At 47.9% G+C, this 288,358-nt stretch overlaps 5 protein-coding genes and 1 long non-coding RNA gene across 24 annotated transcripts in view; 3 read left to right on the top strand and 3 right to left on the bottom strand.

Annotated features, from left to right (window-relative positions):
• Positions 1 to 41,268: 41,268 nt before the first annotated feature.
• C1ql2 (complement C1q like 2) lies at positions 41,269 to 43,966 on the bottom strand. Of its 2 annotated transcripts, XM_087580104.1 has the most exons (3): positions 43,522 to 43,966; positions 42,611 to 43,170; positions 41,269 to 42,027 (listed from the first exon to the last, which is right to left on the bottom strand). In XM_087580104.1, the coding sequence occupies exons 1-3, from the start codon at positions 43,580 to 43,582 to the stop codon at positions 41,848 to 41,850; spliced, it is 801 nt and encodes a 266-aa protein (XP_087436230.1). In that variant the 5' UTR covers positions 43,583 to 43,966; the 3' UTR covers positions 41,269 to 41,847. The 2 variants fall into 2 exon arrangements, with proteins under 2 accessions (XP_087436230.1, NP_001099419.1); NM_001105949.1 differs by lacking the exon at positions 43,522 to 43,966 and having other exon boundaries at positions 41,848 to 42,027; positions 42,611 to 43,383.
• Positions 43,967 to 117,255: 73,289 nt separating this feature from the next.
• Steap3 (STEAP3 metalloreductase) lies at positions 117,256 to 162,461 on the top strand. 9 transcript variants are annotated; one of them, XM_087579905.1, is made up of 6 exons: positions 117,256 to 117,407; positions 118,057 to 118,191; positions 145,873 to 146,372; positions 148,146 to 148,673; positions 154,507 to 154,671; positions 160,985 to 162,461. In XM_087579905.1, the coding sequence occupies exons 2-6, from the start codon at positions 118,086 to 118,088 to the stop codon at positions 161,264 to 161,266; spliced, it is 1,581 nt and encodes a 526-aa protein (XP_087436031.1). In that variant the 5' UTR covers positions 117,256 to 117,407; positions 118,057 to 118,085; the 3' UTR covers positions 161,267 to 162,461.
• A 15,606-nt stretch (positions 162,462 to 178,067) lies between these two features.
• On the bottom strand, positions 178,068 to 262,545 carry C13h2orf76 (similar to chromosome 2 open reading frame 76). 8 transcript variants are annotated; one of them, XM_087580102.1, is made up of 7 exons: positions 262,477 to 262,528; positions 245,455 to 245,569; positions 232,969 to 233,114; positions 222,625 to 222,675; positions 219,514 to 219,551; positions 214,259 to 214,340; positions 178,068 to 179,680 (listed from the first exon to the last, which is right to left on the bottom strand). In XM_087580102.1, the coding sequence occupies exons 3-7, from the start codon at positions 233,099 to 233,101 to the stop codon at positions 179,667 to 179,669; spliced, it is 318 nt and encodes a 105-aa protein (XP_087436228.1). In that variant the 5' UTR covers positions 233,102 to 233,114; positions 245,455 to 245,569; positions 262,477 to 262,528; the 3' UTR covers positions 178,068 to 179,666. The 8 variants fall into 8 exon arrangements, with proteins under 8 accessions (XP_087436228.1, XP_087436226.1, XP_087436227.1 ...); XM_087580101.1 differs by lacking the exon at positions 178,068 to 179,680 and adding an exon at positions 198,323 to 198,479; XM_087580100.1 differs by lacking the exon at positions 245,455 to 245,569.
• On the bottom strand, positions 182,767 to 193,504 carry LOC148001580 (uncharacterized). Of its 3 annotated transcripts, none has more exons than XR_015635863.1 (6): positions 193,401 to 193,504; positions 191,502 to 191,545; positions 190,498 to 191,164; positions 189,507 to 189,647; positions 185,064 to 185,406; positions 182,767 to 184,766 (listed from the first exon to the last, which is right to left on the bottom strand). It is a non-coding gene; the product is annotated as an uncharacterized LOC148001580 (long non-coding RNA). The 3 variants fall into 3 exon arrangements; XR_015635862.1 differs by lacking the exon at positions 182,767 to 184,766 and adding an exon at positions 186,266 to 186,319 and having other exon boundaries at positions 185,019 to 185,406; XR_015635864.1 differs by lacking the exons at positions 182,767 to 184,766; positions 185,064 to 185,406 and adding exons at positions 185,413 to 185,960; positions 186,266 to 186,319.
• An 80-nt stretch (positions 262,546 to 262,625) lies between the features above and the next one.
• Positions 262,626 to 271,010, top strand: Dbi (diazepam binding inhibitor, acyl-CoA binding protein). Its single transcript, NM_031853.4, is given in 4 exon segments — positions 262,626 to 262,751; positions 263,722 to 263,839; positions 267,769 to 267,831; positions 270,751 to 271,010. Coding segments are annotated over 4 exon segments (264 nt in total). The 5' UTR covers positions 262,626 to 262,742; the 3' UTR covers positions 270,825 to 271,010.
• Positions 271,011 to 278,359: 7,349 nt separating this feature from the next.
• The window catches only part of LOC148001579 (uncharacterized), an 11,574-nt gene continuing 1,575 nt past the window's right edge, over positions 278,360 to 288,358 (top strand). The window contains exons 1-4 of the mRNA XM_087581922.1: positions 278,360 to 278,453; positions 281,653 to 281,841; positions 282,396 to 282,511; positions 287,692 to 287,803. Of these exons, the coding sequence (XP_087438048.1) occupies positions 278,360 to 278,453; positions 281,653 to 281,841; positions 282,396 to 282,511; positions 287,692 to 287,803 (511 nt within the window). The remainder of the gene's footprint in view (positions 278,454 to 281,652; positions 281,842 to 282,395; positions 282,512 to 287,691; positions 287,804 to 288,358) is intronic.

The raw sequence follows: 288,358 nt of genomic DNA, 5'->3' as shown, positions 1-288,358 counted from the left end.
GAGCTAAAACACCGGAGGGTCTCTGGAGCATTCCAACAGCTGAAGGAGCCCGCATGCTTGGAATATGGAAGACGGCAGTGACTGGTGGTAGCAGGCCAGGAGCCTTGTGGGCTCCTTCCTATAGGGGACTAGTAGAGGGGACCTCCCTCAAAATGCCTGCACACCCATGGGTTCCATAAGATCTCACTCTGCATGTGCATGTGTGTGCGTATGTGTGTGCACATGCATGTGTGTGTGCATGTGTATATGTGTGTTTGCATCTGTGTATGTCTACATAGGTGTCTGTATGTGTGTCTCTCTGTGTGTACATATGTTTATATGTGTGAGTCTGTGCATGCCTGCATATGTGTCTGTGTATGTGCACATGTGTGTTTCTGTGTGTGGGTGTGCATTTGTCTGTGTATATACATGTGTCTGTCTGTGTGTGTGCATGTGTGTGTTTGTACACACATGGGAGATGGATGTGGATGGATGTGTAGATGCAAACAGAGAAAGGAAAACATCGAGCCATCTTATTCTGGGTTGGTTTATCAAATGAGGACCCAGCCTTGCCTCATAAAGTCAGGATTTAGGAGTCCATGGAACCTTGGTCACCAACTTACAAAAAGATGCAACGGGAAAGATGCAAGAGAGCTTAGGAATGGGGTATAGGTTCTGCCTGGCACATGGAAACACATTCATCCAGTTTTTCTGTGGGTCTGTAATCCCCACTGTAGGCACCAACAGCCAAATCCAATGTCCAAGTTTCTGATGCTGAGTCTACAACGGTCAAAAGTATCCCACTATGTCTTAAGTTAGTTTTCAGTTCTATATTGGGCCGCATTCGAAGCCTATCCTGGGATGCATGCAGCCTACAGCTAAGTGTTGAACACACTGGATGGGGTGTTCTCCAAGTGCAATCCAGCCTGGGTGGGGGATGTGGCACAGGGGTAGATTGGTAGAGTACACAATAGCTTGAGTTCATCCCACCTCCTCAAACAAAACCAACCAACACACCCCCACATGGGCACAAAACAAACAAAACCAGGGGTGCTGGCCACTGATTATACATACCTGTGTATGGGCCCCTTTCCTGTCCTCAACTCATCCCAAGAGGCTGAGGCTGGCGCCCAGGTCTCAGGGGCTCCCTGCACAGAGGAGAAAGAGAGAGCAGTATACACAAGTAACAACAGATGCAAGATCTTAGGGAGATCGAGTGGGTGGTGCACGGAGCAGCCAGGTCAGAAAACGTGTCAGAGCTCGATAAGACAGACACGACTCTCTGAGGAGAGTAAGTCCATTGGTGGTGGCATCTGGGAAGGCAGAACCCAGGAGGACAGGAACCAGAGTGGATGGAACTCAGGGAAGGTAGGGTCAGGAAAGACAGAACCCAAGGAGTGTGGAACTCAGGGAGGGTGGAACCAAGGAAACAGTAGCAGGGGAAGGTGGGACACATGAGGGCAGAACTCCTGGAGGACAGTATAGGTTTGGGGATGGGGTGGGTGGTTTAAGATGACACTGAGACGGATTACTGAGAACTAAGGAATTTATCTGAAGAGTTATTTACTGCCTTGGACAGAAACAGAGGAAACAGCAGGGTGGGCTCTCTGAAGAAAATCAGAGCCCACTTGGCAAACACAGGAGTGTCTCCTACCCTTCAAGGATGCTGGCGAGTTTACAGAGAGCTAGAAGCCGGCATCTCTGGTTCCCTTGCACGACACAGGGAAGGGTATAGGGAATAGGCTGCCGCTTCCTTTGATATAAATCCACTCCCCAGGTAAGATTTCGTGGCACCTGTAAACCTCTTAGCTAAGGACTCACAGATAAGTAAGGTGCCTCCCTGTATTTACAAGAGGAGACCTGAGCTGAGGCTGGATTCTAACATCACACCCTTCCCCATAGAGCCCAGGGTAGGCCCACCAGCATGAGGAATCCAAGAGCAGAGGATTCTGGGAGCCGTACAGCCAAAATCTTGTGCAGCTACTGTTCAAGCGATTCCAGTTTCTATCAGAAGGAAGCCATGCTAGGTGTACAAAAGGCCTCATGCAGTCTCTTTTCCTTTTCTCTAAGTGCAATCCCCAGCTCTGAGTCTCATCTGCCTTGCTCCTATGGGCAGCAGGAAAAGATTCAGAGAATGAGGCTGTGTGCACTCCTGGCACTCTCGAGGACAGATGAGTGGATTGCAGTGAAAATCCAGTCTCCCGGGGCTGGAGAGATGGCTGAGTAGTTAAGAGCACTGACTGCTCTTTCAGAGGTCCTGAGTTCAATTCCCAGCAACTGCATGGTGGTTCACAACCATCTGTAATGGGATCTGATGCCCTCTTCTTATGTGTCTGAAGACAGCAACAGTGTACTCATATTAAATAATAAATAAATAAATAAATAAATAAATAAATAAATAAATCCTTAAAGAGAGGCAGACAGACAGACAGACAGACCAGTCTCTGACCTGAGAGCTGGGCTTGATGAAATATGGGGAGCAATACAGTCAGAGGTGTCACTGATAACATTCTGGAGTGCCCCTAGGGTAACACCATGGGCCAGGACACTCCAGCAGAGCTCCCCCAGATGGTGAAGAACAGTGTGGAATGGGAGACCATAGGTGGCACAGGGCATGCGCGCACGCGCGTGCGTGCGTGTGTGCGTGTGTGTGTGTGTGTGTGTGTGTGTGTGTGTGTGTGTGTGTCTGTATGTTTGGGGTGGACATATGCACATGTGTGCTTCTGGAGGCCAGAGTACAACCTTAAGTATCGTCCCTCTACTGAGATCTGGAGCTCAACCAGCTAGGCTAGGCTGGCTAACTAGTAAGCCCCAGGGATCTACCCATCTCTGCCTTCCCAGCACTGGGATTACTGGTGTAATCGAACCATACTTGGCTTTCTTATGTGGTGAACCCATGTCTTTATATTCCAAGGCAAGCACCCTATTGAACAAGCCATCTCTCAACCTAGAGCCTCTTCTTGACCAGGTCATTTTGGGGCACTCTGTGGTCTGCCTTGTCCAGCTATAGAAAGAGCCCTGAAGAATCCCCACCTTCAGCACCTGGTCATCCCGTAGAGCCGATCCCTACCAAGGACCACTGCCCACTCTCGCCTGTCATTAGCAGAATGCCCCGGCCTGAATGTCTCCAGTCCTTGTTAGTTTGCATCTACTCACTATCTCTTCCCACTTCCTCACTGTATTCAGGGTGGCATCTGCATCTGTGACAGTGATCTTAACTCTTAGCAAGTATTTCTTACTGCTCTACCAACTGTCACAGTGTCTTAGGGTTTTACTGCTGTGAACAGACACCATGACCAAGGCAACTCTTATAAGAACAACATTTAATTGGGGCTGGCTTAAAGGCTCAGAGATTCAGTCCATCATCGTCAATATGGAAGCATGGCGGTGTCCAGACAGACATGGGGCTGGAGGAATTGAGGGTTCTACTTCTTCATCCGAAGGTAGCCAGGAGAAGCTGGCTTCCAGGCAGCTAGGATCAGGGTCTTAAAGCCCATGCCCACAGTGACACACCTACTCCAGCAAGGCCACACTCCCAAATAGTGGCCCTCCCTAGGCCAAGCATACACAAACCATCACACAGAGTGACTTTTGCCTTCAACAGAGGACAGGAGAGGAAGCTGGTTCTCTTTTCTCTAGTTCCAAATCCTGCATCTCAAGTTGAACGGATCTCAGAGGATAGTCTGAATCAGCTCAGAGGGTGATTTTCCTAGTCAGGCTTGGTGTCCCGATGGCTACAAAGTACCCCCACCCTCTTGGGTCATATCCTGGAGGGAGCTGGATTAGCTCCCTGGCATGAGCTATGACCCTGACTCCACTCATACTCCTGTTCTCCCTCCTGATCTCATGACCCAGGATGAAAGGCTGTCCCCTGCAAGCATCCTTGGCACTACCTCCCTGGGGATTCCTGTACAACTCACTGTGACCTCTAACTGAAAACCAATCTCCGACAGACATTGTGTGGGTGGTCAAAACAAGAGCACAGAGAGACTGAGCCAGCTGGGCCTGGAGGTGTGTTCAGGCCGTGAGCCCGCAGGGGACAAAGGCAACCCAGATAGGTGGTATCTCCAGGGACCGGCACCATCTAGATCACAGCAAACTATTAATCAGTCAGGTCATGGCCCGAGAGGGACAAGGCCATTCCAAAATAAGTTTGTGTCTCCTATCAAATGCATTTCCTCCCTGGAGATTTGGGACAGTGCCCAGGGACCTTGGCCTGTGGCTGGTGTTTGTTGGTTGTCTCAGACAGGAGACTTCTAGCGGCTGAACAAATGACTTTGGCCTTGTCATCTCATCCCTGAGCCTCTGTGAACCCATCTGTGGAGTGGGGTCATCTCAGTGAAGCTATCGAAGTCAGTAGGGGACTGACCAGTTGGTTTTCGGATGGCAGGGGACACGAAGATGGCAGTCTCAGTGATCTATGAACAAGTTCACCAACAAGCATGCCACATCTCATTATGCCAGGGACTAGGGAGATGGCTCTGGGGCCTGCGGGAGCTCTCCAACTGCAGAGGAGGTTACACACCCCGGACATGTGTGCTTATAAACCTCCCGGGGCAGAAATGAAGATATTTGAAAGGGACATTTGTGTCTCTCAATCTATCAGATTGTTGAGGCAATGGACACAAAGAAATAAGGGTTTGCCCAGGAATCTCGTGCTGGAAGAAGGAAAAGATGACCTCCAGAGGGGAACTTGTATCCTGGAAGAGAGATTTTGTGAGACACCTTACAGGATGACACTGAGTCCAGACAATGATGTTGATGGTCGGCAGGGCCACACCTACATCTGAACTGCTTAGATGTGCATACCCCTGGCTCTCTACTTAAATTTCAATCTCACTTCAGCACCCTAACCATGTATCTAAGGAGTCACTGTGTCTTTGTCCTACTTCCCAAGAGGCCACACTGAAAAGGTCTACTTTTTCTGTCCCTGTCTATTAATCTGTCTGCTTTAATTGGCTTCTTGGGAACAGTGGTTGGATTTGACTTCTTGGGGTACAGAGTTGGGTCTCAAATTCAATAACATGCTACGAACTAAGATATTTGGAACTCATGGCTGGGCAGTCTTGGGCAGTGAGGGGGAAGTGGGTTACCAGGGAAAGAGGGAGCAAGCCAGGACAGACACCTGGCAGGGAGTAGAGCCTTCAGTGTATGATCCAAATTAGCAAGACACATCAAGACCTCCTCCCAACCACTCTACGCAGGAAGCTTTTCCAAAGCAAAATAACCTTGACTGGTTGCCTCCTTCACCTGTCTCAGGTGTCTTGGGTGCTCCTTCACCTGTCCCAGGTGTCTTGGGTGCTTCTTCACCTGTCTCAGGTGTCTTGGGTGCTCCTTCACCTGTCCCAGGTGTCTTGGGTGCTCCTTCACCTGTCCCAGGTGTCTTGGGTGCTTCTTCACCTGTCCCAGGTATCGGGTGCTCCTTCACCTGTCCCAGGTGTCGGGTGCTCCTTCACCTGTCCCAGGTGTCTTGGGTGCTCCTTCACCTGTCTCAGGTGTCTTGGGTGCTCCTTCACCTGTCCCAGGTGTCTTGGGTGCTCCTTCACCTGTCCCAGGTGTCTTGGGTGCTTCTTCACCTGTCCCAGGTATCGGGTGCTCCTTCACCTGTCCCAGGTATCGGGTGCTCCTTCACCTGTCCCAGGTGTCTTGGGTGCTCCTTCACCTGTCTCAGGTGTCTTGGGTGCTCCCTGAACATTGCTAGCCAAGCTACCCAGCTGTGGCACTCACTGAAGAGAAGAATTCTCCATCCACCTAGTGTTCAGTACCAGTAACAATCTCTTGCTGCGATCACACGTTTACTTCTTCATACTCCAAAGTTGTTGACCTACACGTGGCCAGAGCAAGCTGGCCTTCTCAAGATACCCACTCCCTTCCAGAGGTTAGTCGCCTTGTCGAGTATCAGATAGAGCAGGAGAGAAGCTGATAAAAAGGCTTGCATTAGGACTTGAATTCTATCCCCAGACCCCATGTTTAAAAGAAAATAGTTTGGCATGGTGCATCTTATAGTCCCAGAGCTGGAGAAATGGAGACAAAGATCTCAGGCCACAGGCCAGCCTGCCAGCCTTCCTACTTGGTGAGGAAGCTCCAGCCCAGTGAGAGACACTGTCTCACAAACAAGGTGTTAGTAGCAGAATGCTGAGTAATGGTACTTGAAATTGTCCTCTGACTTCTACATGCGTGTGCACACACATGTGAACATTTATACACATGCATGCACACACACAAAAAAATGTATCCAAGGGAGCAAAGGGTTGGGGAAAACACCAAAAGGATGTCCAGATGCTGCCTGGGACCAATGCAATCAATCTTTCCAAGGCTTAGGCCCTAGTGTTAGCATCCTTCAAAGGCATTGGGGATTCTGCAACAGTCAGAGAATAGTTGGTTTAGAAACTGTCTTATGTTTGTTTGTGTGATAAAATATTCTGTTTTAGGTCATAGTCCCAGGTTACTATATATATATATATATATATATATATATATATATATATATATATATATATATATATGAAGTCAAAGTATCCAAGGGGTTGGGGATTTAGCTCAGTGGTAAAGCGCTTACCTAGCAAGCGCAAGGCCCTGGGTTCGATCCCCAGCTCCAAAAAAGAAAAAAGAAAAAGAAAAACAAAGTATCCAGAACATGAGAGGCTACTGGTCACCTTACATCGACAACCACAAGAAGAGAGCATGAATGATGGACCATTTGTGGTCCATTCCCTTACTTTACTCTTTAAACAGTCCCTTATGCCACCCCTAGGGAATGGTGTCATGTCACCCACAATGGGTATATCTTCCCCCCTCCATCATCACAACCAAGAATCCCCTGAAGATATTCATAGAGGCTAAGTTGAATCCAGACAATCCCCACACAGGTATGAGGTCACCGGAGTCCTGTGGACGTTAACACTAACCATTACTGAAGCCCAAAGTCAGGGTCAAAGGGATTCGCAGTCTCACGGTGAGCAGAGTAGAATCCCAGACTTGCTCAGAGGCACCCAGCAGGAATGTGGTGTTCAGGCTTTGATACACTGTTCTGGACCTGGTATTTATCCCACAGACAGTGTGACTTCTGCTGAGTACCAGATGTTTTTGCTTCCCACTTACTGTACTGAGGGGCTGAAGGCTCACTGCTTCCACACATTAAATCCTTCCTCAGCCCAGCTACCTGACAGGTTCCTTGAAGCCCTCGGGCCCCAGGGTCAGGGTCAGTGTGTGTTTCTGTTCATAGGCCCCAGCTCTGAGAGTGTGTCCTTATGGGAAGAGGGAAAAGAGAAAGAGACCGTATGGGGGAAACAGGGCAGAATCAGCTCGTTGAGCCAAGGAGGAAACGAGTCCTCGGGATAGACACCTCTTAGAACAAGACCCTGTGTTGTTCATGGCACAAGGGAAGCACTTAAGATTTGGAACAGTGGATGGATGCAGTATTTTCCTTTCTCCCTTGGCAGACCATCAGCCCTCTCGAGATGTTGCTAAGAAGGTTGCGGATGGGTGTAGCCCTTCAGGACGTTACAAGGACTCTGCAACTGCCCTGGTTTTGCCTGTCTATACAATCATCCTTCATCTGCCCCTCTGCACTCTCATGCTACCCCCAGCCCCGGGGTGGCAAGAATCCCCAATGCCCCGAGGCCCCCCTGGAAGGTGTGCTTGGAAGAAGCTCTGGGTTACAGATGCACCTTGCCATCCTGAAGTCCTCCCCGTTCTAATCACTTTTTTTAAACTCCACAAACACAATCTCTGCACCGTGATCAATTATTTAGCATAAAATGATGCATCGTGTTAGCAACTAGATGGCATCAGATACACCCCCAGAATTCTAATGATGCACCGACACCACAGACCTATGCAAAACTTCCTTTGCCTGTGCTTTTGAAGTCTTCCCGGAGTGGAGAGGGGCTAAGATCTATATGCTCTGGGCTGGTATCGGACCTAGGTGGGCCAAGGAATGTAATTAGCCTGGCCGCCGCCATCTCTGAGCCCCGTGTCCTTGCCTGCTATTTGTTTTCTTTCTGCCTCACAAATTACTCCCTTTTGCAAGGTTGTTTATTTAATGTCAGGAGGTTATTAAACAAACTTAAAGCTTGGGACCTTAGTCAAATTAGGCAGGAGTGGGCCTGGGAGGAATGATTCAGTGTTGGCCATGATGCCCCCAGACTAGAGCTCAGACAGAAGAGAGCTGCTCAGACATCTACCTGGAACAGCAGGTAGACAGAGCCCTAGGGATGACCACGGAGAAACAAGGTCCTTTATCTCCAGTCCCTTGGCTCCAGATGCTCTCAGATTTGGCCTCCTGGCTGACTGCTGGGTCCCCTGAGAAACACTGGTCAAGCATCTCCCATAAAGACACATAGCATCCTAGAACTCTAGCTCCAGGGTAACTCCCTGTACATGGGATTATGCACCAATACCCCACATGCTTGTAGTTCAGAGAGACCATCCTGTGTTGAGCACCTAAGGTATGACTGTGTTCAGCCTTTGCCGGAGGTATGTTGAATCTTCAACACTTCTAGTGCTCGGTTCTAAAAGACAATATAGAGGCTCAGACAGGCTGTGACACCAGCCATGCCCTTTGATTTACCTATGGCAGAGACAGCATGCAAACCCCAGCTGGGGTCCTATTCCCTCACCCAGGCTGACTCACAGATATCCCTCCAGATGAGGAGGACTTTGTAAGTAGTGCTGAGTTTTCAAAGAAGGAAGCTGAGGTCTGTGGACATTGAACTGCCCAAGCTGGACAGCTGGTACTGCTGCCTCCCCAGGTTGGTGTCTATTGGTGGTAACACAACCTTATATTACATTAGAGTGCATAGAACTGGACACCAAAATAGATCGATAGACAGACAGATAGATAGATAGATAGATAGATAGATAGATAGATAGATAGATAGATAGACAGACAGACCGAGAGAGAGAGAGAGAGAGAGAGAGAGAGAGAGAGAGAGAGAGAGAGCGAGCCAACCAATCTTACTGTATGGCCATTTAACAATTTAATGAACTTTTTAAAAAGATGTATGTCTGCAATGAGAAACGATTTAAGTAAAAGACTAAATTAGGTTTTAGAAAATGACCCCACGCATGTTTTTTTAAAGCTTTCATATGCATAACTTTCATGTTATATCAATAACAATTTAAATATGCATTTATTATATTTACTTGATATGTGTATGTCCACACATGTTGCAGAATGTGTATGGAGGTCAGAGAACTTGAGGGAGTTGGTTCTCTCCTTCCACCAGGTGGGGCCCAGGTTTGAACTCAAGCCCAGGCTTGGCAGCAAGTGCTTGTACCTGCCGAGACGTCTTGCTTGCCCTTGTATAAATAATCTAATATCAAGAAAAAAAAGAAGTATCAAAAACAAAATCTGAACTGGGGAAGTAGCTCAGTGTGTAAAGTGCTTGCCCAGTAGCTGGATCCCAGAAAAAAACAGGAGTGGTGTATGCACAAAATCACAGCCGTGGAGAGGGGGAGACAGGTGGGTCCAGGGGTGCCCTGGCTAGCCCAGCCTAACTGCAACATTCCAGCTCAATTACAATGCCTGTCTCAAAATATAAGGTATGAAGTATGAGGAATGTCAGAGGAGGACCCCTGGTCTCCACATACATGTGCACATACGCATATGCATGCACACACACACATACACACACACACATACACATACACACACACATAAACACACACCAAACACATGCACACACACAAACACAAACACACACACAAACACACCACACACTCATGCGCACACACACACAAACACACAAACCACACACATATACACACAAACACAAACATGCACATACACACACACACCACACATATGCACACACAAACACAAACACACACACATACACACATAAACACACACACCACACACATGCACACACAAACACAAACACAAACACACACACACAAACATACACACAAACACACACCACACACGCATGCACACACACAAACACAAACACACACATACACACATATAAACACACACACCACACACACATAAACACACACACCACACACATGCACACACACACATAAACACACACACCACACACATGCACACACACATAAACACACACACCACACACCACACACACACATAAACACACACCACACACATGCACACACACCCAAACACACACCCAAACACAAGCACACACACACACATGCACACACACACACACACGCACATACACATGAAGATGTGTGTTTTGAAGATATGTAAGGAGCACGCAATTATTTTTTAGATAAGAGGAGAACGCAGAGAAGGCAGTTGTTTAATGTAAGCTACACAGAAAATTCATTCCAGACCTGGCCCCTGAACCAGCCCTTTCTAAGGCTCATGTAACTAACCAATCAGGAAACAGGCCAGCCGTCCTGCCCAGGGACTCGGTTCTTGCCTCCTCAGCCTGGAGCCTGAGTCCTCGCTTGCCTGATGCCATCACTTCGGCTCTTGACATGCTGCCTAATCACCCTCGTGGTGTTGAGCGGGTGCCTGGCCGAGACTTCTGATCCCAGAGATGGCTCACGGGAAAGATGACATGTTGAATTAATGTAAACTTTTTCGGATATCATCTCTGGAAAAAGATCTTCATCTTGTGCTATTTATATACTGACCTGAGCCTGGGGACCATTCGGGCTGGTTTCCAGTCACTTTGGACTTCCAGCAGCCTGCCCCACAGTGAGATGTCCGCCTCTGGGATAAGGATGGGATCCTGCTATCCCATCGGTGGTCATGGTAGAGCATCCACGTGGTTTCCCTCGCCCCCAGAAAGCAACCAATCTGGGAAGGTGGGCTCTGCTGGGTGTCTGCCCCCCTGGAGTGGCTGTCTCCTGAGCTGATTGGATGGAGGGTCCCAATCACTTCAGATCCCAGTACAAAGCAGAGATCAGAACGCGCCAAGTGCTGTGAGTTTTCAGGCCCCGTGTCTCTTCCGCCCCACAGTGCCGAGAACAAACTAAGCAGCAGTGTGGAATGCTTAAGCTGTGCCCTCAGGAAATGGCAGGATTGGCGGAGACAGTGAGGGAGAAGGGTGGACTTTGGTGAGCAAAGGATGGATGTGTAGATTATCCCACAAGCCTCGGAACTGTTACCCACATTCACTCTCCTGCCCCCTGACCTCCGACCTCCAACCTCCGACCCCCACCAGCTCTTTCTTTTCTCCACATCTGATGATGACCTTCTTATTCAGGAACCAATTCCAACACGAAAAGATGCTCGGTGCATGAAGCGCTCAGTGGACAAAGTGCTTTCCAGATGTGCTGTGCTGGTGCTGGTGCTGGTGCTGGTTAGTTATCTATTTTTATTGTGTGTATTTACTTGTTTATTTTGGTCAGCTTGACACAAGCCAGGTTCATTTAGGAATTCCAATTAAGAAAAGGCTTTATCAAATTGACCTATAGGTAAGTCTGGGGACATTTTCTTCATTAATAATTTGTAGGGGAGGGCCCAGATCACCGTGGTACCATTCCTGGGCTGGTGGTCCTGGGTTAAGAGAGTAAGCAACAGTCCTCTGTGGCCCCTGGTTTCCTACCTTTGAGTTCTGGTCCTAGCTTTCCTTCAGGATGGAGTTATATAAAGTGTAAGACTGAAATAAGCCCTTTCCTCCCAAGTTGTTTTTGGTCACAGAAACAGAAAGCACACTAAAACACCAAATGAATACAAGAACTGAAGTTTAGATCCCCCAAGCTCACTTAAGAATCTAGTTGGAGGGCTGGAAAGCTGTCTCAGAGGTTAAGACCACGTTCTGCTCCTGCCAAGGATCTGTGTTCAATCCCAGAGCCCACATTGGGCAACTCACAACACCTTCAACTCCAGCTCCAGGGAATCCGATGCCCTCTTCTGGCCTTATCAGGTATTGCACTGCACTCAAATGAGCAAACCAACACTCAGATATATACACATATGCATGTGATTTAAAAATTGTAAACAGGGGTTGGGGATTTAGCTCAGTGGTAGAGCGCTTGCCTGAGAGAACTGACCCCATCATGAGAGTGAAGGAAGACACCGATGTCAACTTCAGTGACTCACATGTACATTCACATGTGCACAGACACAAGCACACATATACACGTACCCATACACATGCAAAGACACACATACACACATAGCACACATGACTCACGCAATAAGGACCCAGCTCCATATGGCTCTGTAATGTTGCCTGTGATTTCCAGCACCAGGGCCAGCACCAGCACCAGCGCCAGCACCGGCACCAGTGCCAGCACCAGTGCTAGAGCCAACACCAGCACCAGTGCCAGCGCCAGCTCCAGCTCCAGCACCAGTGTCAGCGCCGGCGCCAACGCCAGCTCCAGCTCCAGCGCCAGGGCCAGCGCCAGCTCCAGCTCCAGCACCAGCGCCAGTGTCAGTGCCAGCTCCAGCTCCAGCACCAGTGTCAGCGCCGGCGCCAACGCCAGCTCCAGCTCCAGCGCCAGGGCCAGCGCCAGCTCCAGCTCCAGCTCCAGCTCCAGCGCCAGCACCAGGGCCAGCGCCAGTTCCAGCGCCAGCTCCAGCTCCAGCACCAGAGCCAGCGCCAGCTCCAGCTCCAGCTCCAGAGCCAGGGCCAGCTCCAGCTCCAGCTCCAGCTCCAGCACCAGGGCCAGCGCCAGCTCCAGCTCCAGCACCAGGACCAGCGCCAGCTCCAGCTCCAGCACCAGGGCCAGCGCCAGCTCCAGCACCAGCACCAACACCAGCATCAGGGCCAGTGCCAGGGCCAGCACCAGGGCCAGTGCCAGCACCAGGGCCAGTGCCAGCACCAGCAGCTCACCCATCACAGGCACTTAGAAGCTCAAGGTCTGCCCTTGCTCCCACCCCACCACTTCTTCCCATGTCATTGCTCTGTTATCTGGGTGCTGTGGGGAGGAGAATGCTCAGTACATGGCAATGGTTGCCTTGGTTGTCTCCAGTTGCTGCAGCAGGATGCCACAACCTGGGAGCTTCAAGAGAAGACATGAGATTCTCATACCTTAGTGGCTGGCAGTCTAAAGTCAGGTCCCCTTTCTAGCAAGGGGACCTCCATTTGCAGGTGACAGTCTTCTTGCCATGTTTGCATGTAGTAGGACTGGGGGAGGGAGGGAGACACATTACACACACACACACACACACACACACACACGGGGGGGGGGGCGGAGAGGGGGAGAGAGGGGAGAAGGAGGGAAGGAGGGAGAAACTTGTCTCTTATAAGGGCACCAATTCTATGGGACCAGAATTCTACCCAGCCTATGGTAAGTATTTAGGTAAGTCCTAGTTAGCTGACACAGCCTAGACAAGGGAGTCTGGCTATATCAGATTAGCCTGTAGGCATGCCTGCAGGAAGTGACATGACTGTGAATTGTTCTAAGAAGTTGTTCTAGGAAGACTCAGCCCAGGAGGGCAGCACCATGCCTGGGCCGGTGATCCTGGACTATATAAGAAATCTAGCTAAGCAGGAGCTTGTGAATGTTCCTCCCTGGTTTCTGCTTCAAGTTCCTGCTTGAATCCCTAAGCTGACTTCCCACAGTGACAGATCGTGACCCAGAAGGGTGAACCTAATACTTCCTTTCCTCTGCTAACTTGCTTTCCATCATGGTAGTCTTCACAGCAACAGGAAGGATACTAGAACAGACCTCACTTCACCACACTCTCTCTCTACAAGTATCCTCTCCAAATACAGCCGCACTGAGAGGACTGAGAATTCACGCAGTCTAGGCTGGCCTTGAACTCACTGTGTAGCTATGTCGTGGAAGACGACCTTGAACTTCTGCTCTTCCTTTCTCTGTCTCCCAAATTCCGGGATTATGAACAGGCACTGCCAAGCTTGACTTATGTGGTGCTGGGGACCAATCCCAAGGCCTTAGCTTGGTAAATAAGCACCTCGCCAACTGAGTTACATCCGTAACCCCAGTTAGGACTTTAAGGAGAACACAATGCAGTTCCCGTCACTGAAGAAAGAACTCAGGGAGCCAGGCCTGGTAGCATAGACCTGTCACCCTCACTATTTGTAAGGCTGAGAAGTAGATTCCAAGTTCAAAGATGGCCTGGCCATCTTTGAGTTCAAGACCAGCACATCAGTAATTCACTGAGAGCAAGTCTTGAAAACTTAAAAGGGTTCCTTAAAAGGGCCCCGGGGGTGTAGCTCAGTGGGGCAGGTACTTGCCTAGCATCTGTGAAGTCCAGAGTCCAATCTCCAGTAGGAGTCGTTGAAGGTATTTTGTAGCCATTTCCTTTGAACTGGAGCATCCCCCACCCCAAGAGAAGACAGACGCTCTTGCAATTTACAAGGCTCAGGAAACTATTGTAAGTCATTGGGCTCAAGAATTCAGAACATTAGTCACAAGGTTACACAAGCGGCAACAATTGATGGCCAGAAGAAACTTTAGTGGTGTTGCTTGCTGCTCTCTTCGGTTCTCGCTCCTCGTGGTGTGAGGGGGTGGGGGTGGGGACAGGCCTTCCAGAGATGCAGCTGCTTACATCACCTCCGTTCCTACAAGGAACCCCAGTAACCTCACTGGTTCACCAGGCTTGACCTAGATGGAATAGTGTCTTTCTGCTCCCTGTTGCCCTATCTGGTGTGTTTGTCCACCTTTCCCAAGAGATAATCACTACAGGAAAGCACGCCGTCTACAGAGGATTCACAACTTCCTCCACAAGCAGCCAGTGGCCTCCTGATGCTATCTCTCCTCCTTTGTAGGAACAAACAAAGATGTTGATCCTCTGGCTAGAACTTGCCCAAAAGTGCTTCTTTGTGGCCAGGGGCTACCCACAGTGTCACAGACAGCCTAGGCCCCTTCTATCACCCAGCTCAATTCCGGGAAGATCAGAGTGAGAGAAGCCAGAGTCTTTCCGTAGAGCCTCGTGTTCTGCTTCAGGGCCCATTCTGGCCCTGAACCCAAATCTCACCTGTACCCCACACCCTGAGCCTACTGACCCTCTCTGCCCGCATCTCAACTCAGCAAACACCAGCTAAGCACCCAGTTTATACCAAAGCTTATAATGGGCTCCATGATTCTCACCCCTTGCGTGATGCTGCAAACCTGAACAGGAGAGTCAGGGACACGCCTATGTGAGAAGCCACAGAAGGTGCGCTCTGTGGAAACCCTCCCTCCCTCCCAGAAGCCTCCAGTTCCTCCTGGAGTTGACGTTCCAGCTCACCATACAGCAGGTATGGCCCCCAGTTCTCAATCTGCACTTAAACTTCATTCCATTTCATTGCCTTCCCCAGACACCTGCGTTTCCCACCACGAGGAATTTCCATTTGCACTGTTAACTCCTGGCTGGGGCTTTCATTTCTGAATGCACTGGAAGACTGTAATTGAAAACTAAAACCACTCAAAGTGAGCCAGTTAAGCTCTTGATGACTGAGACTGGGGAAAGCGCTCTGTCAGGGAAGTGCTTGCTGAGGAGGCAGAGGCTAGTGGGTTCCTGGGGCTTGAGATCAACTACCTTAGCCAAATTGTGAGAACTGGGCCCACTGGGACCCCATGTCTTTAGTTTGGCTTCTGTTGCTCTGACAAAACACCATGATGGAAAACAACTGGGGAAGGAAAGAGTGTGTTTGGCTTACACATACGTATCCATCGCTCAAGGAAGCCAAGGTAGGAACTGAAGGCAGGAACTGAGGCTAAGGCGGTAAAGGAGTGATACTGGCTTATCCAGGCTTGCTCAGCCTGCTCCTTATTCACTCAGGACCACCTGCTCAGGGGTGACTACAGACAGAGGATTGGGCCTTCCCAGGCCCTCCCACACCAGACATTAATCAATAAAATACTGCCCTGGCCAAGTGAATGCAGATAGACAATGCAGACAGAGAGACATCTTCACCATCCCTGAGGTTTCCTTTTGTCAAGTAACCCTTCCTTGTGTTACACTGGCAAAGGTAACAGCATAATGTATCTTAAAAATAAGATTGAGAGTGATTGAGAAAGATGCCCACACGGACCATGGCATCCTCATGCACACACACACACACACACACACACACACACACACACACCTCCTCACTGATTGATATGATGCATGTTCCCCTTATTCCCTACTCCCGAATCCAGCTCAGTGTGTACTCATGCCTGCATTCATTCACTCATTTGTTCATTCCTACTGTGTGCAATTATCATCCAGGCCTTGGGGAGGCAGTATGGAGCCGGAGGGACGTGTTCCAAACTATCCAGTGAAGGCTATAGAGTTCCAAGAGGTTGGTTCTAGAGTGGGGTGGGCACTTGTGGCTCCCCTGGGTCCCCTCATGTGAAAGTCTTCAGGCATCCCTGAGCAATAGGTCCACATCAGGACTTACCCATCCACGGTCTGGACTAACACATCTGTCACTTTCCCCCAGACCCAAGGGAAGAGTGACATCATCCAAGCTGCCTAGCAACCAACCAGGGACTTGCTCCACTCCCTGCTCTGAAGACTTTGCCCAGAGTCTGTAGGTGTGGCTGAGATCATCACCACAGGCATCCTGCGTCAGGGCCTTAGTTCCCACTGTGACGCCCCTCGGGGATGGACGGTGACTTGGAAGTGTAAGCCGAGTAGACCTTTTTATCACCCAAGTTGCTTTTGGTCGGTATTTTATCGTGGTGACAGAAATCAAACTAGGACATGGCACTTAGGACAATCCCTCACGAGGCAGGTGAAAGGGGCCCTGGGAAGAAAGGGTTTCAGCATCTGCTGGAGAGCGGCACAACTTAGGCAAGCAATCTCGGCACTGCTTAAGGGAAGAGACTGAAGCTGAGCGCTCCTGGAGATGTTTAAGAGAAAGTGTGCCCAGGAACTGGCCGTGAGGTGCAGGACAAGCTGCATGAGGGTGGCGTAGGGAGAAGTCAGCAGAGAGGAGGGCTCTGGACACGTAGGCTCAGAGGAACAGTGGAACTTTACCCTCCAACATTCTTACAGGGACATGTGTGATGCCCTCGGACACCGTTAAACCAGGTTACTCTACCCCTCTCCCAATCCTAACTTAGTCATAGCTGCAAAGTCCCTTTCCCACAGAGAGTTACACTGACAGTTTCTGAATCTCCAAGGATTCGGATGTGGGCATTTGGGGACATTATTCATCACTCAGGGTGAGTCATATGTTGGGCATTACCTGAGTCAAGCTCCGGGCTGGTATTTCACAGTGAGTAGGCAGGCACGGAGGTACCATGTCGCCTCAGAGAGGATGTAAGTCTGCCATACGGATGCAGGGATCCTGACTTTCATGGACACCTGGCTGCCTCTCACATGTAAGGCATAAGTGGGCATTAGAATGTGAGGGGCTTGGAAGACTGTGGGAGTTGAACCTACTTAGAACGTGGGTCATTGACAATGACTAATCAGAGAGATCCAGAGCTAGACCCCAGGAACATCAGTAACTGGTTATCCAAGCGTTGAGGGTCAGAGGTCTTAGGAAGGTAGCCCCAGGCAGTGGCTGCTTATTAACCAATATGGAAGTGATTAAATAGTAAATAATGTGTAATTAGCCTATTAATCCAGGTGGGGATAGCCAGGGGCACACGTACACACACACGCACACATGTGCACACAAACACACACACACATCCGTCTTTGTGGTATGCATCAGTTTGTGTGGTATGGTGTGCACATGTGTATGCAGATGTATGCACCCACGTGGCAATCAGAGAAGTACAACTGAAGTCTTCCTCTACCACTCTGTACCCCATTCCCTTGACACAAGTTCTCTCACTGAACTTGAAGCTAGACGATTTAGCTAGACTGGCCAGCCAGGGGACTCCTGAGATCCACCTATCCCCAACCTACAACACTGAAATTTCAGGCACATGAGCCAGCTTTCATATGGGGTGCTGAAGATTCGAACTCCTGTCTTCATGCTTTAGTAGCAAGCATCTTCTTACCTATTGAGGCATCTCACCAGCCCCAGGCATGTGTCTTGAATATGTTGATACTGGATGGGAGCTGAGCCAAGCCGGGTAGGAGTCTGGGAACAGATGATCCTAACGCTGTCAGGAGGGGCAGTGAGTGGGGGAAACCGGTACCCAGGTTCTGGGACAACTGGACCAGGGACACATGAATGGTGATTTAAAAGAGAGAGAGAGAGAGAGAGAGAGAGAGAGAGAGAGAGAGAGAGAGAGAGAGAGAGAGAGAGAGAGAGAGCTTATTAAGAAAGAAAACTATACTTCTGGAAATGAAAGTGAGCCAGAAAAGTGGGGAAAAGTCTAGGGCTCAAAGGCCCTGGACTGAGAGAGTCCTGGTACTTTATAAAGCATTTGCATAACCCCGCCTTTCTTGAGGCCCCCCCCCCAGACACTGGGGCACTCTTGCGCATGCGCCATTTTGTTACCCGGAGCCCTGATGTCCATAGGATTTCCAGTCTTCTGTGGTTGATATCTTTCATAAATCAATTTTTTAAGATTTTTCTTTAATTATGTGGATGTCGAGGGATATATGTTCATACAAGTGCAGGAACACTCAGAGGCCAGAGCAGGCCATCATATCCCCTGAAGCTGGAGTTACAGGTCGTTATGAGCTGCCTGACAGGGGTACTGGAACTGAACGCAGGTCCTCAGCAAGAGCACAGCTGAGCTCTGTCTCTAGCCCCTCAGATGTCAATCTTGATGCTTCTAGAACAGTGATCCTCAGTCGTCCTAATGCTGCAGCCCTTTAATACAGTCCCTCATGCTATGGTGACCCCAACCACAAAAGTATCTTGTTGCTCCTTCTTATCTCTAATTTTGCTACTGTTGTGAATCATCATGTAAATATCTGGTATAGGATATTTGATATTTGACCCCATGGGATCATGACGCACGGTTGAGAACTACCGCTCTAGAACTTTTCACAAAGCTATATTCTTTTACCTGACAATTAAGGCTTGGGGGTATAGCTTTTATCAGGGTGAGGCCCTGTGTTCCATTTCCAGCACCATAAAAATTATAGAATACACTACACACACCCGAGCATGCTGCACGTGAATTAAGTTGTCACAGACCCAAATTCTGCAGCCGCTTCTCTTCCTGAACCCCAGGCTGCTGCTGATCTGCAACACAGCTCCATATCACATCAACGTGGATTTTGTCACACTAGAGTGTGGCATGCCAGGAGCCTGCGGCTCCAACACAAGGTGGGAGATTCTGAGCAGAGGCTCATCATACCTGGCTCAAGCCCCTTGCCTGGTACCCAGCCACGGGGGCTGACCATGCTCCTTCACCAGACAGGAAGTGATATGCAGACGTCTAAGTCCCACCCTCACACATGAACTTCCTCTTCCGTGAGAAACAGACCGTGACGAGATCTAGCGGTACAGAAGTAAAGGAAACCAAGGCAGAGAAGGGGGTGGAGCAACAGTGAGGTGAGCGAATGGATGGATGAATGCATGAACATGCGTCCCCGACTCAATTCAGACCTTATGCTTAGATTCACAGCATCTTAAACTGTGGATCCCGCCCCCGACATGGGGCGGGAGTCACCAAAAAACTGGCATACCCAGCAGATTTCAATGGCCAAAAAATTAACTCAAAATCAAATGTATAATGAATCAGAAATGTTTTGGGCGGTGCTTAACCGTGTTGCATTATGGGCCTTCACTGCGGACTCCCTCTGCACTGTCTCACAATGCCAGCAAATTGGGACTCGAGACCATCCTGTTAGGAGTTGCAGTGCCTTTCTCGATGGGTATGTTTTCCACTCTTATAGAAGCACAATGGCTTAATTATGGAAAACAAAGACGTTTCCTACTTCCCTGATGTCACTCATTCTCTTTCCTCTGTGATAAAAAGACCTAAACTGCTTAGGGCAAAGAAGGGAGAAATCTTTGGTTTGAGCTGCATTTTCATGTCTGTATTCTTAAAAATGTCTATATGAGGGCTGTCAAGATGGCTGAGCAGGTAAAGACACTTGCACCAAGCCTAAACACTTGGATTCCATCCTCAGGACCCCACCAGGTAGGAGAGAACTGACTCTCGCATTGTCCGGTGACTTTCTCTCACACACACCTTGACACACATGTATTCCGCACACTTGTGCGCACGTGCACACACACACACACACACACACACACACACAAAACTATTTGTTCAATGGGTTTTGGCTTGGAATTAAAAGAGAATACCCCAAAATTTCTGCTGTCCCTGGGCACACCTCTGTACCAGGTATCCGTGCAAAATGGCATCTTTAACATTATTTATTATAAAATCAAGATATCAACCAACTGGAAAACATTGTTGCAATTTGAGTGAAAAGTGTCCGGCCTAGGCTTCCGGCAAACACTTGGTTTCCATCTGATGTTGATGACCGGGGAGGTGTAGCCCATGTCGCCTTACTGAAGGACTATGTCACTGAGAACACGCCTCCACTTTGTGTTCTCGGTGAAAGATGTGAGCTCAGCCTCCTGCTCTGGCGGCCATGCCTGCCTGCTGCCAGCCTTCTTGTCCTTACGGACTCTCGTCGTTCTGGAGCCATAAGCCCAAATAAACTCTTCCCTCCGCAAGGCACCTAGGTCGCGAGGCTTCATCACAGCAACAGAAAGGTAACTAATCCAATGCGGAAGTGTTCTGTGCCCTGCAGTATTGGATATTCGGCCAAGATTTAATTCTTTATGCGTTAGAAAAAAAACACCATCTCATTAGTATGCAAATTAGCTTTCATCTTTAATAAATGGTAAAATTATATGTATACCAAAGAATTATTTTAAGATAAATCTTTTTATGACTTAGTATCAGTAAATGTTTGGATTGTATACATATTTTATATACCTATATATCCAGAGTGGTATAAAAATTTCATGGGCAAAAAAGGCTGTTGAGTGGAGGGAGTTTAAGGAACCTGGGTTGGGGCTGGAGGGATAGAATAGCTCAGTGGTTAAGCTTGCTTACTGTTCTCGCACAGAACCCGAGTTCAGTCCCCAGCAAACTTGCCAAGTGGCTCACAATTGGCTCCAGCTCCAGCTCCAGGGGATCTGAGTCACTCTTTTGGCCTCCTCAGGCACACACGTACACATGCACACACAGGCACACGTGCATGTGCACACACATGTGCACATAATAAATCAATTTTTAAAAAGAATCCTAGGCTGTGAGATCAGGAGCAAGGTCTTCTCCGCCTCTTTTTCTGCATCTCAGGCTCGGGCCATCACTGGAGGAGCCGGACTCTTATGGTTCTAGGTCTTAAATGCACTCCAAGGCTCATTCCTTCAAAGGCATGTTTCTTAAGCGGGCAGGACTGGACTCTTACGTCCAAGCTTAGGAGGGTGGGGCCTTAGTAACAGGAAGTTAGGTCATGGATGCACAGAAGGAGATATAGGGGAACCCCTCTCGGTCATTTCCTCTACAGTGGTTAAGTTGTCTCTGGGACTACATGCTCCCACCACCATCATGAGCTGCCTTACCAGAAACACAGGCTAACAGGGCCCCCTCAGACAGAGACCTCAGAAAGTTCTCCATAAGCCGGAGTAAACCTTGCCTCCATTTAAGCTATTTATCTCTGGTGTTTGGCAGCAGTGACTGGAGGCTGACTAATGTACTAACTGATTGAAGTGAGAACTAGGTCTCCAAAGAGCCTGGACGGGGGTCTCAGTTCTGTTCCTTTCCAGCCAGTGAGCTTGCTAAGGTCATTTTACCCTCTGGCCTTTCCTCCCTCCCTCCTTCCCTCCCTCCCTTCCTCCCCACCTCCCAACCCCTCCCCTGTCTCTCTCTGTCTCTCTGTCCCTCTCCCTGTGTCTCTGTGTCTGTGTCTGTCTGTCTCTATGTCTGTCTGTCTGTGTGTCTGTCTGTCTCTGTCTCTGTCTCTCTGTCTCTGTCTCTCTGTCTCTGTCTCTCTCTCTGTCCATCTCTGTCCATCTCTGTCTGTCTCTGTCTCTGTCTCTCTCTCTCCCTCTCTCTCTCTCTCTCCCTTTTCTCTCTTGTAACCAAATCTCATGTATTCCCCCTGTTCCCCCAAGCTCAATTTATGTGGTATTAGAACAGGACCCCCAGAGCTTCGTCAATGCCAAGCAAGCAGTTAAATAACTGAGCAGCAGCCCCTGCCTTACTTCATTTTGCTTATCTATGTGGCATGCACCATGCTGCCTGCCCTCCCAGTTTCAGAGGCTTGCAGCCTGGATATACCTAACATAGTCTCTTACATACATGATGTATGTGAACCGCCTATGTCATACAACAGGGAATACCTGTGAAATGGGGCCTGAAACTCCCATCCAGAGGGTCCATCAGGGGACTCCACGGCCAGCTCTTCCCAGGACAGACTGCCACTTCTATTCTCCCTTCAAGCTCCTCAGCCCCTACATTCTGTGAAGGTCATAGAGACCCCCTTCCATTTGCCCCACGAGAAATGACTGCCATTTCTCAGTGGACATGTGTGTCTGCACTTTGCTCCTACATGTGGGGGTCGGAGGTCAGTTTTCAGGAGTTGGTTGTCTCCTTCCACAATGTGAGGCCCAGGGGTTGAACCCAGGTTGTCAGGCTTGGTGACAAGTACCTTTACCAAGAGGCCCCAACTCTTTTTCCTTCCAACACTTCCTCCCCTCAGATAAATTTCTCAGCTCTCTGTGTCACCTAAAGCCTGTGGCCAGTGAGTTTTCCCGGCCTTCTTTTTGCTGGTGTCTAGCTACAAAGACTCAATTGTAGAGCTGAGATGACTCCATTGAGTAAATGCTTGCCAAGCAAGCATGTGGCCAGGAGTCCAACCCCCAGGATCCATATAAAAAGCAGGCTCTGTGGCACATGTCTGTAACTACAGACATAGGGCATCCCCTGGGGTTCTCTGGCCTAGTCAAACTGGTGAGCACCAGGGAAAATTGAAAGACCTTATCTCAAAAACCAAGATGGTGTCTGAGAGATGAGATGCTGGGTAAGACTGCTTGCTGAGCAAGCATGAAGTTCAGATTCCTGGCACTCAGCTAAAAGTACTGCATGAACACATCTGTACCTGTAACCTCAGTGCTGTGGAGGGAGGAGATGGGAGGATCTGCATGGCTTACTGGCTGCCGGACCTGCTCCAGACTCTGCAGCATACCTTGCCTCTAGGTATCCAGTCAGACAAAAGTGGTCACCTGGGGCCCTCCTCTGCCCTCCCCATGTACATATATGTATGCATACCCGCAAACAGCACATATACCACATACGAACACACATACACTCACACATTCATGTGCATGCACACATGCATGTTCACACACATAAACACATATGCACACTCATGTGCATGCACACATGCACGTTCACACACATATACACATACGTAAACATGCACATATGCACTCTCATGTGCATACACACACACAAACACACACACACTCACTGAAAAAAGAAAGAAAACAAGGTGAAGAACCATCTTGTTGACCCTGGCCTACACACACACACACACACACACACACACACACTTAGGTATGCATGCCATCACATGTTTGTGCACACACAAGATCCTATTATAATTCTCTACCCACTGCCTGTTCTTAGCCATCCACCTCAGTGTTCATTTACCATTCCCTTTTCTTCTCCCCAGTTCTTAGCTGCTTGGAGAACTATTATTAGTGCTACAAAGCCCATGGAGTTGTGACTTGTGGGACTAGACTTCCTGTATTGTGTGCTCTTTCCTTGGCTGTGATATGGACTGTATACAAGCCTCTCTCATTGTCTTGTAGCCCTGTCTCCTGTCCACCACTAGAGCAGGCATGAGCAACTTAGGATCAGCAGATAGGTCAACTTTCCCCCGAATCTGCTGTGGGATGTGGCACACAGAAGGTGGTCATGAGACTCACTGGAGGGTAATGAAAGGCACTGGTTAGAAATGGAGAATATCACCCCCAGAAGCCAAAGGCTTACTCACTAGCAGGAGAGTAGCTGGCCCTCCCTGATGGAACTGCAGTGTTACAAAGGAACTCACTGGAGTAAAAAGGGTTTACAGGTCCTCCTACTGACCTGACTGGAAGACTCCATAGTGCCCTAAAGACTCAGTCTGGGAACTTGCAGCCTCAAAATTTGCCCGAATTTATTTGAGGAGCAGAATTCGATTTACATGTCAGAAGAGCCGCTCTCTGGTACCTGATGTAAGACTAATTTTATTATTAAATTATCAACACTGATTTACTGAGAAATACGGTACTGCCGGGAGCTATTTTTAACCTCCTGCCTGAGCAGGGACTCGGGCTCCGCAAACAAATCTTGCTTTGAAGGACACTGCATTTGCAAAAGTGAATTAGGAGAACAAATATCCGTCTATTCATGAAGTTTCTTTATTGAGAAATAAATAAATAACGGCCTGAATGCCTTCATTGTCCCCCTGGCAAGTTTCCATGCAAGCCAAGTGGGTGGCTATGGCTTCTGTGGAGCCCTGGGAGGAGGGGAGGGGCTCAGGGTAGACAGGAGGCTCCTGGGAGTGCTGTCTGGGGCAACAAAGGCAGACTGCTGGCCAGCCGGGCATGCCCATCCCTGCACTACCTGTGAGTGGGGATCATCCCAGTCCAGTTGAGAAAGGAGAAAGAGGGGGAGACTCGTCTATGAGATTTTGGCTGGTTCTTCACTTCAGCTTCTATCCTCCTCTCTCACCCAGAGTTAATCCTGCCTCATTTCTTCGTAGCTGAGAGGATTAAATGAGATACTTAACACATATCCAGCAATTGCCACACAAAGGTTTCGGTCACAGTCCTTGAGATAGGTAAATGTGAAGGGGAAAAAAAAAGGGTAAAGAAAGCCGCTGATCTAGTCAGCTCCTGCAGGTATGTTGCAGAAGAATGGAGCCTAAGTCCAGTTCTAGCCACACTAAGCAAAGCTGTGTACCTCTGGGCAAAGCAGGAGCCTCTCTGTTCTTTGTATTCCAGTTCTGCAAAACAGCTGGGGGTGTAGTTCAGTGGTAGAGCATTTGCCTAACATGCCCAAGACCTGGAATTCCAGCCCCAGATCTGGGTGAGCATGGGGTTGGGGGACTCAAGTGTAAACTGCACATTGGGTCAGAGGGCTAAGCACGTGGCTCTTAGCCTCAGGCGTTAGACTATGATTCCCTCTTATCAAGACTGATACTGTGTGTGGCGGCGCTAGCCTGTATGGAGCACGTGGAAGCTGGAGGCAGAAGCTGAAGGTAACCTTGGCTATACAATAAGTCTGAGACCAGCCTGGAATACATGAAATCCTGTCTCGAAAGCAATACTGTAAGCATTGATGTAATTGATCATTCTTTCCCTTGATGTCTCTGTGTGTGTGTGTGTGTGTGTGTGTGTGTGTGTGTGTGTGTGTGTGTGTGTGTGTTTGCAAGTTTGCGGTTGCACCAGGTGTTGGTCAACATCAAGCCTGTTTCTCCATTGCTTTCCCCTTGTCTTTTGAGGCAGGTCTCTCACTGGATCTGGAGCTCATGCGTTCAGCTAGGCTGACTGCCTGATGAGCTCCAGGGACCCTATCATCTCCCCTCTGCCCCTGCCTCCGGGGCTGGAGTTGCAGAGCAGCACTGCCATGCCTGTCTTTTATGGCAGTACTGGGATCCAAGCTCGTGCTTGCACAAAACACTTCACCCACTGAGCCAGTGGTTCTCAACCTGGGGGCCAAAACCCCGTGGGAATCAAATGACCCATTCACAGATATATCCTGTCATGATATCGGATGTTCACATTATGATTCAACTGTAGTAAAATTACAATTATAAGGTAGAAAGGAAAGTAATCTCATGATTGGGGGTCACCACAGCATAAGGAACTGAATTAAAAGGTCGCAGCATTAGGAAGGTTGAGAACCACTATACTGAGCCATCTCCTCAGACTTTCTTTGATGACATTCTTTTTTATCTCATTTTATAATTCATTTTAATGTTTTATTGGATATTTTATGTTTACATTTCGGATGTTATCCCCTTTCCCCCTTATCCATCCCGCTTCTCCCTTGATGACATTCTTAAAACTACACCCTATCCCCAAATCTGGTGCCAGAGACCACAAGAAGTCTCAGCAGTTAGGAGTAGTTGCTGCACAGTCGTAAGGATCGAAGTTTGAATCCAGGCATTCATCTAACAAGCCAGGTGTTCTTGACATGCCTCTAACCCCAGCTTTGAGGGGAGTGGAGACAGGAGGATTGCTGGGTCTTGTCAGTCTTTAGTGTACCCAAGAAAATACAAGTTCAGGAGTTCAGGGAGGGACCTGGACTCAAAGAATTAGGTAGAAAAGATGCCTGATGTCCTTCTCTGCTTTATCAAAGTATGCACAGGCACAGGCACACACAAATGTGTGTGCACTCGCACAGACATTCATACTCACACAAGTGTGTGTGCACTCACAGACACATACACAAGCATGTGCACTCATATGCAGACATTCACACATATACAAGCGTATGCACTCACACAAGCGTTCACACTCACGCAAGTGTGTGCACTCACACAGGCATTCACACATATACAAGCATGTCTACTCACACAGGCATCACACTCACGCAAGTGTGTGTACTCACACAGGCATTCACACTCACACAAGTGTCCGTACTCACACAGTCATTCACACTCACACAAGTGTGTGCACTCACACAGGCATTCACACTCACACAAGTGTGTACCCTCACATAGGCATTTACATGCAAACGTAAGTAAATCTTAAAAAGAGAAAAGGCAGGGATGTGGTGGACACACAGGAGCAGGGTATCTGGTTTGGGATTTGTGTGTTCGTTGTTGGTTTGGGGTTTGTGTGTTTGTTGAGGCAGGGTCTGTGTAGCTCAGCATAACCTTTGTCCTAGGCAGGGTTTCTGTTGCTGTGACCAAAAGCAGGTTGAGGAGAAAAGGTTTATTTTGCCTGCTCTCCCATATCACAGTTCATCAGCCAAGGCAGTCCCACCAGAAGCTCAACCAGGGCAGGGACCTGGAGGCGGGAACTGATGCAGAGGCCGTGGAGGGATGCTTCATATCGGCATATTCCTCATGGCTTGCTCAGTCTGCTTTCTCATAGAACCCAGGATCACCAGTCCAAGGGTCACACCACCCACAATGGGCTGGGCCCTCACCATCAATCACTAATTAAGAAAATGTCCTACAGGCCTTCCTGCAGCCTGATCTTAAGAGGACATGTTGTCAGTTGAGACTCCTTCTTCTCCGATGACTCTAGCTTCTGTCAAGTTGGCATAGAACCAGCCAGGGAAAACCTTGAACGCCTCCTAAATGGATTTTCTTATCGCTACCTCCTAAATGCTGGGATTACATCACTGAGCCCAGTTTATGCAGTGCTGGGATTTGAACTTAGGACTTCAAGCATGTTAGGCAACACTATCAAATGAGCTATATCCCAGTCCAAGGCAATGGGTTCTGAATGAAGCCTTTGCTTGCCAAACCAGCTTTCAAACTCCAGAGTATTCTGTGCCCTTGAACAGGACCTGGGTTTCATGCATCTTGGAGCTAGGGAGAGAAGTGGCAAACTGTTCAAAACTTTCCAAGGGCCATATTGATCCCCAAAATGGGGCAGGTCTCGAATGAGGCTTAGCCTGGACCGCATGCCCCACTCAATGTACCTGCTGGAATGGGCTGTGTGACCCTCCACAACCTCTAGTCTTGGGAGCTTTAGTGGGATTAGCAGGTAGCCTTGTTATGCATGGTGAGAGGCCCCAGGCTGTGTTCATCAATTTGAAAGCAGGCTGTAGTGGAGCTGGGGCTGTCAATGGGAGTTTGCATATTCATGTAGCAGAGCCTTGAGACTTAGTTACTGGATCCAGGCCCAATTACACAGGGGTTGATTAGCCTGGAGTCACCTAGACACTGCACTCCACCACCACTCCCCCCCCCAAATCCAGATCTGCACTGTGGTCCTGAGTTGCGTACAAGTCTGTTTTCATGCATTGAGAGGCAAAGCTCACCACCACCCCATCCTCTGTGGAGGACCAGGCATGAATGGTGAGAAGGGTCCTGGGTTGAATTCTGACTTGAATATACAAAACAACAATGGCAACCCTGCAGTAGGTACACGTGTTGGGGATGGCATATGGGATTCCCTCCCTCCGCTGGCTCAAGTGTGTAAATACTTGGTCCACAGCTTCTGATGCTACTTGAAAGTTGTGGACCATTTAGGAAGTGGGGCCTTTCTAGAGGAAGTAGGTCACTGGAGATGAGGCTGTGACCCACTTTCCAGTCTTGCTCATGCTCCTGTGGTAGTGCCTTCTACCACTATGGACTGTATCTCCCATGGGCCTATGAGCCCAGAGACATTGCTTTGTGTTGGCATGTTCTATCATGGCAATGGGAAAATGACTAATAAGCTTGTTCTAATATCATTCCCCTTGCTATGATAAAACACTCTGGAAGAAAAAGCAACTTAGGGGAGAAAGGGTTTACTTCAGTTCCCAGTCCATCAGTGTGGGAAGATCGGGGCAGGGATTTCAAACAGCAAGTCACATCAGACCCAGAGTAAAGAGCAGAGAGAAATGAACTCAGTGCATGCTCAGCTCAGTCGCTTGTTCACTTAACATTCAATTAGATTTCTCCTCTTTTAGGAAGACCTCCTGCCGAGGTGTCTTAGTGTTTTTTATTGCTGTGATGAGACACCATGACCCAAAGCAAGTTAGGAAGAAAAGGGTTTATTTGACTTACACTTCCAAATTACTTTTCATTATTAAAAGAAGTAAGACAAGAACTTCTTATACAGGCATGATCCAGGAGGTAGGAGCTGATGCAGAGGCCAGGGAGTGGTACTACTTACTGGCTTTCCTGGCTTGCTCAACCTACTTTCTTATAGAGCCCAAGATCACCAGCCCAGGGATGAAACTACCTACAATGGTCTGGGCCCCCCTCCATTGATCACATCTTCAGAAATCGCCTTATAGCTGGATCTCATGGAAGTACTTCCTCAATTGAGGATCCTTCCTCTCTGATGATTCTAGCTTGTGTCAAGCTGACTTAAACCAGCCATTACACTAGGGAATGCCGCTGCCCACAGTGGGCTGAGTGGCCTCACATAATAATTTAGTTAAATTAAGACAATTCCTACAGACATGCCCATAGACCAACCCAGTATAGACAATCACTCATTGATACTCTTCCTAAGTAATTCTAGGTTGTGTCAAGTTAAAGCTGACTGTCTTTATCTCACAGGACGATTGAAGGATCATGGCAATGTCTGAAAATGTTCTTGGTGGCTTCTAACACAGACATATTGTTGAAACTGAAATCCATTCTTGTCTCACTCTAGTGGCCTTGGCTTGATAATTTTAGAAATATTTTGACTCATCAGAGGATAGCATGATGTTTGGTCATTGTTTCGACAAGAATACTGACTATCTTGGCTCTCAGATGCTTGTTCTGTGCCTTCTACTATGTTCTGACACCTCATGATCCTCCCAAGCACCCACACAGAAGGACACAACCCTGTCTTACAGATGGGGAAAAAGCAAGGCTCAGCAAGTTCAGGCACCTACTCAAGTATTGCAGAGAGAGCTTGTGGTAAAACTCACATTGAATCCTAGTTTACAGACCATAATCAGGGCTTACCAAATATAAATTGCTTAGAAAGTACTCTGGGGGGATACTGAACAGGAAGTGACTCCCGTATGAGTGACTAATTGAGTGTGTATATGGAGAGCAGAGGACAATTTTGGAGGCCATTTCTCGGGGATCACCACCTTTTACTTTGAGACAGGGTCTGTCTCTGTCTTGGAGCTTGCCCATTAGTCTAGGCTGGCTTGACCTCAAGCTCTAGGGGTGCACTTGTCTCAGCCTCCCGAAATCTGGGATTACAAATAATGTTATCACCACCACATCTGGAATTGCAAATGTATCACCACCACATCTGGGATTACAAATGTGTCACCACCACATCTGGGATTGCAAATGTGTCACCACCACATCTGGGATTGCAAATGTGTCACCACTACATCTGGGATTGCAAATGTGTCACCACCACATCTGGGATTGCAAATGTGTCACCACCACATCTGGGATTACAAATCTGTCACCACCACATCTGGGATTGCAAATGTATCACCACCACATCTGGGATTACAAATGTGTCACCACTATATCCAGTTTTTCAGATGGATTCCAAGATTCAACTCAGATCCTCATGCTTATAAGGCAAGCGTTTTACTGACCAATCCTATGGAATACGAAGTATCAACTCATTCCCTTTCTGCAATGGTCACATAGGTTAAGTGGCACATTCTAGAAGAGGAGACTGTGATTGGCAAGTCAGCTCAGCAAGGTGCTTGCCATGCAAACCTGTTGGCCTGCAATCAATCCCTGGAACCATTTTTAAAAGGAAGGAGAAGGGCAGCAAGATGGATAAGGCCTTTATCACAGATGACCTGTTTATACATGTCAGAAGAGAACTGATCCCCCCACAAGCTGTCCTTTGACCTCCATGTGCATGCCTTGCTTCACATACACAAACACACATATACATACATATATAAATACAACAAAATCAAAAAGTTTGAAGCAAAGGAAAGAAGCAATTCCATAATGTTTTCTGACATCCACATGTGCACCTGGACACATATGGGCACACATAACAATAAATTAAATGTTTAATTTAATTTAAAGAGATTAGATGATCAGTATCAAATGAACAGTGGATGAGAGGAGAGACTGGGCATTTCGTGGCAAGAAGTGGATCTTCTGAAGCCAGGTGTCCCCAGGTTCTAATCTCTGGAGTTTCTTTGTCGTGTGACCTTGGGCACATCATGCAACCTCTTACCTGTTTCAACCTTTCAGACTTTTCCTTGCTGAAGCTCAGCTTCCTCCATTGTTGAGGTTAAACTAATTAACATAGATAGAAGGACTGTCTCAATAAAACCCAAAAGATTTAAACTGCTTTTGCCCAACTCTTTTCTGTCTTCTGACCTGGTTGTTTTCAAAGGGCCGGGCTATTTTGGGGCATTCCACTGCTGTCCACTGCTCAGTTTGGTTGCTGGAGACACATCAGAAGTCCTGATATCCCAGAACCCTGGTGCTTGCTACCAGACCATGCTGCTGTCCCCGCACCCAGTCCCAGGTGCTGTGGGGTGAGGGAATGCATCAGTTTCCAGCCCTGAACTTGGCAACCGCAGGCTAAGAAAAGAGGGAGGAAAAGGACCATTCTCTAGACCTCAGGCCTGGGGACCTGGGTGAGTCATCAAGGAATTAGGTAGGAGCTGACTGAGTTCTGCCTTCTTCACATCGATGAAACAGTGGCCTCGAAAGCATCACCTCCTCCTGGAGGAAAGGACTTACGTTGCTAAGCCCAATGAAGTCCCACTTGAACAAGCAGACACTAAGAAGGGAAACTTGGGCTGGAGAGATGGCTCAGGGAGATAAAGAGCTTACCTTGCAAGCTTCTGGATTTGAGTTTAATGTGCAGAACCCACATTAGAGGAAGCCAAGTGCTGTAGTGCATGCTTGTAATCCCAATCACTGGGGCACACTTGACATGCGTGCACACATATGCATACCCATGCAAAACAAAAAGACAGCTCTGGTTGGGTGTGGTGGTGTATCCTGTAAGAAACTGCAGCAGAGCCTTATGAGATCATGGGTAACAACCAATCAGGTGTGGGTGCGCCGCACTAGGGTTTTATAAGCGCACCATGTTGGCGCGGCGTGGCTTTTCCTCTTCTAAGATTAATAAAGTGGTCACAGTAAGGATTTCTAAAAAAAAAAAAAAAGAAAAGAAAAGAAACTGCAGCAGAAGTTGGGCAGACAAAGGCTGCCCGGGATATACAGAGAGACCTTGTCTCAAGAGTGGAATAAAGAGAAAATATAGCCCATTGGTAGACAGACAGGCATCCCCAGAGCAAGCTGCACAGTTAAACTGGAATTGGCAAGTTCCAAGCTCAGCAAGAGGCACTGCCTCAATAATTAAAGAGGGAGAGACCAGGGAAGACAACTGGTATCAATGTTAGGCTTCCAAACTTACCTGTATGTGTTTGTAATCCCAGTGCGGAGAGGCAGATTCCTGGGGCTCACTGACCAACCAGCCCACACCAATTCATAAGCTTCAAATTCAGTAGAAGGCCTTGTCTTCAGAAATAAGGGCGAGCAGGCTGATGATGATGCATGCCTTTAATCAGAGCACTTGGGAGGCAGAGGCAGGTGGATCTCTGTGAGTTCTGGCCAACATAGTCTACAGATCAAGTTCCAGGATGACCAGGGCTGCACAGACAGGTGGGGAGGGAGAGGAGAGGAGAGGAGAGGAGAGGAGAGGAGAGGAGAGGAGAGGAGAGGAGAGGAGAGGAGAGGAGAGGAGAGGAGAAGGTTGAGATCTTGGGAAATGGCTCAGTGGGTACAGCAGTGTAAACCTGAATCAGGATCCCCTAAGGCCATGTAAAGGCCCAGTGTGGTAGCGTGTCCCTGCAATCCCAGTGGTCTGGTACTGAGCTTGGAGGAAGAGACAGGGGAATCCCTGGAAGCTCATAGGCCAACCAGCATGGTGAGCACTGCAGTGAATAACAAGGGACCCTGTCGCACACAAGGTGGAAGATGAGGTCTGACACCCAAGGTTGTCTTCTTATCCAAGTATGCACCATGGCACCTGTGGGCTTAACCGCATACCACAACACGCTCTTTAAAAGATGGTCACTTGATCTTTGACAAAGGAGCTGAAACCATCCAGTGGGAAAAAAGACAGCATTTTTCAACAAATGGTGTTGGTTCATCTGGCAGTCAGCGTGTAGAAGGATGCAAATGGATCCATTCTGACCTCCCTATACAAAACTCAAGTCCAAGTGGATCTTGGAGCGCCACATAAAACCAGATACACTGAAACTAATAGAAGAGAAAATGGGGAACAGCCTCGAACACATGGGCACAGGGGAAATTTTCCTGAACAAAACATCAATGGCTTATGCTCTTAGATCAGGAATTGATAAATGGGACCTCATAAAATTGCAAATCTTCTGTAAGGCAAAGGACACTGTCAATAGGACAAAATGGCAACCAACAGATTGGGAAGAGATCTTTACCAATCCTACATCTGATAGAGGGCTTATATCCAAAATAAACAAAGAACTCAAGAAGTTAGAATCCAGAGAATCAAATAACCCAATTAAACTAAACAAAGAATTCTCAACTGAGGAATATTGAATGGCTGAGAAGCACCTAAAGAAATGTTCAACATCCATAGTCATCCTTAGTCAGCAGGGAAATGCAAATCAAAATAACTCTGAGATTCCACCTCACACCAGTCAGAATGGCTATGATCAAAAACTCAGATGCTGGCAAGGATGTAGAGAAAGAGGAACACTCCTCCATTGTTGGTGGGATTGCAAGCTGATATAACTACTCTGGAAATCAGTCTGGCAGTTCCTCAGAAAATTGGACATAATACTACCTGAGGACCCAGCTATACCTCTCTTGGGCATATACCCAAAAGATGCTCCAACATATAACAAGGACGCATGCTCCACTATGTTCATAGCAGCCTTATTTATAATAGCCAGAAGTTGGAAAGAACCCAGAAGTCCTTTAACAGAGGAATGGATACAGAAAATGTGGTACATCTACACAATGGAGTACTACTCAGCTACCAAAAACAATGACTTCATGAAATTCATAGGCAAATGGATAGAACTAGAAAATACCCTGAGTGAGGTAACCCAATCACAAAAGAACACACACATGGTATACACTCACAAATAAGGGGATATTAGCCCAAAAGTTTGGAATATCCAAGACACAATTCACAAACCACATGAAGCTCAAGAAGAAGGAAGACCAAAATGTAATGCTTCAGGCCTTCTTAGAAGGGAGAACAAAAATACTCACAGGAGGAAATACGGAAACAAAGTGTGGAGCAGAGACTGAAGGAAAGGCCATCAATAGACTGCCCCACATGGGGATGCATCCCATATACATACAGACACCAACCCAGACTATATTGTGGATACCAAGAAGTGCATGCTGACAGGAGCCTGATATAGCTGTCTGCTGAGAGGCTCTGCCAGAGTCTGACAAATACAGAGGTGGATACTCGCAGCCAACCACTGAACTGAGAACAGAGTCCCCAGTGAAGGAGTTAGAGAAAGGACTGAAATAGCTGAAGGGGTTTGCAACCCCATAAGCAGAACACAATATCAACCAACCAGTCCCCCCAGCGCTCCCAGGGACTAAACCATTGTCCCAAGAGAAGACAAGAATGGACCTATGGCTCCATCCACATGTGTAGCAGATGATGGGCTTGTCAGGCATCAATGGGAGGAGAGGCCCTTGGTCCTGTGACAGCTTGATGTCCCAGTGTAGGGGAATGTCAGGGCGGGAAGTTGGGAGAGTGGGTGGGTGGGTGAGGGAACACCTTCATAGACGCAGGGGGGTGGGATAGCGGGTTTCTAGAGGGGAAACCAGGAAATGGGATAACATTTAAAATGTAAATAAAGTGCAATTAAAAAACAAAGGCAGAGAGTGATTGAGGGATTACACTGGACATAAGCACCACCTACATACGTGCATGCACACACATAGGCACACAAGATCATGAACATGTACAGGCACACAGATTTCAAAAGCAGAGGTGTTCTAGCTACTCGTTGGGGATAAACAGGCCAAGCGAAGCTGATAAGTTGTGTGCAAATCCACGTCGATGTGTTTTAGAAAGTTCTAGAAGAATGCAAACCACTGTGCTATTACTGAAATTATCTGTGGGAGAGGAATCAAAGGAAAGGAAGGGGAATTTTTTACTTTCCGTTTATATTCATCTATATGGTTTACATCTTTTTAAAAGTGTGTATTATGCCAACGGTTTTCAAAAGATGTTTTCCATTTGGAGAGAATAAAAGCACCGTGACAGCAAAGCATCAAGTGAGGGAGCCACACTAGAAATGAAGCAGTCTTCCCGGGAGCCTCGGAATACAGACAGTGGGGAGGAGGGAGCTGAACTGCCCAGGGGTGGGGGCCTCAGTGTGACAATGGCCACACTTTTGTTTGGACTGGAAAGTCCTGGCAGTTCCTAGAGACAGCCAGGGCCTTGTGAACTGTAAAAATGGTCTTTGTATTGGTGTTGTAGCTCACCCAACCTTCCACACATGAGGCTCACGGTAGGCAGCAGCCCGTCTTTTCCGAACATGGACTCATCTCCTCTCTGACCCCACTGGAAAAATCACACTCCAGAATCAGGCATGGTGAGGCACGCCTGTCATGCCAGGACTCAGGAGGCTGGGGTACGACGGGCCCAAGTCTCGTGACAGCCTACACTACAGAACGAGACCCTGTCCTCAAAATAAAATCAAATAAGCTGGGCGTGGTGGTACATACCTGTAATCACAGAGCTTGGGGGATTCATGAGTTCTAGGTCATCCTTCTCTACAAAACAAATTTCAGTACAGCCTGGGCCATCTGAGACTCTGTCTATACATACATACATACATACATACATACATACATACATACATACTACACACACACATAGAAATCCTTCTAAGATTTACCTCTTTGGGGTCTCCCTTGATGCCTTCGTTTAGCCATCCACCCCCCCAACTCATATCCCATCTATACATACTTACACTCATTCATCCACCCCCCCACCCATCCATCTATCCATCCACCCACCTATCTGTCCACCCATCCATTCACACAAACCCCCGTCCATCCATCCATCCACTCGACCAATGTTGATGGAGCACCCACTAGTACCAGGCACCATTTTAAGCGGGAGAGACAGAGGTCATCCCATGGCCGTTCCATTTTTAGGGACACGGGGTCTTACCTTGTGAAGTGTATAGTCCACAAAGAACTCAGATAGCCCAACAAGAGATCACAGCACTGTAATAAGTGTTTGAGCCACAAAGTTCAGAGTTCTCTGGGCCCAAGGGTAAGAATCCCTGTGTGGCACTGGTAGGCAGAACCCAGAAGTATCGTACAAGCTGAGCCTTTATGGAGTGGGCCGTAACCCAGAGAAAAGGTTCCAGAGAGAGGAAACAGTATACCTGCTATGTGGGACAGCGTAAAGGGCCAGAGTGCTGAGAACAGACTGATGACCAGGATGAGGAGTGAGCCGGCACCCACCCTCTGGACCCCGTGAGACTGTTGACATTGGCTCCATCTGCACAGTGCAGTTATAGGAATACACCCTCATAATGGCTTGCTTTCTCGGGTGCGTTTTACCTGTGACCATGTGTGTGCCCATGCACATGTATGCATGTGCCTATGGAGACCAGAGGCCAGCCTTTGGTTTTGCCCTTCCTTGTGAGCCACCCACCTTGTCTTGTTTGTGAATCAGACACTCTCTCTGGCCTAGAACTTGCAGGCTCTCCACCAAATCTCATGGTTACGCCCGTCTCTGCCAACCAGTGCTGGGATTACAAGCACACACCGCCATGCCCAGCTCTTGTTTGTTTTTTTTTTTTTTTTAAACATGGGTTGGGGGAATTGAACTCAAGTCCTCAGGCGTGCAAAGGAAGCACTTTGTCGTCCCACCTCCACCACCCCCCGTGCATGCTCCTTAACGCTGTGGTTTGTCCTTGGAAGGTGTCAGCTCCCTGCTTCACGAACATATCCTGCAGGACTTAGGCTCTGACGGTGCATGAGCTTCGCTAAAACCCCTCGCCCTTATCTCCCTGAGCCTCCAATCCATCCCCACAGCTGTGCAGTGGGACTGATGTCAACAGAATCACCTGCGAGATGGGCTTCTGAGAATGGCTTTAGGAGTTATCTTGATCAGGTTAACTGATACAGAAGGAACTGTTCCCAGGGCGGCGGTTCCTGAACTGTATGTGTGTAAAGGAAAGGGGGAAGTGGGCACTAGCCTGCACACATTCACTGGGCTCCGCTTCTTGGCTATACATGTGGCACGACCAGTTGCTTCAGTCTCCTAGTAGACTCCTCCCCCCCCTATTGCTCTTCCTTAAACTGTGAGCCCAATTGAACCTTTCTCCCTTGAGGTGCTTTTATCAGAGTATTTTTATCACAGCAACAAGAAGAGAAACTAAGACAGTCTTAACCCAACTGGCCTCTGACGCATGATCCTTCTGCCTTAACCCCTCCCCGAAAGTGCTAGGGTTACACGTATCTGCCTGGAGAAACTTTAGTTTTATTTATTTCAAATATTGAAAGAGAGGGGATAAGTAAGGCATTGGCAGCTGTAATCCCAAGCCCTCGGGACTTCGGGAACATCAGGAGTTCAAGAGCATCCTCAGCAACTTTGTGAGTTCAAGGTCAGTCAGGGCATCAGAGAGCTTGTCTTAAAGCAAGCAAACAGCTACGAAAGAGAAGGAGAGGCACTGTCTGAGGTGGCATGTGTCTATTATCCCAGCTGAAAGGATGCTGAGGCAGGGGCATCTCAAGTTTGATGTCTATCTGGGCTATATAGCAAAACCCTGAGGGAAATACAATGAATGGCATGTGTTTATGAAAATGTCATAATGAGACACATTACCTTGTATCCTAAATAAATTAATGAAATTAATTATTCACTGAATGAAAAGAGAGAAACAAGTTAAGAGTTACTAATATACCTAAAACAGGACCAGAGCTCTGCCTGCCAAGAATTAAAGGGCACAGGCTCATCTGTGACTCACTACCATGCCGAACAAGAGAAAATAACAAATTAGCCCTCCTTTATATTTGTTCCGATGAGAAGGAGGCCTGCTTCCAAACATGGTTAGCCCACTAGGTTATAGATACCGACTCGAAATGTGAGTTCCCCAGATGAATACAAAAGCTGGAACTATTTTAAAGTATAGGCTGATGATGGTCTACATAAATTATTCATACATCAAATACATACGTTGATGTGCATGCTCAAAAAAAATGTTGAACCAATAGGAATACATGATTAGGGGCATTTAAAGGAGCCGGTCCTTGCGATGTGGTCTGTACAGTGTTATCATCAGTAGGTGTTGGGAGACTGAAAAGAGTTACCTGCTCAAAGATAGGAGAAAAATGAAGCAGAAGGCTCTACCCAAGTTTTGCAGGCCAGGTGCATCTCTCCTGAACTCGGGCAATCCTGAAGATGAACACTCCCACTGGCAACGCCACTCAGAACAGGGAAGAACCTGCTTGCCTGCAGAGCAGAGACAACCAGCGCCCACTTCAGCTAAGCTTGGGCACCTGCAGGACACTCCCTCCTTGCTACCAAGGGGAAAGGACAGCTGTTGTGGTAGGTACCTTGTGGAGACACATGGTTCCAAACCGAGCCTTTGGAACTATGGCTGAGACCTCTGCTAGGCCCCAAGTCATCAGCTTGGCCCCAAGGCTGGAATGTTTGGGCCAATCCCAAGGTCTGAAGCTCGGAGGACTTTGGATCTGCAAGGTCCCTGGAGGAAAAGGCACACAAGGGTCTTCTTGTCTGACACTTCCTACATTAGAGGCTTCGGGAATCAAAGGTAGACATTCCCCCCCCTCTGTATACACAGGACAGTAGCCTGGAGGTCTGAGTTCAAATCTCAGCTTCACTTCTTTGTGCGTGCTTGTATGTGTGCACATACACTCTCGCGCTTGGCTATGTGGGTGCATGGGCGCACGTGCACATTGTACATGTGTGTGTGTAGAGACCAGAAATGAGCCTCAGATGCCATTTCTCAGGTGTTTCATTGGATAAAATCTCTCACTGGTCTGGAGCTCATCACAGAGGCTGGGCTGGCCGTCCAGTGAGTCAGTCCCAGAATGCTCCTGTCCTCCTCTCCCCAGCCCGGGGATTATTAAAGTGCTCCACTACACCTGGATTTATTCTACACAAGTTCTCAGATCCTCTCACTTGTAGGGCAAGCAGTTTGCCAAGTGAGCTATTCCTTCAGTTCCCAGGGCAAACTCCCAAAAGTGTGCAGACTTGGGACAGGTCAACAATTTCCCTAAGTCTAATTTTCCCAGCTTTTAAACAGACAAAACAGTTTCTTGCACGTTTACTGGCTATGACCGTATGATACTCCTAGCCCAGGAATTCAACTAGGAAAGAACGTAGGCCAATTCTTAATAGATTGCAAGGATGGATGTTTGGGGTGGAGGTCTTCTTGTAGCCCACAAACACTCCAAATCTGATGGCTTTCATAAAGGAGGCTATAGTGAAACCATGGCCTCCCATCCAGACCTGTTCTCTTCTCAGAGAGTTCCCACAAATATGGCCCTTAGCTGGCCAGGTGAAGCCAGCCTGGGGCCTGGGAGCTGGCAGACACAGAGACTTCGGCCAGCTTCTGCTGGGTGAGCCTCTCAGGGCTCCCTCATCAATCCATCATCCTCTTAGCAGTTGACACCTCTGGCAGAGGGCTCTCAGCAGCCCCAGTATTAGAATCACAAGAAACCCAGTTACAAAGGGGGAATACAGATGGGCAAACCAGCTTCAAATTCGTCTAAGTACTGTAACCGGTCAGACCTGGGCCAGGCAGCTCCCCTGCCCTTCTGACAAAGGAGAAGGGGCGGGGATTTTGTTAGAAGTACAAATTGCTTCTTAATGCAGACTAAAGCTAGGTTGTGGCACCTCCTTAGCAATTCCTGCAGGCTCTCAGGAAGGCCACCGCTGCATGTCAATTTTAATTTTTGAAATTTAAACCGAGGGCTTTGTGTCTAAGCTCCATCTCATCAGAGGAAGGGGAGGAATAAGTCAAAAAGGATTAGGGGCCCGATGGGGATTGCAGATCCATAGCAATTAGACTTCATTTGGGTTGCAGGCATTGGGTTTTAATCGCATTTCAGGATGATACAATCAACAAAGCATCCGAAAGTGATACCCGTCCTGTAACCGTAGACTGTTCCTGGGTGCAGGAGGGCTCAGCCAGGTGTGGGCTGCACCACAGAAGGGGTAGCATGGGGTAGAAAATTAGGGTTTTGTTTGTGTATGTAACTGGGAAATGATAGTTTGATAGTATTTTTTCTTTTCTACCTCTCTTTGTGCACTTTATTCTTGGACTCAATGCAGGCATAATCGTTGCTTATATTCAAACGAATGACTAGAAAACATTATTCAAATAAAAACGAGAGCGCAGAGGGATGGTGGCAGACAGGACTCAAGGCAGCGGGGAGGGGGGCATCATTTTCTTCTAAAAGGGAAGACCAGCTTTCACCAACCTCCTGCACAATGTGATTTGAGGGTAGGCTGCAGCCAAGAATGTTTCACACACTACATTGGTATGAATGCAAAGTCATGAGTGAGAACATATACATGTACACTAATGATTTTCAAGCGTACAGTTTTACCTAGATACACACACTCCGGCTATACACACACATGTGCACATAGACACACAAAGTAAATAAATGTTTTAAAAAATTATTCTCTCTATCTCTCTGTGTATGTGTGAGTGTGTGTGTGTTTGAGTGTGTGTGTGTGTTTGTGTGTGTGAGTGTGTGTGTGAGTGTGTGTGTGTATGTGTATGTGTGCCACAGTGAATGTGTGGAGGTCAGAGGGCTCCTTGTCCATCTTGTGGGCTATGGGCATTGAACTTGGGTCCTTAGGCTTGGTGGGAAATGCCTTAACCCGCTGAGCCATCTCCTCGTAGCCTCACAAACACACTCCCTTTCAAACAATCAAAGTGGACCCAGTACAGCCAGACAATGAGCTGATACGGACCTATATCACCCCAGTACTCAGCAAGCTGAGACAGGAGAATGGCTAATTCTAGACCAGCCTGAGCTACACGGGGAGAATCTGTCTCAAAATTTTTTTCACTTAATTTAAAGCTAAAAAATTAAAGAGCTCTGGTCACTGCTGGCTGTTTTATAGATAACTATGTGTTAGAAAACCGTATGTCCTTAAAAATAAAACAAGCAGAAAGGTAAGAAGAAAAACAGATGCCAAAGCCATACAGAATGTTTTCCTGACTTAGGTGTACAGAACACTGAAGGCAAGGGAGACAAGACAAACAGGTTCCACACTACCCTATCACTTCTCTCAAGGACAGACAGACGGACCTCCCCCATGGCCACCACGCACTCGCGCGCGCGCGCGCGCGCACACACACACACGCATGCACAAAGCATCTATCCTTTCTGGAGGGGTAGTACCATCTTCCTTTCCACAGTGTTCCAGCTGAACTAGGAAAGATGAGGGATGCACAGAACTCCCTCAGTTTACCATTTCCTTAGCGAGCCTAGGTCCTAGCTGGGTTGCCCTGAGTATGCTGTTGGCCTTCTTGGGAATGGAAAGTTTCTGCCCAGGACAGAACTTCTGCCCTTATCTCTTAGAGCCCCCAAACTCACAGGAAAGTATCTCATAATCGTCTCTCACGTCTCAGAGACTGACTGCCTTCTGAAGTCCTCTCCCAGGTGTCCCATCACCACCCTCTTATCTCCCTTTAACTCAGTCTCTTCCCTCAAATCAGAGCTGCTGTGCAAAGGATGCTGCTTTGACCGCCCCACCCCACCCCCACCCCCGCACCCCTCCAACACCTTTCAGCCAATCCCAGGTGAGAGGCGAGGTGCACTGGCTGGAGAGAGGACACTGGTTGTCTTTTATGACCAGGAAGGAATGTCTGGAGTCCTGGTAAAGGGGCTCTATTAACAAAAAGAACAGGAGCCTGTGGTCTAAAAACATAATTTAATGCATGGCAGAGGAGAGGACAGAGTGCGTGGCAAGGTGAACTTTCTGTTTGTTGGATCTCTGCTAGGGGTGGATTTTTGGCTGATGGACAGGAAAAACTGCACAGGCATTTCGGGTCACAAAAAGGGAGGTCCCAGAGAGTAGCGTTCACCTGGGTCTTTCTTCCTGGTGGGTCTTGCAGCCCTTAACCCGGGGACTCTGGAAGGAAGAGGCAAGCTGGGAGACCTCAGGCTCTCTAAGGCCGCCTGTCCAGTCCAATCAGCTTTCTCAAGTCTGGGCTGCCCCACCGCTAACCCCGCCAGAGCTGGGATTTGCCCAGCTCCCCACTTGAGTGTTCCCTTTTCCTCCCCAGGATGGCCACTGGGACCAGGGACACAGCCTCCCCACAGCATAGTGAATCACTGAGGCCTGAGGCAGGACAAGTAGGAGAGCAGGGGTGTGTCTTTTCCAACGGAGATGTCAGGAAGTATCATGAAGCCGCAGAGTGGCATTCACCAAAGAGCCACGCGCCCAATGGGGGTGGGGTGGCCTGAAGCCACCTGGCCTCGCGCCCTCTGGGCCTCTAATCCGGATACAGGAGAAAGCCCGAGAACGTGCTGTACTTGTTGTTGTTGCCCCCGTGCGCCTTCCCGCCGTCCAACTTCACATAGACCTCATCGCCCGAATCCAGGTGCAGGACCACGCTGTTGCTGGCGTAGTCATAATTCTGGTCCGCGTCCTGGGCTATGGCGCTGGCACGCACCTGCGGGGCGAACCAGAGGAGTTGGTGGGCCCTTGTACCTCTTCCTGAGTCCAAGCCTGGCCTCCCTCACCCCATCCCCTTGCAGCCCCCCTGCCTGCTACTTCAGTGTAAACACTCCCTCCTCCTGGGCTCCAAGTTCTCTTTGTAATAGAGTCAAGGAAAGGGGGTAGGGCCCTACGAGGGAAACTTGCCCCATATGTAAAGGTCCCAGGGGTCAAGACCAAGATGGATGAACTGGAGGGAAAGGGGTGGCCCACGTGCAATCACAGTGAAAAGGAAAACTGCGTTTTTCTAGGAGCCCAGCCACTTCAGGCCAGGACTGGGGACTGGGAACTAGTTCAGGTGTCAGAGTCATTGTGCACCCGTCTCAGACGCTCAGTATTTGGGCAAGGACAGCATAGCGCGCAGGGAAGCGAGATGATGTATGTGGTCCAGCCTCCACCCCATCCCAGAGTTTTCTGGGGAGCTGGAGGGTGGCAGGAAACGGTATATAGTTCCCGGGTTTCCGGCCTCCTGTAATGGTCTGCGGACTCTGTTGGGGGCGGAAAAGTTAGGGAAAGGTGTGTGGGAGAAAGTCACTGACCTGCCCGTTCTTGCAGAGATCCGCCCACATGCTGGTTCCGTCGCCGCCACGCATGAGGATGTGGTACGTGAAGAAGTAGATGCCCCGCACCTGGCAGCTGAACTTGCCGGTAGTGGGGTCGTAGTGATTGCCAAGATTGGTGACCACGTCGTCGAACTTGAGCACCTCGTAACCTTCGTGGGGGCTCTTGAGTCCCACGTAGAAGGCAATCTTGGGACCGCTGAAGGCAGCACTCAGCGCACTGGTCACTTCTCCCTCTGTGTCACCACCGCCCCCGGTTCCGCCACCCACCACACCAACGCCACCGGCTGCGCTAGTTGTCAACTGCAGTCCGGGTAGCCCTGGCCTCCCCGAGTCTCCCTTCTCTCCCGGGGGACCCCTGGGTCCAGGAGGCCCTGGCTCTCCAGGAGGACCCCGAGGCCCGGGCTTGCCTGGTCGGCCCGGATCACCCTTTGGTCCCTGGATAAACGGAGGCGGGGGGTTGGCGCTGAGGTCCTGCATAACTTCCAGGGCAGCGGTACTGGGCCCGGGCGGTGGAGCCTTGGCGCCCGCGGGTCCCCCTGCGGGAGAGACGGTGTACGGGTCACAGATCATGCGGCAGGTGCCCAGCATCTCGTAGTGAGCCGCTCCTGGGGGCGCCGCCTGCAGTAGCAGAGGCACCGCGATTAGCAGCCCCAGTGCCATGGCCAGGAGCACGCCGACGGCCGCCAAGCAGGCGCGCCGCCGCCGCTGCCACAGCCGGGAGGCGACCGCCACCAGCTCCTCCTTGCCGCCTGGGGAGGTAATGGTGGAGCGGCGCGGGTGGCCCCGCTCTAGGCGTTCGGACGCCAACTCCGCAGGTCCCCGCCGCGTCCCCGACGTGGAGACCCCTGACTTAGCCACCCAACTATTTCAACGAGAGGTATCCGGACCCGAGCTCCCGAGGCCACCGCTCTGGAACTGATCTGGAGAGTCGAAGAGCCCCACACGCATGGCGAGGGGCTCACAGGACGAGCCCGGCGCCCCGGCGGGCACCGGGTAGTGTAGGCTGGTGAATTCTGGGTCCCGGTGCAGGGTCCGGTGTTGGCTCAGCGGCTCTGGCTCCTGTTCTTCTGGGATTGGCGGGGCTTGGCAGGGTTCGGCGGAACGCGGGATCGGCTCTGCCGCACGCTCTGCTCTGCTCTCCCGCTACTAGCTGGCTCCCGGGCGGAGGGGGTACCCAGCTACCCTGACGTAAGATCAGGACTGAGTGGCGGAGGCGGCAAGGCAGCAGCATGCGCTGCCATCACTCGGGAGACGGCGCCCTCCTTTCATCAGCTCCCATCCCGCGGCGTCCTCCGGAGATGTGCCTGCTGGCGGCGCCCAGGAGCTACAAGTGGGAGCAGCCGGCCGCAGCCCCCAGCTGGGGCTCCACAGACACACCTACCCTTGCCCACACGCGCCTCCCGCAGACCACCAAGCTCTGGCACCCACGCGCACAGTCAGTGGTTGCGCACAGCAGCCCACACACAGTCACGATGTGTTGCCTGAAAGGTCCTGGCGGGGTCACCAAATCCATCCTCTATCTAGATAAGCCCAGGTCTCATTCAACCCAAGTCCAGGACAGCCTCAGCCTCCAGCTCTGTAGGAAGGACCTTCTAGAAGCCTCGGGAGACACCAGAATCAAATCAAATCTTGCTTCTGGGTGATATTTCATAAGTTTAGGACACCAAATTGTGAAACAGGCGACTCCAGCAAACCTCCTTCAACTTTTGGAAGGACTCTCTAAAAATAAATCACATTTAGATATTTATTGTGTGGAGGTCAAAGGATTAGGTTCTCTCTCTCCACTATGCGGGTTGATCCAGGTATCAAACGCAGGTTCTCAGGTTTGACAGCAAGCGCTTTTACCCTCTGAGTCATCTTGCCTGTAAAAATAATGCTCCACCCATCCACCCACAGCTGGATATTAGCTGCAGTCATTTCCCCACAGATCATTGGCTATTCTTTGTCTCCCGTTTAAGATCCATTCAAAAACAGAAGCACTTATACCTATATGTTGCAGTCTTTTGTTTTCCCACGTTCTTTTTTGAAAAGGGGCAGGACTGCAGAGGGGGATTCACATACCACCGAAAGTAACCAACTTTCAAGTAGAGGAAGGAGTAAGGCGTTGCGGGGCACACCTAGACTTCATTCAGAAAGCCAAATCTTCTTATACGTCTGGTCAGCTCTCGAAAGTGAAATTCGAACACGCGTAGTAACTGTTGATGAACAATTTTCAAAATAAAACGAGGAATGCAGGGCAGTGGTGGCGCATGCCTTTAATCCCAACACTCAGGAAGTGGAAGCAGGGAGATCTCTGAGGATCTCTGAGTTCAAGACCGGCCGGGTGTGCAGAATGAGTTCCAGGACATTCAGGGCTACACAGTGAAACCCTGTCTCAAAGAAAGAAAGAAAGAAAGAAAGAAAGAAAGAAAGAAAGAAAGAAAGAAAGAAAGAAAGAAAGAAAGAAAGAAAGAAAGAAAGAAAGAAAGAAAGGAAGGAAGGAAGAAAGAAAGGAAGGAAGAAAGGAAGAAAGGAAGAAAGAAAGAAGAAAAAGAAAAGAAAAAGAAAGAAAGAAAGAAAGAAAGAAAGAGAAAACCAGGAAGAAAAAGAAAAACTCTAACTAAATTACTTAATTGAGAAACTAAGTGTGGATAGAAATAATAATTAAAGTACGGTGTTTGGGGAAACAGGATGTCAGTTGTGGTGCTAAACCCTTGTTTCTTTTAAAGGTTGGGGTTTTTTTATTAATTTTTAAATTGTTTTATCTACATTGGTATTTTGCCAGCATGTGTGATGGTTCAGATTCCCTAGAACTGGAGTTGCAGGCAGTTGTAAGCTGCTATGTGGGTGCTGAGAATTGAGCCTGGGTCCTCTAGAAAGAGCACCCAATGCTCTTAACCACTGAGCCCTCTGCCCAGCCCTAAACTCTAGTTTCTTAAAGGCAGACTCCTCCTCCCCCACGTGGTCTCCACCTCTTCCTCCTTGTTGTTACTCATTTTCTTCTTTAAACTTGATTTCTTTTGTAAAACATCACCCAAAGGATTAAGTGTACTATAGCATTTTAGCAATATAGTATTATAGCATTTTTAAACAATGTGTGTTTTAGTAAATTCCCCTCCCTTACCCTCACCATGCACATTGAAGGCATGGAGAGCCCCACTCCAGGCTAGTGTGTGAGTCCATCTCTTGGAACACCCCAGGTCCCTCTCCCTGCACCCAGATGCACTTGTACTCCTCCTCTGAGCTTTAGTCTTTAGTCAGCTGGGGTACAGATTAGAGGAGAATTGTCTATGTCCCTCTACTGCTGCAAAAAAGAAAACAGAGCCACACATACCCCGCTCCTCAAGGGGTTGGAAAGATGCCTATATCAGAGGGGAAGAGTCCCTGGTCTTTGTGCCATCCATCCCCAACATGGGTGAATGACCCCACACCTCTATTTTCTGGGCCACATTCTAGGGGCTTGTGCTCTAAAGAGGGTGATTATTTATGAGATGCCAAGCTCAGTTGAGACTCAGTTAACCCATTTTGTCACCGTGGTCACTTCTGCTCCCACCTCTGGCCACTTGCAGCTTGTCACAGCATAGGTCTAGGCAACAGCAACATTCCTGCTAAGAATATCTGTGCTTGCAAACCACTGAACTGATAATGGGACCCCCGTTGAAGGAATCAGAGAAAGGACTGGAAGAGCTTGAAGGGGCTCGAGACCCCATATGAAAAACAATGCCAACCAACCAGAGCTTCCAGGGACTAAGCCACTACCCAAAGTCTATACATGGACTGACCCTGGGCTCCAACCCTATAGGTAGCAATGAATGGCCTAGTAAGAGCACCAGTGGAAGGGGAAGCCCTTGGTCCTGCCAAGACTGAACCCCCAGTGAACGTGATTGTTGGGGGGAGGGCGGTAATGGGGGAATGATGGGGAGGGGAACACCCATAGAGAAGGGGAGGAGGATGTTGGCCCGGAAACCGGGAAAGGGAGTAACAATCGAAATGTAAATAAGAAATACTCAAGTTAATAAAGATAACAAAAAAAAGAATATCTGTGCTTAGCCCGAACCAGCCTCACCTGGGCCGGAGTCGCCTCTCACACCTCTACTTCATTTGCAAACACAGTCCTGTGCATTCCTGCTTTTTCTCCTCTAAGACAGACAGGAATGCAAAGACTTTGAAGGTTAGAGGAGCTTGCCCAGGGTCTACCCTGGCTTTCTGAGCTTTCAGATTTCCCCTATCTGCCCAGAGAGACCATAGAATGGGTAATTGTAGGAAGCCCAGTGCTGGGTGCCTGTACTGTTCCTGCAACCCATGTGACCTTGACCTTCACTTCTCGGAGCCTCTGTCTCATATCCACAGAGTAAGATGGGACAAGACCCTGCCTAAGCAGAATTAAATGAGCACGTTCTCGGAAAGGGTAGCGGAAGGGCTAGCTAATATCACCACCTACAGACAGACTCCTCTCTGCTGTTGTGGGTGTGGCAACTGGGATGCTATTTTGGGGCACCAAGTATGGTGGTGTAGATGGGCTTGTGGTTAATGAGAAAGACCCGAACATCATAATCACACTGTTACCTCTTCCTAAGCAGAGAATGTGGGCTTGCTGCCCCGCCCACCCCATCTGTCCCAGCCACAGAACAGACACAAAGTAGATTTTCAGAGATTTGGCTCTACTGGAAAGAAACCCCTTAGGTCTGCAGGGGGTGCAGGCGTCCTTCACCTGAGTGTCCACTAGGTGGCGAGTTGAACAGCAGCAGAGCTCGCAGGCAAAGAAGGGGACCTGCCATCCTCCACAATCCCACTTTGCAGGGCAGAGCAGTGTGGTACAGTAGTTAGTGTCTGGCCAGCTCCTCCCCGGCAGTGACTCTGCGTCTTCTAAGGGGTCTGTGTCGTGCTCGGCCACTGTCTTCCCATGGATATTAATTAAAAGCTTCATTAAAATGTTTAACCACAATTTTAAATTGCAAGGCCTAGTTTGAACTCAGATCTAGAGTCTGGTATCATAATTCAGTTAGTGGCGTCAAGGAGGAAAAGAAAGGCCTGGGTCTCATCCTCAGAATCATAATAACCCACGTGCAATTCCACAAGTCAAAGTGGAGGCAGAAGATGAGGCAGAATGAGGAGAATTGTCTATTTTCCTCTCTGTTGCAGCAAGATGGATAAGAGAGAAAACAGAATCCCCTTCCCCTGTCCTGGGAAGACCCCTGTCTGAGAGGGGAAGAGCCCCAGTGTGTTGGAAGCTCTGGTGCCATCCATTCCAGCACAGGTGAATGACCCCACACCTCTGAGATATTCATTGAAGTGTCTTAGGGATGGAGGTGAAGACAGTGTTGTAGTAAGGGGGAGGGAGGGAAGGAAGGAAGGAAGGAAGGAAGGAAGGAAGGAAGGAAAGAAGGAAAAAGAGGGAGGAAAAGGAGGAAGGAAGAGAGGAAGGAAAGGGAGGGAAAGAAAGGAGAGAGGGGGAAGAAGAAAAGGGAGGGAGAGAAGAAAGGAAAAAGGAAGGAGAATGTGATGGGGTGGGGCAGAGAAAGGGAGGAGAGGAGGAAGGTTGGAAAACTACTGCCAGCATTTGGGGCTATTGAGGGAAATGGGAACTTTGAAAGGTGAGGCTAGATGAAGTTGTAAGTCATTGGGAATGTGCCCTTGAAGGGAACTGGGATACCTGAGGCTTCTCTCTCTCCTCTGATCTCCGCTGTAGGAGAGTAATTGCTATTACTCTAGCCTTCCTGGTAAGGTCCAGGCCAGTGAGAGATTCTGTCTCATAAAACAAGGTTGTAGTTCCTGAGGAATGATATGCAAGGATGATAGTTCCAGGTCTACACATACATACACATGCACACACACACACACACACACACACACACACTCACACACACATACACACCACACACACTCACACACACATACACACCACACACACTCACACACACATACACACCACACACACTCACACACACACTCACACAATGCATACACACACCACACACACTCACATACATACATACACACACTCACACACATGCACACATACACACCACACACACTCACATACATACATACACACACACCTACATACACACACTCACATACATACATACACACATACATACACACACTCACACTCACACACTCATTCACACTCACTCACACACACACTCACACAATGCATACACACACCACACACACTCACATACATACATACACACACTCACACACATGCACACATACACATACCACACACACTCACATACATACATACACACACACACACACACACACACACACACACACACACACACTCACAGCATGCCTTGGAAAGCCCTGGTTTTATCCCGAGTATAACAAGAGGCCACCTGCATTCCTCGAGTCACCTCACGATGTTTAGTGGATGGATAGTGGGAGGAATAAAAAGTAAAGAAACTATCTCATAATCTGTTAAGAGGTGACAGGGTTCGGTGTGCAACAGCAGAGCAGAGGTGGACGTTCATGTGCATCTGCGCACAGAAGGCTGGGCCTTGCTGATGGAATCCAGACAGAAGCCGAAGAAGGCGGTGGAAGAGCTGAGTGAAGGTGAACTCCGACCTTTTCACACGAGTGCCTGGCTGAATAAACACGAGGAAGGACTCATTTGGAGAAGAATCACCTTCGAGAGCCTCTTGCATGGCCCAGGATAACCGTGGGATAGTGAACCTCTCACTAGCCAGACGAGGACAGGAATCAGACAGGAATCGGGTTCAGAGGTGACCCAGAGATGCAGATGGACAGCAGTGTCCTCAGGATGTAGGTCATGTTTAGCCTTGGGAGTGGAGAGTGGAGGGGAAGGAAAGAAAGAGGAGAGGGTACTGCTCATGTGGAGCAAGTCAGTAAGCAACATCCAGCCTGTGCATCAGCTCCTGCTTCCTGACCTGTTTGAGTTCCTATCCTGGCTTCCTTCAGTGAGGAACAATGATGCAGAAGTGAAAGCCAAATAAGCCCTTTCCTCCCAACTTGCTTTCAGAGAAAGAACTGGAAGATCTTGAAGGGGCTCGAGACCCCATATGTACAACAATGCCAAGCAACCAGAGCTTCCAGGGACTAAGCCACTACCTAAAGACTATACATGGACTGACCCTGGACTCTGACCTCATAGATAGCAATTAATATCCTAGTAAGAGCACCAGTGGAAGGGGAAGCCCTGGGTCCTGCTAAGACTGAACCCCCAGTGAACTAGACTGTTGGGGGGAGGGCAGCAATGGGGGGAGGGTTGGGAGGGGAACACCCATAAGGAAGGGGAGGGGAGAGGGGGATGTTTGCCCAGAAACCGGGAAAAGGAATAACACTCGAAATGTATATAAGAAATACTCAAGTTAATAAAAAAAAGAAGAAAGAAAGAAAGAGGAGAGGAGGAAAGAAAGAAAAGAGGAAGTCTGGACTTGAGAGGAACAATCCCTTACCCCCAGCCAACCAGAAGACAGGCAGGGAAGGGGAGGGAACTTCTACAAAGGGACCTAAAACGTACCTGGGGAGGGGTAGCAAGGAGGGAGAATGGTTGGGAGGGAGAAAGAAGAGAGAGCAACGAGGAGGAAGGAAATGAAGGCAAGAGGGGAGAAGGGAGGAAAGGAGTAAAGGAGGGGGAGGGAGGGAGAGAAGTGGAAGGAAGGAAGGAAAGAGAAAGGGAAGACAGGAAGGAAAGAGGAAAAGGAGTAAGGGAAGAGGGAAAAAGAGAAGGCAAGGATGAGAAGAAAAATGAAGCAGAAAGGGGGAGGGAAGGAGGGGGCAGGGGTGGGTAGATGAAAGCCAGGACTTGTCATAAAATTGTTCAGAGTCAGGGCAAGAGGGTGACAAAGAGCCTCTACTGAGTGTGGCGAAGGCACCATGTCTTGGTCTTTAAGGTTTTAAGGTTTCGTTTTGTGTTTTGTCCTCTCTGTCTGTCTCTCTTTCTCTTTCTCTGTGTGTGTGTCTGTGTCTGTCTGTTTCTGTCTTTCTCTCTCTATGTGTCTCTCTAATGCATGTGTGTGTGCATGTGTATGTGTATGTGTGTGTGTGTGTGTGTTGTGCGTATATGCATGGCATATGTATGTATGTTCAAATGTATTCGAGCGTTCTTAGGGTGCAGTAGTATGTGCATGCATGTGTGTGGAGGTCCAGGGGTAGTGCTGGGTGTCTCCTCAGTCATTCTCCATTCCTTTTACTCCAGCAGGCTCTCTCACTGGACCTGGAGCTTGACGGTTCAGTCAGTCTAGCCAGTCAGCTTCCTCCAAGTCACATGTCTCTGTCTCCCAAACACTGGGGACTTGAACACTGGTCCTCACGCTTGAGGGCAAGCACTTTATCCACTGTACCATTAACTCAACACCGCTCCCAAATTCTTCCTGGTCTCCACCTGCTGCTCATCACTTGAGAGTATGTGAAGGCACCACAGAGGCAAGCATGGCTGGTGCTCCCTTAGCCTGCCCAGCCCCTTCCCTTCCTGGCACCACAAGGCATACCGAGGAAGGCGATGGCACAATCTTCAGGGTGAGGAGCACTTGTCTAGGATGCAGGGGGTCTGGAAATCGTGGCTTGTTCAGTTTTGTTCAGGCAGGAGCTTATGCTCCACAGTGGACGGCCGGGAAAGCATCTATTTTCCAGACCTAGCTCCGGAAACCAAAATGAGGGAGGACTGCGGTGCCCCAGTCTCCAGCCTCATCCCGTGAAGACGGTCACAGCCTTACTCCAAGTCCATTGAGGAGATGCACACCAGGCCTATTAACCAGATCACAGTAACACATTTGAGTCAAGAGGGCCAGCCAGCCCCAGAAAGCCCTCGTCTGGCCTCTCACAGGCAGTGACTCCAGCCCTAATTATCTCTCCTGCTGGGAATCCATAGAGCAGAGGATCTCCCCACTGGGGCCAAGTGCCCCATAATCCTCTCACTGCAAACCAGCGGTCGGAAGCCAAGGTGATTTATGCAGGTGCTCTGCACTGGGCCAGTCCCATGCCTATCCGTGCTGGATGGAGAACCAGTCAGGCCTCTCAGCTCACTGCCTGTTGGAGCTTTGCATCGTCTTCTGTCTCACATTTACCCCAGCAGAGAACGACAGTTCGGTGTCCACCATTTACTCCAGTCAGAAATGTCTGTCCCTCCCAAGCCAAGCCAGTGAGCAGGTGACCTGTCCACCTCCTCCTCTGCCTTCCTGGTAACTGTCGCTTCATGCACACCTTGCCTCTGCCAAGCCACCTATGTCCCAGCGCTACATGACACATGTGACCAATGGCAGTCTTCAGGTGACATTTGCATCATCCGGCCTCCCATGAGGGAATTCCTCCTCTATCATGAGGTATTCTCTAGGGAGAAAGCCTGTCTTTGAGTGTCTTGGTTCCCCAGTAGAGCAGTATTTGAAGAGTTGGGGATGTTTTCCCTGGGCATAACAGTAAGCTGCCCACAGTCCCAGAGGCCATCCAAACGTCTGGCTGTGTGTTCTCAGCAGCCCCATTAATCGTAAGCCTTTGTATTTTCACCAAACACCTATAGGTTGACTCTGACCAAAAGCTAATAGAGACCATACGGGTTTCCCTTAGAAGAAGTTTTAGCCCCATGTTGACACAGACACAGAACTTGGCAATTGCGTCAGGCTCATTTCCTACGTTAGATACTTTCCCCATTGCTAAATCAAAACACCTGACTAAAGCAACCTACAGAAGGATGGGCTTATTTTAGCTCATGGTTTGAGGGTGCCATCCATGATGGCAGGAAGCTATGGCGGCAGGAATGTGAAGCAGCTGGTCACGGTGCGTCCACGGTCAGGAAACAGCCAGAGACAGAGGCTGGAGCTCACCTCCCTTTCTCCTTTATATGCATGGACCCCAGTTCATAGAACAGGGTGCACCCATCTACAGTGGTCCTCCCTCTTCAGCTAACCTAATCTAGAAAGTCTATCACGGACACGGTCAGAGGCTTGTCTCTCAGGTGATTCTAGAGTCTAGGCCCTGGCAAGCTGACAATCGATATCAGCAGTCACATCTTCTCATCGAATCAAATGACCTGGAGCATTTATTGAGAAGAAGACGCTGGAGAGAGAGTGTGGGCAGGGCATGGGTTCAAGCAACGCGGTGCCACCATGTTAACGAACCTCAGTCGTGTCTGTACCCTCCCGGAGGGCACAGATATAAGCCCTTCCTCGTCTTGCCTCCACCCACAGGGACCACAGGCGAGTGGCAGTGAGTCCAGGCGAGCATCTCCACACCATACCATACACAAGACACCCTCTGATTGTCTCTTCTGTGAACCACCTAAGCACAGCATCTTCTTTCCCCTAGGGGCGCCTGCCGTCCTGCCGCTGTCCGTGGTGCTAAGAGCTGCAGGCAGCCAGCCTTCCTTCTGTAGGAGGGAATCCAGTTTCTCAGATCCAAGAATTATCTCTTGTTGTGACTCGGAGGCGAGTCCGGAGCTTTGTGAAAACGTCAGACATTTTGTATATGTCTCTCCTTCCAGGTCTTCTCCCACAGAGCAGACTGCTCCAAGGGTGGGACACAGAGCTTTCTCCTTGCCCCCTGGCTTTCTGTGCCCACAAGATGGACGGCTCTGAATTAAGATCAGAAGGGCATCAGCAACCACCCCCCCCCGAAGTCGTGCTTTCTCAATTTGCAAAGTATTTGCAAGGACTAAGGATCTTGGCAGACCCGTTGAGGAAGAAGGGCTCCATGAGATGGTCACGCAGATGACCTCATTTCAGGGTTTCTCTGGCAACCAGAAAACCTCTTCTGCCTCCAGCAAAGGTCTAAGCTCCCATGGATGGAGAGGCAACACAGTTGGGAGGGGCTTGCCATGCAAAGGATGAGGACCGAGTTTGATCCCCAGAACCCACGTTTAAAATGAAAGGGGGGAACTGCAGACAACAGTACAAACTTGCAATCCTTAGCTAGGGAGGCAGATGACCTGGTCCCTGGGACTAACTGGCTTCCAAACCACAGGGAGACAGCCTCAGAAAACAAGAGATGGTTTGAAGCCATAGACAAAAGCTTACTGACCAAGTGGAGCTTCAGTGGTGTGGAGAGGTTAGAATGTTACAGATCCAGAGGAAAATTACTTTGAGGCGGCTTTTTAAAAAAATAATTTATTATTCTTTACTTTTTGTGCGCTGGTGTTTTGCCTGCCTGTATGCGTTTAGCCCTCTTAATAACCCTTTATTCTCTTCAGCAATAGTGACCTTACATTGTTTTGTGACTTTGCTTTTAATGCTGTTACAAACGTCATAACCAGAAGCAACCTGGGAAGGAAAAAGTTTATTCTGCCTAAGTGTCTGATTATAGTCCATCATGGAGGAAAGTCAGGGCAGGAATTAAAGGTGGTGGGAACTGAAGCAGAGGCCATGGAGGAACACTGTGTGCTGGTTTGCTCCCCATGGCTTGCTCAGCCTGCTTTCTTATACAATCTGTGAGCACCCCGCTCAGGGATGGCACTGCCCACAGTGAGCTAGACCCTCCCACTCAATCATTAACTGGGGAAATGTACCTACAGGCATGCCCACAGGCCAAATGTGATAGAGACACTTTCTCAGTTGAGGTTTCCTTGTCCTAGGTGGCCCGAGTTTTTGTCAAGTTGACATAAAATTAACCATCACAGACATCTAGCTTCTACCAATCCAAGAGCTAAGAATGCTGCCAGGTAGCATCGAGAGCCCGGAGCAGGGTTTTCCCTGCTTTGCTATGACCTGCTTCCCAATATTCCCAGCAACGCATTTGAAACGTGTGTCGTTTCATGGTTTCCTTTGTTCTGTAACTATAAAACGTTAATGCAAGGGCCACTTCATTGGAACATGGTATTTGGGAAGGCCTACATAGGTGTACCTCGGACATAGGCACTCATATTTGATTCCAGAATAAGCTATCTCTCTCTCTTTTTCATTTCTTTACAGCGAGGTCTAGTCTGTTTCACCAACAAGAGGGATATATGGTGCTCAGAGGGCCCCCCAGAAGCCAACAGTAGGCATCTAGGATAGGCAGAGCAATAGACTCCATTGTCCCATATGCCCTTCCAGAAACCTCCATTGAGAGGCACTGCCTAATTCTCAATCACCAAGTGACATCAGGGAATGTGGATGAAAGTGGCTCAGTGTCATTGCGAGGATGTAAGGGCCACCAGCGTAGGGTTCTTTCTACTGGCTGTGTGCTCCAACTGTCAGACTTTTTAAAGTCATATGGGGGCTGGAGGAGCAGCTCCCTTAGTGGAATACCTGTCTACCATGCACTAAGTTCGGCCTTCCTTCCCTACCAGCACATAGCTGCAACCCCAGCTCTCTGGAGGTGGAGGGAGGAGAATGAGAAGTTGAGGCCATCCTCCCCCAGCACTCTGGAGGTAGAGGGAGGAGAATGAGAAGTTGAGGCCATCCTCTGATCCATAACCAGTTGAGGTCAACAGAGATGCCTGAGATTCTGTCTAAATAATGTGTGTGTCGATAACCATCTTTAAAACCATTTCCATTATAACGTTATGCATTTTATTCCACACATATGAAAAAGATTTATTCAGAGGGAAAATGCAATTCTTTATCAGGGTGCAAAGCAGATTGCTTGCACACACAAGGGTAAGGATTTATGCCCAGGAGCCTCTGGGCCAGTGTTTGCTGTATGCACAATGCTCAATATCCTCCATTATAAAATGTGCATAACTGGGGTCTAGAGAGATGGCTCAGTGGCTAAGACACTCTTCCAGAGGACCAAGGTTTGTTTTTTAATACCTACATGGTGGCTCATAGCTGTCCTTAGCTCCCGTTGCAGGGAATTTGACATCTGCCCCCGTTATGAACCAGACATACCCGGGAAGCACACACATATAATCAGCCAAAACAACCATGCACACAAAATAATGAAATACTTTTCAGAATGCTTTAAACAGAGGTAATATTTCCTCTGACATTTGGTACCAAGAGGGGCTCCGTGTGACGGCTGTCTCAGCACCCCTCTACACTTGGTGAGTGCCCCTCACAGGTCCTATTCCAGCCTGCCTCCTGCTTCAGCTTGGGCAACAGGAACACATCTATATGCCCCATGGAATGTACTCCACCAGACAGACAAAACCAGCTTGAGGTGGATGAGAGTGAAGAGATTTGTCACCAGTAATCGGCTCAGAGATCTATGGGAACTGGTTGGGGCTGTCTCAAGTGCAAAGGAAGTCTTACACATCTGCTTTTAATTTTTTTTGTGTATGAGTGTGCCTGTGTACATGTGCATGAGTGCATGCATGTGTGTGTGTGTGTGTGTGTGTGAGTGTGAGTGTGTGTAGGTGCACCACAGCACGAAGGCAAATGTCAAAGGACAACTTTGAGAGTCAGCTCTCTCTTTCCAACTTCTTTCTGACATGGTCTCTTGTTTCTGCTCTGTGTACTTCGGGCTCTGCAAAATCAAACAGATGCCATTGATCCCTCAGCCGGGCTCTCTGCTGGCCCATCCCTTGACTTCTCCCTGCATCCAACTACCCAGCAGCACTCAACCGGGATCCATTGTCCCTTTGCTACTTAGGCTTCAAACCGGGAAGCTCCCCCTGGAGGTGCGCCTTGAACCTCGTCTGTGCGGCGCGCCCCCTAGTGGCAGATGGACTTATTGCCGTACAATGTTTTTCTGGGCTAAGTAGACTAAACCTATCTGGGTAGTTAGGGATTCTTTCTGCCTCCAAGGCTCACAAAGGTTCTGGGACAGAAGCACCATCTGATCTCAGTTTTATAAACCAGGAGATTAAAAAAGTCCTAGCACTCTGAAGGCAAGTGGGTCTTTGAATTGTAGCCAGCCTGGTCTACAGACTGAGTTTCAGGACAGCCAGGGCCACACAGAAAGAAACTCTGTCCCAAAAAACCAAAACCAAACCAAACCAAACCAAACAGAGAAACAAAGAGATTGTATAAAAGAAAGAGGCTTTTGAGACTCGGAGAACACCTGTAAAGGCACAGGAATCCTGCAGGCTGGTAAAATATGAGACGCAGGGGCCAGCAAGATGGCCTGTGCCACCAAGCCTGACACTTGACTTGCTTCCAGGAACCCACATGGTGGAAATGTGACCGTAGAAGGTCGTCATCTGACCCCGATGTGTGCACCGCATATCATGCATGCTCCCCTTCCCACCTAGAGAAACAAGGGTAAAACTACTTAAAATGAGACGGCCTCAGTACCAGAGATGTTTCCAAACAGACAAATGGGGAAAGGGGCCGCAGATACCATGGGAATCAGAAGCTGCTTTTTGGAGGCTCCTGCACCACACAGGGCCCACGTTAGTGGGAAAAGTAACTTTGGTGAGATTCCAAAGGCTCCCTGCCAGGCCTCTGGTTATATGATTCATAAAGGGACCTTCAGTTGAAAAGAAAAAGCCTGCGCCAATGAGCTGTGAGACCAGAAGGGAGCCAGGCAGGGGGCCTGCCACCCACACCAAGCACCAGCCCACAGTGGGCACCAGATATAAGGGAGGCCCCACCCAGGGCAGAACCAGCCAGGGAATTTAAATCTCAGACCTCTGTTCAAAATCATAACGGGCTTGACGGAACAAGGGTGGCAGTGGCATCTCTGTGGCCCTGTGGGCCATGTCACCAGGTTTTTTTGTTTTTTGTTTTTGTTTTGTTTTGTTTTTGCAGAATCCCGAAACAACACCTCCAGATAAATACAGCTGTCCCCATTTTACAGATGCGAAGACCAGTGCTCGGAAAGGTTGAGCATCCTCTCCGAAGTCATGCAGCTATTAAGTGGCTTGTGTGCATAAGTGAGTGTCCTTTGAGACACGGTCTCTCATAGGCCTGGAACTCATCAAGTAGCTTGGCTATCTGGCCAGCAATCCCCAGGGATGAACGCGTCTCCGCCTCACAGCGCTGGGCTCACACGTATGTGGCAGCATGCCTGGCTTTTCAAATACCTTACGTCTATCATCTATCTAGTGGGAGGACCTGTGCCACAGCATGCTGGTGGCAGAGGGCGTCTTGTAGAAGTCGGTTCCCTCCTCCCACCATGTAGGTTCCTGGAATCACACTCAGGTAATGAGGCTTAGCAAAAGGTGCCTGGACCTACTAGGTTGAAAGGGGCAGTGCACACCTGTAATCTCAGGACTTGGGAGGTGGGGGCAAGAGGATCAGGAATTCCAGGTCATCCTGGACTACAAACTTATTTCCATACTAACCCGTGCTATTTGAGACTCTGTCTCAATGAATGATAGGTAGGTAGGTAGATAGATAGATAGATAGATAGATAGATAGATAGATAGATAGATAGATAGAGTTCAAGGACTTAGGTAGCAAAACCTTGCATGGCAGTCACAATTGGGGCTTGGGCAGGAAACCTTGACCAGAATCAGTTTTACCCTGGTAATGGGACTCACAAGATTGCAGCAGCTACACAGGCCTGCCCATCTCTGTGAATATAGGCCACTATGCAAGCCAGCACCTGGACCTTTGTGCTGCTACACAACAGAAAGGGAGGCTTGATGCCACACCACCCACCCAGCTACTTCACCTGACACACACATACACACACACATACACACACACACCTACACCATTACTTTACCTGATACACATACACACACACACATCTGCTTCACCTGACACACACACACACACAGTTGCTCCACCTGACACACACACACACACAAACACACACACATACACACACACCACACACACACCTACACCATTACTTTACCTGATACACATACACACACACATCTGCTTCACCTGACACACACACACACACACACAGTTGCTCCACCTGACACACACACATACACACACACAGTTGCTCCACCTGACACACACACACACACACACACACACCACACATACACAGTTGCTTCACCTGACACACACACACACACACCTACACAGTTGCTTCACCTGATTCACACATACACACACACACACCTACACAGTTGTTTCACCTGATTCACACACACACACACACACACACACACACAAACCCAGCTGCTTTACCCCAAGTTCACTCCCACACAGTTCAGCTCCCTAACTTTTGTCACAAGAGGTCAACCTCTGGCCACCAGGCTTGGCAGCAAGCATCTTTACCTGCTAAGCCATCTTACTGGACTAAAGTTTTAATATAAGTAGGTGTGGACTCAAAACTAATAAATATGTAATGCACCAAATACACAGAGCAGCAGTGTAGTCATTAGTTAGTTACTGTGTTTTCTACACAGCTGGCTATGCTAAACTTGGTAACATCTGCAAAAGAGTACACTGATTTGTTCCAGTGTCAACATTCTCACATATAGATACACATTCACACACACACACAGATGCACACACTTATGTACACACAGAGACACTTACACACATTCACACACATACACATGCACACACATTCATTCACACAGAGACTCACACACACATATACACACAATCAAACACAGACACTCAGACACACACAAAGACACTTACACACACATTTACACACATGCATATGTACACACATTCACACACAGACACCCAGACACTTACACACACATTCACACACACTCAGTTTGTGCACTAAGGGAAGCCTGTCACCCGGTTCTTTTGACTGTTGTCTAGAGTTTGCAAGATGGATGCAGAGCCCGTCTCAGCCTCTCCTGGTTCCTTCTCACTCCTCTAGACTGGGTCCTGATCGTCTGCCCTATCAAGTCATATCACTACCCCAGACATCAGGGGCAGAGCACCCAGCCGGCCCCAGCCAGACTCTGCCCACCTTGGGCTCTGCTCAGAGGACAGGGCTGAACTGATTCTGTCAGGAAGGGTTAGTCTTGTCTCCAGGCTGGCAGCATGCGAGGGGACAAGACAAATGTATTTGGACAGCCTCGATCCGGAGTACTGCGGTCAGACATGGCCACCTCTCCTAGAAGATCTTGCAGGTTCTTCCAGTCCCATCTTAAGAAGGATGTGGGCTGGGATTGTAGCTCATTTGGTAGACAGCTTGCCTAGAATGCTCGAGGTTCCAAATTAGTGCCCCATAAACAGGGCAGGGCAGTTCTGCAAGCCTGTAATCTCAGCATGTGGGAGGTGGAGGCAAGAGGACCTGAAGTGCAAGGTTATCCTTGGCTACACAAAAATTGGATGCCTGCCTGGGCTACATGAGATACTGCCTAGAAAATTAAACAAATAAATAGGCTGAGGAGTTTGGGCCTGAGGCTCCAGGGAGGACACTGGAGAAGCCAGGAGCCCACAAGCTCAGGACCCTCAGGACAAGGTGTCAGGACAAGCTAGAAGCCCTTGCAGAGGCCGAAACCAGCATCCTCTCCTACGTTACATGAAGTGGGACCATACGCCTGACTTCTGACCCCAGGAGAATGCTAGCACATGGCTCATCCGGCATGCTAGAGCCTTGAGCCAGGCTTTCTTTGAGTGAGTCCATGTGTGTTTATATGGGGTCACATGGGTGAGCACACTTGTGTGAAGGTGTGCGTGCCTCTCTCTCTCTCTCTCTCTCTCTCTCTCTCTCTCTCTCTCTCTGTGTGTGTGTGTGTGTGTGTGTGTGTGTGTGTGTGTGTGTGTGTAGGCCAGAAATCAACCTCAGGTGTTGTTCCACAGGAACCACCCATCTGAAAGCTCACTGGACTAGGCTATGTGGTCAGCATACAGGGTGCTCCTGTCTCTGCCTCCCCAGTGCTGGGGACACCGGCACAGGACACCATTGCTGGGGTTTTCTGGTGAGTTCTGGGGATGGAGCTCAGGTCCTCCCGCTGGTATGCAAAGGGCTTTCTTGATAGCTATCTCTCCAGTTTCCAGCCTGAACTTTTACCATGCTGCCTGGTGAGTGAGGGGAAAGCTAGGTAAACACACAGAGCCTCTTGTTTCCCCAGGCTCAGCTGCCACACCCCCACCACCCCCACAGACAAGCTGGTGGTGCAGCTGTTAGCAGAGTGCAGATGGGACACCAGGAATGAAGCCCACCAGCTTGGAACCCCTTACCACCCTTCACCTGCCAGCACCCACTCCTTCATCCCTACACGCCCCCAGCTTCTGCTCCATTGCTATAGAGGCAACACCCCCATGGAGGGGGGGTGGAACCTCACTCACAAAGATGCCTTGCCTCTGAGGTATCTCGAGAGAAAAATCACCTGAACATCTCCCACGGCGTCTGGCCAAGCAGGTTACTTAATTAGTTCAACCGGTTGGAAGCTACAGCCATGAATGCCACAGGCAAAGATTCTCTGTGACATACGTATGTCAAAGAATGAAGATCGGCCCAAGAGTCCTGGCCAAGACTTTTCAGCCAAGCCCAGCCTTTAGTTAGCTGTCAGGCCAAAGCGAGAAGCTCTCCGGTACTCACTGTTCACTAGTTCTGCCCAAAAGATGATTGGGCAGTGTCTCTAGAGAGTTCTCATAACGGTCCCCCTTCATGTTCATCCAAAGGCCGCCTTTCCTATATGTTACATTTTCCTACATTCTTGGTTCTTAAATAAAGATTTAATTCAAGCCATATTGGCAGGGCTGAGAGATAGCACCATGATAACATGCTTGCCTAGCATGTTCAAGACCTCAGATTTAAGCACGTTTGCAACTGAACTGAAACTTCCTGTTTTCCTTTTCCTTTGATTCTGGGCTGAAACCCAAAGCCTCACACATACTGGGGAGGTCTGAGCCACACCCTCAGCCCATCGCTGGGAGGTTCTAGACAGGTGCCCTACCACTGAGCCACACCCCCAGCTCATCACCAGTAGTGGTGTACGTCACTAGGTAACTGGTCCACCACTGAGTCATGCTATCAGTATCTTACTGCGGGATCCTAGGCAGGTTCTCTCTCTCCCCCTGAGCTCCAGAATGCAGCAAATTGCCCACAGGGGAGCCCAGTGAGCAAATGTGTTCCCAACATGTTCCTTCCTCATCACTAGACGCTCATGAATGTCCAATTCTGTCATGAGCTCACTGTGTAGTTATGTGTCTGTGTGACAACTTACGTAAGTACACATAGCTACCACGAAGTGGCTCTGTCCTGTGGGGTTTCTGCCAGCCCTTGAAAGAGGCAGAGCCATAGGCAGGGTCATCTGAGGGCTCTACATGTTGTCGTATTGTGAGCCAGGAGCAGATGGGTTGGTTCGGTGTCTCAGCTCAGCCCTGAAGGCTTGCTACCATCTGGCTACCTATAGACCTTCCCTGAGTCCTGTTAGTGCTTCTGTCACCAACTCGGGGGACAGGTGCAGCCACCTGTCTTCAATAAGTCAATACAATGGAAAGCAGAAAAGGGAAGATTACTAATATGGCCACATTGGGAAGAGGGACAAAGAGATCCAGTCCAGGGACGTCCCCTGTCTCAGTGAAGCCTAACCTTCCACATGGGGCTGTCTGTGGAGATGTCCTACTAAGAATCACAGCTTTCCAAAGACCAGTCTAAAGCCTTCCTGGCTCTGTGACAGGGAGGCCAAAGCACAGTCAGATACAACCATCCACAGCCAATCAGAGAAGAGTCTTACTCGGTGGGAGGCGCCAGGGTGAAGTGGCTGGGTGGGGAAGGTGCCCAGAGGAACTGAGTGGGTCAAGGCAGCCCACCGGCAGGGTGGAAGCCTGGCACACCGTGGCCCCTCCTGAACCATCCGGAGGTTTCTGCTTCTTGGAGACCCACGGGCTCCTCGGAAGGAAACTTCAGGAAGCTCTCTCCCTCCAAACCTGACAACGTGTGCCATGTTTCCTAATACAACACAGAGGCTGTATGAGGTGCCCCAGCACGAGGTCCCCCAGCCCCCTCGTTTAGCTCTGAAGTGTAATTAATACATAAATTAAGCTCCTGCAGACTCACAAATACCCAGGGGAAAAACACTGAAAAAAAATAATTAGTTTTCCCCTATGATTCCATCTGTCAGCTCTTAGTTCAACACCGCTGTAGCGAATCCTGGGGGCTTTGCTGGTTATGTAGGCTGCACCTAGCGCTGCCCCTGCCCTGATTTGGGGGAGGAAGCCTGGGCTCTCCAGGCCATGAGTCATGGGTCAGGAGCCAGAGAAGACAACAGAGCAGCCAGGGAATTCGGATATGGCTCTGGGAGAGGGCCGGGGCGGTCAGGGCGGCCACAGACATTTGCATGTGTGCCTCCAGCTAGCGCACTGGAATGCTTCTGTGTCCGACCCTGTCATCTCTGTCACAAGCTATACACGGGAAGAAAAAGGCAGAGAACGGGAAAGAGAGCCAGAGAGCAAAATGCCTGGGAGAACAGAGCCCAGGGCAAAAGGAACCAGTGGACATGTCAGAATAGAATCGAGAATCCCGCTCTTCCCCCACCTCGCTCCTTCCCAGCGCCAAGCTTCCGCTGCTATTCCGTCACTTGCCATTCATCTGGCTGGGAGCAGGACTAGTGAATGGTTTTTCTTCCCTTCTCTGAAATTATTTATATAACAAAATGAATACATCTGTCTTAATAACAGTTGAATAAGACACAAGAATACAAAGCCAGAGGCACGCCTACATAGTTCTCTCTTACTCTCAATCCCCAGGGTGACATTAGTAACTGGTGTGGGGCTGGCAAGATGGCTCAGAGGGTAAAGGTACGTGCCAAGCAAGCCTGGTGACCCGAGTTCGATCCCTGGAACCCCCTGAAGATGGAAGGAGGTTAATCAAGTTGGCCTCTGGCATCCACATGTATCCAACAGCATGTACTTGCTCAACACATTCCCATGACGCTATGGACACACATGCACACGATAAATAATACATCTTAAAATACGTCTTAAAAACTGGTATTTAAAGGACACCAATACTTGGCGGCATAATTATCAAGTGACATTGTAATGTTCACACTGCTGGCAACTTCTCCGTTACTCACAGTCCCCGGCTCCAGACATGCTCAGCTTTCTGCATTTGGCACAGGATACAGACTCATTGTTGTGTGTGTGTGTGTGTGTGTGTGTGTGTGTGTGTGTGTGTGTGTGTATGTGTGTGTGAGAGAGAGAGAAAGAGAGAGAGAGAGAATGTGCATGCTCATGTATGTGCTGATACACACATGTGTACATGCATGTGGAGGCCCAAGGTCAACCTCCAGCATTATTCCTTGTGAGTCATTCACCTATTCACCTTATTCTTTTTTTAAGACAGGGTCTTTCTTTGATCTAGAACTCACCAATCTGGCTAGGCTGCCTGGCTGGTAAACTCCAAACATCCTCCTCCTGTTCTACCTCCTGGCTTTAGATCTGCACAGACACAGCACCACACCACACACACCACACACACCACCATACCACACACACCACACATACCACCATACCACACACACCACCACATGCCACACACACCACCACACCTCACACAGCACACACACTGCACACACCGCACACACCACCACATACCACACACACCACCACACCTCACACACCACACACACCACCAGACCACACACACACCACCACATGCCACACACAACATACATGCCACACACACACCACACTATCACACACCACACCACCACACCACCACACTACACATCTCACACACCTCACACACCTCACACACCACACACACATCACACCACACCAACACACCACACACACCATACACACCACCATACCAGACACCACCACACCACACAGGCCACACACACACACACACACACACACACACACACACACCACCTCTGCCCCTGCCTCTCTGCCTCCCAAGGGCTAGGATTAAAGGTGTGCACCAGTATACCTAGCCTCACACTCACCCCTTGAAGAGGACCTACCTGAGTTCAGTTCCCAAAACCCACAGCTCATGACCACCTGTGACTCAAGCTCCAGGGGATTCCATGTCCTCTTCTTGCTTCTGCAGGCACCATCACCCACGTGCTGGGAAACAGTTAAAGCTAGCATTACAGCAGAACCTGGTAGGGCTAGAGTGATGGGTCAGTGGCTAAGAGCATTGCTATTTTTGGACGACTCCATTTCCAGCATCCATATCAGGAGGCTCACCAAAATCTGTATTTACAATTCCAGGGCATCCAGGCACTACAGTCCCATGCACGTATCCAAAGCGGCACACACACATACAATTAAAGAAATGCAAACTCGATCTAGAAAGATCATCAAATCACTTGCATAAGAGAAGAACCACACAGGCGGATCCCATCTCCAGTCTCCAGCGATGGAGCCGGGACAGAGGTGATGCCCAGGATCAGACATATGGGGCGGGCGTGTTGATTAGCAAACTGATTGGAATCTAGATTCACTTAGGAGACAAGGTGTCAGTGAGGGAATGTTGAGATGAAGTTTGCTGAGATCGGAAGACCTGTCCTCTGTTGGCGGCACCATTCCATAGGCTGAGTAAGGAGAAATGATCAGTCTCACTGTTTTCTCACTGTGGATTAGATGTGACCGCCTGCTTCAACCTCTGGCTGCCACCATCTCTTCTCTGCCTTTGAACTGGGAGCCAGGACAAACTGCCCTGTCTGCCAGCTGCTTCTGTCAGATTATTCTATCACCGTGACAGGAAAGAATCCAAGACGGGTGGAAGGCGACAAGAAGGGAGAGGGAGCAGCTATGGAAAAGAGAGACAGGAGACAAGTTGGGAAAAGCAGCAAGACTAGAGAGGAGAAAAACAGCTGAAGGGGAAGGGAGATCCTGAAGAAATGAAGGGCAAAGAAAATGAGGGCAGGGTAGTGAGTTGGTTACTTTTCTCATTGCTGAGACAAACGCCCAACAAAAACAGCTGAAGGAAGGTAAACGCTATTCTGACTCACAGTTTGAGGGATACAGTCCATCATGGCGGGCGGGAGAGCATGGCAGGCAGAGGAGGAGGAGCTGGTCACACTGCAGCCACAGTCAGGAAGAAGAGAGGTGAATGCTGGTGCTTACTCAATTTCTCCTTTTGATTCAGCACTCATGGGATGATGCCGTCCCATGAGGGATGAATTAATGGGTCATCCCTCATTAATTAAACCAATCTAGAAACACCTTACAGATGTGCACAGAGGTATGTTCCCATGGTAACAATAAACTCAGTCAGCTGGACAATGAAGATTCCCCATCACAGGTAACCAGGAGAGATAACTACTAAAAGAATGAGAGACTCCTTGAGGTCATGTTTGTCCAAGCAGCTCCTTGGAGGCATGTATATAATGATGAACTCCACCAAGGAGTGGGGGTGCAAGCTGCTTTCTCTCTGGCCTGATGCCCCTCTTTAGGGTCCTAAAGGGTGGCGGATCTCCTGTCTTCGCTTCCTACTTCTTGCCGTAGCTCACTGTTGGCTCTTTACCTTACGTCAGTGACTTTGGCACCTCTAAGTGAATCAAACTTGTCTGTTGCTATGGCAAAATTCCCACAAAAATTAAAGAAAGGAAAGTTTTATTTCCTCTCTTGGTCCCAACCAGAGGCCACTGGATTCTTGTGTGACTTTTCCTGGGGAGATGTAACAAAAATCTACTCACCTAGAGAGGTGGCTGGCAATATTCTGTCCAAGCCTTAGCAAACCAGTAAGCTTACAGGGGACTACTTACAGAGCAGGGTGACTCAAAGCCAACTACATCACCAGAAAGCCATGCCTACCCTGGCCTTATTGACAGCTGACAAAAGCTGTAACCCTAGAACTCTCAGCTGGGTGTTGGAGGAGGGGTATTGTTTGTGAATCTTGTAAGTTTCAGCTTTCTAAGACTTGCCAGTTGTGTTTATTTTCTTTAGAGCCCTCTCCCTCTAGAAAGAGATGTTTCCATTCAGAGCAAAGAGCTAAAGTGTTGTGGATTGATTTGGGTCTGTGGGGAAGCATGGTGGTCTGCCCATAGCCAAGCAAAACATTTCACCTCATGAGGTCTGGGAAATAATGAAACAGGAAGATAGTGGAGTCCTTCAACAATCTAACTTCCTTCCATGAAGCTCCACTTGCTAATTTTTTTTTTAACCATTTCCCACCAGTACCAGAACCAAGGGACCAAGCCTTCTACATTGGCCTGGAGGAGACTTTTAAAATCCAACCTATAGGACCTGAGGAGATGACTCAGCCTCAGTAAAGGGCTTGCTACTCAAGCGTGAGGACCCAGCTTCAATCCCCAGAACCCAGGTAAAAAGTTAAATGTGAGAGTACACTCCTGTAATCCCAGCATCCAGGAGGTAGAGGCAGGGGGATCCATGGGGATCTCTGGCTAATGAGTCTATCCACATTGGTGAACCCCAAAATAACTGGGAGAGCCTGCTTCAGAAAATAAGGTGGAGACACCTAATGGCCCCACTACCAAGGTTAACTAACCCACCTCCTTGGCCAGCAGTATGTAATAAGCTTTCTGAGGCTGGCTGCTGACGTTCCCCACCCAAGCACAAGACCCCAGTTTTATGTTTATGACTTGTGTCTGTCATTTCCTCATCCCTTGTTACCCTGGTCAGAACAAGCCCAAAGGTGTACAGGTCACGACACACATATGTGTGCACATGTACAAACATGCACACTCACTTGCGTGTGTATGTGCATGCGCATGCCCACATAAGCACACACATACACAAAATCTGAATTATAGCAGCACCAACCCTCTGCGTATGGTGGCTTCCCAGCGCCAAAAGAAGATAACCCGCCCAGAAACTGTGCTCACTCTACCTCTGCTTTAGAAAACTTACCAGAAGCTCTGAGATATCTGTTGGGAAATTCTGCCCCGCCCCCACGCCTTCTCCGGTGTCCACCTCCACCTCCTTGAAGGGCTGTCCAGGCTGTGGCACCCTGAGCTTCTTTGCCTCTCAACTAGGAGTCCATGAGGTAGCTTCAGGGCACGAAGCCCAGCCTTCCATGATTCTAAGCCCATGGCAGGCCCTCCACAATATGCATATTAAATGTCTTTCCTAGGAACTGGAGCACTGTAAGTAATGCACATTTTAGGAACCTTCAAAATATGCCCCAGCCAAGGGCCAAGGGTACAGCTCAGTAGTAGGGCACTTGCAGGAGCTGGGTGTAAGGGCCAGTACAGCAGCTATTACAGAAAGTAGCAGGAAGCTCTAACGGTGAGTATTTTTAATGTTTTGTTTGGAACCAGTGGCTTATACCTGATTTGCAAGCATTTACCTTCAACCCTAAACCGTCAAGGTAATGTTTCCATTGGACTTGTTGCTCAGCAAAGTCTTTGCACCGTTTCACTAAAAGATATTGATGGTGGGGGCTGGAGAGGGGTCAGTGGTTGAGAACATGTGCTGCTCTTGCAGAGGACCCAAGTGCAGTTCTCAGCATCCAAGTTCCAGCACCTAAATTGGGCAGCTCACATCTTTCTGGAACTGCAGCCCCAGGGCATCTCTGTGGCCTCCATGGACAATGCACTCACGTGCCCCAACCCACACTCATACGCACACAGACACCCAATTAAAAATAAAATGTGCTTAAGGCATTTAAAAAATATTTTTTTTAAATTTTATTTTATTGTATATGAGTACACTGTAGCTGCCTTCAGACACACCAGAAGAGGGCATCAGATCTCATTACAGATGGTTATGAGCCACCATGTGGTTGCTGGGATTTGAACTCAGGACCTCAGGAAGAGTAGTCGGTGCTCTTAACCACTGAGCCATCTCTCCAGCCCTTAAAAAATATTTTAAAGTTTTTTAAAAAGTATTGCTGGTAAGGAATAGGGTGATGGCTCGACGGATATGAGTACTTGCTTTGCAAGCACAAGACCCTGAGTTTAAATCCCTAGCACCCGTGTGAAAAGCTGCTCATGGCTATGTACTATCCCAGCATTGGAGGCTAGAGACAGGTGGGTCAAAAAACTTACTAGCAGCTGGCTTGGCCAAAATGGTGAGCTTCAAGTTCAGTGAGAGACTCTCCCTTAATGTAATAAGGCAGAGGAAGACACCCGATGTCCTGCTCTGACTTCCACGTGTGCGTCCACGGCCGCATGCAACCATACACCCCACACATGCATCACGTTCATATACCACACACCCCACTCACATACATGCAAAGATAAAAAGATGGCATTGCTAATCATGACAACGAATGACAACCAGGTTAAATGCACCGGTCCCTTCTCTTGTCCCTTCTTGGGTCTGACAAAGATAGCCCAGGAGCAAACGTTAGCTCTGACAGTCTGTTTGGTCCATGTATGCACTCCTTAGCATCACTGTTGGTCACTGGTGACCCTACACATACCTTTTCAGACCCGTGTCCTCTATGAGAGCTGAGCTTTGTGTGGATAGACCTGGACTGAGGTCTCCATAAGTGTTTCTAGTAGGACAAGTGCCTCCGTGTGCTGTAAAATGACCAAGCGAGGACTATGTTCCTGACATGCCACAGAGCCACCTGATTGGTGGTGGCAATAGTCACCTGGACAGAATCTAGAATTACGTGGGAGATGAACCTCTGAGCTTGCATGGTGGGAGTTGGGTGGGGCATAACTTAATTGCGGTATAGTAGGAAGACCCATCTTGATTGTGGCTGTGTTGGAAATACGATGATAGAGTCAGATTTTAAGGTTCTGCACTGAGTGTCCCTGCACAGAGACAAGGCAAGAGTGTCTGGGCTGTGTATGTGGCCAAGGCCATAGTTTTAAAGTCCAGATGCTTACTTTCTTCTCTCATAGACTGGGGCTTATTCTCATCTCATTGGCTTCGGACTTGAGACTTCCCCCTTTCCTGAGGTGGGCTCAGTTACTAGCAGAGTGTCTATAATCTTCCAGTCTCTGATTTGTAAAACAAGCAGACACTGAATGACACCTAGGGAAGAAAGAGACCCAGAGTGTCCTGCTCTCTGTAACTTTGATTAACTCTAAGTGCCTCTCATATTGAAAGTAGATCATCATCTACTCTTACAGCTGGGCCCGAGACCCTTTGGCAGAGAGAAACTGGGCTGAGCACTAGCGTGCGTGCCTTCTGCCCTCTCCTCTGACTGCAGACCTATGTGAGCAGCCATGTCAGCTCTGCTGCCTTGGTTTCCCCACCATGATGGACTGCACCTTGAGCAGTGAGCTAAAACACACCCTTTCTCCCTTGAGTGGCTTTTGTCAGAATATGCTATCACAGCTACAGAAAAGTAAGCGGAGACATTTACAGTGACTTCCAGTTCACTACTCCCCACTTTCCACCTTCCACCTTCCACCAGGGAGGGGAGAGTGGCCGAAGGTTGGATTGGTCACCAAGGTCAAAACGTCTAATCTGTACCTTTAATCCCAGCACTGGAGAGGCAGAGGAAGGCAGGTCTCTGAGTTCAAGGCCAGTTTTGGCTACTTAGTGAGTTCAAAGGCAGTCAGAACTAGCCAGTGAGACCCTATCTCAAAGAAAGGAAAAATAAAGGAAACATTTGATCTGGCCAATCAGGTGGCTCGGCAGGTAAAAGCAATCACCAGGCAAGTTTGACCTGTGCTGATCCCTGGAATCCATGGGGAAATGAGAGAACTGACTCCTAAAAGCTGCCCTCTCACCTCCACATGCACGTCATGACATATGCATGCTTGTAAACACACATGCATTTGAGAGAGAATAATTTTTGATATAATAAAAATTATTTAAACTATCACACCTTATAATAAAAGCCTAAAATGATGGAGTTAGTTCACCCCCACTCTGAGAAGACAGAAGTACCTGCACTTAGGGACTTTCCGAACCCCGCCCTGTGGATTTCTCCATCCAGTGTTCATCTGCAATGAAATAAAATATATCATTAAATATTTAAAATATCCTTTGTTAAATGCTCTCATTAAATATTTATAATATCCTTTGTAATAAGTCTGCAGTAGTTAGTGAGCTGTTTTCATGGGTTCTGGGAGCCACTCCGCCAAATGTGCAAACCCCCAAAGGGGGTCGTGAGAACTCTGAACCAAGTGGGAGGATGTCAAGAGCGACGTCGTGACTTGTGCTTGGCATCTGGAGTGGAGGCAGTCTTGCAAAACTGAGCCCTTAACCCCCGGGCCCACGCTAAATCCAAGTGGTGTCAATTAAACTGAATCTGAGGATAGCCAGGTTTTGCCTGTAAAGAACTGGACAGAAGACTGGGAAGTAGACGGTGGGCGTATTGTAATGTGCAAGGGAAGTAGACGGTGGGCATATTGTAGTGAGTGGGGGAAGTAGACGATGGGCGATTGTGATGGGTGGGGGAAGTAGACAGTGGGCAATTGTGATGGGTGGGGGAAGTAGATGGTGGGTGTATTGTAGTGAGTGGGGGCAGCAAAGCTGCTTTTCCTCTCTGTCGTGTTAGGGAGGTGCAATACGGTGCCCTGGACCTGGATCCTGGAGCTCTTAATGGCAGAAGGGTAGGAGGCTGGTGGCATGTTTTCAACAGTCGGCAAATAGGCCACACCCACCTGCTTGTACCCTTTTTTCTTCTTCTTCTTTTTTTTTTTTTAAAGAATTATTTATTTATTTTAGGTATAGATACACTGTCACTGTCTTCAGACACACCAGAAGAGGGGGCATCAAATACCATTACAGATGGTTTTGAGCCACCATGTGGTCACTGGGAATTGAACTCAGGACCTCTGGAAGAGCAGCCAGTGCTCTTAACCTCTGAGCCATCTCTCCAGCCCTCTTCTTCTTTTTTTTTTTAATGTAACATTTGTATTGGTTATTTGGGAATTTTGCATAACACCCTATCACACTCACTTTTCAGTCCTCCTAGCTCCTCTCCTGACCCCTGTGACTCCTCCCCCTTAAAAAAAGAAAAAACAAACAAAAAACCCAAAACCAAAATACCACAAGTCCAATTTGTGTTGCCTAGATACTCAGTGGAGCATGGTCAGACTTCCAAGGGCCAGTCCTTAAAGAAACCCAAGTCCTTCCCACCAGCACCTCTGACAGTGGCCATCAACTGTGGCGAGCTAAGCTTCTGCATCCCTCTCACAAGTTTTAAGAGTTCTCTCTAATGGCTTCCTATCTAGGCTTCTACTTTTTTTGGTAGGTGGGTTAGGGGAGAGGGTGGCAGTCACAGAAGTCTTCTCTGCCTCTCTTTCACAACTGTGATCTGCAGTCATCGAAACCACTTCAGAAGTAGCTTCCTTGCGGTCATCGAGGGCATGGATCAAGGACTTGCACATGGTTTTTGGTGACAGCACATACCTGGCCTCCAGTATCAGCATGTGCCCTGGACCTTAACATGGTCTCTGATGACAGTACAGACCAGGGACATCAACACGGCCATGGGCTTCAATGGGAGCATGGATCCCAACATGGCCCTTGACAACAACACACATCACAGACATCACCATGGCTTCAGGTGGTGGCACAGACATGGACATCCACACAGTCTTTGGTGGTAGCACGGGCCAGGGGTATCAACACAGCCTCCAGGTGCAGCAGGACCACAGACCCTCAACATGACCCGTAGTGGTAGCACATACCACAAACATCAGTACAGTCTTATAGTCACAGCCTACGTAGTAAGCATTGCCCCCATGGGAAGCCTGACAGTGAACCACAGAATCCCAGATGCCTGCATTCCAGAAGAGGGGTATGTGTTATTTTGACGCCCTAAGGAGGCTCACTGAGCTCACATTAGTACATCACTCACCTGTATAATGGGTACACCGTAACAAATGTGCCTCTCCACACACCCTTAGAGACACACATTCCCTCCTGAGAATCCCCTCCCCCTCCACTGTCACCCAGGGATTGAGAACAATGTGCTGTGCACTGCTCATAAACCACACGACAGGAAACCTTCCGCTTCTCCTGAGACCAACAGGAAGGGACCGTGCTTCCCATCTCCGCTGTCTTCCCTCACTAAAGTGTTGGGTTTCAAATCTCCCCAGAAGCCCCTCCATGCTGCTGCCTGTTTGGTGCCAGTAAATCTCCTAATAATTCTCTTATCCAAAAGGACAGTCCACCTCAGTGCCACCCTTGAACCTCAAACCCCAAACCTTTCAGTAGGGAGCTAGGAATTTTGGTTGCTGGGGGTCATGTGGTGGCCCAATGTTGTCCAGCAGCTTCCTGAGTAGAGATGTTCTGGTCTGGAGAGAAGCCAACAACTAGTGAGGTAAATACTAATGCTCTGGAGCTGAGACTAACAAGGTTCATGAGGTCCTATCCCAGAGTTAGAGAAACAGAGAGGAGGCCAACTGCCTGGAGGAGATCCCCCTGTCCAGCTCCTGGAAGGCTCCCAGCCTCAGCTCCCTTAAGTTGTCACCCACAGTAGAGTGGTCTTTGTAGTGATGCTCTGCCTTTGAGTGACTTATGTTCCTGTAAAAACGATCAAACAAACAAACAACAAAAACAAAACAGCAAGCTCATTGCTTCTCCATGCTGGACTGTGGAGGAATGGTTACTTTGGTCTGTCGTTAGTGCCCTGCCTGGAATGAGTGTATGTGTGAAACATGGTTCCTCAGAAAAAGTCTCTCACATCTATGCTGCTCTGAGATTCTGACATGGAAGTCTGAATTGGTGCTCCCACGAGGGAAAAAGCCACATCTATGTCATAGATTGATTCTTCAAGGCTGGTTGACTGAATAGCACATAGATGATTGGAGAGTTGGGATGTTGCAGATCCAGAGCCAAACTATATTGGGCTATCCTTATCTCCTTTAATAGCTACTCATTGTCCATGCCTGTGTGAACTAGAATTCCAGGAAAGAAGCTGCATCTGTCAAAGCTGGTTGACTGATGTAAACCTCAATGTGGCGAGGTTGGGATGTCCACAGTCTAACTACAGCTACGACTTACCTTTAGCCTCCAAATCCACCATTCCCTGCCTGCCTCTGTGTCAGACCTGTGTGGCTGGCAGTGTATGTGGATGTTAGGTCAGTCTTCCTCCCAGTCCCATACTCCCAGAAATAAGACTTAAGCTCAAAATATATTTACAAACACTGTGGCCATATAGTCTCATTACATCTTTCCGGGTGACTCTCCCATGCCTGGTTCTATCCCAGCATCCTCTCCCACACCTGGCATGATCCCAGCATCCTTCCTGCTTATAGGATGTTCCACCTCCTGTTGCCTGCCTAAGCTATAGGCCATCAGATTTATTATTGACAGGTGCCACATCCATACAGACACAAGATATCTTCTCTACAGATGAAGTCATATCTAACATCCCAACAAACAGGTAAATACCTTTAAGAGTGCATTAACCTGACAGAAGACTAGCTTTCCAAGAGCTGAGAGCGTTGCTTGATAGCACCCAAGCCTATAACAAAGTCCCACCCACCATCTTGATGTAAGCCCTTCCCACCCACCCCCAAGTACATACCCGATGCTCCCATCTATTTGTCAGTAAACCTCAGAGTTTGAAGAATACCTTAATTTTTGGCTTTCTACATTCTATTGCTATAAAAACTCCACGGAACTGTTACCTCACTGGGATTTGGAATTTGAGGTATCCTACATCTGTGTTCCTGGACTATGCTCACTCATATTTGGGCCCAGAATAAACGATCTCTCATCCCCTTTGAGTTAGGTGTAGGATGATGTCACAGTTGAGGCAGGTATAGCATAGAAGGAGGCCTGTCATTGGAGGAGAAGGAAGGATGGGCGGGAGAGAAGAAGGAAGGAAGAGGAGGAGACTAAGGGAGAGAGGAGGAGGAAAGGAGAGAGAGAGGGGGGAGAAGCCATGGCAGGTGATGTTAAGATTCTGCTCTGTGTATTTACAGATTGTTATCAACGTTCTTAAGGGATGGATGATATTGGGCATTGTATGTTTAAGTGGGCAATTATATCTTATCAATGTGGTCAAAGATTATTGTGTTGTGTGTTCTTTTATGTGAGGGTTTGAGTGTAGGAAAGTGTGCGGCTGAGATGTGTTTCCGCCAAAATATCTAGCAGATACCTTGGGCACCGCGGTATAGACCTAGCGGTATAAAAGACTTACATCTTTATTTATATATTTTTACAACAACAGTTAGGAACTGCGTTTTTGCATAAACACTTGTTTTTTTGACCTAACTTGAGAGCTAAGAGACCTAATATTCCTGTGACTACCTGGGAAATCTGTTGGTTACACCATTGAAGAACATGTTCCGCCTTTCCCAACAATCATTAACTGTCTAGAAGTCCTCAGGGAGGGGTCAGGCTGAATGAGTGTTGGCAAGCCCAGCCTTGTGTAGGTTCCATGTAGGTAAGCATGAACGCAGAGAGCTCAAGAGTGCAACCCGTGTCCCAAGACTTTGTTGCCCAGCGCCCTGCCCCTCCCATGGCTGCCCAACGCCCTGCCCCTCCCATGGCTGTCCAGCGCCCCGCCCCTCCCATGGCTGCCCAGCGCTCCGCCCCTCCCATGGCTGCCCAGCGCTCCGCCCCTCTCATGGCTGCCCTGCCCTCGTTTCGCTCATGGTTGTCCTTTTCATTTCTCGGTGCTTGGAGAGAATCTGAGTGTTCTATTTTGTCACTCATCGGTGTTTCAGAGTTTTCTGTGGAGCTGAGGGGAACAGCCTGGGATCCAGGATTCTCTGACTTGTATAGAATGGCAGCTGTCATTCTGAGCCTAGCCTGGAATCACTCCATCCTACGAAGCAACAATGCTGTACTGAGCTACTCTATTTGAAATGAGTTCACCAGGAAACACAGACTGATACATAACATACTCGCGCCAATAAATAGTGACGCCTGGGACTACATCAAAATGCATCAGAGACACTGGACACATAGACTTATCAATCACATCAGCTATAAGCAGATCACCTGGACTCTAACGAAGGAACACCTCAAGACTCAGACATGGCGAGCATGCTCACTTGTTGCAAGCCTTACCCCCAAGAAAACTACCATAGCGTGAAACTGCTGTCTCAGTCCTGAAGCCCCAGCTCAAACACTGTCCCCGGCCTGAAACACTTAGCCACTTCAAATTGACTCTTGGGCTTGCCTGCCTGCCTGCCTGCACCTTGCCGGAGACTTATAATACTTTATAATGCTCTATATCTGGGTCCCCACAGAGGCTTTTTCTCATGCCTGCCCCTACATGCTGCTTCAGTCTGTCTAACTCTGCAGTCTCTTTAACCCTTCTAAGCTGTCCCTCACCATGTGTGACTGCAGGTGCACATCTGTATTACATTGAAGCATGTGACCAGACAATAATATTTGTTAATGTTGTAGATATTACTGTACGTAATACTGTATAAATATTGATACTTTTTTCTTAAAATATCTCTTACCTTCGAAGAGAATGAACTTTTTCCAGACCTTGTAGTCAAGTTAATAATGTGCTGTAAGAGCATTTAAGACCATGTGCTTAACCAGCTGTCTTATTGTGTACTCAACTCATTACGTTTAACTTGACTTAAAGAGAACAATGTAACCAGCCTTACTATGCCTTGTATTTTATAACCTAAACTAATGCATAGTATTCTTCCACAACCACCCATACCCAGAATTCTGTGTGTGTGCGTGTCTGTGTGTCTGTGTGTGTGTGCATGTGTGTGTATGTCTGTGTGTGTGTCTGTGTGTCTGTGCATGTGTGTGTCTGTGTGTGTACGTGTGTGTGCATGTGTGTGTATGTCTGTGTGTGTGTCTGTGTGTCTGTGCATGTGTGTGTGTCTGTGTGTCTGTGCATGTGTGTGTGTCTGTGTGTGTACGTGTGTGTGCATGTGTGTGTATGTCTGTGTGTGTGTCTGTGTGTCTGTGCATGTGTGTGTGTCTGTGTGTGTACGTGTGTGTGCATGTGTGTGTATGTCTGTGTGTGTGTCTGTGTGTCTGTGCATGTGCGTGTGTGTGTGTATGTGTGTGTTTGTGACTGCGTGTGTTGTGGTAAGCGTTTGCTGAAAACAGCCTTAAACAATACCTCTCCAATCAACGCTGGATAACATCTGGGTAATTTTGAATGCTGTGTGGGTCAAGAAAGTAGCTTTCTCCTTGCAAGGCTCTGTTAAAGATTTCTATTTCTCAAGACCAGGTACCTTGTTCCTTTCCCACACCATGCTTCCTGTGCAGTTCAATATATACAGATCAAAGCTTTGTTAGAGACAGACAATGTGGCACAGACATTCAGACAGTGATTCAACAGACTCAGGCAACAGGGACAGACCAGACATACTCAACAGACGACCAAAGACAGACCAGTAACTACAGACCACCAACAGGAGAGAAGTGGAGACATCAAATTCAGCACCTTCTGGGCAAAACTACTCCAAGAGGAGGTGCCTGTCTCCGGTCCTTAACACCATGACACAATGCTTGGGATGCCCCTCTGAGGTTATTTAATGCATCAACTGACATAAATATTAGTCATTGGGGTTGGACTAAAAGAACCTATGACTGCCAATGGCTACATCTAGCAAATGAAGTCACAGTAGTCAGTGACTTACAGCCAGCGAGGTTGGCATGTGTTGTGAACCAGTTGTTTGCCGATTATAAATGTGACATTGTACGACACAGATTTGTCCATCTACACTCGGACACAGCTCACTCACAAGACCAGGGAAGGAAACCCTCGTACCCCAAAGGTTTACATCAGCTCAAATAAACTGTCGATAGTCCAGTAGGGGAACTGTTTATTATGCAGACATGAAGACCTGGGTTCCGATTCCCATTCATAGAGATCCCCCTCCCTCTGCCGCCTGCCTGCAGGTTGAGATTAAAGGCATTTAGCACCACACCCAGCCAAACTTAATTCATATAATGAACATTCTCCATTTAAATTTTGAAAGTAAAATCAAAACCTTAGCAAATGAAGGGTGAAATGGGCGGAAAACACTGACGAGAAAAGAGCCACTCCTGGTGTCCTCCAAGTGGGATATTCCCCCAGATGCGGGTCCCCTCAGTGTGATGACATCATTCATCAGGGAAGAAAGAGAAGTAAGAGGGAATCCACTTACAGAGGCAGATAGAGCACTCACCAGCAAGGGCCTGCCTTAATGTCCGGTACTGCCAAAATAAATACAGCAATAAAGGAGTGTCAAGGAGGCTCCGTGGGTAAAGGGGCTTGCAGACAAGCGGAATGACCCAAGTTCAATCCCCAAGCCCCACAAACTGGCGGGAGAGAATCAACTCCTGTTTCCTCAGCTCCACTGACTCTCCCTGAGCTCTATACACACCATAGCGCACACGTGCTTACACAGACACCAAGAGATAAGTGAATAAATGCAGGTTTTTAAAAAGTGGATATATATATATATATATATATATATATATATATATATGAATGAACTGGAGTTACAATGGTTTGAATAACACTTTTAAAACCTTTAATTTTCATTGTATGTTATATGTATGGGTTTTTGCCTGCATGTATGTCTGTCTACCATGTGTGTGCCTTGTAGCCTTGGAGGCCAGGAGAGGGAGTTAGATGCCCTGGAACTGTAGTTACAGATGCTTGTGAGCCACTGCGAGGAGCTAGAAGTCGAACCTGAATCCTCTTCTAGAATAGCCAGTGCTCTTAACTGCTAAGCATTTCTCCAGTCCCCAAATAACACTTTTAAACACACATTCACTGTTGGGTAAAAATGTTGTACACATCTATAAACACCCAGAAGAAGCCGTATTTTGACTCTCTTGAGATGGGGTTTTGTGTAGCCCAGGCTGGCCCACCTTGAACTTGCCATGTAATAGATTACCTCGAACTTCTAATGTTACTGTCTCCATCTGCCAAATGCAAGAGTTTTAAATGTATAGACTCCATACCTAGCTGGAACTTCGATTTTTGAGCGTTAGTCTTTTCTCTCTCCTGCTGCATACCAAGGTTTGGATACCTTGGATTCCCAAGGGTCAGCAAATCCCAGGAGTGAGCTCTTGAGCACCAGACATAAAGCAGGCTTTGTGGGTTGGAAATGGATCTCGGTGGGTAGAGCACTCTCCTGGCATGCACAAAGCCACTGTGGTCCATACCCAGCACCACAGGACCAGGCTTGGTGGCACACACCTGGAATTCCATCACCCTGGAGGTAGAGAGGGGAGTGTCAGAAGTTCAGGGTCATTCTTGGCTACACTGCAAGTTTGAAGCTATCCTGAGATACAGGAGACTCTGTCTCTAAAAGGGCAGAATAAAGAAAAAGAAAAACCCAGAGTGTGTATTGGCTGAGTTGCTAGGCTGTCAGCTAAAGAGAGAGCTTTATTGTGTAGCGTCCTGGGCACAATAGAAGCAGGCTTCACTCTGTGGCGGGCCAGACTTGTTCGGTGAATTTTCTATTGATATTTTCTTGTATAGATGGGGTGAGGGGGTTGAGAGGGCACAGAGGCCCCAGGAGGATGCTGGTACCTTTCTCTCCCTCTCCCTCTCCCTCTCCCTCTCCCTCTCCCTCTCCCTCTCCCTCTCCCTCTCCCTCTCCCTCTCCCTCTCCCTCTCCCTCTCCCTCTCCCTCTCCCCCTTCCCCTTCCCCTCCCTGACCCTCTCTCTCTCCCTTCTTCCCTTGAGACAAGGAGTTCATGTAGGCTGGCAGCCAACAAGCCCCATTTCTGTCTCCACTGGGTTACAGGCACATCTGGCTTTTAGTCTCTGCTGAGGATCAAAACTCAGGTCCTCAGGTTTGCATAGTAAGTGCTCTTACTCACTGAGCCACCTCCCCAGCTACACTTACTCTTGCTGTTGTTGTTGTTGTTGTTGTTGTTGCTGTTGTTGTTGTTGTTGAGATAGGCTCTCACAGTGTACCTCTGGCTGCCATGAAACTTACTATACAGATTAGGCTGGCCTTAAACTCACAAAGACCCACCTGCCTCTGCCTCCCGAGTGCACTACGATAAAGGTGTGCACTACCCATACTTTACTCATAGCTTTTGATTGATGGTGGATTAAGTGTGACGTAACCCCAGCAGATGCACTTGTATGGGTAGACATAGCTGTGCATGTGTGTATATGCATAGGCTATTTCTAGAAGAATGTGCAAGAGTTGGTGGCATTTGTTCTCTGGAGGTCTGATTGGCGTCTGCTAGAACAGAAGCAACTTTCATTATGTTTTGCTTTAATCAGGTGTGTTATTACTTTTTGCTGTTGGAGGGGATTTGGGTTTTGTTAGTTTTGTTTTGTCTGGGGAGGCAAACTTTTAACAATAACAAAGCCAAATGGTAGTGACATCCAGTCCTTGTACCCTCTCAGAGTCTCTCATAACTTCTGATTTACAAGCAGATTAAATACCAATGAGCAGTTGTCCCATGGGGCTGGCTGTGTAGCAGCTCAGCAAAGTGACAGGTGATGTGGCCTCTGCTTGTTTGAGCTCTGACACCTCAGCTTCCAGACCCTGTCCCTCAATTCTTAGCATCGTGGCCTAGAATCAAGCATGTGGCCAGAGGAGAAGAGATGTCTTCCCTTCCATTTCTAGGAGGAAAGAAAACCCTCAAATCCAGACAGAAAGGTCCACACCTGTAACTTAGCACTGAGGAGGTAAAGGCAGAAGGATCTTCAGTTTGTGGGCCAGCCTGGACTACATACAAAGATCTTGCCCAAGAACAAAGGAAAGCTGAGCCTGGTGGTCCAGGCCTATGATCACAGCTGTGTGTCTGAGCCAGGGCAAGAGGATCAGAAGGCTAGCCTGGGTTACATAGTGAGTTCAGGGCCAGCCTGGGTAAGTTTGCAAGACTGTGTCCAAACGAAATTTTTTTTTTTGAAAATTAAGAAGCACTGTGGTTATAGGTCAATAGTCTAGCATCTGTAAGGACCCAAGTTCAACCTACAATATTTGGGGGTAAAATAAAAACTATTGAAGGGAGAAAGAGGAAAAGAAAACAGGAGAGGCCCCATAGCTACACACACAACTTACTTCACTGGACAAAGTACACCATATAGTCATAATCAAAACCACTTCTGGGAAAGAAAAGAGACTACTTTGAACTTCTGGAGTCAGCAGGATATCCAAGCAGCTGCCCCTCTTGAAAACAATATTCTTATAACCCTTCTCATTCAGAAAATGACTATTCTTATAAGTACTGTTCTCCTTCAATCCCCAAATCAAAACTCATAGGTAACACAATCCACCTACAAAGACACATTTCAAAAAAAACAATCAGAATGAATCCTCATTGTAATAAAAAGGGAATTAAAAGCAATTTATGACCTGGGGGTGTAGCTAGGTGGAACGGTGCTTGCCTGGTACAAGCAAAGCCCAGTATTTGATCCCTGGTTCTGCAAAGAATAACAGCTTAGAGCAAAAGAATAGCTTTTTCACCAAGCAGCTGCTCAGGGCCCTGCAAGATGCTCCAAGAGAGCCAGGTGCTTGCAGATGTATTGGAAATGCCAAGGCTGAGCCAGTGTTAACACACGGGGGATGCAGGGATGACGCAGCAAGCACAAGGCCACTGCCATTTACAAAGAGATGCTTTAAGGTGGGAAACAGCTCCAGACGAAGCTTTGAACAATACACAGTACAATTGTCCCTTGGTTGACACATTGGCTATGTTCCTAGTCGAATATAGGTATTAAAACCATGCAGAAGGCTACTCTGAGCTTAAATATCACACAGAATGACATTTGAGGTTTTAAAAGGCTTTCACCCTGTATGAAAGTCTCATGGGGCTTCAGAAAGTAGCACAGGATATCAGGGTTCTTTCAGTGTAAAGCCCATCTGTGGAGTGGGGAGATGGCTAGTTGGTAAAGTGCCTGCTCCACAAACATGAAGACCTGAGTGCTTTCCCAGCACCCATGTAAGAAGCCAAGCCAAGCCTCATGTGTACTTATTGTCCTGGTGCTGGAGATGGGGAGACAGAAAGATTCCCCAGGGCTCAATGAGCAGTTAGCCTAACATGAAAACAGAGAGAGGTTCCAAGGAAAGATCCCATCTCAAAAAATGAGGTACACAAATCATGAAGAATGACATCTGAGATTGAATTCTATCCCCCACAGACATGTACACACACACACACACACACACACACACACACACACACACATGCAACCATATTCTATGGCATGTTTTTCTGATTGTAAATTAATAGAGACCAAGCTCACTGCTGGCAGTGCCATGCCTGGGCCGATGGCCTTATGTTGAATAATAAAGTGGACTGAGCAAGCCATGAGGAGCAAGCCAGTAAGTAGCATGACCTCTGCTTCAGTTCCTGCCACCAAGTTCCTACCTTGAGTTACTCCCTCTATGACGGAGTGTGTCATGAGTGTTGTAAGCTAAAAGTTGTGTGTAGTCATGATATTTTATCACAGCAATAGAAACCCTAAGATGCTCCCCAAATGTCAAAGAATACACTCTTTGAGATCTGCTGTTTCACCAAGCAGCTTCTCCCTGTCCATGTAACTAAACAAAGCTGGACACCAGATTAAAACTGGGTTTCCTCTCACCTCAGGGTTCAGGGAGAATTGCAGAAGAGGTAGAAAGAGTGTAAGGGCTAGATGGAAGACACCAAGGAAACAGTGTCTTCTAAATACTACAGGACTGACACACATACAAACTCACAGAGACTGGCAGCATGTACAGGGCTTACACAGGCCCAAGTAAGACAATTGATTTAAAATGGAACAAATAAAGAATATCTTCACTGGCTTCTCTTGTGTGTGTTTGTTTGTTTGTTTGTTTGTTTGTTTGTTTATTCTTTTTTCTATATATTGCTAGAACTGATCTCAAACTGCAGGAGTTTACCTCTTCTGGCTTAGCCTCTCAAATATCAGCAAGTATTAAGCAAAGGTTCTGTTGTGGTAAAAATAAAAATTAGACATGACCAGTTCCCTTGAGTCACTGCTCCATGCTAGGCCCCTATTACTCTTGGACCCCGGTAGTCAGTCCCTGGCATTAGTTCCAGAACTGGAGCACCATATAGAACTAACATTAATTTATCTCAGCAGCGGCTGGTTCCAGTGTGGCACCACTCCACATTAGCCTAGCTATCTTCTAGCCCCAGAAGTCTCTCCCCTCCCATTGCTAGTCACCTGGATAGCCAGGAACTTTCTGGTCCCATCTACCCAGTAAAATCAAGACTCAACAAACTATAACTCAACAATCAGATTTATATGTTAACTTCTCAATCCACAATACATCCACACAATAAACTTATAACCAGTTGATAAGGATATAAACTGCCCACCTAGATAAGATAGTTACCTACAGAAATCCATCCCAGTTACCTAGGCAATTCAAGACCACCTGGATCTGGGTCATCTTTCTCCATCTCCATCTTGATTCTCCTTCTTTCTCCCTCTCTCCCACCTTACAAAAAACTTTGTCCCCACTTTATTTTTATTAATGTCCAATCAAGGCCTTGACCTAACTGGTGCCAGCCCTCACCTGCATATCAACATCAACCTATAATATCCCGGCTATACGTAATTGTTTTTGGCAGCAGGGGTGGATAGGTAGGGTGAGGTAGGGCAATAGAGTCTCATACACCTCCAGAATGCCTTTGACTTTTTGTAGTCAATGATGTTCTTGCAGTTCCAAACCCCTCTGTCTCCATATCCTTAGTCCTGGGCATGAGCTACCAAGTCTAGTTTAGGAAATACTGGGGACTGAACACAGGGCCTGGTCTCTGCTAGACATAATAAGCACCCTACTTGTCACACTGCCTGGTGAAGCTGGGTTCCTTACATTGCATTGGCTGGAGTAGGCTATAAAACCTGGAGGAGCCACCCAAGCGATAAACTTCCTCCAGTAAGGTTCAACTCCTAAAGGATCAACAACCTTTCCTCACAATGTCACCTGCTGGGGAGCAAGTGTTCAAACATGTGCACCTATAAGAGACATTTCACATTTAAAACCCAACACAAGGGCTGGAGAGATGGCTCAGCAGTTAAGAGCACCCGACTGCTCTTCCAGAGGTCATGAGTTCAATTCCCAGCAACCATATGGTGGCTCACAACCATCTGTAAAGAGATCCTATGCCCTCTTCTGATGTGTCTGAAGACAGCTACAGTGTACTTATATATAATAAATAAATAAATCTTTAAAAAAAAAAACCAACACAAGTATTCTGCCACCCCAGCCACAGCCATAGCCTGGCTATATAAAATTGAATGCAAGTAAAATTGACTGGCTGGCTTCACAGAGTGACAAAACTCTATGGGCACAGTCAAGAAATGTCTTCAACTCTGCTCTTGTCTGTTTCAGCTCTGCACTATCAGGTCTCCTTATCCAGGCTCTGATTTACAGGCCTGGATGGTAGCTTCACAACCACTTTGCAACACTTAATCCTGAGAGTCTTCTCAAGCGTGAGAGCACAGCCCTGTCTAAACCAATGTTCACCTTTGCATTCTTCTTTCTGGTTGAGACCTACACTGTGACCTAGAAGAGGGTGGAGCAGGCTGTCCCCTGTCTCTATCACTCCCAATTTGCATTCACCAGGTTTGACTTTGACAGTCTCATACTTTGGTCTGTCTTTGGTTTCCTATCTAGGGTGAAAAGACTTCTGTTCACATCTGCTAAGTAGTGTCACAGGATAGGATTGCTAAGGGAGCAATCTACAAACTCAGCCACATTCCCTGCCCTTGTTGGATTATTTTATCTTCATGTAAACATCAGCATGTGTTTACAGAAACTAAGGCAGCTACAATGCCACTTATGGATAAGACATTATGGGATCACTGTTTATATGCATCCCTTATTCACCAAATGTCATTAGGCAATGCATGACTACACATAGAAAAATTACATGCTGTAGTGGCTATTCCTGGTTGTCAACTTGACTATTATATCTGGAATGAACTAAAATCCAGAATTGGAAGGCTCACTTGTAATCCAGATCTTAAGTCCGGGAGATCCAAGTTTCTGACCTAGATCTTGGCATGGAGATCTTGAGGTATAGTGGCTATGAATCCCAGACAAGGAGATCTCTGAGTTCAAGGTCATCTGGGACAAAGTAAGTCCCAAATTCAGGCATGGTGGTACACACCTTTAATCTGGGCCACACCATCTGCTGGAGACCTACATAAGGACATTGCAAGAAGAAAGATCCTTTCTTCTTTGCCTGCTTGCCTTGTGGGACTGAGCAACTGCTAGATCCTTGGACTTCCATTCACAGTTGCTGCTGATCATTGTTGGGGAGTTGAACTATAGACTGTAAGTCATCAACAAATTCCCTTATTGTATAGAGACTATCTGTAAGTTCTGTGACCCCAGAGAACCCTGACTAAGACACATACTATTTGGTTATTTTGTTATTTACAAAGATGTCATCTTTCTTCGGTATTATTTTGAAACTTTCCCACAGTTGTCAGACTTCTTTTCAGCCTGGTCTCACATTCTCTTGGCCTATTTGTGCATAGCAATTACTGTGGCAACCAGCTCTTTCCAGGTCTGACTGCTGGCTTCCACTTAGCAACACCAAGCATATCTATTTTCTTTTTCAACCCAACCTTCTGCTACACTAACACATCCAGAAGTTTCAGGGAAGTGACTCTCCCTTGGAAAGTCCTTGCCTAATAGACGACAGGACAGGGACTAAACACTGCATACCACCAGGTCTTTGTCAGATAATCCTAAGGCAAACTCCACTTGATCTTGCTGAGAGTCCCCACAGTGATAACTGACTCTTCAGATTTCCCCACACATTTCTCCCAGTATCCTGACTTGTCACTCCTAGAATCATTTCCCAAGGTAAGCTACCTGAAAGCAGTCTCTTATGCCATGTTCTTGATCAAGTCCAGACCAAAACACCAAGTTCAGAATACTGTTAAAAATGCAAATCCTTGTTGACCAATACTGATCCCACTTGCACTGTCTTTGGCGTGTGCCCGAGGAACTCTGTCTAAGAGAAGGTTTCTGAGCATTCACAGGGGTCAAAACCATCCCTGCTAACATACCAAGAGGCTGTTGACCTCTTATCCTCACACAAGTCCACAGTGTTTTCAAGTGGGGGCATCACATACAAAAATCCAATGCGTTCTTTACAGGAGAGGCACTGGAATGAGGCTAGCTCAGCCAGTCAAGTGGGCTAACCTGAGCTCAACAGCTCTGCACACTTTCTGTGTAGTCCAGCTGCAGTGTATGAGAGTACCATTAGCTCTTCCCTGAACGTGGAATAGAATCTGCCTGTAAGTGCTATCAACCTATTATCTTCAGCAGGGTAGAGCTGACTCTCACCTAGTTTCTCTCCATTGCCGTTGTGGTATTTTTAGGATTTTTCCCCCCTCTTTGAGGGTGGGAAGTATTGTGCTAGGTACTTTTTATTCCTAGATAAAAAACATTTTTATCTAGGTTCCCGATGCTTTCAGGAAGAAGTCACTTACAGTATAATACTACTTTTTAATTTTTTTTTTTTTGGTTCTTTTTTTCGGAGCTGGGGATCGAACCCAGGGCCTTGCGCTTCCTAGGCAAGCGCTCTACCACTGAGCTAAATCCCCAACCCCTACTTTTTAATTTTTATTTGTATGAAAGACATGTGTATGATATCTGTAGATTCCAGCAGAGGACGCTCATCCTCTGGAGTGGGAGGTACAGGTGGTTGTAAACTGCTAGACACAGGTTCTGGTAACCTAATCTCGTCCTCTACTCCACTAGGACACCTCCCGAGCCCTGTCTAATATTATTAGAAACGCTTCTGCATTCCAGGTCGTAGCCTTCCATGTCTACTGTACCTATTCTTTTTGCAAAATTATTTTACATTCATTCACATCTACACCATGCTACCATGTGTAAACAATGGAGGACAACCTGCAGCAGTCGGTTCTCTCATTCTACTATGTGGGTCAGGGGGATGGAACTCCAGTCACTAGGCTCGACGGCAGCACCTCTACCTGCTGAGCCATCCCTCCAGCTGACTTGCATTCCCTCACTGATAGCATTTGTTGTTGAAGACTTTTCTGTTCAGGGGTCTGCTGAGGGCCTAAGCTTTTGGCTTATTGAAGCACTATGGCATGTGTGTGCTGGCACACACGTGTGTGTGTGTGTGTGTGTGTGTGTGTGTGTGTGTGTGTGATTCTTACTGCTTTGTCTGCTACATGTCAGAATATGTTCCAATAGGCCTCTCATTCCTCATGGAAATATTCACGTCTGCCACTTGTGGCTGTTGAGCCCTTAAAATGTATTCAGTGTGACCAAAGAATTGAGTTTATAATTCCATTCACTTTTAACAAATTTTATAGCTACAGCTAGCTAGTGGCCTGCAGTCAGTGAAATTCTGCATCTGAGTACAGTGTTCAATTTTTCTAATAAATGTGTTCCAGACTAAAAATATTCCTCCAGGAAACACCCACATGTTTTTGCTGTATTGTGTTTACATTTCCCTTCAACTTCAAAATCATGTTTTTCCCATTTATTCATATATTTTTCTAGGTAAGGTAGAGGTATGAGTATGTGGAAATGTGAGAGGGTCGTGAAACCTGGAGGTGACTTTCTAGTTTCTCGTTTTTTTACGGCTGGTTCTTCTAGAACAGTTCTCTGAGCAAAGCAGCTTCCATCAGCAGCAGACCGATCAGCTATACCTGCTTGCAAGAGCTCGTTATGATGGGCTGTTGATAGTCTCTGACAGAAGAGGGTCATGAGGAGAGTTCGTATGTAAGTTTGCCTAATTGCATGTGCCTCGGGATCCTGAGTGGCTCTGTAGCGTGCATGCTGCTTGAGGTTATGCAGCCCTAGAGAAAATATCAGCCACTCTGGGGAAGACCCAGCACACTGCTTTGGGGTCACCCGTACTTCAGTAAGCAACATCTTGTAAATAAGCTTAATAATTTCCCTTTTTTCCGGGGTGAACCCTTGAGTGGAAACACAGTTTGGTTTGTTCTTGGAAATTTGTTCTTGGAGACAAGTGCTGTTTATGTCTTCCAGGGAAGAAATCTCAAAAGAACAACAACAACAAAATACTGTTTTAATGTTGTCAGTGTTAGGGGTTCTAAGTGTGTCTTGTATAATTAAGGATTTGGAGCTTAATGGACTTGTTATAAGTAGCCATATATGTGTGATAAGAAAGTGTACTCCTTTTCACATGTATACCTAAAAAGCAGAAAAGGTTACATCACCCAATTGACCTCTAGGCCCCTCCTCTACTCCCACATTGGAGATCCTGAATAAACATGAGCAGAGAGGTCGCCCTGGTTTCTCTTCAAGTCTAGTCTTGTGTTCATTCTTATATTGTTCTCCCCTTCTTTAGGGCTCCGAAAGGAAGACATCAGCCTGTACTGTTCTATCATCCTGAAACTATTGTCTTTCAAGGGCAAAGCTCTCCGCTGCATCAAGTGGCTGCAGAGGCGTGGGGACATTCGTCTGGGCCATCCATCCTGCCTTAATGATGCCAGGGAGGAGGCAGGTTCACAGGTGGAAGACCGAGACAGCTACTGCTCTCCGAGGAATACAAGGACGAGCAAAGCATGAGAGGGAACAAAGGGAACAAGCTTCTGCTCCCCCAACCCCATGCTGGTCAAGTGCCCGTCCAGTGAATTACATCCCCAGCAGAAAAGATTCTGCTTTTTACAGTGACACCAAGAAGTAATTAGGGACTGGCTCAGTGAATAAACGGGTTCGCCACCAAGCCTGAGAATCTGAGTTCAATTCCTAGGACCCACCTGGTGGAAGAAGAGAGCTCTCCTCTGATCTCCATGTGCAAGGCATGATGTGTGTATACCCTGTGCCCTCACACATACAAAGGTGCAGACAGACAGGCAGGCAGGCAGACAGACAGGTGATAGATAAGTAGACAATAGACATAAAATAATTAATTAATTTTAAAAAAAAACGAACATTTTAAAAAGTGGTTGTTAACGAAAATAAAAAGGTCAAGCTACAGCTGTTGCCGTGAAATTTATCCATATTTTATATTTTCCCCCACAAAGCAAAAGTTAGGTTAAAACAAACAGAAGCAAGGAGGGGCTGGAGATGTATCCCAGTCAGCACGACATGTGCCTACCACGTATATAGCCCTGGACTGGTCACCGGCATCCCCTAAAATCAGACATGGTGACCCACAACTGTAATTCCAGCACTTGGGAAGTAGAGGTAGGAGGATTGCAAGTTCAAAGTCATCCTTGGCCAGCCTCAAAAAAAAAAAGTTTGTTCTTGTTTTTGTCCTGTTTTAAGCAAGGTTGCACCCATTTCCTAAGCTCTGTCAGGACAGAGTGATCCAGGGATACTGACTGCCTGAGCAGAATGCTCACACTCTCCAGAGGCAGACATACAGCTGTGTGCCACCTTGAATGGGTCACCTATCTGCCCTTCAGGACCTCATCAATCAAAAAAATGCGGACATACCCATAAATTAAAAATAAAATAAATCTTAAGAAATACAAGGAAGCCCTGTGTGGTGGCAGACACTTTAGTCCCAGGACTAGGGAGGTAGATGTTGGTGGACCAGAAAGGTCAGCCTGGTCATAAAGGGAAGGGGGGAGGGAGGAGGGGGAATGAGGAAGGGAAAGAGGGAAGGAAGGGGGAAAGGAAGGGAGGGAGAGGGAGAGAGGGAAGACAGAAGGAAAGAGGGGAAAGGAAGGAGGGGGAGAGGGGGAGGGAGGGAGGGAGGGAGAAAGAAAGGAAGAAAGAAAGGAAGAGAGAAAGGAAGGAAGGAAGGAAGGAAGGACAGAAGGAAGGAAGGAGGGAGAAGGGAGGGAGAACAGAAAGAAAGAAGGGAGGGAAGAAGGGAGGGAGGGGGAGGGAGGGAGGAAGGAAAGAGGGGAAGGGAAGGGAATGAGGGAGAGAGGGGGAGGGAAGGAGGGAGGGAGGACAGAAATAAAGAAGGAAGGGAGGGGAGGAGGGAGGGAGGGAGAGGGAGGGAGGACAGAAGGAAAGAGGGGAAAGGAAGGAGGGGGAGAGGGGGAGGGAGGGAGAAAGAAAGGGAAGAAGGGAGGAAGGATGGAAGGAAGGAGGGAGAAGGGAGGGAGGGAGGACAGAAAGAAAGGGAGGGAAGAAGGGAGGGAGAGGGAGGGAGGAAGGAAAGAGGGGAAGGGAAGGAGGGGGAGAGGGGGAGGGAAGGAGGGAGGGAGGGAGAGGGAGGGAGGGAAGAAGGAAAGAGGGGAAGGAAAGGAGGGGGAGGGAAGGAGGGAGGGACGGAGAGGGAGGGAGGGAGGGGGAGAGGGGGAGGGAGGAAGGAAAGAAGGGAAGGGAAGGAGGGGGAGAGGGGGAGGGAAGGAGGGAGGGAGAGAGAGGGAGGGAGGGAGGGAGGAAAGAAGGAAGGGAGGGAGAAAGGAAGGAAGAAAGGAAGGAAGGAAGGAAGGAGGGGAGGGAGGGAAGGAAGGAAGGAGGACTTAAAGAGAAGCAGAGCAAAACAGAACAACAGAAGAAGAAGCTGTCACTGACACAGTCCACCCTATGGAGACTGCCTGGCTTGAGTGTTGCCTTAGTTACTTTTCTGTCACAATGACAATAGCATATTGGACACAAAGCAACTTAGGGAATAAGGTTTTTGCTTTTCCTCACTTTCAGGGGAAATATAGTCTATTACGGCAGGGCAAGCAAGTCAACTGCAGGAGCATGAGGTTAGCAGTCAGGAAGCAGAGAGCAGGAAAACAGGAAGTGAGGCCAAGCTACAAACCTTCAAAGCCCACCCCCAGTGACATACTTCCTCCGCCTCCTAAAGGTCTGGTAGCTTCCTAAACAGCACGACCAGCCTGGGACCAAGTATTCAGACACATAAGGAACATTTCATGTTCAACTACAACGCACGTGGTTTGCTCCCTAAGGCTCGTGTGGCTTGGTCCTCTCTGTGGTGATGGCATGAGATTAAAGTGATGTGTGACATTAACCTTCATAGTGTTGTCTCTGTGTATGTGAGGAACGGGAGGGACTGGGTGGTCACCTGCTGTAAAGGACCATGTTCGCCAAAGAGTGATACGCTGAACTCAAGTGGTATGTAAATGCAAAGAGTGTTCTATTCTGCAGAAGTCCAGCAAGCTGGGGTCTACCACCCTCAAAGATGGAGAGACCTGGAAGTGAGCTCACAGGCTCGATTTAAAGCACATTAGGGGAATTATTGGGGAGGGGTGGGTGACCTCTATATTAATCTTGGATCTATTACTAGGGACATTCTAGAACCAATGCTGGGTCCTGGGGGGACTGGAAACTGTTGTTGGGGAAGTCTGGAAACTGTTGCTGAGGAAGTCTGGAAACTGCTGTTGACCCATTGTCCTTGCCTTAAACCAGGCAGCAGGGCAGCCTCTAAGGCCTGGACTTGCCTGGACTTGCACAGTTCTTAGAAACAGAAATTTAGGCCTAGTATTCTAGGCCTACTTGAGGCCTGTCATGGAGTCAGTCTAACCTTCTCATTGCTTGTTTTCTCCTCTTCTGGTGGGGGTGGCTGTTGAGATTCTATGGCCTCAAACACATGGAAGCTGCCAGAAGAGAAAGGTCAGAGTGGCATGGAAGAGTGGAAAATCAAATAACCTAACCAGGATCTCAGCCAGGGAGGCTGGACCGTGAGAGACGAAGTAGACCTCCTCCTGGGCCTGCTCCTAAGCACTGAATGGAAGCTTGAATTTAAGGCAGTGGAGGAGACACTAATATTGCTATAGCCTGTGATGAGCCAAGAACGTGAGAAATTCCCTACCAGTCTGAAAGGAGCTGGATAGATAGATAGGTTATCAGGTAAGAAGCAAGTGTTCCTACACTAAACCAATGGCGGACAAAGACATCTCGTAGGAGTATGAATGCCACTGCAAGCATGTGGCGCTCACAGGACACCTTGTGGGAATCCATTTTCTCCTTCTACCTTGATGCTTCCAGGATTCGAACTTCAGGCTTGGCAGCAAGAGCCCTTATCCACTGAGCCTTCTTGCTGACCTGAGCAAGATCTTCTGACAGGTTGGGAAGCTCCACAAAAGATTCAGGGTTTTACAGTCATGTGCAAACGATGGTCAGGTGATTTCTGTGTTTTAGCAGCAACAGGAAGTCCCACTATGATGTCATTGGCTGCCCCTTTCGCCCTATGTATTGTATGCTGCTGGGGTAGGTTTGCTGCTCCCCCGCCCCCTTACACTCGTGTGTTTGAATGCTTGGCCCACAGGCAGTGTCCCTATTAGGCGGTGTGACCTTCCTGAACTGGGTGTGGCCTTGTGAGGGAGGTGTGTCCCTATGAGGATGGGCTTTGAGGTCTCCTATGCTCAAGCTCCACCCAGTTTGGAACTCTAGTCTCCTCCCGGCTGCCTTCAGATCCAGATGTGGAGCTCTTGGCTCCTCTAGCACCATGTCTGCCTGCATGCTGCCATGTTTCCCACCATGATAAAAGAGTAAGCCTCTGAAACTGTAAGCCAGTCCCAGGTAAATGTTTTATAAGAGTTGCCTTGATCACAGTGTCTCTTCACAGCAATAAAATCATAACTAAGACAATTGTGTCAGTTTCTTCATGACTCCAACAAAATCACTAACAAAATGGAACTTCAGAAAGAGTTTAGCTGGGCTCGAGAGATGGCTCAGCAGTTAGGAGCACTGACTGCTCTTCCAGAAATCCTGAGTTCAATTCCCAGCAACCACATGGTGGCTCACAACCATCTGTAATGGGATCTGATGCCCTCTTCTGGTGTGTCTGAAGACAGCAACAGTGTACTCACATACATGAAATAAATAAATAAATCTATAATAATAATAATAATAATAATAATAATAATAATAATAATAATAAAGAGTTTAGCCAGGTGGTGGAGACCCAAACAGCAGATCTCTAAATTCGAAGCCAGTCTGATCTACAAAGAGAGTTCCAAGACATCCAAGGCTACACCAAGAAACCATGTCTTGAAAAAAAAAGTGTATTTTGACTCACAGTTTGAGAATATAAGCCATCCATCATGGCAGAAGCGTGAAGCAGCTGCTCATGTAACATCCACAGACAGGAAGCAGAGAGAGATGATTACTGCTGATCAGATCTCTGTCCCCCACCCCTCTCATAATAAAAGGCTTTTATTAGGGACAAAGAAACCCACACAGCAAGGCATACAAGAGAAAACCTGTCTGCAAAGCACGCGCCGTGCTCAGGAGGCTGGAATATGGTCTCTCCTTGAGGACTCACCTTCTCCTTTGTTCCTTCTCAGCCCATGGAACATGCAGCCCACATTCAGGGTAAGTCTCCTGCCTCCAACAGCCCAATCTAGAAATTCCCTCAAAGACACGGCCAAGGATGAGTCTAGGTCCTTCCAACATGACAATTCTAACCCTTGCGTTATTGAAGCCACTAAAGTGACTGCACCAGCATTTTTCTTTCTGTTTTGATAGACATCAGATGGAGATAGAATGAGGAAAAGCAGGATGTAAAGAAACCCCTCTCCTCCTCCTCTCCCCTCCCCCTCCCCCTCCCTCCTCCCCAATCAATGGCTTCTCCTTATTCAAATCTCCTCTCTCTCTCTCTCTCTCTCTCTCTCTCTCTCAGTACTTACTTACTTACTTACTTACTTACTTACTTACTTACTTACTTACTTACTTACTTACTTTGCTCTCTGTGTTTCACACAAACCAAAGAAATCCTCCCAGCTCCTGTTGAAGAACTGCAATGTTTCCACTTTGGGAAACACAATGACAATTTTGTACCTCTTTCTGTGTCACTGTATTGTGTCCTACTATGCTTAGAGATCGCTATGGATGGCTCCCTGCTGTGCAGCAGGAACAGAGGGCTGCTTGTTCACATCTCTGTAGACCAGCGCGCAGAGAGAGATGGTCACTGTAACCCTCAAGTTCCCAGAAACCCACTTCCTCCAGCAAGGCTCCGCCTCCTAAAGTTTCTACAACCTCCTGAAACACCATTGCCAGGCGGGAGCCACTTTTCCAACACATGAATCTGTGGCTTGTATTTTATTCCAATACCATTATCCCATTCTGACTTTTAAAAGGGAAAGGCATCGCTGTAAACACTGCTACCAGCTTGCTGCTTTGAAGTGCTAGGATCCCAGTAGAAAAACACTTCTACAGGACTGGGCAGGATGTATGTTTGGAGTTCATGCTGTGTAGTCATCCTGACAGGAGAGGATGCATTTTAAAGGGATATTTATGCTTTCAGACGCTTGAAACAATGGACTCCAAAAGATTAGTGCTCCCTGAGAAATCTGAGGAGAAGAAAAGGCTGGCACCCTGGTGCCCACTAGAGGGTACAGGCTTGTATCCCAGGAAGGGGTTTCACAGAGTTCTGACAGCTTATCAGACCGTCTTGAGACACTGGAACCCAGACAATGTTGGACCAATGATGGGCTTGCTGACTGTTGATGCTCCCCTACAGAAGGACGAGGGTCATGAGATCCCCTTCAGATATTCAGTACTCAGCCATCCTCTACAACCAGGCATATGTAGCCTCAGGGTCTCAGGGAAGGGCTAAAGAACATAGGTGGGGAAAGATGAGGGTGTTATGAAACATAATGCAATGAGGGGGTACCTGGCAGGCCCATGCCAAGGGAACCCCACTGAGAAATGATGCCATGCAACAGATCCAGTATAAAGGGGGTTTATTTGGGGGAAAGGAGGGGAGTGAAGGCCTGGAGAAGGGGTAGAGGTAGACATATGAGAGCAACATCATAAGGACAATGAAGGGACAGAAAATGACAGACAGGAGAGAGAGAGAGAGAGAGAGAGAGAGAGAGAGAGAGAGAGAGAGAGAGAGAGAGAGAGAGAGAGTGGTGTGTGTGCTGGGACTTGGGTGACGAGCAGTCATTTTATACACCCGTACCTGGAGGTGGCAGATAATGGTGGTAGATGATGATGACATAAACCGTTGCTAGGAGCCTAGCAGAATCGCCTGTAAGCTAAGATAGGGCTGGGGGCTCCATCTATGTATCCACAGGGGAGTCATCTTCTGTGCTGGGTGCAGAACTTCCAGTGTGGTTCCGTAAGCTCATCCATGTTCCTGTCCATAACCCCTAGCCCACAGCTCTGTATTAACCTAATAAACCTGTTGGTTCCTCAGAGAGAACCAGTACCTTGGTTTGACTGGGACTGGGACTGGAAGAGGAGGAGGTAAGCATTGTTTGCATGATCCACAGGGAAAGAGTTTTAGCAACAGAGCAAGCCCCTCTCTCTGTTTTTCACTCCTGCTTATCTCTTTAATTGGCAGACTGGGATGGGTGAGTGAGCCTTGCTTACTGGGGCTACCAAAGTCCAGGTTCTGAGCCTAAAAGCTCACATAACAGGGATATGCCCCTGAGAGCCAATTCAGGTTGACATCTTGTAGCAGAAAATTAATGGTATAGAGGGACATCAGCAGAGAAACAGAACCCCTTCCCTGCCTGGGCTACAGGAAATAAAAGCAAAAACAAAACAAACAAACAATCTAAAAACCCCAGGAAAGGGGTTGGGGATTTAGCTCAGTGGTAGAGCGCTTGCCTAGGAAGCGCAAGGCCCTGGGTTCGGTCCCCAGCTCCGAAAAAAAAGAACCAAAAAAAAAAAAAAAAAAAACCCCAGGAAAGCCCAGGATTCAGGAACACAGGAGTAGATGAAGGATAAGCAATGATCAGAGCTCATTGGCTACCTGACCCTGATCCAATTCATCATTAAAGACTCGGGCATCTCGGTAGGAGCTCTTCAGACTTGCACCTGTGCCTTTCACAGTTTGACACAGCACAGTGGGTTCTTCATAAAGAAAGGGGTGGGAGTAGTTTCCATGTGTTCTAGCTTCATTTCTGTTGCTGTGATAAAATACCCTTACAAAACTCAATTCAGGGAGTAAAGGGTTTATTTAGGCCCATGATTCCATGTTATAATTCGTCACTTGAGTAAGCGGTGTCACAGAGACAGAAGCTTGAAACAGCTGGTCACATGACATCCACAGTCAAAAGCAGAGAAAAATGATTGCGTGCATGCTCACCTGACTGCTTGCCTGATTGCCTGCTTGCTGTGCTCAGTTCAATTTCTCCACTCAAAAACAGTTCAGGCTCCCCTAACTAGGGAATGGTGTTGCCCACATTGAGCGTCTTCCCACATCAGTTAATGTAATTAAAATAATCTTCGGCAGACATGCCCACAGGCCAACCCAACATAAAAAATTCCTCTCTAGGACTCTCTCTCTCTCTCTCTCTCTCTCTCTCTCTCTCTCTCTCTCTCTCTCTCTCTCTCTCTCTCTCTCTTCCTGGGACAAGGGACTGAGTGCATATTTTACATATCAAAACAGACCTGGCCTCCAGGTTCTCCCAGCATCCCTCAGTCCCTACCTGACCTACCCTGCCCCCAACCTTGAGCTTTCTAGCCCATTGGCTGGGCTGCCATACCCTCAGAGGCTCTTCCCTAATAGTCCAGAGCCACCCCCCTTTTCTTTCTCTCTTTCTCTCTCCCTTTCTCTCTGATTATCTCTGACTCTCTCTCTTCCTCCTCTTCCTTCTCCTTCTCTCTCTGGGTGCACATCCTTTCTTTCTTTCTCTTCTCCCTCCCCTACCCCTCTTCCCATAGCAACTCCCTGGCCTCAGTCCTTGGGGCCAGTGAACTCGACCACCTGACAGCAGCTTCCCAATAAGCCTGCCTTTAATATATTCCAATTTGGCTTGAATTGACTCGTTTCACCAGTGGAAAACTAACTGATCAGTGCCAAGCTCACAAAGACACCATCACATAACCTATCCTGTTCATGACCCCCTCATTCAGAAAACCAGGCTTCCCCACAAGACTATCACCCAACGTTCTTTCGCTTGGTACCAAGAGAAGCTGTGGTTTGGTGGGTGTGCTGACGCTTGAATTGGAAGACAGGCTTAAATCTCAGAAGCATAGAAGACAGGCAGATGAATTTACCAGCAGGCTTTCTCAGCATACAGGGCCTCTCTAGCCACCCAGCAGGGTCAGATGATCCCATGATCACTCCTTCCCACTGGGCAAAGCACTGAGATTCTGCCTCTCTGTGACCATCCTCCTTCCCTCTGCGCCCAACCCCCAACCGGCAACGCCACCCCAAGGAAACACTAAGGGCCCTTTTAGCTCCTTCTCCTCAGGAAGCAAAGGCTCTTGTTACAGCCACTGGTAATTTCCGGCTCTTTTTAACAGTTTCTCATCACTCCTGATCCTGACACTGTCTGCCTGTCTCTGGCAGATTACTCAGAGAGCAGGACACAGACAATAGCCCAGGGAACAATTCCTCCCCTTCCGGACAAGGATCCATTTTTCAATCATTTTGTTATCCCATTTACTTAATGAGCAAATCTAGTGTCGTCCCATATTTTATGGCCATGAGCAGACTCATAATGATGATAGGAAAGAGTTCAGACCCTTACCCAAGAAGGACAATATTCCTCCGAGCATGCAGGGACCCAGAAACATCCAGACTCCTCTATCTGAGCCTGTGCACCTGCTGCCGCCTCTAGGACTTAAATTCTCTTCCCATGACCAAATCTTCCCCTCTGCCCACTCCTGGGCCCTCTCCTCAGAGAAACCCGTGCAATGGGCACCCTTCACAAGGTTTTCTGTTACTGGGCTTAAGATCACAGACGGTGCCCCTAACAAGTCAAGTTTAGTTACCTACCCTCAGAAAGCCAATCTTATTTGGAGAAGGAGGGGTTTGTTTTGGTGTGCAGGTGGAGGGTACAGTCCATTGTGAAGGGGAGGCAAAGCTAACAGCAATAGCTTGAAGCTGCTGGTCATGTCACGTCCACTCAAGAATCAGAGAGAGGTAACCTGGTGCAGGAAAGGTCATGAGGTAAGAGAGACGTATGACAGAGGAAACAACAGAGTGGCTGTCAGGAGCCTTGCAATCTGGATTGTTTGCCAGGAAGAAAGGTAATAGGAGTAGGATCCATCAATCCTGACCTTGAGAAAGGAGCTAACCAGTGTTCTGCCTCCAAGTTATGGAAACTCCGGCTCCTTCCATCTGTAGCACTGTCATCTTAAGCTTGTGGCTCAATTGAAATAGCCAAGTGGGGGGAGGGGGGGGAGAGAGAGAGAGAGAGAGAGAGAGAGAGAGACTTTAGTGTTCACACATTTGAAAGGACAAATAGATCTAATGACACCCCTACCCCCAAGCCCATCTTTAAATGTTCTGAGATGAAGTTTAGGTATAAGGCAAAGTCAGAGTTCTGCATAACTCTGCAGTCCCAGGGTAAGATGTGGTCCCACCACCATTGACCCACCAATGCCTCTCTCTCTCTCTCTCTCTCTCTCTCTCTCTCTCTCTCTCTCTCTCTCTCTCTCTGACAAAATCTCTTTCCAGAGAAGTGTTCTGCTTCTGGCCAGTCCAGACTTTCTCTTCTCACAGCACAGAGAATCCTGGAGGAATTCCTGTGTCTTGGGGTCCATTTTGGTAATGGTCTCCTAACCAAAGGAAAGGACATGGTTATCTCTGTCTCTCCATACTTGCCTCTCCAGTTATACTTCCTGCCCTGATCTACTGCAAGGACACAAATTGCCTGTTAAGTGGCACTTTCCATGGTAAGGTAAAAGGTACTGTGCCAAGCACTTTTCTAAGTACTATGTCTGTCTTGGTCACTTATCTATTGCTGTGAAGAGACTCTGAGACCATGGAAACTCTTTTTAAAAAGAAAGCATTTGGGGTTGGGGATTTAGCTCAGCGGTAGAGTGCTTGCCTAGCAAGTGCAAGGCCCTGGGCTCGGTCCCCAGCTCCGAAAAAAAAAAAAGAAAAAGAAAGAAAAAGAAAAAGAAAGCATTTAATTAGGAGTTGCCTACAGTTTCAGAAGTTTCATTATTCTCATGGTAGGGAGCAGGGCAGCATGCAGGCCGACATGGTGCTGGAGAAGGAGCTGAGGGTTCTACATCTGGATTCTCAGGCAATATGAACTGAGAAACACTGAGCTTTATTTGAACACTTAAAACCTCAAAGCCAACCCCCAGGGACAGACTTCCTCCAACAAAGCCACACCTACTCCAACAAGGCCACACCTCCTAATCCCTATCAATTAGCATCACTTCCTGATGACCAAGCATCCAAATACATGAGTCTATGAGGATCATTCTTACTCAGACCACCACCTGGTCCTTACAACAACCATGGAGACCAAAAAAGCCAAGAGATTCCTCGAAAGTCACAAAGACATCAGAGAAAGAAGCTCAAATCCTGAAGCCATTGCTTACAACCATTACCTTAGCTAGCCACCATAGCCACCAGAACTGTCCCAAATCCAAGACCAAAGCTCTTTAGGGCCTTACCTTCCTCGAGTAAGATTTGACCCCTATAAAGCTCTCCATGCCTTGTCTCATACTTGATGACTCCCTGGCTCTTTTCTCTACTAGTAGAGAGATAAACATATGGACAGACAGATAAATGGACAGGTGACTAGACAATTGTATGGATGCAGGCATGAGTGTCTAAACAGATGGATGGATGGATGGATGGATGGATGGATGGATGGATGGATGGATGGATGGATGGATGGATAGATGGATGGATGGATGCATGAGTATCTAAACAGGTAGATGGATGGATGGATGGATGGATGGATGGATGGATGGATGCATGAGTATCTAAACAGGTAGATGGATGGATGGATGGATGGATGGATGGATGGATGGATGGATGGAGGCATGAGTATCTAAACAGGTAGATGGTTGGTTGGATGAAGGGAGGATGTGTGTGGAATGGACATATAGATGGAAGGTTGGATGGATGGATGTGTTCACGCATGCATGGATGGTTGGATTCATGGGCAAGTATATGGTTACTTGGAAGGAGGGTGGATAGATGGATAGATGGACAGGTTAATGATGGACACATACAGTTAATAGCAAGTGTACCTCAGAGTGATCTTTTAGGGCCACTGCCATTTCCTGTTGGCTGAGCAATGAAAACACCACAGGGCCTATCAGCTCCAAATTCAAGAGAGTACATGGCTGGAGGAAAGCTCCCATGTCCCCTCTTCACCCTGACAGTTGTCATCCTGAAGGCTAACAGGCCTTTGAGGCCAATTCTGCCATCAGAAAGGAAAGGTCCCTGCATAATATTTTGTATTCAGGAAATTAGCATTTCTAGCACAATTAAAGAACTATGAAAAAAGCTTCACCGCCACTGGGCAGTGCCCTCTCATTGGACTCTGAGGAATGTGGGCACACTCAGGGCATTTCTCCTACCCCACCGCCGCCATGACAAATAACCCTACATGGAACGAAGGGCTCAGGGCAGATGTAGGAAGGCCAGAGGATGCAGAAAACACAAGAGGATGCTCTTGGATTTCAGAATGAGCCTTGGGGAGTGTAGGGGAGATTTGAGAAGGCTCTGCTTTGTCTGAGCAGAGCATCTGGGCAGCAGGCAGTGTCCCATGATCAGACAGGCAGATGCTCCAGCCAGGGACAGAGGTGAAAAGGAGAGGGGGCATTTGTTGTCTACATAAGTGGTCACAGTGTCCTGCTAGGCAGTCTCCAACCCATGATCTGGCTGTCTGTGACTCCTGCATGTCTCCCTTCAGCTTCCCTATATTCAGTGAGAAGCCTGTGTCTCATGACAGCTCATCAGAGTCCCCATCTGTGTGAATGGAACCCTGATGATCTTTGAATGGAAACAGACTGTTGTGAGGGAAAGCTGCAATTTCAGATTACTTAAATACACGTGCACACTTGCAAAAGTGCACAACACACACACACACACACACACACACACACACACCTGCTGCACCCTGAGAGTCAGAGGAAGAAAGCACAGATTCTGAACTAAAGGACCACACCTCTGCTCTGATGTTAGTCTCCCGACATTGGTTGAATGCCTGCCTCTGTCATTTACTTGTATTTGGGAGAGATCTGTGTTTCTTATCCCTTTCATCTTTAAGAGAGAAAGCTAGAGCCAGGCACAGTGGCATAGACCTTTAATTTGTATCCACACACACACCCAAACCACACTGTGCTCTTTCACAGTAAGTGAAGATTCTTGATGTTTTTATAAGGTCTATAATGTTAACCCCCCTCACATCTGTGCCATGCTGTCTCTGCTATGATGTACTGTGCCTTATGATGTCCCCCTACCTCAAGGTCCCATGGCCGTTATGGTTGTGAGACAGTCCCTTCACTTCTCTTTGAGACAGGAGCTTTCTACATAGATCTGGCTGTCCTGGAACTGGCTATGTAGACCACGATGGCCTCAAATTCACCAAGCTCTGCCTGCCTTTGTCTCCTCATTGCAGGGATTAAAGGCATGCACCACCAAGCTTGACTGATCCTTGCTTTCTTAATGAAGCCCATTTTCTAAAGGATGTCACTCTGTCTTCCTTACCACAGGCTGTGTACTAATAATGGTTCTGCAGCCCATATACTAAGTCTAGGCATTCCACCACCAATCTCTGAGCAAGGCTCAGTGGGGTTACACACATGGGGAAGCAGGCTCAGAGAGAGGAATGATGAGATAGCCAAGGTTGATGACATAGAACTGGAGCTGGGCATGGCATGGTGGTGCATGGTGGTAATTCCTGAAACATGTGGGAAGATGAGGCAGGAGAATTGCTAAAATCAATGCCAGCATAGGTTATAGAGTGAGTCTGAGGTAAACCTGGGTTACATAGCAAGTCCCTGTCAAAGAGATAAAGCAAGAAAGCAAAAAAAAAAAAAAAAAAAAAAAAAAAAGAAGGAAGGAAGAGGGAAAGGAAGACAGACAAACAAGAAGGAAGGGAAATTATATTTAAAAGGAAAAGAAAGGAAGGAAAGAAAGAAAAATAATTTAAAAAGAAAACTGAAAGTACATGTAAGGAGAGGGAGGACACATCCCGTTGTTGGGAGACTCTTCTATAGAGCCCATACCTTCTGCATTTCAGCCTTTTAATGCGCATATATATATATATATATATATATATATATATATATATATATATATGCACTAATAATATCTGTGGTGGTGATGATGATGATGGTGGTGGTGGTGGTGATGGGGATAGGGATGGTGATGGTGGTCATAGTGGTTTGTGGTTCAGTTGGTAGAGTACATGTCAGAAGTCCTAGGTTCCCTCTGTAGCACCACATAAACCTGTATGAGGTACACATGCAAAATACCAGTAAATGAGGTTGAGGAAAGAGGATCAGAAGTTCAAGGTCATCACTGACTACATAACAAATCCAAAGCCATACTGGGTGTGATGTTTTGTATATATTTGGCCCAGGAAGTGGCACTCTTAGGTGTGGCCCTGTTGGAGTAGGTGTGTCACTGTGGGTGTGGACTTTAAGACCCTCATCCTAGCTTCCTGGAAGTGAGCATTCTGCTAGCAGCCTTCAGATGAAGATGTAGAACTCTCAACTCCTCCTGCACCATGCCTGCCTGGATGCTGCCATGTTCTTGCCTCGATGATAATGGACTGAATCTCTGAACCTGTAAGCCAGCCGCAACTAAATGTTGTCCTTTATAAGAGTTGCACTGGTCATGGTGTCTGTTCACAGCAGTAAAACCCTAACTAAGACACTGGGCTAAAAGTGATCTTGTTTCAGAATACTGATAATGATAGTGGTGGTGGTGGTGGTGATGATGGGGAGGAGGAAGAGGGGAAGGAGGATTAGAGACTAGAAAAGGCCCTAGATCTTCCTAGATTCATCACCAATGATGAGGACTCACCCCTGTAATAGTCAAGGTCTACCAAGTACTTGTTAGAAGCCTGTCTTGCCCACTCTCACCCCTCCCCCATCCAGCAAACCTTTCTAGGACCTGGTGGCACTCACCACCTGGGCTATCTTCCCAATTGACTTAACCTCTCACTTTCCAGTGGCATAAAATGGATGTGGTCATTAAGACCACGAATAAACAAACTTAATTCTTTCATCTCTTAAGGGGAAAGGTTGGGTAGAAATAACAAGCAGGTTGTCTAAAGAGACTCTTGTGCTCCTACCCTTGAGACAAGGACTTCCAGGAACTGGAATTTCCCCCCAGCTTGGAGTCTCATGCTCAGAGGCAGGAAGCTTTGAAGACTGCTTTTAGCCAGGGGGCGAGCATGTCTCCCAGAAAGAGACTTCACACAGTTCTGACAAAACGGGTCAGAGTTCCTCCCTTGCAGGTGAAACTGGAGCTAAGGTGAGGGTGGGTCAGTGCTGGGCAAGATCACACCATGGGCAGAACTGCTTGGGCATAAATAACTTTTGCTCTCTAGCCTACACCCTGTGCCAGCACTCTGAAGACAAGGTTGGGGGCAAGGATCATCGGGTCTCTTTATTTGTTCTTCTTCCCTGGGTGGCCACATTGAGCAAATTGCTTTTCTCTGCTCTTAACTATTAGTTTTCTATTTAATTCAACTGCTGAGGACTGGTAGCCAAGCCCCAATTGCTAGGGCTAACAGGGACCAGGCTCTGACTGGAATGAGTCCAATAAAAGGGTCCTTGAAATTCCTTCCAAACTAGACGAGGTGGCCATGCTCAGAAATAAGTTTGGGATGACAAAGACAGAGACCCTCACTCCAACTGAAGTGTCTCAACAAGCTAAAATTTCATTCTTGATCAAGAAGGTGTGCCCAAAGGGCAAGCACGTGGGGACAGAAAATGCACTTTGTTTTTATTCTAAGCCAAGGGGTGACTGTGTCTTTTTCCCATTGGCCGAGGTCTGGCCTCACAGTCTTTCATTTCAGTTTTAAAAGAACTGGCACACAGAAGAGAGTGAAGGAAAAGAGAAAAGGGGTCACTATTTAATTCACTTAAACTCTGAGAATGCAGAATGTGTAAACTAAGGTTTTATTGGGGGGAAGGGATTAAACCATTTGCATTGGAAAACCAACCCTAAATCTGAACGACTCCTTCTGGTGGCAGCCCATGTGGAAGAAGAGAGCTTTGACTTTTGCCTGCTTGCCCTCACGCTGCCTGCCAAGTTCATCTGTCCTATCTATGCTGTTGCTAAGGCATTCCTCCACTGATGTTAGAACCTACTTATGGGGATCCTAACATTGATTGAAGACCAGCTGAGATAACCAGCCTCGTGGACTGAACAACTACTGGATTCTTAGCTTTCCAACCAGGAGCCAACCATTGTTGGGCTGGCTGAACCACAGCCTGTAAGCCACACTAATAAACCTCCTTGTGTGTGAGTATGTACGTGTACATGTGTGTATGCGTGCATATGTGCATGTACATATATGTATGTGCATGTGTGTGCATATGTGTGCACACATGAGTTACATGTGCATGTGCATGTGTGTGCATGTGTGTATGTGCTTGTGTGTATGTATGTGTGTGCATGTGTGCATTGCATGTGTGTGCACATGTGTGTATTTGTGTGCATGTGTGCATGTGTGCATGTGCATGTGTGTGCACATGTATGTATTTGTGTGCATGTGTGTGTGCATGTGTGCATGTGCGTGTACATTCATTCTAAGTTCTTCTCCTCTAGAGACCCCTGACACAGTTGGCCTAAGCAAGCACTTTCCCCAGCAGGATTCCACTTGCTCAGGAAATAGCCCAACAATTAGCAAGGGAGATTTCATACAAAAGATGTTTTTAGAATACTGTGTAAAGGATTCATTCTTTGTATATTTGTATATTTCACTTTGAACTTTTGTGTATCTCATGTTATTTCTGACTTTCATTTTTTACTGTTTTCAGTTAGTGTGTCTGGCTATGCAATTATTTACACGCATATTTTAACAAACTTTTTTAAAGATTTTTCTAGATGTACTGCTTAAACAAGAAAATCCATTTAAAACTGTAACAGCAGTTGGAAATCCCAATGAAGAGGGCAGTGGTGATGTCATAGAAGCATGTACAAGGGCCAGGGGTTACGGTTAGGGTCGTATGTGTCTGTGTGTGCATGGAAGAGGCTCTAGAGTCAGCGCAAGGCTTCTGATCTCCTGGGTCCACAGCCACTGTGGGGCTGAGACCTGCACTCCCACCTCAGTAAGAACAGCAAGTGCTTTAAGCCCCGAGCCATCTCTCCAGCCCCTGAAGAGCTGTTTGTACATATTTTTCTTTAACAGATATCGTGGGAAACATTTAACACACGAACACTAGGGCTTGGTGACATACTGCTTGCCTAGCACACACAGGTCTTGGGTTTCCATTCCCAACACCGCCTAAGGAACTAACTGAATGAACGACAAGAATGAATGCTTACATCAAAGAAAATACCAACTTACATTCTGCTACTTGACTATAAAGGAAAAAAAAAAACCCACTGTAATATAAATATTTTCAACTGAGAAATAGACATCCGGGAGTTCTTCTAACAATCATGTAGCCTTTCCTGGGGAGACAAGAATGACTGTCTGTTCGCCCTGGAAGAAGTGCCAGGACAGGCCAAAGAAACAGTTGCATCCAGGTCTGGCATGGTGAACGAATGGTTTATTGGGGATGACATATAGGAGCATGGGTGAAGGGTTACTTAGAAGAGTTCCTTGATCAATCAGGGCCGTGGGTGACAGTATGGGTAGTGACTCAGAAGAAGCAAGTCTGAGTCCCCTGCAGGACTGGAGGCAGGTCCACAGTACCCTCCCCTCTCCACAGCAACCACCACTGCTTCCATAACCTTAACAAGGGGCTGTGTTAGTTAGGGTTTTACTGCTGTGAACAGACACCATGACCAAGGCAAGTCTTATAAAGGACAACATTCAATTGGGACTGGCTACATTTCAGAAGTTCAGTCCATTATCATTGTAGCAGGGAGCATGGCAGCGTGGAGACAGGCATGGTGCTAGAGAAGGAGCTGAGAATTCTACATCCTGATCAGAAGGCAGTCAGGGAGAACATAGGGGCCTCAAAGCTCACCCCCACAGTGATACACGTCCTCCAATAATGCCATACGCCCTAATAGTGCCACTCCCGGGTCAAGTGTTCAAACACATGAGTCTATGGGGGCAAAACTATTCAAACTACCACAGGGACTTTGAAAATCTTGTGCCTTTTGGAGCTTTCAAACCTTGCAAATTTTGTTTACTTCCTGAGTCATACATGTCTTCCTCCGCCGGAGGGAAGGGTTCTGTTTAGATGATTCAGCTACACAACTGTGATGCCAGCCATGATGTATATGGAACACTCACCGTGCAGGAACACTGTTTCACCAGAGAGGAGCCCACTGCTGGCCTGAAGAAGATTTTTGTTTTTTGCTTTATGTTTTATTTTTTTAAGACATATTTAATTTTATTTTACATGTATGAGTTGTTTCTCCTGCTTGTATGCAAGAGTACCACACGTGTGCAGTGTTTGCAGAGGCCAGAAGAGGGCATTGGATCCCTCAAGACTGGAGTTACAGCTGGTTGTGAGCCGCTATGTGGGAACTGGGATCCGAACCCTGGTCCTCTACCAGACTATTAAATATTCTTATCGGCTGAGCCATCTCCCCTGTCCTCTGTCCGGGGACTTTAAGACTAGGCCTCTGCCTTAAGGAAGACTTTGGGACACAGGGAAATACCTCCATTGGTAAAATGCTTGCCATGTAAGTGTAAGGACCTTAGTGTGATCCCCAGAACCTACATTTAAAAAAAAAAATCCAGGCATAGTAATTCTGTGGTGTGGAGGCAAATGGGTGGATCCCTAGGGCTCGTGGACAACCAACCTAGTGCACTTAACACGCTCCAAACCACTGAGATAGTTTGTTCCCAAAACTGGTGTTTTAGGGTTTGTGAGGTGGCTCAGGGGTTAAGAGTATGCACTGCACTTGCAGAGGATGCCCCAGTCTGGATCTCTGCACTCAGATCAGACAGCTCTGAACTGATCATAGCTCCATCTCCATGTGGTACAAGCCCTGGCCCCTGAGGGCACCTGCACTATGCTCAAAGAGACCCCACCCAAAGACAGCATATCTATAATTTCAATAATAATAATAATAATAATAATAATAATAATAATAATAATAATGATAAATCTTAAAAACAATAAAGTCAGGCATGGTAGCACACACCTTAAATCCCAGCATTTGAAAGGCAGTAGACAGATCTCTGTGAGTTCAAGACCATCCGGTTACAGTTCAACCAGGACTGAGTGGGGAAGGTTGTCTCAGCAGCTAGAAGCACTGGATGCTTTTTTCAGAAGACCCAGGTTCCATTTCCAGCAGCACCTACCTGTCAGCTCACAGCCGTCTATAACTCCAGTTCTAGGGGATCTGACACCCACTTCTGGCCCCTGCAGGCACTGCATACATGAAGTGCACAGACAAATGCAGGGAAAACACCTGTATACTTTTTTTTAAAGATTTATTTATTATATAGAAGTACACTGCAGCTGTCTTCAGACGCGCCAGAAGAGGGCATCGGATCCCATTACAGATGTTTGTGAGCCACCATGTGGTTGCTGGGAATTGAACTCAGGACCTCTGGAAGAGCAGTCAGTGCTCTTAACCACTGAGCCATCTCTCCAGTCCCACCTGGGTTTTTTGTTTGTTTGTTTGTTTGTTTTGTTTTGTTTGTTTGTTTTCTCCCACCTGGGTTTTTACATGTTTATTTAAACAGATTTGTGGGTGCTGGAGACCTAGCCCAGTGGCTAAGAACATATAATGTTCTTGCTGAGGACCAGAGTTCCTTTTCCAGCACCCATATCAGGCACCTCACAACTACCTGTGACTCCAACTCTAGGCACATGCACATACACAGTCACACACATACACATATAAATACATAATAATAAAAATATTTAAAACTGGCTGGATGTGGTGGTACTTGCCTTTAATCCATGCAGGCTGGGACAGGTAGATCTCTGTGAGTTCAAGGCCTACCTGGTCTACAAATGAGTTCCTGGAAACCTACCATATACACATACACATACACCCCACACACATGTACACACATGCACACATATATATGTTTTGGTATATAAAACTTAGCTCACACAAGACCTGGCATACTTCCTTCCATCAAGGAACAGAACAAAGCAAACTAAAAAAGACTTAAAGGCTCCAATGGCAAGTTTTCATGTTATGAGAAACATTCCCTGAGCCAGGCACAAGACTGCTGCCTTCAGGAGGCCAAGGCCTCCCATAGGGTAGATCAGACGGATCTAAGGTGACCCCATAACCACACGCACATATACATGCAAGCACATCAGCTATTTCCAACATTTAATTCTGTCTTAGTTAGGGTTTTACTGCTGTGAACAGACACCATGACCAAGGCAACTCTTATAAGGACAGCATTTAATTGGGACTGGCTTAGAGGTTCAGAGGCTCAGTCCAGTATCATCAAGGCAGGAACATGGCATCATCCAGGCAGTAGTCATGGTGCAGGAGGAACTGAGAGTTCTACATCTTCATCTGAAGGCTGCTAGCAGAATACTGGCTTCCAGGCAGCTAGGATGAGGGTCTTACAGCCCAAGCCCACACCTACTCCAAATGGGCCACACCACCAAAGAGTCCCACTCCCTGGGCGTAGCAGATACAAACCATCACAAATTGCTTCCTTTTCTTCTTTCCATCCAGTGCCTCTCTCCCTCTTTCCCTGGTATTAGGGATGGAATCCAGGGCCTCATATTGAAAGACCATGGGGGGGACGGACCCCACTCAAATTTCTCGAGACAACGCAACCCCCAAGAACTCACGAGAAACCGGTCTTGATGTAATAAACAAGAGGTGTATTTGAGGAACCAGAGCTCTGGGGACGACACTTATCTCACACAGGAGACAGAGGAGTTGACCCTGATCCCAAATAGGGGAAGTTGTTTATAAGGAAAATTACATAGGCGGTTGGCAACAGTCACACAAAGCAATTTCATTTGTTTGTTTACATTGGCACACATGATCTAACTTGGGCTCAGTTCAACTCTAGGCCACCCAACTCTAGGTAAGCTGACCCTAGTTCTTGGTTTTTTCAGGACTGTTGAATCAGGCCTTATCGAGGCCAGATGGTTTGTGGTGACTATAGCCAGGCTACATCCCCAAAACATGTTATGTTATTCTTTGCTGTGAGGTGCACTTGTCCTCACAGCAGGGTCAGTGGGGGATAGTTTAAAATCTTTATTCTTTCAATACATGCTAGATAATCACTCTAGCACTAACACACACACACACACACACACACACACACACACACATCATGCCCATGACCAAAGCATGTCTGTACCTTAAACAATGATGTTAAAATGGTAGCAAGCCACCAGGCAGGTGGGTGTGTGTGGGATTGCAAAACCCCTCCTGCTTCCAGCTATGGGATAAGAAACCTCACAGCCGTCTTTCTGAGCACAGCGTTCCCTAATAAATGAGGTCACTCCTGAATCAGACTTCACTGAGGCTAAGATGTACTTGAGGTTGCCCCTCTGCTGTCTCTCAGAGTCCATGCTCTGTGGAGCCTACTCACAGTATCTGCTATACAGTTGCTTTTTGTCTCCTGCTGGAGCCCATTGAGAAGAGAGATTGTGCAGTTGGAATCCAGTGAGGTTGTCCCTGTAACGTCCTCAGAGGCTTAAGGCAAAGTCAGCAGGAAGAGAGAGGGGGCACACCATCCCCAACCAGCTGCCACTGTCCCTGGGTACCCACCCTAAGGGCACTTCATTTGCATAACCGCACAAGCGCTCTATTCCCGTGGGTCTTGTTGCCTATCACTTCATCCAGGCCGCTCTGCCTTCCCTAAAGGAGCATCATGGGACTGGGAGAGGACTGAGTTAGTAAAACACTTGCTTAGTAAGTGTGAGGATCGGAGCTTGGATTTCCATAACCCACATAAAAAGCCAGGCACAACTGGGCACGTTTGAGACACCAAAAGTGGCCAGATGGAAGATGGAAACGGGTGCTCCCTGGAAGCTTGAAGGGTTTGTAATGACTAAGTCCAGTTAATGAGAGACAGACTAAAGGCCGTAAATACCTAAGGGATGACACCTTATGGTGTCTTCTGGCCGTTACACACACACTTACCAATGTGCACAGGCACTTGTGTGTGCACGCACATACATGCACACTCACATGCACACATGTACACACACTCACATGCACACACACTCTCATGCACACACATACATGCACACTTGCATGCACACACATGCATACTCATACATGCATGTAATATAGAATCTGGAACCTCAAATTCTGGGGTTTTTTTTTTTTTTGATATGCTTCTGTGGTATCTTGTTTTGGCTCCTTGGGTTGCTCATGGGGAGCAACTTCCTCTGTAATTCTCTCCCCTGATTACCGAAAAGAAAAGCAAGAGCTGGAAGCCATGCTTTCTATGCAAGAAGCTGGCTGATGGGTAGCAGTCAACTCTTCCTCCTGCAGACTCTAGAGAGATGTAATCTTGGTTAAACTGCTTGTTCAGTCTGGACCAAGGGGCAGCTGCAGGCAGCTATTTTGAACTCTGAATGTCACGATAAGCCTTGGGGACAAGTTATCAACCCATAAAATCTATTGTGTCTTCTGAGAAGCTTTAAGATACAAGGACTCACCTACCTGGTGGCATTATCCCAAAATTTCTTCCATTTTGTTTTGGTTTGGTTTTGTGACAGAGTGTCATGTAGTCCTAGGCTGTCCTTGAACTTGCTAGGTTGGCAAGGATGACCTTGAACTCCTGAAATTCCTGCCTCAATTTCCAAAGTTCTGGATGCCACCATGCTTGGTTTGTGCTGGGGATGGAAACAGGGCTAGGAAGGCAGAAGCACGCTAGGAAAGTACTGAGGCAACTAAGCTACATCCCCAATCATCCTTTTTGGGTCCGCAGTCTCACAGCTGGGAGGAACAGAGTCACTTCCGGAGTTAACAAAGACAACTAGAACAAAATGAAGGGCAAGGCATGGGCTGACAGTCCCATGCATTTAACTGCCAACTGTGCCATTCCACACAGCTGTCTTAGCCTTCTCTTGCCTCAGGGTCCTTGTTTGAAAATGAGAAAAGTGCACTCGATTCTAGTGACTAGAAAGATTAAAAGAGAGAACATAGCTATAACACTTAATGTAAAATGCAGTCTCTGCTGTGTAGCAAGCACACAAAGCATGTCACCTATCTGCCACAGACTCTGCCCTCTTCAGTGTTCCCTGGACCCTTCTGCCAGCAGGAGGTAGCAAAGGCAAGCCAGACTTTACCTCACCTGTACCTTTGCTCCCCAGCCCCTTCTTACAAAGTTATGGTGGCCTTGGTATTCCTAACAGGTCAGGCTGGGTCACCAGTCCTCAAAAGGTCAATCAAACACATAAATAGTAGTGAAAAGTTGTTGTTTAATAGTTTTCTTGGGGTTGGGGATTTAGCTCAGTGGTAGAGCAAGGCCCTGGTTCAGTCCCCAGCTCCAAAAAAAGAAAAAAAAAGAAAAGAAAAGAAAAGGAAAAAAAAATAGTTTTCTCTGAGACTGAAACATTCCATCCTTCAGGGAAGTTCCTTAAGTCAGAGAATAGCAACTCAAAATAGCTTCAGGAAGTCCCTGAAACTGACAGGATTCACTAGGGTCTTCCTTCCCAAGAGTAAACAATAAAGGTTGCTGAGAGTCACACTCTGACAAGCTTCAATGGAGACTGACACCATATCTGATGCCTGTAAGGGGCTTAGCCCAACAACAATACCTGGAAAGGACATTCTCCAACCTGTTGAGCTGCTTGGGGGCTGTACTGTGTGCTCCAGGTTTCCACCTTTTATGGTAGGCATCGAAAATTCAGTTGAATTTGAGTAATTTCTTCTCCTGTAGAAGAAATAGGGGAGTGGTCATAAGAGTGGAACTCGTCGAAAGGATTAGAAGGTTTAAGTAGTGTGGTCTCCTTGGAAAAAGTGTGTCACTGAGGGTTGGGCTCTGAGGTTTCAAAAGCTCATACAGGCCTAGTCTCTCTCTCTCTCTCTCTCTCTCTCTCTCTCTCTCTCTCTCTCTCTCTCTCCCTCCCTCTCTCCCTCTTTCTCTGTCTCCGCTAGCAGGGACCCAGTTATTCAGGGTCCCGAAGGGGTGTTAGCTACCCTTAGGCCTAAATGGGGGGCGAGAGAAGAAGGAGACCTTGACAACAGAACTTTTGCTTGGTCTCCTTCTCCTCTCGCCCCCCATTTAGGCCTAAGGGTAGCTAGCGCCCCTTCGGAACCCTGAATAACTGGGTCCCCGCTGGCAAGGACAAATGGCGCCTGAACAGGGACCCCGAAGTATGGCCAACTACCGGACGACGGAGACAGGAGATCCTCGGAGAGATTGAGGACTCTTCAGGCTGCATCGCTCATGCATCGCTGGAGAGGGAAGTAAGACCGGTCGAATAAGTGATAAGTGTCGTCCCATCGCCATGGGGAAGGTATTGTCTAAGGAGGCTTGATTCATAGGAGAGATCAAGCACTCACTCAGGGAGAGAGGAAAGAATTAAGAAAAAGGATTTAATAAAATTTTTTTTGTTTTGTTGATGAAAAGTGTCCTTGGCTAGTTTTAAGTGGCCCCGATATACACCCCCTTACTTGGAATAAGGTGGGTCAAGACATTAATAAACTCTTGAAAGCCGGTGACCCAGTATCCGCGGCATTTTTCAGTTATTGGGGTAAGATGGGCTAGAAAAGGCCTTGATGATTTGGGCTAGAGTAAGTAAAACTTGTAATAAAAAAGGGACAAGGTAATGGTAAAGTGTTTTTGTGTGTGTATGCGTTCTTTTAGAGTTATGTTTTAGTCTTTGGACCCTGATTAGAGATAGTTTACACCCTAGACATGAGAGAGAATGGGTCTGGGAAAAACAGTCCTCCCGGACTCCCCGTGGATGCTTTGGAGAAAGAGAAAAACTTTCAGAGCTCTCCTGGGAACAGAAGAAAGGCCGGAGACGTCCTGCCTCTCTGCGGGCTCCTATTGGAGAAATGCTTATGTCTGGTTCTGGGCTCCATAGGGAGGATATCTGGGTCCCTTCGGTGGGACACCATCTAGTTTTTCCCCTCTATGTCTGTTGTCTCTCCTTGGTGCACCAAGCTGTCCATGTCTGTCAGTTTATGTCTGTGGTTTTTGTTTCTCGTTGTTTAAATGTTTTATGTTTCATGTTCAAAAGAAAAAATGGTAAAAACTTTATCTGCCAATCGTTCACACCTTGACTTGGTTTTAACTCATTTCAAAAAAAAAAAAAAAGGGAAAAAATGAATAAAAAACAGTTTCAATCGGCCTTTGGAGCCCTGTATCTGTAGCTAGGAGCCTAGGTCAGTTGGAGAAGCTGCCCGGGGACTGAGCGTCTGCAGGCGCCAACAGCTAGCTCCTCAGCTTCTATGGTAGGGAGCTGATGGCTGTTTCTCTTAGAAAAATCCCTGACTTATTATTAGACTTAGCAGGTGACAAGGTGCTTCTCTTAAAATCACAGCTAGAAAAGTAAAAATGGTGCTTGGTCTAAATATTAAAGACATGTGTAGCCACTTCAATTTTGTTTCTGACTGGTTCTAAATGTATAAATATGCTCTACATGCCTTGGTCATGGATTATTGGCTTTTAAGTTATTGGATATGGTTAAAAAGGTGTAACATTGGTAACAGAAAGTTGGCCTAAAACTGTAATTTGGATGAAGTCATTCTAGACAACATGTGGCATGAGCCAGCCTAGGGAAATAGGTCTAAATTGAGATAATATTTTTATGGAATTCTTATTCTAGAAACCAGGCTTCTAAAAGAATTTAGGGCAATGTCTCTTTGTTGAGGCATCGGAGACTGCACCATCGTGCGTTCATATGTAGGAATTGGCAGTCAAACTTTGTAGCATGAAGGATAGACTCGGTGTTTTGGAGACTAGATTTTAGAGACTAGGTTGTTGGGAGGTTGAGTTTTGCTTTCCAAAGTTGTGGTTTGCCCTGAAGTTACCTATATTTTGATGCTAATTCCACTGCCTGAAGGACAGCTGCCTAGTCACATACTCAGAACTCAGGTGACATTCCAAAGTTGTGGCTGTGCTCTGGTGTTACAAGGAGAACTTAAAGATAGTGATTAAAGATTGCCAGTGTTACATTGACTAACTCAAACTTATTTATAATTAAGAAAAAATCAAACAGATAGAGATTGTTACAAGATTTACAAAGGATTGATGAGGTTTTGGAACTTGTGAGAGCATTACAGTTTGTTTGCTTACTCCAACTGCCATTTCAAGATAGATTTAGAGGGCTGATTTTATACAATTTGTTTACGTCCTGGCAATTGTGAGTTTTCATTTCATGAGCTTGCTTATAATTTTAGAGAGCCCATAAAGTGATATCATTAAAAATTTTACAAAAAAATGGCTAATAGCCTTATATTATGTAATTTTGTCACTACTTCGATGTAAGAAGTTAAAACTTTACATCTTTCAGTGTATATGGAAATTTTTACTACAAACCTTTGCTCTCTAAATGAGCTTTAATATTTGGGGAGTAGCTGTTACACTACTCCAGAAAAGAATATTTGAAACTAATTTAAAGCTTCTAAGGATATGTTAATTGGCTAAGTACCTCACCTTAGCAGAGGACTTAGGCCTTTGTTATCCTCATTGGAGATAAAGCTTCAGTTGTGTTAATACAGAATTGTAGGCTAGAGTCTTGAAAGTATTTTAAAAAAGAAACCTGGTAAAACATATCTTATTCCAAACAGCAATTAAATTGGTTATTACAAAATACTGATATCTGGCCTATCACATATACAAATTTTTCAGGCAAAGTTGATAATTTTATTCTTTGCATGCTTTTGTATTTACTGTAAATTTGTGCATGCAACCCATAGAAAATGTGCTTACTATATTTATAGGTGGCTCATCTAATGAAAAGGCTACATGTATGATTGGATCGCTTGTTTATTCTCTTCAGTTTCCCCTGCTTCAGCACAGATTATTAAATTACGTGCTGTAGCCACTGTTTTTAAAATTAAAAAAAAAAAAAAAACAAGCTTTCAATTCATATACTGATAGCCAATGTGTGGCATATGGTTTACAATTAATTAAAAAGTTTTCTTTTCTTAGATACTACTAGCCCTCAAATTTTACAATTACTTAATGCTTTATTAGAGGCAGGTTTTCTACTTGAAATCAGTGAGTGATGATTTCAGTGTGAATGTCTGACAACTCACTGTCCTTTCAGTGCTCTGGCTCAGACAACTAAAGAAAACCATAGACCCAGCTCTTTAAAAATGGTAATGGAGTTGATAACACACCCTCACAAAAAGAGGAAGACTACATTGCTTACTTTCAACTCCCAGCCTCACCCTGCCAGCTCAGGGATTTCTAGTACGACTGAATCTGGACAATATTACAGGATTTGGCATTTCTAATTAATGCTTATGTTTAGGTAAATAAAGCTGGTGAGGGGCTGGAGAGATAGCTTAGTGGTTAAGAGCACTAAGTACTGTTCCTTTATAGGCCATTTAAGAACACAAACTGGATTGCCTGGACCCCTTAGCAAGGGAGGACAATGATACCAGGCAGATTATAGGCCTTACATAGGAACAACTAGTCAAAAAATCTCATTCTTTATATCACCAAAACAATAATGCTGGAGATAATAATTTGGTATAAAAGTCAATTTATAAATACAAGTGCTCAGTGTCCTCAATTTAATCCTCAAGGACTTATCTTAATAAATAATATCTTAACAATATCTTAATAAATAAAAAGGGGGAGTTATATCCCTGTATGCTATACAATTATTTAATAATACTCCTTTTATTTCCAATTTTAAAATTTGGATGGCAAGGAACACTCTGAGTTTATGGCACCCTACGACTAGGCATACTTCTGCCTAGGTGAAATAGAAAGATCCACATATTGGCATGATCCTGTTCAGATATTCTATATGGGGAAGAGGGAATGTTTGTGTTTTTTCTACAGGATGCTACAGGAGTGTGCCAGCTGCCTGAGTGGCTGGTGAGACTTGCTGATCCTGGGAGCATGAAGATTCAGCTCTCCTGGTTCGGGTCCCTGGAGTCATTCCTGTGCCCTTGGAGGAAGATGGAGGATTCCCCCTCATCTTTTGTCATCACAGAAATTCTGGCGTTGCTGCAGTCATTGTGTCCCATCCCACCGCGGTCTGCACTCCAACCCTCTGTGCACTGCTGCTTTCTGGAGAAGACTGGACTCCAGCTGTTACCCCTGCCCCCCTCATTCCCCTGGTGACTCTTGCTGCCTTGACTGGTGTTGTCATTTTGTAGTCTGTAGTTTCACAGGAATGCCATCTGCGTGAAGCTGCTGTGGACTGCGGAACTCTGTCCTGGTTCTGCAGATCTCAGACATGGTTCCATTGCCTGCTGGTTGTTCCAGAGAAGAATGACCAATCCTGAACTGTCCTGGGAAAGACCTTGACAACAGAACTTTGCTTAGTCTCCTTCTTCTCTTGCCCCCCCATTAGGTCCAAGGGTAGCGCCCTTTCGGGACCCTGAATAACTGGGTCCCCGCTGGACATCTCCCCCCCCTCTCTCTCCTCCTCCTCCCTCCTCTTCTTCCTCCTCCCTCTCCCTTTCTCTCCTTCTCCCTCCCTCTCCCCCTCTTCCTCTTCCTCTATCTGCCTGCAGGTCAGGATATAAAATTCTCAGGTACTGCTCCAGCACCTGCCTGCCACCATGTTCCTTGCCATGATAATAATGGACTAAACCTCTGAAACTGTAAGCAAGTCCCCAATTAAATGCCTTTTTAAATAAAAATTATCTTGGTCATGGTGTCTCTTCACAGCAATAGAATAGTGTCTAAGACACAACCCCAATAAAACTCATTGGTCCATCACGTTGAACTTGGGTGGTGTTATGGCTATCCTTGGCTGCAAAGTGAATATATCTGGAATGAACTACAATCAAAACAATGGAGGGCATACCAGTGAGAGATTATTTTTGCTTGGTTTGAAGTAGGTGAATCCACTTCTAGTCCAGACCTTTGATGTGAGAAGACAAATACGCCTTTAATCCAGATCTTGTGATGGGAAGACACACCTTTAATCTGGGCCACACCTTCTGCTGGAAGGTATAAGGACACAGACATGCCCTTTGCTCGGTCGCCCTCACCTTGCTAGCCCATTCCTTCCTTCACTGGCATTGGGGCCTACTTCTTTGGGATTACAGCATTTACTGAAGACCAGCCGAATTATCCAGCCTTGTGGACTGAGCAACTACTGGGTTTTTGCTTCATATCCAGCTAGACTACATTCTGTAAGTCATTCTAATAAATCTTGTGTATGTGTGTGTGTGTGTGTGTGTGTCTGTCTGTCTGTCTGTCTTTGTGTGTATAGAGAGATATTCATTCTATAAGGTCTTTTACTTTATAGATCCCTGACTCATTCAAACAGTGTGCGCGCGCACACACACACACACACACACACACACACACATATTGGTCTTTGTGGGCTCCTAATCTGGTGTGCTCCTGTTGTATCTTCTCAGGACAAATATGTCACACAATAAAGCAGAGGAAGAAGCTTTATTCAATGTAGTAGTGTTGGAAGGAGGAACAAACAAGAAGTCCAGTGCTCCATCCTTCAGGTTCTGACATGCAGTTTAAGTTTAAAAGGGGGGCGAGAGGCATGCCTGGCTAGGAAGCCCTGGTCATGGCATGCCTGGCTAGGAAGCCCTGGTCACGTGCGGGCCTGCTTGTGGTGGTTGTTGGGCCTCAGTCCCTCCTCCCAAGGTGGTGTGATATGGTGTCAGAGCTGTGGGACATCTCTTTCCAGGAAACTAGTTTCCCCAAAGGCCTCCAGACTTCAGGCTTTTTCTTCTCCCAGCACAAGGTTCCTGGGGAAATTCCAATTTCTTGTCTATTCCTTCAATTGTCTTAGCGCTAAAGAGAATATCTTCATTCCTGCCTGGAGGGCTGGAGAACTTCTAAGGTCCCCCAGCCTGTCACAGGATGGAGTCTTTCCCAGTAGCTTTTGCTGTAGTGGGGTGTCTCTAATTCGAGGACCTAAGGTACCTCTAGTTGGCCGGTGAAGAGCCTGAGAGGGGCTGGGAAAATGGCCTTATAAGCACGAGGTCCTGACGGGCAATTGCAGTATCCTGCCAACGTCAGGCATGACAGAGGACACCTGGAACCTCGGCCCCAAGGGGCAGAACCCATGCGTGTTCTATACTCACCGGTGACTCTGCAGACCGAGGTGCCTCTTGTTTCTCCTTTACCCTAGAGGCCCTACTGACTGGTTAGAGCACAGAGCCCTGGACACACAGCAGGTCTTAGGCCATTGCTGTCTTTATCTTTCCAGGCCTGGGTTTCTCCTGTGTGTAGACACCAAGTTCTGAAGCATGCTCAGCCGGTATGGGTGTATATGGAGTCAGTGACACCAGGCAGACAACTCTTGGTGACTTATCTGATATTCCATGTACTTACTTAATAGCTGGGTGATTGTGGGGAGTTGAAGCATAAAGCTGCTGCCTTGTTGTTAAAAGGCCGGGGACAGCTGCTGAGCTCTCCCTAAGCAGGGTGGGGTTCATGGTCTGGTGCCTGTGGGAGAGCATTATCTCCCCGGAGTCATTCAGCATACACCACCCCTGAGAGGCCTCACACTCATTATCTCAGACCTTGAGCTAAAGGAATCTCCCAAGGGGAGGAGGCCACTGCTTACTGGAGCCCTCCACCTAGGAAGGAGTGGTTATAGGTGACCCATGGTTCAGGGGAAACTGGTTCAAATCTCCGGTATGCCACATCTCAACTTATGATGGTGAGTCACTCTGTTATCTGAAAGATTGGCCTGATCTGTTCTTTTGTTCTTAAATTTTTATTACATTAATATTTTATTACCTTTATTTACTTATTGTGTATATATGTGGGGGTGCACATGTGGAGGTCAGAGGACAACTTAAAGGAGTTTTTCCCAGAGATGGAACTCTGGTTGTCAGGTTTTGACTTCACAGCAGTCACCTTCTGAGTTTCCTCCTTGGCCTTTTTGTTTTGACAGATGAGGTCTCACTGTGTAGCAGTGACTGGCCTTGAACTCACAGAGAGCTTCCTGCTTCCGCCTCCACCTCTGAGGGCTAGGAGTAAAGGCGTGTGACTTTACATCCATCTCTGATCTAGTCCTTTTGCTGAGTTCTCAAAGTGGCACGGTTACCAGTTTGGCAAATGTGGGCCGCTTCCCTCCTCTCCCCTCCTTTTGCAGGACCCAGTCCCAGGACGTAGAGAACAAGAGGGCAGGGGGAATCCCAACCTTCCTACTAGAGGCTTTGTGTCCACCTTTGACCTCGGTATGCTTGCCGCTGACCTGAGGTCATTGACCAGCACCCTCCACATCCCACCAGGTCCTGGGCGGGGCCGTGACCTGCTTGTCTGGAGCTTGGCTCACACTGTTTACCACTGCTCAATCATTGCAGTGAGCTCCAACCACCCAGCTTCAGAGAAAATGGCTGCAGAGGCCCATGGGCAGCAGGACTCTTGGCCCTCCATCCCCTCAGAGAGCTGTGGAAAGTCACCCGGGAAGAAAGACAGTGCAGCCTTCTCTAGACCTGGTGAGCTGGGGTCTGTGTGGCAGGGAGGAAGCTGGGAATGGAAGACACAGTAGGTACCGTATGCAACTTTCCTGAGCATGAACTGATTCCAGGTGCTAGGGTTCCTTTCTCAGAAACCCCAGAAGTCCAGGGAGGCATGTTTCCTGCAAGCAAGTGCACGCTCTCTTCTTGCACATGTGTGGATTCATGCCTAGGGTGTGTGTGTGTGTGTGTGTGTGTGTGTGTGTGTGTAAGAAATGTCAGCCTCAACCTCCGCCTTACTTTTTTAAAGATCCTCTCACTTGGCCTGGAGTTCACTGGATTAGCTAGGCTGGCTGGCCAGAGAGACCCAGGGATTATTGGTCACTGCCTCACTGTACCTCTGCATCTGGCTTTGTGTGTGTATGTGCCTATGAGGAGAGTTTTGGGGAACCAAATTCTGGTCTTCTTGATTGCATCTCAAGAACTTTCCTTACCCAGCTATCTCCCCAGCCCACCTCATTCTTTCGGGATTACAGGAAAAGGGAGAAGGATTACCAGTGTGTTGAGTGTTGATGGGGTGAGCTTGCCCCAAAAGCATGGCTCACAGTGAAAAGCTTGCCAATTGATAGTGTACTAAGGACAGCATTGTCAGGAACACCGCTTGTGTGCTTATCATCCGGTAAAGGAGAAAGTAAGGTAAGCTATAAGATGGCTGCTGTCAGAGAGAAGGATGCTCTAAGTATTTCCCTGAAGCTTTAGCAGGTCCTGAGTGTCTGAGTGTCTGAAGGCTGCTAAGTTGTGTGTGTGTGTGTGTGTGTGTGTGTGTGTGTGTGTGTGTGTGTGTGTGTGTGTGTCTAGGTCAGAGAACAATTTATAGGAGTCGTGGGTTCTGGGGCTGACTCAGTTAGCAAGTTTGGCAGTTTACCTGCTGAGCCTGGCCTCCATATTTGGCCCCCATCTCCATGTTTGGCCACAAGCAAGGACTATTGATTGCACATAAAAACTTTGGTACCAGGTGATAGGTTATTTCTCCACCACCGGTGGTGAAATGAGCCAATTCAAGTCAGATTAGATAGATTAGATTAAAGAAAGGTTTACTGGGAAGCTGCTCTTGGGCCAGTTCACTGGCCCCAAGGATTGAGGCCATGGGAGTCTCCGCAGGGGGCGGTGGGGGTCAGGGGAAGGGAGAACACAGAGAGAAGGAGAGCAAGAGACCAAAAATGTCTGGATTGCATAGGGAAGAGCCTCTGGGGAAAGGCGGTCCAGCCCCTGAGCTGAAATATTCATGGCTGGGGGGCAGGATATGTCTGGTAGGGACTGAGGGATCCTGGGAAAAACCTGGGGGCAGGTCTGCTTTGATATGTAAAATATGCACCTCAGTCTTTGAGTCAGAAACCAAACACTTGGGAGTATCAAGGCCAGCCTGAGATACTTGAGACCTTATCTTAAAGTTCACTTAAGTAGAGGAATAGAAAGATAAAACTATAACATTGCTATAGTGGGGCAGCAATCCAGGTGCAAGGGATTGGGGAAATACTCAAGGTGGTTCCCACTGTCCCCATAAGCCACACCTTACAGTAACCAGTGATACACCATACTAGGTCACAATAGTGACAATATACTTTTGGTTCCAAGACCAGCTAGCTTCCAGAGCCACCCCCTTCACCTATCTGTCTCGGTTCTCTGGGTGGGTCTGAGATGGCCTTTACCCACTGGGTTATGTTAATACCAAAAGATTCCTCACTTTTCTGGACCACCCTCATGATCTTTCACCCAAGTGCCCTTTATCTCACATATACAAGGGAACCCCTCACCCACCCATGCATGGGTGGGGGTGCTCTCTTGGTGCCTGACTTAGTTGGAACAGAGCACAGCTAGACGATAGGATGTTCCTGGGGCCTCAGCCAGGGAGGAACAGATTCAAATGGCCTGGCTCTTGACCAAGGCAGCCAGAAAATATGGCGGCTTCCTGTGGCCATCTAGCATTAATAGGCTAGTAGAATATTTATTTTTTACACAGAGTCAGATGTGTTCTGTCCTCATCTGTAAGTGGGGGATCAATTCAAGAACAGGAAAGCAAACAATATCCCACTCCTTGCTGGGCCAAGTAGAAGATGAATTTAGGTTTTCCTCCTAGATGCTCTTGTCCTCGTAGCCAAAGGGCTAGCCTTATGTTTAAGCAAAAGAGCTACCTCAAGGACTCTGGAAATAAACCATCCAGCAACTGAATGGGTAGACACTGTGTATGGCCCCTGCTGTATCTGCCACATTCCAGTGCAGTTGGGTGGGTACACAGGAGAGCGGAGTAGCCAGGACCCCTCTCTGACAGAATCTTTGTATATGTGTTCATGCATGTGTGTGTGTTCATGCATGTGTGTGTGTGCATGTGTGTGTGCATGTGTGTGTGTGTAGATGGATTTGTACACATAGGTGCTTAGATGTAGGGCCAGACCTTGGGTGTAGTCCCACAGGGTACCATCTACCTTGCTGTTTGAGGCGAGGTCTCTCACTGGCCTAGTGCTCATGAAGTGGGCTGGCTAGTGCTTTGCCCATCCCTGCCTTTCTAGCACTGGGATTACAAGCCTGTGCCATCATGCCTGGCCTTTATATGGATCAACCCAGATCCTCATGTTTGTAAGGCAAGCATTTTACTGACTGAGCCTTCTCTTCAGACAGTTTTTCAAGACCCAGCACTTGTGTGGGCAACATGCCAAGGCATCATACTGCTCCAGACATTGTTCTTGTCTGCCCTAGACAGGGACCGGCCCTCGAATTTTGCCCAGCCTTTGAAACCCTGTGTGGCACCTTGGGGTAGTATAGCTTGAATGGATAGAGAACCTCTAAGAATGGCCACAGGAACTCAGAGACGTGTTTGCTGGAGCATGCTTGGGCAGTGGGACCCTTGAAGGAGGCTAGAAAGGATCTAGTCAGTGGAGTAGACAGATCAGAGAGATGGCAGTGGGTTGGGGAGGGGGAGGGGTGGTGGGGCATGGACATTGTGAAGGAAGCCCCTAGCTAAGAGAAAGTTCAGGATGCTTCAGGGACCTCTGGGTTACTGGGAGAGCAGGGAAACTCCTAAGAGCAGCATTTCCTTCTACAGAGAGCACAGAACTCTGCTTCTTCATCCCACTGTACCTTTAAGGGAAAAAAAAAAATCATTTATTGTGTGTGTACCAAGCTTGAACAGTACACATATGGAGGTCAGAGGACAACTTTTAGAAGGTGTTTCTCTCTTTTCACTTCATGGTCCTGGGGGATGGGGGACTGAACTCAGGATTAATGGGAACTGCCTTTACTCCCAAGCCATCTTGGTTTTCCCTGGATATTTTCAGGCCATCCCGAGGCCCAGCCTTCTTCGGGCCTCCCTAAATCTTATCTCCAGATACCCTGAGGCTTCCTGGAAAACAGGATTCTTAGAATTCCTCAAAGTGACTTCCAACTGAGCTGTGAAGCTTCACACCTGTAAACCCTGCCGGGGCAGGAGCTGTGGCTGAAAATTGCTAAAAGTTCAAGGCTAATCTGGACCTCTTAGGGAGGCACGGATTCCAAAAACAAAGCAAAACTAACAAGGGACCAGGGAGATGCTCAATTGGTAAAGCATTGCCCAGCAGGCTGGAGGATCTAAATTCCCATGTTAAAAGCCAGCACACCAGGCTTGTGATCCCAGCAGAGGGCAAAGGAGATAGGACTACTCCAGGGCTCACCAGCCAGCCTAGCCTAGCTGAACCAGTGAGCTCCAGGGTCTGCTAGGGACAGGGTTTCAAAAATATATAGTGGGTGTCCAAGTAAAGAGAAGACCTTAGCATTGATCTGTGCCCCTCAAGTACACATGCTCATTTGTGCATGCGCCCGTCCCCCAGCACACGTACACATAATAAACACTTATAGGTTCCTCACCCTCCTGAACAGTGTAAACGTCAAAGCCCCTTAGTAGGAGTTAATGGACTATCCTTCTTCTGACCTCTAGGAAGTCTAGAAAATCTCATGTCCCATGAGCCGGGGAAAACCACGCTCCCGTTTCCCATAAACTCAATATGAAGTTAACGCCTCTGGGGCTATCAGTATCAGGTAGGAAATGCCATAGCATAAGTCTGAAACGACATCTTTATGCTGTGCCCTAGTGTGTTGCTGTGTGACAAAGCAGGGTGCACTGAGGGGGGTGGGGGGACACAGCATCGGCAGTGTCCCAGGGCAGCATAGTACCTTAGAACTCAGAGGTGTATGTAGGGTTCTAAGTAGTTCCCAGAGAGTCCTGAAGGACCGCCACAAAAACCAACGGAGCCTTGAAACCTGAGACTTCTGAGAGCAGGGCAAAAGTCATTTCTAAGGGGTCAGAGGATGCAAATGTGATCCAGCTACAGTCACCCCGTTCCGGTTGCAAACCTGTACACCCTTGCTGGAGACGGAGGGGTTTGCTGTTCCTGATTTCCCTGCAGAAGAGGGAAGAAACCCACCCCCACTTGTCACCCACATGTGCAGCTCTAGCCTGCTGCCTAAATGACCACTTTGACCTTGATCATAAACTGTCCTTGGATTTTAAGCGTTCTTCGAATGGGGGAAGGCGGGCAGAGGTCTCCACATCTCCCCACTCCCTGTTCCTCCTCGTCGTTCTGGTGGTCGGTTCTGCTCCCTGCCAGTGAGCAGACCAGGAAGTGACAAGACAGGCTCTGAGACTCCCTAGGGGAACCGCGTCGGGTGGTGGTTGGTGGCTTCCTCCACTTGTAGTGTAGGGCGGGGACCGCGATTGAGGCCAGAAGGGGTGGCACTGCTGGATAAACGGCGGCAGAGAGCTGGCGGGTGGCCACTACCCTGCCAGGTCCGGCCCCACAGGCGGGCGGGGCGCAAGGAGAGGAGGAGCCTAAGACCGAGCCACCGCCTCCTCCCGCGACCTGCAGCTGCCAAGGCTCCTCCAAGCGGCCAGCTGCCGAGGTGAGTGACCCTGTCCCGGCTCGCGTGCGTTAGGCTGTGCACAGTCCCCGGGACCCCTGTAGCGTTCTTGCCCTGACGCACCCTGAACGGTCACTACAGGTCGGGAAACCTCGTCCCCTAGGACCAAGCCACGTGAGCCTGGTGGCAGAAGATCCCAGCGGGGTGCCCACAGACCAGGGGAAAGAGGGCATCTGGAGCCGGGGTTGCACTTGTTAGCCGCCCTCCGGGCAGCCCTGAACTACCACGGGTCCCACGTGCTCTTCGGGTTGCTTTTTTTTTTTTCCTTAGCGGGTTTTAGGGGAGGGAGTGCCTAGTACCCAATAGGCAGACATGCCTAGTGCCCGCCTCTGCCCGTGGAACCTTAGCCTGAAAAGTTCTTCCTGCCTATTGAAATCTGGGAGTAGGAGTGTAGCAGTAACTTTGGTCACTCTAGTTAGATAAAGCGGAGGTTGTGTCTTAGGCTGTTTGGATCAAGAAGCAATTTGTGCTGGTGGGTATCGGAGATGGGGGAGGGGGGTGGATGGATACCAAGAAGTCTAACAAGTGTTCAGAGCCACTTCTAAAACAGGCTTCTGAAGTCGAGGTTTGTGGAATACCCTAGGGAGGGAGGTCTGTCCTCCAGAGTGCTGCTTATGATACCATTAGCAGCCAATGTTTCTCTTATATGCGCCAGGGTGCGTGTAGGGGCTCTGGGACTTCAGTCCAACTAATCCTGGCAGCCTGGAGACCCTGTTCTTCTGTTACTCAGGGGAATGCTGAACCTTCCAGATCCTCCGTGTTTTGCAAGGACACAGGTAGCAAATCATAGAAGTTGTTAAGACTTTCCCAACAAAGAGGGCTTCTAGGAAGCCAGATCCTCAGAATGTCTGGACAGCCCTGTGAATGCAGTGCTGGGTGAGAGCAATGTCTACATGAGGAAAGGGTGTGCTCTCTTAACTCACCACAGGGCTGGTGTGTGTAGCCTGTGTCCATGTAGAGGCCAGACAGTGAATGTTGGGTGTCTTCCTTTATTGGTTTGCACATTTTGAAAGATGGACTCACTCACTGAACCTGGAGATCACCAATTGGCTAAGCTGTCTGGCCAGCAGTCCCTGGGAATCCTCCTGTCTCCGCCTCCCCAACGCTGCCATTACAAGTATGCATGGGTGGGCTAGCTCTTTATCTGAGTCCTAGACACTTCACTGACTGAACATCTCTTCATCCTTGCAAAGGCTGTTTAAAGAACAGGTGTCCAGTCCTCCTGGGCAACCAGCGAATCCGTCGGGAGCACTTGGAGGGCCCAGCTGTGTGTCTGTCTGTCTTACTCATCTCTGTCACCAGTGGTCTGCAGGAAGCAAATGCTTAACCAGTGTTCAAGGGATGAAGAGATGAAATGGGACAAGCAATGCCATGGGAAAGGGGTGGGGATGGAAGGCTTTGCAAGGGAGGCCTTGCCGTGGGAGGCTAGTGGCCTCAGAGCCAGCTGGGAGCTCAGGATGGCCCAACTGCTTGTCTAGAGTTTGATCAGATTGCCTGAAGCCTGCTGAGGGTCCTCCATGTCTGATCTGGTTAAGCTTGTGTCTCTCCAGCCTGAAGACACCAGAGAGCTGCAGTCCTGACCTGGTCTGGCTTCTGTCCTTGTTTCATGGTTCTTCTTTCCTTAGCCTCTTCGGAGACAGACTATTGGGCAGGGTTTCAGGGTGTTAAAAAGTGAAAGTTGTTGATCCAAGTCCAAAGTCCAAAGCCACACACCTTCACAGTGGCTAGCTAGAGTCTGGCTTTGTAATCTGCAAACAGCTAAGTCTGAATCTCAGCCAATGCTGTATGTGTCTTCTGGCTCTCTGAACCTAGTTCTTCAATTGATAAGCTTTGCCTGGGCCCTTGGGCACTATATCCTCATGAAACAGAGAGTGCTGCCCACGGGCATTAATTACATAGAACTCCAAGTTGTTTGTTAAGTATGAGATTCCTCACTCTGCTCACAAGGGTTTGAATATCAATACTATGTGTTTGGGTTTATGTCTGTGTTGGGGTGTGTGAATACATGTGTGTGCAGGTGTGCACGTGTGTGTGCTCACATGAGCGTGAAGGCCAGAGGCCAACCCTCAGCTGTCACTCTTGCTTTTGCTTGCTCACTGCTCTGGCACTTGCCAATTCAGCCTGGCTGGCTGGCCTGTGAGCCCCGGGGACATGCCTGTTTCATCTGCTTCCCTCAGCTCTGTGATTACAAGTATGCACCACAATGCAAGCTTTTTTAAAAAAAAAAAAAAATGGATTCTGGGGATTGGACTCAGGTCCTCACGCTTTCGAGGCAAGTAGTTTTATCAACTGAGTTATTTCCCCATGTCAGGTTTTAGTATTAATCTGATTGGACCTTCCAGGGTCATATAGAAAAGACTTTCGGAGCCCACAGTAGAGTGTGAGATCCCCTTTTCTGTGACAGGGCTGGCCCCAGCTCCAGGCCCCAGGAACCCTTGCTGAGAATCTGGGTGCCTATCTCCAGGAGAGGAACAAGTCTCTCTGTGCTCCCTGCTCTGCAAACTGAAACCTTAATAGGCCGAGGCAGGGGTGGAAGGCCTTCCGGGACTTGGGTTCTCTGCCTTCCAAATGAAACTGGATCTGCCTCTTGCTGCCTTCCCTACCCTGCAGAGTGGTTGGAACTTACTGGGTTGGGCAGACAGGAGGTGGGTACTTTAAGTACTCTATGAAATGTCTATATAGTGTCTAGACCAGGAATAGGCCTCTGGATTTAAAGGCGTTTGCCGATTTATAATCTACGTGGGCTCTTTTCCTCCTTTGTGAAGGGATGGGTGTGTGCCTCTGTTTTGTGATGTGTGAAGACATGTGCGTGCCATGGTACACAGGTGGAGGTCAGAGGACAACTCAGGAGACCTTGTGGTTCTCCTCTTTACATGGTTACCAGGTCACCAGGTCAGCAGGGCTTGTGCAGAACGTACTTTAACCAATGAGCCATCTTACCAGTGCTTGTCTCCTTCTCCTGCCCCTCCCGTGAAACCTCATTCTAATCTGTGAGGTTATAAAGGTTATGGGAGTAGGTTCATCACATGATACACAAGTATCCAGTCAGGAAATCACGTCTTCTGGTTGACCCCCAAAACTGGGCCTATAATCTGTCCCACTCCAATAGTGCACTGCAGTTCACCCCCTTTCCTGTCCTTGGCCTGCCATGCAGTAATGCCATCCCATCTGAAATGACAGTTCTCATTCCTGAGCCATTAGCTTCCCCACTAACTGAGCCTGGCCCAAGCAATGGTGTTATCCTTCCAACCACGTGACTTTTCCAAGGGCGGACTAGCCTTCAGTCTCTTCTTTCAACCCCATACCGGAGACTCCTTGCCACTCACCCCTAGGTCTGTCCAAATCCTGCTTCATCATTCAACTAATACTTATAAAGCACTGACTAGGTGCCAGGCACTCAGACCAGCACAGCAGGGAAGACCACCGAACTGTTACACTCACCTGAACCCTCTGTATCTCTGAGTGCAAGTAAGGAAAAGGCCTCTCCCTTCCATGTGCCTAGCCCTCCAGAGCACTGTTTTGAGTAGATCTCTGCCTGGTTGCCCCTGCAGTGTAAAAGCCCTCCATCAGGAGAGTTAGCACTCGCAGACAACACATCCTTACCTGTCACCTCGGTCACCCACAGGAGCAACTGTGAATTCCACTCACTGTTCCGAGTCAGACAGGTGTGTGTCTGTCTTACGCTCCGTGCCAGCGGCCTGGTGTTTAGACATTATTTCCATACTGGGAACTAAACACAGGGTTAGAGCATTCTGGGCAAGTGCTCTTGCACCGGGCTGCTCCCCGGCTCCAGTGGCTTGATTTAAGCCTCTTTAGCTATCAGGTTAGGGGATTCATCTGTACAAATGAGGAGACGGTGCCAAGAGCACCACACTAGCCAGTGGCACGAATGTGGAGGGATATAAGGATCAGTGAAGGGTGGAGTGGGCTGTCCCGGGGCATTTGAAGACAGCAAGGCCCTCCTGGGGCTGGCGAGCAGACCTCCAACAGCAAACCCCAACCACCAATACTACAGGCATTGGATATTTGTGGGGCGGCTGTCTGGCTGTGTGGGGGAGTAGGTCTGCCATTCTTCCCGGTAGTCTTATGGAGGTAGCAGGACCCCAACAATGAGGTTGGGTGTCTCCAAGGGCAAGCGTGTTCTAGGTGGCTGTGATCCTGGTGGAGCTGACCTGGGCAGTGACATGGAGCTCGGTTGTTTGGGTGACCAGCCATACCTGTGCAAGGGTCAGAAGCATACAGGAAGCAGTGGTTGTACCCAGCAAACAGATGGCCCCAGTGAAGACTGAGCCATGTAAAAGATGAAGTAAGTCCCTCTGGCAGTCCCTAGAGAGGTGGCTCCAGACTGGCCGGAGCCGGAAGTGGGGGAAGCAGCCAGAGCCTAGTCATGAAGGATTTTGATTGGGCCGGAGGTGGTATTCTGGAAAGCCTTGCTCCTAAGGAACCAGGCTCTGTGGCTGGAGACCTTAATGCACCTCTGTTTTCAGGGTCTCCCAGAGCAAAGCCCCACGGGGGCAGGTGGGACACTAAGGAACTACACGGAGAGAGTCCTTAGCTCCTTTCCGCTCCACCCAGCAGGTGTTTTATTTCCTGGGGAAGTGTCCTTCCTCTCAGAGCACTACTCTAAGGGGACCTGGAGATCTCCCAGCAACCTTGGCTGGGACACCGTATGCTAAGTCTCCTGTACCGAGTCAGGAATTTTGTCTCAAATCCTGCTGCCCAGATCTCTGGGTGATTCTGGAGCTCACTGGTGACGAGAGCTTTCCTGGGACTCCCACTGGCTCCGCAGCCATCTTCCAGCTCAGAGTGAGGGACTGCAGGAGATGGACAGGTTTCTGTCCCCAGCTGTACTGTGCAGGGATCATGTGGGACCCCAGTAACAGAGAGCAGATTCAGACAACAGACAAACACTGAGTAACTTGTGTTTTTCAGGGCTTCCTTAGTCACTGTTTTACTTAATGGTCAAAACAGAGGGAACACTGGGAACATAGCTCAGCTGGCAGAGTGTTTGCTGAGCATGGATGAAGTCCAGGTCTCCAACCAAAGGCTCACATAAACTGGACATAGTCGACTATCCCTGTAATCCTAGACCTGGGGAGGTAGAGGCTGAAGGATCAAGGGTTCAAGGTCATTCTTTACAACGCATGAAGTCTAAGACTAACCTGGTCTCCATGAGACCCTCCGAGTAGGAAAGAAGTCTTCTCAAGGTCACACTGTTAGCAGGTAGTTAAGCTCAAGTTCATCTTCAGGGCTGTCTGAGTACAGCAACCCAGCCTTACTTGATTCAGAATGGGTAAATGTTATCTAGGGCTATGGGAGCTGATAGATGTCTAAAGCATCCAACAGCAGGGGGTTGGATTTCCAAGAAAGTGGGTTTGGGTGGATTAGGAGTATGTTCAAACTCAGATGGAAGGCCTCCCAGTACAAGAGGGTCACAAGTCAGGGCATGAAGCAAGAGAAAACAAAACCAGTTTCTGTATTGACCTGTGCTGCTGGACCCCGTGAGATTCCAGAATCTAGCCCTGCCCCCAAAAGGTTTTACTGTTAGGGACCGGCATAGAGGACCACCTGTCAGAGCAATATGGCTCTGCTCTAGTTGTTAGTCCTTATAAAGCCACAGACTGGGATGTGTCCAGCAGACTTCACTGGACTGCAAGTTTGCTAGTTCTCGGACAGACTGAAGACAGTAAGATACGTCCATGCACAAGGCATCTTGGTTCCCATCAACAGTATAGTAGCTTCGTGAACTCTGGGCTGCCTTCAAAGCCTTGGAACTCAGTGGTAAGCAGCCCGGCGAGTGGGCGTGTGCCTTTATCTACCATTTCCAGTGAGATGTTTCTAGAGCTCTCTGTCCCTCATCTTCTGCTACGGGCACTGTCTGGCATGTAGTGACAAAGAAGCCTCTCCTATCAGCACAAAATGCTGAGAGAATTCTCCAGAAGCCGGAACAGCCATGGTGATTGCAATGAATTACCCTCCGGGAAATTGATCAGTTGCTACTTTGTTACCATTATGCTTGCTTTGTACCTTGAAGGGTCTCAGTGTCTCAGTCTGCCCTCTCCTTTATGCTCTATGACATTTATTCATTTTATGCGTCCTGGCTTCAGCTTGCCATCCTGCCTCAATTCCTGTACCAAAGGTTCTGCAGTCTGAGCCACTAATTACTACAGTAAGGTTTCCTCCCCAAACAGGAAGTCTCCTGCAGAATTGCTCTCTCAGGGCACTCTCTAACCAAACATCAGCCACCTCTCCAGGGCCAGTCCTCGTGGCCAGCTGTAGGCGGGCAAACTGAGAGGGGAGGTGTCCGGGTTACTCACTGCTTCTAAAAAACCACAAGCAGACTGCCAGAGGTGGACGCTTTAGTCAGAAGAGGAGGCTTGCAGTGGGATTGTCTGAGCACTCTAAAACTTCAGACCTCCCCTGAAGATAGATGGCGCAGTCACCTGTTGCCGGTAAGTCTGATCATGGCCTAAGACCTGGTTCACTAACTAGTACACCATCCTCTGGCCCACTTGAGGGTGCTGTTCTGGTCTGCAGATTTACCAGAGCCCAGAGACAGCAGTGTTTCCCTGAGGGTTGCACAGCCTCAACCTGGCAACAAAGAGAACAGTAGAATAAGATCTTGTCAAAATAAAGTGGGGGATTGATTGTCTGCTGTGTGTACCTCCGGGCCACCTTCTCAGGGAGAGCGTTCAGTCGGTGATACAAAGACTTTTCAGAGTGTACAGCTCCGGTTTGCACACACAGAGAAAGCAGCAGCTTTGTGGGTTTTAGTGTGTGTCGCTTTAAAAAAAATTAATGTTCGTGATGTATTTCTGAGGAATGTGGGTCTGCTGGGAATTATAAATTTTACACAGAACTGCTGGCTGCGAGTAATCGAACTGGATTTTTCTAGAAGGGTTTGAAAAGCTAGATGTTTGTAAAAGCTCTATCAATTATTCATTTGCTTTTATTCTGCAAAGTGATGTGGGGAGAAAATGCTGTTTTCTGTCAGATCAGACTTGTGTGCACGAGTGTGTGTGGCCTGGCTTATGTGCATGGCCTTTGTTTTCTCTTCAGCGGGCACAAAACTGCCTTCCTTAAAAAAATAATAATGATTTTTATGATGTCTAAATAACAATCCCAGGCAGATTTACAAGAAACATAACAGCAAAATGTTTGTACGAGTCCATCTGATAGGAAAGATGGCCACAGAGGAAACCGAAGTGTGCCACTTAAGACATTTGACTGTCATTAGTTTTTGTTTTGTTTGGGGCAGAGCCTCCTATAGCCCAGGCTGGTCTCAACCTCATCATGTAACCAAGGACAATTTGGAACTTCTCATCCTCCTGCCTCTACCACCCAAATGTGGAAATAGCAAACACTACGATGCCATTAGTTTGTATGGTTCTGGGGATCGAACCCAGGGCTTCCTGTGTGCTCCGTAAGCTCTCTACCAATTGGCCTGCATCTCCAGATCTGCCACTCTTCTCTTCCCTGTTCTTGGGAGTTAGATGTAGGGGTTGGGCAAGGAGAGAGACTGTGGTCCCTGAGCCAAGGAAGGAACAAGGGCCTGGGTCTGAGTGAACCCTCATTCAAGACCCAGGATGGAGGACAGCCCCACTCTAAAGGAGCAGCAGGAAGAATGACTGGGAAATTGTTCCCAGCAGCTCAGAAAGAAGATATAGGACACAGGAAGGAAACAGACATGAATATAGAACCTGATGCTGACCAGGTGACATCTGTAGCACCCACATAGCCTCCACCCTACCACCCAAGGCATCAGTTGAATTCGGAGACTAGATGAAGGCAGAGCCAGCTCTGGGTCCAGGAGAAAGTCCCTTTACCTGTCCAAGCCTTCATGTGATGTGTAAAGTAGAAGCATCTTCCCAACACACCCAAGGTCATAGATTGCTGCATGGTGACATCTGGTCTTGTCTTCTAATCTCGTCTCATTTGACCCTGGGTATTTTGGCACTTACAGAGTGCTGGGGTGTTCTTGCTGCTTTCCTCAGTAGCCTCATGCCCCCAAGGAAACCTTGGATTACTACTTGAGGAAGTCATGTGGCAGAAAGAGGGAGAAGGCGTTGTCCCTGGGAATCTCTTCTTTTTTGCAAGGGTGTAATTTTCATTCGGGCTATGTGGGCAATCCCCAATTTAATGATAACTTGATATAGGATCTTTCAACTTTAGGGAGGTACAACACCAACAGCATTCAATGGAAACTGTTCTTCGAATTGTGAATTTGGATCTTTTACAGATTGAGGCAGACTGTCACTGGAAACAACTGCTCACAAATTTTTCTAGTCTTACCTGGGATCCTCTGTCCCTGTCTCGTCTCTGGGATTACAGGCAGGCTACCACTCCTATCTGGCATTTATATGGGTGCTGGGGATCTGAACTCTGGTCTTAGTATGTTCATGGCATGCTCTTTACCCCTGAGCCATCTTCGCAGCCCAGAAAGACTTTATAGACATTATTATTCCCTCCACCTGCCTGAGGGTTGTAAATTCATATCAAAGGCTGTTAGGTTTAACATTGCCATAAACATGTGGGAAGGGATGATGGGAGATTATGGGGCTTCCCAGGACTCCAAGGGAAGGTGCAAGGCACTGTATACTTGTTCCGTCCCTGCGACAGAGAGCCCAGTGGATCAGAGGACAAAAGCATCAACTTTTGTCTTAAAGAGGAACTGGGAGGCTTCTCTTTCTTCCTCATCGTAAAAAAAATGCATGCATATGTGTGTACTTACATGTGTGTGTGCCCTTATATGTAAGTGTGCTCACATGTATGTACAGAGACTGTATGTATGTATGTATGTATGTATGTTCATGTATGTTTGCACTAACATGTATGTTCACATGTGTGTTGGGGGGTTGCATGTGGAGCCAGAGAGTGACATCAGGTGTCCCCTTCACCAACTGACTCAGGGATCTGCCTTCCCAGCACTAGGATCAGTGCATGGCACCAAGTTCTGATTTGTGTGTGGGTGCAGGGGATCAAGTTTTTCATATTTTCTAGGCAACCACTTTACTGACTGAGCCATTTCCTTAGCCCCAGCAACTGGGCCTTCTGTTGGGCCTTTTAATTGCTGATCTTAGTTGCAAACTTGTCTGGATCTGATAGTTATGAAAGTTGCTAGGCACTGCTGTGAGGGGCTTTACTTTGGTTTTGTGGGGTTTTTTGTTTGTTTGTTTGTTTGTTTTGTTTTGTTTTTTGTTTTTTGGGGTTTTTTTGTTTTGTTTTTGAGACAGCCCTGTAACCCTAGTTAGCAGAGAACTCACTATGTTGCCTTCAGTCGCACAGATCTGCCTGGCTGTCTCTTAAGTGCTGGGATTAAAGATGTGTGAACATCTTTAAGATTATGGGAAGCCCCATAATCTCCCGTCATCCCTTCCCACATGTTTATGGCACTGTTAAACCAGGCTGGGCCGAGAAAGAGACTCTTTTGATAAGATTACGAGTCAGGAAGACCTACCCTAAATGTGTGTGGCCCACCTTCTGGTGGCAGCACAGATAAAAGGATATGGAGAAGGAAACAATTGCTTTTGCCTGCTGCCCTCGGTCTTGTAGTCAAGCTAATTTTTTCCTGCTGAAGCAGCATAACTTCCCCCCTTCCCACTGATGCTAGAACCAGCTTCTTTAGGTTTCCATAGAAGACTAAAGCCCAGTAGAGTCTCTAGACCCATAGGGACAGTTTGAAACTGCTGAGATACGTAACCAGTACACTGAGAAACTCCTGCATTCCTGGCCCCTCTAGCATGAGATAGCCACTGTTGGATTACCTGGACAACATCCTGTAAGTCGACCTAAAAGTCATCCTGATTCATCTCTTGTGAGGAGAGAGTAGTTTAGTGACTCTGTTCATAAAACTTTTGGCCATCTGTAGAAAGATAAGGAAAATAGTGATGTTGGCTGGTGACTTCCAGACTCTCTGGGTAAAGAGACAAATGTACGAACTTAGTGATAAAATTAACCAGCTCCAGATGCACATCAGCAGGCAAAGGTTTTTCTAGGTGTGCCCTGGAAGGATCTTCTCCCGGGCAGCCATACATTTTAAGTTGCTAAGAGTCAAACCCAAGCCCCTCCTATAAGGTTGGCCAACTTACAACAGAAATTCAAGTCTCAGACCTGAGTGAGGCCAACAGTTAAAGTGAGGATATTGATTAGGGGGAAAAGGTGATCCTGTGGCCTAAGGTGGAGACATGTGTTGGGGAGAACCCTAAGGAGGTTGAAGGTGTTGAATCTTCAGATTTCTTCATCCGAGGAGGGTGTGCCCCCACCCACCCCCGAAGTATGGCCCTCTTCACTCTAGTCTGTGGGAATTACTCTTGCAGTGTCTGTAGAATGAGACTGTCTCTGTAGGAGATGCTGGGCAAGACAACACGGATATCCCTAAGTCCCGTGAATCATTGTCTGTACGTGTATAATGGGACTCAAGGCTCAATAGGCCCCTAGAGGGGAAACGAAGAGGTGTGCTGGCCACACCAGTGAAGAACTTAATGGATTTGCTAATCTGTGCAAGCAGAAGTCTGCGGAATATGTGTGGGGATGGATCTGAGGGGTGTGGGATAATGGTGGAGGGATTGAAAGAACCAGATTGGCTGGGGGTTAATGTATATGAGCTCCTTGCACAGAGATTTTAGGTACAAAATGGAGCTGCATACAGTTAAAGTGCCAAACATGGCCACAACTTTAGTCCTTAGTGCTCTGGAGGCAGAAGCAGTGGATCTCTGAATTTCAGGCTAGATAGGACTACATAGACCATTTCCATCAATCAACCAACCAATCAATCAATCAACCAATCCCTGAAGAGTTTTTTTGATATGTTGCCTGAAGTATTTATTTAAAAAAAAAAAAGAGGCCTACTGAGAATGAGCCAGAGAAGCCGGATATCCTTTGGCTTGGTGTCGATGAAGGGATTTGGGGATTTGGGGAAACTGGAATGCTAGAGAGGACCCACTGTGTTAAACCTAATCCTCCACATCGGAAGGGCCCAGCACACATGCCCTTCACTAGTGCTGGGAGACGTTAAATGGCAAGAGGAGCACCAGCATGTATGACGACCTTCGTTGTTGCCTTTTCCCTTGGGCCCCACCTAACGTTGGTGTTCAACTGGACACTGGAAAAGCAGTGACGCAAAACTATCCTTAGAAGGATTACGAACATTAGGGCCACTGTCACACACTTGAAAGATGCAAGGGTAGAGGTTCCTACCATATTCCCTTTTGACTCTCCTATTTAGCATGGTGTAGAAGACAGACGGACTGTCTGGTGATGGCTGAGTCCTGAAAGCTGCTCCCCCATACGTGGTTTCCGTCCTTGAGCGGACTAACACATCTTCTGCTACCTTTCTCCCCAGCATCTGCTCAGAAGGACCATCAGGAGCAATTTGCTTTTAGCCAGCAAGGCCAGCGGTATATCTTTACTGTTCTTGACGCATCAAGAGGTTATTAATTCCCCAGGCCACGGTGGCGACATCATCGCTAGGCTGCTGAGCCCAGGCTGTGTAAAAAAGCTAGCTGAGGGGACTGGAGCGTGGGTAAGAGCACTGGCTCCTCTTGCAGAGGACCTGGTTTTGAGTCCCAGCTTCAACATGGCCGTTCATGACTAATAACTCCAGGTCCAGGGGTTCCAATACCCTCTTCTGACCTCTGTAGTCACTCTACACTTGTGGTGGGCACACACACATGAAGGCTCAACACTCATACAACTATTCGAAGCTAGCTGGGCATGAGCCCATGAGTAAGTAGAGTTTTAGCTAACATGTTTGCACTGCTTCATCTTCTACCCTGAGCTCCTCCTGCTCAAGTTTCTACCCTGACTTCCCTCAGTGGTGCATTATGATCTGAAAGTATTACCAAAGAAATCCTTTCTTTCCTCCTCAAGCTGCTTTTATACTTAGTGTATTTCCCCCCCTTTGTTTGTGTGTGTGTTTGTTGTTGCCCTGGCTGTCCTGGGCCTCACTATGAAGACACGGTTAGCCTTAGAACTCAAAATAGATCTGTCTGCCTCTGCCTCCTGCGTGCTCAGATTAAAGGTGTGTGTGTCAAGCTGTCCTGCGAGGACCAGATCATAGAGCTGCTCCCCAAGTCCTGCCATGCCAGAGCAGGCTCTTTCACAGGAATCAGAAGGCTGACCCCAGGTTCCTCCTGGGCCATGGCACAGGGGAACCAAGCCAGTGAGCTTTACAGCAAGAGAAAACAAACTAGAACAGACCTTGAGTTTTGTTAGATGGAGGGAGGAAGATTGGCAGGCAAAAAAAGATTAATTCAGAAAACCAAATATGATCCCTGAGGGAGAAGAAAGGGAGGAGAGGGGATAGGAGGGGACGGGAGGGAATGGGAGAGAGAGGGAGAGTGAGAGGGAGGGAAGGAGAGGAGAGAGATTGAGATTTATGTTATCTCATCACCAATGGGATGCAGGGCCCCAGCTTGGTTCTAGGAGAACAGCTAAGACACACAAGCACACCCTGACCTTGGCACAGAAACCAGAAGTTACATTATTCAAACAAATAGTAAGTGAGCACCTACTGGATGCCAGGCTCTCGGCCGAGTGATGGAGACGCATGTAGGAGTTAAAGGTAACCTCTGCCTCACGCAGGGACCGACAAGTGAGCCAGTGGGTGAAGTGGGCAGAGCAAGTCACAGAGACCAAGGGGAGCGGCTCTATGATCTGGTCCTCCCAGAACAGCTGGTGAGGCTGTGGAGACCAAGTTCAGTGTCCTTAAGAGTCCAGAGGAAGGGGCAGGCAGAGAGAGGTTCCTCCAAAGGCTTTCTGGAAAATAAACTCCTAACTAGACAGAACGGGAGGAAGTGATGTCATCAAGCTTGAGTCCCAGGAGGAAGGTCTGGAGCTGTCTTGGTGTATCTTGGCTACCTCTGCCTTTTCTGTACCCCCACGCTTCCCAGCCCAGGAGTAAGGCTGGGCCAAACTTTTTTGTTTTGTTCTGTTTTCTGATTCTTCAACTCCCTGCCCATGGCAAGAGGAGGGCAGCCTCGGCCTTCAGGATGCACGGGCTCCAGGCTCTGCAGCTCCAGTCTCCCAGGAAACAACGGGCTACCTCACTTCGGGTGCTGAGGATCTAGGCTCAGGTGTGGTTTTTCCATGACCTCCAACCTGACCAGAACAGCCATCCAAGAGCTGACTGAGTGACTCACAGCCCACCTCCTGTAGTTCTCTGTCCACAGCTAAGCTGGCCCTCCCTGGCTCTCCTGGTGCCTGGCTAGGCTCTCATTGAAGTCTGTGATGGTGGAATACGGACTATGAACTTGATAGGGTGTAGAATCACCTAGAAGACAAGACTCTGGACACATCTATTAGATTATCTTAGCCTCTGGGCCTACCTCTGAGGGAGCTAGATTCTGTTAATTAAGATGGGAAGATCCAGTCCTAAAAAAAGGAGAAAGTGGACTGGGCACCAGCAATCCTCTCTCTCCTGACTGTGGGTGCCATGTGACCACTCTCCTCTCTTGCCACCACCACCCCTTCCATGCCATGGTGGACTGTACCCCTGAACCATGAACCATAATAAATCCTCCTGTAAGTTTCTTTTGTCAGGATATTTTATCACAGAAACAAAAGAAACTAATACAGAGAGGTTTTTTGTTTTGGGTTTTTTTTTTTGTTTTGTTTTGTTTTGTTTTTGCTTCCAGCTGTATTGTAGAGTCAGCCCATCTCCTAAAATCTCTTGGGCCTGGTATCTTGCTTCCCCTGTGCACACAGTGAGGATTCAAAGACTATCTGAGGGGATTCCTCTGAGGAGGCATGGCAGGACTGAGTGGGGCACTCTGCACATGAATTACTGTGTTAATGATGCTGTGTAAGGAAAATTAGAAGATGCAGGGGTTGTCTCAGGCCTCAACCTTAGTGTTGACAACAGGGCTTCCCTCTCCTCTCTCCTATCCAGCACTGACCCTCGTGCTGAGTCTAATGGCCGTGAGTTGAACTGAGCTGCCCTGAAGAGCAGCCGTTCTGACTTTCACTGCTGAGTTGAAGAAGGGAAACTGAAATGATGAAAGGTGGGCATCTGTACTCTTCAGCCAAAGTGCTCAGTCCTTCGAGAACGTCCTCCCAGCCAGGCTGTGTGTTAACATCCTGGTCTTCCAGTTTTTGTGACTTTGCAATATCACACTCCTCACACTTGTCCCCAAGCCTGCTGTGGGCCTGGTGACTTACCTGCCGTTGGGTTTAATCTGGCTGAAATATCACCTCATCCCCCACCCCCTCTCCTTACTCCTGATATGGATGGTTATTAGTGACCTTGCTCACTGTCTCAACAAACACCTCAGGGGAAGAAAGCAACTTCAGGGAGAAGGGCTTGTGTTGGCTCACAGTCTGAGGGTGCACGGTCCATCAGAGCAGGAAAGGCACAGTAGCAAGAGCGTGAGGCAGCTGGTGCGGAAGCAGAGAAATGTGAGTGCTGGTGCACACCCCATTTTCTTTTAATTGATTCCGGGCCTAACCCGTGTGCCTGGCCCTTCACATTTAGGGTGGGTCATCCCCCTTCAGTCTAATCTACAAACTCCTTTGCACATACCCAGAGGTCTGTCTCCTAAGTGATTCTAGATCCTGTCAGAAGTCCTGACAGCACCAGTTCTTGAAAGGAAGAATTCAGTCAAAAGACAGCTTAAGCAGAAGTTTATTTGGTAAACAAACACTCTGAAGGGAGATTTGAGTAGGCTGCTCCAAGGCAGAGAACTGGAGCTTCTGAGATCCCCCTGCCTCCACCTTTGGAGTGCTGGGATTATCTTACCTGGTGCATGTGGTCTTCATGCGTGCTAGTCTCAATAGTCTTACGTCTCGGCACAAGCTAGAGTCCTTCTGGAAGAGAAAAGCCTCCACTGAGAAGTTGCTTCCATCAAGTTGCCTGTGGGCAAGGGAGCGGGCCACGCTCTTCATTGGTCTGGAAAGGTCCACCCCACTGGGGACAGTGTCACCCGTGGGCTGGTGCTCCTGGGTGCTAGAAAGCAGGGGAGGGGCAACAGGAAGCAGTGTTCCTCTATGGCCTGTGCTTAGGCCCCTCTTGCCTTGTGCAGACTTCTGTCTGTAATGGAATGTGATGTCGAATGGTAAGGCCAAAGTAATCAGCAACAGAAAAGGAACTGAGTACCCTAGCCGGCACTTCAGTGGGAACTCCCCAGCCCTTCCCCAGCTCTTGTGGCCCTGCCTACCACAGTGGCACAGAGTGTGACCCCTGGAATTTCAGGAACCCTGCAGCAGGTTCTGCAGCCTCAGCAGATGCCAATGTTACTTCACTGAAGTTCCTGTGTCAGGGACGGCACTAAGTGCTGGAGTCCCCAAACCAAACAGTCCCGAGTTCCTGCCTTGGTGGAGCTTGGCGGCTGGGGAGGAGCCAGGCAGAGGTGGGGGAAAGACTGCACAGCAGAGCCGAGGTTGCCCTCCAGGGCCAGGGAGGCACAGGCGTAGCAGCTGTGGGCTTGATTTGGGAGCTGGGGATCCTGACAGAGGGGTGGCCTGGGGTTGCCATGGCTTATGGACTGTCACTGGCAACCCCCCAGGCCCCACTTCTAAACCAACTGGTGTCCTGCCCATCTTCCTACTGGGCCATCACCCCAGGCGCCACTTCCTCCCAGCCTCTGCTTCCTTTGGGTTGTCTCCATTTTCTTTTAGACAGGGTCTCGTGTAACCCAGGCTGGCCTCACACTCACTGTGTAGGTGAGGATGACCTCACAGTCCTGGTCCTCTTGCCTCTGGGATTACAGGCGTGCACCCGTGCACCACCACTTCCAGTTTACCGAATGCAGGGGGCAGAGGGTCAAAGCCAGGGCTTCTTGCGCACTAGGCAAGCTCTCTACTGACTCAGCCGTGCCCCACCCTACTCCTCACCCCATTAAGCTGGCTTGGGGTGAAATGCATGCGTACCTTCAGGCCATTATCTCAGAGAACATATTTGGAAAGTGTGCTATATTGATCTGGAAATCTATTTCTGCTTTACAAGAGGCAAAATGGAGGGTTTTGTCGTTGTTTGTTTTTTTTTTTTTTAAACCCTACACAGAGGAGTGAGGTGAAGACAGTAAATTTAAGAATCCTTTTTTTTTTTTTTTCTCTTTCTTTTTTCTTTTTTTTTCGGAGCTGGGGACCGAACCCAGGGCCTTGGGCTTGCTAGGCAAGCGCTCTACCACTGAGCTAAATCCCCAACAGTAAATTTAAGAATCCTAAAGACTAGACGTTGTAGTGCATTTCTTTAATGGCCAGCCAGGACCACACAGTGAAACCCTGTCTAAAGAAGGGGTGGGGCACAGAGCTGAGCCTTTACTGTAAAGTACCATGGCCCCTTGAAGGGAAGAGGCTGGGTTGAGATGAAGTGAGCTTCCATAATCCTTCCCCCATTCCCTTTCCCCTTCTCCTGTGGGCCTCTCACCCTGGCACTTCAAGTCTCTGTGAGGCTAGGCCCTTCTTCTCCCACCGCAGTCCAGCCAGAAGAAGATTTCCCACAGATAGGCAACAACTTTTGGGATAGCCCCCACTCCAGTGGTTCAGGACCCACATGGAGACCATGCTGCACATCTGCTACACATGTTTTGGGGAGACCTAGGTCTAGCCTGTGTATGTTCTTTGGTTGGTGGTTCAGTCTCTTACAGCCCCAAGGGTTCAGGTTACTTGACTCTGTCGGTCTTCCTGTGGAGTTCCTATCCCCTTCGGCCTGCAATCCTTCCTCTATTCTTCTATAAGTCCCCAAGGGTGTGGGTGTCTGTATTTGTATGAATCAGATGCTGGGCGGAGCGTCTCAGAGGACAGCATGCTCCTATCTGCAAGCACAACTGAGTATCATTAAGTGTCGGGATTGGTGCTTGCCCATGGGGAGGGTCTCAAGTTGGGCTGGTTATTGGTTGGCCATTCCTTCAGTCTCTGCTCCATCCCCCGTGTCTGCATTTCCTGTAGACAGGGTAAATTTTGGGTTGAAAGCTTTGTGGGTGGGTAGGTGCCTCTATCACTTCACTGGGGTTCCTGCCTGGCTACAGGAGGTGGCCTCTTCAGGTTCCACATCTCCAGTGTTGTGAGTCATAGCTAAGGCCACCCCCATTGATTCTTGGGCGCCTCCTTTATCCCAGGTCGTCTCATCCTGGAGATGCCCTCCACCTCCTCACCCCCATCAGTTCAGATTTCCATTCATTTTCATAACCATCTCTCCTGCCCTTCCTGACACCTGATCCTGAACCCCCACCCCCATTCATTTCCCCATCTCCCCTCGCTCCCAGCTCCCTCCCTCCATCTGCCACCTATGACTATTCTATTCCCCCTTCTAAGTGAGATTCAAGCTTCCTCGTGTGGGCCTTCCTTCTTTAGGGGACTGTAGGGGAAAGTTTTGTTGTCAGTAAGAGAGATAATATGCAGAGGCATCTGGCGGAGTTCAGAGCAGAGAAAGAAAGAATCAGATTGGCCGTGGCCAGGGCTGTCTGCGAGAGAGCACAGGGCGGGAAAACCATTTGGTTTATAAGGAGGATGAGTAGCCCGGGGAAGGAGGCCCATGAGCAGTGGGGCCCTAGAGTTTAGGGCAGGGAGGAGGTGAGAAAGGCCAGGAGGCTAGCGTGGGAGCTTTGGAATGTATAGTGGGTACTTGTGGTTAGGGACTGAGGGAACCTAGAGGCCACCGTGGGTTTTGATATGCAGTCACAGGTATATGTCAATGGAGAGCCACGTGTTCCTGCCAGAGGCAAGGGAATGTCTCCTGTTAGGAGAACATGAACCTGTTTACAAGTTCCTATGGAATGCTGGCTTTTTTATCTAAGTATCACAAATCCTTCTAGAGTCCATCCTGAGGTTGTTTCTGGACATAGAGACTACCTGAGATCTAACACCACTAAGCCATCTCATCAGGTCCCCATATCTGTCTCACTGGCCTGGGACTTACTGATGTGGCTATGTTAGGTGCTCTAGGGAGTCCAGGGATCCTCCTCCCCAGCTGTGGGTTACAAGTGAGCAGCACCATGCCTGGCTTTTCTACATGAGCGCTGGGTATCAGACTTACGGCCTTCGTTAACTGAGCATCCCCTGCCACCCCTCTAAGCCTCCCCTTAAATGCCGCTCCTCTGCGAGCCGACTACATCTCAGTGTGAGCTTCAGAGGGGACAAACCGGATACACACCAGCGGGAGGAATGAGAGGCAGCACACCTGGAAGATTTGCAGCTGTGTGCCCTATCCAGCTGCATGTCCTTATTTAAGCCGCAGACCTTTCAGTGAAGAGCGAGTGGTCCCTCCCAACTGGAGCACGACTGTCCTAACGTAACCCCAGACCTCATCACTCACACACAGATCTATCCATTGATGGAGCCAGCAGAGGTAGAAACAAGCCCCAGGGCCCGGCTCCCCTCCAACAGTTAACAGTGGCTGTTGCATAAGCTTGGCTTCTCTGCAGGTCGTGGGGCTTGGAGGGCTCCACTATGTAGAAAACATGGAAGCAGCCTAGGGGTGCAGAGTCAAGCGAGTCACAGAATCCAGGCTAAACCCCGAAGCATGTTTACTCTTCAGTTACAGAAATAACAATCCTTGGAAGCCCAGCTTCTGTAAAAACAAAAACAAACTGAGTGTGTGTAATGCCTAGATTAAACCCGGGCCTCTATATATGCTGAACAAGGCATACATGATATCTTGCAAAACAAACTATTTGTTTTTTTATTTTTATTTTTAATTAAGTGTCTGTGTTTGGGTACATGCATATCAGTGCAGCGCCTGTACACGTCTGAGGCATCAGGTGCTCTTGGAGCTGAAGTTACAGGTTGTGAGCCGTGGACTGTGGGTGCTAGGAACCAAACTTAGAGCCTTCCAAACGTGCATGCTCTAAAACACGGAGCCACCACTCCGGCAAATATTTTGCATATGCCCAATTTGCATATTTGCATTTTTTTTGCCTATATTCAATTGTGTGGCTGTCGCCACAATCAATTTTGTAATATTCATGTCACCATGAAGAGAAACCCTGTGCTGGCGAGCTCACTCCCCACTTTCCCCGAAGCCCCGCCTCCTCTGCCTGCAACCATCAATCCGATTTCTATCTGCAGACCTGCTGACCTGTGGCGTCTTCCCACTGATGGAGCCAGAGGATGCATGGCTCTTCCCACTCACTACCTGACTCCAAAGCAATTGCTTTCGTTGGTTTGTTTGACCCAGGTCTTAGCAAGTAGCCCAGGCTGGCTTTGAACTCAAAGTTCTTCTGCTTAAGCCTTTCGAGTGCTTGGATTGTAGGCATGCGCTCCCACAGCAAGCATTCTGTGGCCATCAGGTTGGAGCAGGTATTAGTGCATAGCTCCTCTTTACAGTTGAGCAGTACTCCTGGGACAGCCTCTGTTCGTTTAACAGATAGGCATTTGAGTTATTCCCGCGTTTCACTAGTATGAGTACCGTTAATATGTGCTTTCGTATGGGCGTGTTTTCATTTATCCCCGGAGCAGAATGGCTGGGGCAGTGAGAAACTCTCTGCTTAACTTTCTGAGGACCCATCTGACAGACCTCCTTCCACAGGGGCCGGACCACTTTCCATATCTGCGCAGTGTGTCAGCTTCTGATTTCTGGGCTGGTGAGATCAAGGTCCTCTCATGTTCTTGTGGGTCAGCGTTTTACTCGTGTGTTGGTGGACACGAGGGACTTGTGAGCAGCAGGTTAGCAGGACCTGGGTCTAGGCAGGGACTGTCAGAGGCAGATACCTTCAACACAGTCCTGACCATAAAGGCCGAGGATAGATAAAAATATCCTATCAAACACAGGGGTTCTGGGGATGTGGCCGTGGATGTCTGATACAGTGCTTGCCTAACTCGGATGAGGGATCATTGGTTCAATCTCCATCACTGCATAAAACAAGTGTGATGGCGCACAGTTGTAATCCCAGCACTTAGGAATTAGAGGCAGGAGGATTAGGAGTTACAGGTCATCCTCAGCTACAAAGTGAGGACAGCCTGTGCTACTTAAGACCCTTTCTTAAAAATAAAACAAGATAAAATGGGAGATGGTTCAGCAGATAGAGAGCTTAGAGTGCCAGCATGGAGAACTGAGTTCAGAGTCCCAGAACCTACATAAAAGCCAGAAACGGCTCTCTCTCTCTCTCTCTCTCTCTCTCTCTCTCTCTCTCTCTCTCTCTCTCTCTCTCTCTCTCTGTGTGTGTGTGTGTGTGTGTGTGTGTGTGTGTAATCCTGGTGTTCCCACGGCAAGATGAGTGGCCGAGATGACAGTTCGGAGGCCACCGAGCCTGCTGCGCACGGCAACACCTCAGAAAAGGCGGCAGGCGAGGACAAATGTCGAGGTTGTTCTCTGACCTATGGCGATGTACACACCCTCTCCTCACCCCACCCACAGCATAACACTCTCCTACAGCATCCCCCTACCCCAGCGTGAAGGATAGAATCAAAGTAAGTGGGCAGAGGATGCAGCTTGGTGATAGAATGAGTTAGAGCCTTAGGATGTGCAAAGCCCTGGACTTAGAATGTGGACACACACCCAAAGATAACCCAGGGCCATCCCTGGAGGCTGGGAGTGATCCTGGGTTCTGGATGAGAATCTGCTTTTTCTTCTGGTGTGTATTGTAATTTGGAAGGAAAACTGCACCCCGAGGATTCCTGGAGGCCATCCCCGATTGCTTAGAATCTGAAGGACTGTTCCAACCCCTGAGAAAAGGCTAGGACTATTGTCTACATGACTATCCTCATTCTTACGTACCCAGGGGCTGCCTGGAGCTGGCAGGAGCTGGCAGGAGCTGGCAGGAACTGGCAGGTTGGCTGTCCATCAGAGCCAGAATTGCAGCCTGTATTTTTGGCTCTGCTGGGAAGTAAGAGGGGACAAGCAGCCTAATAGATACCCAGAGGGGACAGGATCACCCCAGGCTCAGTGCTCTTTTGTCTGTAGCTTGGCTGGGAGGTGAGTAGGCAGGCTACAGACCTAGGCCCAACAGCTGCAATTGGATATTCTCTCCCTCTGTGCTTTCAGTCTATAAATAGATCTCAGGCAGGGCTAGAGGCCAGACTCAAACTCTTAACCTCCACCAAACACACAGGCAGCTTCTGCACCCCTTGGCCTTTAGACCAGTGATACGCCTTGTCCTTGGGTGTGAATGCAGGAGCTGGGGAAATGCTTTAGTGGGTAAAAAGCAATTGCTGTGCAAGCATGAGGATCTGAGTTCAAATCCTTAGAACCTACAAAAAAGCTGGATATGGTAAGTAAGCATCTGTAATCCCAGCATTCCTACAGGGAGATGGAAAGTGAAGACAGAAACTCGTGGGCCAACTAGCATAGTGTATGGAAAGGAAAACAACAAATCCAGACTCGTACACACACACACACACACACACACACACACACAGAGAGAGAGAGAGAGAGAGAGAGAGAGAGAGAGAGAGAGAGAGAGAGGACAGTACCTACACTGTTCACAAACACCTGCACCTACACTAAATGCCCTGACTTAAAGCCAAGGCACAGGGTCCTCAAGCTTTCTTTGCCACCTTTTATATGCTAATTCCGTAAGGTTTTGCACAAACCTTCTGCAGCCTTATCGTCCACCCCACTCTCCTGCCTCAGCAGTTTGAGAGTAGACACTTCCGTCCATCCAGGCTTCTAGGGCCACACAGATGGTAGCAAATATGGATACCCTGGTCTGGAAGCCTTGCAGAGGCAGGCAGGGTGCTCCCAGGTTCCAGGAGGCTGGACAGAGCGTCTCCATTGCCAGCTTGCTCCTGACTCCCCTGTGGCTCAATTCTCTAATTCCTAGGGCCTGAGGAGACGCCTGACATCGATGGAGAGGGGGCTTCTGCAGCTTACTAAAGACACATGCAAGTGTAGATGTGCCCAGCCCTCCTCCTGTCCTGATCCATTTATTGCTCGTAAGGTCTCTCTCTCTCTCTCTCTCTCTCTCTCTCTCTCTCTGGGTGTGTGTGTGTGTGTGTGTGTGTGTGCCAGTGCAATATCACATGTCTTTCCCAGCCACTCTCTACCTTATTTTTTGAGACAGCATCTCTCACTGGGACCCGAAACCAATTCAACTAGACTGGCAGGCCTGCGGTCACCCCCCCCCCCCCCGCCTGACTGCACAGACAGGCACATGCGACCACCCCTGGCTTTTGTTCATGGATTCTGGAGATCCCAACCCAGATCCTCATATGTTTGTGTGTCGAGCGCTGTCTCCACTGAGCCGCCGCCCATCCTAGGTCCTTGCTTTGACAATCCTCTCCGGTCTGTGCTCGCATCCGGCAGGACGGGTGTGCATTGTGCTGGAATTCCTGTTTCTCAGATGGTGAGGGGCTTCGCCCAGATTCCCTTCTCCTTTCCCATATCCTCTCAAGTCATCTTGACTTATCCCCCCATGTGTCTGTGTGTGGTACGCGTGCACAAGTATGCTCGAGCCTGTTGTTCTCCACCGTATTCAATGTGGCAGGGTCTCAAGGTGAACCCAAAGATCACCAATACGACTGTCGGTCTAACTAATCAGCTTACTCCAGGGATCCCCCCTCTCTGATTCCTGAGTTCATACCCATCAGGCACTTATGTGGGTGCTGGGGATCCAAACGCTGGTCCTTGTGTGCTCAGTGGTTTTACCTCCAAAGCCATTTTCCCAGTCTTCATCTTCTGTCTTTCCAGCCTTCATCAGCGGGTAGGAGTCCCACACACTGCATGTGCCCTCATCTGGGTAGGGGCTGCTCTTGCTCCCCTAGTCCCTGTGTTTGTAAGTGGAATTCTCACTGCTGGGTGCTGGATGAAGGCCTAACCAGCCTTTTTGACACAAGTTGGGAAGTAGAGGGCCAGTTACCCTGGGAACCCTCCAGTGACCCAGTCTCTGCATTCTCTTACAGGCACTGTGATGTCCGGGGAGATGGACAAACCGCTCATCAGTCGCCGCTTGGTGGACAGTGATGGCAGTCTGGCTGAGGTCCCCAAGGAGGCTCCCAAAGTGGGCATCCTGGGCAGCGGGGATTTTGCCCGGTCCCTGGCCACACGCCTGGTGGGCTCTGGCTTCAGTGTGGTGGTGGGAAGCCGTAACCCCAAACGCACTGCCGGCCTCTTCCCCTCCTTAGCCCAAGTGACTTTCCAGGAGGAGGCCGTGAGCTCTCCAGAGGTCATCTTTGTGGCCGTGTTCCGGGAGCACTACTCCTCACTGTGCAGTCTTGCTGACCAGTTGGCTGGCAAGATCCTAGTGGATGTAAGCAACCCCACGGAGAAGGAGCGTCTTCAGCACCGCCAGTCGAACGCCGAGTACCTGGCCTCCCTCTTCCCTGCCTGCACTGTGGTCAAGGCCTTCAACGTCATCTCTGCATGGGCCCTACAGGCTGGCCCAAGGGATGGGAACAGGCAGGTAGGTACCAGGGAATGGCAGCCAGCATCCCTCACGCCAACCTAAAAAATCCCGTCTTACGCAGCAGGAAGATGAAGCTTGGAGACATTAATGATCTTAGCCCAGAGCTGGTTGAGTTGGAATTTGAACCCTACTATATAAGTAGGATGGGATCCATGAATTTTTTTGAGGTGGGAACTGGGTTTCCTCAGAGTAAGGAGGGAGAGATGATAACTATTGACTTGGAAGTCAAGGAGATATTTTGGGTCTGGACACAGTGGGCAAAATACATGCTAGGCAACCAGTAGAACCCAAGTTTAGCTCCCTAGCAGCCACATAGAAACTGGATGTGGTGGCTGCAACTCCAGCGCTTAGGGAGGTGGGGATGGAGGGGGCAGAGATAGGGGTCCCTGGAGCTTGGTAGCCAATCAGTCTAACAGAGAGATTCAGGTTCAGTGGGATATAGAGAAAGGGGGATAGAATGAGAGATCTTACTCTCGTTTCCTTTCTGTTGCTGTGATAAAACACTCCATCTGAAAGCAACTTAGCGGGCAAAGGCTTCTTTCAGCTTACAGGTCCCAGTCCGTCCTCGTAGTAAGTCGGGTAAGGACCCAGGCCTGTCTGCCATTCCATGCAGCATCACCTCTGTGCAGAGAACTCACTCACAGCCAAGGAAGGGCAGCAGAAACCACAGAGGAATGCTGTTTGCTGGCTCATTCAGGCTCATGGTTAGCATGCTATCTTACACAGCTCAGGACCTGTGGACCTAGGAAAGGTGCCGCCCATGGTGGGCTCAGCCCTCCTGCATCAATTAACAAGGCATTTCCACCTCCCTAGACATACCCACAGGACAATCTGATCTGGACATTTCCTTAATTGAGGAGCTCCTCAGGTGACTTAATGGCCACGTTGACAGTTAACGTTGACTAGGACAGAGGGCTTGGAGGGGACAGGTCAAGAAGACTTGCTTGAAACATCTAAGACCCTCAAATGCCCTTAGACTCAGGCTCAGGAAGTAGAGAAGACAATCTGAAAAAAAAAAAAAAAACCACAAAACACCACCATCACAACCACCACCACCACCAACACCAACAACAAAACCCCAAGGCTCTGAGACCTCAGTCTGTTCATCTGAAAAATGGGTGTCATAGTACTGACCTGCAGGCCGTTCAGGAGACTGATAATCCTACGTAGATGACTAGTTGCCCAGGTAATATTTGAGACTAGGTGGACCTCAGCTGTGTCAACAAGGGCCCTCAGGGTTCTTGGGGACCTGAGGACACCAATGTGTCTTCCACTGGAGCTCAGGAAGCATAGTGGACTTACAGGCTGAGATTGCAGGCAGTGTGGGGACTGAGGTCTCTGGGGAACCAAGGGATAGCCTCATAGTGAACACCTCTGCACTGAAGGATGAGGTCTGCAGTTGCTGCTACACATTCAGGGGCCACATGTAAGATGCGGTCACTTAGCACTTAGCCCTCAGAAGCAGCTGCCCAGAGGTGACAGGGCCTGCCTGCCTGACCATGTAGCATGACAGCAATGCCGTTGAGCCAGCAGGACACTCACAGGAGAGCTTTGTCTCTTCCAGCAGTGAGTCTCGAGGGGAGGCCACAGGGACTCTGGGAACATCCATGGGTGGAGCATTAGAGCCATCTTAAACTTCCACTCACAGGAACCGGTACCTGCCCCTCTGTGCCTCAGTTTCTTCACCTCACTGAGGAGTGCGATCCTGGTGGTCACCATAGCCTCGCCCACACCTGTGACTCGGGACAACTGTCCCCTTCTCTCCTACAGGTGCTCATCTGCGGTGACCAGCTGGAAGCCAAGCACACCGTCTCAGAGATGGCGCGCGCCATGGGTTTCACCCCACTGGACATGGGATCCCTGGCCTCAGCGAGGGAGGTAGAGGCCATACCCCTGCGCCTCCTTCCATCCTGGAAGGTGCCCACCCTCCTGGCCCTGGGGCTCTTTGTGTGCTTCTATGCCTACAACTTCATCCGGGACGTTCTACAGCCGTACATCCGGAAAGATGAGAACAAGTTCTACAAGATGCCCCTGTCTGTGGTCAACACCACGCTACCCTGTGTGGCTTACGTGCTGCTGTCCCTGGTTTACCTGCCTGGTGTGCTGGCAGCTGCCCTTCAGCTGAGGAGGGGGACCAAGTACCAGCGCTTCCCAGACTGGCTGGACCATTGGCTGCAGCACCGCAAGCAGATCGGGCTACTCAGCTTCTTCTTCGCCATGCTGCACGCTCTCTACAGCTTCTGCCTACCGCTGCGCCGCTCCCACCGCTATGATCTGGTCAACCTGGCTGTGAAGCAGGTACAACCTCTCCCCCATCCAACCCCCACTCTTCCTGGGAGCTGGCTGGGAACCAGTGTGTCTGTCCTCGCTCACACAGAATTAAGCAAGGCAAGGCCGAGGGAGAGCAGGTGCTTAGAAGTCCTTGAGCACTGAGGAGGAGGGCATTGCAGGGAGAGAGGTGCCCATGTATATGTGTGTGTGTGTGTGTGTGTGTGGTGGAGGGGATCAGTGCACACATGTACATGAGTGTGTGTGTGTGCGTGTGTGTGTTTGTGTGTGTGTGTTTGTGTGTGTAACTGAGAAGGGAAAAAAATAATAATCACGAGTTCTTCCAAAGGAGCTCACTATGCTCCAGGCACACTAGAAGAGCCGCACAAACCCGTGGTGGATTCCTCTGTCCCCTTCCCCATTCATTCCTTAAGGCAAGTGCTATACTATACTGATCTTTACAGATGAGAAAAAACAAGGCACTGAGAGGTTATGTAATTAGACTGAAGACACACAGGAGTGTTGGGAACCGGAACTGGTCATTCTAGACAAGAGCCACGCTTGTGCCCATATTACTTTCCGCAGAAAAGTGAACCAAATTAACAGCTGAGTAAATGATCTTAGAATTTGCGTCATTCATTCATTCATTCATTCATTCTTCACCAGGCACTTGCTCTATAAGGCCCTGTTGCCACAGGTATGAGTAAGAGAGGCTTCAGTCGTTATGCAATGGCACAGAGACCTGAAGGCCAGAGCGCCAGACTCATCCTCCATCGCTGGTTAGAACCTAGACTGGATTGGGAGGGGGTGCGTGACTCAGCCAGGACAGTGCCTGCGTGAGTGTGAAGCCTGCTTTGAGTCCCACATAAACTGGAGATGGCGGTGAATGCTTGTAAGAGCAGAACTCAGGAGGTGGAGGCAGGAGAATCAGAAGTTGAAGGCTATCCTTGGCTACTTACTGAGTTGGAGGCTAGCCTGAGCTACATGCGGCCCTGTCTTAAAAACAAAATAATGAAATAGTGTAACTAATCAATACAAATAGAGCAATCAATACAAGTGTCAACCTCTTTTGTCCTGGGGTCCTGATGTGTGAGTCCTTGTCTTTCTTAGTGTTATCAGTTTTCATGCTCTGTACTGTTGCCGTTGCTTATCTTGCTGTTGTTGTTGTTGTTGTTTTATGGTTGTTTTATCGTGCTAGGGATAAAATCCAGGATCTCCCATAAGCTAAACAAGTTCTCTGCCACTGAGTTATATCCCCAACCTCCTTTTGCTTTGTTTTGGTATCCTTTTTAGAATATTGAGACGGGATCTCACTAAGTTGCTTGGGGTATCCTTGAAGATACCAGAATCCTCTGGACTCTGAAGTCCAGAAGTTGTAATCCTACAGCCTCAGCTTCCTAAGGTAGCTGAGCTTACACACCTCTACCATCTGGTGTGGGGACCCTGTTCTACTGAATGGGCTTCAGGCGGAGTGTCCGGCTCTGGAGATGGTGGGTGCAGGGGCTGAAGCCCTGGGTGTTCAGCCTTCTCTGCCAGGTCAGCTTTTGTCCAGCTAGAGAGGAAAAAGGAAAGGCTGACCTGCTCCCAGTGCACAAAGGAAACCACGGTCCCCAGTCCCAACTGCCTAATTTCTGTTCTCTGTGTATGTGTGTGCACATAACTGTGTGCCTGTGCACATGCATATGTGTGCACATAACTGTGTCCCTGTGCACGTGGAGGCAGAGGACAGCCTAGGCTGTTGTCTTAGTTTGGGTTTTATTGCAGTGAAGAGACACCATGACCAAGGTTACTTTTTTAAAGGACAACATTTACTTGGGGCTGGCTTACAGGTTCATCATGGTCAGAAACATGGCAGTGTGCAGACAGGCATGGTAATGGAGGAGAAACTGAGAGTTCTACATCATGATATGAAGGCAGCCAGGAGAGGACTGTTCACGGGAGGCAGAGCTCAAGCACTAGGGGCCTTCAAAGCCCACCCCCACAGTGATGAACCTCCTCTAACAAGGCCACGCCCATTCCAACAAGGCCACATCTCCTGAGAGTGCCACCTCCCATGGGCAAGCGTATTCAAACCACCACGGTTGTCAACCCTTAGGCAACCCTGTTGCGGTAAATATTAAAAATATCCACAAACCCTCAATAGCCGGCATCGTGGAGCCATATGGCATTAGCGGGGTAAATTCATCTCAGCGGTGGCCGCCGCTCTGGCTCTCTGCCTCCAAACTCTACCCACATTCCCAGAGTCCTAATGGTTATAGTATCAACTCCCAGCAACCCGTTAAAATCAAGACTCAGTAAGTTTGTAATTTAGCAATCAGATTTATCTCAGTAAATTTACACTCCACAAAACATTCGCACAATAAACTCACAACCAATTGATAATGATATAAACTGCCCTCCAACATAAGATAAATTGACCTATAAAAATCCATCCCTTAAGAAATATTCATAACTACCTGTGGCCATTTAAGGCCACACATATCTGGGTTGTCCTTCTCTGCCTCCCTCCATCTTGGTTCTTCTCTTTTCTCCTCTCTCTTCCCTTACCAAAGTTCTGTCCCCGCCCTACCCCTCCGTGTTGGGTGTTGTTCTTGCTGTTTGGGGAACTTTGTTTTGTTTTTTGAGACAAGGTCTCTCCCTTGCCTGAAACTTGCTGAGTGGATTAAGCTGTCTGCGAGGGAGACTAAGGGTTCCACGTGTCTCTGCTTTCCCAGTGCTGGGGTGACAAGCATGTGTCATGTCCAGATTTTTTTTTTTTTTACATAGGTTCAAGTGATCCGACCCAGGTCCTTATGCCATTGACTTGAGCCTCCTCCCCTCCCTCTTAATTCTCTCGATTCTCTGCCTGGCCCAGATCCTCCTCTTTGATGTTGTATTAACCCACTGTTGCCCTCATGCCAACTTCACGGTCATAGTAAATGGTCTCACCCTTACAGGACATGGTCTGACCCCCTAAAAAGGGGTTTGAGCTGTTTTGCCAAATTCTCCAAGGCTGATGGAGCCTGTCATAGCAAGGTTGGGGTTTCGCATACCAAAGCCTATCGGTGAGGAGCTGATTCAACCCGGATGATTTAGGCTGGTGGGCCACTGATCGGCTGCACCTTTGGGTCCCAGGCATGGACTCTGTTGGGGAATGTTATATTCAGTCCCTGAAGCCTTATCCACTGGAAGCAGTCACTCTCGTCTGCCGCTGGTCACCTCAGACAGTGCCTCCCTGTGGTCGCTGCTCACACTGGCTGCTGTAGGGCCTTAACACAGGCACAGGAAACTCGTCAGAGACAGATCCCTGTGCTCTCTGACCAGCAGCCTGGCCGACTTGCCAAGTTCCACGTTCAGTAACACTCAGACCCTCAGGCGTGTTCCCTGCACTTCCCTGCTCATCACTTCAGAGCAGGGGGTGGGGCCACCAGTTTCGCAAGCCACTGTTGACTACACTGCAGTTATACAAAGCCAGACTTGTGATATTAACCACCTGAGCTCAGCCAGCCGATGAGTAACGAGTGAACAGCAGACCACGTGGCGATGACTCGCTTAGCCACCACCAGCCATGAGTCAGTCTTGTCTGGGGGCTGCTATAGCATGGACCTGTGCCCTCTGCAAGGTCGGGTCAGTCTCTCTCCACTAGCAAACGCTGCTCCGGCTGATTTTACCACATCGTGATTACCGGCAAAATCCCGGCTTGTTTGGCTCTGTCGGCTCAAGAAAATCAGGTCCAGAGATGGTGTTTCAAAGCCCCACACGGCTAGCGGCCAGGAGAGAAGCAGGTCTCCCAGCTGGTCCTTTGGTGGTTTTCAGATACCAATATGAAGAAGCCTACCCCAAAATAACACAGAGTGGGGAGTGGGGGTGGAGGAGTGGGGGAACTGGTGGTGCGGCTCAGTGGGCGGAGTGCTTGCTTACTGTGCTCAAAGCCCCAGGTTCCACCCAGCACCACTTACAACCTGACAGTGTGGTGCGAGCTTCAGGCCACGGCACTTGCTTGGAAAGTGGAGGCAGGAGGGTCAGAGTTCCAGGTCATCCTTGGCTACACTGTGAGTTGGAGGTCAGCCTGAGCTACATGAGACCCTGTCTCAAAAAAAAAAAAAAAAACAAAAACAAAAACGAAGAAACCAGGCCATCATCGGGTTACACTCTCCAGGCAGAGAGGCCACGCATGGCGTTCTCTTGGTTTATTTAGTTCCTAAGCTTTGCAGCCATTTTTGCTTAGCCCCTGGATTCGTTTTTAATATTTTATGCCAGTAACGGGCTTATGTGAGTTTTGTTTTTTTTCCCCTGCTGAAGTAGTCACACACACACACACACACACACACACACACACGACTCACTCTGTTAGGAGAGGCAGCCTGCTCAGTGCTCTGTTCTCGGGGGAAGGCTTTATTGCTTTTCCGATGGCAGATTAAAGCACCAGTATTCAGTCTGACGTGGGCCATGGCGACAGTCCTAATGGAAGGACCTTGATCTAAGTTCTTCCCCATCGGGCGCTGGGTCAGGGAGTGCCAGGGGGTGAGGAGGGAGACCTCGGGGTTGGCAGGACATCCCTGAAGTACCTGAGTTGCTGCAGCTCAGGGGAGACACAACTTAGAAGGTGTTCATTCCCGGTTTTTGCAGCTTGGGGCTCCGCACACAGTAGGGACTTCCTAAGTGCTTGCTGAACTAATGCTTAGCACACAGTAGGGACTTCCTGAGTGCTTGCTGAACTAACTGGCGAAGGGATGTCAGTCTGTTACCTGGCAATGGTTGAGCCGGTTCTCTGTGCCTCAGAGAGAAGGACACGTGGGAAGGAGGAGGTCTGAGGGTTTTGAGTTTGGAGACAACGGCAGGGAGGGGATGTCGTTGAGTGTCACTGTGTCCTGAGCACAAGCCAGTAATGAAGCAGGTTAAAACAGGCTGGGAGGAGAGGCAGCAGGCAGAGCTGTGGGTCCAGGGAGAGGGATGCAGCCTCGAAACAGTACCTTTCCACTGTCCTGAACCATGGGTGCTGGGAGACAATGGGGTACGGCTGTACTTAGAGAGCAAATATGTCTTTGGTTGGTGGGGTTTGAAATATGAGTCAAAGTCTCAATGTGTAGGCCAGGCTAGGTTTGAACTGATGATCCTCCCGATTCAGCATATCAAGTGCTGGGATTATAGGCACGGACCACCAGGCCCAGCTGAGGGTCTGTATATCCTGTCAATCTCTCTGATCTCTTACCCTGGGGTGACCCTTATGGTTGGCCAGCAGCCAGGAAGGGAGCCATGACTTGAGAAAGCAACGCGGCCTTTGTCTTGTTTCTTTGATCCCTACAATGAGCTCACAGTGCTCTCTATCTTGAGTATTCCAGAGATTACTAACTTTTAAAAGATTGGTTATTTGTTTGTTTGTTTGTTTGCTTATTGTTTCTCTGTCCTGGCTGTCTTGAGACTCACTCTGTAGACCAGACTGACCTCGAAGTCACAGAGCTCTGCCTGCCTCCGCCTTCCAAGAGCTGGGACTGAAGACCTGCACTGCCACCGCCCTGCTTAGATTTATTTTTATTTACTTGTGCATGTGCGTATATGAGTATGTGCACATGAGTGCAAGTGCACATGAAGAACAAGCGGGGGGAGGGGGCAGATCAGAGCCCCTGGAGTGGAAGTTGTAGGTGGTAGCGAGCTGCCTGACTTGGGTGCTGAGAACCAAACTTGGCTCCTCCCCAAGAGCAGCAAATGCTTGTAACCGCTGAGCCTTCTCTGCAGCCACGGTGAACGGCTTTCATGTGCCTCGCACACATTAGCCATCCAGCAGAGCGTGAACCTAACTGTGGCTCTCTTGTCCTTTGGTGCTTAGTCACACGTGTTCTAGGGTGCCCCTTGGCTACAGCAGTCATGGTTTTCCTCTTGTCAGGTCCTGGCCAACAAGAGCCGCCTCTGGGTTGAGGAAGAAGTCTGGCGGATGGAGATATACCTGTCCCTGGGTGTGCTGGCTCTGGGCATGCTGTCACTGCTGGCGGTTACCTCGATCCCTTCCATTGCAAACTCACTCAACTGGAAGGAGTTCAGCTTTGTGCAGGTAAAGCAGATTCCCCTTGAGAGCCAGCTGCAGCTTGGCCCTGGTCATTAGCAGGGCACTGGGTTGTGAGCTGAGAACTTCCCACTTTGCAGGGTCCCCCAGCCTCCTGTCTTGCTCCAGCTTGCTCAGGACAAGTTAATCTTTCTGACTCTAGGAGGTCTGTCACGTAGAGGCTCTGACAAGAATGGAGGACAGATCGCGGAACCTGGGCTGAACCTACTCAGGGGACACGGTGCTCCCATACAGAGTCATTGCAGAATCCTGGTGTACCTAGGAAGCAGTGAGCTGGGACTTAGCTTGGAAACTCTGCCAGCTCACATCCTCGGCTCAGTTCGTGCTCTGTCCCCATGTGGGGAAGGTGGGAGCTAAGTGTGAGACCTGCTGTGTGATGGGATCAAACAGGGTTTCCTAAATGGCGCTTACCGGTAGAGTATCTGCCAAGCGTGTGAAAGGCTCATACTTCAATCTCATGGCAGATAGATAGATAGATAGATAGATAGATAGATAGATAGATAGATAGATAGATAGATGGGTGGGTGGGTGGGTGGGTGGGTGGATGGATAGATAGATACATAGATACATAGATACATAGATACATAGATACATAGATAGATGGGTGAATGGATAGATAGATAGATAGACAGACAGACAGATAGATAGATGGGGAGATAGGTAGGTACGTATGTACACAGACATATAGACATACATACAGACAGACAGATGATAGATAACTAGGCAGATAGAGATAGATGAGATAGTAAGTGGACTCACGTTGGTATACGTGTATGAATGGGTGATAGATGAATGAGTGCATGTGTGAATTGATGGTGATGGGCAGACAGACAGATGGACACACAGACATGATAGTACTCCAATAGATTATGGATTTACTCCCCCAAAGAGAGTCGCGGTGTACATTGACACACTGGAGATTCTAGTGTGCTTCATACACACAGACTTCTGATAAGCAGGTATCTGTGAACACTGCCACGTTGACTCTGTCTCTCAGATGACAGCTGTCGACATTCAGGGAGCCAGTGCTGCTGGGAAAGGGTCTCCTTGGCATCCTTCAAGGCAGTGGCCACTGAGCATACACCACACACCAGGCCGCACTCCAGGCTAGGGATGCAGTTGGGATGCACTCCTTGTAAGGGACACACCACCCACCTGGGGGACTTGTCTCAAATTCCCTGGGCACCTTCCGCTATTCTTCATAAAGCACACAAGGGTCAGCCCCTGCAGACCAACCCGTCCCTCCGGTGGATGAGGCTGTCTCGTCATGGCTCCTGCCGGTTGTATCAGGGCAGAGAACAGTCTCATATCCACCCCAACTGTCAACCAAAATCTGTCGTAGTTTCTCTGTTCAGCAAGGACTCAGAGGGACAGTGACAGAATGCTGCTCTTATGTAACCCAAATTAATTCTTTGTGACTAAGGACCCTTAGCGTACCTTAGAACCAAACAGTTGCGGTTGGTTTTTAAATCATGGCTGTGAATCTCAAGGGCTCTGCTTCTCCCAGAAGGCCCCTGGAGGAGGGCTCAGGGCTGACGCACGCTGGCCTAAGAGGGTGGGGAGGAAAGGACTTTTCTTGATCTGGGACTAATCCCATACCCAAATCTTGGATTTTTCTCTTCCCGCCTCAAGTATTCTGGGTATGTGGTTTGGCTACAATTAAAATAGGCTGTGGGTCGCTTCCCTTTCCAGAAAGTTCTTTCCTTAAGCAGCTATAGATTACATGCTCCGGCTCTGGCTGCTGGAGGAAGCCTATGGATTTGATTTTGTTAGCAAAAGCTGGCTAGGGCTCCAGAAGTCATGCTTTACGTACTGAAGCGGCAAGGTTTCATTTGGGGGTGTCTGACGACTGTGCTCTAGCCTCAGAAACCTCAGCTCCCTCTCCTGAGGACCTAGTATGGAGGAGGGTCTACCAGGGCCCCGCCCCCAGACACCAGTTCCGGCATCACATGCTCTGCGGGTGTGGGCAGATCACGCCTCTGCCCCCCCAACCCCCAATGTACAGTCCTGAAAAACGAAATTAATGTGAGACGTGTTTGTGAGGCAGGTGAGAAGGAAGTGGAAAGCACCTTGCTGCTCTTCTTGGGGTATCTGGTCACACACCCACTGTCTCTGAAAAGCATCAGCCATCTGTTTTTGTCTTGACTGGAAACAGGGTCTCACTGTGTTACACAGGCTGGCCTCAAACTCCTGGGCTCCAGATCCTCCTCACTGGGACCACAGATGCATGGGGCAGACCTGAGTCCCAACTGCTACTCTCTCTCTCTGTTTCTCTGTCTCTCTCTCTGTCTCTGTCTCTCTCTGTCTCTCTGCCTCTCTCTCTGTCTCTGTCTCTCTCTGTCTCTCTGTCTCTCTGTCTCTGTCTCTGTCTCTCTCTCTGTCTCTGTCTCTCTGTCTCTGTCTCTCTGTCTCTCTCTGTCTCTCTGTCTCTCTCTCTGTCTCTCTGTCTCTCTCTCTGTGTTCTGTCTCTCTCTCTGTCTCTGTCTCTCTGTCTCTCTGTCTCTCTCTCTGTCTCTCTCTCTCTCTGTGTCTCTCTGTCTGTCTGTCTGTCTCTCTCTCTGTCTGTCTCTGTCTCTCTCTCTCTCTGTTATGCCTGGCTGTGTGGAATACATAATACATTTCTCATTGTCAGCTGCCATCAACAATGTTTACAACGGGAGTTGCTGGAAGGTTCTAATGCCACAAAGCACCTCCTGAGAGATACAGATGTCAGGCCTCCCTGCTCAGATGCTCGGGGACAGCCTGGAAGTCTAGGTGACCCGGTGACACGCATGCTGCCCTCCAGTGGCAGGAACACAGGATCAGTTCCAAAGCACCCATGCCCCACCCACTCAGCCCCCACCCCACCCCCGTCCACCAGACACTCATCTCTGTGCTTTGGAGCTTCTGTCTCATCACCTGCGGGGGTGGGAGTCGGGGTTCAAGGGAAGGTCTGGCCTCTTGACTCCTGTCAAGTTCACATGCAGTGAGAGGCTATTGGTTTAGAAACCGATTGGTGTTCCGAAGACCCTGGACCAACCTCTGCGCCTGGCACGCTTTGTTTAGCTGGTCCAAGAGCCGCTGAAATACTGATCCCATTAAAAGATCCCAAGGTGATTTGGGTGTGGCGGTTTGGTTTGGTTTGGTTTGGTTTGGTTTGGTTTGGTTTGGTTTGGTTTGGTTTAGTTTGGTTTACTTTAGTTTGCTTTGGTTCAGTTCAGTTTGGGGGACTGGGTGGCAGAGACCACCATACACATTTCTGTGGTGCTGTGATGGAATCTGGGCCTCCATGCACACTAGGCAAGCCTTTGACTAGCCGAGTTATACCTGCAGCTCTTTTCTTTGCTTATTTCCTCTTTGAGACAGGATCCCATGTAGCCCAGGCTAGCCTTAAACTGGCTACATAGCTGAGGATGACCTTGAACTTCTGACCCTCCTGCTGCTGCCTCTCAAGTGCTGAGAGCACAGGTGTGCAACACCGTGCCCTGTTTATGAGGTGCTGGGGACGGACCCCAGGAACTCGTACATGCCAGGCAAGCACTCTACTCCTGAGTTACATCCCCAGCCCTCCACAGCAGTTTTCAAAGTTTTCCGTTTGGGTTTGGGTTTCCCTTCCTTCCTTCCTTCCTTCCTTCCTTCCTTCCTTCCTTCCTTCCTTCCTTCTTTCCTTCCTCCCTCCCTCCCTCCCTCCCTCTCTCTCTCCCTTTCTTTCTCTCTTTCTTTCTTTCTTTCTTTCTTTCTTTCTTTCTTTCTTTCTTTCTTTCTTTCTTTCTTTCTATTTGGCGTCAGCCGCATTAGGCTTGTCCTGTTCAGTTAGACTCCCTGTTAACAATGTAGTGTCCAAGAGGACATAACACATCTGCGAAGAAACCGGGGTGCGGCCCTGAAACCCCAAGTTCTGTCCCTGAGCTACAGGCTCTTCCTCTGACCTTGCTCAATACAGCCACTGCCTGAAATAAGGACAAGGACCCGCCTGACCCCCCACTTGGTGAACGATGACCAAGGTCCCTTCATGCTGTAGTAATTGAGTGCCAGCAGGAGCCACGCTAACAAGCTTCTGTGTAATAAAAATGGCCCCAGCTTGGTGTGTGTGTGTCTGGGGTTGGGGTTATTAATGGCTCCTTGACAACTCTTTTCCTTCTAATTTCCTTTGGTCCTCTAGAAATTTCAAAAACTGTTCCCAAGGACAGAGAGAATTTTAGGGAAAGCAAATTCTCTGAAAACATCCAGACTTCCAAGCAGGATTGGAAAATCTAAAGGCTTTCTGGCTGTCGGCCCTGGCTAGAAATTACTAGCCCAAAGTTAGGATTCCTGCCACGTGTATCTCGGAACTCAGAAAACAAAGAAAATAAGGGATACATGAGGGGCTGGCTGTGGCAGCAGGACCCTGGGCTGGTCTCCAGGCTGGGACAGCATGCTCGTCCGTCCCTCAGTCTTCAGATGGAGTGCTTAAGACACTGGCCCACGTGGATCCAACACTGGCGGTTCAGGGTGTGTCCCGGGAGGCCACGTCCTAGGCCTGAGTGGGTTCTTAGGGCTGCTTCATCGGTCTATGCAGGAACCACCACCCTGACATGTGGCCAGTGGTTTTTTATTTGAAGAGGAACGAGAGCTCGGCCCTCATCCATAAAGCAGCCTGGGCACTGGGGCCCTGCGTGGGTCCCTCAACCTCCAGCTAGAAGGATGTGGGTGTGAGGGTTTCCAAAATTAGTAGCTTTGTCCCGGTGGCACATTTGTATCATCTGCTGAACTCTGAAAAACAACAGCTGACTGAGCTCCGCCCTAAACCAGTTGAATCTGAATTTCTGAGGATGGGGCTAACACACTCTCGTTTCCCCCAAGCCTCTCAGCTGATATTAATGTGCAGCATTGGTTCGGAACCAGCCTCTGATTGACCGATTTTCAAAAATAAAATCAGATGGAGAGAGACAGGGGGTCTCATTGCATTTAGTTTTGGAGGGGGAGGGGCTTTTCTAGACCTGTCTTCTCTGTGTAGCCTTGGCCGTCCGTCCTGGAACTCAAAAGGTAGACTAGGCCGGCCACCTGAGTCCTGGGATTAAAGGTGTGCGCCACCACTGGCTGCGTTTGGGTATTTTGTTTGGACTTTAAAAACACGTAGTGGGAGCAGAGCTTGGAAGATGGCCCATCGGTTAAAATGCTTGCCACATAAGTTTTGGTTTCCAGAGCCCACATAAATGCTGAGTAGGCCTGGGGCCTATCTGCAATTCCAACCTCAGAAAGTGGAGATTTGCTCCCTAAGCAAGCTGTCTAGAGAGACCAGGGTCATCGGCAAGCTCTGGTTTGCCTGAGAGACCCTGCCTCAATGAATAAGGTGAAAGAGTGAGCAAGGATGATTCCTGACAGTCTCTGCGCCCGTGTGCACGCATGCACTCGCACACACATATACACACACATGCATGTGCACACACACACACACACACACACACACACGGAGGCGAGGTGAAGACAGCGTGCAGCCCTTGGAAAATGCTTGTTGTAATGCTAAGCTAGAACATCACAAGGAACGACCTTCTGAATGATGCCCTCCCTCTGTCTGGAGCTCGACACTGTACCTAGCTACCTTGTGCTTCTCCTTAAGACTGTATAATGAATTCCCTTTGTAATCCAGCCTTACCTCAGCTTGGCATTATCTGCAAAAATCTGGTTTGGCTAAGCCAGCAGACCTTTGCTTCTATTCTAATATAAATGAAAATGTAAATAAAATCAGTGGAGTGGTTTTTTTTTTTTTTCTTAAGCTCCCTCGCTGTAATTCCATTTAAAAGTTTGCTGGGAGTCATCGGAATACCAAACCACATAGTTGAAAGAAAAGGAGAAGTGAAAGAAAGGACAGAAAGTGCAGTCGTCTGTCAGATCTGCCCAGGTCAATCTTTATATGCCTTTAGCTGGGTGCGGCTCCTGTTTCTGGCCAGGGATGCAGGCACAGATAGTTTAGGAAGCAATGGTGTCATCGTACAGAAGAAGAGCGGAGGGCTCTGGGGTTGCGGCTCAGGAGCAGAGGGTTTGCCTTGTGTGCATGAAGCCCTGGATTCTCTCCCCAACAGAGCACTTGTGAGCTAGAGGTGGGAAGATCAGGAGGTCAAGGTCACCCTTAGCTACAAACAGAGTGTGAGGGTAGACCAGAAGAAAAGAAGCCCTGTCAGAAAGAAGTGGGGGAGGGCATGGTGGCCAGGGCCAGCTAACTCACTGTCAAACCTGACAAGTTCATCCCTGTGACTTCAGCTTGGCACTGGCTGGGATTTGAACCGACGGTGCCCTGGCCTCAGTGGCCATCCTCTCATTCCTGCCTTCTCTCTTCCCACAGTCCACGCTGGGCTTCGTGGCCCTGATGCTGAGCACAATGCACACCCTCACCTACGGCTGGACCCGTGCTTTTGAGGAAAACCACTACAAGTTCTACCTGCCACCCACATTCACGCTCACGCTGCTCCTGCCCTGTGTCATCATCCTGGCCAAGGGCCTCTTCCTCCTGCCCTGCCTCAGCCACAGACTCACCAAGATCCGCAGGGGCTGGGAGAGGGATGGTGCCGTCAAGTTCATGCTGCCCGCTGGCCACACACAGGGGGAGAAAACAAGCCACGTGTGAGGCCCTGGAAATGGAGACAGGCACAGCTTGTGGGGGCCCTGGGCTGGGTTCGGGTCTCTTTTCTGGGATGGTATATGCGTGGGTGGCCGAGGTCTGAATTTCTGGGATGCAGGTGTATGCCGAGATACTCAGAATGGCGTACCACACATGCGATAAGTACTCACATATATTTCATATATAATAGGATTTACTATTATTCTTAGTTAAAAAAAAATAGTGGGTCCTTATATTTCAACTTATGCAGGGTCCCTATATTTCAACTTGAGCATTTCAGAGCAAATGCCACACATTAAACAGCAGATCCCACCCTTGTGGTAGCTGCAGAGACAGACAGAAACTTCTGGTATGAGAGAGACTGTATTTTGTTGGATTCTACCTTTAATCCCCGTTCTCTACGTTCCCTGTTAGCCACATCTTAACGTTGGTGCAGAGCTGGGACAAGAGCTGGCTCTGGTGCAGCCTCCCCCATCCCAGGGCTAGGAAACAAGCCTCTGATGAACAGAGGGACCAGGTCTGGACCCTCTTGCTCCCGCTTCCCTGGGCTCGAGTGGGGAGGCTCAGCGGGATCCCCCGCAATCTGTGCAGGAGTTTTCACAGGTCTGTCCTTTCTTCCGGGAGCGGTCTGAAGCGGCCCCATCTGATCCTAGCTGAGCCGAGATTGTTCCCCACTCCCTGAAAGTCCAGAGTCACCGTGGAGCCTGCAAATTGCTCCTTCTGCGAAGGTGTGAAGTCACCGTCTCACCAGAGCCATTAACGAACCTGATCTTCAGAAGAAGCATAATTGTTTCCCCTCCATTAAGTTGGTGGTGACCCTCTTTAAACCACTGTGCCTTCTCGCCTTTCCCATCACTAATTTGGGCATCTCCATGGAGTGGACTCTTGTCGGGGCAGTTCAGGGGGGAGGGAAGCATTAGAGATTGCGGAGAATAACCATCGAAGCCTCCCTTGGATGTTCCCAGGCCTGCCTTCATTAAATTGGTCCCTAATGAGAATGACAGGGACCCCTGTTGCCTGTAGGCAGAGAACCAGCCTTCTGAGCACCCAGGAAACACAGTGGCCCCACGCCCTTCAGGGGGGTCCCACGTCCCCTTTCCCATGCTTTTGCCTCCCTCCCTCCCGGTTACAATCAACCATAAAAGTCTGCAAATATTGTTTTTTGAATTCTTAAAGAGACCACATCCTTTGTTATTACCAAGCTTTCCTGTGCCTGGTTTATTAATTAGACCTAACCACGGGTGTGTATAGGAGAAATGTTAACATATGCTTGTGTGTGTGTGTGTGTGTGTGTGTGTGTGTGTGTGTGTGTGTGTGTGTGCGTGTGCGCGCGTGTGTGTGCATGCACACATGAGTAAACATTCAGGCAAGTGTGCACATGTGTTTCGGTATCTGCTGTCTCAGGAATCCTGAAGAAACTCCTGTATTATAATTCAGAACAACTGGGAGGGGCTTTTCTGCCAAAGCTCTAAGTGTCAAACTTTACTGCCCCAAAACACAGAGGGTCAGACCACAGCCAGGGCATAGCACATCTATCCTCCCAGCCCTGTGACATCTATCTGTCAGGAAAGAGTTACTCAGTCAGGCCTCCAAATCCTGTGGAGCTTGAGAGAGCTATCATTACATAAGAGAGATTCTGTGGTTCCCCTGGGCCAGGAAGCATCTTTTGACACAGGGAAGGAAGAAGGATCAGCCAAAGTACACAGGACGAGATGTCCCTCTTCCCACCTGGCAGGCATCACTAAGTGAAAAGGGGGCAGAGCCCAGTGCAAAAATCCTTTTGTCGGGCCCACACTGAGCAGAGGTGGCGCGCTGGAGAATCTGGCTGCTGCTTGCAGGTATGGGCAGCCAATACTCCATTCTAGGAACAGGACCTACGACCTGAACTGGCGCCAGCCATGGCCCACGGAGGACTACTGGAGGCAAAGCAGAGAATTCCAGCATAACGGGGGCCAAAGACTTCCCTGCTGACTGCGAGGAGGAAGAACACTGAAAGTCACAAGTGTTCCCAGCTGGTGACAATCTACTGCCTTCTGCATCTCTCTCTGGAGGAAGGTGGCTCCTTGTAGCAGAGGTGCCCACGGTGACAGAGGTGCCCACAGCGGTATAGCACAACTTCCTTTCCTCGCCCTATTGCTGCCACAGCTGCTTACCGGATGGGAAGTGGGTTCCTGTCAATCAGCTCATGGGTGGCAGGTGGGCCATGCTCTTATCCCTGATCTTTCTTCTGTCCCTATTTCTTCCCATCTCCCCGGGCAGTCAGCAGCTTCCAGGAGACGGGTTACTCTCTAACTCTCAGAGTACCCCTGCCCAGTGCTCTAGGGATGAAATGCCACAGGCTGGGGTGGACACGCAAAGTCTTCCTACAGTGGACACGGTTCCTGTTTCATCTCAGAAGTGACCGCCCAGAGCCACCGTGTGAGCTCCAGGCTTTCCGGCAACAGGATCACATAGGCAATGGTTCCTTGGTGGCCGGAGTCTGTGCTCACTCGGCCATACATATTAATCTGTGCCACTGAGGAACGGCGGGTGTGCAGAGGAGTGATGGAGCAGGCGAGGTCCCCACAACACAGTCTAGGTTGTAAAAATCAAGGCACCTGAGGGGTGACAGTCAAGGTTGTCCGCCACCCTGCACACACATCCACACAAAACTGCATATTTCCTGGGAAGCCTATAAAGTGGTGTTTGTCGGCAGTGGTCTCGCAGATTTCTACAAGTTCAGATAGTTTATCTCTGCTGAACTAGATCTCCAACAGTTGCTTAGACGTGCTTCTGCTTCATACACAGTGGGACTTGGATGTTTCATTCTAACCCTCCCCTTGGACACACTGGCTATGTGAACCTCCACTCCCCTCCCGTGAGGTGAATAATGAGGTCCTGCTCACTGAGCTCTGGGTTCCTTTACAGGACCAGAAACCTGGCTTGTTTCTGCAAGTTCCCATTGCAGGCAGAGCCTGATTTTCAAAACACTTAGGCAATCGTGAAATATGTCCCCACCCATCGGGCTTCCACCTCCAGGGAATCTGTCCTGCTAAATCCAGTCTCTGTGCTGAAAATATACTTTTTATTTGTTTGATTTTTGTTATTGCATTATGTGTGGGCAAGGTGTGTGTGTGTGTGTGTGTGTGTGTGTGTGTGTGTGTGTGTGTGTAAGAGAGAGAGAGAGAGAGAGAGAGAGAGAGAGAGAGACTTTGCATGTATGCAACTCAGGAAGACAATTTGAAGGAGTCAAGTTTGCTTCCTCCATGTAGGCTCCGTGGATAGAACTCAGGTCTTAGAAACAAGTGCCTTTACCGAGCCATCTCAGCCTGAGACATTCTTCTAAGGCTCCACTGACCTCTCAGGAAGCAAGGCAGTTAGTGGGGCTGAGAAGGCACAGGGGCCTACAGATGTGCAAAGGGCTGCCTGGCTGCTGGCTGCTTCCTAGTGGAAATCAACCTTGTTCACACCAGCTCACTAGTATCAAGGCGTTCACCATCAGCAACGCACAGGCCAGGCAGCACAGGGCCATCCACAAAGATTTTTTTTTCTTTTTTCTTTTTTTCGGAGCTGGGGACCGAACCCAGGGCCTTGCGCTTGCTAGGCAAGCGCTCTACCACTGAGCTAAATCCCCAACCCCCACAAAGATCTTAAAGAGCAGAACTGGTGTCTTCTAGACATGACAGAACCCTCGCCCTCATGAACCGACGGCAGCTATGGCTGCCTGAAGCAAGATGGAGCCACTCAGTATTCCAGCATGGAGTGCATTCCACCATTAGCTGAGCAGCTATGGACAGTTGGTAGCTTTTGGAGTATGGAGAGTCTGTATTCTTTGAGGGTGTGGGCACTGGTAGGCTGACCATGTGCCAATGGATGGCCCCAGTCCCATGAATGCACAGAGAGCATCAATTGAACTCGGTGGGTTAATAAAAGATGGAGGAACACCAACCAACCAACCAACCATCCATCCAACCAACCAACCATCCATCCAACCAACCAACCAACCAACCATCCATCCAACCAACCAACCAACCAACCAACTATCCAACCAACCAACCAACCAACCAACCAACCATCCATCCAACCAACCAACCAACCAACCAACCAACCATCCATCCAACCAACCAACCAACCATCCATCCAACCAACCAACCAACCAACCAACCAACCATCCATCCAACCAACCAACCAACCAACCAACCAACCATCCAACCAACCAACCATCCATCCAACCAACCAACCAACCATCCATCCAACCAACCAACCAACCAACCAACCATCCAACCAACCAACCATCCATCCAACCAACCAACCAACCAACCATCCATCCAACCAACCAACCAACCAACCAACTATCCAACCAACCAACCAACCAACCATCCATCCAACCAACCAACCAACCAACCAACCAACCATCCATCCAACCAACCAACCAACCATCCATCCAACCAACCAAACAACCAACCAACCAACCAACCATCCAACCAACCAACCAACCAACCATCCAACCAACCAACCAACCAACCAACCAACCAACCAACCATCCAACCAACCAACCAACCAACCATCCAACCAACCAACCAACCAACCAACCAACCATCCAACCAACCAACCAACCAACCAACCAACCAACTATCCAACCAACCAACCAACCAACCAACCAACCATCCATCCAACCAACCAACCAACCAACCATCCAACCAACCAACCAACCAACCAACCAACCATCCAAACCATGAAGTTAGCAGGAAGTAGGAAATGATTGGGAGACATTGGAGGAAGCAGATGGAGGTAAATATGATCAAAATACATTGCGTGCAATATGAAATTCTCAAGAAGTTGATTAAAATAATGTATTTTTAAAAGAGGTCTCTCTCTAGAGATGACTTTTCAATTAAGAGAACTTGCTCTTCCAGAAGGCTAGGACTCAGTTTAGTTTCCGGCATCTATATGATAGCTCAGGATAAAAGTACTTATTTTCCAAAGAAAAAGGAATTAAAACTAAAGAGACTAATAATGACCCTGGGGCAGGAGTTGTGGATCAGGTAAAGAGCATTTGCTGCTCTCGCAGAGGACAAGAGATCAGTTCTCAGTGTTTGAATCCGATGGTTCATGAGAACCTGTAAATCCAACTTCCAGAGATATGGCCTCAGTAGGCACCTCCACATATGGGGCAGACACACACACACACACACACACACACACACACACACACACACAGAGAGAGAGAGAGAGAGAGAGAGAGACAGAGAGAGACAGAGAGAGACAGAGAGAGAGACAGAGAGAGAGAGAGATACAGAGAAACCCAGACACATGACACACACACACATACACAGAGACAGAGAGACAGATACACACAGAGACACAGACACACACACATACACACACACATACACAGAGACACAGAGAGAAAGAGATACAGAGAGACACAGATACACACAGAGAGATATTTAGAGAGACACACACACAGAGAGACACAGACACAGACACACACACACACACACACACATATTCACATGTTCCAAATAAAACATCTTTAAAAGGGGGAATGGCTGGAGAGATGGCTCAGTGGTTAATAGCAGTTACTCTTGTATGAACCCAGTTTGATTCCCAGCACCCACACAGTGGCTCACAAACCTCTGTAACCCCCACTCTAGGGGACCAACAGGTGTGCATGCAGTGCACATACGTGCATACAGCCAAATACTCATACACATAAAGAGAACAAACAAAAGCGTAAGGAAGAAAAAGAGACTCGCATAACACCATTAATTGGAGTTGCACAAGGAAAGAACTGTGAGAAAGCAAATGGTGAGGAGGTGGAAACCAAGGTCTTCTAAAGCCAGTAAGACTGGGATCTAACTGAAGCAGAAAGCACAGGGTTCACCAGCAGGCAGAGAAGCAAAAGAAAGCCGTGCTCAAGACAAAAAGACAAGTCATTTCCGTTGTAGTTGGTAAGAGAATTCCTAACGTGTTGGCGGGAATCAGAAAATAGTGGCTACAGCTCTTAACAGAGGGTGATCATCTTTATTTACATAGACACTCTTTATTTATTAAGTTGTGAGACAGGCTCTTATCATGTAGTCTTGGCCAACCTGTAACTACATAGGCCAGGCTAGCCATGAACGAACAGAGAACCACCGGCCTCTGCTTCCCAAGTGTTGGGATTAAAAGTGCATGCACCTGGCCCAGATCAAGCGAGGATTTGGAGGACATGAATGAAGCCTGGGGTTTGATCCCCAGTATCGCTTAAACCAGACATGGGGGTGCAATCCTTCAAGCCCAGAGCTTAGGGGGAGAATCAGAAGTTCCAGATCACGCAAGTCCAAAACCAACCTGGGACGCATGTGACCTTGTCGAAAAGAAATGAGGGGACATGAGCATTTTCAGGAAACGAAAGTTAAGAGGCTCCCAACAGTCCTCCCCTAAAAACAGGCTTGGTGAAAAGGCAAAGGAGCCCAGAGGAGAGGCTGAAAAAGGAGAAGAAATAGGAAACAAAGAAATTCCAAGCAATGAGGGGGCTCAGTGAGTAAAGGGGTTTGCTGCCAAGCCTGAAGACCCAAGTTCAATCCCCAGGACTCCTAGAAGCCAATGTGCACTGAGGCAAACTCACCAGTATCCACTAAGATCTCTAACACCCCTGAGTCTCCAAGTCTGACAGGGACTTTCGAACACATACACAGTAACCCGTGCCTAGACACCAGTGTCTCCTGAGGCAGAGAAAGGAGCACAGCTTCTCTGTTCATAGAAGGAGCAGGGGCCTGGCATCTGAGAGCCTGTTCTCCAGCACAGACAGGCTGCCAGGACACTAAACCAGCCTCCCTGGGCCCCCTCCCCACTGCAGCTGGGGCGCTCAGGAGGTGTCCACTCTAGGTTTTATAGCAAAGGGGGTTGCCCAAAGCAACCCTTCAGTGGGAGGACCTGAATTTGAATCCCCAGAACTCACATAAAAAGCAGGATATGTGGTGTCTGTAATCCTGGGGCTGCCAAAGGGGGATGGGAAGCAAAACAGGAGACTTCCCGGAAGTCCAAGAGCCAGCTAACCTGGGGTACACAGCAGTGAACAAAAGGTGGTCTCAAAATGAGATGGAAAATAGGGGCTGACACCTGAGGTTGACCTCTGACATTAGCCAAGGCTGGATGGCCAATAAGCACAATGAGCACAGATAGACTGTGCTCTTCAATCAAGAGACAAGGAGCTGTGAGGGTAGACCACTTCCCGGCTGCTGTTGGCAGGCAGTGGCTGGTGCAGAGGGGGTCAGTTTTCTTTAGGCACGGGGCCCCGCTCCAGTGGGTGACCCTATACCCAGGCGCATGCTCACAACACTAATTAGACTCAGTGGGTTAAACAAAAGACATCGTGAAGTTGTGAGTAAGACATGACAGGGCAGGCCTGGAGCAGTCGAAGGGGAAGGAACAGAGACCAATTCGATCAAAACACATCATCTGCATGCATGAAATAAATAAACACAAAATGAAGTCTTTATTCTGAAAGAATAAACAAGAATCTGTTTTAAAAGATGGAGAGTGGCGAGGGAAATTAAATCAATTAATTTAATTAATTAAAGTGATATAATATCATAAAATAATAATAGCAAATAATAAACACATCAAATATTTGCAACAAAGGAAAGTACACAATATGAAGATTAAGCTTTCTAAAAAGAAAGATATTTAAGGTAATTCTCAAACTAAGTAAACTTTCTTACAAAATAAAAACAGGCTATTTTTATTATTTCAAAAAGGATGGAGACTGTCTGATTGGATTTTATTAGTATAGTTATGCATAGAATTAATTATGTATACAGCTGCATACCTAAAGACCAAAGGTAACGGTAGAAGAAAATGTGTCAGGAAGAAAGAAACATTAAGATAGGGGTGGCTAGATTGTCATTAAAGTATACTTTATGACAGAAGGCATTATGTAATGTTAAAATATTTAAATATGTATAATTGAACTCATTAAATAATGTTGCCCCAAAATACATGAAGAGGGATTGGAAAGACTTTTCAGTGGTTAGGAACACTCGCTGATCTTGCAGAGGACACACTTTGGGCAACTCACATCCACTCCAGGGGTTTCCAACGACGCCCCCTCCCCGGGCTCCCCAGATGCCTGCACTCACACACACGGACTCACACAGACACATCTGCATGATATAATGATATATATGAAAAGGTGCATCTTAGCTTGCTTTCTATTTCTGTGATAAATACCAAGGCCAAAAGCAGCTAGAAGAAGAAGAAAGAGGGTTTATTCCTTCTTACATCTCACATTGTGAAGGGAGTCAGGGCAGGACCTCAAGGAAGGAACCCGGAGGCAGGAACTGAAGCAGGAGCCATGGAGGAGTGCTGCTTACTGGCTTGCTCCCCATGGCTTGCTCAGCTCCTTTCTTATGCAGGCCAGGGGTGGCACTCCCTTTCATAGGCACAGAGTTGCTTGTGGCAAGCTGAGGAAGGCAATCGCTCATTGAGATCCCCTCTTCCAAGATGATTCTGTCTTGTGTTAAGTTGATGGATGCAACCAGCGAGGTTAGCAACCTGCCAGGAGGCAGGAAGGTCGAGGGCGGGAGAGCGAGGCCATCACCATACTAAATCCAACATTATATGCGTGCTTAACAATAGAACTCAATGTCACAGTTCTATTCCCAAGAATAGGCCATAAAGCAAATTTTAACAAGTAGAGAAAAATAAGTATGTAGAATACATTCTCTAAATTCAATGAAAAAAAGAAACCATTAGAATTCAAGAACAATGTGGTATTTTAAATGTCCAAACATTTGAAATTTAAAATATTCACTTCTAATTAGGTCATTTATCAAAGAGAAAACTGTAATAGAAACTTTTCAAAAAATTTTAATTGGATTATTATTAAATACCTCTACCAAAGAGTTCAGGATGCAGCAAAAGTACTAATTAGAAGCAAATCAATACTCTTGACAGGAACCAGAACCAAACCACAAAAATGTAAAATAATAAAGAAAAATTTAAAATCCGCTGTACATAGAAGGATAAACAGAATTCATGAAGCAAGAAACACCTCAGTAAAGGAAGCAGCAACCCTGAGAATCGTTTTTTCAATTAGACTAATCAAATAAAAGAATCTTTGATAAGGCTGATCATGACTAGAAAGACAAAGATTCAAATAAACCATTGAAAACTTAAGAGGAGACAACAGTACAGATGAAACAGAATTTTTAAGAAACCATAAACAATTACATGCGAGGTCTGGAGAGATGGCTCAGTGGTTAAGAGCACCTACTGTTCTACCAGAGGTCCTGAGTTCAGTTCCCAGCAAATATGTCAGGCGGCTCACAGCCACCTGCAACTGCAGCTCCAGAGGACCCAACACCATTCGACAGAATGAATGAGGCTATAACCATATGTGCTTGGAGAATCCAGAAGAGAACTCTGGCTCCACAGGAATGGGACTTACGGACAGTCCTGAGCAGCTGGTGCTTGTAACCACAGAGCCATCTCACCAGACTCCTAAAAAGATTCTTGTTTTTAAAAAACCAAACCATTCTCAACTTACTTTAAGAGACTCTGGGGGACAATAAAAGACAATATATGATAAAAGAACATTGCACTCCACTCCTAAAACTACCAAGGCCTTCCATGTGACTACCTTTGACTTATTCTAGGAATTCAAACGCATCTTAATGTAGATTCCATAAATACCACTAAACACAGTCACCACGTGGAACTTTTTTTTTTGAACATCTTTATAGCAAGAAAAAGGAAAATGATGAATTTTATCCTCCATTTGCTATGGTTTGGGTGTCGTGTAAATGTGTCTCTTCAAGGTTATGCATTGGAAACCTGTCTGCTATGTGCCATTATTAAGAGGCGATGGGACCCTTTAGGAGTGAGGCCTGTTGGGGAAGGTGATTAGGTCATCACTGAGCATTGCCCTTACGAGGGGTTGGGGTCGGGCGGGGATAGGACCCAAGGGACATAAGTAGCCTGCAAGACTTGGTTGACAGAAAATAAAAACTAACCAACAAAAATTCACCAGGGCCAGGAGGCAGCTCTGTTGGTGTCTTAGTTAGGGTTACTATTGCTGCAAAAAAAAGGCCATGACCAAAAGCAACTTGAGGAGGAAAGGGTTTATTTGGCATATATATATGGCATATATATCCTGAATCACGGTCCTCTGAGGGATGCCAAGACAGGAACTCAAACCAGGCAGGAGCTGATGCAGAAGCCATGAAAGGATACTGCTTACTGGCTTGCTCCCCATGGCTTGCTCAACCTGCTTTCTTTATAGACCCTAGGACCACCAGCCTAGGAGTGGCCCCACCCACAATGGGCTGGGCCTTCCCCCATCAATCACTAATTAAGAAAACGCAGGCTTGCCTACAGCCTGATCATACCGAGGCAATATCTCAGTTGAGGTTCATTCTCTCAGATGACTCTAGCTTATGTCAAATTGACACAAAACTACCCAGCACAGTGGTAAAGTCCTCGCCTTACAAACATGAGGGCCTCAAATGTTTGAATTACCCTAGATGCACAGAACACACGAAACTCAAGAAGGATGACTAAAATGCAAATGTGAATGCCTCACTCCTTCTTTAAAAGGGGAACCAGAATACCCTTGGGAGGATATAGGGAGGCAAAGTTTAGAACAGAGGCAGAAGGAATACCCATTCAGAGCTGTCCCACATGTGGCCCATACATCTACAGCCACCAAACTATATAAGATGGATGAAGCAAAGAAGTGCAGGCCGACAGGAACCAGATGTAAATCTCTCCTGAGAGACATAGCCAGAATACAGCAAATACATAGGCGAATGCCAGCAGCAAACCACTGAACTGAGAATGGGACCCCCGTTGAAGGAATCAGAGAAAGGACTGAAAGAGCTTGAAGGGGCTCGAGACCCCATATGAACAACAATGCCAAGCAACCAGAGCTTCCAGGGACTAAGCCACTACCTAAAGACTATACATGGACTGACCCTGGACTCTGACCTCATAGGTAGCAATGAATAGCCTAGTAAGAGCACCAGTGGAAGGGGAAGCCCTGGGTCCTGCCAAGACTGAACCCCCAGTGAATGTGATTGTTGGGGGGAGGGCAGCAATGGGGGGAGGGTGGGAGGGAACACCCATATAGAGGGGGAGGGGAGGGGTTAGGGGGCTGTTGGCCCAGAAACCAGGAAAGGGAATAACAACCGAAATGTAAATAATAAATACCCAAGTTAATAAAGATGAAAAAAAAGGAAATACTAAAATAAATAAATAAATAAATGACAAACATGAGGGCCTGAGTTTGGTTAACCAGAAGCCACTCCCCTATCACATACATACACATTTTTTTTAAAGTCAAGCATGGTGTGTACACTTGAAAGCTCAGCATGGAGGAGACAAACAGTTAGATCCCTGAGGCTCACTGCCTAGGGAAAGGTCCAGGTCAGTAAGAGACCTTGTCTCTACAAACAGAGTGACAGATACCTGAGATCTCCTTACCCTCCACATGTATGCACATGTTTTCAAACCACACATACACATAGATCTGCACACAAACAAACATGCACACACACACACACACACACACACACACACACACGAAAGAACAGCTTCTTCCTTCTTGGTGTCCAGTTTTCTGTCTCCCATGACATCTCTCCCTCTGCACATGTCCCCACAACCGTGATACCATCTACTAAAACCTATCAGAACCTCAGTCTATAAAGCTATCCAGCTGTGGACGGTCAGACTCCAAAACTGTTAACAAAACCTGTTTTCTTTACAAATTACTGAACTCCAGGTATTTTGTTATAGCAGCAGAAAACAGACTAGGGAACACCATTCGTGATGAAGGACAGAGGGAGGGAGGGAAGGAGAGAGGAAGGGGGGAAAGAGAGAGAGAGAGAGAAAGAGAGAGAGAGAGAGAGAGAGAGAGAGAGAGAGAGAGAGAGAGAGAGAGAGAAAGAGGAGAGAGAATTTTCCTGCTTTCTTAGAAAAGAGAATTTCATGACAAAATCAAGAACAAGGGCTGAGGGAACACCTCAGGGACGCAGCACTGGCCTAGCTCAGGGCTCTGGACTCCACCCCTGGTGTTGCCGTGACTTAATTAATTAATTAATTAATTAAAGAGCCGGTCAACGGTGCTCATCACCACCGCATCTATCATAGAGAAGAGACTCAGCCAGAGTGAAAGGACCAATGGTTAGAGAGGCAAAGCCACACGCGGCAGGGAGGATGCACCTCTCAGGACTCTCAAATGACACAGTCGCGTGTTCTGAAAAAAATCAGAAGAATGGAAACATTCTCACAGCCACTCGGAGGCTTTAGCCGGCCTGGTTTTCATTAACATAAAGATCTGCTGAGGCTGGAATCATCAGTAGTGAGCTTGCCTAGCACACACAAAGCCCTGAGGTCCCAGCACAGAATAAACCAGGGCTGGTGGAGAGGAGGAGGAAATGGAGGCAGGGGGATCAGAAGTTCAAGGTCAGCTTCCATCGCTTAGGGAGTTTGAGGCCATCCTGGGCTACATGAGACCCTGCCCCCAAAATAAACAGACGGACAGACAGACTGTTCAACCTTCAGGATCCTCTCTCAAGAAAACTCCATGTTAGAAACTCCAGTTTCCTCTAAATTTATTTATATACTCAATGAGATAAAAACCAGTCTTTTGAAAAGAAGCTGTCCAGCTATTTTAATAGGTTTTATTACTATTCTATTATAGTACTGCCTGTAGTGCGTTCCTCAGGGATCTAGTGAATGAGAGTCACAGCTGCAGTTGGCCACACGAGGGCGCACTGGAGTCAGTTAGCAGGCGAGACCTGGGCCTGGGCAATTGCCTTCACCATGGTGTCCCCCAGAGGGAACTGGCATGGCAGAGCAAGCAGGTTTGGGATATCAGCGGGCCCTGGAAATATGGGCTGTCTCTGGGTGTTGAGTATCTGGATAGGAGATGACTATGACAGTGCAAAAGACCTGAAGTGTGGGACCCCAAAACAGAAGTGGCACATGCTGAGAATTTTGTTTCCAAAGAATGGCCTAGAGAGATGGCTCAGTGGGTTAACAGGGCTCACTGTGTGAGCATGAGGACCTGAGTTCAGATCCCAGAGCCCTCACAAAAAGCCAGAAGTGGGGGCTGGAGAGATGGCTCAGCAGTTAAGAACATTGGTTACTCTTCCTGAGGACCCAGGTCTGATTTCCAGGACCCACATGGTGGCTCATAATTGTCTATAACTCCAGTTCCAGGGGATCCAACACTGCCTTCTGGCCTTGTGCAACAGTACTCACATGGTGTACAGATATATAGGCAACACCCATATTGCATAAAACAAAAATAAGTAAATTTAAAAAGGGGGGGTTAGGCTTGTCTGCATGCTTCTGTAACCCCAGTCCTATAGGGAGAAGGAACGAGGAACACTGGGGCTTTTTGGTGCAGCCTGGCATCTTGTACACTAAGGGATAGAACAAAATACCTGACGTCGTCCTCTGGCCTCTGCCCTCTGCATGTTCACACTCATACACACACACACACACACACACACACACACACACACACAGCATATACATACACAATGTGCACCCCAGAAGAAGGTGGGTGACAGAGAAGCAAGGGGACAAGTCGAGGTGGCTTGATCATCCTATCAGGTTGCCCAAATTAAGGTGTGCCTGGCAGGCATGCGTAGGGAGGGTGTGAAAGTACGGGCTCTCCAGAAGCTGGCGCCAACATCTCTGCAGAGGAACCAAAAGTCAAGTTAAGGTGCTCGTGACGAGCCGGGCATGGAAATGCGCCCTACCAAATATCAAGATGTATTTTAAAGTTATCCTAATTAACACAGTGTGGTGGAAGCCCAGGAATAGATAGAACAGAAAACCTAAAAACAGACCCACACAGAGACGGAAACCTGAGGCACCACGTTTTGTTGATTCAGAGACACATATTTTGCATATTTTAATTTCTCTGAAGTTAGAACACTTCTTGCAATTGTTAATGTCTGCAGCACCACTGGTGAGCAGTTACTAAACCGTTACCACCCACCAGCACATAAGGTTATACATATATATATTATACATTTATTTATCCCTGTGTGTGTGTGTGTACGCATGTGTGTAGACATGAGTATGTGCATGAGTGCACATAAGCCACAGTGCACATGTGGAGGTCAGAGGGGCCCAGGCACCCAGGCATCAGAGTCAGGTCCTCAGGTTTGGCAGCAAGCACCTTCACCTGCTAAGCCATATTGCCAGCCCTTGCACTAGCTTTTGATGCCCCTTCCTGTACCTGATCTTTCAGGCAGGAAGTGATTTAAGGAGTAGCATGAAGAGGAAGCTATAGCTACCTGCTGGTGAAATCGGGACATTGACTTTGCACAGTACAATGGTGCAAGCATGTAATTCCAGCCCTTGAAAGGTCAAGGTCCGAAGATGGGGAACTCAAGGTTATCCTCCACTACACAGCAAGTTTGGAGCCAGCCTGGAGCACTGGCTGAAAGAGAGAGGAGGGGAAAAAAGGGGAAGGAGGAAAGTGCTTTTACTATAATTTATAGAACGGTTATCAGTCGTATGGAAGAAAATTCCAGAAGAAACAAAACTAGTTCATCACCCTTCTGAAAGTCTTGCATAGTAAAAAGAAGAGAGTTACTAATACATACGACATTGGTTCATCAAAGCCCTCATGCCCCAGGACGTCAGAAAAGGGCATCAGTCCCCTGGACCTAGAATCTCCTGATGTCTGTGAGTCGCCAGGTAGGTGCTAGAAATCAAACCCACCTCCTCTGGCAGAGCAGCCAAGGCTGTTAACTGCTGAACCACCTCTCCAACCCATGTCCCGTTTTATGCTGGGCTCTGGAGGTCAAACTCAGACCCCAGTGCTTGCAAAGCAAACAACTGAGACTCCCTTTCTTTTGGGGGGGGGGGTCGTGCCTTAGTCCAGGCTAGCCTTGAACTCATGGCAACCTTCTGGCCTCAGTTTCCCACATGCTGGGATTTCAGATGTGTACGTACCGTGCCTTAGCTGTTTGTTGTTTGTTTGTTTTGTTTGTTTTTTATCTTAAAGTCTTACTAATTTGTTCAGACTGGTCTGGAATTCAGTTCTTCCACTCATCCTCCCATGTCGCTGGGATTATAGGAACACACCACAGTGCTCACCCAGAGATGTTTGTAAAAAGACAAGGACAGACATCTTTCAGACAGCATTTCACAGGGCAGCTGCCTCGGGCAAACTCAGCTGTAGAGGAATATCTTGGAGTGGGGGAGGGAGGGAGAGGGAGAGAAGGAACTGTGGGTGATCTGAGAAGACTTGGGGTAAATATGATCAAAACATGTATTGTATGTAAGGAAAAAGTAAAAAGCACTATATTTACAGTCAGAGTGTACCCGCTTCTCCCAGCCTCTAAGGAGGACTGGGAGGTATCTAACGTTCAAAGAGCTGAAAAGCAAACCATCCACCCATTAGAATAACTGTTCACACGAGTGTGCAGTCAGCATAAAACAAGATAACGGTTAAGGAGGTAGAAACACTCCATACAGTCCACAAAAAAGAAACTGCTCTGACTGCCTAAGCCTGCTCCTCGCTTCCCCACAGAGAGAAGCTCCACCTGTGTGACAGCTGCCCCCAGTCTTTTCTCTGCAGCAGGCCTCGAGTTGATTCCATTCTGCCCTCTCTTTCCTTTCTCCCCGCTCCTCTCTGTTTAGACCTACTGTGTATGGTAGTTTGTTTCTGTTTGGACCTACTGTGGTTGTTAGGTATAGGTCATTTCTGTTGAGACCTCCTGTGTCTGGTAGGTTCTTGTCTTCTCTTCCTTCACTCTCCCTTGTCACTCCACATTGTTCCTAGTGTTGCTCAGATGGCTTAGCTGGGAAAGGCACTTGCTGCCGAGCCTGACGACCCAGGCTCCATCCCTGGAACCCCCCAGTGGAAGGAGAGAATTCACTCCCAGAGGCTGCCCTGTGACTTACACACATGTGCTGTGGCACAACACAGCACACACACATACACACACACATACACACACAAACACACACACATACACACACATACACACATACACACACACTCACATACACACACATACACACATACACACATACACACACATACATGCACACACATACACGCACACACACATACACACACATACACACACATACACACGCACATACACGCACATACACGCACACACATGCACACACATACATACACATACACACATACACGCACACACACATATACACACATACACACACATACATACACACACATACACACACACACGCACATACACACACATATACACACACAAAAAAATAAGTATTTTTAAGTTACGTAGCATTATTGTGCATAATTTCTCCAAACTGGAAAGCAACCAAATTTAATCTACAGGGGCCTTCAAGTGTAAACTGTGCCGTTCAGATGATGAAGAGCCTATAGCTGAGTAAAACGTAAAAATGTAATATGGGATGGGGAAAGGCAAGTAACAGAACGCAGGATGTCATAAGATGCCATTTCGCAAACCTCAGATGCTAAGCAGAAGCTGAATAATACTGTCTAAGGATGCATAGTTACACGGCTTCTAAGGCTGCCTTTCATGTTTGCTTTCAGGCTGGGCATGGTGGCCCACACCTTTAATTCTAGCACTGGGGAGGCAGAGGCAGGCGGATCTCTGTCAGTTTGAGGTCAGCTTGCTCTGCAAATTGAATTCTAAGACAGTTAGGGCAAAACAAACAAACCAACAAACAAAGAACCAAAACCAATCAAACAAACAAAAACCTTGTGTTTCAAGGAAGCATGCTAGCTAAAAACAAATTTAGGGTAGATTCCTTTTTGATATTATTTCTATAAATAAACACAACACACTAAACACTATCATTTAACAATATGATTTAACATTTTTAATTACATTTATTTATTCATTTCTTTAAATTTACTCTGTGTGTATGTGTGTGTGTATGTGTGTGTATGTGTGTGTGTATGTTTGTGTATGTGTGTATGTGTGTGTATGTGTGTGTATGTGCGTGTATGTGCATGTATATGTGTGTGTATGTGTGTGTATGTGTGTATATGTGTGTGTATATGTGTGTGTATGTGTGTTTGTGTGTGTGTGTGTGTGTGTGTGTGTGTGTGTGTGTGTGTGTGTAGCATGTGCACGCATGCACAGAGTTCATGTGCGGGTCAGAGAACACCTTGCAGGAGCCGGTTCTCTCTCCAGCCTGTGGGACTTGGGGATCGAAGGAAGGTTGCCAGGCCTGGCAGCACAGGCCACTACCCACAGAGCCACCACATCAGCCCTAGACGTGTGATTTCTAAAGCTGTTCTTTTAAAAAAATAAAAATGAAATTCAGGACAGCGTTGTTTTATCTGTTTGAGACAGTCTTGTGTATCCAGGCTGGCCTAGAACTTGCTGTGCACCCGAGACCTTGAACTTCTAATACCTGCCTCACCTCCAAGTGCTATGTTACAGCCATGTGTACCAGGCATGCGTGTGCTCTGCTGGGGGATCAAACACAGGCCATGCATGTTGGTAAGCATGTTACCAAACGAGCCATCCTGGCCCTGAGGCTATTTTTACTTCTAGGAAAGCAAAGGAGATGGGAGCTACATGCAGTATCTGAAGCTGTGTGGAACGTTAGGTTCACGGTGTACTTTTTATGATTGGGATTTACATTTGGGGATTTACATTTGTTCCAAATGAAGACTATGGAGGCTGTGCACACAGAGGATAAAAATCCACTCTCAGCTGTCAGCAGCCATTAATTCAGGCGGTCACTCAAAAGGCAGCTGAGGTGTACCTGCATGTGGAGGCACATGTGTTCCAGAGCACAGCAGTTCAATGTCATTGAACCCATTCCTGTCTTCCTATTCACCCTTCCAGGACTTAACCACGCTGTCTGGGGAGTAGTTTGGGGAAAGTCTCAGAAAACAAGAGCCAGATCAACGCAGAATCAGAGTCATCTGTCTCGGGATATTGAGACACTTTCTTGGTGTCACCTGAAGGACGTAACTAGAAAAAGAAAGCTTGTGAGCTGACTCAACAGGTAAAGGGGCTTGCCGTGCAAGCCCGAGTGCCGAGGGCGATTCTTGGGACCCACATGGTAGAAAGGACAGAAACGACTCCCATGGTTGTCCTCTGACGTCCCCATGTGCTACATTCACAAGCACATACATACGCAAAATGTTTTATAGTAAATCTTTTTGGTCTATGTAACGTATTGGAGAACATGTTTTCTCTTTTTATCAAATAAACCGCTCAAAGGAGGCAGAGGGGGGAGACCTGAGGAGACATGGTGCAAGCTGAGACGGCAGCCTCTCCCCTCAGTCAGAAAACCTGTGAGAGAATTCAGGGCAGTCTTCTCTCTCCGTGTCACCCAGGATCGTGTCCCTCCGCACCAGCGTCACTGCAGCAGCAAGGGTCAGAGCTTGGGTCCCCGAGGCTCGGCTCAGCTTGAGAAACCGTCCTCAAGAGGCTAGCTAGACAGACGGTGCTGAAAAGCAGAGAGAACAAATTGATTTGCTGTGGCCACACTGAGAAACGGGACAAACAAAAGGTCCTGTCCCCTGTAAATCCAGCTTCTGAGTCCTGACATGTGGTTCAGGTTAAAACAGAGGGCAAGAGGCGTGCAGAGCCACACCTGCTCGAAGTGTGGTCCTGCCTGCTACCGACCCAGCATCACCTCAGCTCCTGTCTCCCTCATGGCCTCATTGTCAGCACTGTGTGAAGTCTCTTCTGGGAGACATGCTGGCCCTCTGACAGTCACCTGCTTCCAGATCTTTCCCTTCCCCCTGCCAGGGACGCCTGGGGAACTGTACCTTCTTGGGGTCCACTGGTAACCAAAGTGACAGGCACAATGTCTCTTTACGATCTCTTCATACCTCCCAGGATGGTTACACGTGGATGTCAGTGTCCTGTAATGTTCTGGAAGGGTCATTAAGAAGTAAAACGTTGAGGAGGTTGGCGGTGCGCTGAGTAACTGCAGTGGTTTGATTAACCTCGGCTCCACAGACTCCTGTGTTTGAATTCTTGGCCCAGGGAGTGGTGATATTAGGAGGTGTGGCCTGGGAGGAGGTGTGACCTGGGAGGAGGTGCGTCACTGTGGGCATGGGCTTTGAGACACTCTCCTGGCTGCCTGGAAAACACTCCTCTCCTGGCTGCCTTTGGATTAAGAAGTAGAACTCTCCTCCAGCACCATGTCTGACTAGATGCTGCCATGTTTCTGCCTTGGTGTTAATGGACTGAACCTCTGAACCTGTTAGCCAACCCCAATTAAATGTCCTTTCTAAGAGTTGTCTTGGTCATGGTGTCTCTTCACAGCACTGGAACCCTAACTAGGACAGTAATGAGACAGGAGGTATCCTCTGTGGTACTGACGGCCATCATCCCCGAGAAGAGAGGAAGCTCTCACAATGTGCCTTACTCTGATGCAGAAATCTGTTCTCACTTTGATCTGAGGCTTTGTTGTCCGGAGGCACAGTCAGGCAGGACTGTCACTCACCAGGCCTCCTTGCTGTCCCTGATCTGGGAGTGACTCAGCACTTCCCCGAGGTGATTCCAGGTGATTTCTGCGCAGCCAACTTGCCTTCTGTCCTCTTTGGCAAACGGGCTCTTTCTTGATTGCCTTGCATTTATTCCCTTGCCACTCGAGACAAAGAAAGTATTAACAGATCCCGGATCTTGGTGCCTCTGAGCCTCCTGCCTGGTGTGGCTCTTCTGAAAAGCCCATGTAAAATCAGTGTCTGGGGTCTTAGCGGACAGGGCAGACGCCTGTGCGTGCGTCCCCCTGTGAGAGCACCAGGGCATGGTCTGAAAGCAGAGCTTTGTCTGTCCCTGGAGAATGGGTGCCACAGAGGCAACAACGTGCCGTGCAGTTCTGCATAATCAGTCCAGTGGCAGAATAGCAAAAATAAGAAAGCAGCTTAAAACGTAATCCGGTTTGCTGTGCTGAGGGCTGTGAAGGAGTGACAATTGGATGAAGGTGTGATAACCCTGACTGCCAGTGTGTGCATGTAAACACTCGTGCGTGTGTGTGTGTGTGTGTGTGCGTGTGTGTGTGTGTGTGTGTGTGTGTGTGTGTGTGTGTGTAACTGCAGGTGTCAACCCACTGTCTAATTTAGTTTGTAACATGTTTGTTTTTGAGACAGGGTCTTTCACTGGCCTGTGAATTAGTCTAGCTTTTCTGGCCACCAAGCAGCACTCCTCCTACCCTTGCCTCTTTAGTGCTGGGAATGCAAGCATGTGCTGCTTCACTTGTATATATTTGTATATGTGTATATGTGTGTGTATTTGTATATGTGTATGTATATATGTATATGTACATGTGTGTATATACACATGTGTATGTGTACATACATACATACACGTGTATATGTATGTATATACATGTACACATGTGTGTATGTATATGTACATATATATACACGTATATATGTATATACGTTTATAGGATGCACTCAGGGCCTCGTGTGTACAAGGCAAGTATTCTACCAACTGACTCATCTCCCAAGCCTCTTTTACCCTGTTAATACCTCAAGACTGAGGTAGTAAGCAATCTGTGTGCCCCTGGGAGAATTCACCTAAGTCCCTCTGAAAGAATTTCATGTCTGACACTCTCTCTTTGAGGAAGTACACAGAAGAAACTGTGAAAGTCTCTGTGTGTGTGTGTGTGTGTGTGTGTGTGTGTGTGTGTGTGTGTGTGTGTGTGTATACAGACGCATGTGTGAGCACAGGTGCCCATGGAGGCCAGAGGCATTGGAACTCTCTGGAAGGGGAGTTACAGGTGACTGTAAGCTGCTGGGCTTGGTACTTGGAATTGAACTCAGGTCTTCTGCAAGAGCGGTACTCTCCATTCAACCACTGAGCCATCTTTCCAGCCCCTATTTACATGTTCTTACTAAATTCTTTAAAAAGGGTTTTACTGCTGTGAACAGACGCCATGACCAAGGCAACTCTTATAAGGGCAACATTTAATTGGGACTGGCTTACAGGTTCAGAGGTTCAGTCCATTATCATCAAGGTGGGAGCATGGCAGCACCCAGGCAGGTACGGTGCAGGGGGAGCTGAGAGTATGGCAGCACCCAGGCAGGTACGGTGCAGGGGGAGCTGAGAGTTCTACACCTTCATCTGAAGGCTGCTAGCAGAGTGCTCACTTCCAGGCAGCTAGGGTGAGAATCTTAAAGCCCACGTCCACAGTGACACACCTCCTCCAACAGGGCCACACCTAACAGTGCCACTCCCTGGGCTGACTGTCAGAGTCAAATCCAAACCACACATACACTTTTCTAGAATTATCTGCAGTGCTTTCTGAAGAGATGACAGGAAAACGATCGAGTGACATTTTATTTAACATGATGTAGTACCGTGGTCTCTGCACAAAGTGACCTTAGCTGCTTCCACACTCCTTCCTTATTTTTACTGCAACAAATCACCGTGGTGAAACAAGACCTTGATAGGGTCACATGGCTTGGAAGGGCAACCTGTAGATGAGTGCAGGCATCTCCGAGGACAGGGAAGAAGAAGGTCTCATTAGTTGATGTCGATGGCTGTTGTGCATCCCGCCCAATGGATGCATCCTACCTCATTTTTTACGTCAGGGGCTTCAGTAGCTGGGACGCCACCTCTGTCTCTTGTATCACATCCCAGACTCCCAGACAGCTTAAGCCTACAAACCAATTACAGCCAGGTCCACACCCCAAAGTGCGGCAGGGACTTTGCATGGAGAAACTGCGGTATCTGCACACGGCGCAGAGAATCTTGCCGAGCTGTTTGTGCGGTGGCTAGTGTATCTGGAGATTATGGCTGGCATCTGAATCTCCTAATGCAAGTTCTGGAAAGCCCAGTAAATTCAAGAAGGAGATGCCATGCAAGATGGAGAGCCAACTGACTCATCCATGCACAGACATGCAGAGCCATGCGTTTGTTAGTTCCCCTCGTGTGCCAGGTAGTGGAGATGCAGAAAAAGCATAGCCCAGTAGCAGAGGCTTGACCATCATGCATTAGGCTCTGAGTCCCATCTCCACCACGCAAAACAAAGCAAGTCACAGCATACTACCAGTGTTCTAGTAAACTGTGAGGTCATGGCTTTATGAAAGGATTCCTAGAACAAAGCTTTGTCTGCAAAGGCTGACTGATTGGAGCCTCAAAGATGGGGGGAGGTTGGAATGTTGCAGGTCCGGAGGCTAATTACAATTACCCTGGGTGATCTTTAGCCCTCTAGATAGTCATTCCTTGCTCATTTCTGTCAGACTAACATTCCATGGCTAGTGGGTTAAAACCTTTAGGGATATGTTAGCAAGACTATTCTCCACCAACCAAAGGGCTAAGAATATTGAGGCCTGTAGCTAAGGGTTCTCTCCTGGGCCGTAACCTACCTCTGGGATGTTCTGCCCACGTATTTGAAAAATTATCTTGGTTTAGTACTGTTCTGATTAGTAATGTTAGCATAAAAACATCCTGAAATGACGTACACATTAGGAGACAGAGTCTGGGGTGGCGTAAATCTGTGTCCCTGAGCCAGTTACTCATATTTGGCTCCAGAATAAACTATTTCTTATGCCCGTTCCGGTGAGAGCTGGTTGGTGTTCAGTTGTTAGGGTCAGCCACCATTCTTAACAGGCCATCTGAGGAGACACGTGTTAATGAAAAGCAGAGAAAGGAGATTTAGTCACCATGGCCACAACAGGAAGAGAAACAGGGAACCCCCTGCTCCCGCATCCCTCTTTGAGGATGACAGGAGGTTTAGATCTCAATAGCAGGCAAGAGTTCTGCAAAGCTATGCAGGCCTGGTCAAGGTGTGGTCCTGTCCGGACTGAGGCAGCGTTGTGTGGGACGCAGGCTCGCTTCACAAGTCTACACTGTGGGAAAGAGATCTCTCCCTGGGAGACAAGCTTCCATTCTGGTGGACACCGGTGTCCAGAGACTCCTAGGGCGATTCAATTTCCTTAGAGTTTGTTTTGTCGTCTGAGGGCAGAGGGGAGGGGCGCAAGAGCCTTCAGAAAATCTTTACTCCAGCCAGGATGGTTACACCGAGGAAGCAAAGGACAGGGTTGAGCCTGCTGATGGAGATGGTAGTGTGGTGGGGTGAGGGTGGGAGAGTTGGGGACTGGAGAGGTCTTAGGGATGTGATCAGGACAACAGCTCGCAAGGTGGAAAAGAGTCTGGGGCAGGGCTGCAGCAGCAAGCAGAGCATTCTGAGAGAGAGCAGAGAGGATTCTGAGCAGGGTGGAGACCTGGAGCGTCCAAGGGAAGCAGTGGAGGGGGTGGTGGGCTGTGCTACACACAGTGGAGCAAAGCACACAGTGAGAGAAAAGCTGGGAGATGGAACTAGGGACTGCATGGTCTCCTCTCCCTTACCAGAGAGTACACTTTGTCAGGAGGAAACTGGGGACCCATCGGGAGAGACAGAGTCAGATTTTGAAAAGACTCCTTTCCATTCTGACTCCATCAGAAAAGTGCTTACCAAACAAGCACCGTATCCACCTGAGTAGGATTCCAGAAGCCTTGTCTTTTTTGTTTGTTTGTCTGTTTTCATTTTCGTTTTACGCAAGATAGGGCAGCATTCCTTTGTAATCTTGTCTCTGGAAAGGTGGAGACTCTTGGCTTGCTAACCAGTCAGGCTAGTCTATATGGTCATCCAAATGACACCAGAGGTTGTCTTCTGGTCTCCACACACACACACACACGTACCCATATACACACGTGCACCTGCAAACACACGAACACACACACACACACACACATGTACCCATATATACATGTGCACCTGCAAACGCACAAACACACACATACACATACACATACACACACACACACACACGCATACACCACAAACATTAAAATATATTTATGAGGACGTACGCAAATCAAAGGCAAACCTGATTCCATTTTGTAGAGGGTGTGCCAGCATCCTGGCCCGAGGCAGCCACAGCCCTCCCAGGTTACAATGGACAGCTGTATCTACAAGTGCTTCACCAAGGCCTGGCAGAGTAAGCATTCCACACGCACTGCCCCTTAGCCTCCTGAGGGCTTGCTGACCCTCATTGCTGGGCAAATCAAAATTGTGAAATGTGGCTTCGGTTGCTCATGGAAGGTCTACAGAGTCACTGAGCGCCAGCCGAGGACCAGGCATGGCACCCTTCGGCCTTCACCGTGTGGTAATGAGGGTTCTTGTTCACTGTTAGGTGTTGAATACTGGGAGAGCAGTGGTTCAAGCGGACTCTGAAATGGATTATCGGGGATTAGCAATTTATTAAGATTATTAGCACCATGGATGGACAGACAGACAGACGGGCAACAGAATGGCAGGGGCTCCAAGGAGAGTTCAGGCACCTCACCAGCCTGATGGGGTCTCTAAAGGGAGGAGAGCCCACGGGGCAGAAGTGGGGTCTGCTCTGACATCTTCTGGGAATGGGGGTGGGAAGGTTAACAGCCCAGCTCTCTGACTCCCAGGCAGGAGGCAGGGAAGGGAGTGGAAAGCGAGAGGATCCGCATCCCGACCACCAACATCCTTCAGTCTGAGCCAATGTATAGCCCAGACATGAAGAGCTCCACGGCACGTTGTCAAAGTGCCTTCTAAACGTCTATGCTATGCCTTTAGATTAGCGCTGCTCTCAACCTTGGCCAGAGAAGTTCCTTTCTGCAGTGGGCGGCCGTTTGTGCAGAGACTCCAAACTGGTCCCAGTACCAACAGTGAGTGACTATTGAGTGCGCAGCCCTAAAGATGACACCTGTGCCAACATGCTCAAGGCTCAGGAAACATCTCAGAAGAGAGGCTGAAAGAAGGGAGGGAGGAGGAGGAGGAAGGGGAGGGGGAGGAGGAGGAAGAAGAAGAAGGAGGAGGGGGAGGAGGAGGAAGAAGAGGAGGAGGAGGAGGGGGAAGAAGAGAAAGAAGAGGAGGAGGGGAGGAGGAAGAAGAGAGGAGGGGGAAGAAGAGGAAGAAGAGGAGGAGGGGAGGAGGAGGAAGATGAGGAGGGAGAGGAGGAGGAAGAGGAGGAGGGGGAGGAGGGGGATGTGGTGGTGAAGAGCTGTGAAATGCCGTCTTCAGGACATGACACACTCAGTGCACTCGTGAACTCACCACAGCTGTGGTAACCTGCACAAGCCCGGTCAGCATCCCAGCAGGCACCGCTGGCTGCACAGAATGGGTTACAAAAAAAAAAAAAAAAGGGGGAGGAAGAGATTAAAAGGAAAGTTGTTTGGGGGTGTCTACAGGAAGCAGAAGGGGAAAGTTGGGGTTCAGATAATCCAAATACATTACTTACTTGCATAAAATTGTCAAAGAACACAGAATGCTCTATTACTAAATAAATAAAAAAGGGATCCAAGAAGAAGCAGTGCTGCTTGCCTGCCGCTGCTACTTGCTGGCAAATGCGTCTATCCTGCTGCTGCTGCCACTCCAACCTACAGAGCCCAGCCTCTTCAGCTCTCCACTGTGGATGGGAGACCCTCCAGGCCCTCAGCTCCAGATGAGGCCTGCAGCTTCCTGGAGTGGGTGTCTGCTGGCTTCTCAGCTTTACCAGAGTGTGGACGGCCATGACTGCCTGGCCCAGCCTGTCATGTAAACCAACTTAGTGAATCCCTTTAATAATGCATATTCATCTTTTGTCCTCGGTTCTGATACGCTGCCTAAGTGTGAAGTTTCTTAACTGTCAAGGTAAGTGAGAGACAAGCATGGGGTTTTATACAAGACATGAGTCAGCTGCACGGCCCCATCTTATTAGAGAACATCCGGGCCTCAGGAAGGAAAGAGGGGATGTCTCCTTCTTCTGACTAGTTCTCATATTCATGCCACAGGTGCCCCCGTGCCTCCAAAGCTCTGATACCTGGGTCCCAGAGGGCAGCTCGCAGATGCCCTGCTGGGCAGGGATTATCCTGCCATTGGTGAGGGGAGTTTACCCTAGAACATCACAGGCCCAAGCAATGAAGGTGCATTGCTGGTTGCAGTGTATCAGGCTGGGGAGCTTTTAGAACTTGTTTATGACCTTCCGTCTTCAGCCTTGAAAAAAAAAACGATCCTCAGCGTGTAAGCAGAGCATTCTGTAAGATGTTAGCTCATCCTTCACACTCTGGAAGTCAGCAGGATGGGGGCTGGGGAGGATGGCTCAGTGGGCAGGTGCTTGCTGTACTCCTGTGAGGGACCAGGCGGGATCCCCAGCACCTATGTGAAGTCAGGAATAGTGGTGTGCACCTGCAACCCCAGTACAGGAAGTGAGGTGGAGGTAGGCAGATAATGCGCTCCCTGGTCAGTGAGTCTAGCCAATCAGTGAACAGAGATTCAGGGAGCAACGCTGTCCCCAAAATAGAGGAAGGCACCTCATGTCAACTTCTGTCCCCTACACACACACACACACACACACACACACACACACACACACACACACACACCAACAGAGACACAATATAGAAGTCGTGCTGTGGCTTTAGAATAATTAGGTCCTGGCTTTTAAATTAAATCAAACGTTAGACACTAGCCATCCTGTCACCCCTTCTGAGCACTGGCAAGTGCCATCACAGTCACAAGCCAAAGGATTTGACTTAACTCCAAGGCCAGACACCCGCAGGTGGGCCAACCACCCACTCTAGGTGATGAATTGGTGACTCACGGGCTCTGCCCACAGCTTCCGGTCCTTGGCAGACTCTGCTGCCACCTGGTGGCCAACAAAGGGCAGACAGGCACTAACTACTGCCTGGACTGTAAGGAATGTGGGCTGAAAGGGCAGGGAGGACACAAGCTCCATGCATCAGTGGTGAGGCAGCCAACAGCTGGTCCTGAGCTGCGGCGGATCCAGAAAAGTCAAACTGCAAAAACTGACCTTGCAAGACTATTCTACCCAGAAACCACTCCTGGCCTCTCTCTGTAACCCTTTGCTCTATACCCAAACTTGAGGCAAGGTATGCCCAGAGAACAGAGGAAGTGTGGCTGTTCTGTTGTTTGAAGGAGCCTACTGTTCCTAACTGGAAAACAAACCAGTCAGAAAAGGCAGATATCAGGTTACGTGCTCTGGGTCCCCTGCAGCCAGGTATAACTCACCCAGAAAAGGAGCTAGAAAGACTAGAGGTTCTTGGAAAACCAGGGTCCTTCCTGGGCACTGAGAACATCTGGGCCACTGAGGAGCTGAGAGTTTGACTGGCAGACACTGGCGAGCAGGATGGTGGATGTGCCTACCTCTCTGGAAGTCCTGGCACCATGAGTCCTACTTGTGTGGGATATAACATTTTGTTCAGCACCTATAGGCTCTTGTGTGTGTGTGTGTGTGTGTGTGTGTGTGTGTGTGTGTGTGTGTGTGTGTATGGTGTGGTGTGTGTAGTGTTCATGTGTGTGTGTGTGTATGGTGTGGTGTGTGTAGTGTTCATGTGTGTGTGTGTGTGTGTGTGTGTGTGTGTGTGTGTGTGCCCGTCCATGCCCGTGGGGAGGGCAAAGGTCGCAGGTGTCTTTCTCGCTCACTCTACCTGATCTTTCTTTTGGAAAGCCTTACTTTCTGTAATTGTTTAGATGTGTGCCTGTGAATGTAGGTGCCCTTGGAGGTTAGAAGGGAGGCATTTGTGAGCCATCTACCACAGGGAATGGAAGCCAGGCTCAGGTCCTCTGGAAGAGTACACTCTTAACCACAGAGCCGTGTTCTCTGAAACTGTGTCTTTCTTTCACCCAGCATTCCCCGGTTTGCCAGACTGGCTGGCAAGTGGGCTGTAGGAATGTGTGTGTCTGCCTCCCCAGCAGTGGGATTATAGACACACACCGCCATGCCTGGCTTCATGCATGTGTGACAAGTCCCCTACCAAATGAACAATCATCTCCCCAGCCCTAGTGTGCTTGGGGCCAGTTGAGATTAATGTTGCTAACAAAGCATGGGTGTGCGGGAATCACATACGTGTGCTACACACTTTGTTAGGTCATTTCCCCTGAGCCCAAGGGCAATCCTGAGGTCAGCATGGACATCCCACTTAATGGAGTGAAAGACTGAGGCTTCTGCCCCACCAAGGTCAGAGTCTAGGTCAGTGCTGGTGGGTTCTGGCTTTTCGTGCTGCCGCCGCCTGACTGCAAAGTGGATGCTCCTTCCTTCTCCTCACGCTTGCCCAAAGCAAACACAGCAAGACAAATAACTCTGCCCATGCAGACGTGCACCATTCGCCTTCTGTAATCCGTATAATTTTTAATGTCACCACAAGCTCACTTCTAGGTCACTTCTAAGCAAGCAACTTTGCTTCAGGGCAAGTGAGGGAGACTGCACGGTGACAGTCCTAGAAGCCACTGTTGGGCTCTCTGCTCCGCATTCCAGGGACCATTCAAAAGGAAGCAGATGACAGTCTAGGACACTTACCTTCCCTATGGTGGGTAATCAGAATGTTTTGTCTTCTGGCTTACGGGGGGGTGGGGGGGTGAGATCCTCACAAGGCACAGAACTGCCTCTGGCATATAGGGAACTTTTGGGCAGAAATATCCAGAGATGCAGATACAGCCCCTGTGGAAGGGAGATGGATAATATCTGTGTCTCTCTGTCTCTCTCTTTCATAGACCTGGTCTCCCCAAGCCCAGGCTGACCTTGTTATATAAACGGTGACTCTGACCTTCCCGTCGTCCTGCCGGGATTACAGACATGCACCACCACGCCCAGTCACATGGTGTCGGGGATCGTGCCCCTGGCTTCATGCACACTTGGCAAGCAGCCTGCTGACCCAGCCACACCCCAGCCCCTCTAACACAATTCCCAATCGTGTTTTCTCAACTCCCTTTGAAATACATAAGCATTCAGGAGCACTGAGAATTCTTTTCTAGAGCCCAGTCTATTCAAGCTTATGGAGCTGATTATATAAATATATTCCTTCTATACAGGCCTACTGAATTATTTTTTGCTGTATAATGAGTGTGAGGAACCTGCCAAACCTTGTTTTAAAATCCAAACCCAATCTCCAAGCCATTCATTCATGCCAGAAAGAGTTGAAGTCAGAGAGTGTGGAGCAGAGAGGTGGCAGGGGCTGGCTACCTGGGACCTCTAAGCCTCCTCAGCTTTGGCTGAGGGTAGAGTGTGTGTGTGTGTGTGTGTGTGTGTGTGTGTGTGTGTGTGTGTGTGTGTGTGTGAAGGTCAGAGGACAACCTGAAGAAACCAGTTCTCTCTTTCTGCCATGTAGGTCGTGATCAAACTGAGGTCATCAGGCATGGCCACACACCTCTTTATCCACTGAGCTATCTCACTGGTCCATCTGGGTTTTTCTTAAAATAAATATTTTATGTGTATGTGCGTATGTGCCTAGGTATATAAGTGCCACACACATTCAGGAGTCCACAGAGGTAGGAAGATGGTGTTGAATTACCGGAAACTGGAGTTATGGAGAGTTGTGGGCCACCATGTGGGTGCTGGGAACTGAACCCAGGACCTCTGGAAGAGCAGCCGGTGCTCTTAACCGCTGAGCCACCTCTCCAGCCCGCCATCTGGTCTTCTTGAGTGAGTCCTGGGAATCCTCAGGCTTGTGTAACAGGAACGTCACCCACTGAATCACACTCCGCCTTTGCATCGTCTGGGGCCCAAAGTGGATGTTCTCCATCTTCAGCCTGGCTGCCTACAAAAGTCGTTATTGTCCGGGTGCTCACTCAGAGCAGCACAGGACAGGGCAGGCCACACCCTATAAAACACCATGTGAGCAGGATGACTCGCATCCGGATGCTTCTCCTGGGCCATTGTACATTGTATGAGCTCTCGAAGAAAGGCCATTACCTAAATTCTTAAGTTCATGTTCTCACCCAAAATGCATAATTGGGCACAGGAGGCTGATCTCAGGTCTGAATCACTGGATAATAAATGTTTCAGATGGAAAGATTTGACGGGCATAGCTTCTCCTCTGTACCTGCACTTCCCAGAGATGCCGGAGGCAGAGTGAAGGGAAGGGACACAGGTGTCACACTGTGGGGTCACCGTGAGATCCTGGGATGCTGAGTCCACAGTGCCCTAAGCCGCTTGTCCCGAGGGCCGAGATCAAATCACTGTTGAGTCAACGAGGAGAGCATTTTCTTATTGGATTAGCTTTCCTAATTGGATTCACCCAGACTTTCTGAGAATTAGCGTGGGGTCAAACAGCCATCATGAGCTGAGCCCCGTCCGCCCAAAACCTACCCATAATGAGAAAGGGATGACAGAAATCCAGCTGCCTGGGGTCAGGGAGATGCTCCCCCCATTACAGCACTTGCTGCACAAGCATGAGGACTCAAGTTCGAATCCCCGGGACCCATGTAAAGCTGGTGGCAGGAGAGCCTACCTACAATCTCAGCAATCATACAATGAAAGAGAATACAAAGACAGGAGCATTCCCCAGAAACTTACAGGCCAGCCAGCTTAGGCATCAGAAGCAGCAAACGACAGAGACCCTGTCAAAATACGGTGGATGATGAGGACTGACATCACTCACATATATGTACATTAAATAATAGATAAATAAAATGTTTTTTAAAAAAGCACAAAGTATCTTGAGTTCAAAGCACAGCGTCTACAGAAAGCCTCTAGGGAAAGGAGACAGGTGGGTCCGAGGGCTCCATGGCCACAGCCTAAGTGGCTAATTCCAGCCCGATGATGGAACCTATTTGCTGCTCTCAGCCTCCACATGCATGTACATGTGCATTCATACCCCCCTACACGCACACACACGACCTCACATGATCATGTATGCACACATGTATGCACACACAGTTGCTCAGACACACCTGCATTCGGACTGCTCTGCCTACTAAGAAAGCAATCCAGCAATAACTCAGAGCCTGCCACAAATGACTAATGTATTGTCAGAAGGAGGTACGCCCTGCCCTCCCCTCCTGTCCTCCACAGATTCCCGGGCTGGGCCACACCCTCGGGTGTCGCATACGGGCAGGATCACTGCTGTTGCATGTATCTGGGAAAGCAGTGTGGTGAAAAGATGCCCCAGGATCGCACAACCCACGTGGTTAGCATCGGAGCCTGTTCTCTCCTCTGACACAGGAAGACAGGTTCTTTGCACTGAGGGTGGCAAGGATGAGCTTTAAGTCCTGTGGTGAACACGGTTGGAAGCTGCCCACTGGTAACGGTGGACAAGAGTCCTATCGTGTTCCCTGAGTGCCCAATGCCACTATCTCCATGCATCTCTGAAAGTGAGGTATGACATCAGAGGCAATGTGCATGTTTGGACGTGTGTGTATGCAGTCACAGGACAGCGTGCAACAAGTGATCTTCTCCTTCCACATGTGGGTCCTGGGGATCAAACCCAGGAAATCAAACTTGGCAGCAAGCACCTTTACCTGTTGAGCCATCACCTCCCCCACCCCACGTGTGCATAGTCCATTGACCCAGACAACTCAGTGCTTGCAATGTAAACAAAAAGAAAACCTCTAATCAGATTTTATGCCAAGGCAAGTGGCTCGATGTCCCTGAGGGTCAGAGTGGCTCGATGTCCCTGGGGGCCAGAGTGGCTCGATGTCTCTGGGGGCCAGAGTGGCTCGATGTCCCTGGGGGTCAAAGGCTCAATGTCTCTGAGGGTCAGGATTCTTTGTTCCAAGATGAAGTTGCAGTATCTGAGACAGTTCTTTGTGAGAACCACGTCACATGTGATGAGAACTGGCTTCCTGTCAGGCCCTAGCTATTAAGGGACTTCGGAGAGTGTCCCATTTGACACTAATTTGTGCACATGTATATTGCATAAGCTATATGTCTTGTTACTGTGACAACTCTTGCACTGTGGGCCCTGTTGTCTTCTCCACAGGGAAAGCAAGCGTCCTTCATGCTCCAGCACAGGTCTACTGTGGGGTTTGATGTCTGACTGCAACAAAATGGGGCCTCTCAACTGTATTTACGACTGCAACCCCTGGCCGCGGAGATGGCTCAAGGGTGTGGGTGCTCACTGCCAGGCGTGAGGACCTGAGTTGGATCCCTCAGTCTCAGAGAGGAAGAAGACAACTGAGTCTCCACAAGTTGTCCTCTGATTTGCATATATTGACCATCACACACAACACACACAAATGCACACATACAGTACACACGCACATGCGTGCATGTGTGTGCACACAGTAAAAAATATAATCTTTAAAAATGTGTATATATAATATATATGCATATATATATACATATATATATAAAATTTTTAAAAAACCGCTCCCCCCACTTCAGCCTTCTAAGTACTTGGAACTTTAGACACATGCCAGCATGCCTACATTATGCCTAAAATGTCTTACACAGAATGGTGAGCAGGGAACTGACCTGAGGATATGGGAATTTAGGAGGCAGGGTTCCACTGGAGCCTGGCCCTCCTGAGGACTTGCCTTCAGTCTCCCTGCACCAGTATTAAACAGCATTTCTGGAATCTCGGCGTGTGGGAGGGAAGGGCAGAAAGATAAGGAGTTCAAGTTTATCCTTGGTTACAAAACAAGTCTAAGGCTAGCCTAAGCTATAGTATATATTATATATGTATAATATTATAAATGTAATTATCTATAAAATTATATATATATTTCACCTCCAAGATGGTTTCTAAAAAGTAAATATTACTTGTAAAAGTTAAAATGCATAAGTGCTAAGATATAAATGTGGGAAAAACAATTCAGAGGGAAATAATATACCAAAATGATCACATGTTCACGACATTCACCTCAGGGGGTTGTTGTTGTTATTGCTGTTTTTAAAATTTATTGTAAAATTGTGAGATGGCTCAGTGGTTAAGAGCACTGACTGCTCTTCTAGAGGACCTGAGTCCAATTCCCAGCAACCACATGGTGGCCTACAACCATCTGGGATCCGATGCCCTCTTCTGTTGTGTCTGAAAACAGGTACAGTGTACTCATATAAAAAAAATAAATAAATCTTAAAAAAATAAAATTTACTGTATATATAGCAGATGTGCTTTAATGATTTTGAATGCAGATATAGTCTGGTAAAATTAAGCCTTATCAACTGGACTCTTTCTGCCTTTGTTTCCTGCCCCTAGCTTCTGCCTGCATGTCCTTTTGTGCACATATATGTTGCATAAGATATATGTGTGTGTGTGTGTGTGTGTGTGTGTCTTGTTGCTGTGACAAAAGTTTCAAGGGCACAGTCCATCTTGGTGGGGAAGGCACAGCAGCAGGAGCGTGACGCACTGCTCACACAGCATCCACAGTCAAGAAGCAGAGGGACGGATGCCCAGTCCATGGGATGTTGCTGCCTACAGCTAGTGTGGGCATTCCCATCATAATTAACCAAATCTAGAAGCTCAGACATGCCCAGAGATTTGTCTCCTAGGTGATTCTAGACCCAGTCAGAGTGAAAATCGATACTGGCCATCGTATCACCCACAGTACTTGTATACAGCTTGTGGGAACGAGTTCTCACCCACTGCCATGCAGTCCCTGGGATTGAACTCAGGTCTTCGGGCTTGGCGGCAAGCTCCTTTACCCACCCAGCCTCATCTCACCGACCTGATGTGCTTTTCAAAGCTTGTATCCCATCTGTTTGAGACCTCTGCAATTGTATTCGTCATATGTCTCAGACTCCATGTTGCTGAATGACACAATGTCCCCATTGCTGCTTAACTAGGAATCTAGAACACAGAGACACTCGGATAAGACAGCCTCTCTGTCACCACAGTTTAGGTTGGTCACAGTTTCCTATTTTTAACTCTACAGTGAATTCTCTTCTTAGAGATTTCTTAGGAAAAGACTCCGAGAATTGGAACTTCTAGGTCCCTGTAATTTGCACCTATTTCAGCAGACGCTCCTTGAAATGGCCCACTTAAATGACTGTGCAAGACTCACATTTCCATGAGGAGCACAGCACACATCTCTCCCAGTGCGCTGCCAGACCTGTTCCTTTCTGTCAGTCTGTTGACGGAAAGTAGCAGCCTGCTATTTTAACTTCAGTTTCCTTGAAAAACGGGACGTGTAGCCTCATATCTGTTATACATACGAGTGTTTCTTTTATTCTCTGCCTCCCCCACCCTCCAATCTGTCAATCTCTGCCCCTATCTCTGTCTGTCTGTCTCTGTCTTTAGGCTTAGTAGCATGTCTTTTACCTCCTAAGCACCTTGTCCACACTCCCCCCATATTCCTTTTATACAAATCTTTGTAAATTTTCTTTGTATGGTTGCTTTCTTTTCACGGATTTGCACAAGTCCTTTAAATATTCTAGAAACCAATCCTTTACTTTACACATGCAAATAGACTCTTCCAGTCTTTGTGTTTTGACCCTCATGTGATTTTTTTTTAAGATTCATTTTGTTAATTACATGTAGGTATGCATGCTTGTGTGCGAGTTTGTGCACCTGAGTGCAGTGCCCACGGAGGCCAGAAGAGGGCGCGGGATCCCTCAGAGCTGGAGTCACAGGTGGTTGTGAACTCCTGGAGATGGGTGTTGAGAACGGAACTAATGTCCTCTGTAAGAGCTGTATACACTCTTAACTGCTGAGCCAACCATCCAGCCACTGTGACTTCTCTAACCTAGTTTTCCATATCCATACGTCAGATCTGATGAAGGTCAGGAACCACCCCAAGGTCATGCACATTATCCAAACTTTCTTCTAAAATTCTCGTCATTTCCCATGTTTATTTCACTATTGGAAATCACAGTCCCTGTCCACAGTCTTTGGAACCTGCACTTTCTACTAAAGCCTCAACCTTTTCCCTGGCACTTGATCTAAGTGCCTCTTAAAACAAAAAACACAGAACAGCCAAACAACAACGACAAAGACAAGAAGCATTCAGGCTGGTGACATGGCTCGGTAAATAAAGTACTCACCAGACAAGCATTAGGATTTGAGTTCAACCCCCAAATCTCGTGAAGCTAGGGAAGAACTGACAACTGACTCCACAAAGCTGTCCCCCAAGCTCCTCATGCACACTGTGGTGACACATGCCCGGCAACGAAACCATCACCACCATCACCACCACCACCACCATCACTGTCACCACCACCATCACCACCACCACCACCACCACCATCACTGTCACCACCACCATCACCACCATCACCACCACCACCATCACCACCATCACCACCACCACCATCACCACCATCACCACCACCACCATCACCACCACCACCACTACCATCACCACTACCACCATCACCACCATCACCACCACCATCACCACCACCACCATTACCACCACCACCACCATCACTGTCACCACCACCATCACCACCACCATCACCACCACTACCATCACCACCATCACCACCATCACTGTCACCACCACCACCATCACTGTCACCACCACCACAACCACCACCACCATCACCACCACCACCGTCACCACCACCACCATCATTATCACCATCACCACCACCACCACCATCACCACCACCACCATCACTGCCACCATCACCCCACAACCACCACTACCACCACCACCACCATCACTGCTACCACCATCACCACCATCACCAACAACAACACAACTCTTTCCCTTAGTAAAAATATCTATTCAGTTTTTGAAAACAAAGCTCAACTAGACCTTAGAAAACTAATACAACAAAAATGATAACGTATACAACTGATTACCTCCTTGTCCCTGTTCCTGCGGCAGTCTGTCCTGCCACTCTACTAAAAGCATGGCTATCTTTTCTACTTACTGAGGCAAAAGTTGTCGGAGGCCATCTGTGTACTCAGCACTTCACTTAATGAAGGAAGGAATAAGACAAACAATGTTTAAAAAGGACTCTATTAAACATCTCCACAGAGCGGAGTGCTTCCCACCATGCTAATCAGACTCTTGGAGCTGAGTCTCAGAAAAGACATTAAGCTGGCTCCGTCACCACAATGAAACCAGTTTGTCCTGCTGGCAAAGTCCAGGGCCAGCCGTCCCTCTAGAGTCCCAAGCAGACACGTGCTAGCTGAGAGGCCCCTTCAACACAGCCAGTGTTCAGCCACCCCCAGGGTCTGAGAAGTTATACTGCTTTGGAAGGTTGTGTCTTCCAGGATGCAGAACGCCTCTCCACAATTGACTCCTGGAATCACCCATATCCGGCTACCTGCTCTCTCCTGACGAATGAGTTTGGTTCTATTACACTTTGCTATAATAAAAGTCAGGAAATGTCCCAGAAAAAAAATGCTAGTACCATTATTTGTGTGGTCTAATGCAAAATAAAATACAATAAATAAAGCGAAGCATCCCTCCTATAGCAGGAGCTCCCCCTAAAATAACTACCATCCAATGCCTTGGGGGTGTACGGCTGACACTCCGGGGTGAAAGATGGCCTTGGCTGTCACCTCATGCAATGTCTGGCAGCCAAAGATAGGGACAGTTTCTCTAAAGAGAATCTTAAAAATAAAAATAAAAAAAAAAAACCACAGAACAGTATGATCTTGGTTTTAATCTCTCTCTCTCTCTCTCTCTCTCTCTCTCTCTCTCTCTCTCTCTCTCTCTGTGTGTGTGTGTGTGTGTGTGTGTGTGTGTGTGTGTGTGCGTGCGTGTGTGTGTGTGTGTTATGCACAGGGGCAGAGTGCACACACACCTAACAGGGAGAGCTCAGACGTGGATGCTGGGTGCCCTGCTCCCACTCTGTTCATTCCTTTCAGGAGGGGTCTCTTGCTGACCCTAGAGTAAGGTTGGCAGCCAGCACACCCCAGTGACATTCTTGTCTCTGCCCTCCACAGCCCTGGGGATACAGGAGCATCTGGCCATGTCCTGGTTTTCACACGGGTAGTGGGGATTTGAACTCAGTTCCTCGTGCTTGTGCAGCAAGGCTCTTAACCATCTCCTCAGTTCTGGTTGTATCTCTTTAAAGAAGCCAACGTGTTAAATACCAAATAGCCCCTAGTTTAAGAAACAAAACGATGTGTATTTATTTTTGAGACAGGGCCCCATGTAGCCTCTACAGACAAGGATGACCTTGAACCCCTGATGCACTTGCTTTTATGTCTCAAGTGCTGGGTTATGGGCCTTTGCCACCACATGGGGATTATTCACTGCTGGAGATGGAATGCAGGGCTTCGTGGGTGCTAGGCAGGCACTCTAACCACTGAGCTATGTCCCCTTACCCTAAAAAGTAATGCTTCTTAAATTAAAAACACTTAATTTTTAAAATCAAATGTTTTGCTTATTTTATAACAAGAAATGAAAGAAGGATGCAAAGTCGGGAGGGAAGGAAAGGCAGGGGAAAAGAGATTGGGAGTGAGGAATATCTATGGAGAGAAATCAAGCCAAGGATTTTTTTTTAAAGGTTTATTTGATAAGTAAAAAATAAATCACTTGTAGAATAAAGGTATGTAAGTTGTACCTAGAGACTTTCACCAGGATGCGGTGGGATTAGCTTTGTATCTCCTATAATCTTCTCCACAGAAGAATGCAATCTCAGTTTCACTGGCTGAAAAGAAGAAAAAGGGGAAAGGAGAGAAAAAAGGAGATTTTAATGTGAAACTAGATCTGAAGCAGGTATAGAAATCTGCATTACACTGGTTTGTCATCAAAGGTGCTCACAATTAAAAGACACGGTGCTGGTTGGGCTGCATAACGGCTTTTTACCAAACCAGCCAGAAGCTTCAGTGTGATTATAGGAGATTAAAACTCAAATAATTTAAAAATAAAGAATAACTCGTGCTGGTGAGATGGCTCAGTGGGTAAAGGAGCCTGAAGCCAAGCCTGGCAGCCTGAATTCAAGCCCAGGGTGGAAGGAGAGAGTTGACATTCTCAAGTTGTTCTCTGAATTACACACACGCAGACGCACACGCACATGCACACAAACACCAACACACACATACACATGCACACAAACACCAACATGCACACACATACCAACACACACACTCACACACTCACATACACACACACCAACACACACAGGCACACACACATACTCACATACACATATACACACATACACAGGCACACGCACACACACACACCAACACACACATACACATGCATACAAATACCAACATGCATACCAACATACATATTCACCCACATATGCACACTTACACACACTCACATACACACACACCAACACACACATACACACGCATACAAACACCAACATGCACACACACCAACATACACACTCACACACATACGCACACTTATACACACTCATATACACACACACTAACACACACAGGGATGCACACATACTCACATATTCATATACACACATATACACGCACACGCGCACACACGCACACACACACCAACACACACATACACACGCATACAAACACCAACATGCACACACACCAACATACACACTCACACACATACACACACACACACGCAAAATGTAATTTAAACATTTACAAACAATAACTCTAAAATTAAAACCAAGAGTTAACACAAGAGTGAAGGTTTTCAAGAAATACTAACATTGCTCATTTATACTTCTGAAAAATAAAAGCCTTGATCTCTTTTAAATAGGCGAATCAGTTCCAGAAGGGGAGGGACTCCCTCTGCCCCCCCCCCAAATTAGCCTGTAGGTATAATAATTTAATACTTAGAGGATCAGTGGAATATTTTACAGATCACTTTACATTCTCCCTCATGACCCATCAAAATATGTGTCTGAAGAAGTTAATTTTTGGCCCCGCTCATGACTCATTCATGAGGCTTCAGCAAAGTGAAAGGCACAGATTGGCTTCTGTGCAATACCTTCAAATGCTTCTAATTATTCACAGGGGAAATGGCTCAGCTAAAGGACCCGCAGAGGTGCAGGGCGGCCACAGTGCTTTCAACCTAACGGGTCAAGGACTCCAGCTTCTGAAACCATAACCCGGCAGCATTATTAATTCAGATCTGATGGCGAGCCTTCCCATTATTAAACATGTGGTTCTTCAAGGTGCTGCGCCCACAAGTTCCACGATGCTTTTTCTTTTCTTTTTTTTTTTTTAAATTAAACCGGGAGTTAATACAGTCTGCTCGGCTTTCACAGAAGGCGAAAGGGCCCTTGCGAAGCTCAACAAGAAAAAAGACATGATTATTCGTAATGAATACTGAGTACTCAATTAACATAGGCGCTCCAAAGAGACAAGTAAAACTCTTCAACCCAAATAAACAGGGAGAGGGGAGCGAGAGGATTACCCTGCTCCGTGGCACAGGGCTCTAATCTCATCATTAGATTCTATCACAAAAGGATGGAATTCAAGAGATTAGCATGGCATTTCATTAAGAACGTCTTGCTGTTTGCAAGAATATCATATGTAGTATCTCTCTACCGTAAGCTATCCTGTGCTCTAGAGGAAATAAGCAAACACAGAGAAGAAAACCAATACGACCATAGCCACAGCTCCTCAGTCCTGATGTACTGTGTCCTGGGGATTAGATGAAATCCGAGTGGTTGGTTATTCCATTGGGACCGCTCACCACATGGAGCCCGGGTAGGGGAGACCACAGAGGGAAACTGAGACTCAAAGAGGGGCTGGGAATGGAGACTCCCTAGGCAAATAGTGGGTCCGTGTGCAGCTCAGCAGCCCGGGAAGTAGCCACATTTCAAAGAGTGGCTAGCAGGCTCTACATCAACAATGTTGCCTGTGAAAAGCAGGGGGCTGTAGTGGCTGGGAGGTAGCTCAGTGGGTAAGAGCATTTGCTCTGCAAGCATGAGGACCTGCGTTCGAATCCCCAGCACCCATGTACAAGCTGAGCATGGTGTGTAAGCCTGTGACCCCTGACCAGCCAGGCTGAAACACTTTAAACAACAGAATACAGAGCGTCTGACTCAGTCAGAGCCCTTTGTCAAGGTAATAAGGCATGGAAAAGTAGAGGAAGACACTGGATGCCCTGTTCTGGCCTCCACAAACATACAACAAACACACAAGCACATGCACACCGAGAAAAGGGAGGGTGAGGCTTCAGAAAACTAGTGATTCCAAGAAGGTATCTGGTGCACTATCCTTTAACAAAACAAAACAAAGGTCCTCTCTGAAGGCAAGCATGCTCAGAGGGAGAACTGTATGACCCACTACTCCATCTCTCCCTTCTTTTCTTTTGGACAAGGTTTCTAGTCCAGGATGGCTTTGAACTCCCTATGCAACCAAAGAAGACCATGAACTTCTAATCCTCCTTCTTCCACCTCCCCAGCTCCACCTTCAAAATACAAGCGCCATCAGCCCAACTTACGGTGCACTGGGGATGGGTCTCGGGGCTCTGTGCATGCTGGGTAGGCACTCTATCCACTGGGCTGCATCCCTGGCCCTCTAGCTGTGTTTTAGAAGAGAAATCAAAGCCACGTGCTCTTAATAATCACAGGGCAAGGCTTCCTCTCAGGATAATCAGAGAGGACATAAATCCTGAACACGCAGCTTGGTTTTGAGACCTTAGTAACTCAGCATTTATGGCTTTGGTTTGCCTCGGTTTGTTCTGAGACAGGGTCTCCATATGTAGACCAGGCTGGCCTGGAACTCACATAGACCAGGCTGGCCTCAACTCACAGAGACTACGTTACTCAGGTTTAGAATCTACTTTTGTTGTTTGGGTTTTTGAGGAAATGTTGAACCATATAATGCAGGCTGATGGCCTGGAGCTCATGACACTCCTGCCTCTGTTTCTCTAATGCTGAGATTACGGGCATGTGTTACCATATCCACCTGGGATTTATAATGTGGATAGATACAAAGGTGCAGAATAAAATCACTGAAGCTGAAGATTGTATTTTCAGATCAATGTCCCTGGTTTCTTTGGAAAATTGGGTCAACAAGTGGGCTAAATTTTATGCTTCAAATTACTATTGTTTTTTAAAAGCTCAATCACAACAAATCAGAAAGCACAGACTACAAATTATTCTGACTATTCACAGGCAAAACACAAAGAACTGGCTCAGTGGTTAAGAGTATTTGCCATGCAAGCAAGAGGACCTGAGTTTGAATCCCAGGCACCATGTCAATAACTTCGTATGGTCACATATGCCTATACCCCCAGTTCTGTGGCAGGTAGAGACAGCAAGCTTCCTGGAACGTGGTGGCCACCACCCTAGCTCCAGATCTCAAAGAAAGCAGGTGGAGATCCGTAGAACAGGACACCTGATGTCCTCCTCGACTGTCATGAGAGGCTTCACCCAGCAACTGATGGAAACTGATGCAGAGACCCACAGCCAGAGTGGAGCTTGGGGGATCCTGAGGAGAGGGGGAGGAAGGACTGAGGGAGCCAGAGGGGCCAAGAAAACCACAAGAAAATCCACAGAGTCAACTAACCCGGGCCTACAGGAGCTCACTCACAGACACTGAAACACCAACCAGAGACTGCATGGGCCTGACCAAGGCCCTCTGCACATCTGTTACAGTTGTGTAGCTTGGTCTTCTTGTGGGACTCCTAACAGTGGGAGCAGGAGCTGTCTCTGCTTTAGAGACCCTTTTCCCTGCTGGGTTGCCTTCTCTGGCCTTAAGAGGAGAGGAGAGCCTAGCCTTACTATAACGTGATATGCCAAGGCTGGGTGACATCCATGGGAGGCCTGCCCTTTCCTGAGGGGAAACAGAGGAGGGGGAGTAGATGGATGGGGGTGCAGAGGAAAGTGGGGAGGACTGGAAGGAGAGGAGGGAGGGGAAGCTGCCATCTGCATGTAAAAACAAACAAACAAACACTCTGGATGTCTGTTGGAAACATTCGAGGGAATGAGTTTAGGTACTTAAATTATTCAACAGTTTAACAGAACTTACAAATCATTTTCTTTTTGAGGCAAAATTACCTGTAGACCAAGGTTTCCTACATAGATGAGGGTAACTGAACTTCTTATCCTGCATCCACCTCCCAAACGCTGGGGCGACAGGCAAGTGCCACCATGTGCCTGCTCTGCAATGCCAGGCACAAAGCTTAGGGCTTTGTGGTGATGGGCAGGCACTCTACCAAAGCTACAGCCCTGCCCCAGGCAATGGCTTTATGGCCGCTACACAACCACACTCTCTACTAGTGTCCCCTCAACTCCTCCTCTTCAGATTGTATTGCCAACACTTCTTCAAGCACAGCAGACAAGAGCCCACAGGAAGGGGGCCCCTGGCTTTAAATGTATCGTGCTGAGAGCACAGTACAGTTGGGTGCAGAGGTCTCCACGTGGGAGTCTTCAAGTCACTATCAAATGAAACCAAGGAGAGTCCCCTGACACACTGTGGGGCCTCTTAATACCGGCACGCCAGTGTAACATGAGCACATGAGCCAGGACACCCAGACTTCGGATATGAAATTAAGAATTTTAACTAACAAAACGAACCTCACCTAGCAAACAACAAAACAAACAATCAACCACCTAGCTGGGTTTGGCAGCACATGCTTTAGTCCTAGCACTTAGGAGGCAAAGACAGGTGGATCTCTGAGAGTTCGAGGTCAGCCTGGACTACAAAGTGAATCCAGGACAGGCAGGGCTCTGTTACACAAAGAAACTATCTTAAAACAAACAAACAAGCAAAGCAAAACAAAAAAAAAAGTTTTCAACATTTCTCAACATCTCTCCATATCTGTCTCTCTGATGCACATTTGCTCACTTGCATGCACACATGCACACATGCGCACACACAGCCTCTTTAAGGGGAGGTGGATGATTACCTGAACTAAGAGAAAGCAAAAGTAATCTATTCTAAGTCCAAAATCTCAAAAAAACTTAAATACAATATAACTAATCCTCTGATCTATCAAAACAAACTTATCAGCTATCGACAGACATACTACAAGCTCTCTCTCTCTATTCCTGACCCTAGGCTATGACTTACGTAGTCTGAGAAAAACTGACTTGTGTGTGCTGGCTCTGTGGAACACCCAGGACAGATTGTCGAGTGATGATAAACAGCATTAAAAACAAAACAAAACAAAACAAAAAACCACTACTCAGAGCAAACTGAGGTCCAAAGACAAAGTTTCACCCTTTCTTTCTTCTACTCTAGGAAAACATCCTAGGCTCCCTTTTGTATGTATGTTAATGTAAGTCTATGTACATATATGTGTGAATGTATATGCAGAGACCAGAATTCAACCTTATCTGTCATTTCTTAGGCACTATACACCTGGTTTTGCTTTTGAGATTTATTTCTTCTTATTTTATGTGGATGGGCTTTTGCCTACGTCTATGTCTGTGTATCACATGCATACAGTGCCGTGAAGGTCAGAAGAAGGTGTCAGATCCCCTGAAACTAGAGTCCCAGTTAGTTGTGAGCCGCCATGTGAGTGTTGAAAATTGAACCTGTGTCCTCTGACATAGAAGTCAGTGTGCTGAGTTGTTGAGCCATCTCTGCAGACCCTACTTGGCTGTTTTTTAGACAGGATACCTCATTGGCCTAGAGCTCACCAAGTAGACTAGGCTGGTTGACCAGTAAGCCCTAGTGAACCACCGATCTTCTCCTTCCCAATGCTGGGATTATAAGTGTGCACCATCACACCTAGCTCTTGTATATGGATCTTTGAGGACTAACTCTGAGCTATAAACCCTACTGAGTAGAACTCACAGCTGAGTTCTATTCTACACTTTTATCAGTGGGGGCTGAAATGCAGGGAAGAGGTCTAGACTCCTGGACTTTTTCTGTCCTGCTTGCTTTGAATGTTTGTATTGGGTTGGCTATGTAAGTCAGTCAGCAGTTTTCAAACAATACATCGAAGACTGCACATAATGAAACAGGAGTTTTCTTATATCAGGCACATGCCTACATGGAGCTGGAGAGGTAAAAGAGTCTAATAATGCAATCCAGCCATGAAAAGGATGGAATCCCAGCACATGTAGCAACACGCATGGAATTGGATGCATTAGGACAAGGACATACACCAGCCACATAAAGATAAGTACCTGTGGTACTCACTCCTATGTGAGAGCTAAAATGTACTTTTGGGGACAAACGGATGGCTCAGTGTGCAAAGTGCAGTGTTAGATCTCCAGTATCCATGTAGAAGGCCAGGTAAGGAGGTGCATGTCTACAACTCCAGCACTGGGGGGCAGGAGACAGAGACAGGAAGGTGTCTGGAGCTCGTGGGGCAGTCAGCCTACTTGAGTTCCAAGGTCACTGAGACAGAAAAGATAGTCAATGCTGATCTCTGGCCTTCACATGAACATGAACACACATGAACTTACACCCCACTGTGGTGTGAATAAAATGCTCCCCCCATAGGTCCATAGGGAGTGGCACTATGAGGAGGTGTGGCCTTGTTGGAGGAGGTGTGGCCTTGTTGGAGGAGGTGTGGCCTTGTTGGAGGAGGTGTGGCCTTGTTGGAGGAGGTGTGGCCTTGTTGGAGGAGGAGTGGTCTTGTTGGAGGAGGTGTGGCCTTGTTGGAGGAGGTGTGGCCTTGTTGGAGGAGGTGTGGCCTTGTTGGAGGAGGAGTGGTCTTGTTGGAGGAGGTGTGGCCTTGTTGGAGGAGGTGTGGCCTTGTTGGAGAAGTGCATTACTTGGGCTGGGCTCTGAGGTTTCAGAAGCTCAAGCCAGGCCCAGTGGTTCACTCTCTCTTTCTGCTGTCTGAACATAAATATTTGATGTTCAGACTCCATTTTAGAGAATTTAAATTCAGGTAAACTAATGGTCTGGAACCTAGCATTAGTTTCCAAGTAAACCCCCACCAAAACCAAGCATCTAGCTCCAGGTTCTAGGCTAACCCCAACAAGGCCTGTGTCTCCAGATTAATCTCCCCCAACAAATCAAGCATTTCCAGGTAAATCCCCAACAAGCCCCACCCCCTGCCTAACAACCACCAATGCAGAGGGAAGCAGAAGTTAAGTTTATGGTTTGGCTCCCAGCACAGTCAATTATGCTAAAGGCCATAGTAGCTCTCCAATTAGATGTTTGACAGGCTAGAAACACTCACACCCCCACACAACCCCCAACCGCCCCCCAGCTTGGCTGCTTTCTATAAAACTTTACCCTCATAAACACAGATATTCAGGGCTGCTCTCCAGTCCCACGTCTGCCTGCATGCTGCCATGCATGACAATGGACTGAACTTCTGAACGAACCATAGCAATCCCAATTAAATGCCATGGTCGTGGTGTCTCTTCACAGCCATAGAATTCCCAACTAAGACACCCATGCACACAAACACATTCAGATTCTACACACATTTTTAAAAAGTTGTTTTTGTAGAATCAGAAGGCTTACAGGGGTCAGAATATGTTGTTTTTTGAAATAGCTAGAAGAAAAGATTTGGCATGTTCCCAACATAACAAAGTGATTATTGTCTAGAGTGACAGACTTGATCATTTTATATACATGTGTGTGTCTGTAATATATATATATATGTGTACCTATAAATGTATATGTGTGTATGTAAATACATGTATGTAAATACATGTATGTATATATGTATATGTGTATGCACATACATATATATTTGTGTGTATGTGTTTGTGTACCAAATGACACTATATTTCACTGGGTACACAAATATCTTTACTTATAAATTTGTAAAAACACATAAAATCATTATATGTCAAAAATGATACATTAAACAAAAAGACAGCAAAATATTGGCAGGGAGAGCTCAGTAATGCAGCGCCTGCCAGTGCAGGGCACGGAGCTTAGTCCCCAGCATTGTTCGGAAGACAAACAAAACCTTAAGACAAACACTCACTAACAACAGAGAACGGCTGAGTTGACAACAGCCTTGCAAGCTTGAGGATCTGCTTTTTGCTTTTCACTCCTTTCCAGAGGCCACAGGAAAAAGCCAGGCTTAGTGGCAAGTCCTTGTAGTCCCCATGCTGGGGCGGCAGGGAAAGGTGGTACCCTGGGCTCACTAGTCTTCTTGACGGTTTTCAGGCTAGCGAGAGACCCTCTCTCAGCAAAGCAAAGTGGACAGCTCCTGAAGAACAACTGCTGAGGCTGCCTCTACTCTCATAGGTACATACACACACACACACACACACACACACACACACACACACACTTACACAGACAACACACACAGACACAGACACACACACAGACACAGACACACACACAGACTCAGACACACACACACAGACACACACACACACATACACAGACACACACACACAGAGACACACACACACATACACAGACACACACACAGAGACACACACACACATACACAGACACACACATACAAACACACATACACAGAGACACACATACAGACACACACACACACACACACACGCACGCACACACACACGAGTCTGTAGGGCTATATTGTGGGTCTACTTTAGAACCCCAGCCAGCGTCACTGAGTCTAGTCGGTCACTGTTACATTGTTAATGTGAAGAACAGCCATTGGGACAATGTCAGGAAAGAAAACTTGTCTGTCTCAAGGTGTTAGTCCCCAAGAAAGGAACAGGAAGGGCCTCGAACCCTAAGGAACAGTAAATCCCGTGCTGTGAAGTGGTGGGGGCCAGAGCCATCTGCAGCGGTTCTGTATGTAGGATGGGATGGAGAGGTTGAGGGTGGAGGCAGGGGCAGGAAGTCGATGGCAGAAGAGACACAAGAAATGAAAACTAACCCCAGGGGAGTCACGGCATTATTACAGAACAAGGTTGGCACGAGCCCTTCCCCCAGAGACGCAGCGCTGGCACGGTCCACTGTCACGTCTTTACAGTAAAACACGGCTGCTCTATGAGCACCACTGAGCCACAGATTCCTTCTCAGAGCTGAACAGATTCAAAAGGGAGCAGCAGAGGCACAGGGCAAAACGAAACAGATAAAGTATAGCTGCAGAGACTCACAGTCTTTTCCTTCCTAGGTGAACAGTCCAAGAAACTCCAGTGATCAAGAACAGCCTTGAAGTCCTGTACGTTACACGTCCTGGTGAAACTCCCCTTCCTTCCTGGAGTAAACCGTTGTGATTTACTTTTTGAAGTTGTGTCCTGTAGGTGTGTGTGAGATTTGCATACATTGCACAGAGGTCAGAGGAGGGTGCCGGTGTCCCTCTGTCTTACTTCTTTGAGAGGGTCTCTCAGTTAACCTTGAGCTAGGCTGGCGGTGGGTAAGCCTCGGCGATCTCCTGTCTTCGTCCCCCACACACAGCTCTGGGGTTACAGGTGAATGTAGGTGGGCACGTCCGCCATTTTGCACTGGTGCTGGGGATCCGAACTCAGATCCTCATGCTTGAGTAACAAATGCTCTTGACCAGAGAGTGAGCTTTCCAGCCCCAGAGCAAATTATTTTATTCCTACAAGTCAACAAACAAAAATGGGTGCCTGTGTCAGGTGTGGATGTACCACAGGGTCCTGGTAAAGCGGAAGGTTGCAGGGGAACGATCTTTGCTCTGTTCTCCCAGTTCCCCTCCTGGCCTTTCTTTTCCAACTCCTGCAGAAAGTCAGAGTGACATATTTATCACACTGGCATTATTCCCATGGCAACTGGCTCTGATAGCAGACTGACAGCTCTTCAGCGAGATCAAGGAGTGCAAGGGGAGGGAGAGCTGACTTTGAGCTTGTCTCTTAAACCTCTCCGAAGCCCAGCCAGACGCAGGCGGGAAGGAAAATTCCCTAGAAAAATCACACTTGACAATTCCACTCCCACTTGTAATTTCCTGTTGCTCTCGGGGGACTTTGTGTCCTCCCCAGGCTATAACCGAGGCTTGCTCCCCAGAGGACAAGAACACGGCTCTAGGAAGCAGACGAAATTGTGTCTAGGGGGGACCCACATGCTGTCTTGCCTGCTGTAGAGGGCATTTTGGGGATCCCTGGAACATTCCAAGTCCAGAGATGACCCCACAAAAAGGACCTGATTTTGATCAAAGTCTGATAAAATCATTAAGACAAGAATGGGTAAAGTGTTTATTTTGTAAGCATCAAGACTCGAGCTCTTGTTCTCAAAATCCACATTTTAAAAAGGCCAGATGGAGTAGCACTTTCTTGTAATCCCAGTACCAGGAGAACAGAAACCAGCAGGTTTCTGGGGCTCGCCGGCTGGCTGTCTTAGCCTACTTGCCGAGGTCTAGCTTTAATAGGAGACCCGGAGTCACAAATAAGATAGAGATTGAGGAAGGCACCTGTCATCACCCGCTGGCCTCTACACACTCACACAACTCATGAAAGTGCACCCATATGCAACACACACTCACTCACACACACGCTCACACAAACATACACACATACACGGTTTTTAAGAAGTGGTCTTAACTATAGTGAAGGATTTAAATCATAAGACTAATCAGAGGAAGGAACAAACCAAGGCAGCATCTAACTCTGCCATGTGATCCTTCCTCCACAAACACCTACAAACACGGATTGTGTGCCTTTTGTTGTTTTGAAAAATATTCAAATATTGTTACATGTGTGTGTGAGTGGGTGTGCACATGTGTGTGTGAGTGGGTGTGCACATGTGTGTGAGTAGGTGTGCACATGTGTGTGTGAGTGGGTGTGCACATGTGTGTGTGAGTGGGTGTGCACATGTGTGAGAGTGGGTGTGCACATGTGTGTGAGTGGGTGTGCACATGTGTGTGAGTGGGTGTGCAGATGTATGTGTGAGTGGGTGTGCACATGTGTGTGAGTGGGTGTGCAGATGTATGTGTGGGTGTGCACATGTGTGTGAGTGGGTGTGCAGATGTATGTGTGAGTGGGTGTGCACATGTGTGTGAGTGGGTGTGCACATGTGTGTGAGTGGGTGTGCAGATGTATGTGTGGGTGTGCACATGTGTGTGAGTGGGTGTGCACATGTGTGTGTGAGTGGCTGTGCACATGTGTGGGGGAGAGGGGAGAGGCAGTGGCCAGAAAGAGGGCATTCAATGCCCTGGAGCTGGAGTTCCAGGCACTTGTGTGAGAGCCACCCAACTGATGCTGGGATGCAGACTCCAGCCTTCTGGAAAAGTCCAGTGCGCTAACTGCCGAGCCATCAGCCGCATGTGCGAGTTTTAAATGATGATGATGTCACACAATTTATTCTCCATCCATAGACAAATGTCCACATCAGTGAATGTGACTGGGAACACAGAGGGACCCTTCCACCCTGTAGAGGGTGGACCCGAGGAGGCAGGTTTCTGTTGATTTAAGACACAAGAGGAAGTCGCCCTGACTACAGAGCATGAGAGGAAATACTAGCACTTAGCAGATGCGCGGGAGAAAATTCTTTCCTACACCGTAACCTCCCTGGGGCTCACCAGTTTTATGCATGACAACCAATCCTGTAAGACCTGCTGGTTGTCCAGGGTCACCTGGGTGGACACAGGGTCAGAAACAAGTTCTGAGCCCAAGCCTTGGGGGCTGGGGTGTGACCCAGCTTCTTGGCTCTGCTATACAGAGAGCATCTATTTCAACACTGCCACCCTACCAGTAGTGTGCAAGCATTTTTTGACATGCTAACTGTTCCTTCACACTATATACTGTATAGGATCACCTGTCTTTTCTATGCTAACTACAAGGTTGTCTATGGCATATGCACATGTGTGCAGGTTCGTGTGTGTGTGTGTGTGTGTGTGTGTGTGTGTGTGTGTGTATGTGTGTGTGTGTGTAGTAATCATGAGTGAGAAGAGGGTACAAGACTTCGAGCTACAGGAAGCTGTAAGCTGCCCAACATGGTCCTAGGAACTGAACTTGGGTCTTTCGTAAGCTGGAGCACTGTGTACTCTCAACTACTAAGCCATCTCTCCAGCTCCTCCACCTTGCTTGTTTGAGTCTCTGATCCTGGAGCTCGGCGACTGGCTAGCTTGTCGGGCTAGTGAGGCCCAGGGATCCTCCTGTGTCCATCTCTCCAAGTCCCAAAGAGTTGTCAGTCAGGTTGGCAACTTCCTATCTGTCATTTAACATACTTTTTTTTTTCTTTTCTTTTTTTCGGAGCTGGGGACCGAACCCAGGGCCTTGCGCTTGCTAGGTAAGCGCTCTACCACTGAGCTAAATCCCCAATCCCCATTTAACATACTTAACACACATATTCATAGTTTGCTACTTTTCCTTTAGGCCTGTGCCTTACTTAGGGTTTTCATGGCTGTGATGAAAACACATTGTGGGGGGGAGGGTGGATTACTTCTGTGTATAATCTCACATCACAGCGTATCATCAAGGAGAGGATAGGAACTCAAGGGACTGGAATTTAGAGGCAGGAGCTGATGCAGAGGCCATGGAGGGGTGCTGCTTCCTGGCCTGCTCTTTGTGGCTCGCTCAGACTGCTTTCTTATAGGACCCAGGACCTCCAGCACAGGGGTGACACCATTCACAGCAAGCTGGGTCCTCCCACATTAATTATCAATCAAGAAACTGTGTCACACACTTGCCCACAGGCCAATCTGGTGGGGCCGTTTTCTCACCTGAGGGTCCTGCTTTCTGAAATGACTCTAGCTGATGTCAGGTTGACACAAAACTAGGCAACACAGTCTGTGGACCATTTCCAAGGTCATATTCATCACTGTTTCCCCTCCATAGCATCTCCTCTGAGGTCATGAGCTCATGTTTTTATGAGATGAGAAATGGCTCTACTGGTAGAGAAACTTGCTGCCAAGCCTGAAGTTCTAAATTCCATTTCCTGGGACCCACATTGTGAGAGGAGAGAACCGGCTCTCACAGGTTGTTGTCTAGCTCCATATGTTTACCATGGTGCACAGCACTGTGCCCCTCACACATGCATGCATGCATACATAACACATACAAACATATATAATATATACATATACACACACATACATATATGTATATACATACATACAAAATTATGTATATTTTTGAGGCAGGGTCTCACAGTATACTGGAACTCACTATGTAGGCTGGGCTAGTCTCAAACTCACAGAGATCTACCTATTTCTGACTTCCAAGTGTTGAGATAAAGGCATGTGCCACTATACCCAACAAGTAAAAATATTTTTTTTAGATTTATTTATTTTATGTGAGTACACTCTAGCTATCTTCAGACACACCAGAAGAGGGCATCAGATCTCATTACAGATGGCTGTGAGCCACCATGTGGTTGCTGGGAATTGAACTCAGGACCTCCGAAAGAGCAGTCAGTGCTCTTAACCACTGAGCCATCTCTCCAGCCCAAAGTAAAAGTATTTTAAAGGGGTTGGGGATTTAGCTCAGTGGTAGAGCGCTTGCCTAGCAAGCGCAAGGCCCTGGGTTCGGTCCCCAGCTCCAAAAAAAAGAAAAGGAAAAAAAAAAGTATTTTAAAATCATGTTTACATTGTAACACTAATCCATCTAGAATTTCTTTTTAAATAAATGCTGAGTTAAATTTGAGTTAAATAAAGGAATTTGAAATTCATTTCCTAGAAACTCACATCTTTTTTTTGGCTTCATGACTTCCCTGTTAATTTGAGAGATGCTAACTTTATTACCTTGTAGTCTTTTTCCAGATTGCACTGGATTTTGCACTGCTTTTCACTGGACTACTTGTCCAGTCTCACATAATACCAGCCTGTAACATTCATTTGGGCCAGATTTTAAAGAAGCCAGGCTTCCTCCAGTCTCTAGACGTCTCAGTCAGAGAGGCGTCACCCGCTAGAGAGGCAGCATTTGACTCACCAAGTATCGAGTTAAAATAATCATTTCTCACTGACACAAAATAAACATCTAAAACTATTTGATGGATGACCTTTTCCAAAAATCAGAAACATTAATTTTTAACATTAAAAACATTCAAATGTAACATTTAATGTAACAGTAAAAAAGATTTATTTACTTATTTCATGTATGTGAGTCACTGTCACTGTCTTCAGAAGAGGGCATCAAATCCCATTACAGACGGTTGTGAGCCACCATGTGGTTGCTGGGAATTGAACTCAGGATCTCTGGAAGAGCAGCCAGTGCTCTTAACCGCTGAGCCATCTCTCCAGCCCAACATTAATTTATTATTTATTCATTTATAGACAGGCTCTCAGCAATAGTCTAGATTTGTCTCGCTCGTTATGCAACCGAGGCTGGCCTGAAACCCATGGTCCTCCAGCCTCAGCCTCTCCTATGCCAGGATTAAAGGCATGCACCACCAAGCCCAGAAAGAAGCCATTAGGAATAGTCTCAAACTTGATTTTACTTCTAGGGAATATGATCCTGGACGAACTTACAGAAACCAATATAATCACCAGAGATTACAATTCCTGTGTATAATTCATAGACAGAAAAAATGATTTTTAACTTCAAATAACAATAAATCTCCAGTATTTATGATACGAATAGGTACTAATCATAGGAAAATGTGTAGACAACACAGAGATGAAGTTTAAGATTTCATAACCTGCCATTTATTTATTAGAGGAAGAGTGTGTGTGTGTGTGTGTGTGTGTGTGTGTGTGTGTGTGTGTGTGCAGGAGCCCACACTGATGCAAGAGTCTCTGTGCAGAGGTAAAAGACATCAGTTGTTAGTTTCCACCTTATCCCTTGAGACTGGGTCTCTCACTGAACCTGAGCTGGGCCGGCAGCCAGAGAGCCCCAGAGACCCTCCTAACGCCACTTCCCATACTGCTGTGGTCACAGGCACATGCATGGCCACAGGGGTTCTGGGGATCAAATCCAGGTCCTCAAGCTGGCACACCAAGCTCACCTACCCACGGAGACGTCTCCGCAGCCCCTCAATCGATTATTTTAAATCCCATTTCAACGGAAACAAAGAGGTGAGTTTCTGACATCTGGTCATTCCTCACCGAAACGAACGGCTTCCCAGCGTAGCCCTCACAGCCCATGTCTCTCACATACTGTATATGGGGACTCAGGAAGCGTGCACCTCGACCTCAGAGGTGCGTCCCAGGCCGCACGTGCCTGCTACACAGAACTCACATTCTCAGACGCCATCTTAGCGAAGGAGAAGTAGAATCACAGTGACATCTAATGGCCAGGAGACACACAACATTTCTTTCAAACAGAACCGAACACACAGTCTAGGTCGAAAAGCTAAATCGGGCGATTTTCCCACTGTACACACCAGGCGTATAGTTTAAATTCCACAGCTTGGCTGGCCCCGAGAGTCTTGAGTGATTATCAGAAGTTACGCTGCGTGATGTGCAAACAACGTCTCATTTCATTATTCTACATTAGTTCCACTAGGTCCATTTCTCTCCAACAGTGTTGTTAACAGTCCGCAGTTACTGCGCTAACAGCCTGTCAATCATTTAAAATGGCCCTCCCCAGAGCACTGGACAAACCTGAAAAGGACTATTTGCAACTCTGCACACATGCAGAACAAATGCCAGTGCCCTCGGTCACAGACCAGGACACATAGCATCCTCAGCACAGGGGCGTTTACTCTGCAGAGATGCCATCAGCCAGGAGGCCTTGCACACAGGTCGGGAAGCCCAGTACCCCTCCACCCAGTCAGCCCTTCTCACCTACTCCTGAGTCCTTCAGCGTTCTGTCTTCCTTTAGCAGGAGTGTGTCGTCGTCCTCCAAGCCCAGCACAAGCTCATTTGTCTGGAAAGAAAGAATCCCCATTTGATCAGTATGCTTGCTCGAGACGTCCTGGGAAGGGACCACTTGGAGGGGCCAGGGAAAGAGTTCATCCAGGAAAGCATTTTCTCTGAATTCCACACCCCATGCTATGTAACCGTGCTGGGGAGGCAGTGACAGGAGGATTCCCTGGCGCTCACTGGCCAGCCAGCCTAATCCAACGGCAAGCCCTGGGGCCCAGTGAGAGACCCTGTCTCAGAGAGGAAGTGAATGGACTGGAGAGACAGCTCAGAGGCTGGAGCTGGCTTCTCCACCATGAAGACTGGAGGTTAGATCCTAGCACCCGTGTCAGGCAGCTCATTAGTAACTCTACCTCCGATGGATCTAAGGCTCTCTTCTGGCCTCGATAGGCACACCCCTAAATCCGTATGCACATGTACACACGCAAATAACATTTGAAAGTAAGGTGGACAGCGATAGAGGGAGACACCCAACATCAGCTTCTGGCCTCCACATGCGTGCACACATATAAGCACCCAGCATATAATTGTGTACACGCCCATGAACTTGCACATACAATACACACAGTTACTACATGGAGTCTTAGCAATAATCTAGGTCATGTTAAATTTTGCTGTGGTAAAGGGAGAACAGAGTGGACACGGAGTACAGACCTACTAAGTACCAATATTGTGCACTACACACTACAGACAGGCTTTGGAGTCAAACAGAATTACAACACAGGGTCCCTCTGCCTAAACTAAAAACATCTCCAAGTTTCAGTTACCTTGAAGCTAGAGAAAGGAGAAAGAGCACAGCCTCCTCTTTCCCTGGTAGAGTGTGACGATCAGACCCTCAGTGCTGACTAAGCCTTCTACGTGTGCTGTCACCATGTGGTATCGTCATCATCACAAGAACCTGGGAAGGTTTGTAATCATGCAGGCCCAGGGCACATGGCTTATCAGAGGTGCAGTTGGAGACACGCTCTTGATAATGTGACTTCTGAGAGACGAAATTTGGCCTTAAGTGGCTCCAAGGGCACATGTTTTAAAACTCTGCCCAGGCTGACAAGCATTTCAGCTTGTGTCTTATTAACTGTCATGTGATTTGGAGCTGTGGTGGATGTTTGCTCTCTTGTAATGTTTCAAATCTAGTTGGACATCAAGGGAAACAATTTGGAGTTGTCTTCGTCTGAACAGCACCTGGGTCTTTCACCGAACCTAGAACTCACTGATTAGCTGGACTCGCTGGCCATGAGCCCTGGGGACTTGGTCGCTGATGACATGTTCGCCACCACATCTGGCTTTCTGTGTGAGTCTTAGAGACCTGAACTCAGCTCCTCTGGCTTGCTTACTGATTAAACAATTCCCCAATCCCAGTCTACCCTATTTCTAGGATATATCTGAGACAGACTCAAGAGAAAGGTCTCTCCTCTACCCAAACAGAAGCCCCATAAGCCAGACACCATATTCCATGGCTCATAAACTTCACTGATTACAGAGGGCCTTGAACTCCACAGCACTTTTACTGAAAAAAGAAAAGTTAATGCTTTATTAAAAGTTCTTTTAGAGCACACACTTTTTATACTTTTTCAGGGTCTCGGCTTTAGGTTACAGCATGAGTTGGTTATTTCTCATTGGGGCTTATTACCTTTTTAATTCATTGGTGGCTGCCTATTGTCCTTTGAATTCATTGGAGGCCCTTGGTGGGAAAATATCTTTGGCATGAGGTTAGCTCACTCACTCGGACGGGGGGTGGGGGGGGGACTGCTAAGGGTGGTTAGCAAAAAAAAAAAAAAAAAAAAAAAGTTCTTTTAGAGCACAGAGAATAAATACAAAGTTCTCCAAGCACATGAAGAGTGAAAATTAGAAAGTCTCCTGTCCCCTGTCCCCTGTCCCCTGCTACAGAGCCTCCCCTGCAGAGCCTGTCCCTGCATGTGTGCTTCCCGACCCCACTGCTGCATGTGCCACACGTGGAGATGCCCCGTAAACCCTGCCATGCAAACAGGAACGTATCATGTGCTGTCTTCTAAAGTTTTATTTTTTTCTCTCTCTCTTAAAAATATGGCGGTAAGGCTGGAGAGATGGCTCACTGAGGAAGACCATTCTCTGTTTGAGCATGAGAACTTGAGTTCAAATCCCCAGTACTATGACTTCAGTACCACATGAAGGGCAGACAGGAGTCGCTGGGGCATACTACCTGCCTGCCTCTGCCTACCTCCAGGCTCAGTGAGAGGTCCTGTGTCAAGGGAGTATCCTGGAGAGTAATGGAGCAGGACAGGAACATCCACTGCGCAAACACAAGGTGAGGGGTTGCTGAGTTCTAGCGTGCATGGCTCTGCTCCTTGATTATAAATGTCGTGTTTTCCCCTCCATGATGGACTGTGCCCTAGCACTGTGCTTTAGTCATATAAAACAATAAATATGTAATGAAACCCTCTTTAGTTGCTTTTGTTGGGTATTCTGTCACAGCAGAGAGAAAAGAAACTAGAAAAAATCAAAACAAAACCATACCTTGCCTTCCCTACCGTTTAGAAGTCAAAATGGAAAGGCTTCTCACATGAAGCCTGAGGTGACTGTGGTAAAACGTTCTGGTAAAAGAGCAGGTGCCACATTGTAGCCTCAGACACGGGTGAGCCCAATATTTTGAGACATTGCCAAATTTTCATATGCAATAAATGTCACCAAGTCCCTAACCCGAAACCAACGGACACTCTTGGGCACTGGCTCCTGTCATGCGTGACACATGTTTACCTGAAAGCTTGAGTTTACAAGTGTACCAGTGATTTGAAATGAGAATCAAATTTGATTAGTTCACGGCTACTTCACTCAACTCCTGCTAGGGAGGGAGAGTGAGCTGTCCCAGAGGGCAGCATCTGAAGCCTGAGGGCCCAAGGCTGATCCTGGGACTCTACATGGGGGAAGGAGAGAACAGAGTCCTGAGAGTTGCTCTCTATACCTCAGCATGCACACCCATATGCACGCCCATACGCACAAGCGGTTAATAGATGAAAATAGGTGAAATTATCATCGCTGTGATAATTCTATGTCCCATCACACTAGGTGCTGGAGGTGTGTGCTGGGCATGGATACTAAGATATGGGCCCTCAGGGCTCAGGCGTCTCACAGTTCAGCTGGTGAAGTGTTTGCCAAACAAATTCAAAGACCTGAGTTCAAACGCTGGACATGGTGCACTCGTGCAACTCCAGTGCCGGCAGGGTGGAGACTAGACGATCCTGGGGACAAGCCGGAGTGTGGCTGGACCACGAGGAGCCCAGGTTCAGTGAGAGAGTCTAAGAGCTACGGTAGGTACCAGCTTGGTGGCACAGGCCTTTAACCCCAGCCCTCTCAGGGCAGAGGCAGGCGGATCTCTGCAAGGTTGAGGCCAGCTGGGTCTACATAGCAAATTCCAAGTCAGCTAGACCTTCACTGTGGGACAGATTCTCACAACAACAACAGCAGCAACAACAAGAACAGCAGAACCTGGAGGGCAATTGAGGAAGACGGTCGATGTTGATCTCTGGTTGACATGCACGTGCACACCTGTCTCCATACACACATGTACAGATACACATATACACACAGATGTACATATACCCATACAAAGGTAGGTCCCTCATCCTTGAGCAATTCTTATAAGACTGAGCTGATGGTTTCAATGAGGAGACTATGCAAGGTCAAGGATGCTCAAGAGGAAGATGTCTCCATCCTGCCTGAGAAGCACCCCATGGACGGCAACATCATCAGAACCTGACACGAGTATTTCAAGCTCATACAAAGAAAAACATAGAACCCATGAACACATAGCTCTCTTCGGGTGAGGGACACTTTGGAAGGGGAGCCTGTGTCTTAGTGAAGCACCCATGCAGAGGACCAGGGTTTACTTTTGGGCCTTTGTTTCTGGATCTGAGAAAGATCACCCTGGACTTTTTATACAGCGTGGGTTTTTACTAGATTCTATGCCTCTTTTCTTCTAAATAGGTGGTAGGTATTTTTATGCATATGTTATCTAACACCCCCCTTTATTTGGAGACTGGGTCTCTCTATGCAGTCTTAACTGACCTGGAATTCACCATGTAAACCAGACAGGCCTTGGACTCGTTGAGCTCCACCCCCTCACCCCATGGAGGAGGCTGGGATTAAAGGTGTGAGCCCCCATGCCCAGCTACTTCACTTTTCAAAAGACTTATTATTGACAAGTACACATGACTATTTAAGTCTTTAAATTACATTGATTTACTGTGTATGTGTGTGTATGATGACTGGGTGTGTGCATCCCACAGCAGAGGACAATTTCCACCATGTAGGGCCTAGGGATTGAATTCAGACTGTCAGGCACGGCAACTGGAGCCTTTACCCACCGAGTGATCTCGCTGGCCCGACCGGGCTTTTGTATGTATGTAGAGTTCGTGCACACATATGTGTCTCTATGTGTTCATGTAAATGCCAGATGTCTGCCCATGTCAGCTACTTTCTTCAATTTCTGCTATTTTCGTTGTTGGAATCTTTCTTTTTAAAAGCCTTTGAGACATCATGGGGAAACCTCAGGAGCACACAGAAAAGGCAGATATGATTTCTGTTTATCCAATGAGAAAACGCTGGACCCAGCGCGGCCAGCAACAGTGTGAAGCCATGGAGAAGTGGGGTCCTGGCTCCTCCTCCTCAGCCACTTGAGAAGAGCACACTCCTTTTCTGGAGTGGCCACGTCCTCATGGACCTCACAGAGTCTCCTTCCCACTTCCCCACTCGTATACCCGTGAGCAATGCACGCTTGGCATCCACAAAGTCAAACGGGAGATCCAGCCCCTGCCATCTCCACCTTCCCAGAGCTGAGATTACAGGTGCGAACCAGAACCACTGCTTTTACCTGGGTGCTGGGGGCCAGAAGTCAGGTCCCTGTGCCTGTAAGGTAAACACTATAGACTAAACCATCTCCCAGACTCTACCTTTTTTCCTTTAATGGGAAAGGAAGGTTGTAAAAAATAAAAAAAAAAAAGGAGGAGGAGGAGGGAGAGGAGGAAGAAGGGGGAAGGGAGGAAGGGGGAAGGGGAGAGGGAAAGAAAAAGAAAGAAATCCTCCAAAAAAAATCATTTCTAGAATAAGATAGTTTAGACACACAAGTCCACTTGCTTATTCCCCGCCCATCAGAAACTCTGCCTACCAGAAGCCCCACCCATCAGTACCCCCTGCACACACACCTTTGCTTTGTGGGCTTGATGTAGAATCTTCAGTGTGTCTGAAAGAAAAACAAAGCAAGTTCTTTCACACAAATGTATCTAAAACATCTGCTGTAATTACTAGGTGAAGAAACTGGAAAAACAGAAACCCTTTCTTTATGAACATACCTATTTAAAATCTGTTCAACTGTAAAAGATAATGCATTTTAGCAAATTATTCAAAGTGTAGGAGAACAGAGGTAGAGCTTCGTGGCGGAGCACTCGCCTGGCACGTGAAGGTCCTGGGAGGAGGAAGGAGGAACAACAGGAGGGGAAGGGGAGAGGAGGGAACAGAGGAGAGAGGAACAGAGAGGGAGAACGAGAGAAAGAGGGAGAAAAATATAGAAAATATTCTCAATTGATAAGTGTTCAAAGCTTTGACATTGAGAGATATGGCTTTGTCATCTACAAAGTTCACAATCGGGAACCATCGAACTGCAAAAAACAAATCACAAAACACTTGGTAATGTTTTAAGTGTCACTTTAGTATGGGTCCTCCTGAGGCCTGTGGGTCAGACATGCCTGTATGGGTTCAAAGGTTAGGCCTTTGGCATTGAACAATGTAACACCGGAAGCCTGAAAAGCAAACATGTAACTCCGTTTTACCTTCTATAGGCACTAAAAGCCAAGCATGAACAATTAATAAAACCCAATCTATATATGAATCTTACATTAAGACACAAGCGAACAGCCAGGCATGGTGGTAAACATCTTCAGTTCCTGCATTCAGGAGACAGAGGCTGGCAGATCTCTAGGAGTTCCAGGACAGCTTGGTCTACGGAGCAAGTTCTGGCCAGGGCTGCATGGCCAATGATGCTCAAGAGAAAAGATGTCCCCATCCTGTTCCCACAGGTCAGACAAGCACCAGGGGACCAGGGTAGGTGAAAAGCCAGCGCCAAGCCTTTCCTAAGCGAGACAAAGCAACTGTTACACAGCCACACCCACCCAAAGAGCCCCACCAGGCCTCCTGTGGGACCCGCTGCTTCTGCAGGTCCTGTTCTGCTCCCCTGAATATGCACACATGCTGTGATGAAATGGGGTTAATGAGACAATAGTGTAATGATGCGTTTCCTGCCCCAGTGAGTCTCTGATGGCTTCACTAGCTTATTTTATATTGCTGTGATGTGTGTATGTATGTATGTATGTATGTATGTATGTATGTATGTAAGTAAGTATGTATGTATGGGTAAAGTGTGTAGGTTAGGATTAGGGTGTGAGTGTGAGTGTGAAAACCAGAGGGCAACATCAACTGTCCTTCCTCAGGAGCCACCCACTTGCTACTTATTTATTTGTTTGTTTACTTGTTTGTTTGTTTGTTGGTTTGTTTTCCGGAGCTGAGGACCGAACCCAGGGCCTTGCGCTTGCTAGGCAAGCGCTCTAGCACTGAGCTAAATCCTCAACCCTGTTTGTTCACTTTTGAGACAGTTTCTTACCGGCCTTGGGCTCACCCATTACATTAGGTTGGTCTGGCCAACAAGCCCCAAGAACACACCTGTCTCTACCCTCACAGCTCGGGGATTACAGACATGTGCCATTGTGCCGAGCATGTTTTACACGGGTTAGAGGGAACAAACTCAGACCCTCACAGTGTTCAGCAAGCATTTTGCCAACTGAGCAATTTCCATCCCCAAGCTCTGCTTCAGTTTAAAATTTATCTTTTGAAAAAGCTGACATTGTACACATTTGCCTACACACACACACACACACACACACACACACACACACACACACACACACGCTCATACAATACAATATGCAAAAAAAGGGAAACTATGTGTAATTTGCAGGTGGATTGAAGCTTACGATTTTGAGATTCTATTCAAGGCATTCTCCTTCAGAAGCGGTGAAAGCCACAATTGAGAAGTTTCATATTTACCTCAATCACACTTCTCATTCCTTTCTCTGCTTCAGTATTGAGTATGTAAATGCTGCGGGTCTCATCAATCAAAGCACTTTCCACTCAGGGCCCCCGTCTCCTGCCTGCTGCCTCTGCGACCTCACAATTAGACTCCGGGTATTAAAATGCAGGCACACAGAGATTGTGATTCCGAAAGATTGGAGGTCATCAGTTGCCCTATCAGATGGGAACGGAATGAAAAGCCACTCTGGAAAATGACTTAGGGTTATAAAAAATTTACACTTTCAAATGCCTGCACTAATTAGCAGAAATATTTATTAGGTGCATCGTCACTTTCAAGCAGGGTCTGGAATCCAAGTTTGCTGAGTGCCACTCTAGTAAGGAGGAGGAACCAGATGGTTTTATAATGGACTATGACCCAGAGCCTCGGCTTGATTGATTATGGCATTTTTACGTGTGTGTGTGTGTGTGTGTGTGTGTGTGTGTGTGTGTGTGTTCGCAAGTACACATACATGTATACCAAGGCAAAGGATGACATATGAAGGTCAGTTCTCTCTTTCCATTATTTGTGGGTCCCAGGGATTGGACTTAGGTGGACAGGATGGGCAGAGACCTACCTGCTGAGCCATCCTGCCAGCCCTTATCTATTTATTTAGTTATTTATTTATTTGTGAGATAGGTGTCGTGTATCCAGTACTGGATTCAGCACGTCCAAGTTATCAGCATTTAAAATGTGAAAGTGCCTTTTGAGACAGGGTCATATGTGTCCCAGGCTGGCCTTGAACTCCATATTGTAGCTGAGGATAATCTTCAACTTCCGATTCCACTGTCTCTGCCTTCCGAGTGCTGGACTACAAGTGCGCCCGCCCCACCTCACTCAGTGTTCTTTGGGAGGGGGATGAAACCCAGGGCTTCCGTGAACACCAACCACGCAGTGTCCTGAAGGAGCCCTAAATGACTTCCTTTACTTCTTAGTCCCTGGCTGGTTTTTGTCTTCCAGGTTTGCCAAGCGTGCTATTCCTCGCGAGCCGGCTACTTCCCTACACAGTTACAGCTGACCTTCTCAGCATGCCATGACGCCTGTACTCCTTAACAAACTTCCATACTGACGTGGAAGCTATGCCCCCTGCCCCTCCAAACCGACTTTAATTTAGAGCAGATATTTGAACGTCACATTTAGATTCATGTCAACAAAAAGTAATGCAAAACTATTTGAAATACTAAAAAGTGGTTACCATATTTGTAATTTCTGAGTGGCGGTGGCAGGCTGGTCCTCGAAGGGACATCTGCAAGAGAAAATGATAGTTTTTGTCATTATAAAATATTAAAAAGGATGGAGAGTCCTTCAGTTCTGCTTTGACCTGTAGTCAAGGTTCTTTCTCCTTTTTCTTTAAATGAGGTCTGGTGTAGCTCAGGCTGTCCATCAGCTCCATGTACAGTCAATAATGACCTTGAACTCTTGATTCTCCAGCCTCCACCTCCAGAGTGTTGGGATTACCGATGTGTGCTATCATGCCTGGTTTACGTGGTATTAGGCTGGAACACACGCTCAAGTGAGCCACATCCCCAACTACAGACTGATTAGAAAAATTAGACAAAACGAAGCTAAAGCATAAACGATGCAGGGGCCATTGACTGTCACTAGCCACCCTTGACTGCTGAGCTGGTAGCCACCCGCCAAGAAGTCCCTGAAACTACTGAAAGAACCATCCCCAGGCCGGGAAGAAGCCTCAGTAAGAAAAGCACCTGCTGCAGAAACACGAGGATCCCCAAAACACACGGGAAATGCCAGAGAACAGGGGTGTGCTTGTGTGATCCCAGCACTGGGGGACGGTGGATCCAGGAGGACCCTGGAGGCTGGCAGCCATGTTAGCCCAATAAGTGAGCTTCGGGTTCAGCGAGAGGCCTGTCTCAAGAAAGGAAGATGATCAAGAAAAGACATGGGCCTTGGACCTCCCCACAAATGTGTGCTCACCTAATGTGCATCTGAACATATGTGCATGCACCCATGCTAACAAGTACACAAGCACACATGCACACATACACATACAACCCCATATACACAAGAGCTACTACACTGTTAATTACAAGGTTATCTACGTATACTCAAAACACGGACTATCATGTATGTATGAACTATTATTTTTATATCATTGATGTTTGCTTAGCGCATGAATCAGAGGCACTTTTAAGGGTCTTTGGCAACTAGCAGAGACCAACGACCCGGAACAATATTACTCAGATGCCATCTAAATTAAATATTCTAACTCAGCAGAGAATATGCCACAATACAGAGTAGATATTAGATCCCAAGTCCCAGCATCAGTTTTAACTATTAACAGCTGATAGTACAACAGCCACTGAAGGCTTTTTTTTGGCATTTATCAAAATATGTAAGACCAGAGAGATGGCCAGGTGGGTCAAAGTGCAAACCTGATGGGCCCCAGATCCCACAGTGGGAAGAGGAGACCGGTCCTCTGACCTCCAAACACTGTGGCATACACACACATATGCACTCATACACACACACACACACACATATGCACACACATGTGTATGAGCCTGCACATTCACATGTGTGAGAGATGACATGCATACAAGGGCACCACATGAAACAACGCTCACAGTGGCAACCTTCTGGGAAAATCCAAATGGCCTTAAGTAGGGTGCGTGTTAAATACAGTCTAATCTGCACAACGAAACATTTCTCAACTGTGAAAGAAAAGGAAAAGGTGTTCTGTTAAGGTAAGATTTTCAAAGTATGTGTCAAGGGCAAAGAGGCCACCTAAGCAACAGAGGGTGGAATCAGAGTATTTATTTAGGGGCCAACAAGATGGCTCAGTGGATAAAGGTGCTTGCTGCAAAAACCTGGTGACTTGAGTTCAAGCCCAAGAAGCAACATGAGCAGGAGAGAAAGAACTCCACAAAACTGTCCTTAGATCTCCACATGGCACATCGTGGAATGTGCACTCCCATACAAAATAATAAAGGAATAGTAAAACGTATTTCTGTTGCTAGTTGCTTGTTGAGGTGCTCTGCTCAGAAGGGGACAAGAGAAGAGAATTCCCATTGTCTTCCAACAAGAGGAATGCATTAGGTTAACAGGGGATTCTGTGCTGAGGTAAGGAGAGCTGGAGACATAGCTCAACGGTACAGTACCCGCCTGACATACATGAGGCCCTAGGTTCAACCTTCAGCTCTGGGAAAACAAAGCAAAAGAAAGCTACAGGAAGAGACCAACAGAACTGACAGTAAAAGCACTTTAAATACACTTGCCCCTTAAAGGGCCAGTAACACCCAAGTTAAAGTAGGATGCATTCGTTTACAGTGCCTGGGACACTGCGCAGTTACCAAGTCCCCATTCGTGACCATGCAGGTCCAGTGGTGAATCCTGCAGCAATGTTCTGGCCACAGCCTGGGCCAAGGTCTTCAGTGTCACTCTAATTACAGCTGCATGCATGAGGCCTTGAGCCCAGCAAAATGGGTCAGGCTCGCAGACTTTACGTGTGTGTGTGTGTGTGTGTGTGTGTGTGTGTGTGTGTGTGTGTGTGTATACTGTTTCCCCCTCCCTCTCCCCCTCCCCTTCCCTCTCACCTCTTCCCCTCCCCTTTCCTCTCACCTCTCCCTCTCCCCTCTCCCTTCTCCCTCTGTATACAAATGTTTACATGTCCCTACATATACAGGTATACAAGGCACATGTATGTGCATGCCCGCAGGACTGGGCAGACATTGATATCAACCGTCTTCCCCAACCACCACTTCATTTTCTGAGACAGGGTCTGTCACTGAACTCGGAACATGCTGATTCAGCAAGACTGGCTGGCTGGTGAGCCCAGGATCTATGTCTGCTTCCCCAGCACTGGCATGTGCCACGGTGCCAGCCTTTTCTACGTGTGCTAGGGATCCCAATTCAGGGCACTAACTCCTTGGATGTTCCTATAGCCTTGCTGGCTTATCTAAAATGTCTCCATTCTCTGCTCCTTCATCAATCCCTGGAGATTGAGACTGTCTTCTCAAACTGCTGGGCAGTGCTCAGCACAAAAGGGAGGTTAGAGACCACAGCCTGCTTTTCCCAGTGTCATTACAACCTAAAATTTGCCCTGGGTATGTGGCAGGTATTCATAAACCCCCAGGAAAGAAGAGACACAGTCAAATCCCTCTGCCTGGCAGTTGTGAGCATGAGGCTCCAAGAAGGTGATTGGTGAAGGCCCTGGGGCTGTGGCTGGGGTAGTCCTGGATCATCTTGTTATACCAAAAATGAAATAGTTAACATGCACGCATGTGTACACATGTGTACTGTCTTAGTCAGGGTTCCTATTCCTGCACAAACATCAGGACCAAGAAGCAAGTTGGGGAGGAAAGGGTTTATTCAGCTCACACTTCCACATTGCTGTTCATCACCAGAGGAAGTCAGGACAGGAACTCAAGCAGGTCAGGAAGCAGGAGCTGATGCAGAGGCCATGGAGGGATGTTACTTACTGGCTTGCTTCCCCTGGCTTGCTCAGCTTGCTTTCTTATAAAACCCAAGACTATCAGCCCAGGGACGGCACCCACAATGGGCTGGGTCCTTCCACCTTGACCATCAGTTGAGAAAATGCCTTACAGCTGGGTCTCATGAAGGCATTTCTACAACTGAGCCTCCTTTCTCTGTGCTAACTCCAGCTTGTATCAAGTTGACACACAAAACCAGCCAGTACATGTACACATGTCAGGAATATGAACTGAATTCCAAATGCCCAAGCCACAACAATCCACTCAAGTTAATATAAATAGAAACTTAAATATAAATAAACTTATTCATGCAGAAGAATTCAATATAAATGATACATCGCCCTCAAGGACTGAGGGGTAACTCCTTGCTTTCTGACTGTAGACTGCACAGAAGTAACTTCCAGACTGTGGGTGCTGGGGGCTGGCCACGGCTCAATCGGAGGACTGCTTGCCTAACATGAGTGAAGCTCTTGGTTTGATGTCCAATACTACAAAGACCAAGAGAAGTGATCTAGCTCTGTACTTCAAATGGTTGGGAGGTCAAGGCAGGAGGATTAAATGGTGAGGGTCATTCAGTTACATAGCCAGTTTGAGAACAGACTGGGCTAAGTGAGAATGTGTCATGCACATGGGCACGTGCACATACACACAAGAGTACACACACATACATACTAACACAGAGGGGGGAGGGGGGAGAGGGAGGGAGGGGGAGAGAGAGAGAGAGAGAGAGAGAGAGAGAGAGAGAGAGAGAACACATAAAAGTACAGCTGAGAAGGGAAAGCACAATTTTGCACTGACAACATGCCACACTAACAAGGTCCACACTTCAGGGTCCACACTAACAAGGTCCACACTTCAGGGTCCACACTAACAAGGTCCACACTTCAGGGTCCACACTAACAAGCACAGAGCACATACAAAGCAGATGCCTTCATGGGGTGTGAGGAGAGTGACTGGGTCTCCGTGATCTTCCTCCCAAGAAGCCGTAACCCCACAAGCACGTAAAGACTGCCCAGCAAACTCTAACCCAGTGGTTCTCACCCTTTTTAATGCTGCGATCCTTCAAGATAGTGCCTCGTGCTGTGGTGATCCCCAACCATCAAGTTATTTTCATTGCTATGTCACAACTTAACTTTGCTGCTGTTAAAAAATCATAATGCAGGGGCTGGAGAGATGGCTCAGCGGTTAAGAGCACTGACTGCTCTTCCAGAGGTCCTGAGTTCAAATCCCAGCAACCACATGGTGGCTCACAACCATCTGTAAATGAGATCCGATGCCCTCTTCTGGTGTGCATGAAGACAGTTACAGTGTACTTATATATAATAAATAAATAAATCTTTAAAAAAAAATCATAATGCAAATATCTGATATGCAGGGTATCTGAGATGTGACCCAAATGTCATGGCCGACAAGCTGAGAACTGCTGCTCCAGTTAAAGAGAACCCTCCCATACTCCAGCCAGTCCTCAGAGCCGCCAGAAGCAGGCAAAGTCAGAGTAACCATCCCAGCCCAGGGGAGCCCAAGGACAATGATGGAGCTACAGGAAGGCAGACCAGCTGCTAAACATGGCTGCCACACAATCGGATGGTCTGGTCCCTGGAAACCATGTATAACTGGAAGAAGAGAAATGACTACACACACACACACACACACACACACACACACACACACACACACACACCATACATACACTAAACACAACGATACTAAAACAAAGTTAAAAAAAACAAAGCCATGACAGTGAAGTGTAAAGTAGAACCTCCCTGGAAACCTTGAGCAAGAAAAGAAAAAATGTTAATCAAAGGAGATTCATTAACTGTAGCCAATGTAGCATCCTAATGTGCTAAGAGAGTGTAAGAGAGGAAACTGGGAGCTATTACATGCAAAGAAATACTAGGGCCACAGAGATGGTGGGCCAGTGCTGGGGAAGAACCAGGAGGATTCCTGGGGTATAGGTGAGCTAGCCTAGGCTGGCCAGCGGACTCTCAGCCAACCAAGGAGAGACCCAATCTCAAACAAACAAAGCCAAAAGAGGGAAGAGGGCCGGAGAGCTGGCTCAGAGGTTAAGGACACACACTGCTCTTGAGGAGGACCAAGGTTCAGTTCTCAGCACCCACATTAAGTGGCTCATAACTGCCTGTAACTCTCATTCCAGAGTTCCAACACCCTCTGGTCTCTCGTGACACAAGCTTGCCTCAAACTCCCAGTAAGCAGAGGATAACCTTGAACTCTTGATTCTCCTGCCCCTGCCTCCTGAGTACTGGGATTACAGATGTGCACCATCATGCTCAGTTCACGCAGTTTAAGATGGAACCCAGGACTCTGAAGATGGGTCAGCACTCTACCAGATGAGTGACATCCTCAAACTTCACTTTCATGGCTATACCTCCCCCACATACTCAACAGAAACAGACAGAAGTTACGACTTTCCCATGGCAGGTGGAAGGTCAAGCAGCCAGGCCTGCGCATGTAGCTCTGACGGGTACCCCTGGGGTACAGCGGTGACCAATGGTTACTGTGAATGAATCCTTCTGGGGTGCCAGGGAAAGCACAACGTCCTGTGCCACCATCACCATAGCAACTCGACTCATCTTATTCCTAAGGACTTTAAGAGGTACCCATTCTGCCGTACCAAGAATACCACAGCTCTTGCTGCTTTGATACCAAGAAACACTAGGACTCTCTAGCATGTGAACATCTGAAAACACGGGCTGGGGAGATGGCTCGGCAGAGAGGCACCCACCACCGAGCCTGACACACGTGCTTAGTCTCTTGGACCCACATGGTAGAAGGGAAGAACTGACTTCCTACACACACAGGGGGGAGGGGGGATAAACAAAATGTTATAAAATATTAAAGTGATTTGAAAAGACCTCTGTAGAAATCTGTTTGTAGTTCAAAAGCCTAATACGCTGAGGAATGACTTTACGAAAGCAGGCCACCAGGGGTAGCCAGAATATGTCACCCCAATGTATTGTATGCCTACCCAGCACAAGGATTCTTTGGAGATAAAAGCTGATGTCTGGTGCTCTGGACCCTCCATGTTTGCCTAAAACAACGCCTCCCCACCCCTACCCTCCCAGCACAGAACCTTAGAAGGTTGCTGTGCCCCTAATCAGCCTGCAGGGGGCATCGGACTGCACCATATTGAAAAGCTTCAGGGTCTGAAGACCTCTTCCTTGTCTGGGCGCCTCTCTGAGAAGTGGTCACTCCCTAGGTAACCAACAAATATGGCGTGCACGTAGCAATGAACTCCTGCTGGTTTTTCTCTTGCTCACTGAGAACTTACATGGCTGGCGCTGGGGAGATGGCCCAGTGGGTAAAGCACTTGCTTGCCTGTGCCATGCAAGTGTGAGGACTCGTGAGTCCCGAGTGCCCACATAAAGCCTGGCATGGCCATGCGTGGCTGTAGTCCCAGAGGAGGCGAGAGGCAGAGACAGAGACAGGAAAGGACAGTTACAGAGCAGGAAGCACAAGACACCCTGTCTCAAACGAGATGCAACTGACATGGGGTTGTCTTCTGGCCTCCATGTGTGCTCCGTGACACGACTGTGTGTGTGTGTGTGTGTGTGTGTGTGTGTGTGTGTGTGTGTGTGTACACACACATCATACATATGTGTACACACATCATATATACAGCTATTTTTAAGACCTTCAGAGTAAGGAAAAGTTGCTTTTTCTCCCCATAACATCGCCTTTGTGTTAAACATCAAAACCCCCCTAATAACTAAGAACACAGCAACAAAGAGTCAGTCGGTGATGGTGCAAGCCTTTAATCCCAGCACTTGGGAAGCAGAGGCAAGCAGAACTCTGAGTCTCAGGGCAGCCTGGTCTACAGAGTGACTTCCAGAACAGCCAGGGCGACACAGAGAAACCCTGTCTCTAAGAACGCAAAGGAAACCTGTTGCCAAACCAAACCCATTTATTTGCCACTCAAAAGAAAGCCCTCAGAATAGAGGACTAGTAGTTGGAGCAAGGAAACAATTTACTCAGCTGGAGAGATGTCTAGGCAGTTAAGAACACATGAAGCTCTTGCAGAGGAACGAATTTCAGCTCCCAGGAGCTCACTGACAGCTCACAACTGTCTATCACTCCAATTCCAGAGAATCTGGTGCCCCCTTCTGGCCTGCACTAGCATTACATGCATGTGGTAAAAGTACAGTCACACATAAGGAAAATAAATAAATTTTTTAAAAACTATCTACTCAAGATGCCCATTAAATCAGGAAGATAGCAGGCCAGTGCCCTGGGAAAAGACATCAATTTTTAAAATGACATTTTATTTATGTGTTGTGTATCAGTGTAGACGTATGTGCCATAGTACACTTTTTGTAGCCAGACCACAGCCTACAGGAATTGGCTCCCTGTTTCCACCATGTGGCTCCTCAGATCAAACGGGGTGCTCTCAGGCTTGCTGTCGAGTGCTTTCATATGTTAAGCTATCGTCCTGGCCTGGAAAATACACCTTAACCCATTGTAAGCGAAGTAAGGGGGAAGGAGGACTTAGGTTAGGAAAGCACGGGTGACCAGACACTCCTATGCCCCTTTCCACGGAATGGACTGGGTTGTGCAATCAGAGGTCAGTACGCATGAAATCACAACACCATGGTCTTCATTGCAACAAATACATCTACAGAGTTCATGCTCAAGAACAGCCTAATCACGTTAAAAAAAAAAGAGTAGAGAAAAATCAGTGAGTTTTAAAAATTATTTATGCGTATATGTGTGCACCTCTTTGTCTGTGTATGCACAACACACATGCAGTACCCAGAGGCCAAGCCAGAGCCTCCGATCTCCAGGAACTGTAGTTTCTCCATTCCAATGTGGGGACAAGATCCAACCCAGGTTCTCGCAGGAGCAGCAAGCACTCAACCACTGAGGCCTTACCCAGCTCCTTAAGTGACTTTATGACTTTGTGTTGGGTTCATTTTTCCACCATCCTGGGTCACACGGGGCCTCCAGGCCACAGGTTAGACCTGCTTGGAACCTGGAAAAGACCTAGCCACTCCTGTCTAGACATCTTTTGGCTTTGAAGAAAGAAGAGTGGGTGAAGTTTCGAGCAGGCCGTTATTTACTAAGTCCCAAGTGCACGTGAGTGACTGACGTGTCTACAATCTGACCAAAGTTAGGGAAGCAAAGGGAGGACAGAGTCAGCACGACCATAGAAAACCCCAGATCTGTAACCTTGTTTGAGTCACCCAACAGACACCTACACAGACCCAAGAGAAAAAGATGAGGTCTTCAAACAAAAGTGGCCTCCAGGTCCCTGAAAAGTAACCCTGGGCACCTTCATCATTAACACACACACACACACACACACACACACACACACACACACACACTAACTGAATGAATGAATGAATGAATGAATGAATGAATGAATGAATGAATATGAAAAATGTAAAGAATGTCCCATCTCTGAGACCACAGAGAGCAGGGCTCTCCTGACTTCGTCAGCTCCCTGCTGCCGTAGCGACACTCCCCAGCAGGACTCCTAAGTGCTGGGGTGACACAGTGTCAGCTACACCTCACTCCGTGTCACTCAGTCTCCAAAGATATAAACTCACTGCAGGTAACTGTGACCTTCTGTGTATGTACATGTTTATGTATGCATATGTGTGAGGAGGTCAGAGGTCAAGGATGGATGCCATCCTTAATCTCTCTCCGCTTTACTTTTGAGACAGGCTCTCTCACTGAACCTGGAGCTCACCAACTCTGCCAGACAGGTGTGAGGAACAGAGGAAGCCTGGAGTGCACTACATCCTGAGTAATGTGTATTTTGACATGAGCGAGCCCGTTAACGACTCTAAGGCCAACTGGCCCTCGGTAAACTGGCAAAGCCATTACCCATTTGGGTCAGGCTCGAGGCAAAGCATCTAAGTATGGGCATCTGAGCATGGGCATGGTTGAGCATGGGTATGGTTGAGCATGGGTATGGTTGAGCATGGGTATGGTTGAGCATGGGTATGGTTGAGCATGGGCATGGTTGAGCATGGGCATGTTGAGCATGGGCATGGTTGAGCATGGGCATGGTTGAGCATGGGTATGGTTGAGCATGGGTATGGTTGAGCATGGGTATGGTTGAGCATGGGCATGGTTGAGCATGGGCATGGTTGAGCATGGGCATGGCTGAGCATGGGCATGGTTGAGCATTGGACATGGTTGAGCATGGGCATGGCAATGGATCAGTGTGTGCAACTGCAGCTTCTCCCTTCCAGAAGCTTACAGCCTGGGATGGCTTGCCTACGGAGAGCTCCTGCCTAAACTAGCTAAGCCATCCTCCCCACCCCAACCTATGCTGTACCTACTAAACATGCTGAAGTTCCAGACAGATGAGGTAACAGAGAATCTCAGATGGTCCCAGCTTCATTGTCTGTGTGTCTGTATATCTGTGTGTCCGTGTATCTGTGTGTCTATCCTTTTCTCGTTACCCCTAACCAGGGTTCTGGTACCCATGCTGTGTCCAATGTAGCAGGCAGACTAGACAGTGAGCCCCAGGGGTACTCCATTCCCGCCCCCGACATCTCCCAGCAGGATTACAGATATGCACCTCCATTCCTGTATTACATGTGTCCTCCTCACACATGTGAGACAAGCACCTGCCAGTCACCACTCCTGCCCTGAACCTTAGTTTGTTTGAGGCTAAACATGATGGTAACAAACCCCTGGTGTGTGTGTTCACAGTACTCACTGACAAACTGGGGCAGCTGAGGACAGAACACAGGCCAGCCCAGGACACGGGCCGGCCTAGCCTCTGCTAGCACCAGCTTCTGGTTGGAGGAAGGGCTGCTTTGCTGATTTTCTTAGTTGGATTTGTTTTGGTTTGGTTTTGAAGCATAAATATTTCTATGTGCCCAGACTAGCAGAAAATTCACTACACAGCCTAGGCTGACCTAAAACTTGCTAAATAGCCCAAGGTAGCTTGAAGTCATGATTATCCTGCTCTATGGCCTGAGTGCTGGAAATGTAGGTGTATACCACTAGGCTCAGCCTAATTCTGCGCTTTTCAAAGATTATTACTAACATTGTAGTCAGATGTTTTCATTGTCAAAACACAAATGAAACAAAGAAGCTCTAATTACTCATACCTTGCTTTAGAAATATTATAAATTCCTTTACAGTTTGATGTAAGTTAACTCGATGATATACCACAGGCTTGAAATTTCGATGCTCAAATGAACGGATGAGGCGAACAGTGATGGTGGCTTCCTCCACAGCCATGTGGAGAGATAACCTGTGGTAAGACACGTGGAGAAAGTGCGTAAAGACATTGCTGCTATTGGAATTCAGATCCTTGACATCCATAAGGAAGCTGGGCATGTATAGTGACCTCCTGCCCTCCCAACACTTGGGAGTCAGAGTCAGAGATCCAGAGCAATCTGGCTGGCAAGACTAGCCAGAATTGGAGACTCATCCTCGATAAATGAAGGGGAGAGAGACTAAGGAAGACACCCAGGGTCAACCTCAGGCCTCCTCCACATGCACACATACATACATACATACATACACACACACACATACACACACACTCATACAGACATATACATACACACAACACACACATACATACACACACATACATGCATAAACACATACATAAACACACACATACGTACATATACATAGATACATATACACATATATACACACATATACACATACACACATACACACATACATACACATACACACACAAACATATACATGTACACACATACACACATACATATACACATTCATACACATGCATATATACATACATACACACATACATACATACACACATATATGCACATACATACATACACACTATACATACACACATACATACATTAAAATGAATAAAATTCAAATAAAAGTTATTTCTTAGGCATCGGCAGGGGCTTTAATAACATTGGCAACATTCTACATCCTAAGGCAAGATATTAAGTATATGGAGAGTGTGCTATTTTTATGCCTTTCAATTTGTCTGAAATAGTCCATAACACAGAAATAAGTCATACAAATTTGGCTTAGAAAGTCTCTCTGAAGACCTGGGTGCTTGTCCAATTATTTTACTAAACTTGGGGAAAGATACAGCACATTAAGCATGAAAAACCAGGGAGTTTACTATCGAATGCATCAACTAATTTATAATTAAAATGAGCATATTAGCTATAATAAAACAGCTTCCATTAAACCTGAAATAGATTTTCCTCATAAAATAAAGGGTTCGTCTAACCTTGTCTCATGGCTAACAAGCCTACTCAATCCTTTGATAATTCCAATATTGGTCATTACAGCATTCCTCATTGGCTCCTTTAGAATTCTCAGATAGACACAGTCCTAAAATCTACCCCACAACAGTTCAACCAACACTGGCAAAATAAAAACTTTCAGCATAGGGAGACACTTAGTAAGGAGCATCTCTGGAGGAAGAAACTCCGTTAGAAAAGCAGTATCAAACTCCAGTTGGCGGGTCAGTGAAAGCACCCACCATGCAAAGTGAGGACATGAGTTCAAATCCCCAGTACCCATGTAAAACCAGGCAGGCATGGTGGTGCACCTGTAATGCAGTGCTCAGGAGGTGGAGACGCTGGGGAAGGCAGGGTTCCTGGGATACTCTGACAGCTAGGCTAGTCAGACCGTCACCATGGCGATGGTCCACCACACTCCTTTGTCAGAAGTCCTGACTTAGACCCCTCCCTGTAAGTGTTCTACCTGTGAGTGAAGCCAGGTGGCAGGTCCCCCTCCTTCTGCATCCATCCCTTTAGAACCCTGACCTTTGAGTTCAACTGCTTCTGCTCAGGTCTACGTGTAATCACTCACAGGATCTCTATACGATAGAGGAGGCTGATTGATCTGCTCCGGCCCCTCGAAGCCGAGACATCAGAATAACAGTGACAGATATGAGGCACAGTGACTGACAGATTGCCACTACTAGTTGTCATATCCTGGTGCCCTTCTAGCCCATAGGAGAAGAGGAATCAGCTAGTCTCTGTCTCCAAGTTCCCCACCCCAGGCCCCACTTCCTTCCCCTAGCCTACAGTGAAGGAGCCTATACTTGATCCTGCAGAGAGGAGAGTTGTTTGCAGTGCTAGTCTACATCTGCTTGGCTCTGCTCACATTCTGGTCTTTGTTTCCTGGTTTTGATGGGGATAGTGTCTCACAGTGGCCCGTGACTGGTCTGGACCTTGCTGTGTAGCTGAGGATGAACTTGAACCACTGATCCTCCTGCCTCTGCCTCCTGAGTGATGGGTTTACAGATGTGCACCACTACACCTGGTTTTTGCAAAGCCCAGGGCTTTGACAGGCTAGGCACTAGGCACCCAGGCCACCAATGGAGCCACACCTCCTCCCCCAGCATTTTCAATGAGTCCTTTTCTCTTTGTGCAAAGCATTTGCAACTGAATACCTGGAGCTCAGTCCTATGTGGAGATGGACCTGGGTTTACAAGCAAAGTTAATGGGGAAAGAAATTTAACTTAACAAATTTGCACTTAGAAGGCTGACCTGTAGTGGGGCAGAAGAAATGCTGGTTCCTTACCCCACACTCTTTATACAAAATAAGGAACCTTCAAAATGCAGAAGTACCACAAAAATAAGTATATACGTTTACAATCGTAGGAAAGGCTCCAAGCAAACAGAAAGCAGGAATACTAAGAAAATGTAGGGATAATGAAGGACCCTAGTTCTTACTAAAGTGTAAGAGTTATTAAGAGGCTTGGCCTGGCAGAAAGTAGTAGGTTATGGGGACCCTAGGGGCTTTTGCCAGGTTTACACCCACTGCCTCGGGTCAAGGCTAGGCCAAGTACCAGCTTCCTGTCTCGGGTCAAGGTTAGGCCAAGTTCCATTCTCCACCACAATTCTCGGGAGGAGCAGGGACAGGACATTCTTGAAAATCCACAGAATGTACTGGCTGATAGTCACCTGGCCCTCTGGTCCCAGATAGAGCTCAAAGGCATGTCATATAAGTTTAAACTGTAACCTTGCTGATGGAACCTGTACCTCTAAAAGTATAAAAACTGCTTGTTATAGCCATTCAGGGTCGCCTTCTAGTCACTAGCCATAAATAAACCTCTTGCGTTTGCATCAAACTCCATTCTCCTGTCTCACTTGGGGGGTCTCCTGGTAGCTAAGACTCACTTCAAGCCTTACAATAACAATAAAAAAGTAATAAAAACCAATGCCCTGATACAAATATGGTTAACAGTCATTAGCAAGGGATTGTCTTAATTGTCCAAACTCAGGCTAGACTCTAATGAACTACACAACTGAGGATAATCCTGAATTCCTGGCCACCCTGCCTCTGTCTAAATGCTGGGATCATAGGTGTGTGCTTCTACCCCCAGCTTTGTCTGCATGCTATAAGCCAATGATGTGCATTACTTTTAATTCTAATTAACTTATCTTCAATTCTAACCAAAGAGCTGTAGTAGAAACATGAAAAAAGGCAACTGTGCTATTGAATCTGTAAAATGAAAGAACAAAACCTTTTCAAATGCCTAATCAATATTAATCAAAAATGAGGAGGAACAAGTATTTTTATATAGTGTTGATAAGAACATAAATTCGGGGGTGTAAGAAGAGAAATCTATAAAAATTTTAAATCTGGGGTCTAGGGTCAGTCAGAACTGAACTTGCTGTGCCCAGTGCTGGGGGAGTAGGACAGGCAGATCATGGGGTGGGCCAGCCTAGCTGTTCACACAGTGCTACATCTTCCAAGAGTTAACCCTAACAAGAAAATCACGTCAAGTATTTTTAATCCATGATTCATAGTAATACTTTAATTTTTAAATCGTGTGTGTGTGTGTGTGTGTGTGTGTGTGTGTGTGTGTGTGTGTGTGTGCACGCACGGACAGATCCTCTGGAAGAGCTGCCAGTACTCTTAACCACCGTGCTATCTCTCTGTCCCAATAATACTTATCATGTAAGATCTTTTAGTGTTTGTGTGCATGCAGTACCTGAAGAGTCCAGTAGAGGGCACTGAATCCACTGGAGCTAGAGTTACAGATGGTTTTAAGCCACTTGCCGTGAGAACCTTAAACTCCTGTACTTGGAAAGAGCAGCAAACACTTGTAACCCCTGAGCCATCTCTCCAGCCAACTCTAACGTATGTGGGTGTTTGATTTTTATACTCTGTGCACACTATGTAGGCAAGGCTGCTCTCAGCCTCCAAAGTGGTAAGATAGCAGGCAAGCCCTCCACACCCAGATAGAAATAAGCCATTGGTGGGAGCCACATAGAGAAAGGGAGGGAGAGAAGGAGAGAACTGCCAATCACAACAGGTTACATCTGTATCATTCTCTTTGTCTTTCTTAAAAGGAAACCACAGAAACAAAGAGATCGGTGCTGTCATTCCCACCCCTCCCCTTCCCGTAACAGTGGGATACCCGCAACCACAACTGGCAGATCCAGAGAAGGGAAACCAGAACAACCAGACTTCAGGTTGAGAGAGAGAGAGAGAGAGAGAGAGAGAGAGAGAGAGAGAGAGAGAGAGAGAGAGAGAGAGAGAGAGAGAGAGAGGCAGCTTCAGTGAGACGGCTCATTTATTTGGGGGGAACAAAGGCTATTTATTTAAAACTTTGGGAGGGTGAGTAGAGCACATGTTCAGCATGGTGGGAGGGGCTCAATTCCCAGCATCATGTGCTTATATTATAGCTGCACACTGAACCACAGCAAATAAATTCATAGCGTTCAGCAGGTGGGGCACAAGAATCAGGTCACATGACTAGTAGGCATCTGACCTTGTCTGCACAGCACTGAAAGCCTCCCCACTCATCCCAACCTGGGAATCCTCACCATACAGTGGACTTCAGATGCATCCTTCCACCGTTCCTCTCTGCAACAATGGGACCACTCAAGAAGCAAGTTAGAGACTCCCTACTGTGAGCCCAGCTGATGCCAGTGCCTCCTCCCTCGGGCCAAGCCTGGTTATCTCTCCTGTTGGAGGGTTCCCACTAGAAAGCACCCTACATGCTTTCTTCTAGGTCTGTCACCTTGGGCTACATGAGCTACATCAGGGCCATCAGGAATGTTTGCTGGCCGATAGGCAGGTCTGAGGATGACCTGCATTCCCCAGGGCACACTGGCAGAGCAGTCGAGCAGAGGGCCGGAAGGTATGCAAGCCTGGCAGGCGTAAGGCTGGATCCCCTGCGTTCCAAAAGACATCAGAGAGGGAGGGAGGGAGGGCGGGAGGGAAGGGAAGGAGGAAGGAGATATAAAGAAAACCTTACTGTTTCCCAACCAAACCCAGCAGCTCAGTATCTCTGTATTACAGGAGTTCAGCTGAACTAAGACTGTGCACACCCCACTGCAGAGGCCATTGGGTAAGGCTTTGAAAAGTGAGAGTGCCCGGGGCTTGGGAAGGTCTTTAAACTCTGCATCCACAAAACCGGTTCTGGCTGGCGCCTGCTGGAGCACCAGGTTCCCCGGTAGCCACATCACTGCAGCCCAGATACTCAACAACCCCTCAAAGGCCCTCCCTGGGAACCCAGGGCTACACTGGCCCAGGCTCAAACAGGTTGAGGGGCTTGGAGTAACCAGAGCTGGCAGGCTTACAGACTCCAGTTCCGGGACTGACAGACACTCAGGAACCAAGGACAGCGGCTACTCCGGGACTGTGCAACTTCCCAAGCTGGCACCTCTCCACTTGGCAGAGTTCCCAGCCAAACAGCTAGGAACCCAGCAAAGCTGACTCCTGTGGCAAGACACATGGCACATGAAGCCTGAGCTTGACGCTCCCATAAACATGGAAAACACATGTTCACATGACGCTGGGTTGTGGGCTTTTTAGACTGATCCATATCAGCTTAAGAAAACCGGGCAACTGCAGCTGACTCTGGCTATGCATGGTAGTCTGTGTCTGCAAAGTTGGCCATCAATTGATCAAGACATGTTCTGTCATGTTCTGTCATGTGTGTTTGTAAAACTGAATTCACAGATGACGATGCCGTGTATAGAAAGTTGTCTGCCACACCAGTTAGCTCTGGAAGGTTCCTTCTCACACTTAGGAACAGTCAATGATTCAGAGCTACACCTGGGGTGTTAGATGTAGCAAAAGACGGGCTCTGGGAGATGGCTCTATCGGTAAAATGCTTGTCTCCTAAGCACGAGAACCTCAGTTTGGACCACAGGAATCTACATTAAACACGGCACAGGGGCTGGTGAGACGGTTCAGCAAGTAAAGGCCCTTACTACTCACGCTGGCTCAGGGAGGCCGGAAGGAAGACACAGCACCTGAAGTAGGTGCCGCTACGATGGGCGCATGCATGATAGAGAGGTGGAAACTCGGTGGAGAGACGGAGAGAAAGCTAGGCTGAGGGGCTCAGTCACTGTGAGGAAGGTGGGACTGGAGACTCCACAGCAGTGAGGAACAGGCAGATATGAAGAGGCCATGGTGGGGTCCTGGCCCGGGCTGCCACTAAGGGCCATGTCTGGGTTGGTGGTCTTGCTGAAGCTGGGCTCTATGTCATGGTCTGTGGTCCTGGTTACCACCAAAGGCCAAGTGAATGCCCGTGGTTTGGCTGCACAAGAGACTGCGTGGCTATCTGAAGGACTTGCTGTTGCAGGGAGACAAGCTGATCTGAGTGGCCTGCACTGCCACCTGAGGCCTCGGGGACACCCAGGCCCATGCTGCTGCTGGGAGCCACATCTGAATCCACGGTCCTGAAGCCAGGATCTGTGTTGATGTCCCAGGCTGGCGTTACCACCAAAGTCCAGGCCAGTCTCTAGTATGGACTGCTGCCTGAGGGGCTGTGCTGACCTGGCCTGGCCCCTCTCCTACACAGCACAGTAGAGCTGACCCTGATGGTGGGGGAGGGGTGAGCCAGCCCCAAGGCCATGAGAGCAGGAGGGCCGACCCTGTCTCTTGCCGGCTGTAGCACTAGGTGAGTTTGTCCTGGTGGTGAGGGACAAAGAGTGGGATGGTCTCCTAGGACCTCCCAGGCCCAGATCTGGTGCTTCAGGTTGGCCCACCCCAACACCTACTCCATCTCTGAACGGCTGGGGCGTGTGTAGGGTCCAGTCTGTAGGATCTCCATGACACAGGGCAACAACAGGGTATCAAAGCCTTGTCCCAGTGAGGCTCCAGGATAGACAGGGTAGCAGAAGCCAGAGGCTGTGAAACAAACCAGTGACTCACTGCGATGATCCTTTGCAAGTAAAGATGTGTAGACAGAGGGTACACTGGGGGACACACTGTGACATACACAGCTTTCATGACAAGGTTTTGTTTTTAATTCTATCTTATTTTATTTTCTTTGGGAGGATCGCAAGGACAAAGGGCAGATATGAAGGGATAGAGAACATGATGTGAAATTCACAAAGAATCACTATTTTAAAAAGCCCTTAACACCGAGCACGATAATGTCAGTTTTATTCTATGATCCCGCACAGTAGAGGGAAAAGCCAAATCCTGCAAGTTGTGTTCTGACCGCCATCATGCGCTCCCAACACACACACACACATACACACACACACACACACACACAGATATACACACACAGACAGAGACAGACACACACACATACACACATACATACATACACATACACACAGATACACACAGACACACACATACATACACACGGATATACAGACACACACAGACACACACAGACACACACAGACACATACACATATACATACACACTGACACATACACACAGACACACACATATATATACACAGACACACATATACACAGACATACAGACACACATACATACAAACATACACATACATATACACTGACACATACATGCAGACACACACATATATACACACAGACACACATATACGCAGACATACATACATATAATTTTTAAGTAAAAAAAGTTGTGTCTGGGAAGATGACTCAAGGGCGGCTGCCAAGCCTACTGACCTGTGTTTGACTCTTGGGACCCAAATGAAGGAAGAGACCCAATCCCCTCAAGTGTCCTTGGATCCCCACAATGTGGCTGGCACATGCACCTACTACACTAATGAACGTAATTCTAAAAGTTAATGAGTCACTTTAGAAGTCATTCCTTAAAAGAATGAAAAGGAGAGAGGGAGAGAGGAAGGACAGAAGGAAGGACGGAAGGAGGGATGGACGGAAGGCAGGCAGGCAGCCCGGCCACCCGGTATACCAGTACACGCCTACAGTCGCAGTGGTAAGACGGTAGCCAGAGACAGGCAGATCCCTAGAAGCTTAAGGGAGAGCTAGCCTAGCCTACTTGGCAAAGTTCAAGGTTATTAAGAGACCTTGTCAAAAGGGGTGGGGGTACCTGAGAAGGGACATTCAACGTTGCCCTTTGACCTCTACACATGCAAAGCATACACGCACACATACACTAAATATATTGTAAACTGGATGTCTGTTTAGCTGAGGATCTGAAATGAGAAGACCAAGTGTCGTCCTGTCAGCCCCGAGCTGCGCTTGTGAGCACAGAATGACTGACACTTTTTGTTGCTCTGTAAGAGCCAAAAACTGATCAGAGCAAGCACTCGAGGCATGCCTCTCTGCTTGGGTAATCAATAACGATCAGTGAGCACCGGACTCCACAAACAGCCTGGGACTGACCACATGACCAACGGCCGCACGCTGGCCTCTGCTAACTGTCTGCTTTCCTTTCGAGACAGGGTCTTGCTATGCTGCTGGGGCTGGTCGTGAATCTGGACTCCAGCGATCCTTCTGCCTCTGCTGCCCAGGTGCATCACCATGCCTAGCATCACCTTCAGTATCTGGTGCGAGCTATTTCCAGCCTCTAAAATGAGAGAATCCAAAATACAGAATGGAAGGAAGTCTTGGCCAGCTATTTGTCTGACAGAAGATCAGTGTTCAGAATATATAAACACCCAAAATATTAAACACCAGAAAACAAAAAATTCAATGGATAAATAGGCAAATGAATGACACACAAATCAAACCAAACACCATTGAGAGAACATCTTTATTTCTGTCAGAGTAGCTGTCATCACACACATACACACACACACACACACACACACCTTGGCTGATTGTGTAATTCACTGTTGTGAATGGTGCCTCCATAAGCATGTGAGTGTCTGGATTGTATGGTGGATTGTATGGTGACCATAGTTTTCTCAAGTTGTTACCTAGCAATGGGATAGCTGAAGGTGACGCTAGGCATGGTGATGCACCTGGGCAGCAGAGGCAGAAGGATCGTGCGTCTTGGGGAGTCTGGTGTGGTGGTCAGGTTCTATGTCTGTGGTTTATGTGTATGTGATTCAGTCACAAAAGAGTGACAGTATTTTTGGTAGGAATATGGATACAAGAAAAATACTGTGATAATCAAAACAAAGGAGGATTTGGAAAGACAAACACTGTTTCTCTCATACGTGGGAAAAGATTAAGGAGCAGAGCAGAAGGGAGTCTATTCAGAAAGTGGGGCAGAAAAGGGAGAGCAGCAGGTGGGTGCGGAGAGGAACGGTGACAAGAATCAAAGCATCTTATACACCAGTATGAAAGTCCCCAAGGAGCCCATTATTCTACACAAGCCTTTGAAAGGGGAAAAAGTATCAGAAGTTCTAAGTGTAGGAAAAGAATTCACACGAAAACAGCAAGGACAGAAGACTTTACAGATGCTGGCTCCCTCTGTGTCACACCAGCAGGCTATGCACCCTCCGACCTCCCTCCGTGCTACACCAGCAGGACTGTGCACTGTCTGACCTCCCTGTGTGTCACACCAGCAGGACTGTGCACCCTCCGACCTCCCTGTGTGTCACACCAGCAGGGCTGTGCACTGTCTGACCTCCCTGTGTGTCACACCAGCAGGACTGTGCACCCTCCGACCTCCCTGTGTGTCACACCAGCAGGGCTGTGCACTGTCTGACCTCCCTGTGTGTCACACCAGCAGGGCTGTGCACCTTCCGACCTCCCTGTGTGTCACACCAGCAGGGCTGTGCACTGTCTGACCTCCCTGTGTGTCACACCAGCAGGACTGTGCACTGTCTGACCTCCCTGTGTGTCACACCAGCAGGGCTGTGCATTGTCTGACCTCCCTGTGTGTCACACCAGCAGGGCTGTGCACTGTCTGACCTCCCTGTGTGTCACACCAGCAGGGCTGTGCACTGTCTGACCTCCCTGTGTGTCACACCATCAGGGCTGTGCACTGTCCGACCTCCCTGTGTGTCACACCATCAGGGCTGTGCACTGTCTGACCTCCCTGTGTGTCACACCAGCAGATGAGGAGTTGTAGGAGTTGTCAGCCTGCTGTCTTCTTTAAGCTTTTCCCTCTACTCTTGCTTTTTAAGGTAGGATACAAAGTAACAGATTTCCTAATGGCACCTTCATACTTGGTGTCATGTCCCGCTTTTATGCACCTTCCCCCCCCTCCTCCCTCCTCCCCCATCAGCTTCCCCCTCCCTCCTCCCCCCTCCACCCCCCCACCCCCGTCTCCAGCAGCTTCCCCCTCAGCTTCCATGTCCCATGCATTTTCCTCCTGCTTTTCCTTTCCCCTACTGTAAGATCTCGTCTTCCTCTTGCCTGGTTTCCTTTCTATGCCCCCCACACACTCACACACTCACACACTCACACACACTCACACATACATGCTTCAGAGTCAGTGTGTAAGAGAAAACACGAAATACTTGAATTTGTGACTCTGACATACGGTAACATAATGACCTCCAATTCCATGCACTGCCTGCAAATGTTGGAATTTTGTTTCTTCACAGTTAAATAAGATTCCACTGCATATTCATTACAAATTCATCTGTTGACGGTCACCTAGGCTGCTAGGTGGGCAGTGTCTCTGTGATATGTTGATTTAGAGCAGTGGTTCTCAACCTGTGGGTCACAACCCCTTTTGGGGGGTCAAACAAGGGGTCACCTAAGACCATCAGAAAACACAGATATTTACATTGTGATTCATAACAGTAACAAAATCACAGTTATGAAGTAGCAATGAAAATAATCTTATGGTCGGGGCCACCACAGCATGGGGAGCTGTGTTAAAGGGTAGCAGCACTGGGAAGGTTGAGAATCACCAAGCTAGTCTTTCATATTTACATTCAAGGCTGTTATAGCTGGATGACTCCTGGTTTTAGCTGAGCAGCCTCGGTACTGTTCTCTATGTACGAGTTTACATCCCCACTAAACGCACACAATGGCTGTCCTCCCCCACATCCTCGCCAGCACTGTCAGTTATCTCCTTGATGACAGCAGCTCTGACTACGGTGAGATGGAATCTAAGATTTCTTTCTACCATGAGTCCCAGGGCTTGAACTCACGATGCCTGGGAGACAGAATCTCAACTCAGCTTTGATCTACATTTCCCTGATGACTAAAGATATTGGCTTAAAAAAATTAAGTATTGACCACTCTTGTCTATTCTTTTGAACACTGTCTTTTCAGTTCTTTAGGGCATTTATTAACTGGATGGTCTGCTTTTTCTGGTACTTTTCCTAGTTATTGTAAAGTCTACATATCCATCCCCTGTCTGACGTTGATAAAGATGTTTTTTCTAATTCACTAGCCTTGGCCATTTCCTCTGCTGTGCTTCTAAATTTATCTAAACCCACCTGCCAAGTTTTAGGATTATAACCTTGGAGTCCTTCTCAGGTACCCATGATGGGTGTTTGTTTGTTTGTTTGTTTGTTTGTTTGTTTTTTAAGTGCAGTGCTAGAGGGGGCCAGAGGCACCGGATCCCCTTGGAACTGGAGTTGCACGCTCTTATGAGCTGCCAGACATGGGTGCTGGGAACTGAATTCAGGTCCTCTGTCCTTCACTGACCAACTCCCAAGTGTCTGATTGTGTAAAAGTGTTTTCCTCCCCACAGTCTCTACGTTTCAAGCCTTACACTGAGGTCTGTGGAAGGTGGGGGCTGTGTTTGGTTTCACGAGTGCCGGAGAGGCTGCCTTTAACCAGCACACGCTCTTGACACCTCTGTCAAAGTTAAGTGGCTGTGGCTACGTGGGTTTATTTCTGGGTCCTCTGTTCTATTCCATGTGTCTGCGTGTCTGATTTTGTGTATGGCTGGAGATTGAACAGGCACCTGAATGGAATTATTTTAGAAACCAGGACCATTTTAGAGTTATATTTTTTCTATCAATTCAAGTTTTACAAAACTCAGAACTTCCATAGAGGGTGTTTCCTTTAAAGGTCTTAACTGCATAAAATACAGCTTCCCAAAAAGTATGGTTTAACCACAAGCAAACCAAAAACAATCACATTCATATTACCTTACGAGCTTAGTTTCCTATTTAGAGATCTGTGTTATAGGTATAAAAGTTTACTGTTTTAAGTTTTTAGTAATTTTATTTATTTGGTGGGCAGTTGTGGGTATGTGGTGGTCTGAGAACAGCTTCCAAGAGCCTGTTTTCTCTTGTGAGTCAGGGAGGGAACTCAGGTCACCAGACTTGGAGATGAGTACTTTTACCAGCTGAGCCACCTCTCTGTCCGTTTTCTTTAAAAATAAACTTGCTTTGCATGTGCAATACTACAATGGCTTCTTGTTTTATTTATTAATTATTAATTTGTGCATGTGTGTATGTATAGGGAGGGTATGTCACATTACACAGGTCACAGGTTAGAGGTCAGAGGTCAGGGGTGGGGCTCATGTAGTGAGGCTTGGATGGCAAGTGCGTTACCTCTCAGCTGCAAGGTGGTTAATTTCCGTTGCTGGTTTGACTTAGGAACACCCAGGAGAACAGCAGCGCATGTCTGAGTATATCTACCAGGCATGTGCATCACAAGGACTCTGACCTAAGGAAAGGATTAGATGAACTCAGAGGACAACAGCACCTCAGGAGGCAGTGAAAGGCAGTAGGCGGGGCGGGCTGGAAGAAATAGATCTCTAGGAACTTGTCCTTGGAAGTTTGCTTTGGCCTTTTTATATATCCCCTCTTCTCTACTTCCTGTCCCGTATGGCATAAGCCCATCAGTAATACCATCACCATCAGGATGGACTGAGTCCTCTCCTATACACCAGTGCCTCTGCAAGGATGGACTGAGTCTTCTGCTGTACCCCCCACATGAATGGACTGAGCCCTCTGCTATACACTCCCCCCCACCACCACCACACACACACATGAATGGACTGAGCCCTCTTTTGTAAACATCCCCACACATGAATGGACTGAGCCCTCTGCTGTAAACATCCCCACACATGAATGGACTGAGCCCTCTGCTGTAAACATCCCCACACATGAATGGACTGAGCCCTCTGTTGTACCCCACACATGAATGGACTGAGCCCTCTGCTGTACTCTCCCCACATGAATGGACTGAGTCCTCTGCTGTACCCCCCAACCCTATGAACGGAGGACTGAACCCTCTGAAACTATGAGCTCTGATAAACCTTTCCCCTTGAACTTGTCTCTTGGGTATTTTGGTCACAACAACAAGAAAGTAACTGAGAATAATGAAACTAGCAAAGACGGCCAGGTGTAAGACATGAAACGCAGACTGGGGAGATGGCTCAGTTGGTAAAGCGTCTGCTGCAGAAGCTTGAGGCCTTCGGTTCAATCCCTGGGCCCACTCAGTAGAAGCAGAGAGCTGACTCCTCCAAGTTGTGCTATCCACACACACTATGGGACCTGTACTCTCCCACATACATACACAAAGTAACATATACAATAAATGTATAGAATCTAAAGACCAATGATAATGATAGTATAAAACTAGGGCCATCAACGATCAAATGAACACCTGCAAACTTCCTGCCCTTTTTCTTTAGTTTCTTACATTCTGCAAACCAAAGTACCAGTATTCTAGAAACATGGGTGTGACCACATTTCACTGACAAAAGTTTTAAGAAACACACTTCCTACGTTAATTCAATAATGACTGTAGCTGGAGAGATGGTGACTTAGTCACTGTTGTATGGCTGTGAAGAGACACCATGACCATGGCAACTCTTATAAGAGGGAAGCTTTGACTGGAAGCTTGCTGAGAGTTTCAGAAGTTTAGACCATTGCCATCTTGGCAGGAACCATGGCAGCAGAGAACATGGTGGCAGGCAGGGTGATGCTGGAAAAGTAACTAAGAGACAGGCAGGGGGAGAAAGAGAGAGGGGTGGGACCTGACATAGGCTTTTGAAACATCTAAGCCCACCTTTAGTGACACACTTCCTCCAACAAGGCCACACCTCCCAATCCTTCTCAAAGAGTGCCAGTCCATGGTGACTAAGCATTGGAACATATGAGTTTACAGGGACCATTATTCAAACTACCACAGATGGTTTACCAGTTAAGAGCATATCACTCTTGCGGAGAACTGAGTTCAGGTCCCAAGACTCACATTGGATAGCTTACAACTCCAGCTTCAAGGAATCCAGTACCCTTTCCTGGATTCCATGAGCTTTGGCACTCACATGCACAAGACAGACACACAGACACACAGAAAAATAAAACAAATCTAAATTAAAAGAATGCTTTTTTGAGGTTTGGATCATTTTAAGATAAGTTAAAAAAATAAAACCTTCCACCTGTTGGTGTTTAAGTAACATGATAGATTCAAAATAAATATGAGTTAATGTAATAACTCCCACACACGCTCCCCCACATTGCTAAAGCTCATCACATGGTGACCTTAGCAGCTGAGGATGGGTCACTGTCAATGCCAAGCCAGGAAATAAGCACAGGATCCCATTCGTTCTTTCAGCCTCCGACCTGCTGGCATTGCCAAGACACCTGCAGCTCCACACACTTGCCTCGGCCTTGGTCTTTCACCTTGGGCAAAAGTGCAAAACAATCGCTTGTTTTCTGTGCTGAAGGCATGTGACACTTGAGAAAGGATCCAAGGCAGCCAGTGCTCCAGATGTAAGAGAAAGACTGTTCATACATCATGCATCTCTCTCTCTCTCTCTCTCTCTCTCTCTCTCTCTCTCTCTCTCTCTCTCTCTGTGTGTGTGTGTGTGTGTGTGTGTGTGTGTGTGTGTGTGTGTGTGTGCGCGCGCGTGCCCGTCTGACTGCCTCTGTGTCTACAAAGACTATTAGGGTGCCTTCCTTAGCCCTCTTCACCTTATTTTATGAGACAGGGTCTCTCACTGACTTGGCTGGGCTTGGCTGGCAGTGAACTCCAGGGATTCACCTGTCTTCCTCCATGCCAGGGTTACAGACAGGGGCCACTGTGCCTGGCTGCTTTGGCCTCACAGTGTATCACTAACTGACCTGGGGACTCATTGTGTAGATCAAGCGGCCGCAAATTTGCAGAGAGCTACATGCCTCTATTTCTGCCACTGGAGTGCTGAGATTAAAGGCATAGGGCGCCACTCCCAGAGGGTATCCAGCTTTTTATGTAGGTTCTGGGAATCTGAACTCAGGTCCTCCTGCTTGTAAAGCAAGCACTGTACCCACTGAGCCACCACTCTAGCCCCTGCACTTCCTATCAGGGAGAAGCTTCACCCTTCTGGGTTGGGCCTCTCACAGATTTTGCGTGCATTCTGAGCGCAGGGGTGGCTGCTGTTGTTTTGGGCTCTCTTTCTAGGATACATGGCTTCTAGCAGCTCAGCAAAACAGAGATGGGATCTCCTACTAGCACAGCAGGCAGGTCTGACTACTGTCTGGTAAAATGAAAACAGCATCTCCCTCAGGGGGAAAGCAGCTTGTGGCTCTATTGTAAAGGTTCAGATTACCTAAAATTGGGGTTCTGCAGCTGTGACGCAAACACATGATTGTGTATCAAACTCTGAGCCACAGAGCCCTGACCCATGGGAATTTAGGGCAAGAGAAATTAATATAAATGATAAGTTCTCTTGGCTGTGCCATGAACAACAGAGTCCTTCGTCTCTGACTCAAGAGTCTCATGTTTTCCATCAACATCAAGTTTTAGATCACGAGGCAGCAGATGCAGATTGGTTGGTAGAGTACTTACTTGTAGCATGCACAGGGCCCTGGGTTTGATCAAACTAGGCATGGTAGCGAAACCTGCAATCCCAGAATTCAGGATGTGGAAGCAGGGTAATCAGAAATTCAATGTGACATGAGACTCTGTCTCAAAGAGCAGGTATTCAGGGCTGGTGAGACAGCTATATGGCTAGTTCTAATTATCAACTCCTCACAATCTAGAATCACCGGGAAGACAGTCTCAATGAAGGACTGTCTACATCGAGTTGGTTTGTGGGCATGTCTGTGAGGGATTATCTTGATTATGTTAACTGAAGAGTGAAGACCTTTCCACTGTGGGTGACACCATTCCCTAGGCAGGGAATCCTAAGCGTGGAGACAGTGAACTGAACACTAGCATGCAGACCTTATTTCACTGCTCTTTGCTCTTGACTATGTACACAGCTCCTTCAAGTTCCTACCATCTTGACTTCCCCACAATGATGGAAGTGTGTTACTGGGCTTTGGGGTTTCCAAAGCTCAAGCCAGGTTCAGTGACTCCTCCTGCTGCCCATGGATCCAGATATAGAACTCTCAGCTACCATGTCTGCCTGCATGCCATCATGCTCCCTGCCATAAAGGTAATGGACTAAACCTCTGAAAGTATAAACAAGCCCCAGTTAAACGTTTTCCTTTGTAAGAATCTCCATGCTCGTGGTGTCTCTTCAGCAGTAGAACACTAAGACAATGAAAACAAAAGGTTTACTTTGGCTCACAGACCGAAAGTTCTCTGTCAGTTAACCATTCGTGGCCCTGCTGCTTCAGGACTATGGGAATAAAGATGGGACAAAACTGTGTCAGAACAGAACCACTCACTTCAAGGTCAGGGCACAAAGACCAAGAGAGAGATGAGGGTTTACCAGTGATCCAAAGGCTTCTCACAGGTCCCATTTCTCAAAGGGTTCTGCCACCTTCAAACGGCACCAGCTAGAGGACTGTGCTTCTAACGTGTGGGTCGCAACCCCTTTTGCAGGGGTCACCTAAAACCATCAGAAAGCACTGACATTTACATTACCATTCATAAAAGTATCAAAATTCCAGTTATTACACAGCAATGAAACAACCAGTGGGGTCACCGCAACACAAGGAACTGTATTAAAGCATTAGGAAGGTTGAGAACCACTGCTCTAACATATGGGCTTTCAAGAGATGCTCTGGGTGTCTGGTGAGATGGCTCGGTGGCTAAGAGTGCTTACTACTCCTTCAGAGGATCAGCGTTCAGTTCCCAGCACCCAGCTGGGCAGCTCCCAATTACTCATAGCGACAGCTTCAGGGGAACCAATGTCCCGTTTTGGCCTCAAGTATACAAACATTCATATTCTCTCTCTCTCTCTCTCTCTCTCTCTCTCTCGCTCTCGCTCTCGCTCTCGCTCTCGCTCTCGCTCTCTCTCAATTTTTTTTTTCGGAGCTGGGGACTGAACCCAGGGCCTTGAGCTTGCTAGGCAAGCGCTCTACCACTGAGCCAAATTCCCAACCCCTCTCTCTCATTTTTTTAAATAATATTAAAGGTTCAAACAGCAGAAGGGAAGGACACTGGCGTGCCTGGAGTATAGAGTCATTAACGAACTCAACTCAGTTGACCCACACCCACACACACCATAGGAAGGGGCATCTACAGACGCTGGTGCCACCCCACCCACAGTGGCAGAGGGGCCTCTCCAGTCTGGAGGAGCTACATGTGGAGAGAAATGATAGCAAGACAAACACCCTGCCATCTGTCATCAGTGGGAGGCCAGGATTTAAGGCAAATGACCCCTCCGGATGTCCCAAAAGCCTATTGCATAAAAAAGCAAGCTGCTAGCTGCCGGGTGACAGCAGTCATTCTGCCAGCCCTGACTGTACTGGGATCTCATCCTTGTCAGCAAAATTTGGGGGTCACCTCACCACTCCGGGGATGGTTAATGTTGACTGCTAACTAGACAGGACCTAGAATCACCTAGGAGACAAACCGATGGGTAGTCTCTGCCAGAGACTGGGTTAACAGAAGTAGGAGGACCCAGCCCGGATGTGAGCGGCACCATCCCATGGGCTGGGGTCCTGGACTGAGGAAGACGAAGAAAGCAAGCTGAGTACCAGCATCCATGTCTCTGCTGCCTGACTGTGGATGTCATGTGGCCAGCTGCTCAAGCTCCTGCTGCCGTGCCTTCCCCACCATGATGGACTGGACCCTCGAACTGAGAGCCACAGTAAACCCTTCCTCCCTGAAGTTGCCTGTGTCAGGGATTCTATCACAGGGACAGAGGAACATAATGCATATCAACTTAAATTCCTTAGGAGTGGGTAGGTAGCCTTACAGTCCCTTTGACCACCAAGGAGATATGGCTGGTTCTTCAGCTTCTTGCCACCAAAAAGGAAACCTGGCACTCTGCTGGATTTGTTGTTCTGCTTTTCAGTTTTGTTTTGAGATGGTGGCTTACTATGTAGCCCCAAACTAGCCTTGAATTAGAAGTCCAGCCTCTTGAGTACTGGAATTACAGGCACAGGAGAACTGAGACAGCTATTATCCTTTGCCTCAGGGGGAAGAAGCCTCCTAATGTGCATTTTGAAACTTAACCACCAATGTGAAGTATTGTGAGGCAAGGCCTGGGGGAGGTGACTGGGTTGTGGGGGCAAGCCCTCATGAATGAGCTTAGAACCTTGTAAAAGAGGTCCCAGAGGCCGGGACAATGGCTCAGTGGGTGTAGCATCTGCCATGTACGAGTGAGAACTGGAGTTTAGGTTCCCATGACCCACGTGAGTGTGAGGCAGGCAGGGTGGCCACCTGTAATTTCAACACTTGGATCCCTAGAACAAGATGACTCGTCAGGCTAGGCCAATTGGGTTCGACTGAGAGACCCTACCTCAGTAAGTCAGGTGGAGAGTATCAAGGAAGACATGTTAACCCCAGGTCTCCACGCACACAGGCAGGCATGCCTGCATGCGCGCACACGCGCGCGCGCGCGCGCGCGCGCACGCACACACACACACACACACGCACGCACGCACACACACTAAGGGAAAAAAGAGTGAGAGAGACCTCAGAGAGCTGCCTTGTCGTCTCTGGCATGTAAGGACACTGTCCAAAGCAAATATGAATCGGAAAGCCAGGACTCACCAGACACCAGACCTGGTCCCTAGTGACGTGTCACAGCAACTGGACCCTAGTCGAATAGACTGGTGCCCTCACAGGAAAAGTTCTGTAAACTATCACTTGAGAAGTCACTTGAGAATACCACATAAAGACAGGGAATTCAACAGTCCATCAATTAACCAAATGCCAGGGTCTGCAAGAAGCTGGGAGACAGACACAAAGCAGATTCTCCTTCAAAGGCCTTGGAAGGCCTCCGTGCTGCTCGTCCTAGTCAGCTTCTCCTGTCAGCCTGACAGAACCTACAGTCACCTGAGAAGGAGTTTCAGTTGAGGGATGGCTAGCTCAGTGGGCATGGGGATAGGGGATTTTTTGGAGAACACAGCCCACTGTGGGGAGCACTATTCCCTGGACAAGTATCCCAAGCTGTATAAGAAAGCTAGCTAAGCATGGGTCAATACGCAAGCCAGCAAGCAACATTCCTCTGTGTTTTCTGCTTCAAACACCTGCCTGATGAACTGTGACCTGTAGGTAAAATCAACCCCTCTGCTTTCCAAAGTTGCTTTTGGTCCAAGTGTGTTTATAACAGCATCAGAAAGAAAACTAGATTGCTGCTGATAATCTGTTTCACAAAGTGTGGGCCTGAAGAGCTCTGGGACAGCAAACTTCTGTTGCTTTAAGCAATTCTGCACCTCATTTCTAAGACACAGATAAATAGAAGGGGCTTGGGGACTCCAGGGCAGAATAAGCAGCATAGGAGGCATGAATTGCAGGGTCTTCAACATATGTGTACACACACCTGCACATGTGTGGGGGCGGGAGGACAACCCTAAGTGTATGTGCAAACACCTGCACATGTGTGTAGAGGCTGGAGGACAACCCCAGGTGTCATTCTTGGGATTGTTGTCTATCTCCTGTGGGACAGGCAGGGTCTCTCACTGGTCTGGAGCTGTGAGAACTTAGCTGTAGACTCAGACCAGCTGGCTAGGGTCCCAGGAACCTGTCTCTGCCTCCCCAGTGCCGGAATTCCAGTGCTTGCCACCATGTCTGTGACTTTCACATAGGTTCTGGGGATCAAACTCATATCTCCCTAGTCCATGAAAAGCACTTTTAATATTTTTTTTTAAACTATGGGTTTCATTTTTTTAAAGTAACCTAATTATTCAATAGAGACTACCATTGAAGTGGGGACTCACTACCAGCTCTACCCTCAAATTATGCTGATGTCTTCATCCACAATTCCTTACTAAAAAGAACAGAGTAGCTCTTCACTAATTATGATGGTGCCAATAAAGAAAGGTCACACAAGGGCCACTTAGATGGCTGCCAAACCTGAAGACCTAAGTTTTAAACCCAGGAACTACATGGTGGAAAGAGAGAACTGATAACAACAAGATGTCCTCTGACTTCCACATACACACCAAGGTACAAATGCATTTCCACATACCTGCCCACATCTCTCGATAAATGTTAATTTATTATTATTGTTTTGTTTTGTTTTAAAGAAATGACACTTCAGCCAGGGAGACGGCTCAGTAGGAAAAGTGCCTGAAGAACAAGGGTGAGGACCTGAGTTCGATCCCCAGCACCACATAAAAGCTGGCTATTGCAGCAAATGCTAGCAACCCCAGCACTTGGAGGGTGGGAACAGAAGTAAGACCCCTGGGGCTTACTGGCCGGCCAATCTAGCCAAAGAGGTGAGCTCCAGGTTGAGACATACACACAAATAATTTTAAAAATATTTCAAAAGTATCTGTGTGCGCATGCGGGCATGCATGTGTATGTGAATGCACACGTGGAGGTCAGAGGACACCCGTCTCCTGGTTTCCTCCCTCCACCGTGTGGGTCACGGGGATAAGTTGCCAGGCTTCCAGGCTTGGCAGTACGTGCCTTTAGCACTGCGCCACCTCTTCTGATTCTGACCTCATCTTTCACGTCTGCTCGGCTCCTGCACTAGAAACTGTGGTGGTGACGACTGCCATCGGGGTGACAAATTCAAACAGAGCTCCAGACTCTCTGTAGTCATCCCCACGCTTCCGATGGGGAAAGAAGGATGGAGGGTCACGGGGTCATTCGCAAAGACGTGCGTGACATGTGAGTTCCATCCAGAGCGTGTTCCACAGAGGTGTCTGATGGGCTAGAGAGAACAGTTAGCATCACAGGGGCAACAGAGAGGGCATTAGGAAAGGTAAACGCCAGATGTCATTGACAATGCTCGAGCCGGGAAGGGTGTCTGTGAGATAAACCCCTGAATGCTCAAAAGTGTGCATTAACAGGCTCAGTTGACCTGGCATTAGGGTTAGTGGACAAAATAGTAAGTAGCTGACCACCTGAGCTCTTTCTTATTTTCGTTTTCCTGTGTGAGGCTGACCGTGCTGTATGGTACACACTGGAGGTCAGAGGACGGACAACCTTTGACTTCTGCAACCTTTGACTTCTGCTTTAGCCCGGTTTGAGAGTGTTTCCTGTTGTTTGCCCATTGCATAGCGAGGCTGACTGGCCCACGGAGCTTCTAGTGATTCTGCTGTCCCTCCCTCCCCCTCCAGCACTGGGGGTGGAGATTAAAGACAACATCTCCACATCCCACCTTCACGTGGGCTCTGGGGACTTGAACTTAGGTCTTCACCCTTGCAAGCCAGGCGCTTTACTCACATCCCAGGACCATCTAAAGACAGGCAATGTCCTACCTTATACCCAGCGTTCCAATAACCACAGTAGCACTAATGGAGGCAGTGAAACTCAAGAGTCTTCATGGGTTTTTAAGGCTCGAACAGGAGGGCAGGTGTCTGGGAGAGCTGGCAAAATGGCTCGGTGGGTGAAAGCATTTGCATCCAACCACGACGAGCCTACGGTCTAAGTTCAAGACCCAGGACCCACAAGGTGGAAGGAGTGAAGCCACTCTCACAAGCTGTCTTCTGACTTCCACACACACGCCCACTTACATACACATGCACGAAAATAGCCATCTGCAGCTCCAGCTCCCGGGAACCCAACTCTCTCTTCCGCCTTCCGTGGGCACCAGGGATGCAGGTGGTGCGCAGACATATATGCAGGCATATTCATACACATTTTAAAAACTTAAATAATAATCTAAGAAAGACAGATGATTCACACAGGAGTTACGCAGTCAGAAGCCAGTGTACTTTGTAGGAGTAATTTAAAAATAAGCTTCGTGTATTTATTGTTTTGTTTGTTGGGGGAGGGGTTTTTGGTTGTTTGAGACAGAGTCTAGCTATGTACCCCAACCTAAACCTTGAACTTGAAATCTTTCTATTTCATCCTCTCAAATACTGGATTATAGGTGTGTCCCACTATGCCTGGCAAAATCAGTTCCAGGAGCTGGAGAGATGACTCTCGGTGATTAAGAGAGCTGCTCTTCCAGAGGACCTGAGTTCAGTTCCCAGTGCCCACATTGGGCACTTTACAATAGCCTGTTACTCCAGCTCCAGATCTGACACCTTTTTTTGGCCTCTATGAGTCTCCCTATACATGTGTGCATGCTTGCACAGAGACACACACAGATACGCATACATAAGAACAATTCTTATTAACAAGCTCCAAGTGGTGCTGTCCTTCATGAGAAGATGATGTCTTTTCCTTATATTTCCTACTTGGTACAATTCCAAATCCTGATGTTCTGTACGAAGCAAAGCTCAACTCTGAAATGTGGAGGAAGGAGGGCAGGCAAGCCAGAGACCTCACGATCTCAGGCATAAGATAGTGGTAGACTAATTTCCTGAAGTTTCTTGGGTCTCAGACACCACTGCTTAGCAACTCTCCAATCTCAGAAATACTAATAAGGAATCAAAACCAGAAAGCTTCAGGGGCTGGAACAGCTCTGTGACTGAGAGCACTTGCTGCTCTTGCAGAGAACCCAGTTTTGGCTCCCAGCACCCATGTCAGGTGACTCACAGCCTCCTGTGACCCGAGCTCCAGGGGACCCTCTCCTAGCCTCCACACATACCCAAGAAGCATGTGCACAGTCACAATGGCATACACGTCAGAATCTCTCTCTCTCTCTCTCTCTCTCTCTCTCTCTCTCTCTCTCACACACACACACACACACACACACACACACACACACACACACACAGAGTTTCCAATTTTTAGACAAAGCGCCAGCACAGAAGGACGGAAGGAACCTAGCATGTTAAAAAGCTCCAAGCAGGGATGACTCTACTTCAGTAGAGACCACAAAAGACTGCGACCGTTCCTCTACGTGAACCAGGAACATCAGGATGCTAGGAGCCCTGTCCTCACCAGGCCCATCACCTGTCAGAGGAGGAAGGGATCTGGGCTGCAGAGCACCCTACTCCCATCTTCCCCGTAGCTATGAGGCCACCTGAGGATCTCCAACTTTCTCCCCATCACTGGTTACACACACGTTCCTCCCTCTCCCCAAAGAGTGGTGTAAGGGAGACCTACTGGAGGGCAGGTGCTGTCCCTCCATCCACTGTAGTAAGGCTAGCCCATCTTAACATCCATAGAAGGTGGGTCATAACAGTAGCAAGGCATTCCTGGCCCTGCCAGCAAGGTGGCTGCAGAGGCCCAGGGAGAGCCAGACCCCTACTCAGCTCAGCTGCCTGTAAGGACAGAACTTTTCCCTCCATCTAATAATAATGTCAGTGGTCTCCTTCTTTTGTCAGAGCGAGGGTATCAAAGAAAGGCACTAAGAAAGGGCCAGAGAAGTGTCTTGTTTGGTGAAGCCTTGCAAGCACAAGGACCTTAAACAGGGATCTAATCCCCAAACCCCAGGTTTAAAAAGTAACCCAGGCTCAGTAGCTAGCACTTGTAATCCCAGCACTGAGGAGGCAGAGACAAGCAGATCCCTGGGGTCCGCTGGTCACCCAGCCTAGCCTAGCCTAGCCAGGGAGCTCCAGTCCAGTTCCAGTCTCAAAAACAAGGTGGGACCATTACAGCGACTCAGCAGAAAAAAGCCTTGTAAGCTTGATGACCTGAGTTCAATTCCCAGAGCCCACGTGAAAAGCCGGATGTGCAGGCTCACAACTGTAATTCCAGCCCTCCTACAGTGAGATTAGAGGCAGAGACGGAAGACCCACCTGCGACCTCGAGAGCCAGCCAGCATGGAGGAGGCAGAGAAGCAGCCTAAAGGAGAGACACTGCCTTAAGAAGGTAGGAGGAGGAAACTCACCTCTGAAAACTGGTGAGCACTTATACTATCACTCACACACACACACACACACACACACACACAAATATACATATGCTCTCACACACACACTCATGCTCTCTCTCTCACACACACACACACACACACTCACGCTCTCTCACTTTCTCACACACACACACTCATGCTCTCTCTCTCACACACACACACACTCACACACTCATGTTCTCTCTCTCACACATACACACAAACACACACTCATGCCCTCTCTCTCTCACGCACACACACACAAACACACACACATACACACACAGCAATTTTCAGGAAGAAAAATGGAGCCGTTCACAATCACCTATAACTCTGTTCCAAAGTGAACTGATATCCTCTTCTGGCTTCCGTGGGCACCTGCACACACACAGCATATACTCACACAGACACACATACATTCACACAGTTAAAAAATAATTTTTAAGGACTGTGCAAAAACATCAAAATTAATAAAACACCAGCTGAGGTTTGTCCTCTGGCCTTCATACATACATGCACGTGCAGACACACCCACACACAAGCACATGTGAACACCTAAGGCACCAAGACAAGATATGTAGCGGAGAACGACTTTGAACATCCAATCCTTCCCTTCTCCCAGTGAGTCAAGGGCACCTCCCTACCATCTTCCACCCTCAAGCCCTCCAGGTGTCCAAGGCTGCCACCACTGGATACCACCACCCATGCCGACAGGGTACAGAAGAGAAGATGGTAGAGAATGATACCCAGTGGTACACACCCTTCCCTAACACCTGCCTTGATGCAGCTCCTCTCAACGACTGAGGAAGGAAGGATAGCAAAGAAGAGGACTGCTCAGAGCTCTGGCTGGCAAGCCTCCTCTTACTGCAGTGTAGAAAAGTCATCCTTACCTTCCTACCCCACTTTCTGGGCTCCTACCTCCCTCAGCCTTCAGAGCTCATGTGTCCCCCCCTCCCTCCCCACTCCCATCCCAGAAGCACTTCCCCATCCCTTTAAAAGCATACTTTCCCCACCCCCACCCTGTGCTGTTGGAGCCTGGCCAGGGGAGTCACATTCCAAGAAAATGGAAACCAGGTTCTGAGTGTTGACTGGGTGTGTGGGACACCCTTGCCTTCCACAGAAGCTCTCTCACAGCATTAGTCTGCTCTTAACTCTTTTCTTAATGACTAGGCGACTTTTAGAAATTAGAGGTTTCCTTTATAGCAAGAAACTTAATCTTAAACTACTCTTCACACCCAAAGGGCAGGAACAATTTTCACCGGTTCATGTGTCTTGCTCGTTTGGCTTAAGCTAACAATAAGGAGAACTTGTGGATACAGACACACAGAAATCAACCTCAGAGTAACAAGAAACTCTACCTGCTGGCTAGCTTACACAGTCAGAAGGTGTAGTACAAACTGCTAGCTAGGGCTTATCCAGTGTTGGATCCTATTGGTCCAACAGTGGTGTGAGAGCTATAAAACAATCAACTGCTTTCTGACTTGCTCTGAGGCCTGCTTCAAAGTCGGAACTCCATACCTGGTAAACCTGGTCAATCAATCTAAGCTGAGATCAAGGAAGCCTGTTCCCACAGAACAGAACGATACCTTATAGATTCATAACCACGAGGACAAGCTGCAACACTGACAAGTCCCATTGATGGGCTGAGTCAGTCTGGCTGGCAAGTGGCTGAGTCAGGCTCCCTATCCTCCCTCAGCCCTCTGCTTCCAAAACTGGGAGTGTTACCAAGAGATTGCATAGGCCTCTGGCCAGAGTTCGTCTGCTTTGTTCTAGCCCATGATCTGATAATCAGTCCTAATGAATTCAGTTGGTTCCCAAGTTGGCAGCTAATTAAAAGGAACTTTTTGAATTTTTCTTTTTGTCATTTTTTGTTGTATTATATGTATGAATGTGCTGTGTGTGTGTGTGTGTGGTGTGTGTGTGTGTGGTGTGTGTGTGGTGTGTGTGTGTGTGTGTGTGTGTGTGTGTAGGCTAGAGGCTGACATTGGATTTTTTTTTTTTTTTTTTGACATTGGATATCTTAAACAGAGCTCACTGATTGGCTAAAATGTCCACCGAGCAATCTCCTGGGATTTGCCTGTATCAGCCTCCCCAGTGCAGAAAATACATTTTAACAATTATGTGGGCCTGGAAATCTTAATTCGTGTCTCCATGTTTGCAGAGCAGATGCTTTGCCAACTGAACCATCTCCCGAGTCCTTTTCATTGACTTTCTGAGGTTTTAGTATGGAGCCCAGGCTGTCCTCAAACTCAAGGATGCTCCTGGTTTGGTCTCCCTCCTCCTGGGGTCACGGTGGGTGCCATTACATCTAGCCAGAAGGAGCAAATCTCATCAGAAAAAAAGGCACTGTACTCAGTCAGTAAGGATTGTTGAGTTCCTCCGAAGAGCAAGCATGAAGGGATAAGTGATGGCCAGCGCACGGTGACCTCTGCTCTCCTTAGCTCAGATATGGGAGAAAGCAGACAGTAGAAAAGTGAAGTTATAACAAGAGTTATAATGAGATTTCCTCATGAGTACATAAACAGAGACGAGGACCCCATGATTACTGGAGATGATGAAAAGCAATGACCTTTTCTAGTTTTGCAGAAATTTGCAATCCAAAAACCTTCATGACTTGTCCCAAATATACTGAGCGGTTATTTTTATTTTTTTTTTATTATTGTATGTGTGTGCACGGACTGTGTGTGACACAGCACATACATGGCAGTCAGAGGCCAATTTTGCGGACTTGGTTCTCCCCTTCTGCCTTTATATGGGCTCTAAGGGTTAGGCTCACGTTGTCAGGACAGCAGGACAAGCCATCCTGTCAGCCCCTGCAATTTACTTTTAAAAATTAAATTCCAAACACCGAGAAGGCACAGTCAGTAAAGCACTTGCCACACAAGCAGGGGAAACTTGAGTTCAAACTCTATAAACCAAGCAAAACAGCCAGGCATGGTGGCATAGGCCTATAACCTCTGTGGGGGAGACAGAAAAAGAGGAACCCCTGGGGCTCACTGGCCCAGCCAGTCTACGCTGTTTACATGGTAAGTTCAAGGACAACGGAGACACTGTCTCCAAAACAAATGGAGCATCTGGGGCATAATAGCCCAAGTTTTTCTATGGCCTCCAAATGCCATCCTGACTCCCTGTGGTAGAAGCACTAAGGGTGGGCTTAGCAGTGACGTTCCCATAGCAGAGAAACCAACATAGCGTCCCATAGCAGAGACACTGAGCTGCCAGGGAAGGAGGTGGAAGTTATGCTGAGAAGCGTGCCCTCAGACTCACTAACACATGGTACACGGAAGACTCCACAAGGAGAAGTGCTTCCGGCCCCTCTGCCTCAAGATGGCTTAGTTCCCAAGGATCCACACATCTTCAGCATGTCCTTTACCCGGTCGGAATAATTTCTAAACCCTTATCTGGAACCACAACTTGGAATTAATTAATAGTGTGAGTTACATTCCTACAAGAAACCAACGACTCAACCTGGAACTACATACAGACTGTCATACTACATACAGACTACATACAGATAACAGTAACACTCCACTGATCCACTGACCGCATGAGTCCAGCCAAAACTCCATGGCGTCAATTCCTCTTTCAGAAGTGACAAGGAAAATTACAGTAAGGAATACAAGCTATCCATCTTGTATCCATCCATTAAGGGGGGAAGGGGGCAAATCACCACTATGAAAGAAATCTACATTCTTTTATACTTCACAGGCAATTTCCCCAAATTTATCTCCAACATTCTTGTTACTTTTGCTTTCTCACCGAAGTGCCTCACAAACTAGCAAATCTACATGCGTTCCCTGCAATTAAAGTTCTCCTTCCCAAACACTCCACAAAACCTGACTGACGATGTTGGTGAAATCTAAAGTTTGGACTTAAAGTTTTCTATGTTTCGGGGCTGGGACCGGAGCCCAGGACTTCACATGTACTAGGCAGACATTCTCCGGCACGGAACAGCAGGCCCAGCCTTGCCTTTGCAAACTACTAGAGCTGTGATAGAGGTGGCCGGCACAAAGAGTTGGGATCTGTGGCCCAGGCTTCTGGTCACATATTAGAAAGTGAAGGATTCAAGAAAATTAAAATATTTAAAACCCGAATAAAATCATATTAACAATGTAAAAACAAGTGAAGGACTATCTCCCTTTTGTAATGACCGCCAGAGAATTTTCTATCATGCCTCTCTTTCCCCTTTGTATCCAATGCCAGAAAGTTCTCCATTTAGCCCATTAAATCCTCCCATCCTCTTGTGCTGCCTCCCTTCCTCCTGTTCCCACGGAGCCAAGCCCCCCATAACAACCTCGCATCAGTCACCTTTGCACTCCATCACTTCTGCTGAAAAGTCCCCTCCCCACCCCCATGACTCCATCAGAATGATTGTCTGCATGGTCCAAATGAATGCCTCGGCAATCACCTAGTCAGCCTACCTTTCTTAGTTCTCCCGGCCTCAGCAATCACCTAGTCAGCCTACCTTTCTTAGTTCTCCAGCCTCGTGCTGTTTTACTCTCTCATCGTGTGCTCCGCTATAATCTTTTGTTCTGGGACACATATCCTTGGGCTTGAATGCCCTCTAATTGTAGTCCTCTGAACCTGCTTTTCCTATGCATGTTCTCCCTGACACTCTGGGCTTTCTCACCATTTTGACCTCCAGGCCTAGCTTAAAAGGCAGAACTTTTCCTCCATCTCCTCTCCCCAGTGAGGGATTTTTCAGTTTGTCCGTCCTGTTGGTTTTTTTTTTTTTTTTTTAATCTCAAACTTAAAAAAATTTGTCCACAAGCTTCCTTCCGTATCAGTTTTAAAATATTTCATTAATGAGACTAAGAACTCAAAGGGAACCCCAGTGTCCACAGTAATTCCTGTTTACTCCTGCTCTCTGCTAGAAAGCTCCTTCCAACTTGCATCTTCTCCCCAGCCCCTCTCCACACTCATCAGTTTCAACTCCCAACTACTTTTTAAAATATATCAACTATGAAACCCACTATAAGACGCTCCACGGTAGCAGAGATTCGTCTGTTTGTTCACAACTGCGTGTCCAAGACCTAAGATTTCATCAGGACAAGTGTTTAAAAAAAAAAAAAAATTCGAAAAGTGATTCACTTAACCAAGGCTTGCTGGGCACCTCTTCCCGTGCAAGTTTGTTATATCACTCTGTCTCTGCCTTTATTAAGCACTGATGGAGCACTAGACCGCGTTAGGGGTGCAGGACTGAAAATCATGGGCACTGTGCGCAAGTCAAAGAATATGTTAGAAGTTCAGAAGAAAAGGCCTTGGTCCAGTAGGCCTTCAATGCGCTGTGCACCACGGATTCTTCCCTAGATTCCCTGAAAGGGGTCGGAACAGCCCATTTTCCAGGCGGGCAACTTCCGGCCTCTTTCCAATCCACTGGGATTTAAAGGGAAAGAATCATACTGACTTCCACTGTTCTCCCGCAGCACCCCGTTTCATGGTGTTCTCAGTTTCTGCCAGCTCCTGCCCAACTGTCCCGACCCAGAACATCCACCCCACTGCCTTCCGTCCCCCTCCGCTCCCCACCCCCACCCCGAAAAAAAAAAACCGTAGCGTGTCCAACCTGCTCCCAACGTGCTCCGCGGCTCCTCCCTGTGCATGCGCAATAAACTCCCTCTTGTGTCGGGGAAGGGCCGGAGCTCTCTGCCTAGGATGGACACGCCCCCGAAAGCAGATCCGACTTCTGATTGGCTGCCGCCGCTCGCCCGAGCTCAGTAGGAACGCGGGGGTTGTGCTTTTAAAGGCGCTAGCCGGTACGCTCTGGAACTTGATTGCTTCCCTCTTCTGAGCTTGCTCCCGCGCTTTCAGCATCCAGGTCACCTCGCCAGTATGTCTCAGGTACTGTGCGTGCCCTGCCGGGCCGCGAAGATGCAGTGGGTTTGGGGGCATCAGCCCGCAGGAATCCCGTGGAGTCTCTTTCCTGGGATATCCCGCAGCTGTTCTGGGATCCGAGCCCAGCTCATAGCCTGGGGAGCGGAACTTTTTCCCTTGCAGATTTCTGAAACTGCCACCCACGCCGGAACTGCTAGAGAGTTACGGGTGGGCTGGACTCCTGGGTGAAGCGGGCACAGGGTCCTCGAAAGAAAGATGGGGCGAAAGGGGGATGAAGGACAGGGAAGATTGAATCTCATATTGAGAAGAACCGAAAGGAATAGAGGGCCACTCAATGGAGGCCCTGGTTGAAGAGCCTGGAGGTCGGGGAAGGTATTTAGTCTTGTGCCTGGCATGCCCCTGTACAGAAGAGATGCGAGTAGGTGAAGTGGCCCAGAAACCTGTTCCTTCCCTCAAGTGGAGACCACTGCCTAGGACTGAGCCCTGTGGGGCGACCTCTGGCTCCTCCCACTTGCCTCTCCCTAATCTGGGCACTGGGACAGAGGTCAACGCTGAACTCCAGGCCCCAGTAGGAAGGGACCAGCTGGCACCCGACCCTGGATTCCACGGCATTCGCGTCCTGAACCCTGATCGACTGTTTTGATCACCCCACATTTCCCCTTACTGCCCGGTAAATCTCCGCTGATCATAGGTCGGGGCTTTGCTGGAACCCCAACAGTTGTTGGATCTGGGCCAGTGGTGGCCCAGGCAGTTAGTTGAGCACGAAAATTTTCAAGGGCATGTACTTTTGCTGTGGGCCAAGTCTATTCCTAGTACTTGACACAGTGCTGTAACTACATGAGTGGACAGGTGGGCCTGTAGAGAATCTTGACAAGGAGGAGGAGTTCGGGAGGAGTGCTGCTTCCCACCTTCCCGTGCATCCCTGGACCTCTCCCACTCAGGCGTCCTGCATCCCCTTCCTCTCCCTCTCTCTTAGGCTGATTTTGACAAAGCCGCTGAGGAGGTGAAGCGCCTCAAGACTCAGCCAACTGATGAAGAGATGCTGTTCATCTACAGCCACTTCAAACAAGCTACTGTGGGCGATGTAAACACAGGTATGCCCAACTTCTCATCATCGGAGCCTCATCATCGGAGCCGGGCCAAGTTGGCTCGGCAGCCCAAGAGTCTGAGAACTTCACTTCCCAACCGCCGGAGGCACCACGGTTCAGCCAGGGCACGGTGGCAGAACATTGGCGTCGAGACTCTGAGCTGGAAGATACTCACCTGCAAAGACCATCTCCCTAAACTCTTAGTGACCCTGGGAGCAGATTCAGTGTGGGTTTAGAAGGGCTTGACTGATTATCTCAGCATCTACTGTGAGGGAAGCTCGCCCTAAGCCCCGTTGCTTTTTGTCAGTAGCTTTCTTGAGCCTACCGTTTCCATCAGATGAGCAGGGTCACAGAGCGCTTGGCAGACTCCCTGAGCCTAATAGATGAGCAGGGACACATATGCTACCCTGAGGCAAGTTGGAGGAGCTGCCCAGATGATTTTTCTCCCTATCTAAAGATCTTGGGCAGGTTTTTCTTTCTTTCTTTTTTTTTTTTAACCTTGTTTTTGGCATTTGGCTTTTTGTCTTTTACTTCTTTTTTTTTTTTTTTTTTTTTTTTTGGTTCTTTTTTTCAGAGCTGGGGACCGAACCCAGGGCCTTGCACTTCCTAGGCAAGCGCTCTACCACTGAGCTAAATCCCCAACCCCTGTCTTTTACTTTTGAGAGAGGATCTCCCCTTGGTTTGGAGCTTGCCAAGTAGTCTAGGTTGGTGGTCCAGCGAGAGCCCCACCCCCCACCCCCAACCCCGTCTGCCTGTCTCTCTCTGCCTCTCCAAAGCTAGCACATTATAAGCACAGGCTGCCGCAGTGTGACCTTATATTCCCCCCCCACACACACACACATGAATTCTGGGAGTCAAACTCAGACCCTCGTACTTTAGTGGCTGTCCTATTCCTCCAGCCCCTTGGTATAGTTTTTGAAACTATGCTGTGGGTTACCTTGGCCTATAATGCTGCCTTCTCTGCTGCCTTGGGCAGTGGCTCTATGCTGAGATAACAGCACAGTGTGTTCTAGAGAGAACACATGACAGCATGGGAGGAAATAGATGCCTCAGCCTCCACCAAGCGTGGCCTCCAGTTCCACTGGAGCTGGAGTGGCAGGGCAAGCAGGTCAGAGATTTGAGGGCTTATAAACATCCAAGAAGGAGAAGACAGTGTGGGAAGGAATCAGGGAGGCCTGGATGCTTTCTGGTAGGTAGCATTTTCTCGGAGCCTGGTCCGTAGCCAAGCTGTAGGTACCTGCTAGAATATAAGCATCAGTAGACTAGCTTGGCACCCACCCCTGCCTGGTCAGGGAACTGTTTGTTTTGGTTTTTGGCTGTACTGGTTCAGTACAGCAAAGACTAGCACACCAGGCTAAATGGGTTTTAGCTAAAACTGGCTAAACCTAAGTAATGCCAAAAGCCCAGCCTGCAGCTACGTCAGCTGCGTTTCAAGGGCTCAGTGGTCACAGGGGACAAGTGGTTTCTGAATTAGATGTTGCAGGGACCAGTAAAATGGCCAGCGGGTAAAGGCTCTTACAGCCGTGCCTGACTATCTAAAGGACCCACTCGGTGAAAGGAGAGAATTGACTCCCAAAAGTTTTCCTCCGACTTCCACACCTGCAACAATGGTGTGCGCACATGTGCACCCCAATATATAAATTAATTAATGGGGGCTCGAGCAATGGCTCGGTGGTTAAGAGCACTGACTGCTCTTCCAGAGGTCCTGAGTTCAATTCCCAGCAACCACATGGTGGCTCACAACCATCTGTAATGGGATCCAATGCCCTCTTCTGGTGTGTCTGAAGACAGCTACAGTATACTCATACATAAAATAAATAAATCCTTAATAATAATTATTATTATTAACAGAATGTTGCTAATGTATATTTCCATCTAAGGAGAACAGGCTGTCAGAGAGTCTTCCTCTGGGGTTCTGAGGGTTCCTTTGCAAGCCTGGTCTTGTGAGGTTCCTGGAACTTTTTCTCAGACTCAGTCCCCAAAGCTGTACACTCTGCAATTTCTGCTCCTAGCAATGAAATTGTCTGCAAGGAAGAATGGTAGAAGGGCTTTCCAGATACAGGTGCTGTGGAAGCAGTGTGGTCCTCAGACAAAAACTCTAGAAGGAGTCTGGTGATGTGAAAATAGGGCCAGAGTATAAAGACAAGTACAGGCAAGGACACCAGAGCCCCACCTACCCACCCCCCAAGTAATGAAATCGGAAGCTGAGAAGGGGGTGGGGAGAGAATTGTTTTTGAGGTCGGTGGTTGTTTTAATTTCAGGTACTTTGGTGTAGTGCCTGCATGTATATCTGTGTGAGAGTTATCAGATCTCTGGAACTAGAGTTACAGTTGTGAACTGCCATGCAGATGCTGAGAATCTATCCTAGGCCTCCCAGAAGAGCAGCCAGCGCTCTTAACCGCTGAGCCATCTCTCCAGCCTATTTTCAGAATTTTTGAATTCTGAACCACATGAATGGATGTTTGTTTCTTTATTTTGATTAAAGTACAGGTTTGGTTTTGAGGATTTTTTTAGTCTCCCCTCACCTACCTCCTGTTTTGTTTAAGACAGAGTCTCATGTAGCCGAGGCTGGCCCAGATTCACTACACAACCAAAAATAACATTGAACTTTTGATCCTCCTGCTTCCACCTCACAGATATAAATTACCATGCCCAATTTATCTGGTGCTGGGACCCAGGGTTCGGAGCATTCTAGGCAAGCACTCTGCCAAGTCAGCCACACCCCTAGCACTTTTATTACTTAATATTTTTCTAATTTTGAAACAGACTCTCACTAAGCCACTCATTCTGGCTTTAAGCCCCTGTAAGCCAGGCCTTGAACTTTCCCTCCTCCTGGCCCCACGGCCCCCGGAGTGGATGGCCTCACAGGTGTGAACACCATGCCTGTCTAGTTTCTTTTTTGTATTGTATTTGATTTTTTGAGACAAATCCTCACGTAGCCTGGGCTGGCGTCAAGCCCACCTTGAATTCCTGATCCTCCTGCCTCTACTTCCTGAAGTGCTGGGATCATAGGTGTGTGTTGCCGTTCCCTGTTCATAGATGCTGAAACCCACCAGGGCCCTGTCCGTGTGAGGCAAGCCCCTGCCAACTAAGCTTCATCCCCACTTCCAAAGAAGAGTGCGGTTTTTGTTTTTTAAACTAAAACGTTAAACATTTAACTTTACAGTTTTAAAAAGACCCTAAGAACATTTTTTTTTTAATCCTGTATTCTCTCAATTTTACCTTTGTGTTGTTAAAAGCCTGTCTGGGTTTCTTGCAATAGAGCCTACTGTGTGAGACACTAGACATTCTTAAAAACCATGGTAAGGGGGTTGGGGATTTAGCTCAGTGGTAGAGCGCTTGCCTAGCAAGCGCAAGGCCCTGGGTTCGGTCCCCAGCTCCGAAAAAAAGAAAAGGAAAAAAAAAAAAAAAAAAAAAAAAAAACCATGGTAAGGATGCCAGAGTGTGGCTCTCCACAACTGAGGGCTTCTGGCTGGGGTGGGAGAGGGGAAGGTTCTCTCTCTAAGGGACTGGGCACTGGGAGTTTGCTCTCCAGGGAATATCCGGGCAACACAAATTGGACTTGGTTTGTTTTGTTTTTGTAACTGGGATTAGAAGGAGGGGAACTGGAAGGAGTGAGAAGTGTAGTTGAAGTTCATGATATAAGATTCCCAAATAATCAATAAAAAAAAAATGTTATACGAAAAAATGTCTTGGCACCAAGGGTGGTGCCATACTCCTTTAAAATCCCAGCACTCAGGAGGAAAAGGCAGGTGGATCTCCGAGTTCAGGGCCAGACTGCTCTACAGAGTGAGTTCCAGGACAGCCTAGGCTACACAGAGGAAACCCCGTCGTGGGGGGTGGGGGGTGGGGGGTGGACAACAGTAACAAATTCGTGGGAATAAGTTGAAAGTTATCCATTGTAGCAAACCTTACCATGTCCGCCTTCCCTACAGATCGGCCGGGGCTGTTGGACCTCAAGGGCAAAGCCAAGTGGGACTCGTGGAACAAGCTGAAAGGTAACACATCCCAGCCAACTCCCTCCTGTGCGGGGCTGGGCATTGAAGACTCCCTTGGAGAGCAGGGAGGGCAAAGGTCAGGAGGCACATCTTGGAAGCCAGCCCACCTTCACCCTCACACAGAGAAAACTAGGTCATCCCTTTCTTTTCCCTCCAAATGGTGCCGATACCTTTTCTAAGAACTCTCTGTCTTCTGGACATTGGAGTTGTCTGGAGGGAAAGGGCCAGGGAATCAGGCCACAGAGAAACAGACTGGGGAGTGATATGGTTGCTGTGGTCTTTAGATGTGTCCAGAGTCAGGAGAGTTCTGTCCACGCCTCTATCTCCCCACCGGGGCCAGGCAATGACCCCTTAGCCGAGTGGCCTTCCCCGGTTCCCTTTCAGCCAGAAGGGCACATAGAGAAGGGGGATGAGGTAATTCATGGCCAGTGAATGGAACTATTATTTACTAAAGCACAATCATCTAACAAGTGTCCAGGATCCACTAAATCACGTGTTCCCGTGGCAGCAAGCCCCAAAAGCTGGCACCAAAGCCGTTGGCAGCTTTCGCTCGCTTGTTAGCCAGTTGCTGAATAAGCCTTCTGTCCTCTCACAAGGGAGAGAGGCATGAACTCAGGAAGAGCCCCGGCACACTGAAATGCACTGCTCGGGGGGCCATGCAAGTCTGCCTGTTCGTTTCCCACAGCATTCTCAGGCCCCTGGACATCTAGTGCTTCACAACGAGCTCTCTCAGTCCCCGGGGACTTCTCGTTTCCCTGGGGGAGTCTAAGAACTCCCTCGGGGTGTGTTCACGATCCCTTGTGCCATGACAAGGAGACAAAGGTTTGCTTTATTCCTCTCCAAGAACCAGCGACTTTTTGCCCAGCCTTTAGCTCTTCTCACAGCTTCTCTCTGGGGCGAAGAAGGCGGCTGGCTCTGCTTTCTCACTGCCAACAGTACAGCTGTGGGAGTTAAAAAGCCCCAAACAAATAGTCCATAGACTAAAGCCAAAGATAAGATTATTAGCACCAGAAAAATCAGCGCAGGGATACTTTCCTGGTTGCCTAGAAGGCTGAGGCTCACATGGACGGCTGCCCTACTTTCATGGGTGACACATCATGCAGGAGCTTGGTGCACGGTAAGGCAGAACCCAGCCCCTGGAGGGCCTTGAGTCCAGTCCTCAGGCCATCTCTGAGATGTAAGAGAGCTGTAGTAGACATGTGAAAAACAACCTCCAAATATTTAACTGGGATCACAGCAGCTGTATCTGACCTATGGCTCAACATACAATTTTAGAGAGTTAGTCCATGGTTATCATGGGAGGAAGCAGACAGACATAATACCACAATGTCCAAAGCTTAGGTATCTGGGACTAGGGAGATGGCTCAGTCAGCAAGGTGCCTGTCATGTAAGCACAAGGGCCCGAGTTCAGATCCCCAGTGCCTACGTACAGCAGCAGGCATCTGTAATTGGAAGGGGCAGAGACAGGCAGATTGATCCTCTGAACTCACTGCCAGTCCAAGAGCTCTAGGTTCAGTGAGAAATCTTGTCTCAAAATAAAGCGGAAGGTCTGGTGGGACGGCTCAGTGGGTACAGATGCTTTCTACCAAACCTGACAACTTGAGTTGGATCCCCAGAGCCCACATGGGGATCAATTCCCACAAGTTGCCTTCTGACATCTACCCATGCTGTGCTATGTGTATGCCCCCTTTCCTCTTGTCTTAGTTACTGTTCTATTGCTGTGAAGAGACACCATGACCACGGCAACTCTGCTTGCTTACAGTTTTAGCGGGTAGTCCATGATTATCATGGCAGAAAACAGACAGACATGATGGTAGAGCTGAGACCTTTATATCCTGACCCACAGGCAATAGAGACTGAGCCTGACATCGGCTTTTTCCAACCTTAAACCCCACCAACAGTGACACACCTCCTCCAATAAGGCCACACCTCCTGATCCTTCTTGAACAGTTCCACTAACTGGGGACCAAGCATTCAAACCATTCCAGTTCAAGTCACCACCACCACTCCCCCCTTGCAAAATAAACACATAATTTTTTAAATATGTAAGGTGAGGCTGGAAAGATAGTTAATGGATTAGGAGCACTTGTTGCTCTTACAGAGGACTTGGATTTGGTTCCCAGAACTTACAAGTGACTCACAACTGCCTATAACTCCAGTTCTAAGAGATCTGACACCCTCATTATACTTCCACGGGTACCTGGATGCATTTGGTACATATGCGTACTAATTGTCTAGGGTTCTATTGCCGTTTTGAAACGCCATAACCAAGACAGCTCTTATAAAGAGAACATTTAATTGAGGCTGCCATTATCATCGTGGCAGGAAGCATGGCAGCTTGTGGTTGTACATGATGAGAGTTCTATATCTTGATCTTCAGGCAGCAGAAGGAGACTGTGTGTCACACTAGGCATAGCTTGAACATAGGAGACCTCAAAGCCTGCTCCCACAGTGACACACTTCCTCCAACAAGGCCACACCTCTTTTTTTTTTTTTTTCCTGGAGCTTGGGACCGAACCCAGGGCCTTGCGCTTGTTAGGCAAGCGCTCTACCACTGAGCTAAATCTCCAACCCCAAGGCCACACCTCTTAATAGTGCCATTCCCTATGGGTCAAACATTCAAACACATGAGGCTCTGGGAGCCATACCTATTCAAACCACCACATTAATTAACAAATAAGTAAATAATAAGTCTTTTAAGTAAATAGAGAGTGAGAATAGAAGGCACTTGGCATGTAACTCTGACCACCACAATGCACACACGTGCACATTTGTTGGCAAACACACAGACACATTCTGCATCCACTGTAAAATATGCACACACAAGTTTTTAAAAAGCAACGGCTGGACACCCCTGCCAGCTCGATGCCTTTCTAGCATACAGCCTCCCTGATGTGTATTCCTACCAATTCCTTCCAGGAACTTCCAAGGAAAATGCCATGAAGACCTATGTGGAAAAGGTAGAAGAGCTAAAGAAGAAATATGGAATATAAACGACCAGATTTGGTGGCCAGCCACATGTGTGACATAATACCTGTGAGGACATAATGCCTTGGTGTTTTTTTTTTTTTCTAATGTAGATGACATGGCTCTGATATGTTAGGGCCAGAGTTAATTACTGCTCCTCCTTCCTTTGGAGTTTTTACCTGAAATCAATTAAAAGTACATTTGTTACTCTATGCCTGGTTTACTCTATTGTCTGTGTGTGTGTGTGTGTGTGTGTGTGTGTGTGTGTGTGTGTGTGTACACATGCATTTAATTTTTATTACATTTAAATATATTTTGTGTGTGTGCGCGGGTGGGTGCAAATACAGCAGAACACATACAGATCAGAGGAAAAGAACTTGCCAGAGCAGGTTATCAGGCGTTTATTACCACTGAGCCATCTCACCAGCACATCTTCAAGGTTCTTGAGATAACGTCCCTTCCTCTAATCTCTCACCTCTCCTTCCTTCTGATGATGTGCTTTGAGGCTTGGGGTGTGGCTCAGTTTGGTAGAGTGCTTGCCTAGCATGCACAGACCCATGGGTTCAATTCCCCAACACTGCCTACAAAAATCAGGAGTGCTTGCTTGTACACACTTGTGATCCCAGCACCCAGGAGGTGGATTCAGGCCATCTTGGTGACAGAGCAAATTTAAGAGTACCTGGACTGTACAAGACTCTGTGTCGTAAAAGTAAATGTTCTTCGAACACTTCTGCCCTTTTTCTCTACCTGGGTGCAATGTGAGGGAATTGTCATGCTCATTCCCATGTGTGTGCAGCCATGGTGAGGGACTAGGTTATAGAAGTAGCCTTCCTCCTCCTTTCACCCACCTCAGATCAGGTGATCTGGCTGGGACCTGTGCCTACAGATGCTGTAAGAGCCTCATCTTGCGGGGCCACCCTCAGGTTCTATGGAAGGCAGGATTGACAGTGTGAACTTTGTCTGGGTTCAGAACAATTGAGCAAGAGTGGAAGCACCCTTGGGAACAGAGTACACCCTGGGCTGAGGTCTCCCAGGGTACCTATCGAAGGGGAACCACATTGGGGGCAGGAAACTGTTCACCAATGAGCCAAGGACTTCCTCGGTGGGAAGAAGGGAGGCCACACAGAAAAGTACGGCTGGACTTTGCCAGGACTGCTGCTCTAAGGAAAAGGGACAGCAGCAAATGCATGCCCCAGGTGGGTCCCCGCTGCAGCCCTGAACATACTGTGGTGCTTTTCCCATGTCATGGGTGATGATGTTGAGGCTGAAAGGAACTCAACAATACTCCAAGGGCAAATAGCTCTTCCTTCAGAGCCCACGCCCATAGCCACAGTTCAGCCTCAGCCCCAGAACAACAGTGAGGCCTGAGAGTGGCTCACCCAGGCTCTCTTGGCTGGTAAACAGACAAAACAGCAGCTCTTGACCCTGGTGTCAAAGCCTGAAGAAGGGCAGGAAGGAGACAAGCTACTGCCTTCATGCTTGGGTATGGCACCCTCTGTACCGCAGGACAGAAGAGAACCGGCTCGAATGTGCGTGATTCTTTTCTAGGCAGTGGGAACCTAAGGAGGTGGACATAAAGGTGTCATCTGAGGGCTGAGGAGGTGGCACTGTCTATTCAGTCCCCAAAGTCCTTAAAAACCTGGGTGTGGTGGCGTGCATTACTAATCCCAGCACAGGAGACACAGCAGCAGGCAAATCCCTGGGGCTCTCTAGGAAGCCAGCCTGGTGGGTTTTAGGCCAGTAAGAGCCTGCCTTTTAAACAAGGTGAACAAGGGAGGAGCCCCTGCATTTAAGAACACTTGCTGTCCCTGCAGCTGACCCATGGCTCGTAACTGCCTCTAACTCCATGCTGTAAGGGATCCAACACGCTCCTCTGGCTTCCGTGTACCAAGCACACATATGGTACACAGATAAAGCACTTACACACATAACAATAAATGTTTTCAAGGTGGACAGAGCAATGACACTCAAAGCTATTCTCTGGCCTACATGCACCCGCATGCGTGTGCACACATGCACCATCTGAGCTGAGCGTGTGGGAGATGGCTTTAACACAGCAAGAGGCACCCAGAGGATGTGACAGGATCGCATATGAGGACTTTGTATTTCCTGCTTGTTAATGTAATGGCATGTCTGAGGCAGAGCCCCTACTGTCTTGTTCTGTCCTACCTAGCTCGTTGCACCGAGGTTGTCAAGACCACTTAACTCAACCATTTGCTTGCTCTGTTATTGGCTGCTCCAAAAGTAAGTCAGTTTGAAACACTGCCAGAAATCGAGGGTGCGTAGCAGGAAATGTTAAATATGGCGGCACCATCCCATGCTAGGGCTGGGTAATTTCTGGCCCCAGCGGGATCACTGCCTCCATGTCTAGCCCCAGCAGTGATCGCCCATCTCGCTAAGTTCCCAGGTCGGGTTGCTGCCACACCAGCCCCATGCCATGACCCCCATCTCATGGTTAGCTGTCACAAATCCCCATAACCCTGCAAAATAAAAACTCTAGAGGCTTGTCATTTATCAGATTTATATCAGTAAATTCTCCACCCACAAATGCCCAAACGAACTCAGAGCTAACTGATAGAAGGTGCCCACTTAGCTTGGACAAATTATCCTGTAATAATACATCCCTTATATGAGACTCATTGCTACCGGTGGCTATTGAAAGCCACACGGATCTGAGTCATTCTTCTCTTCCTCCCTCTTCCTTCCTTCTCCCCTCTCTGTACTCTCTGTCCTGTTTCTAAAATTCTCAACCCACCTTTCTTTTTCACTGCCCAACCACAGGCCTTGCCTTATCTTGTGCCTGCCCGGGGGCTGGAGAGATGGCTCAACGGTTAAGAGCACTGACTGCTCTTCCAGAGGTCCTGAGTTCAAATCCCAGCAACCACATGGTGGCTCACAACCATCTGTAATGGGATGTGATGCCCTCTTCTGGTGTGTCTGAAGACAGTGACAATGTACTCGTTATATATAAAATGAATAAATATCTTGTGCCTGCCCTCACCTACATATAGGCATCAACCCATATTTCCCCTTTTCGTCCAGTTAAAAGACTCTCTCCTTTCAAATAGAAATTACCATCCTGTAATTTATAAAGTATAAGGTATACCTAACACCTCGTCCATCATTTTTGTCAATTAAACACTTTGTTATCTGTCCTAACTTGAAAAGGCTTATGATTTTATATCTGTTATGTCCTAGCTTAGCTTGTATACTATCTGAAAACTACCCTCTCAAATGAGTTCTCTCAATGCTAAATAGCCCGAGTTGGCTATGAGACTATAATTAGTCTTCAACCCCGTCAGAAATCCGAGAACAATCAATATTATCTGAAAATATAGGAAGCCTAACACAGCTTCCAGAACCGAGACAAGTTCTAGAGACAGCTGCCTACCTGTACAGTCCCCTGTTAGCAACGCATTGCAATCCTCAGCCTTCTGGCCCAGGATCATCTGACAGACCTCGTGAAACAGGAATTATTGAGACTAGCTTATTCTGTCTGGGCAGACTAAGCTGTCCTCTCCTGTAACTGTCCTCTCGAGAGCAGTACAGGTCTGTAGGAGAAATGGGCGATGTCTGCCCAGCGGCCACCTTGCCACAATCCTCACCTGGAGACGGAGGCTCAGTTCCTTCTTTGAACTCACGAAAGGACAGCTGTTAGGAGCAGATATGTCTCAACAAATGATAAATAACATTAAATGTCACACTCTGTGGATTTCTAATGTTTTTGAAAACTACCTGTCTGTGTAAGGTAACCTGGACTGTTGTCTGTTAACTACTCTCAGCTGTTTCTAGACCTTAGCCATTGACTCAGAGCCAAGAATTTGCTCTCCGGCCCTGACTCACATTGCGAAATTATCTGAAGACAGTTCATGGCATGAATAGAAGGGCTGGGTCCAAGCCTCGTACTTCTAATTTTTTGTAACAATAGAGGAAATATACATCAATGAAAACACTGATCCTGTACCAAAACGAATTCTGTACCAAATTGAGAAATTATAACTTCAACTTAGTAACAATTATAAGGATTTTTACTAAATGAGATTAGGCTGCACAATCAATTCTAGCTAATTCCTCCAGGTTAAATTATGACCATTTCTAAATTCCCCAGAAAGACAGCCTAGAATAACCACCTCCAGCCTCCCCAAATTAGGGAACTGGGGCAATGACTCTTCAATAACTTCTTCAAGCCGTACATGGGCATGGAGATATCTTGGAGGGGGAGGAAATGGGGGAGTTGTTTGATCTTAAGAAGGCCACACCAACGATTGCCATCTCTGATGTCTGTCCTGACTGAATCTGGTTGAAAGTCCCTGAGTTCAGGAGGTCAAGCTGGTCAGTTCAGCACATCTGCCAGTGAGACTCACCAAAGCTAAACATTCTGTAATATATAAATCTCAAAACGAAATTTTAGTATCATCAAGTATCTGTTTTGATTGATTCTCTGGAATCTAGTCTTCAGGGGTTTCCCTCTATCAAATCTGATCCATTTAACTCTGGAAGGTGTCCAGAGCCTAGTCACCTTTTCTAAAAACACAAAGACAAAACCTTTTCCCCAAATCAGCATATCCTTCAGTCGGCAACCAGGAAAGCTTGTATCTTGTATTCTCTCCCAGAGAAATAATATAACCACAAAATCACACCCATTTTGAAAATTAAAACAATCTAAAACTAATGACGTAAACTAAAATACTGTGTGAACCTACTCTTAGGCTTTTTCTATTCTGTCATGTCCAAAAATTAACATTCTCATGGAGTCCATGAGCAAAGAATATGAGTTTCCTGCAGACTATATATACCATCTATCTGCTATGCTCTCTACCCGGAGTTACAGACTTCTATTTTTCCTATCTTAGTTCTGAACCACGGGCTAAATTCCCCCAAAGTGATTCTGACAAACTCTGCATATAAATCTCTCCTAAAAGCAAATAAACCAGCCTTTGAATTAAATCATACTCTAATCGACGGTTAAGGAAGCAGGCACCAAGAGAGTCAGACAGGGGATGCACAACTGGGGTTCCAGTTGCCTTGGAGGCTGACACATTAGAGACCAGCTTGGGCAAAGCCCTGTAGAAGACACCGAGGTCTTGTGCTCATGGTATGGCCTGGTTGTACAGATACCACGGAGCTCACCAAGCTGCTAACCACCTCAGCTCCCAGTCTTACGGGAGAAAAACAGGTTATACCTCTTTCCTTTTGAAGACACAATCCCGTGTATTTTAACACTCTGGCTTCATTGGCTCCCCTAGACCCTTTTCTTGAGCCTGCTTATCTCAGCAGCAATATCCTCTGGAAGACCTTATCGTGAGCATTGTTTACCTGGAGCCTGCTTCCTCAATCTTTATGGAAGACGTCATTTGTATCTGAAAGAGTTGTGATGTAGTCCTGTCTTAAGCCTTGAGGACATGGGATTGAGTTAATTATCACGGGGAAACATTTTTCCAAATTGTGCTGTGCCTAAATATGCCTAAAATAAACTACCTTGAATTAGACTCTTGAGGTTTGAACCAAGACTGACTAGAGTCCTGTTGAACCAATTTTTCTTTCTGACCTCTCTTGGATGGACCCAACTGGCTATGATGTTTGCAGAGACACCTCCCTCCTACTCCGTCTCAAAAGAACCCACAACAAAATACACTGAGGGTAAATGTCAATAGTAGAGGGTAAGTTTAGCATGGAGAGATGGGGAGAGGCAGATAGAAAATTAAGGGGAAAATATCCTAAGTGAAGTTCAAAATGTCCCTCTCCATCCAGACTTGGCTCAAGGCTCAACTCAGCAAACTCCCCTGGAGGGTGGCAGTGAACCTTCATAAGACCGCAAGATGCTTCCAGCCTGGAGCTGGCACCATAGAGATTCCTTTGTTGAGATGTTGTCTCCCAACAGCTTTTAACTACAATCACCAGCAACTCCAGCTCTAAGGTGCTGGGAATCCAGGAGGCCTGCGGACTGGAGCTAATGGTCACTCAGCTGTATGACTGGGTAAGGAACACCACACAGCCCTCAGGCTTGCTTGTGGCTCCTGAGAGGCAGATGGGCCTCCAGGGCACTATGTCCTTGCCTTTCCTGGTAAGAAAGCCTTCAGGCCTGACTCTGGCTCCATAACAGCCTTCTAAACTCATGTCAGTGCTCTCTGGGTATGGGAAGGGACACAGTGAGAAGTCGGTGGCTTCCCTGAGATCAGGAGTACAGGTCAGTTCAGCATGTCTGATGAGAAGAAACTTGGGTGGCCTCAGTCAGTGGCCTTTGTTTACTGAGTATCTGATAGGGCTGTCATTCACGGTCTTCATTTCTGCTTTTGCAGATCACATCCCCCCCTCCCCGCCCCGTTTCAATCCTTCGGTGGGAAAAGTACATGTCATTACAGTGAACTTCTCCTTGGGGAACACATTGCAAGATGTTACACAGATACCTGAGAACACTGAGTATCAAACTGTACTCACACTATTCTTCTCTTTATATACATCCATGTGGTGTAATTTATGAAAATGCACATCAAAATTAGCATTAGTTAGTGAAGTAGAAAGGTATAACCATATACTAGTTAGCTAAAAACACAAGTTGCTTACTTGTGGAGTTTTCCACCCCAACCCTACCCTGTGATGGGCGGGGCCAGGGGGTAGAGGATGTCCTGGTTTGTCTCTTCGTTGTATTTTGAGGCAGGGTCTCTCTGTAAATCTGGAATTTATGTTTTCCCACTAAACTGGCTGGTCAGTAATGCCCAGAATCTACCTGTCTCTGCTTCCGAGCACTGCCACATTCTCACGCTGGGGCAGCAAACAGTTTACTCGTTGAGCCTTCCACTTTTAAAATGTTTTAAACTTCTGCTTGTTTGTCGTGTGTGTGCACACATGTGCACACATGTGCATTCGTGTGTGCGTGCAGGCCCAGGTACACTTTGGCCGCATGCGGGAGTCTGAAGAACCCCTGTGCCCACGGCCACCTTTCACCTTGTTTGGGACAGTGCTTCTTTTGTTCTTTCTCTACAGTGACTGCCAGACTCGGTGGCCCTTGGGCTTCAGGGGACTCTGCCTCTCATCTCTCTGTGGGAGTCTGGGATTATAGGCACACTATCCTGGCTTTTGTGCCGCTTCTAGGGTCAAACTCAGGTCCCCAGTAAGCATTTTTACCGACTCTTCATCTCTCCTGCAGTAAGAGAAGCACCACGCTAAGCCGCCTTCTTGGACATTTTTCTCGTATTTGAGATGGTCTCACTACATAGCCTAGGCTGGCCTCAAACACAGGATCTTCCTGTCCCAGCCTCCTGAGTAACTGAGTTACAGGTACGCACCACCAATGCCCCACTTTCCTTATTCAGTACTTTTTCTATCAAAGGTCATGAAACTACAGAAAGCGAAGCACAGTTGAGAGGGTGCTGTAGCACCTGGGGGTATAAGAGATTGCTGTGTTCATTATCCAAATAAGGAGATTATGGCTTAGGTGATATAAAAGCATTAGAAGGCCCTGCTTGTTCCCTCCTGTCCTGTCCCTGCTCGTCACCTTCAGCCATCACTCTGCTCTTTATCTCCACTGAAGGGATGGGGGTGGGGGTAGGGGGAGGCAATAATGACAACTTCTTGTGCTCCTTCGAAAGCCATGAGATCTGTTTGGAGAACAGGATTGCAAAAGCAGTTCCCCACCCCACCTAGAGGGGGTGCAGGTGAGCACTTTTTTTAACCTGCTTTTTAAGGTGATTCCCAGGCTCGGCTAGGTTTGTCAGCTACCTGCCTATACCACCTCAATACGCACATACCTGAGCGCAGTCCTACTGGTTCCTTGGGAACATTTACCTGGCGTTCTGAGGTGTCAGCAGCACCTTCCCTTGGGGGCTCTTCTGGGCTTCTGCAGTAACTTAGGTCCTGGCCAGGTGCCACGGTGTTGTGCCTCACCCTGGCAGAACTCCAGAACAAGCAGGTGTGGGTTGTTTCAACATGTTCTCTCTACACCGAAGTGGTTCCATGATCCAGAAGTCTGGGAGCGAGCATTTCAAAGAAGCATGATGTGTCACTGAACAGCAAGTCAGGTCTTCAGCTCTGCAGTGACTCAAGTTAATGAGACATGGGGCAAATCATGTCACCTCAGGGAGCCTCAGTTTCTGAGCTGAGGGCTGGAGGATGGGGAGAGATCAGCAGGTAAGCACGGGGACCCGAGTTCAACTCCCCAGAGCCCATATAAAACTGGGGCAAGAGCTAGAGAGATGGCTCAGTGGTTAAGAGCACTGACTGCTCTTCCAGAGGTCCTGAGTTCAATTCCCAGCAACCACATGGTGGCTCACAACGATCTGTAATGGGATCTGATTCTTCCAGTGTGTCTGAAGACAGCTTGTACTCATATACAACAACAACAATGACAATAACAGCAACAATAAGATTAACAATGACAACAACAATGACTGGAGCAGAGACATGCTTCTGCAATCCCAGTGCCTCAAACAGGAAAATGGGAGCAAGAGACCCAAGGATCCCTGGACGCGCTGAGGCCAGCAAGCCTAGAGTACACAGTGAAAACAAGAGACTCTGTCCCCAAGACGGCGAAAGGTTACTACTTGAGGTTGCCCTCTGACCCCAACATGTGCTATGGCACCTGCACACACGCACACACAAAGAGCCAAGGATCGGAGAGATGGCTTAGCAATTAAGAGCACCCACTGGTGTTACAAAGGACCCAAGTTTACTTCCCAGCACCCATGTCAGACGGCTCACAACCACGTGTAATTCCAGATATGGCTACGTGACTCTTGGCTGCATGGCCACGGATGCTCAACCTTGAAATGACTGCCATAAGTCTTGAAAGTGTTGGACAAAAGCCTCTCCCATGAATTTACGGCACAGAAAGATAACTTTCACAGGATGTTTCAGTCTGAGCAAACACCAGACATCTCCGTTGTCTCCATCGCATGACCTCTTCACCTTCTGCTCTCGCTGCTGGATGCCCTCCTCCCTCTATCCTTTGTGTTTCACAAAGGACACTCCCCCTACCTGAAAGCCTTAAAAGCTGTAATGTTCACCCCAATAAACGAGACCTTGACAACAGAACTTTTGCTTGGTCTCCTTCTCTTCACCCCCATTTGATACACAGGTAGAAGGCCTCTTCGGGACCCTGAATAACTGGACCTGCTGGACGGGTCAGAAGGGGTCATGAAGAACAGCTGAGGCTGGGCACCGTGAGAGGCCATGGAAGGCCATTGGTGAAGGTGTAGCCTCAGTTGTATTTGTCATTGGAGGATCCTAGACATTGAATCAAGAAGCTGTAACACTGAAGTTGCCTTGGAGACCCCAAGATGTTCAAGATGACAGAGCCGTGGGCTCTTTGCTGAGGAAAGCTGCTAACAGGAAGTAGAACCAGCCCCAGAGAAAGAAGTCTGTTGCAGTCAACACAGATGAAAAAGGAGCTGGAGATCTGAAGACGGCTTTGACACCAGACATGGAGAGGCAGAGTCTGGAGTTTGCCCAGCTGGTTTCCTGTCTTTCTTTAGGAATTACAGTTAAGTGATTGGATGAATCTCAGAAGAGACTTTGAACTTTGGACTTTTAACATTGTTGAGACTACTATAGACTATGGGGACTCTGGAAGTTGGACTAAATGTATTTGGCGTTATGTTCAGGTATGGCCCCCATACATTCATATGTTTAAACAAGCCTAGGGGGGCCAGGGAGTGGAGTGTGGTGGTTTGCATATGCTTGGCCCAGGGAGTGGCACTATTAGAAGGTGTGGCCTTTTGGAGGAAGTGTGTCGTTGTGTACTATAAGACCCTCATCCTAGCTTCCTGGAAGTGAGCATTCTCTTAGTAGCCTTCAGATGAAGATGTAGAATTCTCAACTCCTCCTGCACCAGGCCTGCCTGGATGCTGTCATGCTCCTGCCTTGATGATATTGGACTGAATCTCTGAACCTGTAAGCCAGCCCCAATTCAATGTTGTCCTTTATAAGACTTGCCTTGATCATGACATCTATTCACAGCAGTAAAACCTTAAGACTGCCTCCCCTCACATATGTAGGAGATGTCCAGCTTGGTCTTCATGTGGGTCCCAAACAATGGAACGGGGCTTATCCCAAAAGCTGTTACCTGTCTGTGGGATATGTTCTAGCCAGGCTGCTTTGTCTGGCCTCAGTGAGAGAGAAAACCAGTGTGGGAGGATACCCAGGGGGCCCCACTCAGAGAAGGGAAAATGGGATGGGGAAAGGGTTGTGGGAGGGATGATCAGGAGGGGGCAGTGGGTGGAATGTAAAGTGAATAAGTAAAAATACTAAATTAAATTTTTAAAAAAATGAAGATCATCTTATATAGCCAGATAATGATCAAATTTCAAAAGTGGAAGTGTGGGTTCTACTGAATAATTATGTAAAACTTATGCTAGTCTGAGTATCAGAAACTAGAGCTCTTTGCCTGGCTGCTTTCATAAATAAGGTTTTATTAGCACATAGACACACCCCCACGTGCTGCCTCTGGGGTTCACTGCCTGGTTTCATAAATAAGGTTTTATTAATACATGGACACACCCTCACATGCTGCCTCTGGGGTTCACTACCTGTTTTTATAAATAAAGCTTTATTAACACATAGACACACCCCCACATGCTGCCTATGGCTGCTCTGGCACCAGGGCAACAGTGATAAGTAGTTAGAACAGAGATCTAAAAGGGAGCTCGAAGACTGAGGATATGGCTTGGTAGAGCACTGGCTTAGCATATAAAAAGCCTGAGTCCCTCTCTTAGCACCACATAAACTGGATATGGTGTCATAGGACACCTATACTCTCAGCACTAGAAAGGTGGAGGCAGGAGGATCAGAAGTCTCAAAACAAGCAAACAAACGAGAATCATGGTTAGAGTGTAGTTTGCGTGTATCTCTTGGATATAGTCCTGGGTTCCATCATCAGCACCGAGAAAGGAAAGAAGGAGGAGAAAATCGGCAAAGAACAAACCATCACTGCATACTGGAGTACAGAGAGAATACATTTAGCCAGCAAGGTGGCTCAGTGGATAAAGGGACCTGCTACTAAGCCGGACTCACCCGAACCAATCAGAGAGAACCGTCCTCTGACCCCATGTATGCACTACACTCACACACTAGAGATAAATATTTAATCAAAGCCATACTTTAAAAGATTATATATATTATAAAGTTTGCTTACTGTAGTGTGTAAGGAGAGTCATAGAGGGAGTCGGGTAGGAGTCGGGGGCCAGAAGCAAACCCGCGGCATCTCAGGGCGATTACATCTTGGGAGAGCAAACCATTAGGCTGCTTTGGGAAGGGGTGGGCTGCACTAAACAAGTTGCCCCCTTGTCTCTAGCCACCCAGCTGGGCCTCAGGGAGGTTTGAAAATCCCTGTTGGGAATTGGATGAGAAAACCTCGAGGGTTCAGGCCTGACAGAGCTCTGAGATCCAAGATGGTAGAATGCAGAATTGCCCGGGGAGCCAACCTAGTCTGATGAAGAGGCTGAGGAACGCTCCGAGGCAGAGCAGAGGCAGGAATGCAAAGCCAGGATGAGAGCCGGGAACAGGGCTGTCAACAAGGGCAGGAATGAGGCAAGCAGGCCAGGCCTCTGCTCTCTCCACTTCCCCCTTCCTTTCAGTCAGTTCTCCTGTCCTCTAATGCGTAGGGTTTAATGCCGACTACGGAGAAGGCTTAGTTGGTCAGAGCCTACGTATCAGTCAGGGATCTATGGAAAGCCCCAGGTGTCGCCCTGTGCTCCTGTCTCTCTTGTTAAGGAGAGAGGTGCGGGGAGAGGAGTTCTAAAAAGAGGTCCTGACTCTGGAAAGATGAGGTATTTATAGAAATGGTTCTTAAACCAAAAGATACCAGAGCGCCATTACTGGTCTAGTCTGGCCCTATGTCCTTGGTATCTACTCTGAGCAGGCCAGAGGCCCGCGGACCAGCTGGCTCTCGCTGCACTTTGGACTTCTGGCCACTAGAGGGAGAGCGTTCACCTTGATTTCCCAGTCGCTGAATCCTATTCCCGCTTCACCAGCTGCGCAGCGCCCGTAGTTAGACGTGTTGCAGCACTTCAGGGGGGGTAGGGGTGGAGTTTCCCAAATGTAATGCTATAATTTGATCTAATTTGTGAACCATGCACGTCTAACCCCACCCAAGGGTTCCCTATATCTACGCGTGTGTGCAGGAAAGTCAAAGGGTGTTAATACATAACACACAGCAGAGATGACCCCTGAGCTTCCAAACTCTGGGTTCTTTTCCCAGTTACGAACGGCTGAGCGCTTAGTGTTTCTCCACTGCTGTGTCAGATGGTTTCACTTCACGGTGACGAAATGTCAAGAACAAACAGGGAAGACTTTAGTTGGGTTCATGATATCAGAGGTCTTAGTTCATCATGTCAGAGAGGGAGTGGCAGAATACAACAGTTCACAATATGGCGGACAGACAGCAGACAAACAGAGTGGAATAAAGGAAGGAGCCAGAGCAAGATATAGTCCCCATTTAAATTAGAGCCCTCAAGATCCAGTGACTTCCTCAAAGCCCATCTGTGGGCTACCAAAGCCCCGGCAGAAGCCTGAGAGAGACATTCCATATTCAAACCATAGCGACTGTCTTAGTGCTCACATGGATACACAGATGAACCATCAGACGAGGTTTACTGGGACTCTCCTAGGATCAGCAGTGTCGTTGTCTGGGAAATCCTTAGTCCAGGGCAAACTTGGACAAGTGGACCCCTCAGCTCACACCTGAGGGACTTCTAACCAGATATGTCTGGCAGCATAACTTCCATTGTTACCACCATGAAGCATTGGCCTTTCCAAGTTGGTAAGTAGAATGGTCTCATTTGTAAGCTGTGATGGTTAATCTCAGCTGTCAATTTGATAAACTCTATAATCACCTGGGAAATGGGCCTCCAGACGCACCTGTTTCAGATTATTTTGGTTAGGTCAACTGAGGTAAGAAGACCTGCCCGCTATGGGCGGCTCGGTTCCCAGGGCTGAAGTCTGGGGTGGTATAAAAACCAGGAAATGAGCAGAGTTTTAACCTCTCTTTGCTTTGTGATGTTGGAGACAATGTGAGGAGCTGCCTCAAGCTCCTAGTACCAAGACTGTATGCCAGACAGGTGCTTTACATACACACATATACATCATATACATCATATGCATAACATCATATGCATATATATCATATGCATATATATACACATACATATACATCACATACATATACATATACATATACATAATATATACACATACATATATATCATATACATATACATATACACATACACATACATCATATACACATACACATACATATACATATACATCATATGCATGTATATCATATGCATATATATATACACATACATATACGCCACATACATATACACATACATATACATATACATCATATACATATACACATACACATACATCATATACACATACACATACATATACATATACATCATGCATATACATCATATGCATATATATCATATGCATATACATATACACATACATATACGTCACATACATATACACATACATATACATCATATACATACATACATACATATATATCATATACATATACATATACACATACATCATATACACATACACATACATATACATCATATGCATATACATCATATGCATATATATCATATGCATATACATATACACATACATATACATCATATACATATATACATACATATATATTATATACATATACATCATATACATACACATATACACATACATATATATCATATACATATACATATACATATGCATGCCAATTCTTTTTTTTTCAGAGCTGAGGACTGAACCCAGGGCCTTGCACTTGCTAGGCAAGCGCTCTACCACTGAGCTAAATCCCCAACCCTGCCAATTCTTATTATGACTAAATGCAGCACTGTTATTTCACAAGGCAGAGAGAGCATTGCAGGTTACCTGGGTCACACAGGACTTCAGAGCAGAATAGCAGTTCCTGTGTTCTTGGTCCATTGCTCTAGACCAGAGATTGTCAGTGTGGCCAATTTCACAGGCTCATCTTCACCTGGGAACTTGGGCAAAGGCATGTTCTCTATTCTCAGCTCAGGCCTTTGAAACCCAACACAGTGGGACTGGGTCTGGCTGTGTGGGAGTTTCGTTGTTTGTTTTCCAGATATATTTTTACTTCTAATCCTATTTATCTGCATATGGGTTTGAACACGTGTGAAAGTGCCATGGAGGTCAGAGGTGTTGGATCCTCTGGAACCAGAGTATGAGCGATCTGATGTGGGTGCTGGGACCTGAACTCAGTTCCTCTACAAGAGCAGGAAACTCTCATAACCACTGAGCCATCTCTTGAAGCCTCTGCTCTGGGTTTAAATAGCCCTCCCAGGGGTTTTGATGCACACTCAAGTCAGAAGACCTGGAGTGAGAATATTGGGATTTGGGTTTAAAAAGCACAGAGATGTTGTAAGAATGTGTTTTTGTTTTAATCCCAGGAGTGGGGATATGGGGCTGCTTCGGACCGTCCACTGCAGCTGACCATGATTTTTACCTTGTGCTCTAGCAGGGGCGTGGTTGTGCCAGCTGCAGATCCTGGGATTGTGTGACATTTGGGATTCTGGGGCCTTTTCAGAGGGTATACAGATGCTAGGGCCTGGAGAGGTGGGCAGGCTGTTGTTGGTTGGCCATTGGTTGCTATGGCTGTTGTTGGTTGGCCATTGGTTGCTACTGGCTGTTGTTGATTGGCCATTAGTTGCTACTGGTTGTTGTTGGTTGGCCATTGGTTGCTATGGCTGTTGTTGGTTGGCCATTGGTTGCTACTGGTTGTTGTTGATTGGCCATTGGTTGCTACTGGCTGTTGTTGGTTGGCCATTGGTTGCTACTGGCTGTTGTTGGTTGGCCATCTGTTGCTACTGGCTGTTGTTGGTTGGCCATTGGTTGCTATGGCTGTTGTTGGTTGGCCATTGGTTGCTACTGGCTGTTGTTGGTTGGCCATTGATTGCTATGGCTGTTGTTGGTTGGCCATTGGTTGCTACTGGCTGTTGTTGGTTGGCCGTTGGTTGCTACTGGCTGTTGTTGGTTGGCCGTTGGTTGCTGCTGGCTGTTGTTGGTTGGCCATTGGTTGCTACTGGCTGTTGTTGGTTGGTCATTGGTTGCTACTGGCTGTTGTTGGTTGCAGTTTGTTAAGTTCAAGCTCGAGAAAGAAGAAGAAATTGGATATCCTGACAGTGAAGTTTGATCTTCATCAAACTTGCCCAAGGAATTCAATGTCTCTAACCAGAAGGAAGTCGTCCAAGGATAATGTCACCCCCTGTCCTTTCTTTTTTTTTTTTTTTCTTTTTTTTTGGTTCTTTTTTTCGGAGCTGGGGACCGAACTCAGGGCCTTGCGCTTCCTAGGCAAGCGCTCTACCACTGAGCTAAATCCCCAACCCCCCCCCCCCCCGTCCTTTCAATCCCTTTCTCTCTCCTATCTAATCTTAGGACAAGTTTGAAAGGATAGAAGAAAGATGAACCCTCACAGTAGCAAACACTGGCTATGAAGACCTATGTTCCACTCTCCGTCCTCTTTGGCGCTCTGTCACACGGCCACTGTCAACACTAACCAGCACATAGCCCCATGCCACTGCTCCCAGCAGCCCAGGGAGTTACCAGGACCTGTTAAGGACCTCCCCTCACAACAAGACAGATCCTTGGCTTTGGTGCAGAAAAGGACTTCAGAATGTGCAAGTATAAACCAGCGCTGAAATGTATTAAAGATAGAAAGGGGAACCACAGAGACAGCTCAGTGGGGAAAGTGTTTGCTGCACACATAGGAGGACCTGGGTTGGGATCTCTGGACCCTACATAAATATGTGTGGCAGCCAGCCTGGCCAATCAGCAGGCTCCAGTTTCAGGGAGAGTCCCTGTCTCAAAAAACCAAGGTAGAAACACAATTAAGGAAGATATCTGTCATCAATATTCGACCTCCATACTCACATGTACACATAGTCACACATATGTGCATGTGCATACAAACATACACACATAAGAGACAGGAGAAAAGGCAAGGCACAGTGGGAGGGGCTAAGGCACTCCAGGAGTATGGGCGTAGAGGTCTCCGAGCCACAGTTAAGTTTCTTAGTGGTGACAGTATACAGGATTTAGAATTCCATTGTTTATTGGATTCTAAGGGACCCTCCCTCTCCTCTGTCTCTATTCCCTTCATAATTAAGACTACAGCAAGGCTCCAGAGTTGACGGGGTAAACCAGGAGTCACAGGGTTGCACACAGGCTTAGGGCATACCTGCTGCCCTATATAGGAGTGCCAGAGAGTGTCCTGGAACAGCGCAGTTTCCCAGCTGGGAAGGGAAAAAGCCCGAAGCAAATGGCAATTGTGTTGGACTCTTTCTCAGTGTGCGAAAATTCAGTCAGACTTCCCATGAGGGCTCCTCTCTTCCCCATGTCCTCATAACTTGGCTTGGCTTGCTATCCTCACAAACCATGCCAGCCATCAGGAGAAGCTATGTTTGGCAATGGCAACTCCCAGGCCTAAGGGGCAGAGAAAGAGATGGCAGGAGAGATAAGACAGCGGCAACGTGCTTGGAACTGAGACAGAACCCATGTGCGGGGACAAAGGTCTCTGGTTTATGACCCCGAGATCTATATATACTCCACTCTACACAGGGGCCTCCAGGGATTTTCCACTCAGCATATGAAAGAGGGACCCAGAGACTAAACCTGAAGGCAGTTGAGGAATATCCCTTGCTTCTTTCCAGCTATTTTAAAGCTCTTCATTCATTCAGTCATTCATTCATTCACTTCCGTCAGTCGGTCCATGGAGCCCTTAGTGATCACTGCTGTGTACCACCTTCCCAGTCCAGTGCTGGGACACAAGGGTTAACAGCGTATAGTACAGCTCCCCCATCTCTCTAGGCATCTCCTAAACTCCTCCATGTAGGGGTCCCCGGCCTTTAGCTACAAAGAATCAAGGCTAAAGTAAGACAGCAAGAAGCAGGATCCTGTGTTATCAGCTTGAGGTACGTGGAGAGGAAGGAGCAGCAGATAGACCTTCTGGTACAAGCACAAGGTTAGCCCATGGAGGAAGCCACCAGACCAGACTCAGAGTCTGAGAGTGCAGCCCAACAGCTCTGAGGGAGTAGATACTGTGTTCTAGTCAGTAGAGGGAGGGAGGGAGGGAGGGAGGGAGGGAGGGAGGGAGGGAGGGAGGGAGGGAGGTGGACCAACACTTAGTGACTGGTTCCTGAAGTGTGACTCCATCAGATAGAGTCTGACAGGATTCGGCCACCCTGGTGAAGAGTCACCTGTAGAGTGTCCTCTGGGTGGTGACTTCTATGCATCGAGTTTTAAAACCCAACACATTGAATCTATAGGGGGTCACAACTCTATATGGGGTGACAGCTAATGTGGAGGTACAAAAATGTACAACTCTAAAATGTTTCTGAACATACCAAAAATTAATTCAAAATCAGATATATACAAGATCCCAGGCATTGTAGCCTCACGCTTCACTTGGTGGCTTCACTTCTGAACACATGTGTGCAGGAACACACACACACACACACACACACACACACACAAAGATTAATACTGTGCAGGAAAACAATTCACCGTTGACTTAACC

The sequence above is a fragment of the Rattus norvegicus genome, chromosome 13 (assembly GCF_021556685.1).
Source record: "Rattus norvegicus strain SHRSP/BbbUtx chromosome 13, alternate assembly SHRSP_T2T, whole genome shotgun sequence".
Lineage (NCBI taxonomy): Eukaryota > Metazoa > Chordata > Mammalia > Rodentia > Muridae > Rattus > Rattus norvegicus.
This window is presented reverse-complemented; position numbering and strand designations above follow the sequence as displayed.

Excerpts from the sequence above, each read along its gene's own strand:
- C13h2orf76 (NM_001401154.1), bottom strand. The coding sequence starts at position 233,101 with ATGGCTGTGGAGGAAGCCACCATCACTGTTCGCCTCATCCGTTCATTT. Across the intron at positions 214,341-219,513 it reads ATCAAGCCCACAAAGCAAAG|ACAAATGAGCTTGTGCTGGG; the intron begins GTGTGTGTGCAG and ends CTTTCTTTCCAG. Across the intron at positions 198,476-214,258 it reads GCTGAAGGACTCAGGAGTAG|TGAAACTGAGATTGCATTCT; the intron begins GTGAGAAGGGCT and ends CTTTTCAGCCAG.
- C1ql2 (NM_001105949.1), bottom strand. The coding sequence starts at position 43,294 with ATGGCACTGGGGCTGCTAATCGCGGTGCCTCTGCTACTGCAGGCGGCG. Across the intron at positions 42,028-42,610 it reads ATCTCTGCAAGAACGGGCAG|GTGCGTGCCAGCGCCATAGC; the intron begins GTCAGTGACTTT and ends TTCGCCCCGCAG.
- Steap3 (XM_087579905.1), top strand. The coding sequence starts at position 118,086 with ATGGCTGCAGAGGCCCATGGGCAGCAGGACTCTTGGCCCTCCATCCCC. Across the intron at positions 146,373-148,145 it reads CAAGGGATGGGAACAGGCAG|GTGCTCATCTGCGGTGACCA; the intron begins GTAGGTACCAGG and ends TCTCTCCTACAG. Across the intron at positions 148,674-154,506 it reads TCAACCTGGCTGTGAAGCAG|GTCCTGGCCAACAAGAGCCG; the intron begins GTACAACCTCTC and ends TCCTCTTGTCAG.